The 204,829-nt window shown below is 41.5% G+C and overlaps 3 protein-coding genes and 1 pseudogene across 8 annotated transcripts in view; 3 read left to right on the top strand and 1 right to left on the bottom strand.

Annotated features, from left to right (window-relative positions):
- Positions 1 to 13,387: 13,387 nt before the first annotated feature.
- On the bottom strand, positions 13,388 to 63,293 carry MASTL (microtubule associated serine/threonine kinase like). Of its 5 annotated transcripts, none has more exons than XM_054722615.1 (13): positions 63,108 to 63,293; positions 56,200 to 56,337; positions 52,149 to 52,288; positions 51,393 to 51,481; positions 46,865 to 46,971; positions 46,003 to 46,153; positions 31,693 to 31,865; positions 24,465 to 25,589; positions 23,025 to 23,166; positions 19,272 to 19,286; positions 17,337 to 17,450; positions 17,148 to 17,249; positions 13,388 to 14,177 (listed from the first exon to the last, which is right to left on the bottom strand). In XM_054722615.1, exons 1-13 carry the CDS (start codon positions 63,291 to 63,293, stop codon positions 14,020 to 14,022), a joined length of 2,640 nt encoding a protein of 879 aa, XP_054578590.1. In that variant the 3' UTR covers positions 13,388 to 14,019. The 5 variants fall into 5 exon arrangements, with proteins under 5 accessions (XP_054578590.1, XP_054578596.1, XP_054578580.1 ...); XM_054722621.1 differs by having other exon boundaries at positions 23,025 to 23,163; XM_054722605.1 differs by lacking the exon at positions 19,272 to 19,286.
- Positions 63,294 to 64,236: 943 nt separating this feature from the next.
- On the top strand, positions 64,237 to 133,431 carry YME1L1 (YME1 like 1 ATPase). 2 transcript variants are annotated; one of them, XM_054725614.1, is made up of 19 exons: positions 64,237 to 64,419; positions 74,501 to 74,632; positions 85,142 to 85,304; positions 90,840 to 90,938; positions 100,940 to 101,049; positions 102,277 to 102,427; positions 102,810 to 102,893; positions 105,627 to 105,709; positions 112,662 to 112,752; positions 117,116 to 117,268; positions 118,723 to 118,855; positions 120,314 to 120,376; positions 121,416 to 121,528; positions 122,464 to 122,619; positions 125,611 to 125,762; positions 127,048 to 127,174; positions 127,266 to 127,339; positions 128,216 to 128,302; positions 132,952 to 133,431. In XM_054725614.1, the coding sequence occupies exons 1-19, from the start codon at positions 64,387 to 64,389 to the stop codon at positions 133,093 to 133,095; spliced, it is 2,148 nt and encodes a 715-aa protein (XP_054581589.1). In that variant the 5' UTR covers positions 64,237 to 64,386; the 3' UTR covers positions 133,096 to 133,431. The 2 variants fall into 2 exon arrangements, with proteins under 2 accessions (XP_054581589.1, XP_054581593.1); XM_054725618.1 differs by lacking the exon at positions 74,501 to 74,632.
- On the top strand, positions 80,153 to 82,778 carry LOC103304826 (cdc42 effector protein 3-like; annotated as a pseudogene).
- A 9,032-nt stretch (positions 133,432 to 142,463) lies between the features above and the next one.
- The window catches only part of LOC114229535 (ankyrin repeat domain-containing protein 26-like), a 69,152-nt gene continuing 6,786 nt past the window's right edge, over positions 142,464 to 204,829 (top strand). Inside the window, exons 1-13 of the mRNA XM_054724683.1 lie at positions 142,464 to 142,645; positions 160,264 to 160,378; positions 160,541 to 160,714; positions 162,074 to 162,171; positions 164,480 to 164,547; positions 166,830 to 166,886; positions 170,035 to 170,091; positions 185,328 to 185,557; positions 186,917 to 188,026; positions 193,398 to 193,558; positions 200,958 to 201,050; positions 201,725 to 201,902; positions 202,439 to 202,576. Of these exons, the coding sequence (XP_054580658.1) occupies positions 142,464 to 142,645; positions 160,264 to 160,378; positions 160,541 to 160,714; positions 162,074 to 162,171; positions 164,480 to 164,547; positions 166,830 to 166,886; positions 170,035 to 170,091; positions 185,328 to 185,557; positions 186,917 to 188,026; positions 193,398 to 193,558; positions 200,958 to 201,050; positions 201,725 to 201,902; positions 202,439 to 202,576 (2,661 nt within the window). The remainder of the gene's footprint in view (positions 142,646 to 160,263; positions 160,379 to 160,540; positions 160,715 to 162,073; positions 162,172 to 164,479; positions 164,548 to 166,829; positions 166,887 to 170,034; positions 170,092 to 185,327; positions 185,558 to 186,916; positions 188,027 to 193,397; positions 193,559 to 200,957; positions 201,051 to 201,724; positions 201,903 to 202,438; positions 202,577 to 204,829) is intronic.

The following is a 204,829-nucleotide window of genomic DNA, read 5'->3' as shown; positions in this document are numbered from 1 at the left end:
TCCTCAATTTAGGGAAAAAAAAGTTTAGATCCATGGATCATGGATTATTTTTAAAAATTAGATATCAATCTGGTATAAAAAATGGTGGCTTTTTTCTTAGTATATAAAGAAATAAAATGCAAATTAAGAAAGTAAGCAGTTGTGATTCATTACAAGCAGTTAGGGATTACCAATTCCTAGGGTTAACTGTTTGTATCCTGTTCCAAAGTCTTATTTTATAGTTTGAAAAGCACTTTGCAGACAGTTTTTGTATATATAAATAAAGATGTTATTATAGGCTAGAGTGTTACTGCTTTGTTTAATATGAACTTCATTTAAACTTTTAAATTGATAGCATTGATATTTTTTTAATGATCTTTTCAGGTTCTTTATTGTAAACCTAAGTTAAAAATAAAAGGTTAATGAGAAATGATATGGTTTTTATTACTTGTTACTGTTAGAAGTGCATTGATTTTTATACAATAAGGATTAAATGAGGATAAATAGTAGGAATTCATAGAAAGGAATGATTTTTTAAAAATAAAGCCATGCTGTTACATATCTATATAATAAGGAGCCAAGGTCGTAATGACCGTTACGACTGAAGGCTCGACCAGACTGGAAGTCAGTGCTGGGTTGCCATGTTGACCCAGCACTGACTGGGACTGCTGCTGGCGCCCTGACCCAGCACTGACTGCCTACAGGGCTGTGGATCAGGCCCGGAGAGAGGCCTGCAGAGAGAGAGGCAAGGTCTGTGGCAGCTGTTGATCAGAACTTGCCTCTCTTTCTCTCCCGGCCTGGCCACCAGCTGCACTTCCATTTCTCTCTAGGCTTCCACTGGGGCTGCTTATCAGCCCTGCCTTTCTGATCAGGCCCCGTTGATAGGCCCAGAGATGCTGACTGGCATAGAAACTGACCAATCAGAACCAAATCTGGGTCAACTGTGAGGAGCCAGTGGCTGCCTAGGAGGAGGAGCTTTTGACACTGACTGGCATAGAAACTGACCAATCAGAACCAAATTGGTCGGCAGAGGAGGGCAGTTGGGGGCAAGATCAGGCCAGCAGGGGAGGGCAGCTAGGGGTGATTAGGTGGGCAGAGGCAGTTAGGGGTGATCAGGCAAGCAGAGGAGAGCAGTTAGGGGTGAGATCAGGTTGGCAGGGTGGGGCAGTTGGTGGCAAGATCAGACCGGCAGGGGAGGGCAGTTGGGGGCAAGATCAGGCTGGCAGGGGAGGGCAATTGGGGGCAAAATCAGGATGGCAGGGGAGGGCAGTTGGGGGCAAGATCAGGCCGGCAGGGGAGGGCAGTTAGGGGCAATCAGGCAGGCAGGCAGAGCCAGTTAGGGACGATCAGGCAGGCAGGCAGAGAGGTTAGGGGTGATTAAGCAGGCAGGTAGAGGGGTTGGGGCAATCAGGCAGGCAGGCAGGCAGGTGAGTGGTTAGGAGCCAGTGGTCCCAGATTGTGAGAGGGGTGTCCGACTGCGGTTTAGGCCCACAGGGATCGGGCCTAAACCAGTGGTCTGACATCCCCTGAGGGATCCCCAATTGGAGTGGGTGCAGGCTGGGCTGAGGGAACCCCCCTCCGTGCACGAATTTCATGCAGCGGGCCTCTAGTAATTTTATAAAAATCAGAAATTGGGATAAAGTTTAATTCATTTATTCATTTAGTTGAGAATGTTACTGACCAAGTCAAAAAAATCTAGTTTCAATTCTTATACCAAATAGACAGCTTCTTATAGCCACTCAATGCTCCTTTAATCAGACATCTTAAATACATATAGTTGTTCCTAGGTGGAACATGGTGAGAGGGTTTTGTGTTTTTAATATAAATACATAACTTTTTAGTTCTACAGATAGTGATAAAAGTGATGTAAGCTATTTGTATTATTTAAGATAGTAATGTTCTGCTACATGTTATAGAAGTCTACCTGCAGTGGCTTTCCATTAATCCTCCTTCCCAATTGTACCACATCTTATAAGCTGGAAAATGATGAATGTCCTTTTCCTTTTAAAAAACAAATATATCTTTTATACACACACACACACACACACACACACACACACACACACACACATATATATCTCCTATATAATAAAGAGCTAATATGCAAATGGTCATCATGCCCTCATGCCATCAAGCCATAATGGCTCAGACACTCAACACTTGGGAGAGAGGAATGGGGACCAGCCAGGTACAAATGAGCTTGAGAGAGAGGAATGGGCACCAGCCAGGCAGAAATGAGCTCATGAGAGAGTAATGGGGACCAGCCAGGCTGCGGCCCAGGAGAGGAACAAGCCGCCCACCCCACTCCTGGGCACCAGCGGCTGGGGCTGCAGTCCGGGAGAGGGACAAGCTGCCCACCCCGCGGTCCTGGGCACCAGCGGCTGTGCCTGTGCCTGTGGCCAGGGAGAAGGACAAGCCGCACGCCCCGTGGTCCTGGGCACCAGCGGCTGTGCCTGTGCCTGTGGCCAGGGAGAGGGACAAGCCGCACGCCCTATGGTCCTGGGCACCAGCGACCCGGGAGAGGGACAAGCTGTCTGCCCCATGATCCCGGGCACCTGTGGCTGTGGCCTGGGCGAAGCCGCCTACCCACGGTCCCCTGCGGCTGTGGCTGGCCCAGGCGAAGCCAGCCTGGGTCCTGAGTGCCTGCGGCCAGCCAGAGGGAGGGGACCCCGGGTCCCAGGTGCCTGTGACTGGCTGGAGGAGGGAATCCTGGGTTCTGGGTGGGGGGCGAAGCAGAGGCAGTTGGGGCAATCAGGCTGGTAGAGAGGCAGGCAGGCAGGCGAGCGGTTAGGAGCCAGTGGTCCTGGATTGTGAAAGGCAGTCGGACATCCCCCAAGGGGTCCCAGATTGGAGAGGGTGCAGGCCGGGCTGAGGGACCTCCCATTTGTGCACAAATTTTGTGCACTGGGCCTCTAGTAGATATAAATAAATATCTAGTGGATATATATATAAAAAAGATGATCTGGAATGAAGGGCAGTAAGTGTCTCACTCACAGGACATGCAGAAGTGCAAGAGAGCCATGAAGAATTATCTCCTCACACATTTGTATTATGGTTAGATCAGTACTCAGGGTTCATATTGTTAGGGCCATAAATAAATACCTACTAGAGGCCCGGTGCACAAAATTCATGCATGGATGAGGTTGCTAGGCCTGGCTGGCGATCAGGGCTGATCAGGTTTCCCCCAACCCCGCCTCTCTGCCTCCTCCTTCCCTTGCTACCTCAGCACCCCGCTGCTGCTGCTGGTCGCTTGCCATGTTCTGTGCCACCCCCTGGTGGTCAGCACACATCACAGTGAGCGATTGGATTCCTGGTTGAACTCCTGAGGGGACACTTTGCATATTAGCCTTTTATTATATAGAAATATCCTATATAATAAAAGGCTAATATGCAAATTGACCGAACAGCAGAATGACCGGTTGCATGACGCGCACTGACCACCAGGGGGTAGACGCTCAATGCAGGAACTGCCCCCTGGTGGTCAGTGTGCTCCCTCAGGTGGAGTGCTGCTCAGCCAGAAGCCAGGCTCACAGCTGGTGAGTGCAGTGGCAGTGGTGGGAGTCTCTCCCACCTCCACGGCAGCGCTAAGGATGTCCGACTGCCATCAGTCAGACATCCCCCGAGGGCTCCCAGACTGCAAGAGGGTGCAGGTGGGCTGAGGGATCCTCCCCACCCTGAGTGCATGAATCTCATGCACCAGGCCTCTAGTATACACATAATACAGGTGAGGTTGTTGCCATTGTTGTGTTTTCTGCCCAGGACACTTTTCTCCTTCTTTCGATGAGAGCACCACTCTCCTCTGTCCCTTCCCTTTGAGGGCTCTTCCTCTGCCACTCTACTCAGGCTCTGCTCCGAGCCACAGCAATAGGCATATGACACAGACCTGGCCAGTGCATATTGCATTCTGACACAGGGATGGTCCCCAGGATGAGCACAGGACCATCAGTGAAGCAGACAAGTTATTCTCTGGGTTTATTTCATGAAGGTAGGAGAGAGCATTTTGCCTTTTCCAGAATGTTACATAGTTGGAATCATACAGTATGTAGCCTTTTCAGATTGGCTTCTTTCACTTAGCAATATGCATTTAAGGATATCTCCATGTAATTTCATGGTTTCATATCTCGTTTCTTTTTATATATATTTTTATGCCTGTGTTTCACTAAGCTTTATTTACGAAAGAATCAGAGGGCCAGGTTTTTCTGACTTCTGATTTAGAAAGCTCATTTCTTTTAGCAATGAATAATGCTTCATTGCATAGTTGTACCATACTTTATCCACTCAACTATTGAAGGACATCTTGGTTGCTTCCACATTTTAGAAATTAAAACTAAAGCTGATATGCCCAGCCGCTGTGGCTCAGGGGCTGAGCATCAACCTATGAACCAGGAGGTTAGAGTTTGATTCCCAAATTGGGGCACATGCCCTGGTTGCGGACTCAATCCCCAGTAGCGGGTATGCAGGAGGCAGCCGATCAATGGTTCTCTCTCATTATTGATGTTTCTATCTCTCTCCCTCTCCCTTCCTCTCTGAAATGAATTAAAAAATATTTTTTAAAAATAAAGCTTCTATAAACACCTGTGCAGATTTTTGTGTGGTCATATGTTTTCTACTGATTTGGGTAGAAAATAGCAAAGAGTGTGATTGCTGGATCATGAAGTGAAATTATGTTTAGTTTTGTAAGAAACAGTCTTCCAAAGTGGCTTACTCCCCTAGCTGGTTTGGCTCAGTGGATGGAGTGTCAGCCTGGGGACTGAGGGAACCTGGGTTTGACTCCAGCCAATGCCCAGGTTGTGGGCTCGATCCCCAGTAGGGGGCGTGCAGGAGGCAGCCGATCAATGATTATCTCTCATCATTGATGTTTCTATCTCTCACTCCCTCTCCCTTCCTCTCTGAAATCAATAAAAATAATGTTTAAAATGAAAAAAACAAAAACAAAAAAAAACTGAAGTGGCTTACTATTTTGTTTTCTCACCAGCAGTGAATGAGAGTTCCTGTTGTTCCACATCTTTGTCAGCGTTTGGTGTTATTAATGTTTTGAATTTTAGCATTTTGATAAATGGGTTAAAAATTACCATTTTTTCCTTTTTTAAAATAATTTTATTTATTGATTTAAGAGAAAAGGAGAAGGGGGAGAAGGAAAGAGGGAGGGAAGGAGGGAGGGAGAGGGAGAGGGAGAGAGAGAGAGAGAGAGAGAGAGAGAGAGAGAGAGAGAAAGAGAGAAAGAGAGGAAAGAGAGAGTTGTCCCACTTATTTATGCATTCATTGGTTGATTCTTATTTGTGCCGTGCCCTGACCAGGATTGAACCTACAACTTTGGAGTATTAGGACGATTCTCTAACCAACCGAGCTCCCCAATGGCCAGAAATTTCCATTCTTATTTAAGGTAGTTTAAGTTAGGTTTCTGCCACTTTTAACCAGAGTCCTAACTTGTATAGATAGCTCTTAATTCTCAGGGTTGAGTGCAGGCTCTGGAGCCAGGCTGTCTAGGTTAGAATTCTGTGCAATCAAGGGAAAGTCACTTCGGGTTTTAAGTTTCCTCATCTATAAAACTTGAATAATATGTCATAGGGTTAATATATGCAAAATACATAGAACAGTGCTCAGGATGCATTAAGTACTTGGTGACTAATAGCTATTGTGATGGAAATGATACTTTTTGTTATTTCACTATCAGTACTTTTATAGAAGCAGGGCAAGAAGGCATATTAATCCAAATCCCGTTTGCAGAGATAGACACTGGAAGTGTTGGTCCAACATTAGTAGCTAGAGTATTAGCAAGTTTGTACTGATGCTCCAAGGCCCAGATCCCACAGAGTGATGCCAAGAAGCCAGGTGACACCTGCAGATGGATTATAGGAGAGGAACCCTGACTTTAGGTAACTGAATCTTTTCTAATGGTAGTAAGCAGGCAAAATTTTACTAGGGAGAGAGACCTTATCTATGTATACAAAAAGCCAGGCGTCACAACCGGAACAACCGATCAACCAGTTGCTAGGATGTGCATTGACCACCTCTTGGTCCCTCCCCCCAGCCCACAGGCTCCCATCGCTGGATGGCCACCGGGGAACCACGGGGAACCACGGGGAACCGGGCTGGGTGGCGGTACAGCGGGACTGGGGACCGGCGAGCAGGCGGAAGGCAGACCTTTTGGTCCCTTCCCCTGGCGGGTAGGCTCCGATCGATCCTCAGTTTCTTCCGAAAGGAACGTGGCGCCTCCACTGTGCAGCCTCCCGGGGATGCGGACTCACTGCTATGAGGGGCTCCCGAGCGGAGACTTCAACAAGGACTTCAGCGCCTGCAGCGACCCTCAGCCTTCACTGCTTGGAGGTGGACGGAGAGCATCAGCTTTAAAGCACAAACACCTCAGGAAGAACCTGCATCCTCCCTACTCCACAGCCGCTTCCAGGTCTGCAAGAAACTGCGCATGCTCCTCCCTGCGGATGGGCGGGGCCAGAGCCTGAGCTGAGCGGTTCGCCATGGGGGAGGGGCCGAGCCAGGCTGCTGGGCCAGTGCAGGGACAGAGGGAGGGAGAGGGGGGGGGGGGGGGGCAGGAGCAAGGAGGCAGCCCCTGGTTCCCAGCACCTCCTCCCACAGGCATAGTCCTTGATTGAGTTTCCCACGTCATTGTTAGGGTTTTGTCTGGTGATGCCGGCTGTGAAAGGATTCACAAGGGAGAGAAGAGACAGGTGCAGAGAGAAGGCGTTTATTTAACTTCTGTAAAGGGAGCAAAGGGCCCGGTGTCCTTTGATGGCACAAGGCACCTACCGCAGAGTGGGCTGTTCTTTTGATCACTGGATGGCAAACGAGGAACTGGGGTGGGTGGCAGCAGCGGGGCTGGACTGGGGACTGGCAAGTGGGCGGAAGATGGCCCTGATCGCAGGCTAGGCCTAGGGACTCTACCCATGCACGATTTTGTGTGCTGGGCCTCTAGTCTATATTATATTAGCAAGTATCCTGCCATTTATGCAAAAGGAGATATTATCTCTGTCTTCCAAGGCTGTTCATTGTACAAACATGCTTGAAAAGATGGTCTGGAATGAAGGGCATTAAGTGTCTCACTCACAGGACATGCAGAAGTGCAAGAGAGCCATGAAGAATTATCTCCTCAAACATTTGTATTATGGTTAGATCAGTACTCAGGGTTCATATTGTTAGGGCCATGCAAAGACGCTTCACATCTGAGCAATTTATTAACCTATGATCATTTTCCTTTCCTGCACAGCTTTTTAAAATTATTATTTTTAATCCTCACTTGAGGATATTTTTCCATTGATTTTCAGAGTGAGTTGAAGGGGATAAGAAGGGGAAGAGAAACAGAGAGAGAGACTGAAACATCGATGTGACAGACACATCAATTGGTTGCCTCCTGCCCGTGCCCCAACCGGGGCTGGGGGTAGAAATGCAACCCAGGTATGTGCCCTTGACCAGATATTGAACCCGTGACCCTTTGATATGCAGGCAGATGCTCCAATCACTGAGCCACACCAGCCAGAGCCCAGCTGTTCATTGTTGCTGGAGTTAACTTTTTTCATTTGCCAGCTTTTCTTTCTACTTATCAATAATTCAATCTCTAATTCTTCCCCCGTTGTCTAAATAACCTATCAAGACATTCAGATAAACCAGAATATCACTTTCATTGATATTCTATCAATTTCATATATCTGACAAAGTCTTCTGGAAACTTGACCTGCTTTGAACTTGCTGCCCTCTGTGACTGGGACACAGCTCTTATCCTGGGCTCACACTTGACCATCATCCTTGGGGGTTCTCTTTAACTCCTCTATTAGACAGTCTGCTTCCCTTATTCTATGGATTCTTCTTTTGGTTCACTCTCTTATTTTGATAGAGCCTGGTTTGCAGTGTCTTTCTAAATAAGGAAGGACGCACAAGAGGGAAGTATTTGGGGAGTTTGCATGTATAAAAATGTCTTTCTTTCTTTCTGAAGTTTGAAGATGTTGCTCCATTGCCTTTTAAATTTATTTTTATTTTTATTAATTTTAGAGAGAGAGGAAGGGAGAGGGATAAAAATACCCATGAGAGAGACACATCAGTTGACTGCCTCCTGCACACACCCTCCCCCACAGGGGATGGAGCTCACAACCCAGGCATGTACTCCAACTGGGAGTCAAACCAGGTACCTCTTGATTCATGGGTTGATGCTTAAACACTTAGCCACATCAGCGAGACTCCATTGCCTTTTTGTTTGCAGTTGTAAATGTTAAGTTTGAAAACATGTCAGATGCTTCTTTCTAAAAACCAGTTGCATAGAAAAAAAATTCAATCTTCCTTCTGTGTTTTCTTTTATTCTTACACTACTCACATTTCAGAAACCATCTGTGCAGAGTTTTTTTTCTCACATCAATAAGCTCTTCTGTGGTAACAGCTGGGTGTCCTAGCATTTAAATAAATTTTGACACGTCCGGCTGGCGTGGCTCAGTGATTGAGCATCGACCTATGAACTAGGAGGTCACAGTTTGATTCCCAGTTAGGGCATTTGCCTGGGTTGAGGGCTTACATCCCCAGTGTGGGGCGTGCAGGAGGCAGCTGATCAGTGATTCTCATCATTGATGTTTCTCTCTCTCCCTCTCCTTCTTCCTCTCTAAAATAAAAAAATATATAGATATATATATATACTAGAGGCCCAGTGCATGATTGAATCATGCACGTGTAGGGTCCCCTACACGCTTTCGCTTTTCGCGGTGGAACTGGGTACCTGTCCGCTGGTGCCGGAGCAGACAGGCACCCAGCTCCCATGCTTTTGATGATCCGTGGCCGCTGAGGGGGGCTGCCGCGGAAACCTGGCTACCCTGCTGTTGGAGGCGTAGCTGGGTGTCCGCGGCAGGCCCCCTCAGGGGCAGCGGATCTGGCCGTTGAGAGGCACAGGGGGCGGGAGTCCCCCACCCTGAGCCTCTCAACAGCAGGGTAGCCCCCCTCAGTGGCAGCGGATCCGTGCCTCTCTATGGCCGGATAGGCCACCCCGAGTCCCGCCCCCCAGCCTCCCGCTGCCCAATCGTGGGCATAGCGAAGTGATGGTAATTTACATGTTACATATATATATATATATATATATATATGTATATATATATATATATATTTAAATAAATAAATAAATAAATAAATAAATTAATTAATTAATAAATTCTGACACTATCTACCTGGATAGCATCAGATCTCCAGGTTAAGGGCTCAGTCCCACAAGATTGCTCTCCCCTGACTTTAGATGCCAATTGCAAGTCCAGATTGTCACCTGTGCTTTTGACCAAGCGGCTACAAATGGAGATTCCCATAATGCCCTCCTTGGGTTGTATTAATTTGCTAGAGTGGCTCAGAGGACTCAGGAAAACTTACTGCTTTCCAGTTTACTATAAAAGGATATGGTAAAGGATACAGATGAGCACTCAGAAGGAAGAGATATGTAGGGTCAAGGTGTGTGGTAAAGGGCATGGAGCTTCCTTACACTCTCTGGTTGCACGACTCTCCCAGCGCCTCCACGTTTTCACCAACCTGGAAGCTCTCTGAACCCTGTCCTAGTGGGATTTTTATGGTGGCTTCATCATGGAGGCATGATAAAACATAAACTCCATTTCCAGTCTTTCCCCTTTCTGGAGAATGGAGGGATGGGACTGAAAATTCCAAGCTTCTAATCATGACTTGGTCTTTCTAGTCACCAGCCCTGTGCAGGAGTCACCTCATTAGAATGAAAGACACTCCTACCACCCAGGAAATTCCAAGGGATCTAGGAGCCCTGTGTCAGTAACTGGGATCAAAGACCAAATATTAGAACAAAAGATGCCCCAAGTGCTCTTTAACACTTAGGACAGGGGTGGGAACCTTTTTTCTGTCAAGGGCCATTTGGGTATTTATAACATCACTTGTGGGACATAAAAAATTATCAACGTAAAAATTAGCCTGCTAGTCTGGCCGGTGTGGCTCACTGGTTGAGTGTCAACCCATGAACCAAGAAGTTGCAGGATCGATTCCTGGTTAGGACACATGCCAGGGTTGTGGGCTTGATCTCCAGTAGGGGGTGTGCAGAAGGCAGCTAATGTTTCTGTCATCGATGTTTCTATCTCTCTCTCCCTTCCTCTCTAAAAATAAAATATTTTTTTCCCAATTGAATTTACCATTTTTCAGGCTTGTTCACTGATGGGATGTGTGGACTAAAGTACAAAAGCTTGGAACTGGAGTTTTAAAATATATTTTTACTAGAGACCTGATGCAGAAAATTCATGCAAGAGTAGGCCTTCCTTCCCCTGGCTGCTGGCACCGGCTTCCCTCGTAGCCCCAGCTTCATCCAGAAGGTCGTCTGGAAGGATGTCCAGTCTAATTAGCATATTACACTTTTATTATTATAGATTGATTTCAGAGAGGAAGGGAGAGGGAGAGATAAAAACATCAATGAGAGAGGATCATTGATCAGCTGCCTTGAACAAAAATCAGCTCTCGACCTGACAACCCTTTTTCAGGATGACAAAAAAGCATCTCTCAGGTCACAAAGGAGAAAATGCAAGCCTACTTACTATTAACATCTCAGGAAATTGTGCTGTGAATATTTTATACTTTTTAAAAAAAATTATTGTTGAACATGTTACATATGTCTTCTTTTTCCCCCATTGACCTCTCCCCACCTGCTCCCAACCAGCACATGCCCTCACCCCTCTACTGTCTGTGTCCATTGGTTATGCTTATATGCATGCATACAAGTCCTTTGGTTGATCTCTTACGGCTGGGGTCTTTTCCGCATCTACAAGGGTTCAAGGAATCTGGAGAAGGGGCTGTGCATAAATTAGTGAAGAGTCTAGTAGAGAAGAAATATGAATTTTGAAGGCATTTTGGGGTGCCAGATGGAAACTTAATTCTAGTGACTAAGCTCCCTGAATCTCCGGACCCAGGGCTTTTTATTCACACATTTTGCCCTCTAGCAAAGCAGATATACATATCAAAGGTAAGGTTTGGTAAACAGTAAAGGACCATCAAGTTGGGGGAATTGCCTTAGGCTGTTTCAGCAGCAGGTAATAAAGTGCACATTTTCAGCCCTGCTGAAAGAGTCCATTCAACCTTTTGAAGATTTCTCGCATTTATTAACCTCCAGCATCTTACCTCTCCCCACGCCCCCCTTCAGCCCCCCTGCCTTCTCTCTGAGGTTTATCGGTCTGTTTGATGCTTCTGTTTCTGTATCTATTTTTGATCGTAGAGCAGGACTCCCTTCAGCAGGGCTCTGGTGCCAGCTGAGTGTTTCCCTTGAGTGTGTTGCTGGTAGAGGAGGTTGGATGGAGCTCCAGTGTAATCTGAGGATGTCTATTGGGTGCCTTGGCTCAGGGGCCTACTGGGAGGTGCACCCCAAGATCATCCACTGCCTGTGGCCTGCCCAGGGCCAACTGGCATGAGCTGCAAAACGAGCTGCACATGGCTGCCACTTGTGCTGGGCTTGGAGGTGTCTGGGCGAGGCCAAGCTGTGAACTGAGACCACCTGCTGCTAGTCCCAGGCTTGGCCCTGCTTAACAAGAGGTACAGGGCATGCTGAGGCCACATGCTGCTTATCTGGGGTTTGTGGGCCTTTGAGAGATTTTAGGAAGTCTGCTGCATTAGCCAAGACAGGCTGTTTGTATTGAAATGCCACTGGCAGCATCTTGGGTGGGCCCACAAGTTGGGTCGGGTGGGATCTCAGGGAACCACCAGGCCAGGGTGAATGGTGTTAGCCAGGAAGATGGAGATTCAGATATGGCCCTGGATCAGTGAAGGAGAGAGCTCAGCAAAGGAACAATGGCCTCTGCCAGCACTTCTCTCTGGGAGAAAGCTGCCCCTCCAACCCTCGCCTTGAAGCCAGACAACTCAGTTCCTCCCTTATGTCCCTGATGCCTTTCAAGCTGCTGCCCCAGCACTAGAGCTCAGAGGAAGTGAATCTAAGTAAGTCTGTTGCTGGCCCTTTAAGAGGGACGCCTGAGTTTCCAGCCACCTTCTGTCTCACTCAGCCATAATCTCCACTGGTTTTCACATCCAGAAGTTATGGTGAGTTCTCTTCCCAGCACTGGATCCCTAAGCTGGAGATCCTGGTGTGGAGCTGGGACTCCTGGATTCACAGGGGGTCTTCCGCAACAGATATCCATCTCTGTTTGTTTAACTGTATGTGTGGGTGTGGGATCTGCCTGTTCCTTATCTCCACCTCTCCTACCAGGCTCAGATGTGGTTTCTTCTGTATATCATTAGTTATAGGACTTCTGTTCAGCTAGACTTCAGGTTGTTCTCAGTGATGGTTGTTTATAGTTTTAGTTGTGATTTGATGTAGTTTTGTGGGAAGATGCAAGTGCTGAGGTTCCCTATTCAGCCACGTTGACCGGAAGCTCAGGTTTTTCCTTAACCAGTATCTGAACCCACCACATCTTGACAGATGCTTTAAAGGGTTGGTTAATTTTAGATAATAAATCACTTGTTCCCAGTAAACACCACTACAGCATGCAGAGTTCTAGGTGATTATAGCAGCACATGCTAGGTCAATAACAGCAAACTTTTTCACTTAAAGGCATGGTTGTTGGCCTTGGGAATAGGGTCACTGTACATTTCCTCAATAGAAAATTATCCCTGGTCCAGGGGCGTGGCCAGCAAGTGAAATGTCAGTGCATTGCCATCTGCTGAGCATAAAGAAACCTCTAGGATTGGATCTTACTCTTTTGAGCATCAATATTTTTTTAGTTTAGCTGTCTTTCATGAATAATAAAATATAGAGTTTCCTGCCTTATTTAAAAAAAAAAATCCTTGGTGAGGATTAAAAAAAAATAATCTTATTCTTTTACCTAATTAAGGAAAGATATAATTTATATTAAATGAAGTTTTAGTAACTTATTTTAAATATTTTATTAGAAGAGCTAACTATTAGGAGGGTTAAATCTAAGTAATCATTACTACTAGTAAAACAAGCTCAATAAAAACATTAAACCATGGATTAAATTATATAGCACTGCTTATCACTGTTTATCTTTCACGTAAGTTTTACACTTGTCCTATCTTTCTCAGCTACTTTAGCAAGGCTTTTACTGGGATGGTAATGGAGAGTAAAAACATAAAGCCAAATGCAAAAGGAACAATAGTATTAAATAGATTAGCAGCAAATTTACATACATACACTTAAATTTGAACTCTGCTCTTTTGAATGGTAAGTACGCTGACAGACTCAATGTGTTTAAGATATGACCTGTGAAGCTGAATCTTAGTGTGTGTATAAAAGAATGATGTTGACAAATAATATACTTGAAGTATGTTACACTTATATTTATTAAGCCAAGGTAAATTTTTTATAAAGGATCAGGCTGGTAATGCTGCATATATTTTAAACAAATTATTTTAAGATGTAAACCATCACATTTTTTACTAAAACTGAACAACCTGTTAAAATTGCTACAGTATATCACGACTAATCTTTCCATAACTATTTTAAACAGATATGCATTGTAGAGAAAGCAACAGAAACAGCCAAAGTAGCAAAACTATATTCATAGGAAAGCAAGCCAAAACCATAGTCCTTTTGTTTATCCCTCATTCCCAAAAGGAGCTACACTACTGAGTGAAGAAATTTTCCAGCTGCATATTGAGGTCACAAATGCAGCCTTAAAGGATTGCCCTTGAGACTACAGCTTTTGCAGGCAATCATGTACAAATAAATTACATTAAAATAAAATTGTATGGTGTTTTGTTATTTTTAACACCGAACTGAATGGTGGACTGAAATCAACAGATGAGAAAGAAAATCAAGCTCAAGGCTTACTTTCTCTAAAATGGTAGTGTCATTCTAGTTTTATTGATGCATTAATTTTCATAAAGTGCAGTGACAAAATAAATAAGATGAAAGAAACTTTGAGATTAAGATAACTTATTGATTATATTCTTGGTAGCCTTTTACCTCTGTGGAAGCTGTAAACATACATAAAAGCTCATTGATCCAGGTAATATGATTTTCCCCCCTTAAATAAAACTTATAATAACGAATATATAATTATGGTAGCTCTTTCTATAAGACAAGGTTAGATTAAAGGGCAAATTTATGTGCTATAGACTAAATCCAGATACGGTCAAGTGCTGAGCATTATTTCTGGCTTCAAAATATGATGTATCTGTTTCACCATCTGGTTGGGGTATGAAAGGCATAGTTTGATGCTGTAGATTTTCCCAGTCCACATCACTGAAGAGAGGATGATGTTTCAACTCTTTGGGAAAACAGGAAACAAAATGAAATATTATGACACCATTACCTAAGCAAGTACTGTTCTATCGGAATGAAGAAGAGACACTCTCACATATACTTTGCCATACTTTATTATGTCACTTTCATAGGCATTTGTTTGTCTGTCTCTCTATTTACCCACATTCTTCTCAATGACACACACTGTGTCATTTTGTATATCACTTGGTATAGGACAGGTGCCTGATCTGTATTTGTCAAATGAGTGATTGAATGATTTGTCTTAACAGAAGTCTTTCTCATTGCCTGCATCTTCTCACAAAATCCCTGACTTTAAGAGAGCGAGTATGCTCTACTTCCTGATCCCCATTCAGCTTCCAAACCACTCATCTTCCATGATTAATATCCCATTTCTCATCCCAAGTCTTTGCCACCTCTTTATAGCTCTGCAATCCTTAGCACTACCTATTGCCCTAGATAACTTTAGCAAGAAGCTCATCTCCACTCCCTTGCTGTCTTGGCTGGGCTCCATCCTTATCTGTCACGGTGATTTCAACATACACATTGATGACACTTCTGACACATTTTTATTATGGTTCTTTGACTTCCTTGATATCACTGACTTGCACCTTCACAAAACACTAACTGTTCAGCAGTATGATCACCTTTCCTATAACCTTCTACCTGCTAAAATGAGTGTGCTCTTTTGATCACACTGATATTTAGTTGCTAGACATACCACCCTTCTCAGTCCTTCACTTCATAAGGTAACTATAACAGCATTGCCAAAATGATGAAGTGGCCATTAAGGCAGTAAACAGTTAAAAAAAAGCAGCAATCGTATCGGAGGAAAATATTGGGAGAAGGCTACACAGACGGGAAAGAATTATGTGTCTGTATTGGGGTAATGGGTTGGGAAATCCATATGCCTACATGTTGACTTTTTCCTAAACTAAAAGACTGTTAGCAATAAGTTATCCTCATTTAGGATACCATAGCAAAATCAATTTTCATTTAGAAAATTTATTTGTCTTTTAATTGTTCAAAATAAATATCTGAGCATGGATTACTTTAGAGTTACTTGCCGTAGTAATTCTTAAAACTGTGACATCTGAATGTGATGTGATGTTTTATGATCCTCTCATCATAGCTATTCACTTAAACTGAATCTATAAAGGAATTCTAATCTAGGTTAAGATGAACTAAAGAAACAGTTGAAGCAACTGTTTTGTAACTGAAGAATACCCCTACCATTGACTTCCCTATGTAAACTAGCAGAAATCTGAGGTCACTAGTAAAACTACCTTTCTCCTGTCTCCACTTATTTTGAGCAAATTATAGTACATTATAGCTATTTGCTGAACAATGGTTTCTCAACTTCAGCACAATTGAAATTTGGGACCAGATATTTCTTTGTTGTGTAGACTCTCCCATGCATTGTAGGAGGGTGAGCAGACTCCCTGGCCTCTACCTACTCAATGCTCCAAACACTTGTGACAAACAAAAATGTCTCTAGACAATGCCAAGTGTCCTTTTGGGAGCAAAGTCACCCCAGTTGAGAGCCCTTGTTCTAAAGTAAGTTTTAGAGCTCAGTTTACACTAATGTCTATACTATCACATTATACAGATTTTTGCTCCAATTCCACTTTTCACAGAGGTCTTCCTGACCACTCCATCTAAAAAATATCTCCTGCCCTGACTGGTTTGGCTCAGTGGATGGAGCGTCGGCCTGCAGACTGGAGGGTCCCAGGCTCGATTCCGGTCAAGGGCATGTACCTTGGTTGCGGGCACATCCCCTGTAAGGGGTTTGCAGGAGGCAGCTGATTGATGTTTCTCTCTCATCAATATTTCTAACTTTCTATCCCTCTACCTTCCTCTCTCTGTAAAAAAATCAATAAAATATATTAAAAATATATCTTTGTATTCTCTCACCCTGCTTTATCTTTTTTTGTTTTGTTTTAATCCTCACCCAAGGATATCCTTTTCATTGATTTTAGAGAGAGAGAGAAAGAGGGAGAGGGAGAGAGAAACATCGATTGGCTGCCTCATGCATGGGCCCGGACTGGGGATTGAATCCATGGGTATATGTCCTGACCTGGAATTGAATCCATGACCCTGCAGTGCACAAGACAACACTTTAATCACTGAGCAACATTAGCCAGGGCCTGCTTTATCTTTCTCCATAGTCCTTACAACTAGATGGCATTATGTCATAGTTGCATTTGTTTACTTCGTCTTTCCACTAGAATACGGGTACCTCTAGCACCTGAAACAACACTGTCTGGCACCTAGAAGTCACTCTATAGAATTTGTTAAACAACAAACAAGCAAACAAACAAACTATGGAACTTATTAGAGGGGACACTCAGAAGCTGATGCAAATGACATATTACTAAAGCTAAATTTTCTAAATATACCCTGCAAATGTAAATGTAATGCTTATTTGTCTCTCTATATACCCTGTTACAAAAAGGATCTGATGGCAGCTGAGGAGATTTACTAGCAGTTCAAAACGATAGTTTAACATATCCCTGCAGTGGAAAAAAACCACTGAATGGATCATAATGGACCAATTAGTCTTATTGGAGGTAGTATGGAACCTGATACATTTGTCAATCAATAATGGTGTTAGAAAAGAAGCAGTATGAAATTACAGAATTAAAGTTTTGGTAAAAAAGTATTTCTTATATTTTTTTCCTTGTATTTATTAGGTTCTGATAAACCTAAGACATTGACAAGATAAAACTGTTTCAGGAACCTGCTTGAGATTAATAAAGTTCAATGAGTGACTGTCACAACCTGATCACATTAAATTTTAATGTAGAATAAGGACAAAAATATCAATGGATACCTAGAGGGCAAAAATAAACTAAAAATCTTTTTACACAAATTTAACAGTTAAATTATCTTTAGTATTATGAACTTCATATTATTATTAACATTCTGCCGCTGAAACAAATCAAGGGTAGAAGAGTTTATTAATACAAAAGCTTACCTTTCATTCCAGCTCTCTTTGTATCATCAATAGTTAAAAGTATTTCTACTGCATTTTGAGCATCATCAGATAACTTTTCTTCACCTTCAGGCCAAGGGATATCTACAAATATGAATAAGCTTATTGATCATTGCTCAATATATTACTCAGAGATAAATGGATCTATCTTAATAGGAGAAAAAGAATCACCTCTTTTCAGGATATTCTGGAATACTTGTTGTGGTGTTTCATCATTGAACGGGGGAATTCCTGTTAGAAACTCAAACAAGCAAACTCCAAGTGCCCACCAGTCTACCGCAGGACCTAGAATTTAAAAGGAAGTAGTTGAATTTGCAAGAATTTTCTACAAATGTTTGATCAACTAAAATATTAATACATGGATATTTGGGCACAATCAAAGCATTCATTTCCTAAGGCTTTCTTCTGGCTTCATAAGGTACAAACAGTCAAATGACCTTCATTTATGCAATATGGCAATTACTTTCCTTCTCTATTTTCTAAGAAGTTAAAAGTAGCCATTAATACATCTAGTTAAAGAAAAGTTAAAGCTATCTTTGGTCATTTATTAATAACCTGATATTCTGGATAGTTTCATGTTCTAAATCCTAAAACACAACCAAGGAATGCATTTAAGCTAAAGATTATTCTCTAAAATAATTACAGTACCTTTCAATTTCAAATTGGGAAATAACAAAATTTAGATGATTTTATGTTTCACGCACTTCACAAAGTATGAGATGAAGTAGCTACATTTATACTAATTGGAGGATAGACTGGTAATTATGGAAAGCCTTACTTACAAAGTGTTTTCATGTGCTTTATTCCTTTTAAGTTCATAGAGGGATAAATTAGTTTAACAAGTAATATTCACTTAAACTACAGCTTGAGGTAATTAGGAGTTAAGTCTTAATAAGTAGGTAAAACTGATTTCTAAATAGTATTTTTATTAAAGCACCAATTATATACAAAGATGTTTTAAAGGATTATTTTTAAAATGACCGTATAATCTGGTTTATGCTTTTGTTTAGTTCTGTCTACCAATAAGGTATTTACTAACCAAAGGTTAACTTTAGTCCAAAAATGGTTAACTTTAGTATAAATTTAGAATAGGGATTCTAGTTTAGTGCTAAATTTGTCTGGAAATCACTCTTAAAAATCAATTTCACAAAATCCATTACAATGGTTAAACAACTGCCACCCTTTTAAAACAAATAGGAAAGCATTGTGGAATATGCCATTAGAAAAAATAATCACATGCATATAGAATGCCTTTTCACCTGCAAGCAACATAACCCCACTTCCCCTGAGAACACAAGATGTAAACAGTCCATAGGCTTTTATGTCTTTAGTAATCACTATAAAAACATACAAACCACCTCAGTTAGTAGATTTTTTAAGCAGCACCAAGAAAGTATTCCTGTAGGTTAGATAATATAACGAATATAACCAAACAACAGAAAAGTAGGGGGACATCAGGAAAAAACATACATTTTATTTAGTTTACTTAGATTAGAAATTAGGACCCTTTGACCAGCTCAGCCCAAATGTACTCATGTCAAAAACATACATGCTTTCTCCATGGATATGTCACACATACCCATATATGTGAGTCAAAGTCTAATAAGATCATATATTGGGATTAATTATAGCAATTATATCATTAGCCAGAGAAAGAGAACAAACATTTTATACTACTGACTTTCTAATTCACAACCCACTTCTGTAATTGGTATATTGATACTGTTTATACCTTTTTCTTTTCTAATAATAACAGAATTAAATGGTTTAGAAAATTCCAGCCATTTTGTAGCTGCTAATTTTATTATTTTTATCAAGCCTATTTTCTCTGTTGCAGTAAAAATAAATAAACTAATAAATAAAAGCAGTATCTTCAGTCTCTGCTACCTTTAAAAACTAAAAAAAATGCTGCATGCCTACATTTGTTTTCACAGAGCAGAGCAACCCTCATGTCTTCCTGCTCAGAAGACAGAAGATACTTCATTTTTATAATTCATAAGTGAGCTGAAGTGAAAAATAATTTTTTTCTGCAATGTGATCTAGTTATACTTTGACTTTTCTGTTTAATGTGCTTTGCCATATTGCTTTAAAGAGAAGCTCACTCACCCGAAGTCAGAAATCCTGCAGGTAAGAAAACAATAGTTAGGTGCATTGTATTAAAATTCTGAGTTCATTCTCTCATCAAGCATTGAACTAGATAACAGGGATTGTGCCGGTATAAGGGGTACAAAGATGAATAAGAAAGAGCTTTTTCTCAGGAGAAAATACCCTGCTTTGGGAGAGACAACACAGATAATTTTAACACAATGTTAAGAGAGCTGAAACAAAAATATGCACAAGAAGCTATGGGAGTGTCCTGGCCGGTGTGCACACTGGTTAGAGCACCAGCCTGCGCACTGAAGGGTCTCAGGTTCAATTCCTGGTCAAGGGCATGTACCTGGGGCCCAGGTCAGGGCGTATCTGGGAGGCAACCAATCGATGTCTCTCTCTCTCTCTCTTTCTCTCCCCCTCACTCTCTCCGAAAAGCAATGGAAAATAATATCCTCTGGAAAAAATATCCTCGTGTGAGAATTAAAAAAAAAAAAAAAAAAGAAGCTATGGGAGAATCTGGCCAGAGTTCCTATGTCTGCATGCTGAGGGGAAGATCATGGAGGGCATCAGAGGAGTCATAGCTGTGCCTCAGCGTGGTAGTGGGAAATAGATAGGTACACATATAGGAAGGAGCAGAGACTGCCCCTGGGATCTGGGATGTGGGACGTGGGCGAAACAGGTCAACAGGGAACTGCTGGTTTTTTTTTTTTTTCCTTCCTTTTGATTATAAATAGCTTTGTACTACTTGTTAATATATCACTAGATAGCGGAGGTAACTAGGTGCCCCACTAAAATAGTGGCAAGATCTGATAAAGTAAATCTTTATATCTAAAGCTTCCTTTCATACTTTATCCTAAGTTAGAGAACATGCACATTGTAATATAGTAAATGGGCTAGCAAATGCATGACTTAGCAAAAGGGGCAACGTACAAAACCAGTTACGTGCCCAGAGGAACCTAGCTGCTTTGGCTAACAAAGGTGAACAGTAAATGTGTCTGTCCGCTTGCAACAGTGGAGAGATTTTTCTCAAAGGCTACTGAGCGCTGCCCAGGAGTTCTCCTGGACTGCTATCTCGAGGGAAACTTCAGACACTAGTCTTAGGAAACATTCTTAAGCTTTTGTAGTGGAGAAAATAGAATAACTAACTATAACATAGGTAGAATGACTTGAGTTTTAAACAGTTTCTAATGAAGTAATATAGTAGTGAATAAGTAAATCTCCATAACTGATCAAGGGACATTTTATGGAATAGGTGACATTTGAACTGATCATGGATGAGAAAAAATTGGACAGGAAGATGATTGGGGACTGGCTTTCCTTTTTTTTTTTTTTAATATATATTTTATTGATTTTTCTACAGAGAGGAAGAGAGAGGGATAGAGAGTTAGAAACATCAATCAGCTGCCTCTTGCACAACCCCTACTGGGGATGTGCCCGCAACCAAGGTACATGCCCTTGACCGGAATCGAACCTGGGACCCTTGAGTCCGCAGGCCGACGCTCTATCCACTGAGCCAAACCGGTTTTGGCAGGGGACTGGCTTTTCTAAGCTACTTGTGGAAAATAAGGGAAATTTGAAAATAAATGTGTCTTAAGAAGTGGAATGGGGATATAAGGCCTATTAAGAGAATCTCTGAGAGAGGTGGCTACTATTAGAGCTTGGAGCCTCAAGTGCTATGATCACTAATCTGGCTTTTAAAGGGTCACCAGAGTTTTTCAAGGAGGGAAGTAGCACAAACCATGCTATGTTTTAAGAGGAAAACCTGGATTTTGTGCTGCGACCCTCTGGGATGCTTGTGGTCTCTCCTACCGGACTCCAGGTTTTTAAAAGTTGGGCAAGGGTATAGAGTCATGAGAAGAGAATAATTTAAATGGAATCAAAATCTAGACTGAAACATATAAAACAGCTCAGCTATCTGTGCATTTTTCTATGGTTTTCCAAATAAATGTCTTAAAGAAAAAAGGCAAATATGGGAGGAAGATGAAAAATCTGGTGGCAATGATTATAGATAACAGAATGAAGTTGAAGAGACCAGAAAGAAAGCCATTAAATGAACAAAAGGAAAAGATGAGGCGGAGATAGTGGCAGAAATGAAAAGGTGAGGAGAAATACTGCAGATGTAATTAACCTGATTTAAATGTCTGAATGTAGGGACAATGTCTGTATCACCACAAAGATGGCGAAACCGAGATAGGGAACAGGAAGAGAAAACTGGATAAAAAATCCAGTTTCAACAGGCAGCATTTGAAAGACCAGTCGAATACTAAATAGAGACTAGGCGTGTGTCTGCTGCCTAGTGAAAGTTAGGATTAGAGATCAGTATTTGGGAAACACCAACAGAGACCCCACCAAAGGCATGGGAGTGATAGATTAGCAGGGAGCACATCACAAAGGGTAAGGGGCAGGATCTTGAAGAACATCCATATTTACAAGAGATAAGGAAAACTGAGGAGTAGCAATAGAGGTAAGAAGAGTGAGACTGAGAAGAGGCTGGCAGATTTGTAAATAATGACATCATAGATGACTGGTAATAAAGTTTAAGTTAAATAGTGGGGATAATAATCAGATTGCCAAAGCAAAAGAGGCACCTTTGAGAAGTTGGGTAGTGAGTGGAAGGGTGGAAACTAATTTTCTGACTAAGGAAAAAAATCCAGCAAAGAAATAAAAGTTGTAGAGGGTGCGGTGGAGAAGATGAGACAGATGTCCGCCAAGAGTTCAAAGCATCTATCAAGCTGTAGAAGAAAGGGCCCAGTCGGCATGGCTCAGTGGTTGAGCATCGACATATGAACCAGGTCATGGTTGGATTCCCAGTCAGGGGCACATGCCCGGGCTGCAGGCTCCATTCCCATTGTGGGGCGTGCAGGAGGCAGCCGATCAATGATTCTTATCATTGATGTTTCTCTCTCTCTCTCTCCCTTTTCTCTGAAATAAATATATATAAAGATGTAGAAGAAAGGGTTATGTTGTGGGTTGAATCATGCCCTCCTGAAAAAAGATAAGTTGAAGTCCTAACCCTGAGGTTCCCTGAATGTGACATTTGGAAATAGGGTCCTTGCAGATATAATTAGTTAGGTTAAGATGAAGTCACACTGGAGTAGGGTGGGTCCCTAATTTAATATGAATGAGGTCCTTATAAGAACACAGCCATGAGACTACAGAGACAAAGGAGAACACATATGAAGATTAGAGTGATCCATCCATTTACAAGCCAAGCATGGTCAGACCATAAATTTCTGTTGTTTTGAACCACCTAGGTTATAGTATGTTACACTAATCCTAGGAAACAAATCCGGCTCATTTTCAGAATGTAGGAAGGGAAAAAATGATAAGTGAAAATGTCACCCTTTTATTCCTATGTTGCAATTTGAAAAATGGCTCATTTCTGGCTTGACTCTCTGGGAGGGTATAAGTGAGACTGAGCCCTAAACAGGAACAGGCTTCTGCAGACTGAACAGAGGTATAGGCTCAACTTTGTGTTTTTGAGCCCAAACGACAACAGACTTGAGGAGACGTTTAAAGCAAAGGAAACCAAGTCTGAAAGGCGCGAATTCTCTGGGTCACTGAGACTATACCAGAAGCAAACAACAAATGGCTGCATGTCTTCTTTTCCGGTAACAAATGCCATATATAGGAGGAAAGAGTAATGCATGAGTTAATTTTCTTCTACTTCAGGTAATCCAAGTACCAAAGAAATTTAAAACAATTTTACCTCAACAGAAAATGTAGTGATAGGTGACATTTCAAAAACTCAGGACGTGCATGCCTTACCATGGGCCCTGCCTAATAACAGCTCAGGTGCGAGGTAGTCTGGGGTTCCCAGGATTCGCGCATCATCCACTGGGGCCGCCCCTCTTCTCACACTCTTTGGAGTTCGATACGGAGTTCCTGACTTGACCTGACTTGGGGTCTGCTAATTTAAAAAGAATTTTTAAAAGACAATAAATATCTAAATTTCTTTTACAGTGAACAGAAATGCCAAAACAAAAAAGCTGGGCATAAAGGACATACTCATATCCTTAATTTTGAAAAAGGACTGAAAGAATTATAATTATACACAGTCCTCATATCTAACAATACTCAATAGTTTAGGTAACACCAACTATTTCAATAAGATCTGCATCTGCAAGAAAAAATGAAAAAGTTAACAAGAAAGAACTCCACTGTAGGAGCTTGAGGCTGACAAATGACTGAAATATTATGATAATATGCAAGATAGAACTAAATATAAATAACCTCTTGTGCTAAGATATTTTGTTGTCTCATAAGGACTCTGAGATCAACAGGATAGAGAGCATTATATTCTACAGACAGAAGGAAAACAGAGACTCTGAGGGTAAGGGACTTCTAAGTCACCCAGTAAGTTCTGAATAGAAAACCCAAGTTGTAACTCTCAATTCAAGTTTCCACTTTTTAAAATTTTTATTATTATGATGTCTCTCCAAGGGGAAAATAAAAGATAAGGGGTTAGAAAATAAAAACAAAACAAGATTTAAAATATGTATTTTCAACTTTTTTTCTGTAAATAAGAGATCATCTAAATATGACTTTAGAAGAGAGCAGAGTAGATTTTAATTTTATAACTCACAGATTTTCTGGGGTCAAGTGAAAATATGTAGTTATTAAGAAGCCTGGTGCATGGAATCGTGCACCAGTGGGGTTCCTCGGCCTGGCTGGTGGGGATGGGGGCGAAACCGGCTCTCTGACCTCACCTGAGGGGTCCCAGATAGCGAGAGGGTGGTTCTCAGGTACCCCCCCCCCCCCACAATCGGACTTCCTCCTCTCTGGTTCCAGGTGCATCACCTGAGAACCGCTGCTGCCAAGTGACTACAGCTCAGCAACTCCTGCTTTGAGCGTCTTCCCCTTGGTGGTCAGTGCGCGTCATTGCTACTGGCTAGTTGGCCGGTCACTTAGGCTTTTATATAATATAGATTTAAAATATGTATTTTAAATCTATATTATATAAAATATTTTATACATATTTTAAATCTATATTTTATATATATAGATGGTTGTAAATATATGTAAGTGTATAGAGCAGTACAACCACTAGCTTTACCTTTGTGCATTAAAACTTCCAAAAAATTTTCCAACAAGTAAAACAAAACTATATGCTTAATATCATATAGTTTAGCTGGGAGGCAAGAGTCTGGTCTTCATAGTTTACTTTTCTACCATCCAAAGAACAAAGTGTTAGGAAGTTATACATACCTGATATGGCAAGTAGGATCTTTCTTTCTGAGTTGGGGTTATGGCCATGGGATATGAACCACTATAAGCACACGAAATATCCATTGCATCTAAATTAATGCTCATTTTGGATGGTTCTGAATTATTGGATACATTAATATGGCTGTTAAAACTTCGAAAAGCTACTGCATTTCTTTTAGAGACGGTTAATGTTTTCAACACCTCTGAAGAAGGAGCTAACATTTTTTGGTTACTGTCTTGGACAACAGGATTCTCATCACCTTTTGGCAAGGTACTTTCTTGGCAGCTGAGTGATACACTAAGTAAGTCTTCAATATTTGATTCTTCAAAAGAAGATTCTTTGATGTTTTTGTCTGGATTTAAGGACTGCCTTTCTAATGGACTTTCCAATATAGAAATTCCAGGAAAAGATGAATCAGAGTCCATACAAATACTTTTAGAAGCTCTATCATCATCAGAACATAGAAAACTAGAACTTAAGCTGTCCTTGTTATTTTTGTCACAATCTTCATCCAGTTCGCACATAAGATTTTTTGCTATCATTGGGATATTTGTTTTTTCTGGTGTTTGTTGTTTATCCATAAAAGAATCGACCATATTCTCCTTATAAGTACAGTCATTTTGTTGACTTCTATATACTGACAATTTAAGGTCCTGAATTTCAGTTGTTAAGCCTGTACTTTGATTTGTGTAACAATCTCTCATTTCTATACAATTTTTTTTATTCAGTATAGTTTTCTGACAAGGACTGGAGTCAACTAACTCAAAATGTCTCTTAACACTTTTTTTCCCAAGGTGCTCTTCAGTTATACCAGTGGAATCTACAGTCCCCTGATCTGACTGATGAAAACCAGACTGCCTTGTGCAAGTGGCCATATTAGTGTTATTTATATCCAGTTCTCTTGCTTCCCAAGAATCTTTCCCAGAGAAGCACTTTTTAGCAAGGTTTACACAAGAGCTTCCACTGGCAGGAATGGTACTACTACTCTGAATGGGAGAAAGGGCTAACTCAAGATTCTTCTTATTGAAACTTATGGTCTCGATGTCATTTGTAGATTTTGTACATAAAGGCTTTTCAGTTGTGTTCCAACTCATCATTGTAGAGCCAAATCCATCATCACTTTCCTAAAAGGAGAGGAAGAACCTTTTTTTAGTTATATAAAGCTGAGATTTTAAAACCTATTAAACCTCTGTCCACTTAGGTGGAATAAATGCCTCATAAACTATTATGCTACCTATTCCTACTTTCCAATGGAACAAAAGAATGATGATAACAGATAATTAAAAAGCAGCATAAACAATTAGAGCATACACTTATACACATTATTTAGAGTGAAACACTGGTCTAAAATGTAAATCAATTACTCTATAATACTTATTTGATACTGTATTACATGTTATTTAAATAGAATAAATTAACAGGCAACATATTTAGACAAATTTTGGGGTAAGGCAACATTATGTATATATCTTCTTTGCAATAGGAATATGATTGATTCTGTTTTGAACTGCAAAAGTACAGGGCTTGATATAGTTAATAGGAAATTATAGATTAAAATATTATTATTTGTTAAATATACTTTTATTGATTTCAGAGAGAAAGGGAGAGAGAGAGAAACATCAATGATGAGAAAATCATTGAAGGGCTGCCTCCTGCACACCCCACACTTCAGGATTGAGCCCGCAAACCTGGTATGTGCCCTGACCGGGAATCAAACAGTGACCTTCTATAGATCGATTCTCAACCACTGAGCTAGGCCAGCAGGGATAGATCAAAAATACTATTAATACAAGCATGTATCACTTCAAACAAGTATAATAAAACCAAGCTGATAAGGATGAGGCTAAATTAGTAGTAATTTATAATGAAAAACCAAAATAACATGGGTTAAATCCATTGTCAATAAGTTGAATTAATGATACACTGATAACAAAATGTTTTTCTTGAAAACTGAATTTCATATCACTCTTGGGTGATATGAGCTTTGTACCTAATATTGCAAATTGGTGCATTAATTAGGATTTTTATAAGATCATTCAATTAGGAGTCTTCAATCACTAACTTTATTTTATTTTAAAAAAATACACTTTATTGATTTTTTTTACAGAGAGGAAGGAAGAAGGATAGAGAGCTAGAAACATTGATGAGAGAGAAACATCGATGAGATGCCTCTTGCACACCCCCTACTGGGGATGTGCCTGCAACCAAGGTACTTGCCCTTGACTGGAATCGAACCTGGACCTTTCAGTCCGCAGGCCGACGCTCTATCCACTAAGCCAAACCGGTTAGGGCATCAATAACTAACTTCAATAGTACCTATTTTTGACATGTGAAAATGAAGTTTTATTAATTCACTTAGTATTAATTTGGAGCACTTAGTCATAAAACAAAGAAAATTCCTGAATTACAACTCATTGATCTGTAAGCACAGAAATGATGCATTTGGGGATTAGCCCAGGGTTTATCAGGGTTCCCTCATCCTTCTATAATCCAATCATTGCATTTCTCAGGGATGCAGAAGTAGAGGAAGAATGCAAAGCTGTGTACAGTTGAAATACTATATTTCTTTCTTGAATAGGACAGAAATGAAATAATAGTACTAGTAATGCAAATCTGGTTTATTCTGTAATATATACATATTACCTACAGAGCAGCCCATAAGGAGAAAAGGAAAAACAATTGAGAAATCCTGCCTTAACTAAAAAATAGTTTGATCCTGCTCCTAAAATGCAAATATACAACAATAATAAAGAGGAAACCAAGATGGTGGCATAACGTACACACCTGTATGTGCTGCCTCTCACAACCACATCAAAACTACAACTAAATGACAAAACGTCTATCACCCAGAACCACGGGAAAGCTGGCTGAGTAGAAGTTCTACAACTAGAAGGAAAGAGAAAAGAGCATTGAGACCGGGTAGGACGTGCACAAGCGCGGAAAAGCAGAGGTACGGAGGCGCGCGAATCGGGCTGGCGGCTGGCGACTGGGTGCTCTGTTTTTTTTCAATCCAAAGGGAGACACAAGCTCCCGACCGCTCTGAACTCCAGTTTCCGGCAAGACTCTGGGGACCCAGACTCCTATGGGGAGAAGCTGGACTGTCTGCCATCGGGTAGGAAAGTGAGGGTGGCTTTCTTGCAGAGGTGTGCGCAGGAATCATTGTTTACTGCACTGGGGCGCGGGACCTGGGAACGCAGAGACGCAGAGACAGCTGACTGGCAGCCATCGCTGTTTGCCACACCCTAGTGCAGTGATGGGCAACCTTTTGAGCTTGGTGTGTCAAACTTCGCCAAAAAACCGAGCATAACTCGGGTAGTGTGTCACTTTGAAGAACAAACATTATTTCGCAAATGTTTCATCCTCAGGAGCAGCAAATGTTTCATCCTCGGCATGCGGCCGCCTCAGTGGCCGCGGGTCATCAGAAATGGCTACGCGTGTCAGCACTGACATGTGTGTCATAGGTTCGCCATCACTGCCCTAGTGATTCCCTGAGACCCCGCCCCGTCCAATTTACAAACCCACCAAAACTGTGCAAAGTGGCTTTTGCATATGAATGTCCTTCCTTATTGCAGCTTAACCTAACAAACTGCGGCTCTGGTCAGACAGCTACAAAACTTCCAAACCCCAAGCAAAGAGGAGAAATCTGCAGTTCTCGCTGTAGCTCCTGCTGGGTGGCCTCAGACAGTAGCTGACCTGAACCCCATTGGAAATTCAGGAGCCAGTGTACCTAGTGGTCAGTGTGAGACGACACCAGATTTCAACACCTCACATCCATAAGTGACACATTCAAGAGGCAGACTCAATGAGCACCAAAGCCTCACTGAAACAAGTCCTGCTCCATAAGAGTGTCTCCAGCATAGCAGTTCTTCCATTATAGACACAGTGGGTTCTCACAGCCAATTGGCTTGGAGGTCAATTCCTCCCAGTGATACCAACAGCAATCAAGGCTTAACTACAACAAGACTGTGCACTCAGCCCACAAAGGGGTGCACCAAGAGTGTCCACCTCAGGTGATTGGGGAGGCTGAACCACTGGGCCCTATAGGTCACCTACCACAGAAAACCAATCCATCAACACAGGGAAGCAGCCAAAATGCAGAGACAAAGAAACATGTCATGAATGAAAGAAATGGAGGAAAGCAAACTACTGGACATAGAGTTCAAAACCACAGTTATAGGTTACTCAAGAATTTTCTAGAAACCTCTGAGGAACTTAGTGAGACCTTTCAGGATCTTAATGAGAATGCCAAAAAAATGGAAAAGGACCAGTCAGAAATTAAGCATACACTGTCTGAAATAAAGAATATACAGAAATTCAACAGTAGACCAAAGGACTCCAAGAATCAAACCAAAGATTTGAAATATGAGGAAACAAAAAACACCTAACCAGAAAAACATAAAGAAAAAAGAATCCAAAAATATGAAGATAGTGTAAGGAGCCTCTGGGACAACTTTAAGCGTACCAACATCTGAATTATGGGGGTGCCAGAAGAAGAGAGAGAGCAAAATATTGAAAACCTATTTGAAGAAATAATGACAGAAAACTTTCCCCACCTGGTGAAAGAAATAGACCTACAAGTCCAGGAAGCACAGAGAACCCCAAACAAGAGGAATCCAAAGAGGACCATACCAAAACACATCATAATTAAAATGCCAAGGGCAAAAGACAAAAAGAGAATCTTGAAAGCAGCAAGAGAAAAACAGTTAATTACCTACAAGGGAGTACACATACAACTGTCAGCTGATTTCTCAACAGAAAGTATGCAGGCCACATGGGAGTGGCAAGAAATATTCAAAGTGATGAACAGCAAGAAACTACAACCAAGATTACTCTACCCAGCAAAGCTATCATTCAGAATGGAAGGTCAGATAAAGAGCTTCACAGGCAAGAAAAGCTAAAGGAGTTCATCACCACGAAACCAGGATTATATGAAATGCTGAAGGGTATTCTTTAAGAAGAGGAAGAAGAAAAAGGTAAAGATAAAAATTATGAACAACAAAGTGACAACAAATACATACCTATCAACAAGTGAACCTAAAAATCAAGTGAATAAAAAATCTGATGAACAGAATAAACTGGTGAATATAATAGAATCAGGGGCATAGAAAGGGAGTAGACTGACAATTCTCAGGGGGAAGGGGGTGAGAGGGGTGCGGGAAGAGATTGGACAAAAATCTTACATCTATGGATGAATACAGGGGCAGGGGGTATGGGAATGGGGTGGGGGGGAATCAGGTGGAGGGAACTATGGGGGAAAATAGAGAAACATCTGTAATAATCTGAACAATAAAGATTTATTTTAAAAAATAAATTTATTAATTAATTAAAAAAAAAGAAAATCATGATTGAGAGTGAGGAACAAATACAATACAAATTATTTAATCACACAGAAGGTTTATTCTTTGTGCACTACCATTATTCTAACATTATTATTACTAGAGGCCCAGTGCGTGATTTACGCGAGGAGGTGCCCAGCCTCCCGCCGTGCGAGGAGGCACCCTATGGGGGGCCGGGATCCACGCCTGACTTGCAGCGTCCCCTGGTCCCCATGCCTGTATCCACTCTGGGGCCGCTGGAGCCGCTATGCTGGCTCGGGCGGGCCCCCATCTCTGTCTCCGTCTCCACTCCAGGCCTCATCTGCGTGCACAACTTCCTCCTGTCCAGTTGTGACCCGTTATGGCATCCCGGCCTAATTTGCATATCACACACACGTATATGTGTATATATATAGATTAGTAGAGGCCCGGTGCACAAAATTCATGCACTGGGGGGCAGGAGGGTCCCTCAGCCCAGCTTGCAGTCCGGGAACCCTTGGGGGATGTCCGACTGATGGCTTAGGCCCACCCCCACAAGGAGTGGGCCTAAGCTGGCAGTTAGGAGTGTACTGACCACCATGGGGCAGCTCCTACATTGCACATAGCGATCGGTCATTCTGCCATTCAGTCGATTTGCATAGTAGCCTTTTATTATCAAGATTATTATTATTATTATTAATCCTCACCCAAGAATGTTTCCACTGATATCACAGAAGAAGGTAAAGAAAGAGAGAGAGATAAACATTGATGTGAGAGAGAAACATTGCCTGCTATACTAGCCCCCACTGGGGATTGAACCCAGATCCTGGGTGTATGCCCTGACCAGGAATCAAACCCGCCACCTTTTGGTGTATGAGATGATACTCCAACCAACTGAGCCACACTGGCCAGGGCTAATCTAATGTTATTTTATTGGAATTTTATGAGGGCAACTTTATTATAATTTAAAATTTTAGTTCCTCTCAGTTTTAATATTTTTTTAAAATAGCAAAACCAGAATATATAAACAAAGTAAATTCATTCATTTAGCAAGCAATTTTATTAGAATAGAAGCTTTTAAAGGTACACTTATATTACCTTTGTGGTCTAAAAGTTATTCCTGGGGGTGATAAGATTTTACTTTGGGTGGCGAGCACATGGTGCAATATACAGATCTTGTAACATAGAAACTCACACCTGAAACCTGTATGATCATATTAACCAATGCCACCCCAATAAATTTAATTTAAAAAAAGCAGAAAAAAAAAAACAAAAAAACCCTCTTAGGTAAAAGTTACTTCTTATCCAGAAGAGTTGCCATTCCATTAAATGAGAAACTGGCAGAAAATAGTACAGAAAGAGGTAGTGTTAGTTTAAAAATAAGATATAGGTTAAAAAAAATCAACAAGCTAATATCTGTGTCACAGGCAGGAAATTAAAAAAAGTCTATTTAGGTGTCTAGAAGACAAACATTTACTATCAATTTACAGCAAAAACTTTAAAAATTGAAATCTCATTAAATAATTTCATGTTTGAACAAGAAGTAAAATATATGTATTTTTCTTTTTAAATATTTTTTATTGATTTCAGAGAGGAATGGAGATATAGAAACATCAATGATGAAAATCATTGATCAGCTGCCTCCTGCATGCCCCCAACTGCGGATCAAGCCTGCAACCTGGGTATGTGTCCCTGACCGGAATCAAACCTAGGAACCTTCAGTCTGCAGGCCAATGTCTATCCACTGATAGGGCAAAAAGTAAAATATTTCAAAAGAATTTGACAGGATGTACAGGACAATGAAGAGTACCTTTACTGCTGTTGATGTAACAACTTCATTTCCATACAGAATTTAAATGGAAAGGTAAAAAGTGTTTCTATCATTAATTTCTCATACATAACTGATTATGGTTAAGATAAATTTCATTCTAACCTGGCAATCTTTTTCCCATGTAGGACTGCTGTGGCATTCAGATTCCATACTTGATACAAAAGTGTAGGACTGACTGCTGGCACTGGATGTAGCCAGCCTTTTCCTAGACTGGAGTAGATTAGAAGTTAGACACTTTACAGGCATTCTGGGATTGGAGGCAACTGTTTCAAGACCTGTAGGGAAGAGAAAATAATAAAGCATATGACACATTTTTCTTTCAAAAAAAAAAATATTTTTACTAAAGGCCCAGTGCACGAAATTTTTGCATGGGTAGGTCCTTAGGCCTGGTTAGCAATTAGGGATGATCTGTGGGACAACCGGCGGGGCAATCGGGGGGCCCCAGCTGGCACCTGCCTTGGCCAGCCTGGCGCTGCCCATTCGCTGGCCCCGCCGCTGCTGCCTTGGCTGGGCTGGGTCCTGCAGGCTGTGAGCAGCTCCTGTGTTGAGCGTCTGCCCCCTGGTGGTCAGTGCACATCATAGCAACTGGTCGTTCTGCCGTTTGGTCGATTTGCATATTAGGTTTTTATTATATAGGATTGATTTCAGAGAGGAAGTGAGAGGGAGAGGAACAGAAACTTCAATGATGAGAATCTTTGATTGGCTGCCTCCTGCACGCCCCCTACTGGCAATTGTGCCCACAACCTGGGCATGTGACCTTGACCAGAATCGAACCCAGGACCCTTTAGTCCACAGGCTGACACTCTATCCACTGAACCAAACCAGCTAGGGCTGACACATCTTTCTTAATTACTCATCAAACCTGAATCTGTATAGATAATTAGGCAAAGCATTAAGTATTGCACAACAGAGCTATTTTTTTAAAAAAAATTAATCCTTACTTGAGGGTATTTTTTCCATTGATTTTAAAAAAGAGTGGAAGGGAGGGAGGGAGAGAGGGAAAGAGAGAGCGAGAGAAACATAGGGGCCAGAGATCAAACCTGGAACGCAGGTATGTGCCCTTAACAGGGATTTGAACCCGCAACCCTTTGGAAAACAGGACGACACTCGAACCAGCCAGGGTATATCAGAGCTATTTCTATGAAAACTTTACCCAATCCACAAGGACGGCTTTCACTGTTTTTGGTATGCCAGTACAAATACTGTTCTGGAACCAAGATGGCAGCATAGGCAAACGTCAGTACTCCCTCCCTCCCACAACCACATAAAAATTACAACTAAAATACAGAACAGCCATCATGCAGAACTGCCTGAAAACTGGCTGAATGGAAGTCCTACAACTAGAGAAGAAGAAAGCACATTGAGGCTGGTAGGAGGGGTGGAGGCCTGGAATGGGCTGGTCCTATACCCATGTGTGGCGGGTTTTTTAATTGGGAGGGAGATTGTCTCAGTGGAGGAGCAAGGGGTCCCAGCCCCACACCAGACCCCCAGGCCAGGGTTCAAGAGCTGGGAAGAGAAGTCCCTATGCCTATAGGCTGTGAAAACCAGAGGGGATTGTGGCTGAGTGACATCGAGGCTGCTGGATACCCAGGTGTTCCTCTTTTTTACTTTATTGTTTATTGTTTAAAGTATTACATATGTCTCCTTTCCCCCCCTCCCCTATAGAACCCTCCCCAGCCACTCCCACCCTAACCCTAACCTTAACCCTAACCCACACCCCCAGTGTCCGTGTCCATTGGTTATGATTACTGGTATATGCATGCGTACAAGTCCTCTGGTTGATCCCTTAACTGCCTTCCCTCTGAGGTTTGATGGTCTGTTCAATGCTTCTCTGTCTCTGGGTCTGTTTTTGTTCATCAGTTTATGTTGTTCATTATATTCCACAAATAAGTGAGATCAAGTGATATTTATCTTTCTCCAACTGGCTTATTTTGCTTAGCATAATGTTCTCCATGTCCATCCATGCTGTGCGAATGGTAAGAGTTCTTTCTTTTTTTACAGCAGCGTAGTATTCCATTGTGTAGATGTACCACAGTTTTCTAATCCACTCATCTGCTGATGGGCACTTGGGCTGTTTCCAAATCTTAGCTATGGTGAATTGTGCTGCTATGAACATAGGGGTGCATATATCCTTTCTGATTGGTGTTTCTGGTTTCTTGGGATATATTCCTAGAAGTGCGATTACTGGGTCAAAGGAGAATTCCATTTTTAGTTTTTTGAGGACACTCCATACTGTTTTCCATCGTGGCTGCACCAGTCTGCATTCCCGCCAGCAGTGAACAAGGGTTCCTTTTTTTTCACGTTCCTGCCAGCATGTGTCGTTTGTTGAGGATAGCCATTCTGACAGGTGTGAGATGGTACCTGACTGTCATTTTGATTTGCATCTCTTGGATGATTAGTGACTTTAAGCATGTTTCCATAGGTCTCTTAGCCTTCTGTATGTCCTCTTTTGAGTGAAAAGTGTCTATTTAGGTCCTTTGCCCATTTTTTGATTGGATTGTTTATCTTCCTTTTGTTAAGTTGTATGAGCCTGTAAATTTTTGAGATTAAACCCTTATCAGAGATAACATTGGCAGATATGTTTTCCTATGGAGTGGGTTTTCTTGTTGTTTTGTTGTTAGTTTCTTTTGCTGTGCAGAAGCTTTTTATTTTGATATAGTCCCATTTGTTTATTTTCTCCTTAGCTTCCATTGCCCTAGGAGCTGTATTGGTAAAGTTATTGCCACGACATCTGTCTGATATTTTGCTGCCTGTGGATTCCTCTGAGAGTATTATAGTTTCCTGTCTTACGTTTAAATCCTTTTTAAAATATATTTTTATTGATTTCAGAGGGGAAGGGAGAGGGAGAGAGAGATAGAAACATCAATGATGAGAGGGACTTATTGACTGGCTGCTTCCTGCATGCCCCTCACTGGGGACTGAGCCCAGCACATGCCCTTGACAGAAATTGAACCCAAGACCTTTCAGTCTGCAGGTCGATGCTCTATCCACTAAGTCAAACTGGCTAGGGCCTAGGTGTTGCTCTTAAAGGACCAGTGCATGAACTTTCTGGGACTCAATCCTTCTGAGCTCCAGTGCTGGGCAGCTTTGGGGGAAATGGACACATACAGGGAGGAATTGTATTGTCAGACATCGGGGAAAGAACCTGGGGGAAGCTTTATCTTAGATGGGGCTGCTTGCAGGGGTCATTGTTCCTGTGCTGGAACCTCCCTTGTCTCAGAGCTGACTAGCAATAATATGAGTTTCCATCAGTCTGGCTCACACTGTTTGTTCCACCTTGGTGATTCCCTGGGACCCTGCCCCATCCAATTTGCAATCTCACTCAAGCTGTTTGTAGCAGCTTTTTCATATAAATGGCCTGTCCTGGCTCAGGCTTCAGACTTTTCTCAATTCTCTCAAATAAGCTGCAGCTGGTATCAGTGTGCCCCAAACTTATCAATAAAAGGCCCAAGGCCCACCACTAGCACCAGCATATCTTGCTTCACATCTGGGTCTCATTTGAGCACTTCCAATCTTAATATAAATAGCCACTGCCTGCAAATCTCTCTGTAGCTCCTGCCAGGTGGCCCCAGGTAGTGGCTGGCTTTGCACCTCCTTGGAGGCCCTATAGCCAGTGAACCCCATGGACAGCTTTAGACCTTACCAGATTACAACTCTACACATCCACAAGTGACACACTCAAGGGGCAGACTCAGTGAGCACCAAAGCCCCACTGAAGCAAGTCCTGCTTTGTAGGGGTATTTCTGCACAGAAGCTCTCTCACTGTAGTGGCAGTTAGTCCTCAGCCAATTGGCCTGTAGGTCAATTCCTCCCAGTGACACTAATAGAAATCAAGGCTCAACTACAAGACTGTGCACACAGCCTACACAGGGGCGCACCTAGAGTGCCCAGCTCAGGTGATTGGGGAGGCTGAGCCATTGGGCCCTACAGGACACCTACTATACAAGGTCACTCTACCAATTCCAGAAGACATAGCAGTTCTTCTCAATACATAAAAACAAACACAGGGAAGCAACCAAAATAAAGAAATGTCACAAATAAAAGAAATGGAAGAAAGCAAACTACTGGATACAGAGTTCAAAACCATGGTTATAAGGTTACCCAAGGATCTTCATGAGAGATTCAAGGGATTTAGTGAGACTTTTAAGGGTCTTAGTGAGAATTTCAAAGACATGAAAAAGGACCAGTCAGAAATTAAGCATACACTAACTGAAATGAAGAATAATTTACAGGGATTCAACAGTAGGGGAGAGGATTCTGAGAATCAAATCAACGATTTGGAATATGTGGAAGCAAAAAACACCCAATCAGGACAGCAAAAAGAAAAAAGAATCCTAAAATATGAAGATAGTGTAAGGAGTCTCTGGGACAACTTCAAGTGTACCAACATTCACATTATGAGGGTGCCAGAAGGAGAAGAGACAGAACAAGATATTGAAAACCTATTTGAAGAAATAATGATAGAAAACTTCCCCTATCCAGCGAAAGAAATAGACTTACATGAAGTGCAGAGAGTCCCAAATGAGAGGAACCCAAAGAGGCCCACACCAAGAAACATGATCATTAAAATGCCAAGGGTTAAATACAAAGAATCTTAAAAGCTGCAAGAGAAAAGCAGTTAGTTACTTACAAGAGAGTGCCCATATGACTACCAGCTGATTTCTCAACAGAAACTTTGCAGGCCAGAAGGGAGTGGCAAGAAATATTCAAAATGAAGAACAGCAAAGACCAACAACCAAGATTACTCTATCTAGCAAAGCTCTCATTTAGAATGGAAGGGCAAATAAAGTGCTTTGCAGATAAGAAAAAGCTAAAGGCATTCATCACTACTAAACCAGTATTACATGAAATGTTGAAGTGTATTTTTTAAGAGGAAGAAGAAAAAAAGATAAAAAATATGAACAATAAAACGGCAATAAATACATATATATTAACAATTAAATCTAAAAGTCAAAATAAATGAACAAGAAATCTAATGAACAAACTAAACTGGTTAATAAAACAGAATCAGAGGCATGGAAACATGGGACTGACTGACAAATCTCAGAGGGCATTGGGGAGAGGAGACACAAAGAGATTAACCAAAAGGTCGTCAAAGATGTTGCCTAAGGACACAGAAATAGGGTGTTGAAGGCTTGGGGTGAAGCAGGGTGGGAACTGGGTGGAGGTGGGGCAATGGGGGAAAAGAAAGAGGAATCCTACCTAATAATAGACAAATATGCAAATTGACCGCACCTTCGCTACGCCCAAGCCACGCCCACCAACCAATCAGGACGACTATGCAAATTACCCCAACAAAGATGGCGGCTAATTTGCATATCAAGACAGCGTAGAAAGAAGCCAAGAGCTGCAGAAGGGAGCAAAGCTGTGGAGAAGCAAGCAAGCGGGGGGGGGGGGGGGCAGGAGAAGGGAGGAGTGGAGGCGGGGCCGGGGGCAAAGGAAGGAGAGCGGGCGGGCGGGCGGAGAAGGCGGGGTGGGGGAGAAGGAAGGAGAGTGGGCGGGCGGAGAATGCGGGGCGGGGGAGAAGGGAGGAACGGAGGCGGGGCCAGGGTTGAAGGAAGGAGAGCGGGTGGGCTGGCGGAAAAGGGAGAAAAGCAGGGGGGCTGGCGGAGAAGGTGGGGCGGGGGACAAGGGAGGAGAGCAGGCGGGGCGGGGTAGAGTGCAGCAGGAAACCCTATAGCAGGATTTTTCCTGCAATGGGAATGCTAGTATCTGTAATAATAAAGACTTAAAAATTTTTTTAAAAACCTCATAAATGATAAAAAAATAAACAAAACAAATACTATTCTGAGAGTTAAAAAAATACTTTAAACATTTGTAAAGTAAAAATCGGGACAAGGGAACTCATTTATAATTAGGAGCAAATCCATTTGAATATTCATTACCCAATTTGATAAAGGAGCATTATTGATGTACTATATCCAGATGTGACAGGAGGCTCAAATGTGACTAAATTTTCTCAGTTCAGTTTGTATTCAATTAAAAAATATAGCTTTATTTTAATGTTGAGGTTTATGTGCTTACAAGTGTAAATTATACACATGCATAAGGGATTTTTTTTTAATACCACTGGGTAAAACAAATAAGTAATGATAAAGTGACTGAGAGTGAGCTACTGGAAGAAAGCAGCACTATCAACATGATACATATTCCTTCATTGTGCAAATAAATAATGATGCCAAAAACTATTGCTCCTGAACTTATAATTAGACACAACGGACAATCATGCTTTTACCAAAGATCATAAAACATAAAATATAAAGATTTTATACCTATATAAAAAGATACCTTTATCTTGTTTTCCTTTTTCCAAAATGGGTGAATGCAACTTTAATCCCAAATAAATTATTAATCTTACAGGTTTTTTTTATTTAATAAATCTTATTAGAACTTTAAATCTGGAAGAATTTCAAAGTTCATCTAAGACAACTTTCTTTTTGGTACATAAATCTGTCAATCGAATTCCTGAAACTCAATGGATACTGTCCTTGATATTTGACCAAACTGTTTAGTTATCTTTCCTGGTAATATGGAACTTGTGTCTAATCCAACGCCATGTGCATACTATGTATCTGCTAATGAGTTCTTTCTGGATCACTATGATCAGACCATTCTTTACTTTGGAACTTTTTTTTTTCTTTTTTCTTGTGTTTTTTTTTTTTTTTTTCACTTTGGAACTTTTGATGTCTCCCCTTTTTCTACAGCTTAAATTCTAGGTTCCCTGTAATGACACTTGATCCTTCCCTATCTACCTGCTAAGCTTTCTTTTCCATTGTACATACTTCTCATCTAAATATATAAAGCCTACGTGACTGTTACAACTGAACGAACGGTTGACCAGTTGCTATGATGCGCACTGACCACCAGGGGGCAGATGCTCAATGCAGGAGCCGCCCCGATGGCTAGTGTGCTCCCACAGCCAACTTCCCGCAGCCCTTCCCCTCCCCAACCTCCACTGGCTAACCTCCTGCAGTCTCTCCCCTTGGGCCCAGATCGGGGGGCTGGCCAGCCAACCTTCTGTGGTCTCTCCTCCCCAGCCAGCCGGCCCCCCGATAGGACCCCACCTGTGCACAAATTCGTGCACCAGGCCTCTAGTTCTCACATAATACAGTAAGTCCCTATGGTGTGAAGGTGGAATATACTTCCATGTGTCCATGCCTTTGCTCATGTTAGTGGCTCTATCTGAAATGCTCTTTTCCACTATACTTGGAATTACTAAGTTCCTCTTAATGAATCTAGCTTGGCTGTTGCTATATCTTTATTTAGAACCATTCCTGATTTTCCAAGTTAGTATTTGTCACTTTCTGTTTTGTATAAAAGTATGGCTCTGTGACATTTATTTCATTGTTATTGTTATGGTTACCATTTTATACCTATAATTACCACAAAAGTATAATTTCTTCTGAGGCAAGGATATCTTTTATCTTTATATCCATAGCACAGTGTCTTGCAGCTATCTAATTCTGACTAAAGAATGACTAAGGGAGTTACAATTATTTTTTCTTAAGACTAAGGCTATAAAATAACATTGACATATTACATACCAGATGTACCGGTTAATAATGCAGATTTTGTAATCAAAGAAAACATGATAATTTCAAGAGAAACATCAAAAGTGCTTTATTCAAAGTAATGTCCTTCGCTAGCTACACATTTCCCCCATCTTCCAGGTAATTTGTGGCTACTGTCCCAATAGAACTTTTCTTGTTTTGAGGCAAACCATTCAGAGACCAAATTTTCCACTTCTTCATATGTTTTTAAGTGCTGCTCGGAAAGTACTTGTGCCATTGATTAGAACAAGTGGTAATCTGAAGGAGCAAGGTCTGGTGAATACGGTGGGTGGGTTAATACTTCCAAGGCAAGATCTTTTAATGTGTCTTTAACTGGTTTTGAAGTGTGTGATGGTGTTTTTTGTTTTTTGTTTTTTCTCAATGTCTTTTTTAAATTTTTTATTTAATAAATCTTTATTGTTCAGATTATTACAATTGTTTCTCCTTTTCCCCTGCCATATCTCCCCTCCACCCGGTTCCCACTCCCCCTCTGCCCTTACCTCCCCCCCCCCGCTGTCCTCATCCATAGGTGTATGATTTTTGTTCAGTCTCTTCCCGTACCCCCCACACAGACACCCCTTTCCCCCTGAGAATTATCAATCCACTCTCATTCTATGCCCCTGATTCTATTATATTCAGCAGTTTATTCTGTTCCTCAGATTTTTAATTCACTTGACTTTTAGATTCACTAGTTGATAGATATGTATTTGTTGTTCATAATTTTTATCTTTACCTTTTTTCTTCTTCTTCCTCTTCTTAAAGAATACCTTTCAGCATTTCATATAATACTGGTTTGGTGGTGATGAACTCCTTTAGCATGTTCTTATCTGTGAAGCTCTTTATCTGCCCTTCAATTCTGAATGATAACTTTGCTGGGTAGAGTAATCTTGGTTGTAGGTTCTTGCTATTCATCACTTTGAATATTTCTTGCCACTCCCACCTGGCCTGCATAGTTTCTGTTGAGAAATCAGATGATAATCGTATGGGTGCTCCCTTGTAGGTAGCTAACTGTTTTTCTCTTGCTGCTTGTAATATTCTCTGTCTTTTGCCCTTGGCCTTTTAATAATGATGTGTCTTGGTGTGGTCCTCTTTGAATTCCTTTTGTTTGGGGTTCTGTGTGCTTCCTCGACTTGTAAGTCTATTTTTTTCACCAGGTGGGGGAAATTTTCGGTCATTATTTCTTCAAATAGGTTTTCAGTGTCTTGCTGTCTCTCTTCTTCTGGCACCCCCATAATTCTGATGTTGGTACGCTTGAAGTTGTCCCAGAGGGTTCTTACACTATCTTCAACTTTCTGAATTCTCTTCTCTTCTTGCTTCTCTGGAGGAGTGTCCTTTGCCTCTTTGTATTCCAAATCTTTGACTTGATTCTTGCGTTCCTCTAGTCTGCTTTGGGTCTCTGTATAATATTCTTTATTTCAGTCTGTGTATGTTTAATTTCTAGTTGGTCCTTTTTCATATCCTCGAGGGTCTCATTAAATTTATTGGCCTTTTCCAGGAAATTTTTGAAAAACCTTATAACGTGGTTTTGAACTCTATGTCCATTCGTTTGTTCTCCTCCATTTCTTTCGTTTGTGATCTGTTTCCTTGCCTCCTCATTTTCGCTGCTTCCCTTAGTTGGTAGGGTAGCTTTGTGTACTAGGTGTCCTATTGGTTCAACGGGTCAGCTTCCCAGTTTCCTGAGGTGGACGCTCTTGGTGCACCCCTTTGTGGACTGTGTGTATAGCCTTGTTGTAGTTAAGTCTTGATTGTTGTTGGTGTCACTAGGAGGAATTGACCTCCAGGCCAATTGGCTGTGAGGACCCGCTGTGTCTATAACGGAAGAATTGCTGTGCTGGAGACACGTTTATGGGGCAGGATTTGTTCCAGTGCTCACTGAGTCTGCCTCTTGAATGTGTCCCTTATGAGAGTGGTTGAAATCTGGTGTCGTCTCACACCGACCACTAGATACACTAGTTTCGGGATCTCCGAAGGAGTGCAGGTCAGCTACTGTCTGAGGCCACCCAGCAGGAGCTACAGCAAGAACTACAGTTTTCTCCTCTCTGCTTTGGTTTTGCAGTTTTGGAGCAGTCTGACTGGAGCTGCAGTTTATTTGGTTAAGCTTCCACAGAACAGGCCATTTATATGCAAAAGCCGATGTGTGGAGCCTGGGCGGGTTTGTAAAATGTGTGGGGCAGCGTCTCAGGGCGGGGTGGGGTCTCAGGGTGTCACTAGGCTAGGGCGTGGCAAACAGCGATGGCTGCCGTCAGCCGTCTCTGCTTTTCCACGTTTCCAAGTCCCTGCGTCCCGCGCTCCAGTGCAGTAAACCCTGATTGCTGGGCGCACCTCTGCAAAAAAGTCACTCTCACTTTCCGAACTGATGGCTGAGAGTCCAGCTTCTCCCCGTAGGTGTCTGGGTCTCCCGTGTGTCCCCTGAAACTGGGTTTCAGAGTGATTGGGAGCTTGTGTCCCTTCGGGATGAAAAAAAGCCATGTGCCCAGTCACCCGCCATCAGCCCGACTCGTGCGCCTCTGTACCTCAGCTTTTCAGTGTTTGTGCTCCTTTCTCTTTCCTTCTTAGTTATAAATCTACCACTCAGCCAGCTTTCCCGTGGTTCTGGGTGGTAGACGTTTTGTTTTTTAGTTGTATTTTTGAAATTGTTGTGCGAGGCGGCAGTTTAGTTGTTTACCTTTGCCGCCATCTTGGTTCCTCTCTCTCGATGGTGCGTTTTCATGAAGCAAAATTACTTTGCCGTGTCTTCTGGCCCATTCTGGTCATTTTACAATCAAAGTGTGGTTCAAATTGACCTGGATGTTCTTTGTCTTTCACATCAAAATCATCACTTTTAAAGTGTTTAAACTAGTGTTCACAAGCATCTTGAGATGGAGCCTGTTCACCGTAAGCTTCCTGAAGTATACGATACCTTTCAGCAGCACTTTTCTTCAAAATAAAGTAATGAATTAAAACTTCCCACAAATGCTCTTTTTTGGCATGAAATTAAGACATTTTTAAGCGTAAAAATATCTATGATGTTAACACCTTCAGAAAATTTGACATATGAAGTTTTGAAGCTTGTTGTCAATACAACAAAAAAGCATACATATCAAATCACATATATCCTACCTAATAAAAGAGTAATATGCAAATTAACCATCACTCCGCTACACCCACAAGCCACGCCCACCAGCCATTTAGAGAGTGTATGCAAATAAACCCAACCAAGATGGCTACAGCCACAGAGAGCAGGAGGGAGGCTTGGGTTTCCCATACAATGGAGGAAGCCAAGCTTTCCTCCTCCCCTTCCCGGCCTAAGCCTCCACTCAAGGCTACAAAGTTTCAATTATAGAAGGTAAACAAATCCAAACAGAAATGGCGACAGCCACAGAGCTGGAAAGAGTGGGAGGCTAGGGCTGCCCCTGGCAATGGAAGAAGCAAAGCTTTCCGCACACCCTGGCTGACCCAGGCCTCCGGTTAAGGCTGCAAAGTTTCAATTATAGAAGATACATTAACCCCAACAGAAATGACTGCCATCCACGGAGCGAGGAGGCTTGGCTCCGCTCCAGGCTAAAAAGTTTCAATTGTAGAAGGTAAATAAATTCCAGATACCAGGGCCTCCGCTTGGGTCGCCAGGGGGAGTGGCCAGCCAGGAAACCACCACAGGCCCGTCGCTCAGGCGGCCCCACGGGAACCCCCACCCTGATCTGGGACACCCTTCAGGGCAAACTAGCTGGCCCCCACCCGTGCACCAGGCCTCTATCCTATCTAATAAAAGAGTAATATGCAAATTAACCATCACTCCGCTACACCCACCAGCCACGCCCACCAGCCAATAAAGAGCGATATGCAAATTAACCCAACCAAGATGGAGGTTAACTTGCATATCCAGGCGCAGAGCGAAGACTGAAGACAGTGGAGAAGGAAGCCAAGCACTGCAGAAGGGAGCAAAGCTGCAGAGAAGTAAGCAAGCGGGGTGGCGGAGAAAAGAGGGAAGCAGGCGGGGCGGGGGAGAAGGGAGTGAGCGAGGCAGCAGAGAAGGGAGTGAGCGAGGCCGCAGAGGTGGGTGGGAGCGAGGCAGTGGAGACGGGAGGGAGCGAGGCAGAGGAGATGGGTGGGAGCGAGGCAGAGGAGACGGGTGGGAGGGAGGCAGAGGAGATGGGAGTGAGCGAGGCAGTGGAGACAGGAGGGAGCGAGGCAGAGGAGATGGGAGTGAGCAAGGCAGCGGAGACGGGAGGGAGGGAGCGAGGCAGCGGAGACGGGAGGGAGGGAGCGAGGCAGCGGAGACAGGTGGAAGGGAGCGAGGCAGCGGAGACGGGTGGGAGGGAGGCAGAGGAGACGGGTGGGAGCGAGGTAGAGGAGACGGGTGGGAGCAGAGACAGGAGGGAGCGAGGCAGCGGAGATGGGAGGGAGCGAGGCAGAGGAGATGGGAGTGAGCGAGGCAGCGGAGACGGGAGGGAGTGAGCGAGGCAGCGGAGACGGGAGGGAGGGAGCGAGGCAGCGGAGATGGGAGGGAGGGAGCGAGGCAGCGGAGACGGGTGGGAGCGAGGCAGAGGAGACGGGTGGGAGCAGAGACGGGAGGGAGCGAGGCAGCGGAGACGGGAGGGAGGGAGCGAGGCAGCGGAGACGGGAGGGAGGGAGCGAGGCAGCGGAGACAGGAGGGAGGGAGCGAGGCAGCGGAGACGGGAGGGAGCGAGGCAGCGGAGATGGGTGGGAGCAGAGACGGGAGGGAGTGAGGCAGCGGAGACGGGAGGGAGGGAGCGAGGCAGCGGAGAAGGGAGGGAGGGAGCGAGGCAGTGGGGAAGGGAGGGAGCGAGGCAGCGGAGACGGGAGGGAGAGAGGCAGAGTAGATGGGTGGGAGCGAGGCAGTGGAGACGGGAGGGAGAGAGGCAGCGGAGACGGGTGGGAGCGAGGCAGAGGAGACGGGTGGGAGCAGAGACGGGAGGGAGTGAGGCAGCGGAGACGGGAGGGAGGGAGCGAGGCAGCGGAGACGGGAGGGAGGGAGCGAGGCAGCGGAGACGGGAGGGAGCGAGGCAGAGGAGATGGGTGGGAGCGAGGCAGAGGAGATGGGAGGGAGCGAGGCAGCGGAGACGGGTGGGAGCGAGGCAGAGGAGACGGGTGGGAGCAGAGACGGGAGGGAGTGAGGCAGCAGAGACGGGAGGGAGGGAGCGAGGCAGCGGAGACGGGAGGGAGGGAGCGAGGCAGCGGAGACGGGAGGGAGCGAGGCAGCGGAGACGGGTGGGAGCGAGGCAGCGGAGATGGGAGGGAGCGAGGCAGCGGAGACGGGTGGGAGTGAGGCAGCGGAGACGGGAGGGAGGGAGCGAGGCAGCGGAGACGGGAGGGAGGGAGCGAGGCAGCGGAGACAGGTGGGAGCTTTGCTCAGGCTGCAGGAAGCCCTATTCTTGCAGGAATATTCCTGCAATGGGCTGCTAGTCCTATCTAATAAAAGAGTAATATGCAGATTGACCATCACTCCAACACACAGTATGGCTGCCCCCATGTGGTCAAAGATCCTGCCCTATGTGGACACAAGATGGCCACCACAAGATGGCCAGCAGGGGAGGGCAGTTGGGAGGCACCAGGCCTGCAAGGGAGGGCAGTTGAGAGGGACCAGGCCTGCAAGGGAGGGCAGTTGGAGGCGATTAACCCTGCAGGGGAGGGCAGTTAGGGGTGACCAGGCTGGCAGAGGAGGAAAGTTGGGGCAAACAGGCTGGCAGGGGAGCAGTTAGACATCAATCAGGCTGGCAGGGGAGTGGTTAGGGGGTGATCAGGCTGGTAGGCAGAAGCAGTTAGGGGCAATCAGGAAGGCAGGCAGGCGAGCAGTTGGAGCCAGAGTCCTGGATTGTGAGAGGGCAGTCGGACATCCCTCGAGGGGTCCCAGATTGGAGAGGGTGCAGGCTGGGCTGAGGGACACCCCCCCACCCTCGTGCACAAATTTCGTGCACCGGGCCTGTAGTGTGTGTGTGTGTGTGTGTGTGTGTGTGTGTGTGTGTATATATATATGTGTGTATATATATATATATATATATATATATGTTGATATATATATCAACATATATGTAACTCCATCTATTGTAAAAAATCCACATTATTAATCGGTACACCTGGTATTTTATCAGTCTCTGTTTACCTAACCTATATATATGTATTTCAGGCATTTTCATTTTTACAGTGGGTTTTGACAGAAGAAACAAGATTCACTAATTTGTAGGAAAGACAAATGAACAGAAAATTGTATTTGCAACCAGGACTCAGCTTACCCATTTACTAGTGTGTAACTAAGCGTTTTCAAATATTAGCTTTCTCATTTGCAAAAAGAAGATAACAGTATATGTTCTAGACATGTACAGATATGTTGAGGACCAAATTCAAAATGAGGTAACATCCATGAAAACAACTAACACTATGTTATTCACATTCCCAAGATGAAGACATGAGTGTGGAGAACGAAATTGCCAAGTAATAAAGAGTGATGTTAAGTACCACATAAATGTTAAGTGTCCCACTCTCCTCTTCTAGTACTTGGCTTTGTATTTTATTGTATGCTACTTAAAAAATTATAACTTTTCTTTGACTACTTTATTTAAAAAATCTTTCAGAAATTTTACAAACACATAACAATATTACAGGTACTACATCTTCTCTATATAAGATTTCCATAGACCCAATATACTAAAATCTACCCAATGATCATTGTAATGCTATAGGTAATGAAGATTATCTCATTAGCTAGAATTTTTGTTCTGTTGACTTAAACATCTGGAACAATTCCTGTCAGAAGTAGTGTCTACATAATGAAATACAGGCATGCCACAGACTATTCAAATATTTGCATTTTTTTAAATTGCTAAACTGATAGTAGAAGTAAACTGTTTTTTTCTTTTATACTCACATGATTTTAGTAGTTTGCTAGAATAAGGAGTACTGTCCCTTTGTTCTACAGACATAGGACAAATTTGTCCTTGAGAAAGCTGTGATGTTTCAGATACATGGGCTGAAAGAATATTTGCAGAGTCTTGACTTTCTTCTTCAACTGGCAGGTGCTATTAAAAAGAGAAAGACAAATATAAATGTTAATATTTATCTTCACAAAAACACCACCTACTGGTAAGTGCACAGACCTAAGTAGATTAACTCTCAGAGTAACCGCACATGCTTGATACTTTCAGTAATATTTTTATTTTATTTTTTTTATTTATTTACTTATTTAATATATTTTATTGATTTTTTACAGAGAGGAAGGAGAGGGATAGAGAGTTAGAAACATCGATGAGAGAGAAACATCAATCAGCTGCCTCCTGCACATCCCCCCACTGGGGATGTGCCTGCAACCAAGGTACATGCCCTGGACCGGAATTGAATCATGGACCTTTCAGTCCGCAGGCCAACGCTCTATCCACTGAGCCAAACCGGTTTTGGCTACAGTAATTTTTTTTTAAAAATATATATATTTTTATTGATTTCAGAAAGGAAGGGAGAGGAAGAAACATCAATGATGAGAGAAAAATCATTGATTGGCTGCCTCCTGCATGCCCCCTACTGGGGATCAAGCCTGCTACCTGGGCATGTGCCCCAGACCGAAATTGAACCTGGAACCCTTCAGTCCATAGGCTGATGCTCTATCCACTGAGCCAAACCTGCTAGGGTTACTTACATTAATTTTGATCATTTATTTAAAAAGAAAAATATTTTATATTTTAAATGGCTATCATGAAAGGCCAGGTTATGTGATTTTTTTCTTATCAAGTACTTACAAATCCCAAAGAGCTGATGAGAGATAATATTTGTCCTGGAGTTCTTGAATAATCTTGCCTAGGTTTAGCCATTGATGGTGTTATAAGGATATCCATCATATTGATATCTATGGAAAGAGAACTATATGAAATTATTTAAAAACTTTAACTGTTATTAACTAAGTCTATAATCATCTGTCCTGAACTTTGCCCCTCTTTCCACATTAAATTATCTACCAATTGGCTTGTGCCAGACAAATATACACAGGAAAGCCAGATGCCATAGAGCAAACATAAAAAACTAAGCAACTGATTGAAATCATTAATCTGATAAGACAGTCTTGCTCTGGAATGACTAAAATTCAGTGTAATGACAAAAAGTCTTAGCTTTTCAGGGAGTACTTAGTCACTAAACAAGAGTGTATCTAACTGTCAACAAAATAATTCTTGGAAATAATATATTAGAAAAGGTGGTGGTAAGCAAAACTAAGAAAGAAATCGTAAGATAGTAGGAATATAAATTAATTTTAATATCAGAACCTATTAAAGAAATTAATACAAATTATGGGCCTTTCATGTTAATTAAAATATGCAAATATAGGTCAAGATAGAAATTAACACAGATCTTTATAGATTTCAGTGCATAACACTGTAAAATAAAATAATTCAACATCCACACATTATATCATATTATTTCTTGACTAAGGAATAGGGTCCCTAGGCCTGGCCAGTGACCAGGGTCCATCTGTGGAGTGATCGGGTGCCCCGATTGGCACCCGCATTTGCCGGCCTGGGGCCTGCGGGCTGGGAGCAGCTCCTGTGTTGTGTGTCTGCCCCTGGAGGTCAGTGTGCATCATAGTGACAGGTCATTCGTTGTTCGGTCAATTTGCATATTAGGCTTTTATTATATAGGACTAGAGGCCTGGTGCACAAAATTTGTGCATGGGAGTGTGTGTGTGTGTGTGTGTGTCCCTCCGCCCAGCTTGTACCCTCTCCAATCTGGGACCCCTCAAGGGCAGTTGGACATCCCTCTCACAATCCAGGACTACTGGCTCCCAACTGCTCACCTGCCTGCCTTCCTGATTGCCCCTAAGCACTTCTGCCTGCCAGCCTGATCACCCTAACTTCCCTCCCCTGCTGGTCTGGTCACCCCTAACTGTCCTCCCCTGCAGGCTTGATCACCCACAACTGCCCTCCCTTGCAGGCCTGATCACCCACAACTGCCCTCCCTTGCAGGCCTGGTCCCTCCCAAATGCCCTCCCCTGCTGGCCATCTTGTGTCCACATGGGGGCAGGATCTTTGACCACATAGGGGCAGCCATATTGTGTGTTGGAGTGATGGTCAATCTGCATATTACTCTTTTATTAGATAGGATAGAGGCCTGGTGCACAGGTGGGGGCCCGCTGGTTTGCCCTGAAGGGTGTCCCGGATCAGGGTGGGGGTTCCCTTGGGGCGTGGGGCAGCCTGGGCAAGGGGCCCGTGTTGGTTTGCAGGCTGGCCATGCCCCCTGGTGACCCAATCGGAGGCCCTGGTATCTGGGATTTATTTATCTTCTGTAATTGAAACTTTGTAGCCTAGAGCGGAGCCAAGCCTCCTGCTCGCTCCATGGCTACAGCCATTTTTGTTGGGATTTATTTATCTTCTATAATTGAAACTTTGTAGCCTTGAGTGGAGGCCAAGGCAGGGCAGGGCTGCCGAAGCTTGGCTTCCTCCAATGCTGCGTCAACTCATGCCTCCTGCTCTCTCCAGCTCTGTGGCTGCTGCCATTTTTGTTGGGATTTATTTATCTCCTATAATTGAAACTTCGTAGCCTTGAGTGGAGGCCTGGGCCTGCCAGGTTATACAGAAAGCTTGGCTTCCTCCATTGCCGGGGAAACCCAAGCCTCCTGCTCACTTCGTGGCTGCATCCATCTTTTTTTTTTTTTTTTTTAAATATATATTTTTTAATTGATATTTTACAGAGAGGAAGGGAGAGGGATAGAGAGTTAGAAACATTGATGAGAAACATCCATCAGCTGCCTCCTGCACACCCCCCACTGCGGATGTGCCCGCAACCAAGGTACATGCCCTTGACTGGAATCGAACCTGGGACCCTTCAGTCCCCAGGCCAACGCTCTATCCACTGAGCCAAACCAGCCAGGGCCTGCATCCATCTTGGTTGGGGTTAATTTGTATACTCGCTCGTGATTGGCTGGTGGGCGTGGCTTGTGGTGTAGCAGAGTGATGGTTAATTTGCATATTACTCTTTTATTAGATAGGATATGTCAAAAATGGTAAGAGAAGTATAGGATATAACTTTGCATGGGATATAAGACTTTTAAAAATAGACTGAAAATTTGAATATAACAAATTTCATTTATATGTCATCTATATACCAGTATATAAAAGGTTAAGTGTCCATTCTTCTCTCAGACCAGTAGCTATGAGGAACAGTGACCACCAAGGGGCAGATGCTCAACACAGGATCTGCCATGATGCGCACTGGCCATTTAAAAATAAGCGGCACCACGGATCTGGCGCCAACAAGACAACATTCAGCTTTCCCTAAGTGGGACACAGGCCTGGCAACCACCCTAGAGCGACACCCACCAAATCGCAGCCAACGCTGCCAAGACCCCATGGAGCAAAATGCAGCCCAGGAGCCCAGCCCAGCCCAGCCCAGCCCAGAAACAGTAGCTGTGGGTGCCGGGTAATGACGTTACATAGCAACGCCTGGCTTCCTCTCCCTTGCGATTAGCCTTCTTGTAGTTTCTTCAGCCCAGGAACCCGACTTGCTTTATAGGCAGGTGCAAACATTTTACAGTTCAACCAAATGGTTGTGAAGCGTTTTCCCATGCCTCATCTCATTTGATCCTCACAGAAGTCCTGGAGTAGATAGATAGGAAACTCGGTGGAATCCTATTTTCTTTTCATTAGCTGGAAACCGGAGATTTAGAAAGCTTATAAACTTGACCCGACTGAAAAGAAGTAAGAAATGGTGGAACTTGAAAATGGCTTCAGGTTTTCTCACTGCTCAGAATATAGTCAAACACTGCTGCAGTTAAATATTTTACCCTTTGTTCTCCCTGCGTTATCTACAATAATAATATGCTTCGTGTTGATATTTACTGCTGTGTTGCTGTCAATTACCTGAAAGAGAAGTTGTGGTGCTTCACTGGGCTGGAAAAAGTTTAGCTAAATCAGAAAGTAGGTCTAATTAAGCAAGTTGATCTATATACATAAAAGGCTAAGTTGACTTGCGTATGTGCGATACATATAAAACTCTCACTGGCACCAATCACACATGCGTGTTTCGATCTGTCATTGTCGATTGTGAATTTGGTTGACTCTTCTATTGTAGAGAAAGGGCGAATAGCGATATTAAAATATTTCTTCTAATTGATTTCCTTAGTATATGTATATTTGTTAATCCTCACCCGAGGATATTTTCCCATTGATTTTTAGAGAGAGTGTAATAGACAGGGAGAGAGAAACATTGCATGCTCTCTGCAACTGAGGTACATGCCCTTGACCAGAATTGAACCTGGGACCCTTCACTCCAGGATCTGATGCTCTAGCCACTGAGCAAAACTGGCTAGGTCCATTTACACCTTATATCGATGAAGCAGTAAGTTTTTTTTGTTGTTGTTGCTAGTTTAATAGTGTAAAATGATTCATTTATTATTTTTAATATGTGTGTGTGAATTGTATTTTCACTTTCTTTACCCCTTGTTTAATAAGGTCTTATTGTTGGTCAAATGTATTTGGGTAAGTTCTTTAGCTATTAACTGTTCACTGTGTTATAGTTATTTTAGGAATTTTACCAATGTTTAATTGGTCAGATCCAGTTTCAGTAGGGGTAAAAAGTAGTAAAACAACAACCAGAAATTGTGAGTTCCTTTGAGGATTTAAAAATAATTATTTCTATTTTTCATCTTTAATTGAAAGAAAGGTACCATTACATCTTTCCAGTCTATTTCAGAATCAATAATTATCAAAAATCAGCCTAAGTTAATGAAATGTGATGTCTAAAATTTGTTGGATTTTCTTTTTAATCCTCACCTGAGGATATGTGTTTTTAAAAATATATATTTTTTTTATTTCAGAGTGGAAGAGAGTAGGAAATAGAAACATCAATGATGAGAGAGAATCATTGATAGGCTGCCTCCTGCACACCCCCAACTGGGGATTGATCCTGCAACCCGGGCATGTGCCCTTGACTGGAATCAAACCCAGGACACTTCAGTTTGCAGGCTGATGCTCTATCCACTGAGCCAAACTAGCTAGGGCGAGGATATGTTTTTTATTCATTTTAGAGAGAGGGAAGAAGAGAGAGGGGAGAGAGAGAGAGAATGAGAGAGCGAGAGAGAGAAAGAAAGGAATATCGATAGGTGGCCTCCCGTAGGGGTCCCAACCAGGGATCAAACCCAAACCTAGGTATGTGTCCTGACTGGGAATCGAACCCACAACATTTTGGTATACCAGATGATGCTCCAACCAACTGAGCTACCTGGCCAGGGCTAAAATTTATTGGATTTAAAAAAAAGTACTTACCTGCTATTTTTCTTACCTCTATTCAAAGTAACTTTGGAAAGGCCAAAATCAGTTAGTTTAATATGACCTTCATTAGAAATAAGCATATTGTCTGGTTTCAAATCCCTGCACATACAGAAAATAAATAGGAGATGACTAAAAGAAAGCTAGTATTGATGTTAGAGTTTTCTTGAGGGGAAGAAAAGTTACAGAAGTCTCAAACCCTATTTATTTTCTTTAAAATAAGGCACTCATTGGTGGCTTTAAAACTACAGAAAAGTCTAAAAAGCAAACAACCTTTTGAATATTATGAATCTACAACACAGAAAACTAATTTAATGGTTCTCTTTTGCATCATTCATTAGATAGTTCATTAAATAAAATCAACTTCATGGGATAAAATAAATCTCAAGCTAGGTCAAAATCCTATTTACTTCTTTCAAGGAGGTTAAGATCAAGCTTTCATAGAGCAGAGCCACTAAACCCGAATTTCTTTGCACACCGTAAATCAGCTGGGATTATAAAATATGGTAATTTTGTATGGTGGTAAAGGATTGAAAAAAAAAACAATTCAATATTTATTACAACAAAGTGGCACACTCATGGTCAAAGCAACATATTATTAAAAACACAAGGAGATGAAGGAAGAACTGATGGAATACGTAAATTTGCACACATCAGTAATAGACTTGAGATAACCTGGATATATGGGCTAATGATTTTGCAAATATTTAAAACATAATTTAATTATTTGTGTTCTTAAGTAATAGTCCAGAGAAAAGTCAGTTTTTACCTGTGAATGATTCCATGTCTATGAAGGTAATCTAGAGCCTGTGCCACTTCAGAAATGTATTTCACAGCCATCTTTTCATCAAAATAACCATATATATGTAGGAGAGATTTGACATCTCCACCAATAAGATATTCCATTAGCTATCAGAAAGGAACATAAATGTTGGAAAATAAAATCAATATGATTACATTAAAATTTATATTATTTGAGCATCACAGTTACATATTTTTAGCATGGTTCTCTATGAAACACATTTTCTCGATACCACTCAGTCTGCATTAATACCAGGTTTGGTCATGTTACCATGTAGTTTTTTTTTTTTTCCCAATATATTTTTTTATTGATTTCAGAGAGGAAGGGAAAGGGAGAGATAGGAACATCAATGATGAGAATAATTGATCGACTGCCTCCTGCATGCCCCCAACTGGGAATTAAGCCCACAACCTGGGCATGTGTCCTTGCCCAGAATTGAACAGGGGACCCTGCAGTCCTCAGGCTGACGCTCTATCCACTGAGCAAAACAGGCTAGGGCTACCATATAGTTTTAAAAATAGTTTGCCAAATTCACTTTTTCCCTCTCCACATATATGCTATAAAATAAATCATATTTATGCAAACCTTTAAGATAATTATGTTTCAAAATAACAATTCTTAACGTTATTAACACACATAAAAGCAGTATTTTTGTTCAGATAAAAGAGTTTAATTGAAAAAGCTATGTGGCAGTATTAGCAATTGGTATTAACGTATAATTTTAAATCTTTGCTAAATAATCAAGAATAGTTGAAGATACCGTAACCCATCACTACTAAATTCTTCATCATGTGTCTGCTAACAAGCATGTTCTCAGCCTAGACAGCCTGGCTTAGTGGTTGAGCATCAACCTATGAACCAGGAGGTCACAGTTTGATTCCTGGCCAGGGTTCATGCCGGGGTTGCAGGCTAGAACCCCAGTGTGGGACGTGTAGGAGGCAGCCTATCAATGAGTCTCTCATCATTGATGTTTCTATCTCTTTCTCACTCTCTCAAATCAATAAAAATATATATATTTAAAAAGGATGTTCTCACATAACTATGGCATAATATAATCTGAGAACTTAACACTAATATAATGCTATTATCTAACAATGTTTTCCATATTCACATTTCTCTGATTTCAGTATTGTCCCTGAGAGCATTTCTTCCCATCTCTCATGCCTAAGCCAGAATCATGAATGGGATTTAGTTGTCTTGTCTTTTTTAGTATTCTTTAATCTGAAACAGTTAGTAGCTTTTAGGGGGGATAGTGGGAAGCAGTCTTTTATGACATGTGTTATTTTTTTCATGATTCAATTCAAGTTATGCATTTTTGGCAGGAATACTACATTAGCAATGCTGAGTCCTTCTCTGTTACTCCCACCAGGTGAGACTAACATCAGTGTGTTCTTTTACTGGTGATGTTAACTTTGATCACTTAAAGTTGTGACTTCTAGATTTCTTCACTGAAGAAGTACTTTTCCCCCTTTGCAATTAATAATTAGTCTGGGGGAGATACTTTGAAACTATATAAATAACCTGTTTCTCAACAAACTTTCATTCAGTGATTTTAGCATTAGGTAACTACAGATGATTTCATTATTGCTGTGTGTGGTTGCTAAGTTCTATTATTTCTTGTATACATACTGGGTATTATTCCAAAATTTTCTATAGTTTTAAGCTATAAAATACTGCCTACTAAGAACTTAATAAAGCAAGGTCATTTCTTTCCTCCTTAGGTTAGTAGTTTCCCTGGTACATAGAAGTTAGTCAATATTTATTGATGAAATCAATCATTAAAAACATTTATTAAGCACAGAATCTGTGCTATATGCCCTACTAGTACTGGAAATACATCCTCATCAACAGTGATTACCAATTCTTTTCATCTTTGTTAATCTAAGAAAGAAAAGACAGACCAGTTTAAATGTTTATTTATTTTCAGGGAAATATCTTTACATGTTATTTTTGGCATTTTATATTTCTTCTATGAACCACTTCTATTCTTTGTCCACTTTCTACTGGGGTACTTACCCTTTTTTTATTGATTTGTAAAATCTCTTTATTAAAAAATATCTTTTATTGATTTCAGAGTGGAAGTGAGAGGGAGAGATAGAAACATCAATGATGAGAGAGAATCATTGATCAGGCTGCCTCCTGCATGCCCCCAACTGGGGACAGAGCCTGCAACCCGGGCATGAATGGGAATTGAACCATGACCTCCTGGTTCATAGGTTGATGCTCAGCCACTGAGCTATACCAGCCTGGCAAACCTCTTTACATAGTAGTAAAATTAGCCCTTTTTTCTTCTGGACAATAACTATTTTATACAAACATGTCATTTAACCATGTAATGGTATTTTGCGTCACATGTTTTTAAAGTTTAAGCAAGTTTTATGTTGTACTTAGTAAATCTTGTGCCATTCTATGATTATAAAAATACCGATATCAATTTTCTTCTAGTACTTTATGGATTCTCACTTTTCAGTAGAAATCTCTGATATAAAAGGGGAACATATGCACCTAGCTCTACATCAAATTTCATAACCTCAGAGTATTATTATTTCAAGTGACATCAAAACTCAGAACTTGAAAGTATATCAAAAGAATAAAAAGAACTTCAAAGAAATCTAAAATCAAATCCAATTGTTTTAATAGTGTTAGTAAAACAATATTGGTATTGTTATTCTGAAAATATTAGATATACATGTATTGTATGTTAAAGCAAGTAAGTAATTATGTTAATGTTATTAGGATCTCAGATTCTCAGGGTAAAAAAATACAAAAATTTTCTCCCAAACATTTTATAATTTATATATTTTTCAAGATGTTAAGTAAAAATTCTATAATCTTCCATTGAATTGAAAATATCAGTATGAATTCATGTTATACTTTTGTCTTTCTATAAAGATGTGTTTCCTAGTCCATCCACTGAAAAGGCCTAAAAGGAATGATAGCCTAGTGGCAATGAATTTTAATAATCACTATCTCCTAGATTGTGGTCTCAGACAGTATAAAAAGATAATTAACCAAAGGGGTCCCCATTCACTTAAGATGGAACAATTGAAACATGACTACAGTGAATACAATCTATGTGTTATAAATCTATACAATTCTATGAATTTATAAAGATACTTAATAAATATCTTAATATTTTTAATAAAAACTAAAAGAAAAACTGTAAACATCTGGAAGTAGCTCTTCTGAAAATTGGTGATGAAAGGAAAAGAATCAAGTACTTGCCCTAACCGGTTTGGCTCAGTGGATAGAGTGTCAGCCTGCGGACTCAAGCGTCCCAGGTTTGATTCCGGTCATGGGCATGTACCTTGGTTGCGGGCACATCCCCAGTAGGGGGTGTGCAAGAGGCAGCTGATTGAGGTTTCTCTCTCATTGATGTTTCTAACTCTCTCTCTCTCTCCCTTCCTCTCTGTAAAAAAATCAATAAAAATATATTAAAAAAAAAAGAATCAAGTACTTATTCTGCTTTCCTCATAAAAGCTGTATTTCAGAGTAATAATTGGATGATAAGGGAAAGTTCTTTATAGAAAAATTCTAGCTAATCAGAACCAAAACAATAATAAAAATGTAAAAATCATCATCTTCAAGCTTTAATAAGATAATATATCCAGGCAATGAATCCAAGGATGCCAAAACCATTATATGAAAGGCTGATCAGGTTCATTATGTTAATCTTTTGATTTTTGGTGTATATTTAAATGTTTCCATAATAAATGTTTTCATCTTTTTGTTCCTGTTCCTAGCATAGCACCTGGCATGTAGTACTGAGAGATGCTCTTTGTCATGCTGTTGAGTCAGCACGAAAGGGTTGTTCCACAATGAGAGACATTTTTTTTCAGTAAACAACTTGGTAGAGAACCCAATTGTTGGAGATGGGACAAGTTAGAGAACTGATGTTTCACTGTAAGTGCAAGAGCTGGGATTTAAACCGAGGTACGCTGGCCCAGAGACCTTAGTTTTAAGTCACTGAGTTCAGTGATTGCTGATTGAAGTAAAAAAAATAAAATTGTTTACTCACCAAGTAGACATTGTTTGCTGACTGCAGTGAATAGTACAAATGGACAATGAAAGGACTTTTGCTTAGGGCCAGTGCATCTCTCTCAGCTTGTATCTGATCAGTCATATTTTTGTTGATCATGTCTGCTTTTTTGACAACCTATAGTAGATAACATGACAATAGACATTCATTTTATTTTTTAATTACAAATTGTTCTCAGGGTTGAAATTACCACCATGAAACAACCAGAGAGAGAAAACGCATAGATGTCATTTGGATTTTGGATTGCCACCAGGAAACTGCCAGAAAAATAGCTAATATGGAAAAAAAACCCAAAAGCAGAACATTTCCAACAGAGAATTGTTTATCTTGATATCAAGTGTCAAAAGTATCACAATCCCGTTTAAGAAGGAAAAAGAGTAAACAAATGGTCTTTGACTGTCCTGTATATTAGGAGGGAAAAGAGTTTCTGTTCAGCTCTTCTTTTTTCTTTTAATCCTAACTGGAGGATATTTTTCCCCATAGATTTTTAGAGACAGTAGAAGGGAGGGAGAGAAGGGAAGAGAGGGAGTAAGAGAGAAACATCAATGTGTCTTACATCCATTGGTGGCCTCCTGCATTGCATGTGCCCAACCAGACCAGGGACAGAACCTGCGACCCAGGTATGTGCCCTTGACCAGGAACTGAACCAGAAGCCCTTTGGTGTGTGGCTGACGCTCTAACCACGAAGTCACACCGGCAAGGGCATGTTCTGCTCATTTTTTTTTTTTTTTGATCACCAAAAAAAAAAGTCTATGTTTTTATATCGGGGGGAGGGAGCAGAAAAGAAAGCAGCCTCTACTCACTGGCAGCTTCTTGTTCCATAGGATTAAGGAAGACTTTGAGGAAATAAAAGTTGTTTGGAAAAATCCAGGTATAGTTGCTTTATATGCTGTGATGGGTAGAAGGGATGAAGTGAGGTGTGAAGGCCCCTCACACCCTCCATCTTGCATCAGACTATGCCCTGGAACCCTGGGGCGGAGAAGGCACCACTTTCATTCCTGCTTCTTGTTGACGGCCATGTAGTGATAGAGAACTACAAGCAGGAAGAGCGATATGCCCAGCATGGCAGCGAAGAAGTAATCACCCTGACCAGCTGCGTTGGGCTCCGACAGGGTTTGTGCACTAGCTCAAGGTAGGAGGTCTGCTCTTCTTTTAACAAAATCAAAAGGTAGTAACGTTCCTAATAGCTCCCAGATAACCAGGAACCTAGGCACAGAGAAATAGTAACTAATTACAGGGTGCCCCCCCCCCAAATGTATACACACTTTAACAGCTAAGAGCTCAATTTTGAAAATGAAATGTATCTTAATAAACAGTGCCTTTATAATTATTCAAAAGTGTGTGTGTATATTTTTTTATGACACCCAGTATATATTTTTTACTTTCTGATTCTTTGATGGATGAAAATAGAACCAGAAAGAGAAAGAATGTAGGAAGTTTGCCTAGAAAATAAAATCTTAATAATGGTTAGAACTACTGAAACTTAGTTTCAGATGCTGCGTTACAAAAAAACAAAACAAAACACTAATTTTTTTCAAGTTTCAAAGTAACTAGTAGAGAGATAAAACTATAATCTACTCAGTGATGGAGAACCTATGACACGTGTGTCAGCACTGACAAGCGTAGCCATTCCTGATGACAAGGTGGCCGCTGAGGCGGCCGCATGCCAAGGATTAAACATTTGCTGCTCCTGAGGATGAAACATTTTGACTAGAGTCTTGGAGTTAGAGTATTAGCTATTTTTCTGGCAGTTTCCTGGTGGCAATCCAAAATCCAAATGACATCTATGCGTTTTCTCTCTCTGGTTGTTTCACTAGAGTCTAACTCCAAGACTCTAGTCGCAAATGTTTCATCCTCCCCTATTAGACACTCTGTGCCGGAGGTCTGTAGGCCAAAACAACAGAAGTCCGGCACAGAGCATCTAGTTCTGGGACTTCCGGTTAAGTTGGGATCTTTGCCCTCACTTCCGCCGGCAGAGCAGGGAGCAGCGGGGGACGCATCTCTGGGGGCCCTGCCATTACCAGAAACATCAATGTGTCTTACATCCATTGGTGGCCTCCTGCATTGCATGTGCCCAACCAGACCAGGGACAGAACCTGCGACCCAGGTATGTGCCCTTGACCAGGAACTGAACCAGAAACCCTTTGGTGTGTGGCTGATGTTACAAAATGTGACAGTTAACCACAGCAACCATTATCTACTGTTCTGGGGTGTCATGGATTTCTAATCCATCATTACTGAGATAAGTGAGGGGGAGGCTGGAAGAGGCGAGGGTTTGTGGCGTGCTATGGGTGCCATTTCCCGCCATTAGAAATAGCGGCAGCCATTTTAATTCACATAAGGAACACCATCTTGCTCCATAGTGCAGACTCCATTTCACCACTATTACTGTTGTGCATCCTTACTAACCCCTATTTCTGCTTATTAACCCTGCCCTTTCCTAAAAGACAGTTATATGCACCATTTTGTGGTTAGTTAGGCTAGTTAATCCCTAATTGCCTGCAGGCCTAACAAGCTATCTATAATTCTATCTTCTGTCACTGCCCCCCTGATGGAAAACCCAAAAAATAAAAAACTAAGGTTAAGTAAAGGAAGTGGTAATAGCAGTGGCCGACCCTTCAAGAGACATGGACCGAGATGTATGGCTTTATAGAAAAAAATGGCAGATCATTTTGCGTTCTATGTACTGAAACGGTAGTAAGCAGAACGTGGAATATAAATAGACATTTTGAAACTAATCATTCCCAGCTCTTGGAAAAAAGTGAGGATGAAAGGAAGGAATACATTTCTAGGCAGCTACACCTTTATAAGAGCCAATCTAATTCCATCCTTAAATTTATGAAAGGCTCTACAAATTTAACATCTGCAAGTTTGAGTATTGCTCACTCTATAGCTCAGCATGGAAAAGCGCTCAGTGAGGGAGAATTTATTAAAGAAACTCTCCTAAGATGTGCACAGTTCTATTTCACGATATGCAGAATAAAGATGCAATTATTAAGAGAATATCTGAGTTACCACTCAGTAGAAATATCATGAAAGACCGAATAATGAGACTGAACACAAACGTACAACATCAATTAAAGAGAGACATAAGGAAGTGTAAATATTTTTCGATCTCTCTTGATGAAACTACTGATGTCACATCACATGCTCAGTTGGCCATTATTGGTCGATATTCTGATGGTCTCACAATGAGAGAAGAGTTGATAAAGTTAGTATCAGTGTCAACAAGTAAATGAGGAAGAGAAATATGTAAGGTTGTTATACAAAAATTTCGTGACCTAAGCATTGATATCTCTAAAGTTGTGTCACTGACGACAGATGGGGCACCAAATATGGTGGGGGAAAAAGTCGGATTTGTCAAATTATTTACAGAAGCTATTGGACATCTGATTGTGCCTTTTCATTGTATTATCCATCAGGAGGCTTTATGTGCCAAGGCAGGATTCACTGACTTAAACGACTTAATGTCAGTTGTTACAAAAATAGTTAATTTAATAGCTGCTCGTCCCCTTCACAAGCGAGAATTTTCGGCACTTTTACTGGAGGTTGATTCCACCTACAGTGGACTACTGATGTACAATAATGTAAGATGGCTGAGCCGAGGCAAAGTTCTTGAGCTCTTTGTGGAGTGCTTTGAAGAAATTAAGGTATTTCTTGACGAAAGGATCTGGGAAACTTTCCTCAGCTTGATGATGATAAGTGGGTCAACACCCTGATGTTTTTTACAGATCTCTCTGTTCATATTAATGAACTGAACTTAAAGTTACAAGGTTTTGGCAAAAGTATTGACGTTATGTTTGGATACATAAAAACTTTTGAAAGCAAAGTTAAAATTTTCAAGCGAGATGTAGAAACTAAAACTTAGAAGTATTTTCCTCGAGTAACAAAGTATTTTGAGAAGGCCAGTGCAGCTGTACAAAATGAAATGGAACTCTTGCATATGAAGTACCAGCATGTTTTAGACGCGTTACTTGACCAGTTTAGTGATAGATTTAGTCAATTTAGAAGTCTAGAACAGACCATGAAAATAATTAAGTATCCTGATGTAGTAGTCTACAGTAGTTTGGAATTAAATGGTTTCCAATGGATGCAAATTGATGATTTGGAGATGCAACTTGCAGAATTTCAAGACAGTATCTGGGCTCTGGTGTTTGTCGACTTGAGGTCAAAGCTTGAGAATCTGGAAAGGTGCCGCTTGGAGAATCAAGAGGAGTGCCACTACGAACAGGAAATTTGGAGTGCCTGGAACCGACTACCAGACACTTTTAGCACCCTGAAAAATATAGCAATGGCTTTACTCACAATTTTTCCCTCTACATACTTTTGTGAGGCCTTATTCTCAGCGTTAAATAATATCAAAATCAACAAAAGAAACAGATTGACAGATGAAGTTAGTAGCACTTGCTTGGGCCTGAAGTGTACAACATACCAACCTTCAATTGAAGATTTAGCCAATTAAATATTAGCAACAAAAAAGTCACTAATAGGCAGGTTAGTTAAAGAATTCCCCCTCCCCCTCACTTATCTTAGTTCACGGCACCCCACACAAGCTAAATAATATCAAGACCAACAAAAGAAACCGACTGACAGATGAACAAAGAAGTCACTAAGCAGGTAAGTTAAATATTTAGTTTTTGGTTTATTAAATACAATTATATATAACAATTATACATTTATGTTATTTAAACTATAAATATCGCAAAATAATGTTTTTTCCTCAAAGTGACACACTACCCGAGTTATGCTCAGTTTTTTGGTGAAGTTTGACACACCAAGCTCAAAAGGTTGCCCATCACTGATCTACATTAAATGCAGAGCCCTAACTAAATAGTAACATTGAGATCAAGTTTCAGGACTAACTCAAGGAAAAGAAGATGAGGTATTTAATAAAGTCATGAATACATTGTCAATTCTAACCTTAGATCCTTACCAGAAGAAAACTATGGGAAACTGACAAAGCCAGTTTGTAATCTATCATTCCATTAGATCGGAAATTCCATGAAGGCAGGTTTGTTTTGATCACCACTGTAGCCCAGATCTTACAAATGAAGGGATGCTCAATAAATACTGAAAAATGAATTGATTTCATTGGTTTTCATTTCAACAACAGATAATGACTGTTTAGAAAGTATAGAAGGAAAAGCAAAGCATCTTGGGAACATAAGAAGCAAGGAAGAGTTCATTTTATTTATTTATTTATTTATTTTTTAATTTTTTTGGAAGAGTTCATTTTAATGGGATAGGTCTGAAAGGTCGGGGGAGGTTTGAAGGGGAGGCTAAGATAAACCTTAATACATAAATAACATAGGTGGTGAAGAGCAGGGAAGGGTAGAAGAAAAGCACTTAAGGAGGGACCAGAATAAAGATAAACTCAGAAGGAAGACAAAATGCAAAATTCAGGGACTAGTCTATTGTCTGGAGTGACTGGAACACAGGATATGTGGAAGATACAAGTGGAAGTTTAGAGCCAGAATGAAGCAGAAATGTTTTTTTTATTTTTTCTTTTCTTTCTTTTTTAAAATGAATGCTTTTCTAAGGAGTGCAGACTTTAGCTTTTATGTCCCGGCCTGAGGAATGGATGAAAAAAAAAGTTATTCCAGTTAGGGGGCTATCCTAGTAGATTAGGTATGGAAATGAAGGCCTGTTGAAACTCAAAAATATAATGTCAAGTGAACAGAAAACAAAGACTGTATATTGTATGATTCTAATTATATGCAATGTCTAGAAAAGACAAACCTATAGAGATAGAAAGTAGATTGTTGGTTACCTGGGAGGAGGGTAAAAGGGGTGGCACTGCAGATGGGCAGGAGAGATCTTTTTGGGGTGATAGAAATTTTCTAAAATTGGGTTGTGGTGATGGTTACCCAATCTTTAATTTACTAAAAAATAAAATTCTACTTTAAGAAGGAAGGAATAAAGAAAGAGAATGAATTTAAGGAGGAAGACAAAATGAAGGGCAGACTTGGGAATGGAATGGAATTGGAATGGAATGGAATGGAATAGAAGGAGTAATAAGAATGTTAGACAAAATTGACAAGATAGGATACACAGTTGTATCCTTGAGAAGATAGGATACACAGTTGAAACAGAGGAAAGTTAAATGACACAAGGTTATGACAGAGATAATGGTGGTGGTATTAAATGGAGAGGGAATGCATGAGGTTCAGAGTTGAGGCAGTTAGTGGAGAGGAGTGGTGAAAGTTAGGCAAGTACAATATGGAGATGCCTGCTAGACATTTATATAGCAATGTCCAAGAGAAAGTTGAAACTTTCTCCTGCTAGTCAGACAGCTCTCCCCTTCCCTTTATCGTGAACACTAACTGCTGAAATGTGAGTAATCTGAAACTACGAGATTGGATAACCAAGAATGACTGGAACAACTTTAAACACATTGAAAGCTCTTGAATGCTTTTGGAATGCTATATACTGCTGCAAGGATGAAAGGCTGGTTTAGGACATATTTCAGTTTATCTTTAAATAAAAGTACATTCTAGACTTATAATGGAAGGTTTAATGGTAAAAAATGAGGTTGTTTAATGAGATCTTCTCGCTATATAGTAGGTCAGACATTAATCTATATAAAACGGATGGAATTAAAACATAATTTGGAAAATAACTTTAAAATTTAAAGTTTCAAACTTAATCCTTGTGAAGGCCAAATCAGTATAAAGGATTCAGAAGTTCTGGTGTCTCCTAAGCAATCGCGGTGTGAAGAGAAGGGTGGGGCAGAGTTGAGACAACCAACTTGCCCTGGGCTGATGTCACCCCGGTGAGAAGGCAGCTCGCAGCGGTCAGTGCAGGCGTCAGCAAGCCGGGCCACCCAATCTAGTTGCTCCAGCGGCCCCGGAGCCTGCCTAATTCAGGGGGCAGCGATAAGGGCTTACCTTGACTGCATACAACTTGCCGCCTTTCTGTCCTAGATACACCTTCCCGAAGGCGCCACGGCTAATGGGCTTCACTATGGTGAAGTCCTCAATGGAGGGAGGTCTTGGCACCGAGATCCTATTCACGCACTTCCCTGTAGCTGCGCCTCTTCCACTCTCCTTCTCGCTCCCCGCGGTGGACTCCATTGCAGGCCAGCCCAGGCTGAAGCCTGCAGCCGCCGCCAGAGTGCCCGTCCCAGCCACCGCTCCCGCCAACTGGGTTCAAAGCGAGGCTCCGCCCACGCCGCCCGCAGCCGTGACGTCACCACGCCGCCGCGCTCGCCGAGTCCAGCCCAGCGCAGCCCCATTCCGGTCATTTCCCCTTGGCAGACGCCGAAGGATCCAATGGGAGTGAGGGCGGGGACGCTGGGAATTTCTCCAACCAACCAGGGCAGTGACCCCTGCCCGCCTTCTCTGTCATGAGAGGGGGTGGGCAGGCGGTGCTACAAACAAGAAAAGGGACCACGGGTACCTGACGCTCAATCGCGGGATTTGAGGAGTTAACTCTCGACCTTCAAAGGAGGCTGTTGCAATCCCGACTTCCTGCATTTTAAAAAACTGCTTCGCGACCTACCCCAGTTCCCCCTTTCCGCCCCCTGAAATGTAAACCGGTGGGGTTTGTTCTGGAAAAGGGTGGCTAGTGACGTGGTAGAGGTAGAGAAACTGGAAGAGCAGGAATCGGGTGGCGTAATCAGACATTTTAACGGGATGTAATTTGCCTGATTGAAACAGATAAAGATCGAGAGCCAGAATTTTCTACTTATTGTGAAAGCATACAACACTTGTAACCAAAGACCTTACAGCCCATTCTATTCCAGTCGGGACACAATACATTGATTGCATAAGGAAGCTGTAGAAAGGTTTAATAGGGTGGAGGCCGGTCCCTAAGGAAAAGGAAAATAGGGCCAAAGGAGCTTCCGGGTCGGTAAATGTACTATTCCACAGGAACACCAACTACTCCCGGCGCCAGCGGCACTGGCAGACACGCCGAAGGCAGGCCGAGGGCTGCCCCGGGTCTGGCGGGGGCGGTGCTCCCCTGCCCCGGAAGTACTGTTGCGTTAGACCTTTGCTTTCCGGGGCAGATGATCGGTGCCGCAGCTTTAGGGAGGGGAAGCCATTTTCCGTTCGTAGGCAGAGTGCGGGTAAGGGGAGGGAGAAAAAGGGCTCAGCGCCTCCCTGCCTGGCGTGGACGGACGGGCAGTTTCAGCAGGCGGGTGAGGTCGCTGAGGGCCCGGAGGAGATGTTTTCCCTTTCGAGCACGGTGCAACCCCAGGTGAGTCCCGGCATCCCGCCCAGCCCCCAGCCCCCCCCCCCCCCCCCTCCCCGCGTCTGTTTGCCATTTGCTTTTTTTGGAAGCAGTTTCTCCTAAGGGGTCGTTGCAGGGAAGCGATTAGACCAACGTGAGTTCTGGGGGCAAGAAGGAATCAGGGGCGTCGCAGAGAGGAAAGGGCTGACGGTGAAGCAGGGGCATGACAGAAGCGTGATGGGGATCTCGGCTGGCCGAGTTGACTGCGTGGAATTTTTGCTAGAGAATCTACCAGGCATTGTTTAGTGCCGGACATTCGGGGGTAGAGATTGGGTGGGGGAGACCTCCTTGCCATAGATGTGAAGGAAGCAAGTAAATAGTTGCTTTCCATTTTTCTGCCTCCGATCCCCTATTCTTTCTTTACCTTTAAATGAAATTGAACCGAAACGTGCTGTAATAATTTGGATAATCTGCCACGAAAGCTTTCTTTCTTTTTTTTGGGGGGGGGGGGGAACCAGAAATGACAGATATTTTCACGTCATTGACAGCCTGCAGTTAAAGTTTTGATTCAGCTTCCTCCCCATCTTTTCTTAAAGCAAAAGATGGGGCAGAGAAGCAAATGATTCCAAGAGTTTGCAATTATCTTCTCTCAAGAATAAACACTTGTAACAAAGTTTTGTTCTCGGTTCATTTAAAAATCTCTTTTGATGGTAACATTTTCCCCTTGGTTAATCCTACCTGAGAATATTTTTCCCATTAATTTTTAATATATTTTTTAGCCCTAACCTGTTTGGCTCAGTGGATAGAGCATTGGCCTGTGGACTGAAAGGTCCCAGTTCTATTCCAGCCAAGGGCATGTACCTTGGTCGGGGGCACAACCCCAGTGGGGGGTGTGCAGGAGGCAGCTAATCGATGTTTCTAACTCTCTATCCCTCTCCCTTCCTCTCTGTAAAAAAATCAAGAAAATATATTTAAAAAAATATATATATATTTTTTATTGTTGATAGTATTACAAATATCTCTCATCCCCCCTTCTTCCCTTCTCCCAGCCCCCACCCACCCCCACAGATCTTCACTGCCCTATTGCCTAGTCCATGAGCTATGCATATCCTCCTATATAAGAAAACCCTAATATGCAAATCGAACAGGGGAATGACTGGTCGCTATGACACACACTGACCACCAGGGGGTCAGACGCTCAATGCAGGAGCTGCCCCCTGATGGTCTGTGTGCTCCCACAAGGGGTGTACCACTCAGGCAGAAGCTGGGGTCACAGCTGGGCAGCACTAAGGACCCCTCAGGGGATGTTAGAATGCTGGCTTAGGCCTGCTTGGGGAATGTCTGACCGCTGGCTTAGGCCTGCTCCCTGTGTGCACGGATGTTGTGCACTGGGCCTCTAGTAAGTATATAAGTTCTAAGTATATAAGTTCTTTGGTTCACCTCTTGTCCCCCCCATCCCCACTTCGAGGTATGTCAGTATGTTCTATGCATCCATGCTTCGGGTCTTTTAAAAAATATATTTTTATTGATTCCAGAGAAGAAGAAAGAGGGAGAGAGAGAGATAGAAACATCATTGGTGAGAGAGACTCATTGATTAGCTGCCTCCTGCATGCCCCCTACTGGGGATCGAGTCCACAACCTGGGTATGTGTCCTGACTGGAAATCGAACCTGGGACCTCTTGGTCCATGGGACGATACTCAATCCACTGAGCTACCACAAACGGACCTTCAGGTCTTATTTTGTTGGTCAATTCATTTTGTTCATTACATTCCACAAATAAGTGAGATCATGTAATACTTGTCTTTCTCAGTTTGGTTTATTTCACTTAACATAATATTTTCCAGGTCCATCCTGCTGTCTCAAAGGTTAAGAGATCCCTCTTTTTTTTTTTTTTTTTTATAGCTGCATAGAATTCCACAGTGTAAATGTCTCACAGCTTTTTTATCCATTTATCCACTGATGGGCACTTGGGCAGTTTCCAAATCTTTGCTATTGTAAATAAGTTGCTATGAACATAGGGGCACATATATTCTTTATGATTGGTGTTTTTGGGCTTTTTATGATATATTCCCAGAAGTGGGATTACTGGGTCAAATAAAAGTTCCATTTTTAATTTTTTGAGGGAACTCCATACTGTTTTCCATATTGGCTGCAGGAATCTGCACTCCCACCAGCAGTGAACTAGTGTTCCCTTTTCTTCACATTTTCACTAGCACTTTTTGTTTGTTGCCTTTTTGGTGATAGCCATTCTGACAGATGATACCTCATTGTGGTTTTAATTTGCATTTCTCTGATAATTAGTGACTTTGAGCATTTTTTCATGTCTCTTGTATGTCCTCTTTGGAGAAATGTCTATTCATGTCTTCTGCCTATTTAAAAAAATAATTATTTATTGTTGAAAGTATTACATATGTCCCTCTCTTTCCCCCATTGACTCCTTCCTGCCTACTCTTCCCCACCCCCCCCCATGCCTTATTGTCTGTGTCCATGGCTTATGCAAGGTCTTTGGTTGATTATCTCTCACCTAACCACCCTCCCCAACTTCCCTTTGAGATTCTGCACTCTGTTTCATGCTTCCATGTCTCTGGATCCACTCGGTTCATCAGTTTGCCCATTTTAAAATTGGATTGTTTATATTTCTTTTGTTGAGTTGTATGAGTACTTTATATATTTTGGATATTAACACTTTATCAGATTTATCATTGGCAAGTATGTTCTCCCATACAGTGGGTTCCCTTTTCATTTTGATTCATTGATTTTTAGAGAGTGGGAGGGAGGGAGGGAGGGAGGGAAGAGGAGAGGGAGAGGGAGAGGGAGAGGGAGAAGGAGAGGGAGAAGGAGAGAGAGAGGGAGAGAGAGAGGGAGAGGGAGAGAAACATTGATGTGAGAGGGACAAATGGATTGGTTGCTTCTTACACATGCCCTAACCGGGTCCCGGGATCAAACCTTCGATCCAGGTATGTGCTCTGACCAGGAATTGAACCTACAACCCTTTGTTGCTCTGGTTGGCACTCTGACCATGGGAGTCACATCAGCCAGGGCTATTCCCCTAGTTTTAAAAGAACTTATTGTTCACTCTGGCTCTAAAAATAATACAGCTCATTGCCAAAAATGCTGAAAAGAAATATATATATAATGAAATCAAGATGATCTGTAATCTATTCAAAGAGAACACTTTTTAAAATAAATTCTTTTATATTTTTTATCTCTACACAAATATGTATTGGCATAGTTAAGAACAGATATTACAGATAATTTTACAGCCTGTTTCAATTAACATGTAATAAATTTATTTTTATATCAATAACTGAAATGAAAAGTCTTTACTTAGAATCTGGATTCAGATTATCTGGGTTAGAATTCTTGCTCCTGTACTTATTAGCTGTGTGACTTTGAATATGCCACTGAACTTATCTAAATTCTTGCTGTTTTAATTAAATAGGAAGTGTAATAGTAACAAGTTTATGGCTGTTAAATGAAGATTAAATAATAATATAAGTAAAGCACATAGTACAAAACCTGGATAAGAAGAACCTATTTAATTCATTTACTAAACAAATATTTCTCTATCATCTACTTTGTGCATTGTTGCTTCACTTAGCTGTGGTATTGAATAACAAAAATAAAATATGGAATTTATGAATAAAAGAAAAATAAAATATAATTTATGAAACATTTTATACTAAATAATTATATAAATAAAATAGAGAAAAATAAGGTAATATAAAGAAAAAATCCCTTGCCACTTTGAATTTGTATTTATATTTAGAGTGTAGTATAATACAAAATAAAGATTTCTTTTGTGTTCCCAATTTTTAGCACAGAGTTTCAAAATCCCTTGGAATTTGTTTTTTTCTTGAGTTTTTGTTTATTGATTTTAGGAAAAGAAACATCGATTTTGTTATACCACTTATTTATGCATTCACTGATAGATTCTTATATGTGCCATATATGAACTGGGATTGAATCTGCAATCTTGGTGTATCTGGATGATGGCTAACCAACTGGCCAGGGCAAAAAAACCTTTGGAATTTTGTGAGCCATAGAAGTGTAATTATTTATAAGAAGTCCTTTGGAATCACTCCTGGATTTATGCTAGTAAAGTGATATATGCTAATAAAGTGAATAAGGCGATTTCTATCAATAAAGTGACCAGATTTTCTGAAGCCTCTTTAACCAATAAATAGCTTATATACAAGATAGCATCAGGGCTGGGCTGGTCATCAGTAAGACCTAGTGATTAGAAAGTGGGAACTCTCAACCATAGCCTCCTAGGCTCTGGTCTGGGCTGGAGTTTGAGCTTTCAAAACTTTTTTTTTTTTTTTTTAGTATCAGGCACTGCTCTTCCCCCCCCACCCCCCATTTTTTATTAAGGTATTATATGTGTACATAGCTCACCATTGCCCCCCCCCCCCACTCCCATACATGCCCTCACCCCCCAGTGTTTTGCGTCCATTGGTTATGCTTATATGCATGCATACAAGTCCTTCGGTTGACCTCTTATCTCCCCCATCTCTCCCTAACCTTCCCGCTGTAATTTGACAGTCTGTTTGATGCTTTACTGCCTCTGTATCTATCTTTTTGTTCATCAGTTTATAATGTTCTTTATTATCCACAAATGAGTGAGATCATGTGGTATTTTTCTTTTATTGACTGGCTTATTTCGCTTAGCATAATGTTCTCCAGTTCCATCCAGGTTGCTGCAAATGGTAAGAATTCCTTATTTTTTATGGCAGCATAGTATTCCATTGTGTAGATGTACCATAGTTTTCTGATCCAGTCATCTGCTGACAGGCAGCTAGGCTGTTTCCAAATCTTAGCTATTGTAAATTGTGCTGCTATGAACATAGGGGTGCATATATCCTTTCTGATTGGTGTTTCTAGTTTCTTAGGATATATTCCTAAGAGTGGGATTACTGGGTCAAATAGGAGTTCCATTTTTAGATTTTTGAGGAAACTCCATACTGTTCTCCACAGTGGCTGCACCAGTCTGCTTTCTCACCAGCAGTGCACGAGGGTTCATTTTTCTCTGCATCCTCGCCAGAACTTGTCATTTGTTGATTTGTTGATGATTGCCATTCTGACAGGTGTGAGATGGTACCGAATTGTTGTTTTGATTTGCATCTCTCGGATAATTAATGACTTTGAGCATGTTTTCATGTGTCTCTTGGCCTTCCTTCTGTCTTATTTTGAAAAGATTCTATTTATTGCCCATTTTTAAATAGAATTTTTAAAAAAATTGCCCATTTTTTTATTGGATCATTTATCTTCCTTTTGTTAAGTTGTATAAGTTGCCTGTAGATGTTGGAGATTAAACCTTTATCAGTGATAACATTTGCAAATATGTTCTCCCATACAGTTGGCTTTCTTGTTGTTTTGTTGATGGCTTCTTTTGCTGTGAAAAAGCTTTTTATTTTGATGTAGTCCCATTTGTTTATTTTCCCTTTAACTTCCATTGCCCTAGGAGCAGTATCAGTGAAGAAGTTCTTTCCGCATATGTCTGAGATTTTGCTGCCTATGGATTCCTCTAGTATTTTTATGGTTTCCCGTCTTATGTTTAAGTCCTGTATCCATTTTGAATTTATTTTTTTGTATGGTGTATGTTGGTGGTCTAGTTTCATTTTTTTGCATGTATCTGTCCAACTTTTCCAACACCATTTATTGAAGAGACTGTCTTGACTCCATTGAATGTTCATGCCTCCTTTGTCAAATATTAATTGAGCATAGTGGTTTGGGTCGATATCTGGATTATCTATTCTATTCCATTGAATCTATATGTCTGTTCTTGTGCCAGTACCAGGCTATTTTGAGAAAAGTAGCTTTGTAATACAGCTTGAATCTGGTATTGAGATCCCTCCTACTTTATTCTTCTTTCTCAGGATTGCTGTGGCTATTCGGGGTCTTTTTTTATTCCGGATGAATTATTGGAGAGTTCTTTCTAGGTCTGTGAAATATGCCATTGGTATTTTAATGGGGAGTGCATTGGATCTATAGATTGCTTTGGGTAGTATGGACATTTTAATGATGTTGATTCTACCAATCGATGAACATGGTATGTTCTTTCATCTGTTTACATCTTCCTCTATCACTTTTTTCAGTGTCCTGTAGTTTTCCATGTATAGGTCTTTTACCTCCTTAGTTAAGTTTATTCCTAGGTATCTTTAATTTTTTGGTGCGATGGTAAATGGGATTGCTTTTTCAGTCTCTCTTTCTGTAAGTTCATTATTGGTGTATAGAAATGCCATAGATTTCTTGGCGTTAATTTTGTATCCTGCTACATTGCCGAATTCGTTTATTAAATCTATTAGTTTTTTGATGGAGTCTTTTGGGTTTTTTATGTACAATATCATGTCATCTGCAAATAAGGACAGCTTCACTTCTTCTTTTCCAATTTGGATGCCTTTTATTTCTTCTTCTTGTCTAATTGCAATGGCTAATACTTCCAGTACTATGACAAACAGGAGTGGTGAGAGTGGGCATCCTTGTCTTGTTCCTGTTCTTAGGGGAAATGGTTTTAGTTTTTGCCCATTGAGTATGATGTTAGCTGTGGGTTTCTCATATATAGCTTTTATTATATTGAGGTATGAGCCTTCTATTTCCACCATCTTGAGAGTTTTTATCAAGAAAGGGTGTTGGATTTTGTCAAATGCTTTTTCTGCATCAATTGATATGACTATGTGATTTTTATCTCTCAATTTGTTTATGTGATGTATCACGTTTATTGACTTGCGGATATTGTACCATCCTTGCATCCCTGGGATAAATCCTACATGGTCATGGTGTATGATCTTTGTGATGTACTGCTATATCTGATTTGCTAGAATTTTGTTGAGGATTTTGGCATCTATGTTCATGAGGGAAATTGGCCTGTAATTCTCTTTCGTTGTGTTGTCTTTATCTGTTTTTGGCATTACTTGCTTCATAGAAGGAGCTTGGAAGTGTTCCTTCCTTTGAATTTTTTGGAATAGTCTGAGAAGAATAGGTTTTAGTTCTTTCTTGAATGTTTGGTAAAACTCCCCTGTGAAGCTGTCTGGCTCCAGGCTTTTGTTTGCCAGAAGCTTTTTGATGACTGCTTCAATTTCTTCCATAGTTATTGGCCTATTGAGCTGTTTAGATTCTTCCTGATTGAATTTTGGAAGTTTATATTTTTCTAGGAATATGTCCATTTCCTCCAGGTTGTCCAGTTTGTTGGAATAGAGTTGTTTGTTGCCATGATGTTTTTTATTTTTTTTTGGATTGTTTTTATTGTAGTTGATTTCCAGTTTTATGCCACTGTGATCTGAAAAGATGCTTGATATGATTTCTATCTTCTTGAATTTGAAGAGACTTTGCTATGACCCAATATATGGTCTGTCTTTGAAAATGACCCATGTGCACTTTAGAAGAATGTATATTCTGTGGCTTTGGGGTGAAATGTTCTGAAGATGTCAATTAATTCCATCTCGTCTAGTGAGTCATTTAGGATTGATGTTTCTTTGCTGATTTTTTGTTTAGAGGATTTGTCTAATGGTGATAGTGGGGTATTAAAGTCTCCTACTATGATTGTATTATTACTGTCAATATCTCCCTTGATATCCTCCAGTAGTTTTTTTATGTATTTGGGTGCTCCTGTATTGGGTTCGTATATGTTTACCAGAGTTATGTCTTCTTGTTGGATTTCTCCCTTTAGTATTATGAAGTGGCCTTCCTCATCTCTTGTTATGTCCTTCACTTTGAGATCTAATTTGTCAGATATAAGTATTGCTACCCCAGCTTTTTTTCATTTCCATTCGCCTGGAAAACCTTTTTCCATCCCTTCACCCTCAGTCTGTGTGCGTCTTTTTTTCTGAGGTGGGTTTCTTGTAGACAGCAGATATAGGGGTTGTTTTCTTATCCAATCCATTACCATGTGTCTTTTGATTGGGATATTTAATCCATTTACATTTAAAGTTATTATTTATGGGTACTTATTTGTCGCCATTTTTATTCTTTACCCCTGTGTTCCTTCTTCACTTCCTATTTCTTTTCTTTTTTTTTTTTTTTTTACAGCAGACCCTTTAGCATTTCTTGCATTGCTGGTTTGGTGGTGATAAATTCCCTTAGTCCTTTTTTGACTGTGAAACTCCTGATTTCAACTTCAAATTTTTTAAAAAAATATATTTTATTGATTTTCTACAGAGAGGAAGAGAGTGGGATAGAGAGTTAGAAACATTGATGAGAGAGAAACATTGATCAGCTGCCTCATGCACACCCCCTACGGGGGATGTGCCCGCAACCAAGGTACATGCCCTTGACTGGAATCGAACCTGGGACCCTTCAGTTCACAGGCCGATGCTCTATCCACTGAGCCAAACCGGTTTCGGCTCACCTGCAATTTTGATTGTTAGCCTTGCTGGGTACAGTATTCTTGGATTCAGATCCTTCCTTTGCATGACTTTGTATATTTCATTCCATTCCTTTCTGGCCTGATGAGTTTCTGTTGAGAAATCAGTTGCTAGTCTGATGGGGGTTCCTTTGTAACTTTCTATCTCTCTCTGGCCCATTTTAAGATTCTTACTTTGTTGTTGGTGTTTGCCAATTTAATTATAATGTGCCTTGCCGTTGGTCTTTTGGGCTTCATTTTGCTTAGGACTCTGTGAGCTCCTTGTATTTGTGTGGGGTTTTTCTTCCCTATATCAGGGAAGTTTTTTGTCATTATTTCTTCAAACAGGTTTTCTGTTCCTTGCTCAGTTTCCTCTCCTTCTGGAACCCCTATTATGCAGATGTTGTTTTGTTTCATGTTGTCCCAAAGTTCCCTTAGGCTCTCCTCCTGCTTTTTAGTTTTTTTTCTAGAAGCTGCTCTACTTGGGTATTTTTTCCCACATTGTCTTCTAGCTCACTGATGCGGTCCTCTGCTTCTTCTAGTCTACTCTTGATACATTCTATTGAGTTCTTTACAGCAGCGATGTCATTTTTCATTTCTTCTTGGTTCTTCTTCATTTCCTCTTGGTTCTTACTCATATTGTTGAATTTGTCTTCCATTCTTTTCAGCCACCTTATTACCATTTCTTTGAATTCTTTCTCTGACAGGTTGCTTGCCTCTATTTCGTTTACTTCCTTTTCTGGTGATGCCTGCTTTTCTTCCCTATGCGGTCTGTTTCTTTGTCTACCCATGGTCTCTCTTCTCTGGATGTGTGGTTATGTAGTTCTCTCTCTCCTTATCCCAGGCGAAATCTGACCTTTCCGTGGTGGAGTGTAGAGCTCCTCTAAATCCGCGTGTTTGCGCCAATTGGGGACCAGTGTTCTGGGGCTCGCAGCTTTTTGGTGGTTGCCGCAGTTGTAGATTTTCAGGCTTCCTGAGCTTTCAAAACTTTAACAGTGAAATTCAATGCAGAGATTCACAGTGCAGGAAGGTGGTACACTCAGTATCCATAGATGAACTTTTGAGTTAAGAACACAAGAGTGTTGCCGAAACCGGTTTGGCTCAGTGGATAGAGCATCGGCCTGTGATCTGAAAGGTCCCGGGTTCGATTCCAGTCAAGGGCATGTACCTTGGTTGCGGGCACATCCCCAGTGGGGGGTGTGTAGGAGGCAGCTGGTCGATGTTTCTCTCTCATCGATGTTTCTGGCTCTCTGTCCCTCTCCCTTCCTCTCTGTAAAAAAAAAAAAAAAAAAGAAATCAAGAGGGTTTAAGGGCGAGCCATGCTACTAACTGCACAAAGGGAATAAATAATGTGCAGACCTTGAAGTGAAACCTGCCAGGTGTGTTTCAGGAATAACAGAGTCCAGTCGGGCTGGAGCAGAGAGAATGAAGGGGAGGAGCATACTAGGGAATAAATTCAGAGAGGTAATAAAGACCCAAGGAGGGCTTTATGTATCATAGCATTTATGACTTGGTTTTTATTTTAGTGAGAAGAGAAGCCATTGGAGGGTTTTGAGCAGGAGTGATGGATCTGACTTTAGTTTTACTAGAGCATACCCCGGGAGAGCAGTTAGGAGGTTATTATAAAAATCTACATATTAGTGATGGTGACTTAGAACAGGATGGTGTAGGGGAGAAGGTGAGAAGTATCAAATTTTAGATATATGCTTTGAAATGTTTCATTTTGTGGTGGTACACACTAAATATCAACTTACATAATTTTCTAGGTTACAGTTCCTTTGAGTCATCTCATCAATGCCTTCCATTCTCCAAAAAGCACATCATCTTCTGTTAGCGCATCAGTTTCTCAAAATGAGCATCGAGATGTGATTCCTGAGCATGAGGCTCCCAGCAATGAGGTAATGGTTTTTATCCTGGTTGTGTGAGAAAGCATTTTGATTTAGTACATTGTAAACATGTTTGAAGCATTTTTCTGTGTTTAGACATTTGTAATGTGATTTCTGTCATCAGCTTAATCTTTAATCTCCTTTGTGATTAAAGATGTCTAATCCTGGTTTTATTGCACAGTTAGAAAAGTTACTTTATTTCATTCTTTATAAAAATTTTATATGGAAGTAAACTTAGTATTCACTTCTAGGTTACTACTTGTGTGATACCATGCAGATTTTCTTTTGTGTTGCTCCAGTAGTAGCAGTGAACTCATAGTTAACTGGCCATATTTGCCTGCCAAGTCTCATGGAGGATAGAATAGTGTAATTGAACAACTAAAATGTAGGTACTTGCAAGTGAAATGTATAAGCTATGAAATTGTACTTGAAGTATTTTAGAGAATTATAAAATCATGTTGCCTAGGATATAGGGAATTCCTACTCTGGGAACTCTTGGGTTTATAAAGCTCATTAATAAGAGAGGTGCTTATTATAGTTTAAAATACATTTTTTAAAATAGAAAACATTATAATCTTTAGGAAAGTTTTTAAAAGCCTCTTTAATCAATAAATAGCTTATGTATTTAGTTCTGATATCAGGGCCTATGGCAAAGGACAGTCGAGGAAGATTTGAAGAAAGTTCACTTTTGGGGGTGTAGTTGTTAGGTCTGACTTAAGATAAAATTTTAATTAGTTGAAACTTTGTCTGCATCATCTTTATGCTTTCCTTTTATACTGTTTACCCAATTCCTATTGCCTCTTTCTGTAGGCATTCCATTGTTTTTCTACATCCTGACACCCTTCTCCCAAATTATAGGCAAAGAGATTTTTTCCTAAGGAAAATGCTATGTGTTTTAAATATGCTACATGCAGTAAAATTATATTCATTTTAGAAATTTTGGAAAATATGTACATGGGAGAAGTGAAATTCACTTGTGAACCTATTATTCCTCAGATATAATGCCAACATTTTATGTTTATATTTCATGCCTCTTTTTTTCCTGTAATCCTAATATATAAAAAGCTAGGAGCCATCATGACTGAAACAACTGGACGGACGACAGAATAGCAGGCTGCATGTGGTGACCAGGCTGGCGGAGGGGGGGCCAATCAGGCTGGCGGGGGAGCAGTTGGGGCGATCAGGCAGGAAGGGGGGCAGTTAGGGGCGACCAGGCTGGCAGAGGGGATAGTTGGGACAACCAGGCTGGCATGGGGGGGATTAAGGGGTGACCAGGTTGGTGGGTGGGCAGTTGGGGGTGACCAGGCTGGCAAGGGGGTTAGTGAGGGAAAACCAAATGACTGAACAACAGGCTGTGTGGAGCGACCAGGCCAGCAGGGCGGTAGTTAGGGGCGACCAGGCTGGAAGAGGGAGGCTGTAGGGGACTACCAGGTTGGCGGGGAGGGGGGCAGTTGGGGGTGACCAGGCAGGCAGGCAGAGGTGGTTAGGCATGATCAAGCTGGTGGGGAGGTGGATGTCCCGGCTGGGCTGAGGGGGACCCCCCCCCCCCCCATGCACGAATTTTGTGCACCGGACCTCTAGTCTATATATATAAAAGCCTAAGCAATTGAACGACTGGTTGACTGGTCGCTACGATGTGCACTCACCACCAGGGGACAGACGCTCAATGCACAGGATTGGGCTCCCTCCTGTCTGGATCGGGCCGAAACCTGCTATTCTACATCACCCAAGGGGTCTCAGATTGCGAGAGGGCGCAGGCCAGGCCGAGGGACCCCACGGTTGCATGAATCTGTGCACCGGGCCTCTAATACTTGTATATTTTCCTAGTGGCCCAGTGCACAGATTTGTGCACATTGAAAGGAAATTAATTAGAGGTGGCTGGTGGGGCAGGACTGGCGAGACTGGTGAGAACGGGCTGGACATGCCCTGCAGCCAACCTCCTGTGGTCCCTTCCTGGCCAGCCACACCTGGGGCAGTGCTGCAGCTCTAAGGGCGTCTGGGGAATGAGCGGGGTCCCTCTGGCAGGTGAGGTCCCTCAGCCTGGCTTGCCGGGATTGGGCTGAAACTGGCTCTCCGACACATCCCAAGGGGTCCCAGAGTGCAAGAATTGCTATCACTGAGCATCTCCTATGTTGAGCGTCTGTCCCCTGGTGGTCATTGCGCTTCATACTTACCGGCCAAGTTGGCTGGTCGCTTAGCTTTTTATATATATAGACTAGATGCCTAGCACACGAATGAAGTCACATGAGGAGGCACCCCTCCTCCCGCTGGGTGAGGAAGCACCCCGCGGGGGGGCCAGGGACCGCGCCTGACTCACATAGCGCCAGCTGCTGCATTGTGTCCACTCGGGTGGCTGTGTGCTCCAAGCCACTGGGTGGGTACAGGTGCTCCTGTGTGTTGTGTCTCCACTCTGGCCTGCCCCCAGCCCCAGCCTCCCCACGGCTGCTGGGGCTGGAGGCGGAGCGCAGTCCCCTCCCGTCCATCTGCACACGCAGCTCCTCCTGAACGGGTCGTGATGCAGCCTCTTCCTGAATAGGCTAATTAGCATATACCTTGTTTATATATATAGATAATTGGAACACACTGCTGTGCTGATTTAGGTTCTGCTTTCTTCATTTAATAGTCATATGAACTTGTTATTTCATACATTTTCCAATTTTCTAATGACTTCAAAGTCTTCATCCTATGATGTCCCGTTTTTGAATATTGTTTCTAAATTTTTGTTGCTATAAACAACACCATTTTACTATCCAAAATTGCTAAGTCTTTGACTCATTAAGTGAAATTGCTAGGACAGTATTGAAGTTCATTTTGGGGGGCTTGAAAAGGCCAATGTTGAAGTTAAGACTAATGGTCTCAAATGTATAATTGGTATTCTTAATCTCTGATGATACCTTCATTAGTTCTATTGTTTTGTCTTTAATGAGTGCTAGTTATTGCTTCACAAACAGTTTCATTCTTAAGCGTAAGCATCCGACCTCATCTCTGCTCTCACTTCCTTTGCTGTGTGGTGACTGCTTTCATCAAGTCTTGCTCATCCAAATATCCACTCTACAACACAAACAAAACATCTGCCTTTTAACTTCCTTCAAACTATTAACCCTTTGCACTCGCTTGCTTTTTTCTCGATTCCTTTATTCAAATGCTAACCGTGTCGAGTCACACTCGACATCCGAGTGCAAAAGGTTAACTTGTTTTTTCTTTGCTTTCAGAATTTTTGAAAAAGTAGTCAGAACTTCTAACTGTACAATAGTCGCACTTTATCTGTGTGGGTGATACATTAGAAGATCTTCAGTGGATACGTGAAACTGCGGATAAGACTGATATATATGCATTTTTTTCTATATATACACACTAGAGGCCTGGTGCACAAAATTCATGCACGGTTAGGGTCCCTAGGCCTGGCCAGTCATCAGGGCCAATCTGCGGGGTGACCAGCGGGCCCCCACTGGCACCCACCTTGGCTGGCCTGCGACTGCGGGCTGGGGGCAGCTCTTGCGTTGAGCATCTGCTCCCTGGTGGTCAGTGCGTGTCATAGCGACTGGTCATTCTGCCATTAGGTCAATTTGCATATTAGGCTTTTATTATATAGGATACCTATGATAGTTCAATTTATAAATTAGGCACAGTATGAGATTAACAACAATACTAATATACAATTGAACAATTAAAACAGTATGCTGTAATAAAAGTTATGTGACTAATCACTTGTTCCAAAGAATTCCTGCTGAAATCTTTGTATAGGCTTAATGCTTTCAGGTGCAACACATTCCTGTCAGTTGGAACATGTTTTTTTGTTCATGTCTTCCACTGACAAATATAAGGCTTTATGTATTTTGACTAAGCACTTACGTATTATGGCTGTAACATTTTCAATTTGAGATATGACAGCAAAACTAGCATTAATTTTTTTCCCTTCGCAGTTTCATAGATAGAAAATGCATTCTTACCATAGATCTTAGCAAACGCAACTTATTGTTTTTTTTCTTTTCTTATTAAGTCAAGAACTTTGACCTTTTCACTTAAAGAAAGCACTTTATGGTTTCCTCTTTGTCATCTCTGAATTCTCAGCACAAATAATTTTGGGCTAAGGGGCCATTATGCATTAAGTAAAAGAAGGGTGACTTGAACATGTGACAGTCCATAGGATAACCAAGAATACAGTCTTGGATCTGATAACCAAGAGGGCTACTAAGTGACTAATTGGCAGGGAAGATGATTCATGGTCCCAGGCCTGACAGAGCACATGGGATTTCATCATGGTACTCAGAAATGGTGCACAATTTACTTTGTAAAAATTTTTATTTCTCAACATATTTTTATTGATATCAGAGAGCTTGAAGTGAGAAGGAGAGAGAGATAGAAGCATCAGTGATGAGAGAGAATCATTGATTGGCTGCCTCCTGCACACACCCCTCCTGGGGATTGAGCCTGCAACCAGGGTACGTATCCTGACCGGGAATCGAACCATGACCTCCTGGTTCATAGGTCTACACTCAACCACTGAACTATCGTGGCCAGGCTGGTGTACAATTTGGAACTTTCCAATTCTTTATTTCTGGCATTTTCACTGATATTTCAGACTGTGGTTGATTGCAGGTAATTGAAATCATGGAAAGCAAAACTGTGAAAAGGGGGTACTGTACTTGTTAAGCTTTTATTCACACTTCATTCGTAGTTTGGTTACTACTTTTAACATTTTATAGATCTATTTTTGCTAAAAGTATTGACTTCCTTAGTGTAAAATACAGACCTCTTTAAAAATCTACATCTTTTTCAACTTTTCTTAGCATTTGACCTTGCTGAACATGTACTACTTCTAAAATACTCTCTTGAATCGAGTGATATTACATCGATGATCGTTATTTTCTGTTTTGCTGGCTTTTTTGAATGCCAACCCCTTAAATATTGGCTGTATAGTGCATTTATTATTAATCTAATTATGCACAGTCTCCCAGGTTATGTATGTAATCCATTTTCATATCTTCACTTAATATCTATATATATCCAAAAGTTGATAACTCCCATGTATCTCCAACCCTAAAGTCTCTAAAATTTTAAAGTAATTTAGGTAGTGGCTTACTAAATTACCTCTCTGGATAGCCTTAATGGGCTTCAAAATTAAGATATCCAAAACAGAGCCACACCCCCAAATTCCAGTGTATTTGTACTTACAGTGGTTTTAGCCCCTCTTTATCTATCTGAGTCCCACCAGGAGTGAGAAACCACAGTCCTTTGAACAGTGACAGTATAATATGAAAAATATAATTTTTAGTTTAATGTTTTAAAAATCCTATTTTTATAGGGGATTGGAATAACTAGGGATTGGCTAGTAACACGTAAAGAAAACTCTAAAATATATGGGCTAATACATTTGAGAAGCAGCTAATTGCTCCTAGGATTCAGGTCGAACTTCCTAGGAAGATTTCTTCATCCCCCAGGAAAAGGGATGATTCATGGCCCTGCGTCATGACCTTGTTGGAGAGGACATGGCCTTGGCTCACTGAATGGCAGAGAAACCACTGTGGTGCCATGCAAGCTGAATTTAATAGAAATCTGCCCTTTAGGGTTCCAGGGAAAGCTGTTTATGCATTATCTTTTACTAGAGACACTGCTGGGTACTGCAGGCCACTTCACTGCAGGTGCCAGGTATTGGAGAAGTAGCTTAAGGGACAGGAGCCAGATGCTGGAGAAACCATAGGGTGGTGCAGATCCGAGCCTTGAGCATACCAGAATCCGAAAAACTTTCTTCCTACAATGTCATTCTAGTGCCCTCTACTGACAAAGTTCAGCACTTCGTCAGCTAGCAAAGCAAAAATATTTAAAGGGCCCAGATCCATGTTCCTGGAGCCAACCAAAAGGATGAAAAGTAACTAAGAACAAGAAATCAACAACCAGCACATCCATCCAGAAATCCTCTCAACCCTTATACTCTCTACTTGATTCTTCAAATGTCTATTGTCTATGATTTTTTCCATCCTTTTAAGGGCTTAAATTGGGCTCATATAATTTTTTCTCTTGTTCCATCAGCCTTCTCTCTTCCAGTTTATCCTTTTTATCTTCTGTTTTCTTCCTGTAAAACAAAACTAACCATATTACCTACAGAGTTAAATTTAAACAAAGCTTTTCACAATTTGGCCATAACCCACCTTTCTGTTTCTAGTCCCTTTCATCACTAAACTTTTACTACATTTCAGTCATCCCAAGCCCTTTGATGACTATTTGTTTGCTCCTTCTCCAAGTCTTCCTTCCCCATCATTTTTTCAAATTAGGTGTTACCTCATTGAAGCCTCCTCTGAGTTAGGAAATTAGTTGCTCTGTGTTCTGTGTTCTCTCACCACTCTTAAAGGTCATCTCTTTAGTAGCAGTTAACATGGTGCATGAAAATGACCATGTTTATATGTACTTTGTTTCTCTTACATTCCTAGGACCTACGACACTCTGAATAAGGGGAATAATTTTCTGTCTTTGTTTTCCTTTTGAAGTCTATGCATTATAAATAGACTTTTGGGCTTCCCATTTTAAAAGATAACTTTTGAAAAGTAGCTCCTGCCCTAGCCGGTTTGGCTCAGTGGATAGAGCATTGGCCTGTGGACTGAAGGGTCCTGGGTTCAATTCCAGTCAAGGGCACTTGCCTGGGTTTTGGGCTCAATCCCCAGTAGGGGGCATGCAGGAGGCAGCCGATCAGTGATTCCCTCTTCATTGATGTTTCTCTTTCTCTCTTCCTCTCTGAAATCAATAAAAATATATTAAAAAAAAGAAGCTCTTGAATACTGTAGTCTTTTGTTTCCATTATAATAATGTGCTTTATACTGTATAGTTTGTAATAGTTTAAAAGACACTTGTAAATATTTTATTTCTGTTCGTACCTTCTCTCCAGCAGGCTGTCCTCAGTGGCAGGGGTGCCTTGGGCTGTGAGGCTGGGTCTGCACTAGCAGGGGGGACTGTATATGAGCCTCTGGGCAGCAGCTGGGGTGTCAGCTGAGATCCTCGGGTGCTGCTGATTTCTTCCATGTTGTGAAAGGGATTGGATGTTATAACTGGCTCTTCAAAAAGCCCTGCTTTGCTGAAACTTTAGGAAGGTCTTTTTGACCTCTGTCTCCTTTCCTAGCCACTTCTGAAGCTACCTGACACAAGTGGTGAGACAGTTCCTATTGAAAGGATTGTTGAAAACATATAACCTCTGTGAAGAAAGTGTCCCTTTTTCCTTTTTTGCAAAAGAGACATTCTCAAAATGCCAATTAACCCCCAAGAATATTTTCTCCATTGATTAATTTTTTTAGAGAGAGAGTGAAAAAGAGGGAAGGAGGGGGAGTGAGAGAGAAAAACATTGATGTGAAAGAGAGACACATCATTTAGTTTATTTCCACACACACTGATAGACTGGGGAAGGGGTTGAACCTGCAACCCAGGTATATGCCCTTGACTGGGAATTGAACCTGTGATCCTCCGGTGTGCAGGCTGACACTCTAACCACTGAACTACACAGGCCAGGGCTGAAGGACATTTTGTCTCCTGACATGTTCAGTCATCCCCTTGGAGACTTTTGCCACACCATTCACGTTGGCAGAGAGCCAGCATGATGTCTTTGGAGATATTTTCTTACTTCAAGGAACCTGTGACCTTTTTACCTGGAAACCCAGAGAAAGCACACTAGAGTGAGTTCCCTGGGCATAATGAGTCCTTCTGGGCCAACAGAACAAGAAATGCCCTTCCCTATGCTCAAAAATGCTGTCTCCCTCCTAACCATGGTAGGTCACGAGCACTCATTGTCCTTATTGTCACTGGTGACATTTAATTCCAAACAGGAGACCTTTGTGCCAACAAAGCTGCCCAGGCTTAACTGTGAGACTGTCATGGAGGAAAAGGCTCAGGAGCAAAGCAGTCTGTTGGAGAATGGGACAGTCCACCAGGGAGGTGTCTCTTGTGGCTCCACTGGGTCCGCGTGGCAGTACGAGGGTAGGGAGAGCTACTCCTCTAGCCTTTCAGAACAGTACCCCTGCCAGGGACATATTTGACCATTCCACTCTTGTGCAAGCTCGGCAAGGAAAAGGAGGAGTCCCTCTCTGATCTGGCAGGTTTCTGCCTCTCCATGAAGCTTGATCTTGGGCCCTTATTTCTGGATGAGGTGCTAAATGTTAGGGATAAAAATAAGTAATGCATCTTTTCAGCAATTCCTTTGAGGTAAAAGTTACCCCCCCAAACAAACAAACAAACAAACACCATGCATAACAAAAACCCAACAACCTCAGAATATATACCACAAAACAAAGAACCACAGTGAAAGAGGTGAAAGAGAAGAGCATCACCAGCTCTATTTGTGGTTGTGTGATGGATTTTCTAAAATAATGTTCTTACAAAGTTTTGTGTTTTTTTTTAAAATATCTTATGCACAAAACAAAACAAAAACCCCCCAAAGAAACTTGCCTGGGAAAAAGAGGAAGTCAGTCAGAAGCCATTTTCAGCAGGCATGGACGATATTCACTCACGCTTTGTTTGTAGACATAAGAAATCTGGCTGGGCCAAGATGGGCACTAGCTATGAAGGGCTGCCCAAATCACACTGAGGAATTTTATACTTCTCATTTTCTGAGCAAGAGGAAATAAACATTTAACACCTAAGCCTTTTTCCTAGATTCTTTTCTATATAATATTGTTCAGATTCACTTTATCAGATTCTTCATTGTTAAGGCTTTTTTTCTAAGTTATTTTTAAAGTTAAAATACATTTTATGTTCCTTTGACTATTTTTGCAGTCTGCATTTTATAGATACTACATCAAATGACATTTGACTTGTTTTTATTGCAGTCCATTATAAGCTGTATATGTGTATATTTAGAAAAGTGTGTTCCTATTTGGCTTTGTTTTATCTTTTCTTCATCTGTTAAACTTCTCACAGCAGCCAACAATGGATTGTAAAGTATAAAGGCACAGGTTACTCATAATGCTTCTGCAGAGGCTATGGCTATACCTCGTAAAATGTACTTTGGAAATAGAAGTATTTTAGCATTGTACATATTTGCATTACATACAAAATAATAAAGAGTAAATGTGAAAATGAAAAAAATTATGTCATGATGTCTTTATGTGTAGGATAAGATAGGTGGATGAGCACAGCATGACCTCTTCCTTTGATCTGTACTATCTCATGAAATAGGCAGGACATATTTCATAGTCATTTTATTAACAAGGAAATGAATTCTAAGAATATGAATGACTTCTTACAAAGCTAATAAGTGATAAACTCCTGGACGTCAATCTACAGCTATATTATAAAAAGTTGATACTTGTTCTGTTAATTTTTACTCTCTTACTTGAAGTTCTAACTGTCTGGGGCTTGTAATTGTTGTCTTTAGTGTCTCTCAGTCAGCTCACATGGGCAAAAAAAATAACTCACTCGTCTGTTTGTTACGTTAGAACTATTTTAGGTAGGTGTATTGCATAGTTTTCACATATTTTTTTTACTTTGTTTAGTTTTCCTCCTTATTAGGAGATAGTTATGGGTAACTACAGTACCTGTCAGTTCAAAGAAGGATCTCAGCAATAAGGCCAGTGGAGTGAGATACTCTATGGTAGCAGAGCATACACTTTATTTATCAAACTAGAGGCCTGGTGCACGGATTCGTGCATCGGTGGTGCCCATCGGCCTGGCCTGTGCCTTCTCGCAATCTGGGACCCCTCGGGGGATGTCGGATAGCCAGTTTTGGCTTGATCCCCGCAGGCCCGATCCAGACAAGAGGGAGCCCGATCCTTTGTGTTGAGTGTCTGTCCCCTGGTGGTCAGTGCACATCATAGTGACTGGACGACTGGTTGTTCAGTCGACCGGTTGCTTAGGCTTTTATATATATAGACTAGCATTCCTGTTGCAGGAAAAATCCTGCAATAGGATTTCCTGCTGCACTCTAACCCGCCTCCGCTCCTCCCTTCTCCCCCACCCCGCCTTCTCTGCCAGCCCCCCTGCTTTTCTCCCTTTTCCGCCAGCCCTGCCTGCTCTCCTTCCTTCTCCCACGGCCCCGCCTCCACTCCTCCCTTCTCCTCCCCCCGGCTTGCTTGCTTCTCCGCAGTTTTGCTCCCTTCTGCAGCTCTTGGCTTCTTTCTACGCTGTCTTGATATGCAAATTAGCCGCCATCTTTGTTGGGATAATTTGCATACTCGCCCTGATTGGCTGGTGGGCGTGGTTTGGGTGTAGCGAAGGTGCAATTTGCATATTTGTCTATTATTAGGTAGGATGGGCTGTTGTTTATGGGCATTAGAGATTAGAGGGTGCTTTAAAGCTCTAAATACTAGTGATGATATCATCAAGAAGATAATTTTTTTCAACTTCTGTCAAACCTCGCATGATTGACCTTAAGAAAACAAGAACTTTGAAAATATTTTCACCACTTTATATATTAGAAAGAAAAAGGAAACCAGTACATTTGTTAGATTTTTAAAAACCCATATTGCTTTAACTGATGAGTACTCTATAAATTAAATATCTTGAGAGCATTAATGCTTACTTCATTGACTTAATGTTTTACAGCCTGTGCTTAACTTAAGGGACCTTGGATTATCTGAATTAAAAATCGGACAGATTGATCAATTGGTAGACAGTCTTCTTCCTGGAATTTGTAAAGGCAAAAACATTTCTTCCCATTGGCATACATCTCATGTCTCTGCACAGTCCTTCTTTGAAAATAAATATGGTAAGTTAATATATTTTTTGTTTTAATTAATTTTAGTACTATTAATAAGTATAGTAGTGATTATAACAATCACTGTGTACCAGATTCTTTGCTACTTGTTTTATTCCTTTCTTCCTTCCTCTCTTCTTTTCTTTTTCCTTTCCTTCCCAACTTTTTATATTGGAGTTATTTTATTTTGTTATTATTTTTTAATATATTTTTGTTGATTTCAGAGAGGAAAGGATCAGTAGAGAGAGATAGAAACATCAATGATGAGAGAGAATCATTGATCGACTGCCTCCTGCATGTCCCACCCCCCACTGGAGATCAAGCCCTAAACCTGGGCATGTGCCCTGACCTGACCGGGAATCGAACCTCGATGCTCAATCCAGCTGGGCTATTTTATATTATTTTTAAAATATATTTTTATTGATTTGAGAGAGAGAGAGAGAGACATTGATGTGAGTGTGAAACATCGATTGGCTATCTCCTGCATGCCCCTCCATCGGGGATCAAGCCCACAACCTGGGCATGTGCCCTGACCAGGAATCAAATCAGTGACCTTTTGGTAAACAGGATGATGTCCAATCAACTGAGCCGCATTGGCCAGGGCTATATTGGAATAATTTTAGATTTACAGAAAAGTTGTAAAGGTAGTGCAGAGTTCTTCTATACTATAGTCTTCTATTATTTAGATTTTTACCAAATAAGTTTAATTTTGCAAATCACTAGTTTTTCCACTAGGATTCATTTTCTGTTCCAGGATATAATACAATATACTACATATATTGCATTCCATGTAACATACTACTAATCTCAGAATATATTGAAGAAACTGTCACAGTCCCTTTTTTTTATAGAATGTCCACATATTTTCTTGAGTCTTGTAACAATCTGGAATTATAATAAGTGGGTATTTTGTTGGAAGAGATGTCAGCTTTGTGCATTCTTTTTGAATGATACTTAAACTAGGAATGTTAGAAGCTTGTCAAATTACTTGTTCTATATTGATAGAAGAACACATTTTTAAATGCCCCCCTACTGGGGATCAAGCCTGGACATATGCCCCGACTTGGAATCGAACCGTGATCTCCTGGTTCATAGGTCCATACTCAACCAATGAGCTATACTTGCTGGGCAAGAACAGATTTTTAAATCAGTACAACCACCCCGACTGAAGATCAAAACCTCATCCTAGGTATGTGCCCTGACTGGAAATTGAATCTGCAACCCCTATTTCGTGACAGTGTTATTTACAGTAGCTAAGACCTAGCCCAAATGGCCATCAGTAGATGAGTGGATAAAAGTGCTGTAGTGCATTTACACCATGAGATACTACTTGGCTATAAAAAGAGAAAGAACTTTTACCCTTCGCAGCAGCATGGATGGACTTGGAGATTTATTTTTTTATTTTTTTAAAAATATATTTTATTGATTTTTTTACAGAGAGGAAGGGAGAGAGATAGAGAGCCAGAAACATCGATGTGAGAGAAACATCGATCAGCTGCCTCCTACACAGATGTGCCCACAACCAAGGTACATGCCCCTGACCGGAATCGAACCCGGGACCCCCCCAGTCCGCAGGCTGATGCTCTATCCACTGAGCCAAACCGGCTCCGGCAGATTTTTTGTTTTTTAATGATTTAGAATCACAGACTATTATTTTGTTCTTAAAAAAAATTTTTTTTTAAATTGATTAAGGTATTACATATGTGTCCTATCCCTCTATTGCCCCCCCAGCCCTCTACTCATGTCCTCACCCCCTTGGTGTCTGTGTCCATTGGTTATGCTTACTATGTGCATGCATACAAGTCCTTTGGTTGATCTCTTCCCCCTTACTCCCACCCTCCCCTACCTTCCCTCTGAGGTTTGACGGTCTGATTGATGCTTCTCTGTCTCTGGATCTGTTTTTGTTCATCAGTTTATGTTGTTCATTATATTCCACAAATGAGTGAGATCATGTGATATTTATCTTTCTCTGACTGGCTTATTTTGCTTAGCATAATGCTCTGACCTAGAGATTTTTATGCTAAGCGAAATAAGCCAGTCAGAGAAAGACAAATAGCACATGATGTCACTTATATGTGTAATCCAATGAGCAGAATAAACTGACAAACAAAATAGGACCAGAGGCATGGATACATGGAACAGATTGACAGATCTTAGAGGGAGAGGGTTGGGGAGACTGGAAGAGATTAACCAAAGAACTTATATGCATACTAGAGGCCTGGTGCACGAAATTTGTGCACAGGGTGGGAGGGTGTGTGTCCCTCAGCCCAGCCTGCACCCTCTCCAATCTGGTAAGATTGGGCCTAAATGGGCAGTTGGACATCCCTCTCACAATTCAGGAATGCTGGCTCCCAACTGCTCGCCTGCCTGCCTTCCTGATTGCTCCTAACCGCTTCTGCTGGCCAGCCTGATCACCCCCTATCCACTCCCCTGCCAGCCTGATTGATGCCTAACTGCTCCCCTGCCAGCCTGTTTGTCCCAACTGCCCTCCCCTGCAGGCCTGGGCACCCCTAACTGCTCTCTCCTCCAGGCCTGGTCATCCCCATCTGCTCTCCCCTGTAGACCTGGTCCCCCCCAACTGTCCTACCCTGCAGGCCTGGTCGCCCCCAACTGCCCTCCCTTGCAGGCCTGGTCCCTCCCAACTGCCCTCCCCTGCTGGCCATCTTGTGGTGGCCATCTTCTGTCCACATTGTGGTGGCCATCTTTAACCACATGGGGGCAGCCATCTTGTGTTTTGGAGTGATGGTCAGTTTGCATATTACTCTTTTATTAGATAGGATATGCATTGCCCATGGACACAAACACTAATGTGGTGAAGGCCTAGGGTGGGGCAGGGATTGGGTGGAGGAGGCAAAATTGAAGGAAATTTGGGACATCTGTAAAAATGTCAATAATAATAAAAAAAAAATTAGCCCTATCTTGTGTTTCTCAGTGGTTAGAAGGTCTCGGATTTGATTCCGATCAAGGGCATGTACCTGGTTGCAGGTTTGATCCGCATCCCTGGTTGGGGTGTGTATGCATGGCAACCAATTGATGTGTCTCTCTCACGTCAGTGTTTCTCTGTGTCTCTCCCTCCTTCCAGCTCCCTCCCTCTCTTCCACTCTGTAAAAATCAATGGAAAAAACATCCTTAGGTGAGGATTAACAACAACAACAGAAAAAGAGTGAGGAGTAGATTACGATAAAATTCAGTCCTGCCTCTGATTGATTAGTATTTATTTAAGTTCTTTAAATTGCTGTTTTTTCATATGAATGTTAGGAATTACTATTTCACTTTATTTATTTATTTTTTGGGGGATTTTTTGTTTGTTTGTTTAAAGCAGCGGTCGACAACCTTTCGGACTTCACGGACCACCAGTGGTCCATGGACCACCAGTTGGTGACAGCTGCTCCAAAGGTTTCCTTAAACCAGCGGTCGACAACCTTTTGGATCTCACAGACCACCAGTTGGTAACTGCTGGTTTAACCTTTTGTGCTCGGATGTCGAGTGTGACTCGACACGGTTAGCATCGGTAGCAGCTCGTATGTTGAATGGCTTATTTCACTTAGCTGTTTCCGAATTGTAACTATGGTGAATTGTGCTGCTCTGAACATAGGGGTGCATATATCCTTTTTGATCGGTGTTTCTGGCTTCTTGGGATATATTCCCAGAAGTGCGATTACTGGGTGGAATGGGAGTTCCATTTTTAAATTTTTGAGGAAACGTCATACTGTTTTTTACAGTGGCTGCACCAGTTGCTTCCCACCAGCAATGCACGAGGGTTCCTTTTTCTCCACATTCTCTCCAGCATTTGTTGTTTGTTGATTTGTTTATGATAGCCATTCTGGTAGGTGTGAGATGGTATCTCATTGTCATTTTGGTTTGCATCTCTCGTATCATTAGTGACTTTGAGCATGTTTTCATGTGTCTCTTGGCCTTCTGTATGTCCTCTTTTGAAAAGTGTCTATTTAGGTCCTTTGCCCATTTTTTTATTGGATTTTTTATCTTTTGTTAAGTTGTATGAGTTCCCTGTAAATTTTGGAGATTTAACCCTTATCTGAGATAGCATTGGCAAATATGTTCTCCCATACAGTGGGCTTTCTTGTTGATTTGTTGATGGTTTCTATTTTACTTTAGAGGACCAGATGAAATACTTTGAAGTCCTTGGGGCCCATATTAAGTATTCATTCGAGTAAAATTATTATTATTATTATTGTCATATTTTTACTATTTATTATGCTTTTCTAGTTTTCTTACTTACGTACCCTTACTAGCAGCCATTTTCTAGGCTTAGGCAGGCAGAGGTATTAGGAAGGGTTTTCCGATTTTACTCCAAGGGTTCTTAGAAGAATTTTTGAATCCTAACTGGGATACAAGGACAGATGAGAACCACTGTTTTTGTTGTTTCTTCATAACTTTTCCATAGGCTCATGGAAATAAAGTAGGATGGGGCCCATTAGTCAAGAATAGGAGTTAGGAAGGAACCCCAAAGTATTCATGGCTTATAACTATAGGAGAAACATTCTTGGTTCCAAATGACTATGGAAGCCTTAAGAGAGAAAGATAGCAGTATATCTGGTTTTATCACATTGTTCATTAGAGTATTTTAAATTGTCTCTAGGAAATAATGATTCTTTATCTTTTTATGCTCTAAAGTAAAAGTAACTTTAGCTAGTCCTAGCTGGTTTGGCTTAGTGGATAGAGAGTTTGGCTGCAGACTGAAATATTCCTGGTTCGATTCCTGTCAAGGGCACATGCTCCGGTTGTGGGTCCAATCCCTAGTGGGGGGCATATAGGAGGCAGCTGATCAATGATTCACTTTCATTATTGATGTTTCTATTTCTCCCTCTTCCTTCCTCTCTAAAATCAATAAAAATATATTTTAAAAAAGTAACTTTAGCTAAACATATATGTCTTTTACCACTTAATTTGAATTTAATTTCATTGGCTGCCATATTTGTATATCAGATAACACGATTGACAAGTGATGGACAGTAAAGTGGTGAAGAACTATATTTGGATTAGATATATATAAAAGTAGCCTATCTAATAATAGAGTAACATGTAAATTACCATCACTCCGCTACGCCCACGATTGGGCGGTGGGAGGCTGGGGGGTGGGACTTGGGGTGGCCTATCCGGCCATTGAGAGGCACGGATCCGCTACCACTGAGGGGGGCTACCCTGCTGTTGAGAGGCGCAGGGGGCGGGACTCCCGCCCCCTGCACCTCTCAACAGTAGGGTAGCCCCCCTCAGCGGCCGCGGACCATCAAAAGTGGGGGAGCTGGGTGCCTGTCTGCTCCAGCACCAGGCCTTTCAGAAGCCTCCGCCAAGCCGGAGGCTTCTGAAAGGCCTGGTGCACCAGCGGACAGGCACCCAGCTCCCCTGCGAAAAGCGAAAGCGTGTACGGGACCCTACACGTGCATGATTCAATTATGCACTGGGCCTCTAGTGTACAAATGAAAGGCAAAACTCATATTTTGATTTTTCTAATAGTTGGTAAAACTACTTTTATATGCATTTTTTAATGGTTTTGTAATTAAAACATTTATTTCATTTCCCCTCTAGGTTACATAGATGTATTTAGTACTTTACGTTCCTCTTGCCTGAACAGACAACATTCAAGAACTCTGAAGAACATTTGTTCAGATCTTCAGTACTGGCCAGGTATGAAGCAATGACTATTTATTTTGGAAAAAATAGATGTATTTAACCCTTTGCACTCGCTTGCTTTTTTCTCGATTCCTTTATTCTAATGCTAACCATGTCGAGTCACACTCGACATCTGAGTGCAAAAAGTTAATAAATTCTGATTTGCTTTTCTTAATGATGCTAACTATTGTAGCACACAGTAAAACTTATATAGAGTATTTGTTATTTTTAGTTTGGGTATATCTATGGAAAATATAAAGTAGGAGCTAAATTTTGAATGTGATAACTGCCATAGTAGATCATAGTTTAGGGTACTTATGTACACCTGCTTCAAAATGTCTGACTAAGCACATTTGCTTGCTTCCCCTCATTTTCGAAATACCATTGCAAGACAGAAAAAAATAGAAAAATGAGAAAGAAGTCAGGGCAAGAAATAGGAATTTCATCATTGTATCAGAAATTTGAGTACTTTACATACATCCTATCTAATCAAGAGGGAATATGCAAATTGACCATCACACAGTCACAAGATGGCAGCCTCACAGTGGGGGCAGGGGAGCGGGCTTGATGGGCTGCCTCACCCTGAACTGCTGACACCCCTGCCTGCCGCCCGCTGCCTCCCCACTCACCCTGGCCTCCCTGCCGCTAGCTTCACCTGGTAGTCTGTCTGCAGACTGCAGGACCCTAGGCAGGCTGTGCGTTGCGGAGTCCACACTGAGGGGGATGAGGCAGGTGCGTAGGCCGCGGCGATCCCTGCGGTGCGGGGACAGACTGAGACTTCAGGTGACTCACTGGTGGCTTCCAGGTGTCACTGGGATGGGCTTGGGGTGGGGAGGGTTGGGGTGGGATGGGGTGAGATAGGGGGAGTGGGGACAAAGCCTCACCGTAGGCTGCGGGCAGGGATGGGAGCCAAGGTTTAGTGCAGGAGATGGGGAGGGGTGGGGCGCCACCGGGAGGTGTGTGGCAGGTCTGGGCAGGTGGAGACGGTGCCCGGGAGCCTAGCACGGGACCGTTGGACCCGCCTGTGACAGACTCGTTTTGTGGAATTTCAAGGTCACCCTGCACTTCACTTAATATTTTCAAAACTGGTGTGATGCACCTGAGTGGGAGTCCTATGTGGTAGGGAATGGATGTTAGGAGTGGCGGTGAGAGGAAACCTGGGGCACAGGGGGTCAGGGAAGTGGGTCCCCAAAGACTGACTGCCTGCCTAGGCGTGAGGATGGGCTGAGGTGAGAAGATCCTCAGATGGGAAGGAGTAGGGAGCAGGCAGCAAGCATGTCTAACACAAATCCCAGTCACTTTGTGGTAATTGCCATGCCTGGTGTATTGTGTAAAACCCTGGAAAGAAATGTATAGGTCCTTTCGGCTTTTATCTCTTAAAAACAGGATTTTTAAACTGCAGCTCTGTTTAACATACTGAATGTAAAGGCCCTGTATTTCTTATTAAGGGATGTGACCTAACATGGCAGTCATGTCAGGATTAATGATATATCACTTAAATTGATACCATATAGTTAAAAAACAGGACTTTGTCTAAGTCAACAGGTAAATTCCTATTTAAAATTCCCTATATGAAAATAAAAACAGAGGAACTGTTGCCTTTCTGGAAAGATGTACATATCCTTTTTGGAAATGAATTAAAAAATAGCTTTGATTTAATTGTCATGATTCTCTTATGATAATTTTCTGACTTTTCTGGGAGGTATCTAGAATTACAATTTTGGTCACATTTTTAGATCAATGCGATTCCCCCCCCCCCCCCCCCAGACATATATTTCTGTTGTAACTATAAGATTGATCTAATTTTGCATTCTTATTTATGCTAATATTTCTTTACAGGTGACTTTGGGGGGGGGGGCACAAAAGTCTTCTTTGAAGAGCTTTGTACAGTTACTGAAGGATATCAGAAGCAGTGTTGATTGATCTATTTGGTTTGACATTGAACTCTCAGAAAAACTATCAGATATTACTGAAGACATTGAATGCTGTTAGGTACCGCCATGCTGCCAAGGCCGAGTTCCTTTGCATAATGTGTTGAACCAGCAGTTGGATATCCCCCGAGGGATCCCAATTTGGAGAGAGTGCAGGTCGGGCTGAGGGAGCCCCCACTGTGCACAGATTTTGTGCACTGGGCCTCTAGTCTATAATAAAAGCATAATATGCTAATTAGACCAGATGCCTGAACGACTTTCCAGATGAACTTCCGGAGAAAGCTGGGGCTGCAAGGGCTGAGTCCCTTATATGAATTTTGTGCATTGGGCCTCTAGTAGTTTATAAATAGACTAGAGGCCTGTTGCACGATTTTCGTGCAAGAATAGGCCTTCCTTCCCATGGCTTCACTCCCGGCTGCCCGGGAGCCTGCAAGTCCTGGCTCCTGGCCAGAGCACCGCTCTTGTAGCTCCCTCCACCGCCCCCCTCCCTCTCATAGCAGGCATCCCACCCTTCCTGGCCGCTCCGTGCCTGAATATGCAAATTAACCCATCTTTGTTGGGTTAATTTGCATACTCACTACGATTGGCTGTGGGCATAGCAGAGGTACGATCCATTTACATGTTTGTCTATTATTAGGTAAGATGGCATCAAATTGCTAGCTAAGTCAAATATGCATTTATTCATATTTATTGATTATCATATGATAGCATTATATCAGGTACTAGTGATGGGTTTTAGGTCACAGTGATAAATAAAAATGACAGATGCTATCTACCTTTATGGAACTTAGATTGATATAAGAGGTCTGTCCTATTTCCAGTTGAACTTAGTAAAACCCCCAAAGTTCGAATAAATTATAATGGGCTTTGGGATGGTTGATATAGTAAACAGTTGGAAGATATCAAGAAATGGGCCAAATGTAGAGCAGATACAGCTTTTAAATTTTAGGCTACAATTGGCAAGAATAACCTTTGCAATACAGGTCTGTGTGTGTGTGTGTGTGTGTGTGTGTGTGTGTGTGTGTATGTGTGTGTGTTTGTGTGTTGAGAAGAGTTTGTCTCTGAAGACTCCTGGTTTGAACTCTGATGTCAAAGAGAGAAACAAAACAGTGGTACTCCAGATTACTTTTGGACTTGAATCATACACTAAAGGCATCCTGCTCATTCACCATAAGTCTATGTTTTATAGTCTAAATACAGTTACCTACCAACTTGGTAGGTTTGAAGAAACCTATCAATGAATTAGTAAGACTCTCCACATATTTGAGGAAAGCTTGCAGCATGAAAGAGAGGCACGAAGTTGAGTAGTAATCCTCTGAAGACCAATAATCATCTGAAGAAATTGTTAATACAGAAGACAGAAATATACTTAAGAATGATATATTTTTATGAGACTGACGCGCTACCTACTGCGCTAACGAGGCACCTAAGAATGATATATTTTTAAATATTCATGGAGACCAAAGCTGACCATGTATTAGGGTATGAAGTATATCTTCATTTTCAAAATGTTTATAACACAGAGGTCAGGGTCTCTGATCATACAACAAAACTGAAGTAACAGAAAGGATAGTTAAAAAATAACCTAAATATGTGGAAATTTAAAGATACTTTTCTAAATGTCTCATGACTGAAGGAATATATCAAAATCAAAACTGAAACGACAAATAATTAGTAATGAACCACAATGAAAATCTGCATATCAAAATGTTTGGGTTGGTGACATACTGATGTAGACAGCATTGTATAATTTATTAGGAAATGAGGATGGGAAATGAATTGATTAACAGTCATTTTGAGAATTTTTTAAATGTGAGAAATTAATATGGATAAAACAAACATTAAATTAAATGAATATAACAGCAAGAACCTTTTACTTAATTAAATCAAGAACAGCCCTAGCTAATTTTTCTCAGTGGTTAGAGTGTTGGCCCACCCGTGGACTGAAGGGTCCCGGGTTTGATTCTTGGTCCTGATCAGGATGTGTTCGGGTGGCAACCAATCGATGTGTCTCTCTCACATCAATGTTTCTCTTTCTCTCTCTGTCTTTCCTCCTCCCTTCCATTCTCTCTAAAAATCAATGGAAAATATCTTCCCTTGAGTAAAGATTAACAATGAATGAATGAATGAATGAATGAATGACCAAACGAAGGAACCAAGAACAAATTTACTTTGAAAGAAATTAAGAAAATAGAACAGACAATCTGATTAAGAAACAGTAAGGAAATACAAACAGTATTAGAACTGAAAAGTGGGACCTGCCACAGATAATCCTCCTATATAATAAAAGGCTAATATGCAAATCAGCCGGATGGCTGAACAACCAGTTGCTGTGACACGCACTGATCACCAGGGGTCAGATGCTCAACACAGGAGCTGCCCCTTGGTGGTCAGTGTGTTCCCACAGGGGCTGCACTGCTCATCCTGAAGCCTGCCTCTGCATCAATTGGACATCCCCCAAGGGCTCCCGGACTGTGAGATGGCACAGGCTGGGCTGAGAGGACCCCCCAACCCCCGCCACTCTCCCATGCATGAATTTCGTGCACCAGCCTCTAGTGAAGATTATAAAATTGCTAGAAGCCCATTGCATGAAGATTCGTGCTAGAATGGACTTTCCTTTCCCTGGCTGCCGTCACTGCCTTTCCACTCTGGCCCAGCCCTTTTCTGCTCAGGCCCCAGAGCCGCCTCTTTTTGCTCCAGCCCTGCCTTCCCATGCTGCCCAGAGGCCCCAAGAGACTTGGGGTGAGGCAGAACGCCTGCGTATGGTGACGACGCAAGCGTCCCCTTTACCCCCTGTCACTAGGTGCCTGTGTATGCAAATCAACCGCCATCTTTGTTGGGTTAATTTGCATATCACTCCTGATTGGCTGGTGGCGTAGCAGAGGTACGGTCAGTTTACATGTTTTTTTTCTATTATTAGGTAAGATAAGAATATTCATAGAAAGACAAATACCTTACGATTTCACTCATGTGGAATCTTGAAAAACAAACTGCAAAAACGCATAGTTACAGAGAGCAGATCAGTGGCTACCATAGAGGAAGGGAGTTGGAAAGTAGGTAAAAAATGGTGAAGGAGGTCAATTGCGTGGTGATGGATAGCAACTCGGTTTTTGGGGCTGATAATTTTATAGCATGTACAGAAGTCAAATTATAATGTGCACCTGAGATTTATATAATAAAAAATAAAAAAGTTACAAGATGCTGTGTATAATTTTATATTGTAAATAAAAATGTGTTTGAACATAATTATTCAAGCTATAAATTAGCAAAATTGACACAATAAGAGATAAGACAATACCGTAAAAATGGAAAGGTATAGTTTTCAAATATAATTCCTTTGCCCCAAAGCACTAGGCTCAGATGGCTTTATGGTTACATTCTGTTTCCCAGGATTAGCAGTCTCTTGTTATTTAAAACTGTTTTATTAATAAGAAAAGATAAAATAGGCTTTCCTGTTTATTTCATGAAATGACTGACACTCAAATATTAGCAACAAAAAAATACAAAGGATCGATTTAACTTAATAATATAGATACAGAAACCCTGAAATCTGAAGAAGCAAGTTTACAATGTGCTAAAAATTATGATTAAGGAGTAAAAGAGAGAAGAAAAGCAATGTTATTTCAGTGTATGTTAAAAAAAAAAAAAAGCTGTGTGGTATATTTTAATTGTTGTGCTTCCTAAAAATTCTTAGAAAGTTAGAATAAAATTTTTAGTTTCTTAAGGATAGCTATTGGATATCATTAATATTAGAAACAAGGTGTGTAACATCCTATGTTTGTGCAGTGGTAATTTGGAGGTTCTGAGCAATATGATTAAAAAGAAAAAGAAGGGAATCCTATCCTATCTAATAATAGACAAATATGCAAATTGACCGCACCTTCACTATGCCCAAGCCACGCCCACCAGCCAAGCCACGCCCACCAACCAATCAGGACGAATATGCAAATTACCCCAACAAAGATGGCAGCTAATTTGCATATCAAGACAGCCTAGAAAGAAGCCAAGAGCTGCAGAAGGGAGCAAAGCTGCAGAGAAGCAAGCAAGCCGGGGGGAGGAGAAGGGAGGAGCTGAGGCGGGGCCGGAGGAGAAAGAAGTTGAGCAGGCGGGGCCAGGGGAGAAGGGGCGGGTCCGGGGGAGAAGGGAGGAGCGGAGGCGGGTCCAGGGAAGAAGGGAAGAGTGGAGGCGGGGCCGGGGGAGAAGGGAGAAGCGGAGGCGGGGCCGGGGGAGAAGGAAGGAGAGTGGGCTGGTGGAGAAGGCGGGGCGGGGGAGAAGGGAAGAGCGGAGGCGGGGCCAGGGGAGAAGGGGCAGGTTGGCGGAGAAGGTGGGCCAGGGGAGAAGGAAGGAGAGCGGGCTGGTGGAGAAGTTAGGAAAGCAGGGGGGCTGGCGGAGAACGCGAACGCGGGGCGGGGGACAAGGGAGGAGAGCAGGCAGGGCTGGGTAGAGTGCAGCAGGAAACGCTATTGCAGGATTTTTCCTGCAACGGGAACGCTAGTCTAATAATAGAGTAACATGTAAATTACCATCACTCCGCTACGCCCACGATTGGGTGGCGGGAGGCTGGGGGCGGGACTCGGGGTGGCCTATCCGGCCATTGAGAGGCACAGATCCGCTGCCACTGAGGGGGGCTACCCTGCTGTTGAGAGGCGCAGGGGGCGGAGTCCCGCCCCCTGCGCCTCTCAATGGCCAGATCTGCGGCCACTGAGGGGGCCTGCCGCGGACACCCAGCTGCGCCTCTCACGGCAGGGTAGCCAGGTGTCCGCAGCAGCCCCCCTCAGCGGCCGTTGAGAGGCGCAGGGGGCGGGAGTCCTGCCCCCTGCGCGTCTCAACAGTAGGGTAGCCCCCCTCAGCGGCCACGGACCATCAAAAGTGGGGGAGCTGGGTGCCTGTCTGCTCCGGCACCAGGCCTTTCAGAAGCCTCCGCTGAGCCGAAGGCTTCTGAAAGGCCTGGTGCACCAGCGGACAGGCACCCAGCTCCCCCGTGAAAAGCGAAAGCGTGTAGGGGACCCTACACGTGCATGATTCAATCATGCACTGGGCCTCTAGTTATATATAAGCTAAAAGAAGGGGGCCCTAGCCACTTTGGCTCAGTGGATAAAACATCTGCCTGCAGAGCAAAGGGTCCTGGGTTTGATTCTGGTCAAGGGCATGTACCTTGGTTACAGGCTCCTCCGTGGCTCAGATCCTGGTCAGGGTGCATGCAGGAGGCAACTGATTGATGTGTTTCTCTCACATCAGTATTTCTCTCTGTCTTGCCCTCTCTCTGAAAATCAATGGAAATATATCCTCGGGTGAGGATTTAAAAAAATGGGGGGCAGAATTAAAATTTTAGGTGAGAGGCTTGTTTATCAGGATATTCAAGAAAATCAACTGAAAGGCTATTCAAGTAGTAAGAGTTCATTACATAGGTACCATGTAAGATAAATGCATAAAAATCAATAGTTATTTTAGCAATAGGTTTTATTTACAGTTTTTTCAAAACCCATTATGTATTTTATCCTGACAAGAAACATGCAACGTAATGTATACACACACACATATATAAATATATGTCTCTGCATAGAAACTTCACTGAAAGAAGTAAAGGAAGAGCTGAGTAAAATACAAAGAAAAATACCATAGTCCTTTATAGAAGGACTTAGTATTATAACAATACCAATTCACACCTAAATTTATCAATTCAGTACAATTCTAGTAAAGACTTGTTATGAAAATTAAGTTGATTTTAAACTTGGATGTAAAAAAAACACACAACAGAATCTGATTCTTTTCTTACATTAAAACAAAAGTTCCAAGTAGGTAAAGGTCTGACAAAAGAAGCATTAGATGAAGTCCGTAGAATACCTTTAAAATCATAGTTTGGGTGTTTGAAAGAGCAATAATATTCAAGTTATTAAAGTGAGACCATTCAATATCTGTTTTCTTTTGTGGGCTTATTAATTTTCTCCATTTTTCTACTTATGATAAAGCACAATACAGAAGCTCTGCTGGCATGGCTCAGTGATTGAGCATTGACTTGTGAACCAGGAGGTCATGGTTAGATTCCCAGTCAGAGCACATGTCCAGGTTTTGGGGTGTGTGCAGGGGGGAGCTAATCAATGATTCTATCTCATTACTCATGTTTCTACCTCTCTCTCCTTCTCCCTTCCTCTTTGAAATCAATAAAAAGGTATTTTTTAAAAAGTACAATGCAAAAAACTATAGATTAAAAGATAGGGCTACCTTAATTTTATAAGTTACTGTATCAATTAAGAGACAAAGACATTAAAATAAATGTTTGAAATAAATATAACTGAAGGTTAGTATACATGACATCCATATTCTACAAATGAAAATATGTGCACAGGTCATGCATGAGTAATCAATTTACTAAAGAAGTAAAAAAGCCTATCTAATAAAAGAGTAATATGCAAATTGACCATCACTCCAACACACAAGATGGCCGCCCCTATGTGGTCAAAGATGACTGCCCCCATGTGGACACAAGATGGCCGGCACGGGAGGGCAGTTGAGGGGGACCAGGCCTGCAGGGGAGGGCAGTTAGGGGCGACCAAGCTGGCAAGGGAGGGCAGTTAGGGTTTACTGGGCCAGCAGGGGAGGGCAGTTGGGGGTGACCAGGCCTGCAGGGGAGGACAGTTAGGGGCGACCAGGCTGGCAGGGGAGGGCAGTTAGGGGCGACCAGGCCAGCAGGGAAGGGCAGTTAGGGGTGACCAGGCCAGCAGGGAAGTACAGTTAGGGGCAATTGGGCCGGCAGAGGAGCAGTTAGGCGTTGATCAGGCTGGCAGGGGAGTGATCAGGGGGTGATCAGGCTGGCAGGCAGAAGCAGTTAGGGGCAATCAGGGAGGCAGGCAGGTGAGCGGTTGGGAGCCAGCAGTCCTGGATTGTGAGAGGGATGTTCGACTGCCCTCAAGGGGTCCCAGATTGGAGAGGTTGCAGGCTGGGCTGAGGGACACACACACACACACACACACACACACACACACCGTGCACGAATTTCATGCACCGGGCCTCTAGTAATCAATAAAAATAAATTGTTTTCAGTATTTACTCTTACTTCTATTCCAAGATGCAAATTAAAACAAAATACTACTTTTTGCCCATCAGATTTATACAAATTAATAAGATTTATGTTACCCATTGTTGCAAAGGCTGTGGAGAAAAGGATAATCATATTCATTGGTGGGTGTATAAATTGATAATAACTTTCTAGAGGCAATTAAGTGTTAAGCCATGTAAATCTTACAGTTTTAGGAATTTAGTCTACATGTACTGAAAGAGAATAGGCATAAGAATTTTACTGCAGCATTATTTTTAGCAATAAAAAATAGGAAGCGCCCTAGCTGGTTTGCTCAGTGGATAGAGTGTCTGCCTGCAGACTGAAGGGTCTTGGGTTCTATTCCAGTCAAGGGCACATGCCCAGATTGTGGGCTTGATCCCCAGTAGGGAATGTGCAGGAGGCAGCTAATCAGTGATTCTCTCTCACCATTGATGTTTCTATTCTCTCTCCCTCTCCCTTCCTCTCTGAAATCAATAAAAATATATTTAAAAAAAAATAGGAAGCAACTAATGTCTGGAGTAGAGAAATGGTTAAATAAATTGCTTTACCCAGATAAAAAATTGGGAAACTATAAACAGCCATTAAACTGAAAGTACTGTCTGACCTAATTTGAAAATGTCCATGATATATTAAGTGAAAGTAAACAATGGCAAAAAGTTATGACTTATTTTTATAGAAAGAACTTGTTTAAACACATAGAAGTGTAGTCATCGAATTGTTAAGCAACACTGGTTACTTATAGGAAGTAGGAGTGGGATTTGAGGAATTAGGAGACACTGATTTTTATTTGATATGCATCTATGTTTCGTTTTTTACATTTTTAAATTACCAAAATAAAAGTAAAGTCGATTACATAGATCAATCCATTTTAATGACAAGTGTGTTGAAGTGTCAGGGAAAGAACTGGTAAAAAATAAGATGAAGACATAGGATGTACAGGTCTGGTGTCAGCATTTTGAATCTTAGGCATAATTCTCTTCTTGTACAAAATGTACGATGAGAAGTAAATGTGATATTGTTTCATTCAGTTTTCATACAGTCTCGGGGTTTTAAAACGTTAAAATCAAGAACACGACGTCTACAGTCCACCTCTGAAAGATTAGCAGAAACACAGTATATAGCACCATCATTTGTGAAGGTAATTAGACCATTTTTGTTTGTTTGTTTGTTTGTTGTTTGTTTGTTTGTTTGAAAGAGCAATAATTTTCAAGTTATTAAAATGAGACCCTTCAATATCTGATTTCTTTTGTGGGCTTATTAATTTTCTCCATTTTTCTACTTATGATAAAGGATGAATATCCTGTGTAATCCTAACTACAACTCTTCTGGGTGTCAAACTTCTCTCTCCACTGGCCTATTAGACATCTCACTCTGTTTCTTCTCCCTACCAACCTGTACCTGCTAATGAGTAGCATCCACTCAAGCTAGTAGCCTGCTGATCAACTTTGATGTGTCCATCTTTTATCTCCCACATCCATTAATCACTAAGTCCTGTTGATCACTAAAATCCTGTTGATCCAACCCAGCCTCTTGAGTCTCTGTTTTATCCCCTCCCAGTTCTGTTCATAGACTATTACAGTAATCTAGGCAAGAAATGGTTACAGGCACTCAGGTAGTCTACATGCCTTTAGTTTTACTACCTTCAGTTTAGACTCCAGACTGCCACCCACCAGTGCATGTAAAATGTATTACATGTCATAATTGTAGTTCTCTGCTTTATTGTTACCTGCCATGATACACAAGGCATGTTATTGTTTGTTCTCCTGCTTACATTTTTTTTTCCTCATCTCTCAATGTGTAACCCCCTCTGTACCCCTACCGTCCTCCTCTTTTGGCATTTTAAAGTCCTGTCACATAATCTTGTAGTTCTTCAGCTCTAAAGACTGTTGTTTCATGCCTTTTTAGATTGTGCTGTTTATTCTCTGCGGCTAAGGTATCCCATTCTCTGAAAGGCCTTTCTTGACTTCCTTAGGTAGCATTTAGTTTACCACCATACCTAGTACTTCTAATATAATGTCAGAACTTTATATATCTCTCCCCAATAGATGGAAAGCATTCAGATAATTGTTTATTCATCAAAGGAGTTTGAACATCAAGCAATTAGAACCCTAAGTCAACCTGTTTTAAGTATAGTGTTCTTACAGAGAGTTTCTTGATTGACATAGGTATAGGACCCACTGTTTGTTTCCTAGCCATTGATTAAGTAATTTATTATTGAGTTTTTATAAAATTTGTCACACTAACAATAAAATTAAAAAATTCTAGAATTTCAATAAATTTTTGAGTGTGTGAGTGGTCAGTATTTCTGGGGAGTGTTACTACCTTTTACAGTTAGTTAATACTGTTGAATTGCTTGTGTATTTAGGGATTTCTTTTGCGGGACAGGGGATCAGATGTTGAGACTTTGGACAAACTCATGAAAACCAAAAATATACCTGAAGCTCACCAAGATGCATTTAAAACTGGTTTTGCAGAGGGTTTTCTGAAAGCTCAAGCACTAACACAAAAAACCAATGGTAAGCTAATTTGACATTCATGTTTGAAGAGAGTGTATGAAAGGAAGTCAAAGTTCTATTTCAAGTGATTATGAATAACTTTTCTACTACTTATCCAATTTTTAATTGGTTATATTGTATTATGTTTATAACTGAAGCTGTGCAGAAATTGGAAATATCTGCTGGTATTTTCCCTTTCTCAACTGAGAAACCAAAGTCAAGGCTTTATGAAGTTTTTGGTAGCAGGGTGTTAAAAGGAAATTATGGCAGTTATGCAAAAGAACACCAGGTCCCAAAATTGTGTGTGATGAAATATGATTACCATCAGTAACCTAATGTTTGCATCTCATCGAGCTGTCATTTCTTATTGATATAATTTGATTTACTGCTTTTTCTTCTCCAGATTCTCTAAGACGAACTCGTCTGATTCTCTTTGTTCTGCTGCTATTTGGCATTTATGGACTTTTAAAAAACCCATTTTTATCTGGTAAAGTTTCTTTTTATTTATCTGACTTATTAATCTTAAAAATATTTCACATACTCATTTCTTTTTCATAGTCTAATTAATATTTAAGACTTAAAGAAAATTTTACATTGATTTGTAGATTACAAGAAAAGTTTCTTTAGGCACTGTACAAATTCAAGTTTTGCGCATTTTGAGAAAATAATGTTTTTTGGAAGTTCCAAGGATTGTGTTAGAGTGAAAATGATATTTCAACTTCTAGTAGCGATAGTGGTTGGTTTACTAGATTTTAATCCTCACAGAGGTTCACTATTGATTTTTTTTTAAGAGAGGAAGAAGAAGTGGGGGAGACAGAGAAAGAGAGAACGAGAGAGAACATCGATTAGTTGCCTCCTACACACCTCTACCAGGGATTGAACCTGCAACCTAGGTATGTTCACTTACTGGGAATCAAACCCTAAACTTTTTGGTGTATGGGATGACACTCCAACCAACTGTGCCACCTGGCCAGGGCTATATCTGTCCAATTATTAAGTTAAAAAACTATGGAGCAGAATTTTATAATAGCAGTACAAAATGATACAGTTATTTTAAAGACAAATTAATAAATTGAATGAATTGAAAATTACTTTATATAAAATTAAATGTGTCCTATAGTTTTACAGTTTCCCAATCTAAAATGAAGTAATAATGTGAGGTTTAAGTGGTTCAAATTGCTTTTTCAACTACTGTTTTTACTTTCTTCATGATTACCTTGAGAGAAAAGGAACTGATGTATTATTAAGAATATCAGTTGATTTGGATCAGGACTTCATTCTAGAACTTGCATGTAGCCTGAGATATATATTGTTAACGTTTTTGTGTGACATGAAACCTGAGACCCAAGTTTTTAACATCCATAAATTGCTTTTACATCTAGATTACCGTCTCATGCTTCCTTCTGGTTTAAAAAAAGAACCAGTTTCCGGCTGGTGTGGCTCAGTGGTTGAATGTTGACCTATGAACCAGCAGGTAGCGGTTCGATTCCCAGTCAGGTCACAAGCCTGGGTTGTGCGCTCTGTCTCTCTCTCTCCCTCTCTTCCTCTCTGAAATCAATAAAGAAATATACATAAATATTTTTTTTAAAACCCACTATAAGATGATAGGTTGATATTAGTGGGTTGTTAGAGGGAGGGATGGCATGACCACTGATTATTCTTTTTTCTTTTTTAATTAATGGCTTACATTAAGCAAAACATATATTACAGTATGAAATGCACTGCCTTTGGGTAATTACTCTAATTTTTTATTAGGTCCAACTGTTTCTGCTGCAAATTTATTAAATCCATTATATAAAGTCTTAAAAAGTAGTTTAGTGGGCTAAACTAATTATGTGTATTCTAGAATTACTATTTTAAACCTGCTCTCCTGACTTGTATGTTCTTGATTTGCTAAGTATTTCTTGTTAATCCTATGTTTTTGCCTGCTCAGTTGTGGCTTTTATATTTCAGTATCCTAAAGACAGTATTTGTGACTTATTCTGAGGAAATTAGAAATTGCTTAGTTTACTCATTCATATCTGTCGAGTCTAGAAGTTTACTCAAGAGGGAGAGGTTTAAGAAAGCTTTTTGTTACCTAGTTTGTTTGTTCTCCATAGTCGATCCCAGATATTTTACTATTCTACCAAACTTTTACTATCTTTTTAAAAAATATATATTTTTTTGATTTCAGAGAGGAAGGGAGAGGGAGAGAGAGATAGAAACATCAATGATGAGAGAAAATCATTGATTGGCTGCCTCCTGCACGCCTCCTACTGGGGATCGAGCCTGCAACCCCGGGCATGTGCCCTTGATCAGAATCGAACCCAGTACCCTTTAGTCCGCAGGCTGATGCTCTATCCACTGAGCCAAACCAACTAGGGCTTTTACTACTTTTCTTATTCTTAGTGATATCATTATTGATAAATCATCTAACAGCATATAATAACAGTTGTCAGAGGAAGAAGGCTGTTTAAAAAGTGCAAGTGTGATGCCCTGACCGGTGTGGCTCAGTGGATGGAGCGTCTGCCTGCGGACTGAAGGGTCCCGGGTTCGGTTCCTGTCAGGGGCATGTACCTTGGTTGCAGGCGCGTCCCCAGTAGGGGGTGTGCAGGAGGCGGCTGGTTGGTGTTTCTCTCTCATTGATGTTTCTGGCTCTCTGTCCCTCTCCCTTTCTCTCTGTAAAAATCAATTAAAAAAATACTAAAAAAAAAAAATTGCAAGTGTTAAGCTTCACTTTTTTTTTTTAAATGCCTAGATTTGTATGCTAGATTAAGGCAAAATATTTCAAACTGTAGATCTCTTGATTGGTTGTATCATGATAACTGAAGATGATTGTTAAAAATGCAAACTCTATGGTGCCCTTTTCCTAAATCTACAAACCAGAAGTTCTGTGCCATGGCCTGAGAACCTGCATTAACACATAATTCAAGTGATGTTTATGCATACTGGATTTTGAGAGCCATTGGTTTAAGATTTCTGTCATTGGCTATTACAAGGAGAAAAAAAATATAATCCTTAGTTTTAATTGGAAAGTACAATGATGTAATTTTAATGAGTCATTTATTCCTTGAATTATGGTCCAGAAATCCAGAAAACCTAGTGTTTACTCCTCACTCTAATTTAATGTATGTGACGTTAGATATATAATTTGTCTGGGCTTTGCTTTCTTCCTTCTGAAAAAATAAGGTGGTTGGAATTCTATGAATCTGTCAAACATATAACATTTTGTTTCCTTTAGTCCGCTTCCGGACAACAACGGGGCTTGATTCTGCAGTAGATCCTGTCCAGATGAAAAATGTCACCTTTGAGCATGTTAAAGGAGTAAGTTAAAAAGTTTACCTTCACCTCTTTAAACATTAGCTGTATAAGGTCAGGTCAATATTTAATTCTAAAGGTGTGAATAATAGAAAATACATATATTGGTCTCTGCCCCTAGTACCTGGAGCAGAGCTCCTAAAACACTCATAATTTCCTATGTGATGAGAGAACTGGAAGCATCTTTTGTTCAACTATTTGGCCTTTGAGCACTATTTCTGATACTGAGCTTCTAAATCCCTTGGAATTTCTTGGATGATATGAAGCATCTTCTTTTTTCTGTTTTTATTTTTTTAATTTAATAAATCTTTATTGTTCAGATTATTATAATTATTTCTCCTTTTCCCCCCTATAGCTCCCCTCCACCTGGTTCCCACCCCACCCTTGGCTCTTACCTCCCCTCCCAGCCCCCCCGCCACTGTCCTCATCCATAGGTGTACCATTTTTGTCCAGTCTCTTCCTGCACGCCCCTTAACCCCTTTCCCCCTGAGAATTATCAATCTACTCCCTTTCTATGCCCCTGATTCTATTATATTCACCAGTTTATTCTGTTCATCAGATTTTTAATTCACTTGATTTTTAGATTCACTTGTTGATAGATATGTATTTGTTGTTCATAATTTTTATCTTTACCTTTTTCTTCTTCTTCCTCTTCTTAAAGAATACCTTTCAGCATTTCATATAATTCTGGTTTGGTGGTGATGAACTCCTTTAGCATGTTCTTATCTGTGAAGCTCTTTATCTGACCTTCCATTCTGAATGATAACTTTGCTGGGTAGAGTAATCTTGGTTGTAGGTTGTTGCTATTCATCACTTTGAATATTTCTTGCCACTCCCTTCTGGCCTGCATAGTTTCTGTTGAGAAATCAGCTGACAGTCGTATGGGTGCTCCCTTGTAGATAATTAACTGTTTTTCTATTGCTGCTTTTAAGATTCTCTCTTTGTCTTTTGCCCTTGGCATTTTAAAAATGATGTGTCTTGGTGTGGTCCTCTTTGGATTCCTTTTTTTTGGGGTCCTCTGCACTTCCTGGACTTGTAAGTCAATTTCTTTCACCAGGTGGGGGAAGTTTTCAGTCATTATTTATTGAAATAGGTTTTTCAGTATTTTGCTCTCTCTCTTCTTCTGGCACCCCCATAATTTTGATGTTGATATGCTTGAAGTTGTTCCAGAGGCTCCTTACACTATCTTCAAATTTTTGGATTCTTTTTTCTTTTTGCTTACCCGGTTGAGTGTTTTTTGCTTCTTCTTATTTCAAATTTGATTCTTGCGTTCCTCTAGTCTGCTGTTGGGTCTCTGTATATTTTTTATTTCAGCTAGTGTGTGTTTAATTTCTAGTTGGTCCTTTTTCATAGCCTCGAGGGTCTCGTTAAATTTTTCAGCCTTTTCTAGGAAATTCTTGAAAAACCTTAAAACCGTGGTTTTGAACTCTATGTCCATTCGTTTGTTCTCCTCCATTTCTTTCGTTTGTGATCTGTTTCTTTGTCTCCGCATTTTCGCTGCTTCCCTGAGTTGGTAGGGTAGCTTTGTGTGGTAGGTGACCTATAGGGCAAATATATAGCTTTGTGTGGTAGGTGACTTATAGTTACCTGAGGTGGACGCTCTTGGTGCACCCCTTAGTGGACTGTGTATACAGACTAGTTGTAGTTAAGTCTTGATTGTTGTTGGTGTCACTGGGAGGAATTGACCTCCAGGCCAATTGGCTGTGAGAACCCACTGTGTCTATAATGGAAGAACTGCTGTGCTAGAGACACGCTTATGGGCAGGACTTGTCTCAGTGGGGCTTTGGTGCTCACTGAGTCTGCCTCTTGAATGTGTCACTTATGGATGTGAATAGTTGAAATCTGGTGTCGTCTCACACTGACCACTAGATACACTAGCTTCTGGATCTCCAATGGGTGCAGGTCAGCTACTCTCTGAGGCCACCCAGCAGGAGCTACAGAGAGAACTACAGTTTTCTCCTCTTTCCTTGGGGTTTGGAGGTTTTGGAGGTGTCTGACCAGAGCTGCAGTTTGTTAGGTTAAGCTGCGATAGGGCAGGCCATTTATATGCAAAAGCCGCTGGGTGGATCTTGGGTGGGTTTGTAGATTGTGTGGGGCGGGGTCTCAGAAAGTCACTAGGCTAGGGAGTGGCAAACAGCGATGGCTGTCAGTCAGCCATCTCTGTGTCTCCGCGTTTCCAAGTCCCCATGTCCCGCGCCCCAACACAGTAAACAATGATTGTTGAGCACACCTCTGCAAGAAAGTCACCCTCACTTTCCGATCCATGGCAGACAGTCCAGCTTCTCCTCATAGGAGTTTGGGTCCCCAGGGCCTCCCCAGAAACTGGAGTTCAGAGTAATTGGGAGGTTGTCTCCCTTGAGGTAGAAAAAAGTAGTGCAGCCAGTTGCCTGCTGCCAGCCTGATTCAAGCACCTCCATACCTCAGCTTTTCAGCACTTGTACACGTCTCAATGCTCTTTTCTCTTTCCCTCTAGTTGTAGAACTTCCACTCAGCCACCTTTCCCGTGGTTCTGGGTGATAGACGTTTTGTCTTTTAGTTGTAGTTTTGAAATTGTTGTGCGAGGCAGCAGTTCAGGTGTTTACCTATGCCTCCATCTTGGTTTTCTCTCAAGGAGTGTCTTCTGTTCTAATGAGGTGTCTGTTGGTGGGCTACTGGATAGTTTTAGGATGAGGGCTGCTTACCAGAAAGACCAAGCCATAATTAGAAGCTTGGAGTGCCTAGATCTAATCCTTGAGTGAATAAAATGGTTCATTGCTAGTTCATAGGCAATTAATTAAATTATTGGTTTGACAAATAATTAATAGTGTCTTTTAAGTGCAAATCCCTGTTTTATGTACTGGGATAGAAGAACTGAAAAAAAATCTCTGCTCTCTTGGAGTTTTAATTCTAACAGGAATTGGACAAGGATATATTTCATATAAGGAAAAAATAGATGTTAAGTGATAAAGGATTATGGTGAAAATAGAGCAAGGTGTAAAGAGGATGGGAAGTTCTGGGATAAAGGTCACAATTTTATTATTTTTAAAATTTTATTTTTCAAATGACAGCTTATATTCAGTATTATTTTGTACTAGTTTCAAGTACAGTATAGTGGTTAGACCATCCTCTTGCTATTTTCAACACCTACTTGACACCATACATAGTAATTAGGACATTGTTGACTATATTCCCTGTGTAGTACTGTATATCCCCATGACTATTTTGTGACTGTCAATTTGTACCTCTTAATTCCTTTACCTTTTTCATCTATTTCCCAACTCTACTCACCTGTGGCAACCAGCAATTTTTTTTTCTCTGTATCTATATATGAGTCTCTCAAATTTTTTTTTAATTAATATATTTTATTGATTTTTTACAGAGAGGAAGAGAGAGGGATAGAGAGTTAGAAACATCGATGATAGAGAAACATCGATTAGCTGCCTCTTGCACAACCCCTACTGGGGATGTGCCCGCAACCAAGGTACATGCCCTTGACCGGAATCGAACCTGGAACCTTTGAGTCCGCAGGCCGACACTCTATCCACTGAGCCAAACCGGTTTTGGCGAGTCTCTTTTAATTTTGTTTGTTCATTTATTTTTTCTTTAGATTCCACACATAAGTGAAATTATATTGTATTTATCTTACTCTATCTGTTTTATTTCACTTAGTATAATACCCTCTAGATCCATGCTATTGCAAATAGTAAAATTTCATTCTTTTTTATGACTGAGAAATAGTCTATTGTATATATGTACCAGCTTTTTAATATACTCATCTATTGATGAACACTGGGGTTGCTTCCACATCTTGGCTGTTGTAAATAACGCAGTAATAAAAATAGGGGTGTATATATTCTTTCAAATAAGTGTTTTGGATTTCTTTGGATATATATCCAGAAGTTGAAGGCTGGGTCATAAGGCAGTTCCTTTTTAAAAAAAATAAAAAAATCTTTATTATCTAAAATATTACATAAGGGAACTATCACCCAAAATAGCCCAAAGGATTCTCACCTACCGCACATGCCCTTCCTACCTGTTTCGATGCAGGTTCCTCTGTAAATTCTTACTTATAAGTCTTCTGTTCAGCTAGTGGACAGATGATTATTCAAGTTGATTGTTCTGCACTTTAGCCAATACTCTGATATGGTCCTGGGAAGAGGTGAGTGTATCTTCTATCTACTCTGCTGCCATTTTCAAAATTTCTAAAGGTGACTTTTTTTTTTTTTTACTGATTTCAGAGAGGAAGAAAGAGGGAGAGATAGAAACATCAATGATGAGAGAGAACCATTGATTGGCTTCCTCCTGTACGCCCCTGCTGGGGACTGAGCCTGCAACCTGAGCATGTGCTCTTAACCGGAATCGAACCCAGGACCCTTCAGTTCCCAGGCCAACACTCTATCCACTGAGCCAAACCGGCTAGGGCCTAAAGGTCACAATTTTAATTGGGGTGTTCAGGGAATGATTGACTGAGATGGTGACATATAAGTGAAGATTTGAAGAAGATGGGAAAAGCCATACATGTATTTGAATTAAGAACAATTTTTGCTAGAGGAAGAGAGAATAAAGGACCTAAAGAATTAATGTTCATTATTTGTTCATGGAGCTATTGATTTGAGAGAGAGAGAGAGAGAGAGAGAGAGAGAGAGAGAGAGAGAGAGAGAGAGAGAGAGAGAAAAGAGAGAAGGAAGATGGAGAGGGAGCAACATCAGTGTGAGAGAGACACATCCATTGATTGTTTCCCAAAGGCCCCCTGACCTGGGCTGGGGATCGAATCTGCAACCCAGGTACATTCCCTTGACTGGAAATTGAACTTGTGACACTTTGGTGTGTGGGCCAATGCTCCAACCTTTGAGCCACATTGGCTAGGGCACCTATGTTGTTTTAACATCTGGCCTTCTGCACTAATTTTTGGTATTATTCTGGCAGTAGTGACTTTTGATATCATTTGCATTTGTGACTTTTCTAGTATGCTAACTAGGAAAATGTCTCACCATTTCTGATAGGCAGCTTTTGTAATCTTACATTAAGAGTTTTAAAAATTGAGCTGATGCTCTATTTATTATCTTTGTTGGCAGGATTGGGCTTCATTCATGGTAGAATTGAGTTCTGCAAACAGTTATTTTGAGGATTAAATCTTCTAAACTTTTTTTGGCCACATCCCTTTACAAAATATCATTACGAAAAGGAGGACCTATATAATACTTTCAACAATAAAGATTAAAAATAAATCATTACATCATAGCTCAATTCTAGTTATGCCCTTTGGTATTTATGAGGAACTGAATAATTTATAATCTAGTAGAAATTCCTTATAATGAAAACAACCTCATAATCACAAATTAATGTTTTAAGTTAAACACAGATCCCTTATCATTAATATAGCATGGCAATATACTGTTATTAACATATCATCCTACCTAATAAAAGAGTAATATGCAAATTGACCCTAACTCTGCTACACCCACAAGCCACGCCCACCAGCCAATCAGGAGCAAAAATGCAAATAAACCCAAATAAGATGGCTACAGCCACAGAGAGCAGTAGGGCGGCTTGGGTTTCCTCAGCAACAGGGAAGCCAAGATTTCCACCTGCCCTTACCAGCCTAAGCCTCCACTCAAGGCTACAAAGTTTCAATTATAGAAGGTAAACAAATTCAAACAGAAATGGCGGCAGCTACGGAGCTGGAAAGAACAGGAGGCAAGGGTTTCCCCCGGCAACGGAGGAAGCAAAGCTTTCCGCACACCCTTGCTGGCCCAGGCCTCTGCTTAAGCCTACAAAGTTTCAATTATAGAAGATACAACAATCCCAAGAGAAATGGCTGCCAGCCAGGGAGCAAGCAGGAGGCTTGGCTCTGCTCCAGGCTACAAAGTTTCAATTGTAGAAGATAAATAAATTCCAGATACCAGGGCCTCCTCTTGGGTCGCCAGGGGGCGTGGCTGGCCTGCAAACCACCACAGGCCCCTTGCTCAGGCCGCCCCATGCCCCAAGGGAACCCCCATCCTGATCTGGGACACCCTTCAGGGCAAACCAGCTGGCCCCCACCCCTGCACCAGGCCTCTATCCTATCTAATAAAAGAGTAATATACAGATTGACCATCACTCCAACACACAATATGGCTTCCCCCATGTGGTCAAAGATCCTGCCCCTATGTGGACACAAGATGGCCAGCATGGGAGGGCAGTTGGGAGGGACCAGGCTTGCAAGGGAGGGCAGTTGGAGGCGATCAACCCTGCAGGGGAGGGCAGTTAGGGGTGACCAGGCCGGCAGGGGAGGGAAGTTGGGGGCAAACAGACTGGCAGGGGAGAAGTTAGGCATCAATCAGGCTGGCAGGGGAGTGGTTAGGGGTTAATCAGGCTGGCAGGCAGAAGCGGTTAGGGGCAATCAGGAAGGCAGGCAGGCGAGCGGTTGGGAGCCAGTAGTCCTGGATTGTGAGAGGGATGTCCGATTGCCCATATAGGCCCGATCCCGGTGGGTAGTTGTCCGATGGGTCCCAGATTGCAGAGGGTGCAGGCTGGGCTGAGGGACACCCCTCTCCCCCTCCGTACACGAATTTCGTGCACCGGGCCTCTAGTATGGTAATATACTTATTAATAAAATATAGTAAGTACACATAATTTGCCCTTGAAGCTTATAACCAGGTCCAAAAAAAAAAAAAAATTCTGGATTTTAAACTTGATCAAATACCACTGACATATATGAATAGAACTTTTAATATAATAGTTTTTGTTAACTGGAGGAAGCACTATTTTTTAACAATGTAAGAAGTTTAAAATGTATTTTGTGGGCATATATAAGTAGACTTTGCATAATAGGCAGTAAGGGCCAGGAAAAAACACTTGGTATATGTATAAAGGGATATTTTTGTATACTCCTTTCACTGAACCAAACAAACAAAAAATTCAAATTTCAATTTCCAAGGAGCAGGCCTTGATAATCAAATCTTTATTTTAAATTGTTTGGTAAATTGTGTCACTTTAGGTGGAGGAAGCTAAACAAGAGTTACAGGAAGTTGTGGAATTCTTGAAAAATCCACAAAAATTTACTGTGCTTGGAGGCAAACTTCCAAAAGGTAAGATATTTTTCCTTTACCAGATTGGCCATAAAAAAATACTGTAATATATTACTAACTTAATAGTTATCAGATTTAACTGATTAATCAAGTTTAGTTCTTAATTACTATTTCACAAATAACTGCTCCTTCTGAACATACCTTTCTATAACCTTTTTTTGTGTAATTTAAAATTTTATCATACAAATTTTAAGTCAGTTTGCAAAAATATGACAAAGAACTCTACTCAACCCACACTCAACCATTTTAAAACATTTTGTCCTACTTGCTCATTCACTTTCTTTTTCTTTTTTTTTATTGTTTATAGTATTACATATAGTAGTACACATATCTCCTTTTTTTCCCCCATTGATCTTCCCCCAGCCTCCCCTACCCCTGTCGCATGCCCTCATCCCACACCCCGCCAGTGTCTTGCGTCCATTGGTTGTGCTTATATGCATGCATACAAGTCCTTCGGTTGATCTCTTCCCCGCCTCCCCAACACTCCCTAGCCTTTCTGCTATAATTTGACAGTCTGTTCGGAACTTTACTGCCTCTGTATCTATCTTTTTGTTCATCAGGTTAGAATGTTCTTTATTTTCCATAAATGAGTGAGATCATGTGGTTATTTTTCTTTCATTGTTCATTCACTTTCTTTACATACATATATTTTTTGAACAGTTGAGAGGAAGTTCTGAATATTACATCATATATGCTTCTTTATTCCTAAATAGCTCACTGTATATTTCTTAAGAATAAGGATATTTTCTTTACATAACTCCAGTACAGTTATTAAAATCAGGAAATTTAACAATGATCTAAAACTTATGAAATTCAAATTTTAGTTTCTGTCCTCATAATAACCTTTTTAGTTAAGTTCCCTCATTGCACTCCCAACCCAGGTTCAGGACCCAATCCATGTTCACGTATAACATTTAGATTTTCTTTAATCTGAAAAAATTCCTCAGTTTTTTGTTTTTTTTTAAACGGGAATGAGGGTGAATTTTCTTAAGATCTTAAAAGTTGTATAGAGTACACATAAATTTGTAGAGTGACTCTCAGTTTGGTTTTGTCTGATGTTTTCTCACAGTTATTACTCAGTATGATTTTTTATTTTTAAAAAATATATTTAATTGATTTTTTAGAGAGAGAAGAAGGGGAAGGGATAAAGAGAAACAATGATGATAGAGAAACATTATCAATCAACTGCCTCCTGCACGCCTCCCATTGGGGATCAAGCCCAAAACCTGGTCATGTGCCCTTACCAGGAATTGAGCTAGTGACCTCTTGGTTCATGGGTTGACGACGCTCAACCACTGAGCAACACCAGCCACGCTCAATATGAATTTTAATTACTGTGTGATATTGTGATTTACAATAAAAAACATATTTGGTCTTAGTCCCTGTTACTAATACAGAGCTCTTAAAACCTGGAATATCATAGTGAAGAGAGCAATTAAAGGTGTGTTTTTGCACTAGCTGGTTTGGCTCAGTAGATAGAGAATCGACCTGTGGACTGAAAGGACCCAGGTTCGATTCCAGTCAAGGGCACATGCCCAGGTTGCTTGATCCCCAGTAGGGGGTGTGCAGGAGGCAGCGATCAGTGATTCTCTCTCATCATTGATGTTTCTATCTCTCTCTACTCTCCCTTCCTCTCTGAAATCAATAAACATATATATTAAAAGAAAGGTGTGTTTTGTTGTATTAATGAAGTAACTTTTAGAAAACACTTGAAGATGGGGGCAGGTTGCCTGGAGAACCTATTCTGTGCTTAGAAGGTTGGAACATTTAGTACCAGCGCACCCAGCCATTTCCCCACCTCTGGGGAGTGAGAAGGGCTTGAGGTTGAATCATTGTTCAATATCAATTATTTTAATTAATCATGTCTATGTAATGAGGTCTCCAGAAACCCAGAAGGATGGGGTTTGCTTGCCCCACCATAAGGTTGCTTAATTATCATACTATAATAAACTAGTAATCTACTAAGTAAATGTTTCTCTGAGTTCTGTGAATTACTCTAGCAAATTAACCATACTGAAGGAGGAGGACATTGGAACCTTTGACTAGCTAAAAAGCATAGGAAATAACCTAGTCTTCCTTTGGAAATCTCTCAAGAGGGAGGGGGAACAATATTATGGTACTGAGTTCTTAACTTGTGGGAATCTAATGCTATCTCCAGGTAGGTAGTATCAGAATTGAATTGATTTGTAGGATAAACAGCTGATGTGAGAATTGCTTATTGATGTAAGGGAAAAACCCAGTATTGGATTTAGGTGCAGAATTGTAATGACTTTATGGTGTCCTTCTAGATGGTTGTAGTATACTTTAACCATTTATATTGAACTTTTAAATTATTTCTTTATTTTACTACTTAAACTAGCACTGTTATGATTATCTTAATATCTTAAGCCTTTGCCTACATGTTTAATTATTTCCTTAGAACAAATTCTAGATTTATTCATTTATTGTCTGTAAATTATTGTAGATTCCAATGCTAGAAATGGAGTTAGTGAGTTCAAGGGGCACTACTATATAAGGCTTATTTTTGTACTCTATAGTATCTCTACTGGGAATGTTCAGTGGTATATAAAAATAGCTGCATGAATCTTTCTTAATGTAGAGTTCACTTATTAAATCAGTACTGTAACGTCTTTAAGGAACATCTTTAAAACAAACAAAAATTACATTTTTCTTTCTGACCAAAGGAATCCTACCTAATAATAGAGTGATATGCAAATTGACCGTACATTCGCTATACCCACCAGCCACACCTACCAGCCACGCCCACCAGGAAACTGTTGCAGGGATGTTGGGGTGCGGCGGAGCCCAAAGCCAGGAAAGCAGAGGCTTTCCCGGCCTTGGGCACCAGCGGGGAGCCTGCACGGATAGCAGGCAACCACCGGGGGTCGGCTCCTGCGATCCATAGCAGGGAGGCTGGGGTGCAGCAGAGACCAAGGCCGCCGCCCAGGGCCAAGCCCTGACCCTGAAAGAAGGCAGAAGGCAGTGGCCACAGCCAAGGCCTGGGTCCCTGGTGCCGGCAGAAAACTGGTGCAGGCAGCCAGGTGAATGAAGGTCTGTTGCACGAATCTTCGTGCAAACAGGCTGCTAGTATTTTATAAATTTGTGGGAAAATTCTCAGGTACCAAGATATAATCTACAGAAATTGATATGAGGATGATTTAAACTAGTTAGGAACAATAACATGAAAATAAAAGTATAGTCTGCAGGATATTTTTGAGTTTTTTAGCTCACGCTGGTTTGTCTAAAGCAAGGATAGAGTAAGGGCCTGTGGACTGAAGGGTCCCAGGTTCGATTCTAGTTAAGGGCACATGCTTGGGTTGTGGGCTCAATCCTCAGTAGGGGGCATGCAGGAGGCAGCCGATCAGTGATTCTCTCTCATCATTGATGTTTCTATTTCTCTCTTTCCCTTTCTCTCTGAAATCAATAGAAAAATACTAGTATATTTTTTTAAGTATTTTTAATATACAGCATTAATACAATTTTGTTGCTTTTTAAAATGTAGTCTGAAAGATGAAAAAGTTATGTAAACCAGGGAATTCTATTATCCTAATATGAAAAACTTGTTAAGAAAATTTTCAGACATACAGAAAAATTAGAAAGAAAGCTGTAGACATTAACTACTTTATTTACATCTAAATATTTTGTTATGCATCACCTAAGAGTAAGGACATTGTCCTAAATAAAAATAATAATTTATCCTATCAAAACTAAACACTATTTTCTTAATTTCATGAACTCTTCAGTATTTTTCAAATTTTTAACAGATGCCCCTAGAATTTTTAAAAATCCACATATTTTTATTGATTTCAGAGAGAAAGGGAGGAGAGAGAAACATCAATAATGAGAGAGAATCATTGATCAGCTGCCTTCTGCATGCCCCGCACTGGGGATTGAGCCCACAACCTGGGCATGTGCCCTGACCAGGAATCGAGCCATGACCTTCTGGTTCATAGGTCAACGCTCAACCACTGAACCATGCCGGCTGGGCCTAAATGATGTGCTTTTTTATGGAGGTGCATCAGTTCAAGGTTCATGCATTACATTTGTTGTTTAGTCTCTTAAACTGTTTTATGTGAATCTTATTTGCTTTATCATAAGTTTATATTCCTTTTCCCCAAGATTTTGTCCTGTCTATGGCTGATACGTAAACAGTATTTAGATGATACAAGAAAATGAGTTATGGAGAAGATCCTGAAGTGAATTATTAGTAGAGAGAAATATATTTTGCTATGTTTCAAAATATTGGTCATTGATGTGCTCATAACCTCAATGTTTTATAAATTAATCATTCATTTTTAAGATGTATATCAGCATTTGTTTTTGTTTTTAATTTCAATTATTCTTGTATACTTTTTTTTAATAGGAATTCTTTTAGTTGGACCACCAGGAACAGGAAAAACACTTCTTGCCCGGGCTGTAGCTGGAGAAGCTGATGTTCCTTTTTATTATGCTTCTGGATCAGAATTTGATGAGATGTTTGTGGGTGTGGGAGCCAGCCGCATAAGAAATCTTTTTAGTATGTTTAAATGTATCTTTTATACAGTACTATTTTTCTTTTAAATTTCAGGGGAAGAGGTTTTTTATTTTACCCTTTCTTTGCTACTTAAGATTGTTATTTAGCTGAACAAAGCTATTTGGGGGTTCTGGTTTCAGGGAATTTTTAAAAAATATGTATTTTTATTAATTTCAGAGAGGAAGGGAGGAGAGAGAGGTAGAAACATCAATGATGAGAGAGAATCATTGATCGGCTGCCTCCTGCACGCCCCCTACTGGGGATTGAGCCCGCAACATGGGCATGTGCCCTGACCAGAAATTAAACCATGACCTCCCAGTATATAGGTTGACACTCAACCTCTGAGCCATGCTGGCCGGGCTGATTTCAGGGAATTTCATGTGTGAACTAAAACAGAATTGTACTTTTTTCCCCAAATACAGTCAGAGTAGCTAATGGAAGTGTTAGATGTCCTTGGGCGCTGCCGAAAAGCTGGGTCTTTCTGTTGTTTTTTTATTTAGTTCATCATTTCTATAGTATGTAATTAACCTCAAACCTGATTGTATATAGGTGAAAGAAGTAGGAAGAATGAGTGAATGCACAGTTGTTTCTATTTATTTGTTTGTTAATCATCACTGGAGAATATTCTTCCCATCAATTTTTATTTATTTTTATTATTATTTTTTAATCCTCACTCGAGGATATTTTTCCATTGATTTTTAGAGAGAGTGGAAGAAAGAGGGAAAGACAGAGAGAAATACTGATGTGAGAGAAACACATCGATTGGTTGCCTCCTGCATGTGCCCTGACCAGGGCCTGTGCCAGGGAGGAGCCTGCAACCAAGGTATGTGCCTTGACCGGAATTGAGCACAGGACCCTTTGGTTCCCAGCCAATGCTCTCGCCACTGAGCCAAACTGGCTAGGACTTTCCATCGATTTTTAGAGACAGTGAAAAGAAGTGTTGTGGGGAGAGAGAAGAGAGAAAGAAACATCTATCTGTGGTTGTCTTCCGCACATACCCTGACTGGGGCTGGGGATCAAACCTGCAACCCAGGTACATGCTCTTGACTGGGAATTGAACCGTTGATCCTCTGGTACACAGGTCAATGCTCTAACCACTTAGCCATGTGGGCTACAGCTGTTTTTAATATATATCATTCTTTATGATATAATTATTTTTTTCCTTCTGAGGCTATTTTTTATTTAGCAAAGGTGGAAATTTATTGAAGAACAAGTACAGACTCCCACATGGGGAAGGGGAAAGAATCTCACAGCACAGATTCCCACATGGGAAGGGAGAAAGGGTCCCCTGAGACTATTGTTCTTTATCAGTGAAAAAAAAAAAAAAGAGAACACAACAAAATCTGTTTTGGTGTATTTTCTCCCTAAATATCTTTTTGTTGGCTTTTGACAATTTTGCAGGTTTTTAATATTTATATGATTTTTCATTAAAATTTGAATCTTTTCTGTTTTCTTAGGGGAAGCAAAAGCGAATGCTCCTTGTGTTATATTCATTGATGAATTAGATTCTGTTGGTGGGAAGCGAATTGAATCTCCAATGCATCCATATTCAAGGCAAACTATAAATCAACTTCTTGCTGAAATGGATGGGTAATTGAATCTTCTGTCTTTGGAATATATTTAGTAACATTCTAGAGAGAGGAAAAATCTTATGTTTGTAGGCAACAGAGTAGTCCTTCATGCAAAAAGTCAAGACAAGCTATCTTTAGGATTGTATTGTTTCTAATTCTAATAGCGTAGTTAATGTATCAACTCATTTAAGTTGATGATAGTTGCACCTTTTTTATTTATTACTAGAGGCCCAGTGCACACATTCATGCATGGGTGGATCCCTAGGCCTGGCCGGCAATGAGGGCTGGCCAGGGCGAGGGACAAGGAGTGGGAGGTTGGCCACCGGCCCCAAGAAGGGAGCCAGCCACCACCTACTCCTGGTTCCCCGTCCCAGCCCAGAGCCCTGAAGGCCCTGGTGGAGTTGGGAGAAGAGGTGATGGTTGCTGGGCTGGGTGTGGAAGGAACGGATGCCGTACATCAGATGCCAGCACACCACCACTGCACAGTTCCCCACCTCCCCCGTCCTTCCCTCGCTGCCACTGTGGCAGTCAGGCAGTGGGCCGATCGAGGCCTGCTGGCCTAGGGGAGGGATGGGGTGTGGGAGGTTGGCCGCCTTCCTCGAGGAGGGAGCCGGCCCTTGGCTCCTCAGGAAAAGGCGTCGCTTCTGCCACCATCCACCCCCGGTTCCCCGTCCCAGCTGGGTGCCTGAATGCTCCAGGTAGGGTCGGCAGAGGAGGCAATGGTTGCCGGGCCAGGTGCAGAAGGAACGGCCACCAGTTGTCCATGGGAGGTTGGCTATGGGAGTGCACTGACCACCAGGGGACAGCTCCTGTATTGAGCGTCTGTCCCCTGGTGGTCAGTGCATGTCATAGCGACTGGTCGACTGGTCATTCCGGTCGTTAGGTCGTAGTGGTCGCTTAGGCTTTTATATATACAGATGACAGGAAAACAGTGATTCCTGCTCACATTATTTGGAGGTGTAAAGGGAGAGTATGCTGATCCCTACACAATTTGTGACCAGATTTTAGTGTTGTGACAGATGAAAAAGCTTGCATCAGTTTTCATAATATAAAAAGCAAGAGGTGGGGTTGCTTAGAAAGAAGCAAAAATATTTCTTAAAGTCATATAAGACATCCTGGAACCAAATAGGAAGTTTAGGAGCACATAATTTGAATTGCTAAACGTGAAAATAATTTTCAAAAATGTAGTCAGGTGCCCAAGCTTCTTGTGTCAGGTCATCTCTTCCTAAGTAAGACAAATAATTGTGCAGGTATATAATTATAGATGATTTGGTGATTATATATTAGCAGTTGTAGTGAAGTATACTGGGCTAATATTTGTTTCTTTTAAAAAATAGAGATATCATTTGGGGCATAAAAATACCAATCCTTTTTCTTTGCTGTTATTAAGATTAATGATAAACAGTTTTATGTAGAGCATTTATATATGTGTGTTGTTTTAATTTTTAGTGAAAAGATACTTTTTCTTTTTAAATAGTTTTAAACCCAATGAAGGAGTTATCATCATAGGAGCTACAAACTTCCCAGAGGCATTAGATAAGTAAGTATTAAAAGAAAATTTTTGTGAAGTACTGATATATGTTGGAACATGGATGAACTTTAAAAATATGATGCTAAGGGGAGGAAGCCCATCACAAAACATCATATATGGTTCCCTTTATATGAAGTGTCCAGTATAAGTAAATCCAGGGCAACAAAAAGTAGGTAGATTAATGGTTGCCAGAGGCTGGGTAGAATGGGGAGTGACTATCAGTGGATACGGTTTTTTTTGTGTTTTATTTTTGAGGGGTGATGAAAATTTCTAAAATTAAATTGTGGTGATGGTTACAGAATTCTGAATATATTAAAGAGCTTTGAATTATCCACTTATTTTTTAAATTATAAGAGAAAGTTTATTCAGAAAGTCACAGAGATAGAAAAGGTAAGACAGCTGGGCTGTGTGGGCACAGGAAAGGAGTCACAGAGGCAAAAAGAAGGGCACTTGGAGTTTAGGAAAAAGAAATACAGAGAGAAGGAGACTGGGGGAAGGGAAATTGCTCAAGAGGGAGAAAGAGCATGCTGGCTTATCTACTTTAAATTTGGTAATATGTAAATTATCTCAATAAAGCTGTTAAAAGGACCTTCTGAAAACCTATATGTGACAAAAACTTTTTTGGGTGGAGAGCACTTTTAAAATAAAATTTAGTATAATTTTAAATTTTTATTGATATTATGATAGAAGTTATTCATATTTTTGTTTCATCTAATAGTTTGTCTTTGCCTGAGACTCTAATAGACTGGTATAGAATTATCTGTTCCCTGGCTGATTGACTTGCACATTTTTGTTTCTGAGGGGTGTCTGCTATCTATAGGCACACATTTATCAATATATATATACCTTGTTCTGTCTTCTGGTTATTAAAACTTATTTGAGCCATGTTTTATAAGGAACTATCTGAATACTTATGTTCAAAACTACAGCTAACCTCTGGTTGCATTGTCTTTCCAACCTCTCCTTAGTGTGGTGGTCCTGTTTAACTTTTGACCTTCAGCATAGTCACCTTACTAATTTTCATTTTCTTTTTGTATTCTCTCTTTAGTGCCTTAATTCGTCCTGGTCGTTTTGACATGCAGGTTACAGTTCCAAGGCCAGATGTAAGAGGTCGAACAGAAATTTTGAAATGGTATCTCAATAAAATAAAGTTTGATCAATGTAAGTCTTATTCCATGATACAGACCTTGTTATCTCCATAAAATGGTAATATGTCAATCCACCCTGTTTGTGGTTCTTATTTGAGCAATGTCTTAAAAGACCAGTTCCGTTATAAATCATTTTTTTTTCCATTTATGAGTCCTTTTTTTAAAAAAAGTCCATTTCATACTTAATGCATATCTAGTAGATTTTATCATTTTGAATCCTGATTCTAATGAAAGTTTTCTTTTGAGTATTCAGATAGATAATACTTAAAGATGAATGTATGTATGTTTTTAAAGATGAATGTAAAATATGAAATAATAGAAAAAACACCTGCATATTATGAGCACAGTATCTCATGATATAGTCACTTTGGTGCCAAAGGAGGAGAAAATCACCTGTAAAACAAAACACACGGAAAGGAAGCATCATGGACCAACCTGAGTAATAAACACAGCTATTAAAGCTGCAGTATTTTCAAAGATAACTGAATCAAGTGAAAATAAACACAAATAAGTTTTCCATAATAAAGGGAGCTTTTATGTCCAAAGTATTTCAAAATGAAATTTTAGAAAAAAAAATGTTTACGAGTATGCTTCTTCGATTTGTCATTAGACCACTAATGTTGTAGGTCATAACTGAACGCTTTTAAATGATCAGATAACTCTACATTTCTTTATTTTTTCACAGTTATTTAAATTTAAGAGCTTTTGTTATTTGTATCAATGGCAGTTTTAATGGCATATTTATAACAATTTTGACTTTATTCCCTTAGAAGTTATTAAAATAAATTTATTTTTTAGTTTAATTAAGATAAATATTTTAAATTATAGTTCACGATGGCTGGGTTTTTTTTGTTGTTGTTGTTTTTTTGTTTTGGAATTTGAGTTCTTCCTGGCAAACTTTCTGTTGACTGTTTTGGGACTTTAAGATATTGTGTTATATCTACACAGCTGTTGATCCAGAAATCATAGCTCGAGGTACTGTTGGCTTCTCTGGAGCAGAGTTGGAGAATCTTGTGAACCAAGCTGCTTTAAAGGCAGCTGTTGATGGAAAAGAAATGGTTACAATGAAAGAACTTGAGTTTTCCAAAGATAAAATTTTGATGGGTAGGTTTTCTTTTTTTTTCCTGTCTTATACTATTCAGTATGTTAGAGAATAAATTCTTCATTTTGAGAGGTTATTAAAAAAACAACAACAAAGGTGGCCCTGGCCAGTGTTTCTCAGTGCTTAAAATCTTGGCTTGAGTATTGAAGGGCTGAGGGTTTGATTCCCAGTCAAGGGCATGCACCTGGGTTGTAGGTTAGATCATAGGCCCCAATCTGGGCAGGTGTGGGAGGCAACTAATCGATGTGCCTCTCTGACATCAATGCTTTTCTCTCTCTTCCTCCTCCTTCCTTCCTTTCCTCCTTCTCTCTTTTCTTCTCTCCCTTTCCCCACCTTGCTCCTTTCTACACTTTTTAAAAAATCCTACCTAATAATAGACAAATATGCAAATTGACCATACCTCTGACACACAAGCCACACCCACCATCCAATCAGAGCAAGTATGCAAATTAACCCAATCGATGGCTACAGCCGCAGAGAACAAGGTTTCCTAGGTAACAGAGGAAGCCAAGCTTTCCGCCTGCCCTTGCCAGGCCTAAACCTCCACTCAAGCTACAAAGTTTCAATTATAGAAGGTAAACAAATTCAAACAGAAATGGTGTCAGAATGGAGCTTGAGAGAGCAGGCCAGGGTTGCCCCCGGCAACAGGGGAAGCGAAGCTTTCTGCACACCCTGGCCAGGCCCAGGCCTCCGCTTAAGGCTACAAAGTTTCAATTATAACCCCAACAGAAATGGCTGCCGGCCGTGGAGGGAGCCCCAGGCTTGGCTCTGCTCCAGGCTACAAAGTTTCAATTGTAGAAGGAAAATAAATTCCAGATACCAGGGCCTCTGCTTGGGTTGCCAGGGGGCGTGGCTGGCCTGCAAACCACCACAGGCCCCTCGCTCAGGCTGCCCCACGCCCCAAGGGAACCCCCACCCTGATCTGGGACACCCTTCAGGGCAAACAGGCTGGCCCCCACCCATGCACCAGGCCTCTATCCTATCTAATAAAAGAGTAATATGCAGATTGACCATCACTCCAACACTATGGCTTCCCCCATGTGGTCAAAGATCCTGCCCCCATGTGGACACAAGATGGCCACCACAAGATGGCCAGCAAGAGAGGGCATTTGGGAGGCACCCTGCCTGCAAGGGAGGGCAGTTGAGAGGGACCAGGCCTGCAAGGGAGGGCAGTTGGAGGTGATCAACCCTGCAGGAGAGGGCAGTTAGGGGTGACCAGGCCGGCAGAGGAGGGAAGTTGGGGGCAAACAGGCTGGCAGCAGAGTGGTTAGGGGGTGATCAGGCTGGCAGGCAGAAGCGGTTAGGAGCAATCAGGAAGGCAGGCAGGCAAGCAGTTGGGAGCCAGCAGTCCTGGATTGTGAGAGGAATGTCCGACTGCCCGTTTAGGCCCGATCCCACCACCGGGATCGGGCCTAAATGGGCAGTTGGACATCCCTTCAAGGGTCCCAGATTGGATAGGGTACAGGCTGGGCTGCGTGACAACCCCCCTCCGTGCATGAATTTCGTGCACTGGGCCTCTAGTATATACATACATACATATATATATATATATATATATATATATATATACATATATATATATATATATATATTTATTGATTTCAGAGAGGAAGGAAGAGGGAGAGATAGAAACATCAATGATGAGAGGGAATCATTGATCGGCTGCCTCCTGCATGCCCTTAGTGGGGATCGAGCCCACAACCCAGGCATGTGCCCTTGGCTGGAATTGAACCCGGGAACCTTCAGTATGCAGGCCGATGCTCTATCCACTGAGCCAAACTGGCTAGGGCCCTTTCTACACTTTCTAAAAATCAATGGAAAAAATATCCTCAGGTGAGGATTAACAACACCAAATAATAAAAACAAACGTATAGGGACATGAAAACATATATTTGAATGTAGCAAAACAATTTGGCCTCTCACAGACAAATGTAGATAATATAATTATTAGAGGTCCGGTGCATGAAATTTGTGCACTGCGGTGGGGTGAGTGGGGGGGGGGTCCCCCTCAGCCCAGCCTGCACCCTCTCCAATCTGGGACCCCTCGGGGGATGTCTGACTGCCAGGTTAGGCCCGATCCTTGGACATCCCTCTCACAATCCTGGACTGCTGGCTCCTAATCGCTCGCCTGACTGCCTGGTCTCCCCTAACTGTCCCTCGCTGCCGGCTAGGTTGCCCTCAACTGCCCCCCATTCTGGCCTGGTTGCCCCTAACTGCTCCCCTGCCGGCCTGGTTGCCCCCAACTGTCCCCGCTGCTGGCCTGGTCGCCCCTCATGACCCACCCACTGACCTGGTCGCCCCACGCAGTCTGCTGTTCAGTTGTTTGGTCGTCCCTCACTAACTCCCCTACTGGCCTGGTCGCCCCATGCAGCCTGCTGTTCAGTCGTTTGGTCGTCCCTCACTAACCCCTCCTGCCGGCCTGGTCATAGGCAGCCATCTTTTGAGGATGTGATGGTCAATTTGCATATTACCTCTACTTTATATAGGATACTTGTTTGGGGTACATGGGTGCCTATGTTTTTACTCTTGTTTAATATTGCTGATGAAAGGATAGTTAATTTTACTCTTCTTAGTATTTTTTACTGTAAATCATGAATTGGCTTTAAAACAGGTTTGATAAGACATTCCTTTTAAATTGGAAGTTTATTTTCTAGAAATATAATTAAGCTTTCCCTTTGGCTATGAGAGTAAGATGATAGTTCTAACAATTTTGGTTTTCAGTTGACATTGTTGTTAATATATATTGTGCAATTGTACTTATTTTTAAACTTTTACTTTGTTTAACCTTTTGCACTCGGATGTCGAGTGTGACTCGACACGGTTAGCATCGGTAGCAGGAATCGAGAAAAAGCAAGCGAGTGCAAAGGGTTAAAATATTTCTTAATAAAATTAAATCATGTTACTCTAAGAACAACTTTGAAGCAGATGGGTTTCATTCATTTAAATATACCTCTCTAATGGAGCATTTAACCTGATTAATTTTTTGCTGTTAGGGCCTGAACGTAGAAGTGTGGAAATTGATAACAAAAACAAAACCATCACTGCATATCATGAATCTGGCCATGCTATTATTGCATATTACACTAAAGATGCAATGCCTATCAACAAAGCTACAATCATGCCTCGAGGGCCAACACTTGGACATGTAAGTATCTTGCAGTTTTTCTTTGCTTTCAGATAGCACTTTCCAGAAGCATATGTATGAAATTGCTGATAAAATCCCCTTAAAACAACATTCAGCTACTTGGTAAATTTGTTGATATTTTCTTATATATTTTTTTAATATATAATTTTATTGATTTCAGAGAGGGAGAGGGATAGAGAGATAGAAACATCAGTGATGAGAGAGAATCATTGATTGGCTGCCTCCTTTACGCCTCCCACTGGGGATTGAGCCTGAAACCTGGCATGTGCCCTTGACTGAAATAGAACCCGGGACCCTTCTATCCACTGAGCCAAACCACCTAGGGTTGTTGATATTTTCTTTTCTTTTTTTAAAAAAATATATTTTTTATTGATTTCAGAGAGGAAGGGAGAGGGAGATAGAAACATCAGTGATGAAAGAGAGTCATTGATTGGTTGCCTCCTGCACATCCCCACAACCCGGGCATGTGCCTTTGACCAGAATCAAACCCGGGACCCTTCAGTCCGCAGGCCGATGCTCTATCCACTGAGCCAAACCAGCTAAGGCTGTTGATATTTTCTTTAACTTCCTGAACCATCTTAAAATTAGAGATACTTGTGAAATTTATCTTTTAATAAAGAATATCCTTATTATTCCAGATATTATATATTACAATATGAAATTTAATTCTGGAATAGCAGCAAATTATAATTCTTAATTATGTAATTGCATTTCTCCCCTCCCCCCCCCCCCCCAAAAAAAAAAAGAAATTATGTACTGGCTCAGTAGTTTTTCTATGATTTTTCTTAGTACAAATTTTGTTCTCATATCTTTCTAATTGTAGAGATTTTAAGCATTTTTGTGCAACAGAGGATAGAAGAGTCCTATATCAGCATTATCTACCTGTTATTTATAAAATGTATTTTGCTTTATAAATAGTTTTCCTTATTTTATAAATTGCTGGTTTTTCATCAATGGTCATCTCTAATAAAAGTCTTTGGGCTTTCAGCATCATGGTATTAAGCAGACGTCCTCAAACTACGGACTGCGGGCCACATGCGGGTGTTTTTGCCGTTTTGTTTTTTTACTTCAAAATAAGATATGTGCAGTGTGCATAGGAATTTGATCATAGTTTTTTTTTAAACTATAGTCCGGCCCTCCAACGGTCTGAGGGACAGTGAACTGGCCCCCTGTTTAAAAAGTTTGAGGACCCCTGAAGTAAGGTGAGAGGGCCAGATGATAATTCTGGTTATTAATGTAGGTGTTCCAAAACTCTCTGAATTTTTTTTTGTTTTCAATTGTCTAGGTGTCCCTGTTGCCTGAGAATGACAGGTGGAATGAAACCAGGGCTCAGCTGCTTGCACAAATGGATGTTAGTATGGGAGGAAGAGTGGCAGAGGAGCTTATATTTGGAACTGACCATATTACAACAGGTTGGCTGTAAAGGATGGCGTTAGTTCAAATTGTGTTTGTTGGTTTAAAGATATTTTTAAAATGAGTTCTATGTTTATTTTTAAATTTTAGGTGCTTCCAGTGATTTTGATAATGCAACTAAAATAGCAAAGTGGATGGTTACCAAATTTGGAATGAGTGAAAAGGTATTGGCTAATTTTATTATTCCTTATGTCTTAAGTGATATGTGCCAAATGTCTCTTGAGAGAGGGTTTTCATTATAAATTGATAACATTTACTTTCCTCTGTCTCATTCCAAATGGAGTTGTCTTAGCTTATTCTAAACCAGTGGTCAGCAAACCGTGGCTCGCGAGCCACATGTGGCTCTTTGGCCCCTTGAGTTTTTAGCAAAGGCCAGCTTAGGAGTACCCTAATTAAGTTAATAACAATGCACCTACCTATATAGTTTAAGTTTAAAATTTTTGGCTCTCAAAAGAAATTTTAATCATTGTACTGTTGATATTTGGTTCTGTTGACTAATGAGTTTGCCGACCAGTGTTCTAAACTAAACCTTATTTTCTGAGTAATTTAGTATTGTTTCCATTCTAGCTACTTGAACACTAACAATTATTCGTTCATGAGTTAACAAAATGATAAGACAAATTCTTTAGCTGTTTCTATTCACATGACGTAAAAAATCTACTTGCTGAGCCTGCCATATTTTACCCTTTTCACATATTTCACTTTCTTGCATTATCACTGTGGTTCCATGAAGCAATTCTAATACTCTGAATTGTGGATTTCTGGACTTGGAATAGCTGCCAAGGTTTTCTAAGAAGGCATTCACAAGCATACTTATGATTTTAAATTTTCTGTCTTGCTCACACTTTAGTTTTAGTGTTATACTTTCAGAAAAATGATAAAATTTCTTTGCCCTTAAGGCCATTTTATATTGAATTTCTTAATTTCCCCCATGAAATTGGTTTTCTTATGTATAGGATGGTACTTTCTCTGTTATCTTTTATTTGTGGAGTTTTTTGTTTTGTTTTATTTTCTGTTCAATTTCTTCCCATTTGTTTTAGCTTGGAGTTATGACCTACAGTGATACGGGGAAACTAAGTCCAGAAACGCAATCAGCTATTGAACAAGAAATCAGAATCCTTCTGAAGGTAATGATCATATTTTTCTGCATTTATTTATTTAGTCATAATGTGCCTAAATAGTTGGGTGCTTACCAAATGATAACTGAACCCTTTTGTTCTTTAGAAATAAAGATAATAGGTGCACTATTTCAACCATGATTTATTTATTTATTTATTTGTTAATCCTCACCTGAGGATATTTTTTTCATTGATTTTTAGAAAGAGTGGAAGGGATGGGGCTGGGGTGGAGGGGAGAGAGGGAGAGGGTGGCGAGGGGAGGGAGAGAGAGAGAGAGAGAGAGAGAGAGAGAGAGAGAGAGAGAGAGAGAGAGAGAGATGTGAGAGAGACACATTGATTAGTTGCCTCCCACACAGGCCCCTACCAGGGATGGGAATCGAACCTGCAACCCAGGAATGTGCCTTTGATTAGCCTTGACTGGGAATTGAATCCACAATCCTTTTGTGCACAGGCCGGTGCTCTAATCATTGAGCCACACCAGCCAGGGGGCAACCTTGATTTAAATATGTTGTTAGAGACATGTGGTCATAGACTGGATCTTTATGTTATTCTGACTGTAGACTAAGAACAGTTTATATCAGTGATTATAAATATTCAATTCTCTTATTTACAAAACCATAAGAGTTATTAGAATGAACTATATTGATTATTGATTCTTTATTGTTTTCCCATTCTGACATATATTCAACATGTGCTATTATTTGCTTGTGCCTAGCAGTGTGCATATGCTCAGAATACTGAATAAGCAAAACGAAGGTCATTTTAACTGCAGGGTCCAATACAGATTAGGGTAAAAGAATATGTAAGAGTAGATTCAGTGAGATCATTTGGTAGGTACTATGGTCATCTAGTCACGGTATAATGGTTGCTCGGGTTAGGGTGGTGAAATGTAGAAATTGAGAAATGTGTGGCTTCAAGAGATGCTAATGTAGTGGAATCAAATGCTTTTGTGATGTTTTGGTTGAGAGAGCAGCTATGAATCTGAAAACAATATTTTAGATTTCTGCCTCATGCAACACAGTTGTATCCTTTACTGAGTAAACACTGGTGATGGCCTAAGGCTGGCAAGGATGTAGATCATAAGGTCAGTTTCATACCTGTTGAATTGGAGGTGTTGTAGTGAAGATTAAAAGTTGGGAAAGATTCATGGGTGTGGAGCTAGTTCAGAGGTTGGATATGTGTTCGATTTGGGTTTGCATGAAGGTAGGTCTTGGAATGGAGAAGAAGACTGAGCCAAGAGCCAGAAATCTTTAGTGAATGAGAGCTTAGGTAGCACAGTGAAGGCTGTTGGGAAAAGCTGTAGTCAAGTAGCATGAACTTGAAAGGAACAGAGCTTGATAGAAGAGGGAGTACAGCAATGTCTGGCAGTGTTGATGGGAACAAAGTGCTCACTTTTTACTCTGAAGTATCGGGGATGAGAGTGAATAAATAATTGCCACTTGGAGCTTAGAGAAAGCGGCTCCCCAGGGTGGCCAGGTTTTGATTAACTCAAGGCAGTAGAAGAGATGCTTTAGAGTAGTTAAGGTTATGGGAAGTTTATATAATGGAAAAGTTTAAAAGGTGTTTCAGAAGTCTCTTATTTCCCTGAAGCTTATTTCTTTCCCCTTTACAATTTATGTTATTCTGAGTAAATTATTTATGTGTTAGTACTCCTGGAGCAACACTCTTCGTTTGCTTTAGTACATTTCTGAAAACTCAGAACACAGAATGGCAAACATGGTGTTTTTTCCTTCTAAAAGGATAGCTTGGAAAGGCAGTAGGTACTCTTTCCACTAGATGGCAAGCCTCCATTGTTATTAAGGGAAAACGATTACTAGTTAACAGCATTTTAGGTTCAGATGTAGTCCTGCATTATATTTATATGATCTATGCTTCTTGGTGTTGGTAAATTCATTTATATATTTTCTACCCAGTTTTATTTTTATTTTATTGTTTTTAGTTTTCAATCAAGTTTTAATGAAAAGATCATAAAATAACAGTTTCTCATCACTGTACATTAAGACTGCACACTTCTGAATGGAGAGATCAGTCATAGGTGAATTGCTTTTCTATGCCACTTGGCTGCATACTTACAGCTCTGACCTGAATTTATCCAAACTTTTGAGGGAAGTAAACTCAATGTGATGACTGACCGTGGCGGTGGCCAGTACAGGAGTGCGATCACAGCGTCCCTACCCCTTTCTGGGAAGGATATAAAGCAAGGACATGATCCCTCTTCAAGTTCCGATTAAACAAAACAACTATAACTCATGGCTCTCCCTTCCCCTCATAGTATTTACGAATGGGCCAGTGCCCAACCTGGGGCTGCCCAAGCGGGAAGAGGGAAAGCAAGTGATGAGTAGGGTACAAAGAGGCTCCTCTCAGCACCTGGCCCCAGAGGGGCCTGTCAAATGGAGGTGGGGAGCTGTGGAGTTCCTTTCTGTCCCAAATGAGGTCTGTTATGCAGCATCCTTGAGGTCAATAAATTACAGTAATAAATAGCAAGGTGAGGTTGGGGGAGGGGTTCCTGGTAGAAAATTAAAGTGGGGTGACTGAAGCTGGGGGGCACTGGACAGCTTCAGTTCCCAAAATGCACACCCACCTCCTCATTTGGAATGTCAGACTGAGGCTTTGGTTAGGTCCCTCTCCATCTCCCTACTCCAGGCATCGGATTCACAGGTACAATAACACCTGCCCCAACGTGGCTCTGGGGAAGAGCAAGGGCCTTTGTCCCTTCAGGGGGCATGGTGGAGCTGAGATCCCTTGTTTGTTCTCTTAAGGCCTGGCACCTTTGCTTTTGTCCCCTAAGCCAAGGGGACAGGACAGATGCAGTCCCCTTCTGGCTGCCCAGGCCTCATCCCAACTCAGGACAGCTGCAGGGAAGGCAGCTGAGGTCTACCTACCCAGCCAGCCAGCCAGCCCAGATCATACTCCTGCACTCAGTCAAGTGTAGTGAATACTGATGGGGTGGGGGCAGGGGCCATCCCAGCGCCCAAGTGGTAGCTAATAGGGAGACACACACATGGCTGCAAGAGGTTTTGAAAGTCAGCCTGGGTCCATATTGTTCATTCACAGGCTGAGGTGTGCTATGCTGCAATTCTCTTGAGATTCTTATTTGCTTAAAGGTTCATCTTTTCTTTTTTGTAATCGTGGGTGAGCCCTTGCAAGAGCTCGGTCTGGCAGGAGTGTGTGGTGGCAGATCCTGGGCTGCCTGCCTCTGGCTCACTCCAAGTCTGTAAAATAAGTACATTCATCATTGCACAAACTGATACAAAAACATCACGGTTCAGAGTGTTTACACCATCTGTGTTGGTACGGACCAGCCCAGTAATCCCCTCCTGTTACTTGTGATGGTGGCGTGCGTCCCCAAAGACTGGGACCAGCCAGAATCAATGGATTTGCAAAGGTCCTGGCTTTTTGGCTTGAGAGGGACCCTCACATCAACCCCAGGATCTCAGGCAGAGCAGCAGGTGGGGCTCACCTCTAGCCCTGGGCCCAAGCCCAGGCATGGTCTTATGGTCAGAGCTGATAGCCACCCCTGCTGTGCCAGCTGGTTAGGATGGCCAGGAGGCCTGGGGGCAGTCAACACTGGCCCAAGTTCTTTTCCACCCATTTTTATAAGGGCAAAAGTATGACTAAATATAAAAATATTGGCAAAAACATTGTACAGACAAATGTGACACTGCCAAAAATGAATTGTTAGTAGTGTCGTTATCTTATGACCTAATAAATTCAACCCAAACTCACTTTTGGAAAGACAATTGAAGGATTTAAATGACAAGTTCAAGGTGGGTTGCAAAGAAAAATGTATGAAAATCAAGGGTCAGCTGTAATAATACTGTTATAGTTGTCACAAATTAAAAAGTAAATATATTATACAAGTGAACAAAGGAAATAATAGGTCTTTTCTGGCCGTTAAATAAATCAGTGAAATCAAGAGGCAAAAGGAGCAAATTTCCTTCTTTTTAAACATATATACTGAATAAATAGATTTCTGTGTTCAGAGGCTTTATTTAAAAAGCATATAAGTACAAAGTATAATTTAATTTTTTAAAGTACCTTTTTATCTAGGGTAGTCATTTTTTCTATGTGATAGATTTTGAGGTAAAAAATAAAACATTTGGAAAGTACAAAAGTATTATCTTTGGGAACCAAGCTTTTATATGTTTTTATTTGCCTTGGCTGGGTAGCTTAGTTGCATTGTCCAGATAAGCTGAATTTATGGGTTTGATTCCTGGACAGGGCACATATGAGAGTCAGCCAATGGCCAGGCTGGAGTGGCTCCATGGTTGAGCATGGTCCTGTGCACCAAAAGGTTGCTGGTTTAATTCTTGGTCGGGGCACATAAGGGGGGCCACCAATTGATGTTTCTCTCATACATCCATGATTCTCTCTTTCTCCCTTCTTCTCTCTATGCATGTCCTCGGGTAAGGATTAAATAAGAAAAAAAGAATCAACCAATGAGTAAATACATCAATAAGTGGAACAACAAATTGATGTTTCTCTCTTTCTCTCTCTCTAAAATCAATACAAGTTTTAAATGCTTTTATCTTTATAAATAGAAATGAATTGATTTCACATTTTTAGGGTACATAGATTTTTTTTTTTCTTTCCTCGTTTATGGTTTTTGCTTCTCCGAGTTTTATTTTGCCTCTTATAGATCTGCTTTTCTATTTTAGGACTCATATGAACGAGCAAAACATATCTTGAAGACTCATGCAAAAGAGCATAAGAATCTAGCAGAAGCTTTATTGACCTATGAGACTTTGGATGCCAAAGAGATTCAAATTGTTCTTGAGGGGAAGAAATTGGAATTGAGGTGATCTCTCTTGAAATGGGTCCGTTGCTGGTTTTATTGCAAGAATATAAGTAGCATTGAGTATTCTCCTTTTGCAACACTTCTCTCCCATTCTTGACCTGGTATCACTCAAGGGTGTGAAACACTTTGTCAACCTTTTGTCACATTTATCTACTTTTGGTTATTCTCATGATGATACCTATTGCAAATTAGCAATCCATAGTAACTATGTTAAAGAAAATAAAGAACTATCAGGATTGAAACAGCTTGTTTGAGAAATGTCCATCGGTTATTAAGTTGCACATAAATAATGATTTTATGGTGGGTTACTCTACTAGATGTGAATAAATTTGTGCCTTGAGCTCCTTGGAAGTCTTTTTACTTAGAGAAAATGAAATTGTTGAAGAATTGTCCTCATTTCTAGGTAGTACCATTGATCTTTGATAAAGAAATTATGCTATTTGGCTGTTGGTAAACCGTACTTCTACATACATCTGTGGAAACTTCATTAAGATACACTTAATTATGATCCAGATTGTTCACATATAAAATTGTATTAAAAAAAATCTTAAAAATAGTGAATTGTAAATGCTAAGGTACAATCAGAATTTAATTGATTAAAAATGTACCTTGCATTTTTGTGGTCTTTTTTTTTAACATTATCATGGTCACTAATGAAATTTATTTCAGGACTGCAGTCTTTTGTTAAATAAAAAAATGACACTTCCAATTCTGAATAGTATATAATGATGCTTGATATTGAAAGTAAAATTAGATCAAAAGCTCAGTCCCCTTCAAAATGAACTTTTGAATTACACTGTATCAGAAATGGAAAATTGTGTTTGTTTTTCATTCAGATTTTGTGAATATGAACATGCTGTTACAGGATTTACAAATTTATTTAACTCAATAGAAAAATTATTTTAGAGTATTTATTGCTTTTTATATTTAACCAAATTATATTCTTAAAGTGATTTTATTAAAATTACCTGCAGTTTTCTAATAACTTTTAAGCTGTATATGGTCTTCATTGAGGATGTTGATCACAGGAACTTGCCACATGATATTTGTGCCCTTTTTAAAAATAATTTTAAATTTGATGTAATTTCACCCTTACAGAAATGTTAACAGAATAATAGAAATAATTTCCATATACTCTTGACAGAGATTCATTAGTTGTATTCATTTGCCTAATTTTCTATTGCCGCCTCCCTTTTTCTCTTCTCTTCCACCCTCTCCCTCTTTGTGTGTGTATATGTATATGTGTGTACATGTCTTTGTGTGTATTTGTGTTTCATTTCTCTTGCTAGACTTCTGGGATTAAAGTTGATAAGTCATATGATAACTTTTATGACACTGAGGAATTGTTTTCAAAATAACTATATAATAATATTATATTCCAACCACCAGTGTTGAAGGGGTTCCAGTATCTCCACATCTTGTACAGTACTTCTTTTTTTAATTTTAATTTGCATGTATTGGGGTGATATCAGTCAGTAAAATTATATAGGTTTATGGTATACAGTTCTACAGTACATCATCATCTGAATATTGCACTGTTGCTTATCTTACTCATTTTAAGAAATCACATATTATGACTACAAGTCCTTTATCAGCTGGATCTTGCCTTTTTAAAATCCATTCTGACTGTCTCTTCTGTTATTTCAGTTGGGTATGGTTCATTCATATTTAATATTGATATAGTTGTTTATAATACCTATTTCACTTTTTGTTTTCTATTTTTCTCATAGCTAAACAGGTCCGCTGTGTTCCTCTTTTATTTAAGTTACATTTTAGTGGTTGTTCTAAGGATGATAATACACATCAACTTATCACAGTATACTTCAAAATAATACGAACTTAATTCTGGTAACATGGATTAACTATATTTTAGCATTTTCTTCTCTTTGTGCTATTATTGTCATTTGTAATATCTTTATATATTACAACTCAACAGTACAATATTATACTGCTATCTTATATTTTCAGTCTTTGTTGGGAATATCTTTAATTTGCCTTTTTTAAAGAATAGTTTTGCTGGGTATAGCATAATACATGGACTGACCGTTTTTTTCTTTTTTAAAGATTTTTTTAAAAATACATTTTTTAATTGATTTCAGAGAGGAAGGGAGAGCAAGAGGAACATCAGTAATGAGAGAGAATCATTGTTTGGCTGCCTCCTGCATGCCATATACTGGAAATCAGCCAGCAATCCTGGCATGCTCCCTGACTGAGAATTGATTTGTGACCTCCTGGTTCATAGGTCAGTGCTCAGCCAATGGCCATGCTAGACTGGCAGTTTTGTTTTTTTAAAAAAACGTAGGTTTGAATATGTTATCCTGGAGATACTTCCATTACTTTCGGAGAGAAGTTAGCTATTAATCAAAATTTTGGTCTCCTTTGGTGATAGGTTATTTATCTCTTATTTTTAAGAAGTTTTTCTCAGCCTTGACTTTTTTTAAAACAATATTTATTGTTCAGATTATTACAGATATTCCTCTTTTTTCCCCCCATAGCTCCCTTCCACCTGGTTCCCACCCCACTCCAGGCCTTCCCTCCCCCCAACCCCACTGACCTCACCCATAGGTGTAAGCTCTTTGTTCAATCTCTTCCTGCACCCCCCACAACCCCTTCCCCCTGAGAATTGTCAGTCTGCCCCCTTTCCATGCCCCTGATTCTATTACATTCACCAATCTGTACTATTCATCAGGTTTTTTATTCATTTGACTTTTAGATTCACTTGTTGATAGATCTGTATTTGTTGTCACTTTGTTGTTCATAATTTTTTTTTTTTTTAATATATTTTATTGATTTTTTACAGAGCGGAAGGGAGAGGGATAGAGAGTTAGAAACATCGATGCGAGAGAATCATCGACCAGCTGCCTTCTGCACACTCCCCACTGGGGATGTGCCTGCAACCAAGGTACATGCCCTTGACCGGAATCGAACCTGTGACCCTTGAGTCCGCAGGCTGATGCTCTATCCACTGAGCCAAACCGGTTAGGGCTGTTGTTCATAATTTTTTATCTTTACCTTTTTCTTCTTCTTCCTCTTCTTAAAGAATACCCTTCAGCATTTCATATAATACTGGTTTGGTGGTGATGAACTCCTTTAGCTTTTTCTTGTCTGTGAAGCTCTTTATCTGACCTTTAATTCTAAATGATAGCTTTGCTGGGTAGAGTAATCTTGGTTGTAGGTTCTTGCTATTCATCACTTTGTATATTTCTTGCCACTCCCTTCTGGCCTACATAGTTACTGTTGAGAAATCAGCTGACAGTTGTATGGGTACTCCCTTGTAGGTAACTAACTGTTTTTCTCTTGCTGCTTTTCAGATTCTCTCTTTGTCTTTTGCTCTTGGCATTTTAATTATGATGTGTCTTGGTGTGCTCCTCTTTGGATTCCTCTTGGTTGGGGTTCTCTGTGCTTCCTGGACTTGTTGAAGTCAATTTCTTTCACCAGGTAGGGGAAGTTTTCTCTGTCATTATTTCTTCAAATAGGTTTTCAATATCTTGCTCGCTCTCTTCTTCTGGCACCCCCATAATTCGGGTGTTGGTATGCTTAAAGTTGTCCCAGAGGCTCCTTACACTATCTTCAAATTTTTGGATTCTTTTTTCTTTTTGCTTTTCCAATTGGATATTTTTGCTTCTTCTTATTTCAAATCTTTGACTTGATTCTTAGGATCCTCTAATCTGCTTTTGGATCTCTGTATATTATTCTTTATTTCAGTCAGTGTATGCTTAATTTCTAGTTGGTCCTTTTTCATATCCTTGAGGATCTCACTAAATTTATTGGAGGTTTCTAGAATATTCTTGAATAACCTTATCACTGTGGTTTTGAACTCTATATCCAGTAGTTTGCTTTCCTCCATTTCTTTCATTCGTGACATGTTTCTTTGTCTCCACATTTTGGCTGCTTCCCTGTGTTTGTTTCTATGTACTGGGTAGCTGCTAAGTCTCCTTGAGTTGATAGAGTGGTCTTGTGTGCTAGGTGTCCTATAGGGCCCAGTGGCTCAGCCTCCCCAGTCAACTGAGGTGGATGCTCTTGATACACCCCTTTGTGGGCTGTTTGCACAGTCTTATTGTAGTTAACCCTTGATTGCTGTTGGTATCACTAGGAGGAATTGACCTCCAGGCCAATTGGCTGTGATGACCAGCTGTGGCTACACTGGAAGATTGTTGCTCAGGAGACACCCTTATGGGGCAGGACTTGCTACAGTGGGATTTTGGTGCTCACTGAGTCTGCCCCTTGAGTGTGTCTCTTTTTTTTTTTAATATATTTTATTGATTTTTTTACAGAGAGGAAGAGAGAGGGATAGAGAGTTAGAAACATCGATGAGAGAGAAACATCGATCAGCTGCCTCTTGCACACCCCCTACTTGGGATATGCCCGCAACTAAGGTACATGCCCTTGACCGGAATCGAACCTGGGACCCTTGAGTCCGCAGGCCGATGCTCTATCCACTGAGCCAAACCGGTTTCGGCAAGTGTGTCTCTTTATGGATGTGGAGTGTTGTAATCTGGTATGGTCTCACTCTGACCACTTGGTACACTGACTCTTGGATCTCCAAGGAGGTGCAAGGTCAGCCACTGTCTGGGGCTGCCCAGCAGAAGCTACAGAGACATCTGCAGATTCCTCCTCTCTATATGGGGTTTGGAAGTGGCCAGACGAGGCCCAACTGTGAAGCAAGGCAGGCTGCTGCTGCCAGGCCTTGGGCCTTCTTTTGGAAGCTCTGGGGCTCTCTGACCTAGCTGCAGTTTGACAGGTTTTAGGCAGAGAAAGGACAGGCCATTCATATGCAAAAGCTGATGCGCACAGCTTGGGTGGGTTTGTAAATTGGGTGGGGTGGAATCTCTGGGAATCACCAGGGCAGGGCAAATAGCAATGGCTGCCAGTCAGCCCTGCACAGGAGAGGTCCCTGGGTCTTTGCATGCCATGCCCCCGTGTAGGAACAATGATCACTGCAAGCACCTCTGAGAGAAAGCCGCCCTTGCGTTCCTGTCCCGATGCCAGACAGACCAGTTTCTCGCTGTATGTGTCTGGGTCCCCCAGAGTCTCGACCAGAACTGGAGTTCAGAGCAAGCAAGAGCTTATATCTCCCTCCCGATTAAAAGAGCAGCACATCCAGGTGCCAGCACTCTCCGTGCCTCCGCACCTCTTACCAGTCTTAATGCGCTTTCTTCAAAACTCTAATTGTGGAACTTCCACTTAGCCAGCTTTCCTGCACTTCTGGGTGGTAGTTGTTCTGCCTGTTAGTTGTAATTTTGATGTGGTTTTGAGAGTCAGCAAGTATAGGTGTTTAACTATGCCGCCATCTTGGTTCTTTCCTTCATTAATTCTTTAAACATGATTTCCACTAGTTCTCTGAACATGTTCACAACAGATGCTTTTAAGTCTATGATAAATTCAACATCTTGAGGAGATAGTTTCCATTTCTTCCTTAGTAAGGGTCAAACTTTCTTATTTCTTAGTTTTCTAATTTTTTTTTATGCTTTCTAATCTTACTGAACTTCAGCTAGTGTTGCAATATGGAGTCGATTGGAGTCGATTTTCTTTATGGAGGGTTGTCCTTGTTTTGTTTAATAAGTTGCCTCTAGCAAATTTGTGAAGTTTGTCCCTACTAGAATGTGTAGCCATTCGTGTCTGTTCATTTATAGAATGTTTAAATCTTGCTTCCTAAGGTTTGTTGCTGTGTTTGCATTGCTTAGCATTTAGCCAAAGATTAGACCAAGGTTCTCTTCACATCCCATTAGTCAGGACTTCCACCTGCTGATGGATCTGTGTGTTGGCTCACAAGGACATTCAATGTTCAGGTCATTTTCAAGCCTTCCCTGGTTTTGCACATCCGAGAGAATGAATGAATCAGTTGTGGAAAAGTGTTCCCCATGTTTCTCGGTTACTCTTACAGGGAAAACACATTAATGCCAGCCTTTGAACTGGAATTGGAAAACCTTTGCTAAGGGATTGGAAAGGCATCCATCTCTCAGTCATTTTTCATCACAAAACAAATACTAGTCTACACATTATGAATTCCATTAGCATAACTTAAATGAGTGTGCAGGGAGGCTGAACCAGGGCATTATTTGAGTCTTCGATAGGCCTGAGGATTCCAATCAACACCTTTCTACAGGGCATCTGCTCTGGGTCCAAAATTAGTTACACAAAAATCTGGGAATGGGAAATTTTAAATTCCCATTGCTCATTTGACCAAGGAAACACAGAAACTCAGAGTTGGCCTAACATTTACTCTGAGTATCTCTGGTCCATTGAGAAACACTAGGGTCCACTGACCTGGAGTCCTGGTGACTGCCTCCTACCTCTCTGCAGCCGGGTCATGTCTCTGATCCTCATTGTAGGTTGAATCAGGAATGGCAGCCTTCTCTTCACATGTTACTACAGAGAGCCTCTCCTGTAAATCTGAGGAGCAAATGGGGTACAGAGATCATTTTCTAATTGGGCTGCTCTAGGAGGCAAATGCTAGGTGATCATAGTTTAAACCATTCACTCACACCAAAACCAGTTGGTATAACTAAGCTGAGTCGTCCTGAGAATTTTTTGTTGTTGTTTTGGTTAATTGTTCTTTTACCAATGAAGGCACTTGTCCCTCAGCAGGGGACCTGTTCACCAGCAGCAATTTTTGCGGAAGGTCCTGGCACTCAGCTTCTGAGTTTCCATTTCCAAAGAATTTTGTGAACTATTCAAGCAACAAAGAACAAAATGGCAATAAATGGCCTCAGAAGAATAACTACCTAAATTAAAACCTATGTATTTGTCTTGCTGTAAGATGTGTTTACCAAACGTTCACATTTTCCTGGTGCATTTTATGCAATGTTGGTTTCTGTTACTTTTCATTTTGGCTAGCTCCTGAACTCATTAGCAGATGTAGTAGGAATGTGGTGAGTTCTGAGTTAGCTGGGTTTGCATTAGCTGTTGCTGTGTGCCTGCTCCTGCTCCTGTGTGTTCCACCCACCATAGCAGGTGTAGTCCAATTGGAATTGCTGGATCAAGAACTACACTAAAAGGAGTCTCTGTTGGCACTCACATGTTTATACCAGTTACTGTGGAAAATGGAGTCAACCTATTTTACCTTCCTAAGAAATAGAATAAAGATGGGAAGACAGGAGTTGCTGATAGAGAAAGATGGAAGCAAGGGAAAATGAGTATTTAGACTTTAAGTTTGTAAATCTTAAAGAATATAGAACATGTATGGAGCACAAGAGGCTTCATAATGGTGAAGATGATAAGCTCAGTAAGCGAATTACTGAAAGATTTGGCTAATGGGATTTGAGGGAAAAAATAGATATTTTATGTCATTTTAAAAAACAATTATCTTACCCTTCAATGAAAACAACCCCTCTTGCTTGCATTTTACTTTATTTGTTTTTTCATCTGCATCATAAAATTCCTCAATATTACATCTTTCTGGTGAAATCTTTACCATCTAGTTTGCCTTCCCTACGAAACTACCATAAACTGTCAACTCCTTCACCAGTTACAAAATTACAGCTTGAAAACTTCTTCAGTCAGATTGTCAACTGTACAGATATGAATATAATAATCATTTATAATAATGGAAAAATATTCCATCACAATAAAAAATGAAAAATCCCTGATATGTCTAAAGTGGGCAGGATTTACAAGGAAAACACCTACCACATCACAAATAGTGTCAGCAACAACCACAAAAACAAACCAAAAATGCAAAAAATGAAAGTATCACCCTGCTTGGGAGCTCAGTTGGTTAGAGCATGGTCCAGGTATGCCAAAGCTGTGGGTTTGAATCCCAGTCCAGGCACATATAAGAAGCAACCAATGAAAGCATAAATAAGTGGGACAACAGATGTTTCTCTCTAAATAAAAATATTTTAAAAGATTTATTTAAAAAAAAAACAAACTACCAAAAGCTAAGAGGAGCATATATTAGGACTTAAATTAATTGAGAGACATCATATGTATCTGAATATACTGATTCAAGAGATTGGCAGTTAAAGTTAATTCTCAAGCTAATTAAAATCTCACTGATTTTTTTTTTTAAAAAACTTGGAATACTGATTAAAACTTCATTTCAAATAATTTCAAGATAAACATTGCCAGGAAGCGACAGAAAAAGAGTAATAAGGAGAAACATTGAAACTAAAATACTACAATACATTTTATAAAGAAGTTAAATAGTGCAGTGTGGATGCAAAAAGAAGCAGGCAGTTCAATGGGTAAAACAGACCACCCAAAAACAAAAAACATAACCAGAGAGTGTAATGCACAGTAAAGTGACTTTTAAACTGGGCGAGAAAAGGTGGTTTGGGGCAGGTGAATAGTAATTTTTTAAGGAAGTTCTTAAATGTGAACACCAGGCTCCAAAATAAATCTTGGATTGATTAAAGATTTATGTGGGGGAAATGAAATGTAATGTAAGAGGTGGGCCAAAGGGGGAGAATTAAGAGGGCTGCGGAAAGGTGCTTTCATCTGGAGAACGGGCACTGGTTACTCATAAATTTGCACCTGCAGATACACATTGCCACAGTCTCTGAAGCCATGAAAACATCCTTCTGTTGTTGCATCCGCTAAATTCCCTGGAGATTGGCTGGGGCCAGAGGGATGTGGAACAGATATAAACTAGGGCACTGGGAGAGTTAGAGATGTTTTTAAGGGGAGTTTTCTGGGGGACCAGACCTTGAGCGGCCTGAAGTTCCACACCACCTTGGCCCTGGTCTTAGGCAAAGACTGCTTTTTCACTGGGGTAACTATTGCAAATCTCTGCAAACACTTGGCCAACTCCCAGGGATGTTTGAACAGATCCCACACCTGCTCACAGGCAATCACTGAGATTTTTTTAAGTTTTAATTTTTGTTAATCCTCACTGAGTATATTATTTCCATTAATTGTTTCTTTGTGGAAGGAAGGGAAGGAGGAGGGGTGGGGGTGGGAGAGAGAGAAATATCGATGTGAGGGAGACCTTGGTTGACTGCCTCCCGAATGCACCTGACTGGGGACCAGGGCTCTAATCTGCAACTTCGGTTCATGCCCTTGACTAGTTATGGAACCCACCACCCTCTGGTGCTCGGGTGGAAGCTCTAACCAGGGAGACACACCCACCAGGCAGTCTCTGAGATCGGAGTTACTGGGGCTTTGCACATGGGCTCTGGCTACCCTTGACCACAGGCCCTATGCACATGCCTAGTGATGTCAGAGGCCGTTGCTTGGTTACTATGATTCCGAGAGGAGATGCTAAACTGCCAAACTGCCCTGCTTGAATGCTGTGGCGTGAGGTGGTTGGCTAGAGAGCTGGTATTGAGCTCAGGAGGTGCGAAAAGTGAAGAGCGGAGGGAAGGTGAGGCTTCTCTGAAGCCCTGACTCTCTGCCATGAAGAAGGTGTTCTCTTTTCTGAGAAGTCCCAGCATGGCGGCCAGGGACTCCCCCACCAAACCTGGGAGCAGTGGTGTGGGAGCCAAAAGGCCTCTCTTTCGAGACACAGATATGGGAGCGATCCACAAAGCTGCCAGCGTGGGCAACGTGCGGAAAGTGAAGCAAATCCTATTGTTCAGGAAAAGTGGCCTGAATGATAGGGACAGGATGAGCAGGTAATGGGGACTGGGAGGCTGGGGCCCTGGGGTCCACTGGGAGGAGGCGGGTGGGTTTGGCTCAGCAGCTGGAGAGCAGCCTCCGTTCAGCCAGGGCGCTGGGCTGACTTCCCTCCCGGGGCCCCGCAGCTGCTCCCTGGTGGACACCTGACCTGGGGTCAGGCCCTCAGACCAACTTTATGAGCAAAAACAAAAGGACTCACTCACAATTCCTCCTACAGAACACTTGACTGACAACTTTTAAGTGATATAACTACATATCAATAATGGAAACAAAATTAAGTATATACAGCATTTTATATTAGACCAGAGGCCTGGTGCACAAAATCCCTCAGCCCAGCCTGCGCCCTCTCACAGTCCAGGACCCCTCGCTCCTTACCACCCGCCTGTCATTGCTCCTTAGTGCTGCTGCAGAGGCAGGACAGGCTCCCGCCATCCCACTGTGCTTTCCAGCTGTGAGCCCCGCTTCTGGTTGAATGACACTCCCCCTGCGGGAGCACACTGACCACCAGGGGGTAGCTCCTGCATTGAGTGTCTGCCCCTGGGGGTCAGTGCGCATCATAGTGGTTGGCCATTCCGCTGTTTGGTCGATTTGTATATAAGGCATCTATTATATAGGATGTACACATTTTTACACTAATGTTACATGCTACAGAAAAATGCATAATGAGAGAAATAATTCCCATAATCGATCAACTTCTGGGCTAAAAGTTCTTTGGATAAAATCCAATAACTGCTTTATACCAGTGTGCACCTATGTTCTTTATGGAGGGACCTCAGAAGGAACTTTGAAGTGGGAAGATGGCTGTGGTCCGGATTAGGAAGATTCACTTTCTCACAATGTGTGTTCTTCCTGTGTTTATCAATTTTACAACCAAATAAATATGTTTTAAAATTCTTCCTGTTACATGCTATCTTTCATTGTTGTGATGAAATGAAGAAAATTTTGTATAGTAGACACAAGTTTACCCTTCTAGCTATCAGCGTGCTATAAACTTTCACAAAGTATTTATCCTATCTAATAAAAGAGTAATATGCAAATTGATAATCACTCCAACACACAAGATGGCTGCCCCCATGTGGACACAAGATGGCTACCACAAGATGGCCAGCAGGCAAGGGCAGTTGAGAGGGACCAGGCCTGCAAGGAAGGGCAGTTGTAGGTGATCAGGCCAGCAGCGGAGGGCAGTTGGGAGGGACCAGGCCTGCAAGGGAGGGCAGTTGGGGGCGATCAAGCCTACAGGGGAGGGTAGTTGGGGGGACCAAGCTTGCAGGGGAGGGCAGTTGGGGGGGAGACCAGACCAGTAGGGGAGAGCAGTTAGGGGCGATTAGGCTGGCAGGGGAGGGGAGTTGGGGGGGCGACCAGGCCTGCAGGGGAGAACAGTTAGGGGTGACGAGGCTTGCAGGGGAGGGCAGTTGGGGTGACCAAGTCAGCAGGGGAGGGCAGTTAGGGGCAATCAGCCTGGCAGGGGAGTGGTTAGGGGGGTGATCAGGCTGGCAGGCAGAAGTGGTTAGGGGTAATCAGGAAGGCAGGCAGGCGAGTGGTTGGGAGCCAGCAGTCCTGGATTGTGAGAGGGATGTCCGTCAGACATCCCTCGAGGGGTCCCAGATTGGAGAGGGTGCAGGCTGGGCTGAGGGACACACACCCGCCCTCCCCCGTGCATGAATTTCGTGCACCGGGCCTCTAGTTTATAGATAAATGATTGGAACAGAATGGAAAATGCCCAAACACCCCAAATATATGTAAGACTTTATAAATTGATACTGGTGACATTTCATGTTTGTAGGAAAAGGTCAATTAAAAATGGTGGGAATTTTCTGTTAAGTATTTGGAGAAAAGTAACTAGATTAAAATAAATTCCAGATTAAAAATTTTAAATATACAAAATGAGAAAAGTACCAGAAGAAAGCACAAATGCCTATTTATACATTTTAAAAAAAATGTTGACCAAGACTTCAAGAGCAAGATTTCAGGGGGTTGATTGAGCAATATAAAAAATTAAAACCCTCTGTGTATCAGAAAATAATATTGGCAAAATTAAAGAAAATGTACTTGCAAAATATTTGCAATGTATGTGTATCAGAGAAAAAATGTTTTCCTTTTACAGTCTTTATTTTTTTTTATTGTTTAAAGTATTACATATAGTAGTACATATATCTCCTTTTTTTCCCCCCCATTGACTTTCCCCCAGCCTCCCCTACTCACTGTCGCATGCCCTCATTCCCCCCCCCCCCACCCAGTTTCTTGTATCCATTGGTTGTGCTTATATGCATGCATACAAGTCCTTTGGTTGATCTCTTTCCCACCCCTCCCCAACACTCTCCAGCCTTCCCGCTGTAACTTGACAGTCTGTTTGATGCTTTACTGCCTCTGTATCTCTCTTTTTGCTCATCAGGTTATAATGTTCTTTATTTTCCATAAATGAGTGAGATTATGTGGTATTTTTCTTTCATTGCCTGGCTTATTTCACTTAGCATAATGCTCTCCAGTTAAGTCTTTAAAATCAATAAGAAAAAACTCTAATTTGAAAGTGGACAAAGTACTTTTTGCATAAGTATAAGTGACCAGCAGACAAAGGAAAAAATATTTAGTGTCCCTGGTAAGAAAATGAATAAGTTAAAAGAGGAGTGAAATAATATTTTCCATGCAAAAATTTGTGAAGTTGACCAACAGTTGTCTTTATATTGCTCCTTCAAGTTTAAGTTGCTTTTGACTTTTGAAATAGGCAATTTGATGCTGAGTACCACATTATATATATATATATATATATATATATATATATATATTCAGCACTTTTTAAAATAGCAGTGTATTAATAAGAAAGACTCAGTTTGGCTATACATACAAACAGACTATGATCTTTTGTTATGGAAAAATATGTGCAAAATGTGATAAAATTTATTTCTGAGCATTTGTATTATAAATGGACATTTCCTTATAAAAAATCTAATTTTTTTAATGAACATATACAGACATTCTAGTAAATATTATGAATTGATTTCTCACTTTCTGTTTTTTGGAGTTTTTGGGAAAATTTTTTTGAGAATTGGTATCTTCTGACAACTGTTGGCCTCTTCAGAAGGGAATATTTTAATTTTTATGTTTATTTTTATTGTTGACACTGTTACAGATGTCCCCATTTCACCCCCTTAGTGGCCTTCCACCCAGCCCCCTTCAGCCTTCACACATTGTTGTCTGTGTCCATGGGCTATGCACATATTCATTGTATGTTCTTGGCTAATCTCTTCCAGTTCCCCCATCCCCTCCCTCTGAGATCTGTCAGTCTGTCCCATGTATCCATGCCTCTGCTCCTATTTTGTCTGTCAGTTTATTTTGTTTATTAGATTCCACATGTAAGTGAGATCATATGGTATTTGTCTTTCTCTGACTGGCTTATTTCATTTACCATAATAATCTCCAGATTCATCCATGCTGCACAAAGGGTATAAGAGTTCCTTCTTTTATACAGAGCGTAGTATTCCATTGTGTAAATGTGCTACATCTTGTTCATCTATTCATCTACTGATGGGCACTTGAGCTGTTTTTCATCTATGCCTGAAAGCACATCATATGTATTTTACTTTATATAGCTTTATTACATATAATATGTAAATGATTATAGATTAATATCTTTAGTTGTGTGGTTATAAAAATAAAAAATTCAAAATAGTGCCCTGACTAGTATGGCTCGGTTGGTGGGAGCATTGGCTGGTACCCCTCCTGTACACTGAAACGTCTCAGGTTCTTTTCAAGTCAGGACTCCTATCCAGGTTTCTGGTTTGATCACTGCTTGGGTGGGGTGCCTATGGGAGGCAACCAATTGTGCTTCTTCACATCAATGTTTCTCTCACTCTCCCCCTCTCCTCTCTCTCTCAAATCAATTAAAAATATTTTTAAAAAACATTTTAAAAAGTTTTCTTTTGTTTTATTGTTGACAGTATTACAGATGTCTTCCATTTTTTTCTTTTTTGTCCTCCCTCCACCCAAACCCCAACCCACCATATGACTTTTCCATATTATTGTCTGTGTCCATGGGTTATGCATATACAGTATATTCTTTGGTTGATCTCTTTCTGTCCTACTACCACCCTGAGATCTGTTGTTCTATTCCATGCATCCAAAACTCTGGCATATTTTGTTCATCAGTATGTTTTGTTCATTAGATTACACATATAAGTGAGATCACGTGATGTTTTTCTTTCTCTAACTGGGATTTTTTCTTTAAAAAAATAATAAAATAGAAAACAAAGGAGAACCATGGCCTGTGGGGATCGGCCAAAAGTGGCAGTCCAATGCGGCCTGCCGCTCCTACCTGCCACTCCTGCTCATCCCAGTCCCCCTGCACCTGCCCCCACCACCACTCCTGCTGCTCCGCCGCAGTCTCTGGGCTGTGGCAGCCAGCTTTAAGCCCTGCATCTGGCGTCTGCCCATCAACTGAGTTGCGCTACCACTGTGTGAGCACACTGAGCACCAGGGGCAGCTCCTGTGTTGAGCGTCTGCCCCCTGGTGATCAGTGCACATCATAGCAACAGGTCGACTGGTCAATCGACTGCTTAGGTTTTTATATATATATACCAGAGGCCCAGTGCATGAAATTTGTGCATTGGGGGGGGGGGGGGTCCCTCTGCCCAGCTTGCACCCTCTCCAATCTGGGACCCCTCAGGGGATGTCTGACCAGCAGGGATCGGGCCTAAACCAGCAGTCAGACATCCCTCTCGCAATCCGGGACTGCTGGCTCCTAACTCCTCACCTGCCTGCCTGCCTGCCTGATTGCCCCTAACCACCTCTGCCTGCCTGCCTGATTGCCCCCAACTACTCTCCCCTGCTGGCCTGATCAGCCCCAATTGCTCTCCCCTGCTGGCCTAATCGCTCCTAACTGTTTTCCCCTGCTGGCCAGATTGCCCCTAACCACCTCTGCCTCAGCCCCCACCACCATGGCTTTGTCCAGAAGGACGAAGACATCCGGTCTATCCAGTCTAATTAGCGTATTACCCTTTTATTATATAGATAGATAGTATTCCACTGTGTAGATATACCACAGGTTTTTAATCCACTCATCTGCTGCTGGGCACTTAGGCTGTTTCCAAATCTTACCTATGTAAATTGTGCTGCTATGAACATAGGGATGCATATATTCTTTCTGATTGGTGTTTTTTTATTTCTTGAGATATATTCCTAGGAGTGGGATCACTGGGTCAAATGGGAGTTCCATTATTAATTTTTTGAGGAAACTCCATACTGTTTTCCACAGTGGCTGCACCAGTCTGCATTCCCACCAGCAGTACACGAGGGTTCCTTTTTCTCCACATCCTCACCAGCACTTGTTGTTTGTTGATTTGTTGATGATAGCCATTCTGACAGGTGTGAGATGGCACCTGATTGTCATTTTGATTTGCATCTCTCTGATGATTAGTGACTTTGAGCACCTTTACATATGCCTCTTGGCCTTCTGTATGTTCATTTTCAAGAAGTGTCTATTTAGATCCTTTGCCCATTTTTTGATTGGATTGTTTATTATCAAATATGAGTTCCCTATAAATTTTGGTGATTAAACCTTCTCAGGCCCTTTTCATTCTTATAATCTTCATGTTGCCCAATATGAGCAAAATGAGAAATTCATAATTGAAGTATTAGGACCTCATCAGGTTTAAGTTTTTTCTCCCTGCTTTCAAACAAAAGTATTTCTGAATGAAGGAAATTGTAAAAGATAACCTTTGCCTGCCATTTTGAAATGTATAATAATATGAAATACAAATATTGATCATTGGGAACATATGCTTTCCGTACAATTTATAAATCTAAATATTGAACAAAATGATCCATTCTATGTATTTGAATCCTGATTCTCCTCTGGCTTAAGTTTTCTTTGAAAATCAGAGTAAGAATTAATTAAAAAGAAAATTCGTGTTTTGCATTTTTAGTCCTCTTTCCCCCATAAGGCTTTTAAGGATTAAAATTTATTTAAATGCCAACCATTTGACTAGAATTGCAAGAGGTCTGTTGTAGTTACCATTATTTCACTTAATGTAAAGAACCTGACTGGCATGATGTCAGTATTTTATGTATCAAAAAAAAAATTTAAATGCTGCCAATAATAGTTGTAAGACATTCTGAACTAAAAATTGGATTCCAATGTCAGAGATGTTAAAGTGAGAGAATATAAGCATTTTATTTTATTTATTTATTTTTTATTTTTTTTTTTTTGTATTTTTTTTTTACAAATCACTTTATTTTTTATTTTATTTTTTTTCAATTTTTTTATTAAGGTATTATATGTGTACATATCTTACCATTGCCACCCCCCACCCCACTCCCATATATGCCCTCACCCCCCAGAGTTTTGCATCCATTGGTTATGCTTATATGCATGCATACAAGTCCTTCGGTTGATCTCTTATCTTCCCCACCTCTCCCTAACCTTCCTGCTGTAATTTGACAGTTTTTTTTTTTCTGATTGGTTTTCGATTCTTTATTGTCAAATTTGTTTGTTAAGAGTTGAAATAAGCACAGTTCACTTTTCAAGATCACTAAGTTGTGAATATCAAAATTCAAATGAGTTTATGTCAACAGGTATATAAACCACATGCTTACATGCTTTTATGAATGTGTAGGACTTTTTCAATATTGACCAAGTTCGTTCTCCATTTTTAAAAAAATTTTTTACTCTTTACTATATTTCTATTGGTTTCAGAGAGGAAGGAGAGGGAGAGGGAGAGGGAGTGTGAGATAGAAACATCAATGATGAGAGAATCATTGATCTGCTGTCTCCTGCACACCCCACACTGCAACCCGGGCATGTGTCCTGACCAGGAATCAAACTGTGACCTCCTGGTTCATAGTTCATAGGTTGACAATCAATCACTGAGTCAATGCCGTCCAGGCAGTCCTCAATTTTTGAAAAACAAACAAACAACAACAACAACCAATTTCTTCCTTCCTTCCTTCCTTCCTTCCTTCCTTCCTTCCTTCCTTTCTTTTTTTTTTTAAATTTCTTTATTGATTAAGGTGTCACATATTTGTCCTCATCCCCCCATTCCCATCCCACACCCCTCCCCACGGATGCCCCCACCCCCCTGTTGTCCTTAACCATTGGTTAGGCTCGTATGCATGCACACAAGTCCTTTGGTTGATCTCTCCCCCCTACCCCCTCCCTCCCCTACCCTCCCTCTGAGGCCCAACAGTCCGATCGATGCCTCCTTGTTTCTGGGTCTGTTCTTGTTCATCAGTCTATGTTGTTCATTATTTCCCCTAGATGAGTGAGATCATGTGTTACTAGAAATCTTACCTAATAATAGACAAATATGCAAATTGACCATACCTCTGACACACCCACAAGCCACGCCCACAAGCAACACCATCCAATCAGAGCGAGTTTGCAAATTAACCCAAACCAAGATGGCTACAGCCACAGAGAGCAAGGTTTCCTAGGTAACAGAGGAAGTCAAGCTTTCCGCCTGCCCTTGCCAGGCCTAAGCCTCCACTCAAGCTACAAAGTTTCAATTATAGAAAGTAAACTAATTCAAACAGGATGGAGCTTGAGAGAGCAGGCCAGGCTTGCCGCCGGCAACAGGAAAAGCAAAGCTTTCCGCACACCCTGGCCGGGACCACCCACTTAAGGCAACAAAGTTTCAATTATAACCCCAACAGAAATGGCTGCCGGCATCGGAGGGAGCCCCAGGCTTGGCTCTGCTCCAGGCTACAAAGTTTCAATTGTAGAAGGAAAATAAATTCCAGATACCAGGGCCTCTGCTTGGGTTGCCAGGGGGCATGGCCGGCCTGCAAACCACCACAGGCCCCTCGCTCAGGCCTCCCCACGCCCCAAGGGAACCCCCACCTGATCTGGGACACCCTTCAGGGCAAACCAGCAGGCCCCCACCCCTGTACCAGGCCTCTATCCTATCTAATAAAAGAGTAATATGCAGATTGATCATCACTGCAACACACAATATAGCTGCCCCATGTGGTCAAAGATCCTGCCCCCATGTGGACACAAGATGGCCACCACAAGATGGTCAGCAGGGAGGGCAGTTGGGAGGCACCCGGCCTGCAAGGGAGGGCAGTTGAGAAGGACCAGGCCTGCAAGGGAGGGCAGTTGGAGGTGATCAACCCTGCAGGAGAGGGCAGTTAGGGGTGACCAGGCTGGCAGAGGAGGGAAGTTGGGGGCAAACAGGCTGGCAGCAGAGTGGTTAGGGGGTGATCAGGCTGGCAGGCAGAAGTGGTTAGGGGCAATCAGGAAGGCAGGCAGGCAAGCAGTTCGGAGCCAGCAGTCCTGGATTGTGAGAGGGATGTCCGACTGCCCGGTGGGATCGGGCCTAAACGGGCAGTCGGACATCCCTTGAGGGGTCCCATATTGGAGAGGGTACAGGCTGGGCTGAGGGACAACCCCCTCTCCGTGCACGAATTTCGTGCACCGGGCCTCTAGTATAATTATAAGAACCGAATGTGAGACGAGCAGTAATAGTTATGCTGACAGGCAAATGAATCAGTCTGTAGTGAGTTTCTTTCTGGACCAACAGTTCTTTTGAGACCCAATTTCAATGTCTACCAGTTCCTTATGTGTACATGTCGATACTGACTTTTCAGCTCTGGGTGGTGGACAAATGGTGGTAATGCAGGTTCGACTCCCTCTGGTTTGGTCTCGCCCGGACCCAGGGGCACGGCTTCACCCGGACTCAGGGGCGCGCGGCCTCACCCGTACCTGGGGCCTAGTATCACCCGGGCCCTGGGGCGCGTGGCCTCACCAGGACCCAGGGGCGCGTGGCCTCTCCTGGACCCAGGGGCGCGACCTCACCCAGGCCTGGGACCCAGCCTCACCTGGACCCAGGGGCACGTGGCCTCACCCGGACCCAGGGGCACGTGGCCTCACCCAGACCTGGGGGCGTGCGGCCTCACCTGGACACGGGATCCAGCCTCACCCAGACCCAGGGGCGTGGCCTCACCTGGACCTGGGACCCAGCCTTACCCAGACCCAGGGGCATGAGGCCTCACCTAGACCCAGGGACGTGTCGCCTCAAACGGGCCCAGGGGCACGCAGCCTCGACCAGACCCAGGACCCAGCCTCACCCGGACCCAGGGGTTTGTGGCCTCACCCGGATCCAGGGGCGTGCAGCTTCACCCAGACCAGGGACTCAGCCTCACCCTGACCCAGGTCCCAGCCTCGCCCGGACCCAGGGGCGCGCGGCCTCACCTGGACCTGGTACCCAGTGGGGCTTCGTCTTCTTGATCCCAATTCCTGTCGGTCAATTCCCTCTCAGCAATTCCTTCGGCCATTTTCTCAAAGCTCCAGGGCAGCTGCCGCGGAATTCGTTGGGTGGTGGGCTCGGCGAAGCTCCGGTGTGCCCGGTGTGCGGCGGCGGGCTGTTCCGAGGTCGTTGCGGCGGCACTCGGGTCTGCATCAGCAAGCCAGTTGCCGGGCGAGAGCTCCTGGACCCAGGACCCAGCGGGGCCTCGTCTTCCCGATCCCAACTCTCATCGGTCAATTCCTTCTCAGCAATTCCTCCGGCCATTTTCTCAAAGCTCCGGGGCAGCTGCCGCGGAACTCACTGGGCAGCGGGCTCGGCGAAGCTCCGGTGCACCCGGTGCGTGGTGGCGGGCTGGCCCAGTGTCGCTGCGTCGGCGCTCGGGTCTGCAGTGGCAGCCGGTCGCCGGGCGTGTGCACCTGGCCATTTCCGGGGTGCTGAGATTCTCGAAGGACTCGGAGGTCAGCAAGCGCGGAGTCTCCCACCCCATGTCCCCCAGGGGCTCGTCTGTCCGTGCTCGGCAGCGAGCGGAGACCGCCGGGGGAACTGCGCCGAGCACGTTCCAGGCCGCCATTGTGTCACCAGAGCCGTAGTTCTTAAAGTGTGATCTTTGGCTCACCGGCATCAGCATCATCCCGCGTACCCCTCTCTTTTATTCTAGTTGTAGAGCATCTGCTCAGCCAGCCCTCCGGTGGTTCTGGATGGTGTCTGCTCTGTTTTCCCGTTGTAGTTTCAAAATTGTTGTGGTACTCAACAATCAGGCGTCTGCCCTATGCCTCCGTCTTGGTCCTCCTTTGTGTAGTTAAGTCTTGATTGTTGTTGGTGTCACTGGGAGGAATTGTCCTCCAGGCCAATTGGCTGTGAGGACCTGCTGTGTCTATAAAGGAAGAGTTGCTGTGCAGGAGACACGTTTATGGGCCGGGACTTGTTCCAGTAGGGCTTTGGCACTCACTGAGTCTGCCTCTTGAATGTGTCCCTTATGCGAGTGGTTGAAATCTGGTGTCGTCTCACACCGACCACTAGATGCCCTCGTTTCTGGGTCTCGAATGTAGTGCAGGTCAGCTACTGTCTGAGGCCATTCAGCAGGAGCTACAGCAAAAACTGCAGTTTTCTCCTCCCGCTTGAGTGGTTTTGGAGCAGTCTGACTGGAACTGCAGTTTATTTGGTTAAGCTGCCATAGGGCAGGCCATTTGTATGCAAAAGCTGCTGTTTGGAGCCTGGGCGGGTTTGTAGAATGTGTGGGGCGGGTCTCAGGGTGGGGCGGGGTCTCAGGGCGTAACTAGGCTAGGGTGTGGCAAACAGCAATGGCTGCAAGTCTGCTTTTTCTGCCTTTTCTGCCTTTCCGTGTTTCCAAGTCCCCGTGTCCCGTGCTCCAGTGCAGTAAACACTGATTGCTGGGCGCACCTCTGCAAGAAAGTCACTCTCACTTTCCGACACGATGGCCGAGAGTCCAGCCTCTCCACGTAGGTGTCTGGGTCTCCTGCACGTCCCCAGAAACTGGATTTCAGAGTGATGGGGAGCTTATCTCCCTCAGGGTTGGAACAAAAGCCGCGCGTCCCTTCCCCCGCCACCAGCCCGACCCACGCGCCTCTGCACCTCAGCCCCTCCGAGTTTGCTCTTTCCTCTTCCCTCTTAGTTGTAAATCCACCATACAGCCAGCTCTCCTGTGGTTCTGGGTGGCAGACGCTCTGTCCTCTAGTTGTATTTTTGAAATTGCTGTGCGCGGCGCAGTTCATTTGTTTAACTTTGCCGCCATCTTGGTTCTCTCTGACAGACTGTTTGATGCTTTACTGCCTCTGTATCTATCTTTTTGTTCAACAGTTTATAATGTTCTTTACTATCCATAAATGAGTGAGATCATGTGGTATTTTTCTTTCATTGACTGGCTTATTTCACTTAGCATAATGTTCTCCAATTCCATCCAGGTTGCTGCAAATGGTAAAAATTCCTTCTTTTTTATGGCAGCATAGTATTCCATTGTGTAGATGTATCATAGTTTTCTGATCCAGTCATCTGCTGACGGGCACCTAGGCTGTTTCAAAATCTTAGCTATTGTAAATTGTGCTGCTATGAACATAGGGGTGCATATATCCTTTCTGATTAGTGTTTATACTTTCTTAGGATATATTCCCAGGAGTGGGATTACTGGGTCAAATGGGAGTTCCATTTTCAGTTTTTTGAGGAAACTCCATACTGTTCTCCACAGTGGCTGCACCAGTCTGCATTCCCACCAGCAGTGCACGAGGGTTCCTTTTTCTCCGCATCCTCGCCAACACTTGTCGTTTGTTGATTTGTTGATGATAGCCATTCTGACAGGTGTGAGATGGTACTGCATTGTTGTTTTGATTTGCATCTCTTGGATAATTAGTGACGTTGAGCATGTTTTCATGTGTCTCTTGGCCTTCCTTCTGTCTTCTTTTGAAAAGATTCTATTTAGGTCCGTTACCCATTTTTTTTATTGGATCATTTATCTTCCTTTTATTAAGTTGTATAAGCTGCCTGTAGATGTTGGAGATTAAATCTTTATCAGTGATGCCATTTGCAAATATGTTCTCCCATGCAGTGGGCCTTCTTGTTGTTTTGTTGATAGTTTCTTTTGCTGTGAAAAAGCTTTTTATTTTGATGTAGTCCCATTTGTTTATTTTCTCTTTAGCTTCCATTGCCCTAGGGGCAGTATTTGTGAAGAAGTTCTTTTGGCATATGTCTGAGATTTTGCTGCCTGTGGATTCCTCTAGTATTTTTATGGTTTCCCGTCTTATGTTTAAGTCCTGTATCCATTTTGAGTTGATTTTTGTGTATGATGTAAGTTGGTGATCTAGCTTCAATATTTTGCATGTATCTGTCCAATTTTCCCAACACCATGTATTGAAGAGACTGTCTTGATTCCATTGTATGTTCATGCCTCCTTTGTCAAATATTAATTGAGCATAGTGGTTTGGGTCAATATCTGGATTCTCTATTCTATTCCATTGATCTATATATCTGTTCTTGTGCCAGTACCAGGCTATTTTGAGAATAGTGGCTTTGTAATACAGCTTGAAATCTGGTATTGAGATCCCTCCTACTTTATTCTTCTTTATCAGGATTGCTGTGGCTATTCGGGGTCTTTTTTTATTCCAGATGAATTTTTGGAGAGTTCTTTCAAGGTCTGTGAAATATGCCGCTGGTATTTTAATGGGGAGTGCATTGAATCTATAGATTACTTTGAGTAGTATGGACATTTTAATGATGTTGATTCTACCAATCAATGAACATGGTATGTTCTTTCATCTGTTTACATCTTCCTCTATCTCTTTTTTTCAGTGTCCTGTAGTTTTCCGCATATAGGTCTTTTACCTCCTTAGTTAAGTTTATTCCTAGGTATCTTAATTTTTTTGGTGTGATGGTAAATGGGATTGCCTTTTTAGTCTCTCTTTCTGTAAGTTCACTATTGGTGTATAGAAAGGCCATAGATTTCTTGGCGTTAATTTTGTATCCTGCTACATTGCCAAATTCATTTATTAAGTCTATTAGTTTTTTGACGGAGTCTTTTGGATTTTTTATGTACAATATCATGTTGTCTGCAAATAAGGACAGCTTTACTTGTTCTTTTCCAATTTGGATGCCTTTTATTTCTTCTTCATGTCTAATTGCAATGGCTAATTCCAGTACTATGTCAAACAGGAGTGGTGAGAGTGGGCATGTCTAAATCCAGTACTATGTCAAACAGGAGTGGTGAGAGTGGGCATCCCTGTCTTGCTCCTGTTCTTAGGGGAAATGGTTTTAGTTTTTGTCCATTGAGTATGATGTTTGCTGTGGGTTTATCATATATCGCTTTTATTATGTTGAGGTATGAGCCTTCTATTCCCACCTTGTTGAGAGTTTCTATCAAAAAAAGGTGTTAGATTTTGTCAAATGCTTTTTCTGCATCAATTGATATGACTATGTGATTTTTATCTCTCAATTTGTTTATGTGATGTATCACGTTTATTGATTTGCGGATATTGTACCATCCTTGCATTCCTGGGATAAATCTTACTTGGTTATGGTGTATGATCTTTCTGATGTACTGCTGGAGCTGATTTGCTAGAATTTTGTTGAGGATTTTGGTATCTATGTTCATGAGGGATATTGGTCTGTAATTCTCTTTCATTGTGTTGTCTTTATCTGATTTTGGTATTAGGGTGATGCTAGCTTCATAGAAGGAGCTTGGAAATGTTCCTTCCTCTTGAATTTTTTGGAATAGTCTGAGGAGGATAGGTTTTAGTTCTTCCTTGAATGTTTGGTAAAACTTTCCTGTGAAGCCGTCAGGCCCCGGGCTTTTGTTTGCCGGAAGCTTTTTGATGACTGCTTCAATTTCGTCCATAGTTACTGGCATATTGAGCTGTTTAGATTCTTCCTGATTGAGTTTTGGAAGGTTATATTTTTCTAGGAATATGTCCATTTTCTCCAGGTTGTCCAGTTTGTTGGAATAGAGTTGTTCGTATTATTTTGTAACAATCCTTTGTATCTCAGCAGGGTCTGTTGTTATTTCACCTGTTTCATTTCTGATTTTGTTTATTTGGGTCTTCTCTCTTTGCTTCTTGGTGAGCTTGGCTAGAGGTTCATCAATCTTGTTTATCCTTTCAAAGAATCAGCTCTTGGTTTTGTTGATTTTTGTATTGTTTCTTTGGTCTCTATGTCGTTTATCTCTGCTCTGATCTTTGTTACTTCCTTCCTTCTGGTTACACTGGGCTTTTCTTGCTGCTCTTTTTCTAAGTCTTTGAGTTGTAGGGTTAGGTAATTTATTACCATTGTTTCTTGTTTTTTTTGCAATAGGCTTGTAGAGCTACGAACTTCCCTCTCAAGACTGCTTTTGCTGTGTCCCATAGATTTTGGATTGTTGTATTTTCATTGTCGTTTGTTGCCATGATGCTTTTTATTTCTTCCTTGATCTCTCTGGTGACCCAGTCCTTGTTTAATAGCATGCTGTTTAGTCTCCATGTGTTTGATTTCTTTGGATTGTATTTATTGTAGTTGATTTCCAGTTTTATGCCACTGTGATCTGAGAAGATGCTTGATATAATTTCTATCTTCTTGAATTTGAAGAGACTTTGCCTGTGACCCAGCATATGGTCTATCTTTGAAAATGACCCATGTGCACTTGAGAAGAATGTATATTCTGTGGCTTTGGGGTGAAATGTTCTGAAGATGTCAATTAATTCCATCTGGTCTAGTGAGTCATTTAGGATTGATGTTTCTTTGCTGATTTTTTGTTTAGAGGATTTGTCCAATGGTGATAGTGGGGTATTAAAGTCTCCTACTATGATTGTATTGCTATTAATCTTTCCCTTGATATCCTCCAGGAGTTTTTTTTTATGTATTTGGGTTCTCCTATATTGGGTGCATATATGTTTACCAGAATTATTTTTTCTTGTTGGATTTCTCCCTTTAGTATTACGAAGTGGCCTTCCTTATCTCTTGTTATGGCATTTACTTTGAGGTCTATTTTGTCAGATATAAGTATTGCTACCCCAGCTTTTTTTTTCATTTCCATTTTCCTGAAAGATATTTTTCCATCCCTTCACTTTCAATCTGTGTGAGTCTCTTGTTCTGAGGTGGGTCTCTTGTAGACAGCATATATATTGGTCATGTTTTTTTATCCATTCAACCAGTCGATGCCTTTTGATTGGAGCATTTAGTCCGTTTACATTTAAAGTTATTAGTGAAAGGTATTTGTTTGTAGTCATATCTATTTTTGTGTCTGTGTTCCTTCTTACCAGTTTATTTCTTCTTTTTACAGTATTCTCTTTAGCATTTCTTGCATTGCTGGTTTGGTGGTGATAAACTCCCTGAGCCTTTTTTTTGTCTTCAAAGCATCTGATTTCCCCTTCAATTTTGATTGATAGCTTTGCTGGATATAGTATTCTTGGATACAGTCCTTTGCTTTGCAACACTTTGTATACCTCCTTCCATTCACTTCTAGCTTGTTGTGTTTCTGTTGAGTAATCATTTGACAATCTGATGGGTGTTCCTTTGTAGGTAACTCTCTTTCTCTCTCTTGCTGCCTTTAAGATTTTCTCTTTATCATTTATATTTGCCATTGAAATTATGACATGTCTTGGTATGGGTCTCTTTGGGTTGATCCTGCTTGGGACTCTCTGTACTTGTGTAACTTTTATCTTTCCCATATCCGGGAAGTTTTCTGTCATTATTTCTTCAAATAGATTTTCTAATCCCTGCTGCTCTTCTTGTCCTTCTGGCAGCCCTATTATATGCATGTTACTTCGTTTCATGTTGTCCTGAAGCTCCCTTAGGCTTTCCTCCTGCTTTTTAATTTTTTTCTCCAATTGCTGTTCAGATTGAGCTTGTTTCTGTACCTGATCTTCTAACTCACTAATTCGGTCCTCTGCTTCTTCTAGTCTACTGTTGAAACTTTCCATGGTGTTTTTGATTGTAGCTATATCACTTTTCATTTCTTCCTGATTCTTGCATAAGTTGTTGATTTTCTCATCCATCTGATGTATAAATTCCACGACCATTACTCTGAACTCTTTTTCGGTCATGTTGCAAGCTTCAGTTTCACTAATTTCCTTTCTTGGCGACTCCTCATTTTCTTTCCTCTGTGAATTGTTTCGTCTCCCCATTCTTACTATCACCAGAAAGCTCAAGCTTCAGTTTGCGTGGACCTGGGCCGTGTGCTGTGGAGACTTCGCTCCACCCGAGTTTCACTGAAGTGCTCTGACACTAGGACGTGTGGCTGCCGTTGGTTGGTGGGAACCAGACTTGCCCTGGGTCAGTGTCCCCAGTGTTCCGTGTGGTCTCGTGTGCACACTTAGAATCAGGGGCCCTGTCTGCACCACACTGTTGGTATGTGCCGAAAATGAGATCCTTAGCATGTGCCAGGAGTCAGAGTTTCCCTGTGTCTGCACCAGACTCGAGTGTCAGAGTCTCTGCTGCCTTGTGCGGTTTCTCGTTGAGAATCAGGGTCCCTGTGTGTGCATGCACCAACAATTGGGGTCACTGGCTCTTAGTGTGAATGCGCTGTGAGTCAGGGATCCCAGGCAGCTGTGTCCAGCGTGCAAAATTCCCTGAAATGGAGCTGCGTCCTGTGTGTGCTCTCTCTACTGAGCCAAACCGGCTAGGGCTTCGCACACTCTCAAATTCCTGAAGGGGAGCTGCCTCCGTGCACTCTCCCAGAATCCCCGAAGGGGAGCGGAGTCTGTCTTGCGCGCCAAATTCCCCAAAGGGGAGCCCCTCTGTGTGCACTCTAAGATTCCCCGAAGGGGAGCTGTGTCCCGCAAGCCAAATTTCCCCAAATTCCCCGAAGGGGAGCCCTCTGTGCGTGCTGTCAGATTTCCCCGAAGGGGAGCTGCTTCTGTCCTGCGCCCCAAATTCCCTAAAGGGGAGCGAGTCCGTGCACCGGCGCTCTGCAGCTTGGGCGAGAGGCGGGTCTATCAGTTACTATGGCGCTATCCGCGAGCCTGCGGGGAGGGGGATAGGCTCTTTGACTCACGGAAATCTGCTGCCGGGAAGTCTGGATTCTTGTTGTCTGTTGGTCTGAAGCTGTGATAGTAGTTCTCTGTCCCCAGTGGCTGCAGGGTCCTGGTTTGTGTCTGAAGCCAAGATCCTAGTCTCAGGCAGCTCTGTTTCTCAAGATGGCGTGGTCTCCACGTCCGCACCAGCCGCTGAGAAGTGTCCGCATTGTGCCCAGGGCTCCGCCGTGTAGGACTGCCCGGTTAGGCAGCCCCTTGGAAGACCTGCAGAATCTAACTGACCCTATCTCATACACACACACACCAAAGACGTCTACACTCTCCTCTATGGGTTCCTCACTCACACTCTCTCTCTCCCTACCTTCCTGCCGGTCGCCATCTTTTTCAAGAATATAAGCATTTTAGAATAATTGAAATACTATTATCTTTCTGATCCTTAAATCTGCAAAGTAGGTATAATGATATGTTTACTTAATTGAAATATTGTCTTTTTAAAGTGGTAGTAATAGTAATAATGATACTAATATCTCAATTATTGAGCTGTTTTTTGTGTGCCAGGTACTGTAGTAAACACTGCACATATTCTCATTAAAATAAACAATGGTGTCCTGTGAGATACCTATTATTTTTATCCCCATTTTGTTGATGAGGAAATTGAGGCCAAGTGACAGCTAATAAGTGACAGTTAAAATAGGATCAGACCCAAGTTGAGCTGAATTCCTAGGTCATCCTTTCTGTATTCAAATAGGCTTCTCCTTCACTAATATGGTGAGTAACAAGAACTAATAAATATTGTACTGTCTCCAGAAGAAAACAAAATATTTGCTTTGAAGGAATAGGGATAAAGGTTTAGAATTACATGGGTAATTCTATGCTTTCATCTAGTGCACTCTAAGTTCATAAGGAGTCCTCTCACTTTCATAGGACTGCTCTGCACGTGGCCTGTGGCAAGGGCCATCCAGGAGTGGTGAGACTGCTAACTCGCAGACATTGCCTATTGAACCTCTGTGACATTGACAACAAAACAGCTCTGATTCACGTATGTACTCGCCAACTACGTCAACATGAGATGGGGTTGATTTAATTACTTAGAATAAAAATGAGTTTATCTCATTTAATTAGAAGCCATTGGTGAAACTTGTGGAATGTTTACTTTGAATTCCTATAACTTATAATCTATTTCTTGGCATAATACTGACAGGCCATACAATGTGGGCAAGAAGAATGTGCCACTATTCTACTAGACCATGGTGCCGATCCAAATGTGATGGACATCCACGGCAACACTGCTCTCCACTATGCTGTCCTTGGTCACAACACAGCTATAGTGGAAAAGCTACTTTCCTGTATGGCAAATATGGAAGCAAGAAACAAGGTATAGACCAAGTAACTTTATTTACAAAATATTTGAAATACATGTTTTTACTTTGGTTTCAAGCCTTTTTATGTTTTATTAATTTTAAAGAGAAAGGAAAGGAGAGGGAGAGAGATAGAAACATCAATGATGAAAAAGAATTATCCATTGGCAGCCTCTTGCACATCCCCGTCTGGGTTTTCAGCCCGCAAACTGGAAATGTGCCCTGACCTCCTGGTTCAAGGGTCAACACTCAACCCCTGAGCCACACCAGCCGGGCACAAGCATTTCCTTCCTTCCTTCTTTCCTTCCTTCCTTCCTTCCTTCCTTCCTTCCTTCCTTCCTTCCTTCCTTCCTTCCTTCCTTCCTTCCTTTCTTTCTCTCTCTCTCTCTCTCTCTCTCTCTCTCTCTCTCTCTCTCTCTCTCTCCTTCGCACAAGCATTTTCTTTCTCACATGCATACACTGAATACAATAGATCAGGCCCTGTCACCATGGAAACAACTCCAAAGCCCAGTTGGGGACTGGGGAAATGTAGTGTCCATGGAAGGGGCAAAGCTCTGCCTCCCAGCTACCCTTCCACCCCAGAAGGAAGAACTTCCTGTTAGTGCCTGGGAGTGGGAGATAGGCTCAGAGCCCACTAAGGACGGAAGGCCTGGGGGAGTGAAGTGATGCTGGGGACTGGCTGCTATGCTGGCAGGGGCTTGGGAAATGGTGCTGTTGGGGGTGGGTGGGAGGAGGAGGCCTAGTGCCCAGCAAGGAGAGCTGGGTGAGTGCAAGTGGGAAGAGGAAGCCCCAGTCCACCGGCAACAAAATAATGACAGGATACCAGGATAGGAACACAGATTCTTGGAACCCGGACTGTAAATGTTGGAAGTGAGATTTGGAGAAGGATGCTGCAGTTAATCTGTTGAAGAGGGAGTGGAGGGCATTTTAAAGGGAAGAACAGCCAGTGACTGCACAGGGGTGAGAAGATAGGGGATCCTTTTATTTATTTATTTTTCCTCCTCACCAGAGGATTCCTCCCTCCCCCCACCCCCCATTGATTTTAGAGAAAGTGGAAAGGAGCGAAGGATTGAAGAGTAAGAGAGAGAGAGAAAGAGAAACATCAATGTGTGGGTGCCTCCTGCTTAGGCCCAGACCAGGGCTGGGGACCAAACCTGCAACCCAGGTACAATCTCTTGAATGGGAATCAAACCTGGACCCTTCCATGAGCAGGCCAGTGCTCCAACCAGCGAGAACACCAGCCAGGGAAAAAGGGGCTACTTTTTATTTACTTTCTGTATTATATGTTTAAGTTCAGAGGATCTTGTATAAGTTTTAATGTTCAGTTTGTATATATATAATTTAATAAATTATAAACTGTTTTTCTGTTTATACAGGATGACTTCACACCACTTTCACTTGCTAAATATGAAAACAAAGAAAAAATGGTGGAATTTTTAGTAACTAGAGGTTCAAAAGTCAGTCACGTGGAAAGGTACAATTTTTCATTCCCTATGTTTTATTTGGAGGGCACATTTATTTACTTATTTATTTTAAAATATATTTTATTGATTTTTTAACAGAGAGGGAGGGAGAGGAATAGAGAGTTAGAAATATCAATGAGAGAGAAACATCGATCAGCTGCCTTCTGCACACCCCCCACTGGGGATGTACCCGCAACCGAGGTACATGCCCTTGACTGGAATCGAACGTGGGACCCTTAAGTCTGCAGGCCAATGCTCTATCCACTGAGCCAAACCAGTTAGGGATGGAGGGCACATTTATTAAAGCTGGGGACAGTGAAACAATGAAGGGATTTGGATAGAAGAAACAGGTACTAGCTGGAACCATTCTAAGCTGTCATAGAGATTGAAATAAAGTTGCAGGAAAAGACCAGACTTTCTCCTTTGTTACCAGATCTGCCTCCCAAGGACACTAGAGCATCTTTGCTTAGGTAGTGGAAGATCCCATGTCACCTTTCCCAGAGAAATAGACAGCAGCCTGCCTAAGACTCCATAATTGAGGTTGGCCCCTCAAGGGATCTCTTTGCCATAAGAATGAAACATTCCCAAGTGAGTTGAATTTACCTCAGGTTTCAAAATATTTTAAATTGTGCCTCACATGGAAGCCAGTTAGAAAGCTATGATTAAAAACTAGGTCATTGGTTCTTACAATTTCTAAGGCCCCATCCATAACTCATCAGTATCCATGAGAGACAAGTAGGATTTTATAATCCAAGCCAATTGGGAGTGGACAGGGATATTAAGCATCATTCTCAAAAAGATCTGCTGGTTCACAGTGTGAGTAGAAAGGGAAGGGATAGTAGTGGTCCATGCCAGGTCCTGACTTCTATTAGTTTTCTGTGGTTGGTATGAATCACAACAAAAATAAGGGAGCATTATGTTATCTAACTTCATGCAGTAATGAATTTGTCCATAAATTTAGTTGCAAGTTATATAGTAGCTGAGACACCCTGAATTACAAACCACAAAGAAAGAACAGGTAATCACTGAAATCCTATATAATAAAAGCCTAATATGCTAAGTGTCTGGTTGTCTGGTCATCTGTTCAACCAATCAAAGTGTAATATGCTAATGATATGCTAAGGCTGCTCAACCACTCGCTATGATGTGCACTGACCACCAGGGGGAAGATGCTCTGACTGGTAGGTTAGCTTGCTGCTGAGACTGAGTGAGACAAGGCCGGACATGCCTTAAAGCCCTCCTGTGGTCCCTCCTCAGCTGACAAACTTCCTGCTTCCCTCCCTGGCTCTGATTGTGCACTGGTGGGGTCCCTTGGACTGGCCTGCACCCTCTTGCAATCCGGTACCCCTCAGTGGGGCACATTGACTGTCAGGTAGTTCCATCCTAGATAATAAAAGGCTAATATGCAAATCAACCAAATGGCGGAATGACTGATTGCTATGACATACACTGACCACCAGGGGGCAGAAGCTTAACACAGGAGCTTCCCCCTGGTGGTCAGTGTGCTTCCACAAGGGGAGTGCTGCTCATCCAGAAGCCCTGAGCTGGGCTCATGGCTAGTGAGCACAGTGGCAGTGGCTGGAGCCTCTCCTGCTCCGTGGCAGCACTAAGGATGTCTGACTCCCAAGTGGGCCTAAGCCATCAGTTGGACATCCCCCGAGGGTCATGGACTGCAAGAGGGCATAGGTCGGGCTGAGAGAACCGCCCCCCCCCCCCACCCACACACACACTGATTTCATGCTCTGGGCCTCTAATTAATATTATTTTCTGAGAACTGCAACATTTGAATGTTAGAAACTATGAAAAACCCACATTGGGATTTCATTGGGATTCTAAAATAGTTTCAAAAAATAAAGCTCATGAAGAGATTTTTCCTTTGCCTTACTGTTTCTCCTAGCATCTCTTTTTGCTATATTATCTCATTTAATTCTCCAAACAACCTTCGAAAGTAAAGCAGTAACTGTTACTTTGTAGAGGAGGACCTTCAGCCACAGAAAACTGACTTGTTTTAGAACAAATAGCTGTTGGTTATAGAACTAGGATGTCTGAGTTCAAGAGACTTGCCATTATGTCAAGCTAACTCTAATTCACCAAACTATATTGCCCTCAAATCATGACTGTTTTATGCTTTTTTTAAAAAAAATGACATGCTTCATAAGAAGTTTGTAGAACTTACAAATTTGAAGTGTATAGTAGAATTAAAGTTTTAATATTGACTCTGATATTATATGAAATATTCTAAGAATTTACAATATTTGGGAAATATTTTATGTTTGTATTAACATAGTGATATTATTTATCACAATTTTTTATTCACAGCAAGCAACAACTAACTTCAGAATATAAAGAAGAAAGACCTATAAGATCTTCTGAAAGTAGCAATCTTGGTAAGACTTCTGATAGTGAATTACTCTTGGTGGCTCTACCATAGATGAATTAAGAGTAAGAAAGTTTTGCTAATGAAAGAGCAATAAAAGAAACACACACCAAATAATGTGTAAGTTGCATGTATAGTTTTTCTTAATCTCTTTCTTAATGGAATAGTATTCAGTATTATTAAAAAAGTTAATTATAGGTAATTTTAAAATCTGAGGCAATATTATTTGAAAAGAGGTCTTGACCCCTAAAATCCTATATGATATCTTTATGTAAAAAAGAAAAAATGACTTTAAGTTAGGATGTTGTGTGTTTTCTCTATATTCACATTGTAACAAATAGGACTTGTTCTAAAAATGGATCTTATGTTTAGTTTTTACAGACAGTGGATTACATTTAGTAAATGAAAACCTGTTTTACATATTTTACATAGTGCTTTGTCTCACTAAAAAAGTCACTAAAACTGAGAACTCAACAATTTTCCCGATACCACAAACAAATGCAAACAATAAGAACTACAACACTTAGTTAGTGTGCAACAATCTCAATAAGATTGTTTTTCTCGATTTCAGAGAGGAAGGGCGAGGGAGAGAGGCATAGGAACATCAATGATGAGAGAGAATCATTGATTGGCTGCATCCTGCACACCCTACACTGAGGATGGAGCCTGCAAAGGGGACCTATGCCCTGATCATGAATTGAACTTTGACCTCCAGTTTCATAGGTCGATGCTCAACCACTGAGCTGTGCTGGCAGAGCCCAATGAGGTTGTTTTTTAAAGGTACCTACCAATAGCACAGAAGTCAGAAAGGCAACACCTGTTGAGAATCATTGAGTATTTTACAGATCATGCCAACAAGATCTCACTATTATCAACTTCATTCAAAACAGAATGATATACATTGATTCAGTAGAACAAGATGTTTCCTTCTGTTTATTGAATAATTGTCAGGACATTGTAATTTCTTTAGAACAAGATGCTCTGTTACCATTGATCAGAAGATAATGCTGGTGATCTTGATCCGGCATCTAGAAGGTTTCAGGAGAAGGCGCTGTGCGTAAATCAAGAGTCCAGAGACAAAACATAAATTTGAAAGGCATCATGGGGAGTCAGAGAAGACTTAGCTAAAGGAACTAAGTTCTCCCCTGTCTCAGGACCCTTTGCTTTTTATTAACACAATTTGTTCTAAGGCAAGGTGGAGATATACACATCAAAGGATAGGGTTTGTATACACAATCCTTTCAGATTGGAGAATTGCCTACGGCTGTTCAGGTGTTTGGCCAGTAGGAGGCAATGACATGTAGACTGAAATGCCCTGAGCTGTCTGGCAGCAAGCAATCACTTAATGCATCCTTTTCAGGTTTGGGGAAATGCCCTCAGCCATCTCCAGATGATTTATCCCTGCTGACATGCTGGAATTGGCATCTGGCAAGAAGATAATCATAATAAGTATTTAAATAATCCAATTCAGGACTCTACAAATTTCAATAAAAGTACAAAAGTGTTTCACAATGACAAAAATGCCAGTGTGCTAACCAGATGTGGCACCTAGTTTGTTGTGCAGTTGGAAATGTATGAGGATACCTTGGGCTTAGGACTTATGTAGGTTGCTTTTGCAACTTTTAGGAAATACAAGGATGAAATAGTGTTTTGACCTTGAAGATTCTCATAATATGTGAACGCTGTCCCTGGTTTATTTCTGTGTATGTTTTTTTCATTAGAATTTTCAAAAATTTTTTTTTCAAAATTTAATTATTAATTTGTCTGCTTAATTAATTTGGTCTACTATTTAACTTTCAGGTGCCATTTAGGTACTGAATGCTATTCTGATGTTGCAGAATTGAAATATTTTAAAAACACAGTCCCTGCTCTCTAAGAGCTTATTATTGTCATTGTCATTCCTTTTATTTACTATACTTTATTCAGTGCTTACCAGGTGGTAGAATGCACTAGGACCTTATAATTATCATTATTTATTCTTTTTTATTGATGTGTAGTATGTGCTAGCCACTCTAAGTCCATGATGAGAATTAGAGTTTTAGAAATGTGGATGAGGCCTTGGCCCTGTAGGTCAGTTCTTAAAGCATTGTTACCAATATGAGAAAGTGTGGGTCTCATCCCTGGTCATGGTACATACCGGAATCAACCAATGAATGCATAAATAAGTGGAACAACAAGCCGAAGTTCTCTCCTTTTCTCTCTCTAATCAATTTTTTTGAAGTACTTAAAAAATTAAGTAAAAATAAAGGTGTGCTTGCATGCCCAAGCCTTCCCCACTTTCTTTTCCCACAGGGATGCAGCTCCTAAAATCTGAGGGCCCCCAGGAGGCTTACAACCAGAGCAACAATGGTCAGTGGCAATTTATCCCGGGCAAACCCTCTAAACCTGTCCCCAAGAACCTCTTTTCTCAGACTCCGCAGTGAGCCTAGGCTCATTTCCCCATCCCTTTCTTGTTTCACTATCCCCAACTTTAATAAATGTCCTCTAAAATTCACACACACACACTAAAAAAAAAATTAAAAAAATAAAAATGTGGGTGGGATTTAAAGTAAGCATGCAGATGGAGAAGAAGTTTACCAGGTAAAGGGGCAGAAGGGTTGTGTTTGGCAGGAGGAACAGGTATTGCGATTACACGTTAGGCAGCAGGAACAGCAGGGCAAGAGCTAAGATGTACACGTGAAGTTTACGGGATTCACGAGCAGTACCGTTTCAAAGTCAAAATGTGTGCTATGGGAATGGTTGGGAAGGAGTTGAGTGCTTAGCTAAGGCAGGCTTATGAAAGCCTTTAGTACTACAGAAAGGACTGGATCTTATCTTGTAGACCTTGGGAACTTATCAGATAGAATGCTGTTAGCTTCAGATAATAATAGGTGGCCTAATTAAGCGGCTGACACAATAGGAACCAGGATTGTTTTGGTGTTTCAGTGATGACATAAGGATCCCAGGTGTTGACCCTTATTCAGCTGTGATATGGAACAATAATAGTTGGTGGAATCCACCCCCCCCTCCCCCTCCATGAGAGCCATTTGTTAAGAACCGGTTTTTGACTAGGGCAGTGACAGTAGCAAAATAAAGCAGAGACAGCAGAGAGGTCTAGTTTATATGATTGTGGTGATGATTGCATATACAGAGTTAATGGGGAGAGAGAGAGATCTAAGGTGATTCATAGGTTTCCTGGTAGAGCACTGCATTTATATTGGACATGAAAAATAGGACTTTTTCAGATGAGCGGGAAAGAGCAACAGTTCAACTGCAAAGAGCAGTAGGTTTCCATACATGTTGAGTTTGGTGGAATATCCATGGATATCCCTACATGTTGCATACAATTTCTTTGGCTTTTTTACTTGTCTTGCCAACAACTGCCTTTAATAGGTGAACCATGATTTTAGTTTTATAAGAAATTAGGAACAAGTAGAAATAATTCTGTAAGCACAAGGATACTATTATGCTAATATAATAATTACTAGAGGCCCGGTGCACGAAATTCATGCATGGAGGGGGGTGGTTCCCTCAGCTCTGCCTGTACCCTCTGCAATTTGGGACCCCTACACTTTTTTCTTATCTAGCTAACCTCTTCACATTAAAAAAAAAAAATAACTGAAATATCACCTACTCTAGGAAATCCTCTTTGAACAAATGTCTTTAGAATCTGTATTAAGTATTTTCATAGTATACCATTCTTTTTCTTTAGCAGCAACTTAGAGTGGATGCAATGTGCTTCTCATTCTTGCATCTGAATTTTTTCTTCTTGCTCTTGTAATAGCAAAGCTTATCCAATTTACATTTGCCCTTCAAGGGCTTATATTTGGTTCAGTTTCTAGTTGGCTCCCTGCTTTTTTTTTAAGCAATAAATTTGAGTTGTGATAGTAAGCCTCACTTGTAATCAAGCCTGTAGGTCTCTCTATCTGAATATTTCTATAATACCTATCACTTTAGCATACCACAGATTGTGTTCATTTATAGAAAATAACAATAAATGTCATCTGGTCATTTGATCTTCTAGTAATATTTTATAGCAAGATGTATTATTCTAGTAATTTAACTATTATAAAATTGAGGCATACAGAACAAATTACATTGAACAATAAAGAATGACTCAAATATCAAAGCATGGTACACTTAGGACTTCCTTGTCCTGTGCCTCAGATATGATAGCATAGTTCACAGTTCACATGGAACTCAGCTTCCTTTAAAATAGGAAGGGATGCCATACTCATGAAGCAGCTACTTCCACACATTTTTTAAAAATTTAATTCATAGCACATACTCTTTGTACTAATTATTGGAAAATCATCCTAGCAATTGCCTCTGTTCCTCTCTGTATTGTTGCCTTACATTCTGATGTTATTACTGCGCTTTTATCATCCACTCGCTCTAATAAGATTGTGAATTTTTTAAGGACAGAGATCATAACTTGAGCTTGTGTTTCTCTGTCATGGTGCCTAGATAAATACTCAAATGCCATCCAGTCCAAAGGACTGTGATGAGAGAGGCCCACCATTGCTGGAGACCTCTGATTTTTATTTAAGGGCCTCACTTGTTCTGTGCCTTTACAGAGGGGTGAGTAGGGGCTGAGGGAATTTGAGGAAACCCAGACAGAATTCTCCTCCTAAAAGATTTTGCTAAGCTGGCAACCACTTGTCCAATTAAAACCCGGACACACAGCAATAACAAAGGCACTGGTCTCCTACTGCTAATGTGTGGGGATCAAACCCCAGCCTGCAGGAACTCATCCCCACAATCAGGACCAGGCTGCTGGGTAGACCTGGGCTGGTGCTCCTAACTCTGGAGAGAGGGAGACTTCCCATGGCTGCAGGCTAGAGGCCCCGGACTCCACACCACCTGCCCCAACAGGTCCCTAGTGCAGGTTGGTCAGCGGAGCGGCTTCTTAGCCTGGGATTGCAGGGCGGCTTGGCCAGGCTCTGCTGGCCTGTTCACCCATGATCACGGGTAAGCTTGGCATGGCATGTTCGCCCTGTGATCATGGGGCAGCTTGACGCTGCCTGCTCGGGTCCCCATCTCATCTTGGATCTGCTGGCTTCCGGTGCTGCTCCCTGCTTCCTACCCAGGTCCCTGACTGCAGCTTGGATCCCATAGGCCACATAGGGTCTCTGTCTGCACTGCCTGCATATGCAAATTTACCCACCATCTTTGCTGGGTTAATTTGCATAGCACTCCTGATTGGCTGTGGGCATAGTGGAGGTATGGTCAATTAGCATTTTTCTCTTTTATTAAGTGTAGATGGTCTTTCTGCAGTTATCACAGTTACTTGGCTGATTCATAACTATTCTAAAAAGGAATTAAACCCTGCTTAGTTGAAGAAAATTGTCAGTGTGATGTTTTCCTTTTCTTGAGAGGAACTTCTATGTTATAGAACACATTGCCAATCATTAGGGCTTTGTATTTTCTATTCTGAGTAAATAGGATTGTTGCTTGTTTCACAATGTTTTCTGACATCATTGTTTTATTTACCCCTTTCCTGCCTTTATTCCAATAGCTACAGATCTACAGGAATCTTCAAAATCAGCACAAAATGAAACAAAATCAAAGACAGGTATTCTGTGAAATCAGCTTCTGATTGTAATCATGTATAACATATCAACCCAAGTAATAACAATTTCACATAATACAATTTTGTTAGAGGGTCTTTAACCCACACCTAGGTTTGCTTATTCACTAGAAAAATTTGCAGGACTCAGCATATAGTGGTGCTCATACCTGAGGTTTATGACAGAGAAAGGCCAAAGTAAAATCCCCAAAGAGAAAAGGTGTGTGTGACAAAGGGTGGAGGACACCAGGCACAAGCTTCCAAGAGTCCTCTCCCTGTGGCATTACCAGGATGTGCTTAGTTATTCCAGAATCAAATTCTGACAACACGCATGAAATATGTCATCTACCAGTCTTGTTAGATTCAGTGCCAAGGTTTTTATGGCACTATAGTCACATGGGCACCTTCCCCATAGCATGTACCAAACTTAGAGATTCTCAGAAGGAAAGCAAGTGTTCAGCATGAACGCCATTGGTTGTACAAAGTGTTTAGGCACAGGGGCCACTCTTCTCAGTTAGGGAAAGGTGGAAACCCTCCCCAGATTCAGGGTTTCAGACTCCAACTGAAGGGCAGCCATTTGAGCAGGACTTTCTAAGGATAGCAGTCTCAGGCCTGCTGTATGAAATGTTTCTGCACAGCAGGTATAGCCCTGACTGAATTTTTGGCAATGAATCAAAATTTTATTTTTAGAATAAGTAATATGATAATGTAACATGGTACTGGTTTCAGTAGCATCATCCATAATTGCTTGCAATGCTGGTTACTTCTGGATGCTTGGTGAGTATTTTACAGGTATTTATACATAAATTACTAGTGTAATATTAGGCAAATTTAAGGTTTCCTTTTTATACAACCAACTTTTCAAGACAATTTTTTTGTAAAATCACCATAATTATTTTTTATTTAAAATAGAAAAAATGTGTCTTTTAATTATATGGATGATTTAATTTTAATTTATATCATGTTAAATCCCCATCCTACCTAATAAAAGGGTAATATGCAAATAACCATCACTCCGCTACGCCCACGATTGGGCCAGTGGGAGGCTGGGAGGCGAGACTTGGGGTGGCCTATCCGGCCATTGAGAAGATCAAGATGGCGGCGCCCAGTCCTCTTAGTTCCGGGGGTCCCTGGGAAGATCTCTGCCTGGGGGAGGCGAGGCCGGCTGCCCAGCCGCTCCCGGGGGTCCCTGGGGAGATCGACAATGGGAGGGGGGAGGGGGTGCGTGGCCGGGCCTGCCCAGCCACTCCCTGGGGTCCCTGGGGAGATTAGCAACCCGGGGGGGGGCATGGCTGGACCACCCAGCCCCTCTCCCTGGGGTCCCTGGGGAGATCACGGCCCCGGGGGGCGTGGCTGGGCCTGCCCAGCCACTCCCGGGGCTCCCTGGGAAGATTGGCACCCTGGGGAGGCGAGGCAGGACCGCCCAGCCACTCCTGGGGGTCCCTGGGAACATTGCATGCATGGGGTTGCTGAGACCCAGACCTGGCCTCTGGCCACAGATTCATAGCTTCGAGGAGACTTAGGGCAGGGATCTCCCTCATCTGCAGAGAGACAGAGGTTCTGTAGTGCCTCCAAGACGTGGGTGGGCCCAGCCAGGGATCAAGGGGCATGGAAGGACTCTTGGCAGAGGGGCAAGGACCCTCACCCCTGAGGCGGGGGTTGAGGGGTGGAGCCACCTCAGTGAAGGGGTGCTGCACTGCAGGGTACTGGACTGACTGACGTGATTCAGAGAAGCTCCCAGTGCTAATGGGCCTCGCTCAGGCGGCCTTCACACTTCAGAGGCAGTGACTCCTGCTCCTGCCTTGACCCAAAAGCAAGCCCACGGTGCCCTGCCCCATGGCAGAGCATGCCTAGGCAGTGAGTGCGAAGTCTTCCACCTGCTCCGGAGAAGCAGGGGCAGTAAAGAATGGGGGGCAGGGGACGGGGAGAGGAAAGAATGTGGAGCATCCGCAATGAAGAGGTGCTCAAGAAAGAGGCTCGGAAGTCTGACTGTTCTGTTTGCCGGGTGACTGCCCCTTAGGAAGCACAAAGAGCATGGCTATGAGGGCTTCCTGTGTGCTGAGTCAAGTTCCACAGCCAACTGGAATTGGCCTCAGTTTCCTGGTCTGTAAAATGAAGCATGTCCCAGTGCCTTCACTGAGCTTTGATGGCCAATTGAGATACTATATAAAGAAAATGTGGGAAGAAGTGAGAAAGAAAAGGAAGGATGAGCAACACAAAAGAAAGACTGAAAGGAACCTGTAAACCCATTGTCAATTAATTAGGGAATATAGTCAATAGTGTTGTAATGATGGTATGATGCCAGGTGGGTACTAGAAATATCGGGGAACACTTTGTAAATATATGATTGTCTAACCACTATTCTGTAACTAATATAAAACCTGAAACCAATACAAAATAATGTTGAATGTAAAGAAATGAAAATTGGAGTGAAATTTTTATAAATTTCAAATTTTAAATAAAAACTGTAAAGGAAGGAAGGGGAGAATAAAATTAGTGTTTTTCATTTTACCACTTCATTAAAAAGACAGTTGTCTTTATATGGTACTTTTATACTTTTCTAAGTCATTATCTCATTTTAATTTCCGGGCAACTTAAAGACAAGATAATTATTCCCTCCTCTATTCAAAGAAAGGAAATCTTGGTGTCTGGTCCTAATGATTCAATCGTCAAGTCCTTATTGTAAAGCAGGGTTATTAAAATTTTCTGTGCAGGGTCATATCTATACTAATAAAAGCCTTGGGGGTGATCTGGCCAGCAGGGGAGGGTATTTGGGGGCAATCAGGCCTGCAGAGGAGCAGTTAGGGGGCAATCAGGCCAGCAAGGAAGCAGTTAGGGGCAATCAGGCAGGTAGGTGAGCGGTTAGGAGCCAGCGGTCCTGGATTGTGAGAGGGATGTTCAACTGCAGGTTTAGGCTCGATTCCACAGGGATCAGGCCTAAACCTGCAGCTGGACATCCCCCGAAGGGTCCCATATTAGAGAGGGTGCAAGCTGGGCTGAAGGACACCCTCCCCAGTGCACGAATTTTGTGCACCGGGCCTCTAGTTTATAATAATAATGCAAGATATTCAATCATATTTATCAGTTCTTTTTCTGCCCTAGTACACAGTTAAAATTATTGGCTTTACTTATGTCTTTCCATATGTTTCACTCAATTGTGGGAATGATACCCACTTTCTAGTACTTGGGTTTTTCTTAATTTCCAAGGTGACTGTGTCTTGAAAATAGTACTAATATGGACATGTATGTTAATAACACATTCAGTGGATACATTTTTTCACAGAAGTTCTTAAGCCTTATTTTTTAAAGCAATATTAAGTTCACAGCAAAATTGAGCAGAAAGTTCCCTTAAACCCTACATCCCCTACACACACAACCTTGCTCATTTTTGACATCCTGCACCTGAGAGGTATATTTATTACAATGGATGGATGTGCATTGATGCATCATTATCAACCAAAGTCCATAGTTGACATTACAGTTCACTCTTGGTGTACATTCTATGGGTTTTGGCAAATGTATGATGACACATAACCACCATTACCAGTATCATAGAGAATCATTTAACTGCCCTAAAATCCTCTGTGCTCTCTTATTCATCCCTGCCTTCTCCCTAATCCCTGGAAGTCACTGATCCTTTTTACTGTCTCCATAGTTCTGCCTTTTCCTGAATGTTGTATAGTTGGAATCATACAGTGGGTATCTTTTTGAGTGTTTAAAAATTAGATCCAAGGTATTTGGGTGTAGTTATCCAAGATGTTCTTTGTCCTTTGTGCTTTGTTGTTGTGTATCAGAATAGGCTCTGCTGACATATACTGTCCAAGCTGAAAAAGCATGATTTCTCTAGGCATTTGCCACCTAATGGGGAGGGTTGAAAAAAATGACCTCACACACTCCTGCAGAGCACTAACTGATTGGACCATCCTGAGCTATGATGTGGGCCCAGGTCAACTCGAGCACTGGAAGGAGACAATCACAAGTGGTTATATTTGACACAACTGGAATCACAAACTCTTTCCTACTTATCTTGCAGATGGTAATGCGGCCAGAAAGAGTTTCATCTTTCTGCAAAGTGCAGTGCCTAGCGACCACGCTTCCTTGTGATAGGGTGTTTCATCCTAAACTGGCTGGTCATCACTGAAGAGCTGGAGAAGTTGTATTGTGTTATGGCAAATTAAGTGTACTCTCCTCTAACTGCTCTTAATGGAAGATGTCCAGAAAACTCATGCTATTCACAATTTTCATTGTTAGTTTATGATTCTGCTTCTATTAACGAAACAATTTTCTATCAGTCTGGTGGGGTATGGTTAGGAATATGTTCATTGTACATAGCAGTTCAAAGGTAAGTATCATATTTTGATAGATCCAATTCTTCTTTTTCTTGCATTGGTATATTTTAAAAGAGAAAGTAAATGTTCTTAATGTGTTAATGGCCTACCAATAATATGATTAATATTCACTCCAGTATAGTCTCCAGGTGAGGTCCCAAAGGAATACTTTTTAACAAAGCATTAGTCCAGTACTTTTAAAGTCCAGTTTTTTTATTGTTGTTTAAAATGTATTTTATGCTTTTTTTTTAATAGTGGATGAGATCTCTGAAAAAGACTCTTTAAGCAGGTAGGATTTTATGGATTTTTAAAATTATATGTTAACTAAGAGTGCAGAGAAAAAAAACTAACATTTCTAAAGGGTTCTGCCATGAGCCAGTCACTATTTTATATAATTAACCTGTGTTATATACAGCAGTCTTCACAATAGATCTGCAAAGTAGCTGTGCTATTTAGCCTTCTTTTTTTAGTGGGGCCTCTGTGGTTCAGGGAGGTGGATGAATTGACCCAGGATTCCATAGTTAGCAAGGGAATAGACCCATGGTTTGATTGTTAACCAGGTTGGCTCCCAAATTATTCTGTTGTTTCTCAACATACACTGATAAGTTCCTGTGTAGCACTGTCATTGAGATATGGATGCAAATCAGATAACTCAGAAAGTCTAATCTGATTGTGTATTAACTCTAATTTAGTTTTACTAAGCGGCCCAGTTAGTCCAAGTATGTATCTGTACTTGGACATTGTAGTGGTAAATAGGACCTTGTTCTTCCCACCAAAGCTTTTAGGGCACATCTCAGTTAGCTATGGCCACAGAACCAAAGGTTTTACCTCAGCAAGGCCTAAATAGGCAAGTGTTTTTAGGTAAAATGATATCTATTCTTTTTGAGAGGAATTGTTTATCTGTGAGTTAAGAATATCTATGTGTAGACCATGTTATATTCATTACATTCAGCATCTAAATAGAGGATATTTCTAACAGATTTCTCTATTTACTGACTTCCCAGTGTGGATTTTCCTTCAGGTAGTAACTTTGCCTAGTTGTATGAAGGTTTTTTTCTTCTTCTTTTTTCCTAGTGCCCTTCTTTCCTCTTTCATGACATTTATTTATTTATATTTATTTACTTACTTTTCTGCTTTTTTGGGTGTCTTTTATTGTGTTTTGTTTTTTTCTACTTCTGTCAGCTCCAGTGTTCTTCATTTTTTCATAGACAGAAGGAAAGGCACGTAGAATTTCAGGAGTTTGAGGAAGGCTATCAATTAATTAATCAAATCTCCCTGTAGTACTTTAACTTGTTTAACATCCTGGCCCAGTGGTTGTTCACATGGAGTATTGGAAACTGGTTTACATTGACTCATTAGGATATAAAAAGTGGTGGAACTCATATGTAAATTCAGGTTTCTAAGTGTAATACTCTTCTTTATCATTCTGTTGGTGAGTTTTAATAATAGACATATGGAGATTGGGTAGTGAACACAGTCAATAGGGGACAAGAATGGAATTAGCAGGACTTTCTAAGTTTCAAGAGGAACAACACTGGGTGAAGGTTGGAATAAGTTTTGGAAAAGAGATGAGTGTATTGGGGATTGTGACAAGTGAAATATAATTATTAAGAAGGAAGGCCATAGGGTGTTGGGAGTTCTCTAGAAAGGCAGATTAAAATATGGGTCTCAAAGAAGTCTTGACAAGTTTGCTGCTCTTTTGTTAGTTTGTTCAATTGGAGGAACTAGCAACAGTAAAGTTTTCTTTAGAAAGATATTTAAAAAATGTGAGCTACTGGAAAGATCTTTTGATCGCATAAAGGATTGTGAGGCCATCTACTTGAATGCTGACTCACAGAGTGGGGCTTAGGTCTCCTTGAGTCCTAGGGGATGAGGATTGCTCAACTACATAGATCTGTGACCCAAGGCAGGTGTCTTCTCACTGCTGCCTGTTTTCCCAATTAGCTGATGTGCTTCTCCTCTACATGGAGGGTTGGGCAGGGGTAGGACTAGATGTCAGATCAGTAATGGAGTTGGTAACATGCCTATGTTATGTGTGGATTACTGACACTCCTTTTAGATTGATTTCAAGGAGCAAGGGAAATAGAGAGCTCCTATTCTTTGTCATTTTAGCCCATCCTGGTTTCAGGAGTCTGTGCCCTCATAGGCTGGAGATTTAAATGTTGGAGACTGGCAGGGAGCCTGAAGAGGGTGATCTGGGAGTGGGAAGGCAGGCTAACAACATATACATTTGGACATTTAACTTTCAACCATTTCAGGGAACTTCCTGTACAGTTTTAGGGTAAAAGGAAGGAATGGGTTCTCCTTAATAAGTGGTTTCCATGTTAAAGAAGCAAAACTGCCATTTTTGACTGACATTGATTAGTCTTTGAATCAGGGACAGATGTTGAGGAAGGATCAGTGTATCTTCCTACCTGGATATAGGTCATCAGATGAGTTCCAGTTCAGGAACAAAAGTTATGTCTGCCCTTAATTGGTGAAAACAAATTAAACTCAAGCAGAGTGTGCCTTCATTAAATCATATGTTGGGAGAGGTGGTGGCAGAAATAGGTAACTAAAAGCTTTTTTAAAACAGATGCCCCGTGTTACTTATATCAGGAAACTATTTCATTTCTAGGTAACTGATCTTTCATTTATATTTTTTGTTGCTTTTTAATTTTTTCCTTTTTTTTATCGTCTAAAATTTTACATGTCTCTCTTTTCCCAGCTTGATTCCCCCCCCCCCCCACTTTTTGTTGCTTTATTAAAGTAACAAACTCACTCATTTTTCTTGTATATTTACTGTAAAGACTTTCCAGCAAATCTGGCATTGATGATGCATGGCCTACATCACACAATGAAGACTTCCAGGTAATGTTCTCCCTTGTGAAAGTAATTTTCCTGGTCTCAATATAATTTTGAGTAGCCCTAACTCTTAAAATTTTGTAGTGGCCTACCTGTCTATGTTTTATGTTTGTAATACAAACTGAGTCTTTTGTTGTTAAATCCTCAAGTGAGGATATATATTTTTTAAATTGATTGTAGAGAGAGTGGAATGGGGAGGGGGCGGGAGATACTGAGAGAGAGAGAGAGAGAGAGAGAGAGAGAGAGAGAGAGAGAGAGCAAGGGCGAGAGAGAGAGAGAGAGAGAGAGAGAGAGAGAGAGAGAGAGAAGAGAGAGAGAGAGAGAGAGAGAGAGAGAGAGAGAGAGGCACTGATGTGAGAAAGAAATATTGATTGGCTGCCTTCTGCATAGATCCCAACCAACATTGAACTGGCAATCTGGTATGTGACCTGACTGGGAATTCAACCTGTGACCCTTTGGTGCATGTGGCAATGCTCAAAACAACTGATCGACGCAGGCCAGGGTAGAAAATATATTTATTTCATTACTTTATATGTAATTTCCACAATAAGTTAATCCATAGAGACAGAAATCATACAAGTTATTGCCAGAGACTTTGGTAGGAGGAATAGGGAGTTCCTATTTCATGGGAATAAGGCTCCCTTCTGAAGTGATGAAAGTTTTGGAACTAGATAGAGGTGGTCATTGCACAACATGGCACATGTACCAAATGCTACTGAATTTCTCACTTTAAAATGGTATGTTTGGTGAACTTTACTATTTAAAAAAAAACAAGAGCCCTGACCGGTTTGGCTCAGTGGATAGAACGTCGGCCTGCGGACTGAAGGGTTCCAGGTTCGATTCCGGTCAAGGGCATGTACCTTGGTTGTGGGCATATCCCTAGGAGGTGTGCAGGAGGCAGCTGATCAATGATTCTCTCTCATCGATGTTTCTAACTCTCTATTCCTCTCCCTTCCCCTATGTTAAAAATCAATAAAATATATTAAAAAAAATAAAAAAACAAGAATACTATCATAATAATAATCAATCAAGTGATGGGATTAAGATCATATTATTCCTTTTACAACAATCCAATAGGCTCATTTAAAACAGGTCTTCTGATGGAGTTACATTGTTAATTTCAGATTTTTCTTTTTCTTGAGGTAGGCCTGCATTGCTTTGATTTCTCTCTTAGGACTGCTTTCACTATGTCCCATTGGTTTGTCATGTTCTCATCTCATTTGTCTCAAGGAATCTTTGGATTTCTCCTTTGATCTCATTGTTAATTCACTCACTGTTTAGTAACAGGTTATTTAGCCTCCACGTGTTTGTGTGTTTTCAGATGTTCTTGTGTGTGTGTGTGTGTGTGTGTGTGTGTGTGTGTGTAATTGATTCTTAGTTTGATACCATTGTGGTTGATTTTGGGGGGGAAGATCTATCCATTGCTGTCAATGGGGTGTTAAACCCCCAACTATGATTGTATCAATATTTTTTGTATATAATTATGTTCTCCTGTGGTAAGTGAGTAATTGGGTGTTTTCTGCTACCTTGTCTTCTAAATCAAAGATTCTATTCTCACCCAGCTGGCATAGCTCAGGGATTGAGTGTCTTGTTGGATTGATCCCATTATTATGATGTAATGTCCTCCTTTGTCGCCTGTTAAGTCTTAGTTATAAATTCCATTTTATAAATATTGCTATCCAGCTTATTTTTGTTTGTATTTGAATAATTTCTTAAAATTAATCTTTATTGTTGAGATTACTACAGATGTTCCTCTTTTTCCCCCATAGCTACCCTCTACCTGTTTTCCCCCACCCCAGGCCCTCACCACCCTATTGTCTGTGTCCATAGGTAATGCATACATTCATATAAGATCTTTGTCTAATCTCTTCCCACACACCCTCACACCCACTTCCCTATGAGAATGGTCAGTCTTTTCCATTTCCATGCCCCTGATTCTTTTCCATTTACCAGTTTATTCTGTTCATCAGATTTTTTATTCATTTGATTTTTAGATTCAGTTGTTGATAGATATGTATTTGTTATCACTTTGTTGTTCAAATTTTTTATCTTTACCTTCTTCTTCTTAAAAAATACCCTTTAGCATTTCATATCATACTGGTTTGGTGGTGATGAACCCCTTTAGCTTATTCTTGTCTGTGAAGCTCTTTATATGACCTTCAATTCTAAATGATAGCTTTGCTGGTTAGAGTAATCTTTGTTGTAGGTTGTTGCTATTCATCACTTTGAATATTTCTTGCCATTCCCTACTGGCCTGCAAAGTTTCTGTTGAGAAATCAGCTGACAGTCATATGGGTACCCATGTGTAGGTAACTAACTGTTCCTCTTGTTTAGGGTTCTCTGTGCTTCCAGGACTTGTAAGTCAATTTCTTTCACCAAGTAGGGAAGTTTTCTATCATTATTTCTTCAAATAGGTTTTCAATATCTTGCTCTCTTTCTTCTTCTGGTACTCCCATAATTCAGATGTTGGTATATTTGAAATTGTCCCACAGGCTCCTTACACTATCCTCATATTTTTGGATTCTTTTTTCTTTTCTGGTTGGGTGTTTTTTGCTTCCTCATATTTCAAATAATTGATTTGATTCTCAGGATCCTCTAGTCCACTGTTGAATCCCTGTATATTATTCTTTATTGCAGTCAGTGTATGCTTAATTTCTGTCTGGTCCTTTTCTATTTTTTTTTTTTTTTGCATTCTCACTAAGATCCTTGAAAGTCTCACTAAGTTCCTCAGAAGTTTTTAGAAGATTTTTGAGTAACCTTATAACCATGGTTTTGAACTATATATCCAGTAGTTAAGGTTCTTCCATTTCTTCCATTTGTGACATGTTTCTTTGTCTCCGCATTTTGGCTGCTTCCCTGTGTTTGTTTCTATGTATTGGGTAGCTGCTAAGTCTCCTTGAGTTGATAGAGTGGCCTTGTGTAGTAGGTGTCTTATAGGGCTCAGTGGCTCAGCCTCCCCAATCACTCAAGGTGGACACTCTTGGTGCACCCTTTTGTGGGCACAGTTTTGTTGTAGTTGAACATTGATTGCTATTAACGTCTCTGGGAGGAATTGACCTCCAGACCAATTGGCTGTGGGGATCAGTTGCAACTACAGTGGGAGAGCTGCTGTGCAGGAGACACCCTTATGGAACAGGTCTTGCTTCAGTGGGGATTAGGTGCTCACTGAGTCTGTCCCCTAAGTGTGCCGCTTATGGATGTGAAGAGTTGTAATCTGGTATGGTCTCACACTGATCACTGGTACACTGGATCTTGGGTCTCCAGAGAGGTGCTAAGTCAGCCACTGCTTGGGGCCATCCAGCAGGAGCTACAGAGAAATCTGCAGATTCCTCCTCTTTGTATCAGGTTTGAAATTGCCCAGATGAGGCCCAACTGTGAAGCAAGGCAGGCTGGTGCTGCCTTTTATTGATAGGTTTGGGGCTGCCTGAGCCAGCTGCAGCTTGTTTGACAGATTTTAGCCTGAGAAAGGTCAGACCATTCATATGCAAAAGCCACTGAGCACAGCTTGGGGGTTGTAAATTGGGTGGGACAGGGTCTCAGGGAATCACCAGGGCAGAGCAACCAGAAATGGCTACCAGTCAGCGCTGCACTGGGAGGTCTCAGCATGGGAACAATGACCCCTTCAAGCACCTGCATCTGGAAGAAAGCTGCCCCTGAGTTCCTGCCCCAATACCAGACAGTCCAGTTCTCCTTGTATGTGTCTGGGTCTCCCAGAGCCTCGCCTGGCACTGGAGGTCAGAGGAAGTGGGAGCTTGTAAGTTCAGTTCATGGTGTTGGCCTTTTAAGAGGAGCAGCTAGGTCTCCAGCAGCCTGTGTGTCACTCAGCCCCAATCTGCACTGGTATTTACAGCCCGTAGTTCTTACTCCCATAGTGACTTCTTTCCCGAGCTCTGGAACCCTGGGCTGGGTGTCTGGTGTGGGGCTGGGACCTCTCGCTCCTCTGGGTGGCCTCTGCAGAGGCAATCTCCCTCCTGATTAAGAAAGCGACACATCCGGGTGCTGGATAAGCCCGTTCTGAGCCTCTGCACCTACTACCAGTCTCAGTGTGCTTTCTTCTTTACTTCTCTAGTTGTAGAACTTCCACTCAGCCAGATTTCCAGTGATTCTGGATGATAGTTCTGTATTTTAGTTGTAATGTTGATGTGGTTGTGGGAGGCAGCAAGTACAGGCATTTTACCTATGCCACCACCTTGGTTCTCCCGAATAATTTTTTAATTAATTTTTTTTTTTACTTATTGAGACAAAAGAAAGAAAGAGAGAGTGAGAGGCAGGCAGATAGACAGACAGAGAGACAGAGAGGGAAACATTGATTTGTTGTTTGGTTAGTTGGTTGCTTCTTGTATGTGCCCTGATGAGAGATTGAAGCTACAAACTTGGGACAATGCTCTAGCCAACTGAGCTACCAGGATAGGGCCTTTTTAGTTTGCATTTTGAGGAAATATCCTTTTCCATCACTTTACTTTCAGTCTGTGTATATCTTTTGCTGATGTGGTTCTATTGTAGACAGCACATGTAGGAGTCTTGTTTTCTTGTCTATTCACCTACTCTGTGTTTTTTGATTGGAACATTTAAGCCATTTACATGTAAAGTGATTATTAATAGATGCACACTTATTGTCACTGGAGAAGATATGTAAAATGATTTCAGGCTTTTTAAATTTACTGAGGCTTGTTTTATGGCCTAACACATGGTCTATCTTGGAAAATGTTCCATGTGCACTTGATGAAAATGAATACTCTGCAGTTAAAGGGTGTAATGCTCTGAAAAAAATCAATGAAATTCATCTCATAAAATGGGTCCTTTAAGGGTGCTGTTACCTTCCTGATTTTTTTATTTTTGGAAGATCTATCCATTGATGTCAATGGGGTATTTAACACCCTAACTATGATTGTTTCAGTATTTGCATTATAAATTTAAATGCTCCTCTGGTGGGTGCATAGCCTATATAATAAAGAGGTAATATGCAAATTGCCCATCACACCCTTGCAAAAGATGGCCGCCCCCATGTCATCACAAGATGGCCACCCCCATATGGTAACAAGATGGCCTGCAGTTAGTGTCAACCAGGCCAGCAGAGGAGGGCAGGTGGGGTGGACCAGGACTGCAGGGGAGGGCAGTTAGTGGCGACCAGGCCAGCAGAGGAGGGCAGCTGGGGTGGACCAGGCCTGCAGGGGAGGGCAGTTAGGGGCGACCAGGCCAGCAGGGGAGGGAAGTTGGGTGTGATGGGGCTGTCAGGGGAGCAGGGAAGCATTAGGAGTCAATCAGGCTGGCAGGGGATTGGTTAGGGGGTGATCAGGCTGGCAGGCAGAATTGGTTAGGGTCAATCAAGCAGGCAGGCAGGCATGCAGTTGGGAGCCAGCAGTCTTGTATTATGAGAGGGATATCTGACTGCAGTTGGACATCCCCTGAGGGGTCCCAGATTGGAGAGGATACAGGTTGGGCTGAGGGACACTCTTCCCACTCCCCGCCCCCCCCCCCAGTGCATAAATTTGGTGCACTGCACCTCTAGTATGTTTATAAGGGTTATTTCTTCTTGTTGGATTGATCCCATATCATTATGTAATGGCCTCTGTGTCTCTTTTTATAGCCTCAGATTTAACTTCTATTTTATCTGACTTAAGTATTTCTACCCAGGCTTTTCTTTGTGGTTGAAAAAAAATTTTTTAAATATATTTTGTTTTATTAAAAATTATAAAAATATATATATATATATATATATATATATATATATATATATATATATATATATATTGGCATATGCCTTGAAGAGAATGGAACATGGGACCCATCTGTCTGCAAGTTAACACTGTCCACTGAGCCAAACCAGCTAAGGATGATTTATTGATTTGAGAGAGAAAAGAAGGGAAATGGATAGAGAAATATAAACATCAGTGAGAGAGAAACATCAATCCTCTGCCTCCTGCATGGTCTCTCCTGGGGATTGGGCCTGTAACCTAGGCATGTTCCCTGACCAGGAATCAAACAAGTGAACTCTTATTTCCTGGGTGGACACTTGACCACTGAGCACACTGGCAAAGCAAAAATGTGTTTAATTAATTTTTTAATTTATTGTTTTGAGAGAGAGGAAGGGAGAGAAAGACAGACCAAGAGAGACAGAGAAAAACATTAATTTGTTGTTCCATTTATTTATGCACTCATTGGTTGCTTCTTGTATATGCCCTGATGAGAGACTGAACTCTCAAACTTGGGGTATCGGGACAATACTCTAACAAATTGAGCCACCAGACCAGGGCCTTTTTTTTTGCTTGCATTTTCAGGAAATACCTTTTTCCATTTCTTTACTTTCAGTATGTGTATATCTTTTGTTGAGGTGGGTCTTTTGTAGACAGCACATGTAAGGATCTTGTTTCCCTATCCATCCATGTACTCTCTGTTTCCTGATTGAAGCATTTAATCCATATACAATTTAAGAGATTATTGATAGTACCCACATATTGCCATTTTATTCTTTGTAATTATTGCTACCCATAATAATGATGTCCCTGCCTTTTTTCTTTTTCTTTATATAAAGTCTCTTTAATATTTCCTCTAATACTGTCTTTTTTTTTTTTTTTTAGAGGAACTCCTTTAAGTTATGTGGAAAGATCTTTATCTCTTCTTCAATTTTACATGATACCTTTGCTGGGTAGAATAGTGTTGGTTGTAGGTCCTTCTTTTTCATCACTTTGAATATTTTGTACCAATCCCTACCAGCCTGAAATGTTTCTGTTGAGAAAGCATCTGATAGTCTTATGGGGCCTTCCTTGTAGGTAACTATCTGTTTTTCTCTTTTAGCTTTTAAGATCCTCTTTTTATCTTTAGTCTTTGCCATTTTAATTATGCAGTGTCTTACTATAGGCCTCTTGTATGGGACTCTCTTTGTGTCCTGCACTTGTGTCTCCTTTTTCTTCACCCAAACAGGGAAGTTTTCAGTCATTATTTCTTCAAATCGGTTCTCAGTTTTTTTTCTCTCTCTCTCCCCTTTCTGGTACCTCTATAATGTGGATCTTGCTATGCTTTTTTGTTGTCCTAGAAGTCCTTTAAACTAGCCCTATTAAAAAAAATTATTTCTGTTCTAATTGGGTGTTTTCTGCTACCACGTCTTCTAAATCAAAGATTCTATTCTCACCCAGCTGGCATAGCTCATAGGTTGAATGTTGACCTATAAACTAGAGGTCATGCTTTGATTCCATGTCAGGACATATGCTCAGGTTGTGGGCTTGATCCCCAGTGTGGGGCGTGCAGGAGGCAACTGATCAATGATTCTTTCTCATGATAGATGTTTTTATCTCTCTTTCTCCCTATACCTACCTCTCTGAAATCAATAAAATTTATTTTTCTAAAAAAGATTCTATTCTCTGTGTCATCTAATCTGCTGTTGATTCCTTTTCATGTATTTTTCATTTCAGATGTCATATTTTTTATTTCTGAGTGGTTATCTTACATCGTTTCTTTGACCTTTTTATACTTGCTATTTCTTTGTTGAAGTTCTCACTATGTTCCTGAGCATCTTTGTAACCATATTGTTGAACTCTGTATCTTGCCTCATTTCATTTAGTTTTTGTTTTTTTTCTGGGGATTTCTCCCATTCTTTCATTTGGGGCATGTTTGTCTCTCCATTTTAGCTGCCACATAGTATTTGTTTCTGTGTATGGGGTAGATCTGCTTTGCCTCCCAGCCTTTGTATAATGGCCTTATGTATTAGGTGTCTAGTGAGGCACATTGGTACAACCTTCCTGATCACCTGACCTAGGTGCTCCAGGAATGTCACTTGTATGTGTTATTGTGTTATTTGAGCCCTCCTTTGGTAGAGTTTTCATTGCTATTGGCCTGTTCATGGATGGGGTTGATCTTCATGCTGACTGACTACACACAGTATACAAGCTGCTGTTCAAACACTGACCCCATGTCAAGTAATTCATGCCTCATGCCAGCTCGGTGTGTTGCCTGCCCAGATTTCTGTTCAGGTGTTCTGCTTGTGGAGCTAATTGGGTCATGCTCTGAAGTCCCCCACTGGGTGTATTGGTTCTGGGGCCTCTTCAGAGGGACTCTGTGGCAAGTCAATGTCAGTCTCTCCCTGTGATTTCCCCTGGGCTACCTGTGTGGAGCAACAAAGCGGTCCAGTTTGTGACTGCCTCTGCTGGGCCTCGGTGCACCTGAAGGGGCCGTGCTGCACAGCAATGCCTCCTTCCACCAGCGGAGCAAAAGGCCCATGTCACTCTGAGATCCACCTCAACTTACCAGCTTCCTGTTGGGGTCATTCTCTGAAAGAGCTCCTGTTGGTATGTGAGTTGCATGAGGTAAGTGAGTCATCAGGTAGGTGCAAGTGGTGTTTACCAGTTTGATATAGATTTAAACTCAGCTTTATTTCTGGGTGTGAGGCCACTGAGCACAAGTCCCAGGGTATACAAGTGCCAGTTATAACCCATTGGAGACCTGTGGATCTTTGTGGTGGGGTGGGGCCTCAGGGAGTCATGAGGGTAAGGCCAACAGAATTCATCGGGCCCCAAGTATCAAGATTTGGCTGTGTAAGGAGAGGGCTCAGCACTGGAATGGTGGCCTCAGTTAGACCAGCAAGGGAATCAAAGCCCCCAACCCAAAGTCACACAACTCAGTCTCTGACACCCCCTGAGTCCATCCTGACCTCCTTAAGAGACCCCCATGAAAGTGTACACCCTGGGCCCAGGCAGCTGGCTCCTTTGCACTGTGTAGCTCCACAGGGTCGGGAACAAGGATTCAGGATGATGGGCTAGGATATTCCCCGGTCTGAGGCCATAAGGAAGGGAGGACTTGACCCAGGGGTGATGGCATCTGTGGGCATTGTGGGAGAGGGACTCAGCACAGGGAGGGCACCCAGAGGCCATCCCCTCAGCTCTCGCCCAGAGCCACACAAAGCAGCCTCCTCACATGACTCCCAGTGCACTCTGAGCCTTTCTTCATAGGCCCAGGGTGAGTGGTGGGAATGATACTCATGTGTTGGCCCTTTAAGAAGACTCCTGGGTTTCTCTCAGACTCCCACCTCTTCCTGAAGGACAGCCAGATGTCATGTGGGCTCCCCTTCCCAGCTCTGGTTCTCAGGGCTGGGAGCCCAGCGTCAGGTTGAGACAACATGCTCCTCGAGGGGACCATCGCACTGAGACATGCCTCTGCATTCTCAGCCACCACAAGTGGATGCCGGGGGTAGGGGGCAGCCTTTTGGAATCTCTGTCCTTCCTGCCAGTGTAGCTGAGGCTTCTTCTGTAGATCCTTGGTTATAAGACTAATGTTCAGCGAGTGTTCAGGTTGGAAGTTATATAATTTAGTTGTCATTCCAATTTGGCTCAGTGAGGAGGGGACTTAATTTTCACCTCTTTTGCCTCCATCTTGGATCACCCCTAAAAACTGCTGAAATACACTGCAAGGGCTCAATATTTAGGATATGGTGAGGTGAAATATTTTAAGTGAGGAAGGAAGCTTTGTAATGTTAAAACTCAGCTAATAATTTATTTTTGTCAAAATTAGGTTCATACTTTTCTTTTTATTTAGGCCAAGGCAAGTTATTTTTTTACTTCTTAGTTTCAATTCTGTGATTTGGGAGTAGCTAATCATAGATTAATAATCCTAACAGTGAAATTTTAACTACATTCTAATTTTTCTTTGTTCACACTTGATTACTTAAGGATAAAGTTATTTCAAAAACATGTATCCTGACAGCAAAGACATCTGAAAATCAAAGCAAGCAAATTCATCTTCCACCTTTGCATCTAGAAAAAATGTCTCAAGAATCACAAATAAATAGGGCATGTGACAAAGAGGATACATCTGCATATTCAGGACACCCTTCTATGCAAAGGGATGAGGAAATGTGCATCAAACAAGGCACATTAGAGCAGAGGAAGAACTTACAACTTTCCAGAGATGAGTCAAAGCAGAAGTCACATGAATTTTCTATGAAGTTAAAAATGACTGAGTGCCCTGAGGAAGAGCCACCAGGTGATAACTCTAAAGGAGGAGCAAGCTTAAGACAAATGCCTTCTAACTTGACAAGTAAAATGCTTAATTGGGAGGGGAAAGATGCATTTGGAATGTCTGTCTCTGCAGCATTGCAAACACTTCCTGAACGAGAAGAACCCACTCTTAAAATTGTTTCTCCATCTCATGCAGACCCTGGGTCCCAGACAGACTCTCCCTCGTCGTCTTCTTCTGAGATTCCTTTAACAGAAAAGGAATTATACTCTGAAAATGATCACAAACCTGACACTGAACATATTTTAAACCCAAATGAGGAGAGTTTTTATAATGATACAGAAAATAAAAAAGTAAGACACTCAATAGTTACATCTGAAGTGATAGAAGACCAAGAGTTTGCCAAGCAGATGACAAAAAATATGAACCCAAATACCACGGATTGGAAATTAGGCATCGGACCTACACCTCAGTCTAGTGATCCGAAAAGCCATTTTGATTTGTGGCTTGTTCGCTGCAATGAAACAAAACCCATGATTGAATTAAAAAGCCATGATATGCCTGCTGTTACAAATACTTATAAGGAAATAAGGCGAAATCAAGACTTGTTCCAGAAGCCATTATGTGCAGATAATTGCAGTGCTAATTATTGTAAAAGCATGGACTCTAAATTAAAAGATGAGAGTTCCTCTGCACTGCACAATGACAGAACACCTGGAGTATATGTAATTGAAGAAAATTTTCAAAGCCTTAAGAATGACGTAGACATGTTAAAAGTAGAATACCTGGCTTGGAAAAAAGAGAAAATTCAACTTCAAAAAGAGGTAGACCTTCATTTGCTGCTACTCTTTGTTTTTTCTCTTTATCAATTCTCTTATCCATTCTGAAAAAAGTTTGTGTGTAAAATTAGGTTGTCAAAATATGTAATTATAAATATGAATAGATTCAGTCAACTGATTAATAGGACTTTAAGAAAACATTCTCAGGTTTGTTCGCAAGTCTGTCAGTCTTCCCTATGAAGTGGGAAACTAATTTAGCTATGTACCATGTCATCTTCTGAACCAGTAAAAGTATAAAGGAAAGTGTTTAAAAAATGTAATAAGCACTAGGATTGTTTTATTTCTTAAGTTCATTGGTTTAAATATAATTTACATCCCATAGCCTGGCCAGTGTGGCTCAGTGGTTGAGCATTGATCCATGAACCAAGAGGTTCCTGATTGAATTCAGGGTGAGGGCACATGCCTGAGTTGTGGCTGAATCTGCAGTAGAGGGTGTGCAGGAGACATCCGATCGATCTTTCTCTGTTATCTCTCTCTCTCTCTCTCTCTCTCTCTCTCTCCCCCTTCTCTCTGAAATCAATTTAAAAATACCCATAAATAGCATCCCAGAAACAATAAAATTGAAGGAAGCTATGACTGAGAGGAGGGAAATAAACAAATATCCTCAACTAAACTTATCTATTTTTGTGCTATAATGTAAATCTTCTATGGTTTACTGAAAACCTTGGAATTTAGACTTCCAATATGATCACATCAAGATATTATTTTTTTATTTTACGTTTTAGTTACAGTTCACATTCAATATTATTTTGTATTAGTTTCACATGTATAGATAGCATGGTGATTAGATAAACATATACTTTACAACCTAGTCGCCCCAATATTTCAAGTGCCCACCTGTATTGTACATCATCATTGGAATATTATTTAGATATTTTGATGACAAACACATGTACTTTCATATATATTTTTTATCATAACTCTCAGATGTGTTTGTTGAGTTGAATCTTTACATTATATTGTTTAATAAAGTATGATGATGCCATAAAAAACCTGAAATCTTCCCATTTGTGACAGCATGGATGGACCTAGAGGGCAGTGTGCTAAGTCAAATAAGTCAGAGAAAGATAAGTCCCATGTGATTGCACTTATATGTGGAATGTAAAGAGCAAAATAAATGATCTAAGAAATTTAAAAGATGTTCATAGATAACAGAGATCTGATTGATGGATGCCAGAGGGAATGGGGATGGTAGAGTGGGTCAAAAGTAAAGAGATCAACAAGTACAAATTGGTATTACAGAATAGTCACAGGGATGTCAAGTACAGCAGAGAGAATATAGTCAGCCATCTATATATATAAAAGGCTAAGTGACTGGCCATACATCCGTCCAACCATCCAACCAACCGACCTGCTGGTACATATGACGCGCACTGGCAATTTAAAAATAACCATTGACTCCTGCATGCGTGATACATATAAAGCTCTTGCTGGTGCCAATGAAACTTCAATTTCTAGACTCGATATAAAAAGTGAAGTTGCTAAAACCATTAAAAAGGCCCAACTTCTCATTATTGATGAGTGCACCATGGCATCCAGTCATGATATAAACGCCATAGGCAGATTACTAAGAGAAAGTATGAATTTGAATGTTGCATTTGGTGGGAAAGTTCTCCTTGGAGGGGATTTTCGACAATGTCTCAGGGTTGTGCCTCATGCTATGCCATCAGCCATAGTACAAACAAGCTTAAAGTACTGTAGACAGTTGTCCCTTAAAACAAATATGAGATCATAGGATTCTGCTTATCAGGAATGTTTAGTAAAACTTGGAGATGGCAAACTTGATAGCAGTTTTCGTTTAGGAATGGATATTATTGAAATCCCCCGTGAAATGATTTTTTTACAGATCTATTATTGAAGCTACCTTTGGAAATAGTATATCTATAGATACTATTAAATATATATCTAAACGTGTGATTCTTTGTCCTAAAAATGAGCATGTTCATAAATTAAATGAAGAAATTTTGGATATACTTGATGGAGACTTTCACACCTATTAGAGGGATGATTCCATTGATTCAACAGATGATCCCAGAGGGAAAAATTTTCCCATTGAGTTTCCTAATAGTATTACTCCTTTGGGAATGCCATGTCATAAATTAGAATTGAAAATAGGTGCAAACATCATGCCACTGTGAAATCTTAATAGTAAATGGTGTCTTTGTAATGGTACTAGATTTATTATCACAAGATTGCGACCTAACATAATCGAAGCTAAAATATTAACAGGTTGTGTGAAAGGAGAAGTTGTTCTGATTCTAAGAATTGATTGTCCTTGTCTGACACTGGCCTCCCATTTAAATTAATTTGAAGAGAGTTTCCCATGATGCCAGCGTTTGTGATGACTATTAATAAATCACAAGGACAAACTCTAGACAGAGTATGGATATTATTTCCTGAACCCGATTTCGCACATGGTCAGTTATATGTTGCTTTCTCTCAAGATAGAAGAGCCTGTGACATTAAAGTTGTAAATACTTCATCACAAGGGAAATTAGTCAAGCACTCTGAAAGTGCTTTTATTCTTAATGTGGTATACAGGGAGATATTAGAATAAGTTGGATCAATTTATCAGTCATTGTTTTTATCAATGTTGTTTTTATATCATGTTTTTGTTGTTTTTATATCTTGTTTTTGTTGTTTTTATATCATGTCTTTGTTGTCATATCATGTTGTTATTGTTTACTTATTAATCAATTTATATATTATTTTCATATACATCTTACTATTTTTCTTTCATCTCTGACATTTCTATTATAGAGAAAGGGCGAATAGGGATATTAAAATATTTCTTTTAGTTAATACCCTTTCAATGTGCACAAATCTGTGCATTGGGCTACTAGTATTGTAATCAGTATGAATGGTGTCAGATGGGTATTGAAATATCAGGGGGATCACTTCGTAAAGTATCTGATTGTCTAACCACTATGTGGCACAACTGAAACTAATATAAATAATGTTGAATGCAAACTGGAATGAAAAGATTAAAAAATATAAAAAGAGATAGAACACCTTTCAAAAATAAAAGCATGGTAATTATCATTTTGACAGGTATGTATCATATAGGTCACATAAATTATTTGCAATAAAATCAGTGTTTTTCTCTATAGGGGAATATTGTGTTTTGAGGTTCATTGATTTTTAAGATGAAAAAAACGTGAGCTATTATGCTTCTTTATAAGAAAACTAGAGGCACAGTACACGAAATTCATGTACAGGGGTGGGAGGGGAATGGTCCCCTCAGCCCAGCCTGCACCCTCTCCAATCCGGGACCCCTTGGTGGCAGTCGGACATCCCTCTCACAATCCTGGACCACTGGCTCCTAATTGCTCACCTGCCTGCTTGCCTGGTCGCTCCTAACTGCCCTCCCCCCCCCCCCCCGCCATTGGCCTGATTCCCCACTTACTGCCACTCCTGCCGGCCTGCTTGCCCCAAATTGCCCCCCTCTGCTGGTCTGCTCACCCCTAACTGCCCCCCCCCCCCGCCAGCCTGATCTCTCCCAACTGCCCACCTCTGCCGGCCTGGTCGCACCTAACTGCTCCCCACTGCCAGCCTGGTTGCTGCCAACTGGCCCCAGGTGGCCTGGTCGCCCCTTACGCCCCCCCTGCTGGCCTGGTTGTCCCATGCAGCCTGTTGTTCAGTCTTTTGGTCATCCCTCACTAACCCCCTGCCGCCCCAAACAGCCTGCTTGTTCAGTTGTTTGGTCATCCCTTACTAACCCTCCTGCCAGCCTGATCATAGGCAGCCATCTTGTGAGGGTGTGAGGGTTAATTTTCTTATTACCTCTTTATTATAGAGGATGTGGATGAACCCTCTCATTACATTAAGGCATTAAATTACTTTTCAAAATCATACTTAATTTACCTGATTAATTTGATGAAATTTTCTGTTTACTTATCTGATTGAGCATTATAGACTGACTAGAGACCTGGTGCATGAAATTCATGCACGAGTGGGATCCCTAGGTCTGACCTTGATCAGGGTTAGGCCGATCAGGCCCTGTCCGGAGAGGAAGTGACAGTTGCCAGGCTAGGCACGGTAGGAATGGATGCCGGACTCCGACACCACCATCGTTGGTGCCCCACCACCATGCAGTTCCCTGCCTCTCCCCTCCACCTTCCCTCGGAACCACACTGCCACCACAACTGGTGGGTGGCAGGCCGATCAGTGCCTGCTGGATGGGGAGAGGGACAGGACATGGGAGGTTAGCCAATGGCCCCAAGGAAGGAGCCGGCCCTCGTCCACCCTTGGAAACGTGCAGTGTCCACCACCACCCACACCAGTTCCCTGTCCCAGCCTGGGGCCCAGCCCCGATCAGGCAATTTGGGTCTGCTGGCCAGAGGGGAGGGATCACAGGAGGTTGGCTGGCTGGAGGGGAGATACCACAGGAGGCTGGCCAGCAGGCCCAGATCAGGCGACCAGGGCCTGCCGGCCCGGGAAGAGATCGCAGGAGGTTGGCCGGCTGGGGGAGGTTGGTTGTGGGAGCACACTGACCACCAGGGGGCAGCTCCTGCATTGAGCATCTGCCCCCTGATGGTTGGTGCACATCATAGTGACTGGTCATTCTGGTTATTTAGGCTTTTATATATGTAGATATTCTTTCTTTTGGTGCCATAAAATGGTAGGAATTGCATCCTTACCGAGTTTGGACAGGTCATTTAACCTTGGTTTTATTTCCATTATTAGTAACTATGGGGCTAAAGTAAGTAGATAACTACTTGTATATCCTCTAACTATAAGATTTTATAGTGATTGTATTACTCATTTTCCAGAGTTGTACATTAACCAACAATTCATTGGTTTCATTCTGCTCCAGTGTTGTGGTAAACTGTGGTTCATATATTTTATGAATGCCACCACTTTTTTGATACCCTCAAATTCTTAAAGAAAAAAAAAATTGTAAAAGGCAACGGGGGCAGGAATAGCTTCGTGCAGAAAGAGGAAAGCTTCCTATTGATACTCACTCACAATTTCACATCCTCTAAATCTGCTGGGTAATGCAAGACCCAGGTGGGAAAGACAGAAGAGGACACATTTTGCATCTTTGTCCTTCTATTTCTTTGTCTCTGCTAGATAAATGAGGAGGGGGTGGTAAGGGGAATGTTAGGTAACAAAGTGGATGTGATATGAACGGGAGCACAAAATTAAGCTCTATTAGAAATCTTGGAAAAGTCGTCTTCTTTACTGAAACAGAAATGAAGTAGAATTGACAACAATTTAATGATAAACTTCAACACACAAAATATTTTTATTCATTCAAGTCATAGCAATTTTAATTTCATAAAATTCATGAAAACACAGCCTTTTTAATGAATAATGTAATCACAATATCCTTAATATTAACCTTTCTTCAAAGGTTAAGGAAAAAATGCAGCAGAAAAACAGTAAAAGGGAAGCATCAGGAAACGTGTGTGATGGTGCTGATGACAGTAACAGTGTTGGACTGAGTCAGCAGAGCCACAGTGAGCAAACTGATAATCAGCAGGTTTCTTTTATGGAAAATGCAGATTCTTACAGGTAAGCCTATAGCAGTACTTAACAGCAGGTGATTATTCTTTTCCTATAAAACAAATTCCAATTTGAGCTAATATTCCTGATTAACTAAGTTTATGTTTTTACTAAAGAGAGTGAACCTTGCTTGGTAATCAGAAAAATGCAAATCAACAAACAATGAGCTACCATTTTGGAACTGATAATGATAATTATTTTATTTTAAAAAATATAACAACCAGATTTGGCCCATGGAGGAAAAGACATTCTTGTACACTATTGGGAGATGAAATTGGCACATCTTTTTTGAAGGGTAATTGAGTCTGTTTCAAAACTTCAAGTATGTCATTCTTTTATCCCAATAGCTTCATTTCCAGAGCTCCCGATCCTACAGGAAAACATGACTTGTATAAAAACACACATACACATCCTAAGGACATTAATTATATAATACTAGAGGCCCGGTGCATGAAATTCATGCATGGGTAGGCTCCCTAGGCCTGGCCAGTGATCAGGGCGATCAGGGCCTTCCAGGTGCCGGCCCAAGGCCTCCCTTTCCCATCTGCCAGCTGCTGGCCAGGGCCTTCCTTCTTTCCGTGACACCCCTGGTGGTCAACTCATGTCATAGCAAGCAATTAAACTCCTGGTCTCCCAGTCAAACTCTGAAGGGGACACTTTGCATACTGGACTTTTATATATATACTAGAGGCCCAGTGCATGAAATTCATGCATGGGGTGGGGTGGTGGGTATCCCTCAGCCCAGCCTACACTGTCTCCAATCTGGGTTCCCTCTCACAATCCAGGACTGCTGTCTCCCAACTGTTCTCCTGTCTGCCTGCCTGATTGCCCCTAACTGCTTCTGCCTGCCAGGCTGGTCAATCCCTAACCACTCCCCTGCCAGCCTGATCGATGCCTAACTGCCCTCCCCTGCTGGCCTGGTCCCCCACAACTGCCCTCCCCTGCAGGCCTGGTCCCCCCAAACTGCCCTCCCTAGGAGGCCTGGTCACCCCCAAGTGCCCTCCTCTGCCAGCCTGGTCAACCCTAACTGCCCTCTCCTGCAGGCCTGATTGCCCCCAACTCCCCTCCCTTCCAGACCTGGTCCCTCCTAACTGCCCTCCCCTGCTGGCCTGGTCCCCCACAACTGTCCTCCTCGGAGGCCTGGTCACCTCCAACTTCCCTCTGCTAGCCCGGTCACCCCTAACTGCCCTCCCCTGCAGGCCTGATTGCCCCCAACTGCCCTCCCCTGCAGGCCTGGTCACCCCCAACTATCCTCCCCTGGAGGCCTGGTCAACCCCAAATGCTCTCCCCTGCAGGCCTGATTGCAGACAACTGCCCTCCTCTGCCAGCCATCTTGTGTTGGCCATATTGTGTCCAAATTGGGGCAGCCATCTTTGACCACATGGGGGCAGCCATCTTGTGTGTTGGAGTGACAGTCAATTTGCATGTTACTTTTTTATTAGATAGGATAGATTATGTATATAAAACATACAGTAGGTCATTATATGTATTACCGTGCCTTTAGTATATATATATATATATATAAAATCCTAAGCAGCTGAAAGAATGAATGACCGAATAACTGAATGACTGAATGACTTGTCCAATGGAGCGGTCCCTGGTGGTTAGTGTGCTCCCACAACAGGTGCACTACTCAGCTGACCAACTTGTCCAGGCAGCCCACCAGCCTGGCAGCAGCCACTCACTGCCTCAGTAGCCCTGCAGGTCCAGTCTCTGAAGAATGGGCCAGGCACCAATGGACCTGCACCACTAGCACGATCCTGACAGCACTGAAGGCTTCTGGAAGTTGGCCTCAGGTACCGTGGCCGCTTCCCCTCCCTACATGCTTGGCAAGGAAAAAAGATATACTAGTAAAAGTGGCTGTCAGATGTCTCTCACCAACCAGTGTGAAAGGCAGCCAGCGGGATGGATCCAGATCCCATGCTGGCAAGGGTGTTCCACTACCCACCGAGAGGGCTGATCGCCTCCCAGGCCTTCCCCCCACCAACACAATGGCCCCAGTTGGGAGCCAGATGCAGGCTCATGGCTGGAGAGCACCTGTGCAGTGGTCGAGCCTCTGCTGATCAAGGCTGACAGGGCATGAGCCCTCAGCAGGCGCAGTGGGGCTGGAATGAGCAGGAGCAGCAGGCAGGAGGGGCAGGCAGCATTGGACTGCTGGTTTCGCCCTATTGCAGCAGGCCATACCAAGGGACCCCACTGGTGCACAATTCTGTGCACTGGGCCTCTAGTATAAATATAAAGTATGACATAGATGTTAAAGATATATAACATACACATGCATTAAGGATATTTATGTAAATGTTACAAATATACATATGTATGTTAAGGATATTTATTACAATATTGCATAGCAAAAAGTTAGAGATAGTGTAAATGCCTACCTATAAGGAAATACTTTATTATACCCATAAAAAATGTAGTATGCAGCCACTGAAAATAATGAGGATAGTTCATGTCTACAATATATTGATTGTTAGACAACTGACATGTAGTTAAAGCATTGGGTTTAATATCATGTCTTAAACAAATTTTGTGAGGATACTTTTAATACCTGCTCAGTTATAATAGGAAGTTATATGCTACACTGTCACTCTACTTTGTTTCCATCTAAATTACTAACTACTAGCTTTTTGTGCTTGTTCCTAATTCCTGAGTCTTCAAATATTGGACCCTCTAATTAATTTGAAAGCCCAGGGATTTCACAAGGCAATTTGTTTCATAGCTTATCTATAAATTTCAGAATATTGAGTAAAACCTACTAAAGCACATCAAGGGATTAATCTGCTAGATGAGGGGTGACAAACCTATTCTGTAAAACGCCAGACACTCAGTACTGTGGGCTTCATGAACCATCGGGTCTCTGAAATCTGTCACAGACACTAAATAAACCAAGGTGCTCCTAATGTAGTGAATCTTCTTTTTGAAAGGTACCACGAGTGCATGCCTTTATCCTTCCTTTTTAAAGAGAATACATTTCAGTATGCACCTCACCCAGTTTTTCAACAGGGTCTTCATATTACAAAATTTACAAAAATTCAGTTTATAAAGTAAGAATATTACCTGCATGTATCCCCTTTATTTCTGTTACAAGATTTTAATATGACTAATTACAGTGTACTTTGTACATTTGAGTAGTATATTCTAGAGTTGGATGATTTTCATCTAGCAAGAAATCCTCTGGTCTTTGTAAGCATGAGAAATATGATAATAGGGTTATAAAATATTATATATCTAGAAAAAAATTCACGGCATCTTTTCTGTGTATCATTTTGTGAATTTACTATGTAACAACTAGTCTGGCATGTGTTAAACCATATAGTGCCACAGGTATGTGATTAAAAACTTTCAAGTATTAAAAAAAGACTTCATAATCATTATGGAAGGATTGAAAGCTGCAGCTAAACATGAAGCAGATGAGATCATCCAAGGTCGTGCCATTTAGCTACAAAGTCCTGAAAAGAACCGTCTGTACTCACTGATTATAATTTCCCTCCCATGCACTCTTGAGCTCACTCTGGTAATTTTCAGTCCCACCTCTTCTCCAAAATTGTTTTTTCTCAAGGTTAGTACTTGTTTTCCTCTAGTAAATTTAGACATAATGTTTTAGACCTGGTTTCTCATAACCTATCACATTAGACCCAATGGGAAACTCTCTCTTTTTTCATTTGGCTCTTAGGTCTTGGAGTTTTCAGGGGTAGGGGGAACACAATCACCTGGTTTCCTCCTTGCCTTTCCCAGTCTGTCCTTGGTCTGTTTGGCTTCTCCTCATCTCCCTCCTTTTACACATTCAAGTGTCCCAGGATTAAGTTCTTGATCTTTTTTCTCACGACTTTTACTACCTTGTATATACTAAGGATCTTCAAATTTATATCTCCAGACCAGATCTCTCTCCTTAATGCCAGACCTACATATAAAATTACCTACTTGATATATATATATATTTTATAGCTATTGGGTGTTCCAGACGTAAGATCTCCAAAATTGAACTATTGATAGTCTTTCTCACACCTGCCCTTCATGTGGTCTTTCTTGTTTGAGTAAATGACAGTTCTTCCAATTTCTCTGCTGAAAATGTGGTGTCATCCTCAGCTCCTGTCTTTCTCTTTGTCTTAAACCTCACATTTAATCTGTCAGCAAATCTCGTCAGGTTATCTTTAAAATACAGTGAAACCTAAGTATAAGGGATGAATTCAGGCAAGGGGGTGTCCCTTAGAACGAAAAGTCTCTTATCCTATCTAATAAAAGAGTAATATGCAAATTAACCATCACTCTGCTACATCCACAAGCCACGGCCACAAACCATGCCCACCAGCCAATCAGGAGTGAGTATGCAAATTCACCCAACCAAGATGGCTGTGGCCACTGAGCGAGCAGGAGGGAGGCTTGGGTTTCCCCAGCGATGGAGGAAGCCAAGCTTTCCTCACACCCTGGCCAGCCCAGGCCTCCACTTAAGGCTATAAAGGGTCAATTATAGAAGATAAATAAATCCCAACAAAAATGGTGGCAGCTACAGAGCTGGAGAGAGCAGGAGGCTAGGGTTGTGTCCGGCAATGCCAGACACCAAGCTCCCACAGCACTGGCCTGCTTTGGCCTCTGCTTAAGGCTACAAAGTTTCAATTATAGAAGACAAATAAATCCCAGATACCAGGGCCGTGCTTGCGTCACCAGAGGGCATAGCCAGCCTGAAAACCACCACAGGCCCCTCTACAAGACCTCCTCATGCCCCAAGGGACCCCCCACCCTGATCTGGGAAACCCTTCAGAGCAAACCAGCCAGCCCCTACCCGTGTACCAGGCCTCTATCCTATCTTATAAAAGAGTTATATGCAGATTGACCATCAGTCCAACACACAAGATGGCTGCCCCTATGTGGTTAAAAATCCTGCCCCTATGTGGACACAAGATGGCCACCACAAGATATCCAGCAGGGGAGGGCATTTGGGAGGAACCAGGCCTGCAAGGGAGGGCAGTTGGGGGTGATCAAGCCTTCAGGGGAGGGCAGTGAGGGGTGACCAGGCCAGCAGAATAGAGAAGTTGGGGGCAAACAGACTGGCAGGGGAGCAGTTAAACATCAATCAGGCTGGCAGGGGAGTGGTTAGGGGGTGATCGGGTTGGCAGGCAGAAGCAGTTAGGGGCAATCAGGAAGGCAGTCAGGCAAGCAGTTGGGAGCCAGAAGTCCTAGATTGGGAGAGGGATGTCCAACTGCCCGTTTAGGCCCGATCCCAGTGGGATCAGGCCTAAACAGGCAGTCGGACATCCCTCGAGGGTTCCCAGATTGGAGAGGGTGCAGGCTGGGCTGAGGGACACCCCCCCACCCCCGTGCATGAATTTCATACACCAGGCCTCTAGTATATAATAAAGTCGGTTTTCCGAATGTGTATGTGAAAAAATTGACAGATTATTTTACCTGCTTTTACTTACATAGACACGTTTGTGTAATTAAAATTAAGTGTGTATGAAAAGTTTAATTTCATAAACAAATTTTTATAGATATTATTGCTCAAAACCGAAGTTTTGAGACTATATTAAGCATGAAATCTAAATTGAAATAAACATTTTTCCAAAAATACACTTTAATTATATTAAACTAAAAAATAAACAATATTCTTAAAAAAAAAAAAAAATTTAAATTTTATAAGAAAAGAAAAACCTTTTCCTACATAATCATCTTTGGATGATGATATATCCAGACTCCCTGTTGTGGTGTGACATTAATGTTCGATGTTCGATCCTGTAGGTAATCCTGCCTTGAAAAACCTGTCGAGTTTCATTTGAATTTTTGAAGTCTGCTATTTTTTATAATTAACTCCCTAAAAATTTCAAAAATGGCTGTAATAGAGCTGGATTTCATTATCCGATGAATTGTCAATAGATGTTATTAGATCGTGGAGATGGTACCCAAGCACTGATAACTTTATATTTGGGGTGCGTTGTTTCTTCTTCCTCCTTAGCTTCACTCCCATCCTCATCTTCCAAGGTCATCACCTCATCTGCTTCACTTTCACTCATAGTTTGGTACCCAGGGTCACCTTCATCTTCTTCTAACTACTGTAAAACATCTTCCTCTGCTACTTCTCCACCAATAGTCTGTGTTGTTCCACAGTAATCAGTAACCTTCAGCCCTCCTAAATGCAAGTCTCCCTTCATCATCAAGCAAATTCTTCCAACAAGTTTCCAATATTTGCACTTTCACTTCCTTTCATGCTGCAGCAAAATTTAAAAATTGCTGATTTTAAATGGTAACTCTTTAAAACGTTAAGTTTTGTAAGTTATGCTGTCCTTCCAAGGTCATCACCTCATCTGCTTCACTTTCACTCATAGTTTGGTACCCAGGGTCACCTTCATCTTCTTCTAACTACTGTAAAACATCTTCCTCTGCTACCTCTCCACCAATTGTATGTTCATCATTACCTTCATTCTGCAATACAACCGCTACTACCTCTAAAAATTTTTTGCGGTATATTCATTTGGTTGCCAGAATTATCCTACAGGTCCATGGGTTGGATACGTGATATATTTTTTTGACAAAAACATACGTCTAAATTTGTTATGCTCTGAACGTAAAATATTTTTGGATGGATGAGCAAGAGCATTGTCTAAATGCAATAAACATTTTGCATCTTCTGGTGTTATTTCAATCTCTTCCCCTTGAAATTTCCTGACTGCAGGTACAAATTCTATCAAAAACCTGTCTTGGAAAAAGTCCATGTTGAGCCATGCCTTTTTGGAGTTGCCATACAAAACAGGCAGATGATTCATTATATTTTTTAAACTCTAGGTTTGTGAGTTTTGCCAACAATCACAGGTGTCAGTTTACCAGTACGTGATCCATTGGTGTTGGCACATAGCAGTGCCAAGATCCTTTCCTTGCTGACTTTTCTTCCAGGTGTCAGTTTTTCATATTTGCAGGCTTGTGTGTTTTCAGGCACAGAAGCCGGAACAAACCACTTTAGTCAGCATTGTAAATCTGAGGCTGTAGTAGCATTGCGTTATTTATGTCTTCTATTAATTTTTGCCTAAATGGTTTAGTCTCTTCTGTTGGAACACTTAAATTTTCAGCATAAATTTATTTTCTCATAATTTCATGTCTTTTGTGAAAGCGCCCAAGCCACCCCATCACTTGCTTTGAATGATGTGTTCATATGATTTGCAAACTTAACTGCCACGGATTTCAATTCAGCTGCCGGCACTGGGCCCACAAGAACGCTGTTGTGTGCACATTTCAACAATGCTTGCTCAACTGAAGTGTCACCAGACCAGTTCATTTGCTTTCTGGTGCCAATTTCATCCATTTCACGTTTTCTGTGATTGGTGTTTGCCCTTATACCACGTATTATCACAATTTTTTTGGTCTTTGTTTTGTTGTTGTTAACCCTCACTCAAGGTTATTTTTTCCATTGATTTTTTAGAGAGAGTGGAAGTGAGGGAGGGAGAGACAGAAACCTCCATGTGAGAGAAACACATCAAGTGGACCAGGGCTGGAGATTGAACCTGCAACCCAGGTATGTGGCCTTGATCAGGAATCGAATCTGTGACCCTTTTGGTGTCTACTTTATCTATAGTTCTGTTAGTATTTGTTTAATATTTTTAGGGGAACCAATGTTGGGTACATACCTATTTACAATAGTTATATGTTCTTTATGAATTGATCCCCTTATAAAGACCTTCCTTGTTTCTTGTTACAGTTTTTGGCTTAAATTTTGTTTTTTCTGATATGTTATTGTTACAGCAGTTCGCTTTTGCATTCCACTTGCAAAGAATACCTTTTCCATCTCTTCACATTGAGCCTTAAATTGTCTGGTCCCCCCTAACTGCCTTTGCCTCAGCCCCTGCCACCATGGTTTTGTCTGGAAGGACCTCCAAAAGGCTGTCCGGAAGATGTCTTGTCTAATTAGCATATTACCCTTTTATTAGTATAGATTATTGACAGGTAACAACTCACTAATGCTATCTTGATTTCCGGCTGTTTGTAGTTCCATTATTCCATTCTTCCTCTCTGGCTGCCTTCCTTTGTGAATTGAAGATTTCCCATAGTGTGCTTTGATTCCTGCTCTTTATCTTTTGTGAATCTGCTCGAGGTTTGGCTTTGTGGTTACCATATAGTTTACATAAGACATCATATAAATATAACAGGCTATCTTATGTCCATCACAGCTTTGGTTATATTTAACTGCAGATTTACCTTAGAAGAAGAAAAAGAAAAGAGACAAAAAGTTGATGTGTTATATGAAAAAAATAGGGTGCAGTTAAGAAAAAAAGAAGAGCACTCTATTAAAGAAGTTGAAGTGAACCCATATCTTGAAACCACCATTAGAACACGAGATATTGTATCTGAGACTGTGAGACAGAAAGAGGTAAATTTATCTTTGGTAAAAATTTCTTATTTCTTACAGTATTTTAACAATATTTATATCCCTTTGATTTTAAAAAGGGTGTATATTATGTTTAAAACAAATCAAAAGATGTTATCTCATTCAAAATGTGAATTATGACATTTATGACTAAAATTATTAATTTATTACTATCCTTGGCATCTAACAAATACTCTGTATATGCTTTCTAAATGAAGAAATAGAAAGTAAATTGAACTTAAACATTGACATAAATGTTAACTTTGTATCTTAAAAAATGTTACTATATAGTTTAAATTGCCTTAACACTGTGATGTAACCACTCAAATGTTCATAAAGAAATTTTATTTCAGAATACTGTATTTTTGCTCTATGGAAAATGTAGCTATCACTTAAAATTTGACTTTTTCAGGGAGAGAAAAGATTCTTGTGCTTAAACAAGCCACTTCCTTTTTATAGTTTTTTAAGGCACTGCTCTTAAGCTTTGGTTTTATTTTTTAATGGTATGAGATCAAAATCCAAATGAAATGTTTCCCTAGGTTGTAGAAGAGCAAGATTACACTCAGAGCCAATGTTCTCAAGAACAGAACACCACAATAATACAAGATGTAATTCTGACCAAACACCTTTGCAAACCAAAGAAGATAAAAATAAGTCACAAGAAAATGCATTCTGAGGTAGTTTATTTAAACATTTTCAATTGTGTGTGAGTATGTGTAGTTGTGTACATATTTAAGAAACCAATACTATACATATGGAAACTATGGAGGATTTAAAAAGTGTGTATGTGTGTGTGTGTGTGTGTGTGTGTGTGTGTGTGTGTGTGTGTGTGTGTGTGTGTGTTAGGGGTGACATTTTAGGTCCTTTGGATAAAACTAGTGGCCCGGTGCATGAAATTCATACACATTAAAATGGAATTAATTAGAGGAAATATTTTAATACTACAGACCCAGTGCACGAAATTCATGCATGGAGAAGGGGGTCCCCTCGTGCAGCCTGCACTCTCTCCAATCCGGGACCCCTTGGGGGGTGACTGACTGCTAGTCTAGACCAGCAGTCAGACATCCTCTCACAATCCTGGACCGCTGGCTCCTAATCGCTCCCCTGCCTACCTGCCTGGTCGCCGCTAACTGCCCCCCCTTGCCAGCCTGGTAACTGTTAACTGCCCCCCACTGCCGGCCAGCTCACTCCCAACTTCCCCCTTATTGCTGGCCTGGTCACTCTTTACTGCCCCACCCCCACCCTGCTGGCCTTGTCACCCTTGGCTGCCCCCGTGCCAGCCTGGTCAGCCCCAACTATCCCCCTCTGCCAGCATGGTCACCCCTAACTACCCCCCTGCTGGCCTGTTTGCCCCCAACCGCCCCCCACCAGCCTAGTCACCACTCACTGCCCCCCCTGCCAGTGTAATCCCTCTAACTGCCTCCACCTGCTGGCCTGGTTGCCCCCAACTGCACCCCCCACTGGCCTGTTACCATATCATTTAAATTGCCTTAACAATGACCTGGTCACCCCATGCAGCATGCTTGTTCAGTCATTTGGTTATCCCTCACTCACCCCCCTGTAAGCCTGGTAGCCCCATGCAGCCTGATTGTTCAGTCATTTGGTCATCCCTCAGACCAGCCCTGGGTGGCTGGGAAGCCACCATCTGAGGCTTGCTTGTGCATCAGGCTGGCCCTGAGCAGCTGGGCAGCTACCATCTAAGGATTGCCTGTGTCTCAGGCTTGCCCTGGGTAACTGGGGGGCTGAGGGGACTGGGGGACTCTGGAGGCAGGCGTGCAGAGTGGCTGGACACTCCTGGGGGATGAGGGGACTGGTCACTGCCATCTTGTGGCTGTGTGCACTGTAATCTTTGAGGGGGTCAGTCAATTAGCATATTCCCTCCTAATTGGCTGTGGGTGCTGCCATCTTTTGTGAGGGTGTGAATATCGATTAGCATATCTCTCTTTATTAGATAGGATTGCTATTTGCCCTTTCTCTATAATAGAAGTGTCTGGTCGGCCCCACCCCCATTGGGTGACACCAACACCCAGCTGGTCCCACCCCAGGCAAACCCTGCCAGGGCAGGGGACACAACCTCACGTCCTGGCACCAGGCTGAGGGGTGCAGCCTCAGGTCCCCTGGTCCTGTCCCACACCACACAGCCTCACCCAGAACTATCACACCATGAGACCTCAGACCCACCTAGTCGAAGGACCCATCAATGCAGCTCCTGGTGCCCAGTCGTTTGGTTGTTACAGATGAAAATACAGTCATGCATTTAAGCATGCACATTAATTTTCAATGCCTCATTTGTCTACGTTTTCTAAATTGCATTATAAATACAATCTTCAGCCAGATAGCATCATAATCCTAGTTCGTATATAATGACACATACCATTCTCTCCACTCAGTATGCTCCATTTAAATGGATTAAATGTTTGTGACTTATATGAAAGACACTGCTGCTTGCTCTTAATAGAGGAAGCATTAGCTCATTACCTAATGCCATAAAGTGGTTTAAATGGCATATATTGACTTGAAGAACAGAAGGATAAAAAAAAAAACAAAAAAACCAACGTTCAGTGCTGTAGATGGCAGAATCCTCTCCCTTTCCCTTTGTGTTTTTCTGCTTTACTCATGAACCCATTTGCATTCTGCCTAAAAATCAACACAGAAGACATAATCAGATGCTGTAATCTGCATTTTATAGTGCCATTTGTGTACAAAAAGGTGTTTTTCAATCTTTACTTTTTTTTTTAAATCAGCGCAACTTAAACTTGCTCTTAACATTCCAGGAGCCAGGCCAGCATGGCTGTGTCGACACTCCTTTGCTAGGTGCTGTCAGGCTCCAGGGCTGTGGCAGGGAACACGCAAGATGTTGCTGGAAACCAATCAGCTCTCCTCTCTACATTGCAAGAGTCTTTTCATTATAAAATGCAAAGCAGCAGCCT

This window comes from Eptesicus fuscus, chromosome 2 (genome assembly GCF_027574615.1).
Source record: "Eptesicus fuscus isolate TK198812 chromosome 2, DD_ASM_mEF_20220401, whole genome shotgun sequence".
NCBI classification, from domain to species: Eukaryota; Metazoa; Chordata; class Mammalia; order Chiroptera; family Vespertilionidae; genus Eptesicus; species Eptesicus fuscus.
Note: the sequence above shows the minus strand (reverse complement) of the source record. Positions and strands in the feature narration are given on the sequence as shown.

What these genes read in the sequence shown, in the direction of transcription:
- YME1L1 (XM_054725614.1), top strand. Translation starts at nt 64,387, where the DNA reads ATGTTTTCCCTTTCGAGCACGGTGCAACCCCAG. An exon ending in AAAAAACCCATTTTTATCTG is followed by an intron (nt 102,894 to 105,626) that starts GTAAAGTTTCTT and finishes TGTTTCCTTTAG; the next exon opens with TCCGCTTCCGGACAACAACG. An exon ending in TTCCCAGAGGCATTAGATAA is followed by an intron (nt 120,377 to 121,415) that starts GTAAGTATTAAA and finishes TTCTCTCTTTAG; the next exon opens with TGCCTTAATTCGTCCTGGTC.
- MASTL (XM_054722615.1), bottom strand. Translation starts at nt 63,293, where the DNA reads ATGGAGTCCACCGCGGGGAGCGAGAAGGAGAGTGGAAGAGGCGCAGCT. An exon ending in TAGCAAACTACTAAAATCAT is followed by an intron (nt 31,866 to 46,002) that starts GTGAGTATAAAA and finishes TCTTCCCTACAG; the next exon opens with GTCTTGAAACAGTTGCCTCC. An exon ending in GATCCTACTTGCCATATCAG is followed by an intron (nt 23,167 to 24,464) that starts GTATGTATAACT and finishes TTTTTAAATTAG; the next exon opens with CAGACCCCAAGTCAGGTCAA.